This window comes from Balaenoptera borealis (assembly GCF_965194805.1).
Source record: "Balaenoptera borealis genome assembly, chromosome: 19".
NCBI classification, from domain to species: Eukaryota; Metazoa; Chordata; class Mammalia; order Artiodactyla; family Balaenopteridae; genus Balaenoptera; species Balaenoptera borealis.
Genome location: NC_138878.1, coordinates 54,346,386 through 54,634,743, shown reverse-complemented (window position 1 = coordinate 54,634,743; position 288,358 = coordinate 54,346,386). Strand labels below are relative to the sequence as shown.

At 39.1% G+C, this 288,358-nt stretch overlaps 5 protein-coding genes, 1 long non-coding RNA gene and 6 pseudogenes across 42 annotated transcripts in view; 7 read left to right on the top strand and 5 right to left on the bottom strand.

Moving 5' to 3' along the window:
• LOC309616607 (uncharacterized protein) overlaps positions 1-35,893 on the top strand; it is a 67,441-nt gene extending 31,548 nt beyond the window's left edge. The window contains exons 2-9 of one of the 6 annotated variants that reach the window (XM_082367377.1): positions 12,570-12,926; positions 17,027-17,103; positions 19,764-19,834; positions 21,439-21,599; positions 23,541-23,628; positions 26,650-26,776; positions 27,778-27,876; positions 34,168-35,893. In XM_082367377.1, the coding sequence (XP_082223503.1) occupies positions 23,620-23,628; positions 26,650-26,776; positions 27,778-27,876; positions 34,168-35,537 (1,605 nt within the window). In that variant the 5' untranslated portion in view covers positions 12,570-12,926; positions 17,027-17,103; positions 19,764-19,834; positions 21,439-21,599; positions 23,541-23,619 and the 3' untranslated portion in view covers positions 35,538-35,893. The other 5 variants (XM_082367378.1, XM_082367379.1, XM_082367380.1 and 2 more) reach the window with 5 other exon arrangements.
• Positions 35,894-41,003: 5,110 nt separating this feature from the next.
• On the bottom strand, positions 41,004-48,419 carry LOC309616640 (eukaryotic translation initiation factor 1 pseudogene; annotated as a pseudogene). The gene has a single exon. The product of its transcript is annotated as a eukaryotic translation initiation factor 1 pseudogene (transcript).
• On the top strand, positions 41,716-49,849 carry LOC309616642 (large ribosomal subunit protein P1 pseudogene; annotated as a pseudogene). The gene is made up of 2 exons (XR_014249823.1): positions 41,716-41,785; positions 48,426-49,849. The product of XR_014249823.1 is annotated as a large ribosomal subunit protein P1 pseudogene (transcript).
• Positions 49,850-49,894: 45 nt separating this feature from the next.
• On the bottom strand, positions 49,895-83,948 carry LOC309616649. Of its 5 annotated transcripts, none has more exons than XR_014237545.1 (4): positions 76,092-83,942; positions 75,336-75,525; positions 74,220-74,427; positions 49,895-53,609 (listed from the first exon to the last, which is right to left on the bottom strand). It is a non-coding gene; the product is annotated as an uncharacterized lncRNA (long non-coding RNA). The 5 variants fall into 5 exon arrangements; XR_014237541.1 differs by lacking the exon at positions 49,895-53,609 and having other exon boundaries at positions 66,673-74,427; positions 76,092-78,197; positions 79,283-83,948; XR_014237542.1 differs by lacking the exon at positions 49,895-53,609 and having other exon boundaries at positions 66,673-74,427; positions 76,092-78,197; positions 79,287-83,948.
• Positions 83,949-103,646: 19,698 nt separating this feature from the next.
• On the bottom strand, positions 103,647-108,775 carry LOC309616631 (glycine cleavage system H protein, mitochondrial pseudogene; annotated as a pseudogene). Its single transcript has one exon. The product of its transcript is annotated as a glycine cleavage system H protein, mitochondrial pseudogene (transcript).
• A 5,727-nt stretch (positions 108,776-114,502) lies between these two features.
• LOC309616644 (large ribosomal subunit protein eL33 pseudogene) lies at positions 114,503-118,481 on the top strand (annotated as a pseudogene). The gene has a single exon. The product of its transcript is annotated as a large ribosomal subunit protein eL33 pseudogene (transcript).
• Positions 118,482-129,140: 10,659 nt separating this feature from the next.
• On the top strand, positions 129,141-145,822 carry ZNF571 (zinc finger protein 571). Of its 4 annotated transcripts, XM_082367332.1 has the most exons (5): positions 129,142-129,479; positions 132,543-132,631; positions 134,392-134,518; positions 134,793-134,888; positions 140,392-145,822. In XM_082367332.1, exons 2-5 carry the CDS (start codon positions 132,623-132,625, stop codon positions 142,083-142,085), a joined length of 1,926 nt encoding a protein of 641 aa, XP_082223458.1. In that variant the 5' UTR covers positions 129,142-129,479; positions 132,543-132,622; the 3' UTR covers positions 142,086-145,822. The 4 variants fall into 4 exon arrangements, with proteins under 4 accessions (XP_082223457.1, XP_082223458.1, XP_082223459.1 ...); XM_082367331.1 differs by having other exon boundaries at positions 129,141-129,479; positions 132,543-134,518; XM_082367333.1 differs by lacking the exon at positions 134,392-134,518.
• Positions 145,823-159,371: 13,549 nt separating this feature from the next.
• Positions 159,372-168,428, bottom strand: LOC309616628 (small ribosomal subunit protein eS4 pseudogene; annotated as a pseudogene). The gene has a single exon. The product of its transcript is annotated as a small ribosomal subunit protein eS4 pseudogene (transcript).
• Positions 168,429-168,530: 102 nt separating this feature from the next.
• Positions 168,531-263,607, bottom strand: ZNF790 (zinc finger protein 790). 8 transcript variants are annotated; one of them, XM_082367337.1, is made up of 7 exons: positions 263,375-263,607; positions 224,519-224,673; positions 196,351-196,483; positions 184,911-184,990; positions 183,775-183,901; positions 183,422-183,517; positions 168,531-172,665 (listed from the first exon to the last, which is right to left on the bottom strand). In XM_082367337.1, exons 4-7 carry the CDS (start codon positions 184,917-184,919, stop codon positions 170,987-170,989), a joined length of 1,911 nt encoding a protein of 636 aa, XP_082223463.1. In that variant the 5' UTR covers positions 184,920-184,990; positions 196,351-196,483; positions 224,519-224,673; positions 263,375-263,607; the 3' UTR covers positions 168,531-170,986. The 8 variants fall into 8 exon arrangements, with proteins under 8 accessions (XP_082223463.1, XP_082223462.1, XP_082223465.1 ...); XM_082367336.1 differs by lacking the exon at positions 196,351-196,483; XM_082367339.1 differs by lacking the exons at positions 196,351-196,483; positions 263,375-263,607 and adding an exon at positions 236,749-236,814.
• Positions 199,239-250,127, top strand: ZNF345 (zinc finger protein 345). 8 transcript variants are annotated; one of them, XR_014237535.1, is made up of 5 exons: positions 199,340-199,785; positions 200,634-200,706; positions 226,385-226,511; positions 227,970-228,023; positions 249,299-250,127. XR_014237535.1 is itself a non-coding variant. In XM_082367387.1 (4 exons), the coding sequence occupies exon 4, from the start codon at positions 212,957-212,959 to the stop codon at positions 214,412-214,414; it is 1,458 nt and encodes a 485-aa protein (XP_082223513.1). In that variant the 5' UTR covers positions 199,241-199,331; positions 200,634-200,706; positions 201,238-208,049; positions 212,879-212,956; the 3' UTR covers positions 214,415-215,684. The 8 variants fall into 8 exon arrangements, 4 of the variants coding, with proteins under 4 accessions (XP_082223514.1, XP_082223513.1, XP_082223511.1 ...); XM_082367387.1 differs by lacking the exons at positions 199,340-199,785; positions 226,385-226,511; positions 227,970-228,023; positions 249,299-250,127 and adding exons at positions 199,241-199,331; positions 201,238-208,049; positions 212,879-215,684; XR_014237534.1 differs by lacking the exon at positions 227,970-228,023.
• Positions 236,993-240,351, top strand: LOC309616646 (heterogeneous nuclear ribonucleoprotein A3-like; annotated as a pseudogene). The gene is made up of 2 exons: positions 236,993-237,554; positions 237,922-240,351. The product of its transcript is annotated as a heterogeneous nuclear ribonucleoprotein A3-like (transcript).
• Positions 263,608-263,642: 35 nt separating the features above from the next.
• On the top strand, positions 263,643-287,972 carry LOC309616594 (uncharacterized protein). Of its 5 annotated transcripts, XM_082367324.1 has the most exons (8): positions 263,643-264,034; positions 264,600-264,654; positions 268,531-269,182; positions 270,913-270,982; positions 272,374-272,500; positions 272,784-272,879; positions 276,175-277,446; positions 285,879-287,972. In XM_082367324.1, exons 4-8 carry the CDS (start codon positions 270,974-270,976, stop codon positions 285,950-285,952), a joined length of 1,578 nt encoding a protein of 525 aa, XP_082223450.1. In that variant the 5' UTR covers positions 263,643-264,034; positions 264,600-264,654; positions 268,531-269,182; positions 270,913-270,973; the 3' UTR covers positions 285,953-287,972. The 5 variants fall into 5 exon arrangements, with proteins under 5 accessions (XP_082223450.1, XP_082223448.1, XP_082223447.1 ...); XM_082367322.1 differs by lacking the exon at positions 285,879-287,972 and having other exon boundaries at positions 268,545-269,182; positions 276,175-279,393; XM_082367321.1 differs by lacking the exon at positions 285,879-287,972 and having other exon boundaries at positions 268,531-268,870; positions 276,175-279,393.
• Positions 287,973-288,358: the final 386 nt, after the last annotated feature.

Sequence of the window (288,358 nt, the reverse complement as noted above, 5' to 3'; positions counted from 1 at the left end):
TTCTGGGGCAACCACCTGGGGGACAGTAGGGAGGGTGCGCCAGCACCCTCTTTCCTTAGGTGAGCCACAGCCCAGATATCTGGGCCTATGTCGCGTTCTCGGCAGCAGCAGCAGCTGGACCTGGTGGTGAGGCGCAGATAGATACAGCGGGGACATCTGTGGACCCAGATCTGGTTCGGGGTGAGTGGAAATTGCAGCCAGTGAGAGAGGGGTGCAGAGTGAAATGCGGCGAGGTGGGGCGCGATGAAGATCCCCGAGTCCCGCTCCAAGGGATGGTCTGTTGCCAAAAATCCACTGGCCCCTGAGGGTGGTCCCTCCCTTAGACTTGGGCAGAGGAGGCCCATGCCCTGGGCCTGCACTAGGCGGGGCCCCTGCCTCTTCCAGGGCTCTCCAGGAACGTGTCGGAAGCCCCTTCTCCCTGCCGTTTCCGCTCCCCAGCACCCCTAACCCATCTCTTCCACACACACACCCCACCACCACGACGACCACCACCACCACCCAAACCACCACCCTCCCTCAAGTACCTGGGCTAGGCTGAGGAGAGTGCTCCCTCCCCAAGGGCCCTAGCTCTCTTTCAGGCACACCGGTTGCCTGACACCTTCCTCCTGCAACAGGGGCGATCAGGAATGCATCTCAGAGGCGTCCCAGGACCCAGTGCCCTTTCCTCAGTAGGGGCTCCGCTGACAGATTTCTGTCCCCTGTGTGCCTCTCTTGAAGAAACCAGGCAAAGCCTACGGTGAAACAGAGGTACAGAGAAGAAGACCCGATTGAGGCAGAGGCATTCCACTGGGGCTTCTTAGGACCGCAGCCTAGCCTGCGAGATGCAGATTCAAGAGGCACTTGAATGATGATGTTCTGCTGCACTACAAAACGGGGGAAGGTTCTGAAGGCAAAACCTCCCAGGCCATAGTTAGTTCCATGAGTTGTGTGTCAAGAATTCGGATTGGAACTGCTCCAAAGTAAGGGTGCTTGTGAAGCAAGGCTTGGTTGGGGTCCAAAATGACTACAGAGGTGCAAGAGGGGAACTTTTGAGACCACACTTGTGGCACCTAGCAGATGTTAGAGAAGCTAGAAAAGACAGGCTTCCAACAGTGTAGTAAGAGCCAGGTGTGTTGGCAGGTATGCCTGTCCGAGTATGATTCTGGGCAAGGCGCCGTGTGTGTGTGTGTGAGAGAGAGAGAGAGAGTGAGTGTGTGTGTGTGTGTGTGTGTGTGTGTGTGTGTCTGTCTGTCTGTCTGTCTGTCTCTGTGTCTGTGTGTCGGTGTGTGTCTTAGGGCAAAGGGTCAGGAGAACTTGGGGGTGGGGTACCTGGGGTCTGGACCTTGACGGCAGCTGTGTTTGAGTCCCAACGCAGGCACATACCCCGGTGGGCATGGGTGGGGTGAGGGAGGGAGGCGGGCACTCACTGCAAATCTCCGTGTCAGTCCATTGCCACCCCCATCGTGGTGATCATCACGACAGGGCTCTAGCTCTTCTCAAAAGAACCACAATGGAACAACAGCCATTTTTTCCAGGCCCCAGTGATTTTCATTCTCCGTTTTTCCAAAGGCTTTCTCGTTCCGCGCCCTCCAGCGCTCAAGGTTCTGGTGGTGGCAACAACCGAGTTCCAGGCAAGTCTGCCAAACCTCATCAGAAAACAAAGGGGAGTGTGGTGCATTTCCTGGGATGCAGATCATGCTGAAAGAAATAGGAACAGACATTCCATCCTAGGTGAAAGACACAGAAGGGAAATGCCCAGTCTGGACCGGGAATGGAATGTCCTTGATGAGGTGAGAAACAGAACAAAGCAAAGCAATGGAAATAGGGGATGGCCAAGACTTCCCAAGAACAGAAGCACTGACCGGAGCCAAAAGGGGTTTAAGAAGGAAAAGCGAGCCCAGTGCCATGGAACGCGTGTACTGCAGAGGAGGAGGAGGAGGAGAGAATCATGGAAAAGACGGAAGAGCACACACAAGCACAGAGAAGAGAAAGAGCAAGTCAGACAGGTGTGGAATCGGGATGCGGCCAGGAAGGAGGGAGGCAGAGGGTGCACCTCTGAGGCGGTGTTTGGAGATTTCAAGGCTGATAATGACCCCAAGCCGTGCTTTGGACCACAAGGAGAACCCCCAGAGGGGGTCACGATGAAGAAGTTCCTATCCAGGACCACAGGAGGAGATGTGCTGAGCCCCAACCCATGCTCTCAGAAGCTTGCAGACAGGGTGAGCAAACCCCAAACACCCAGAGAGAGCACTTTCCAACAGCAGAGGATAGCCCCACCCCCACCGCGCCATCCCATCCCGGGGTCCCTACATCCCAGCAAGAAGACTGGAAGCTAGCAAATGAAGTGCTGGTAGGCCAAAACACACAGCTCAACTGGAAGTGGATCGGCGGTGGTGAATTTTCCAGAAGGTTGTAGTCGAGTGGATCATGCCTTGCCCAAGGGACTTTCCTCTTCCAGATCATGGCGCTGTGGTCGGGGTAGGTGAGTTGAGCGCTGGGGGAAAGGGGCTCGGGTGGGGGTGGGATTTGGGGCATTCGCATCATGAGCACGACTTTTGGCATCTTTCCTACAAGTGTATCATGAGTTCCTCATAGAGATTCCTTGTGTTTTTTTGTGTGTGGAAGGGTGCCTCTCAGGATGCAGAGGGGCTTCCTTCCACGTGCTGTTCCCAGGGCATGGCAAGTCAGGCACATTTGAAGAAAAGCCAGGAAAAGCGATAAGGAAGGAAAAAAGAATCCCACTGAGCCACACAGCCAGACAGAGCCACGGAGCCACCTTGTCACGGAGGGGGTGGTGGTGAGTGGGGGGGAAATGGGGACTGCAGGGAGTCCCGGGCTCCTCAGACAAGCCCCATCCCTCCACGGGCACGGCAGTTCCTTGGGCCTGGGCTCGGGCTCTGGCTCTGGCTCTGGCTGCAGGCGCTGAAGCCCACGAGGGAGCAAAGCCCCCCAGAAGCCCACAGTCAGTCCCCTGTCCAGCTCACAGGGCAGTCCCCCTTCCGGGACAGTCCCAGGCACACACGGAAGATTGACCTGAGCAAGGGATACCACCACTAGGCTCCTGATCCTGCTTGGTCAGCCTGGCCCGGCCTGGCCTTATTCCACTCTGCACTCCGCAACTATCCATTTATGTAGCCTTCCTTCTTCCTTCCTCCCTCCCTTTCTTCCTCCCTCCCTCCCTCCCTCCCATCCTCCCATCCTCCCTTCCTCCCTTCCTTGCGTCCTTCCATCCGCTCATTTATCCTTGCTTCCATCCATGTGCTGGACGCACTGGAGGATGGGGGCCCGGGCTTCCAAAGGCACGGGGGCCGCCGGCGGCGCCTGCCCCTAGCCCGGCCAGCCGCCAGAGGGCGCGCCCGCATCACGGAGAGCCCCGCCCCCGTTTGCTGAGTAACCCGGCAGGGCAACAAAGGGGAAACCCGGGGCAACCAAGGCGACTGTCCGCGCTGGCCTGGATGGACGGCAGGCTTCCACCAGTAGAAGGCTGGCTGTCAGAGCCCAGGGAGGGGAGAGAGGAGGACGGAGGGCAGCGAGGGATGTAGGGAGGGTGCGCCAGCCCTCCGGTGCTCAGGTTCTGGACATCCTAGATCTCTGGGTCTGTGCCACCGTCTCCGCCAGTGGCTGCCGAAGCTGGTGGCCAGACCAAGGCACGCCGGGTACCTCTGTGGATCCAAATCTGGATCGGCATGGGTGGGAATGGTGTCAAATGGGAGGAGGGTGTGGGATGTCATCTGGTGAGGCGGGGGCGAGGAACATCCCAGAGTCCCGGCTCGAACTGTGAACTGTGGTCGTGTCACCAGAAAATCCACTGACCCCGAAAGTGGTAGCTCCCCTAGACGTGGGCAGAGGAGGCCCATGCCCTGGTGCCACACTGGTTTCGGGTGGCGGGTGAGACGGGGGTCCCTGCCTCTGCCTCTCCCGGTGCCTCGCAGGGATGTGATGCAAGGCCCTACTCCGCACAGTTCTTCACAATTAGCCCCCAACTTCTCCGCCCGCCCCCCCCCCACCCGAGATATTGGAGCCAAACTGAGGACTCGAGCGCAGGAGACAGCCTCTCACAGGGGTCGGAGGAGCTGCTCTGGAGAAGCATGACTTTCAGCCTAGTTTTATATCTGAGGGCAGAGAGCCTCTGTCGTGTCAGGGGTCCATTCCTTGTCTTCTTGTTTCCAAAAGAGACAGATGAGCACATAGAGACCGCGAATCAGTATGGCCTTGGCGCCTGCCGAAGGAGCCTTCTCATCGGACGACTAGTGGCACTGGTGTCCAGGTAAGGGAGGCATTTTATTTGTATCTTGAAAAAGGACGTCTTTATTTCTGGACAATGCACGCTTTTCTGTAACGATGAAAGCACATGTACAATGTATGTTTAAGAGGCCACAAAACAGGCTGTTGTAGTTAGCATAGAAATCATGTCAGAGCCAGCATGACTTCCCTGTACCCCAATATGGGAACACTGCTTTCATCCCATCCATCCGTCCTTCCGTGCATGCATCTATCCATCCACTGGACCACTGGAAGTCACAGGCCACAGGCCCTTCAGAGAGCACCGGACACAGCTTTCACCTGTACCTGCCAAGCGACAAAGGGCGCTCCGGATCCCTAGAGCCTAACAGACCCAACCCTTAGCAAACCTGCTCGTCATTGTGAGGTCAGCCTCCCACTCCACCCCCCCCAAGCCCACCCCCAGCCCGTGCCCCGCGCGCTCACGCAGTTGGAGGTCTGCCTTCCACTCCGATGAGTGAGCTGGGTAGGGACGGGAAAGGAGAGAGAGAACAGAGGGAGATGGCGGGAAGTACGGAGGGTGCGCCAGCCTTCCTCTCCTCACGTTACTGACGTCCCGGATCTCAGAGTCTGTGTCGACATCTTCGAACCACTGCCCCCACACTGATGGCTGGAACTGGTGGCGAGACGCCAAGTGGACCCAAATCCGGATCTAGGTGGGAGGTGATGGAGTCCATTGTATGGAGAAAGGGGGGTGGTTTGGAATCTGGTGCCTGGTGAGGCGGCGAGCGGCATGAAGATCCCCATGTCCCTGCTCAAAATGACGGTCACGTCGCCGAGAAATCCACTGACCCGGAGAGAGAGCGGTACCTCCCCTAGACATGGGCAGAGGCCGCCCGTGCCCTGGCGTCACACTGGGCGGGTTCTCTGCCGCTTCCATTGCTTTGCAGGAAACTGGAAAACCCCTTCTTTCCGCCATTCTTCCACGCTAGGCTCGCAACCTCTCCCCGCCTCCTTCTCCCCTCCCCGCCTCCTTCTCCCCTCCCCGCCCCTCCCCTCCCCGCCCCTCCGCTTGCCGCCCCTCGGCAGGGCTTTCCTCCACTCCACTCTGCGGGGGCTCCAACAGTCCGTCCGTATATTCCTCCAACCTTCCATCGAGCCGTGGATCCGCCCACCCTTCCTTCCGTCTATCAATCTGCTGGACCACTGGAAGACCTAGGCCCCAGGCCCTTCCTAGAGCACCGGACACGGCCCGCGCCTGCGCCCGCCCGCCCGCCAGCCAGCCAGCCAGCCAGCCAGCCAGCCAGCCAACGTCTTGCCCACCCCTCAGAGACAAGTCGCTTAGCAACCGTGCCCGAGGCGCAGCCAGGCCTCGCGGCCTGGTCGCCTGCGCATGCGCGCCTGGAGGACCGGCTTCAGCTCCACCAGCCAGAAGGACGACAGGAGGGCCGAGCGGCCACGGTGAGAGGCAGCCTTCCGGAATTGGTCGTATGGACGCCTCCCCTTAGGTCCCAGCCCAACCGAAGCTCCCTGCCTCAGCGGGGAAGTTTCTTTCCCTGTTGGATTCCCACTGCCATCAAGGAAACGCAGGCTGAGATACTAACAGCACACGCCCGAGTCGAGGGCTTGGCTCACCAATCAACTTCTCCTCCGGGGGCTCACAAGGCAGGAAGTTTAAAGGTAGGGTCCGTTCGTGAGGCGGAGGCATGGGTATTAGTTTTCTGGGAAGAGGCGGGGTTCTCCCTGGAACCGTGGTCCCATCTGCTTCTTTTCCGTCCTTCCCTGTGGTCAGGTGTTTCCCATCAGGCTAACTGGAGTCCAGTGAGCGTATAATGAGGCTCGGGTTCAGGAGAGGTCAAGAGGGTGATTTCAACAATTCCAGTCACATGTTGATTTTTCTCTTGGGTTCTCTCCTTCTGAGGTTTGGTTCTGCAACTGAAGGCTGGGGCAGGTGGTTTCCATTGGAGGGCCGGGCCGGGGTATTGTTCTGGGGCAACCACCTGGGGGACAGTAGGGAGGGTGCGCCAGCACCCTCTTTCCTTAGGTGAGCCACAGCCCAGATATCTGGGCCTATGTCGCGTTCTCGGCAGCAGCAGCAGCTGGACCTGGTGGTGAGGCGCAGATAGATACAGCGGGGACATCTGTGGACCCAGATCTGGTTCGGGGTGAGTGGAAATTGCAGCCAGTGAGAGAGGGGTGCAGAGTGAAATGCGGCGAGGTGGGGCGCGATGAAGATCCCCGAGTCCCGCTCCAAGGGATGGTCTGTTGCCAAAAATCCACTGGCCCCTGAGGGTGGTCCCTCCCTTAGACTTGGGCAGAGGAGGCCCATGCCCTGGGCCTGCACTAGGCGGGGCCCCTGCCTCTTCCAAGGGCTCTCCAGGAACGTGTCGGAAGCCCCTTCTCCCTGCCGTTTCCGCTCCCCAGCACCCCTAACCCATCTCTTCCACACACACACCCCACCACCACGACGACCACCACCACCACCCAAACCACCACCCTCCCTCAAGTACCTGGGCTAGGCTGAGGAGAGTGCTCCCTCCCCAAGGGCCCTAGCTCTCTTTCAGGCACACCGGTTGCCTGACACCTTCCTCCTGCAACAGGGGCGATCAGGAATGCATCTCAGAGGCGTCCCAGGACCCAGTGCCCTTTCCTCAGTAGGGGCTCCGCTGACAGATTTCTGTCCCCTGTGTGCCTCTCTTGAAGAAACCAGGCAAAGCCTACGGTGAAACAGAGGTACAGAGAAGAAGACCCGATTGAGGCAGAGGCATTCCACTGGGGCTTCTTAGGACCGCAGCCTAGCCTGCGAGATGCAGATTCAAGAGGCACTTGAATGATGATGTTCTGCTGCACTACAAAACGGGGGAAGGTTCTGAAGGCAAAACCTCCCAGGCCATAGTTAGTTCCATGAGTTGTGTGTCAAGAATTCGGATTGGAACTGCTCCAAAGTAAGGGTGCTTGTGAAGCAAGGCTTGGTTGGGGTCCAAAATGACTACAGAGGTGCAAGAGGGGAACTTTTGAGACCACACTTGTGGCACCTAGCAGATGTTAGAGAAGCTAGAAAAGACAGGCTTCCAACAGTGTAGTAAGAGCCAGGTGTGTTGGCAGGTATGCCTGTCCGAGTATGATTCTGGGCAAGGCGCCGTGTGTGTGTGTGTGAGAGAGAGAGAGAGAGTGAGTGTGTGTGTGTGTGTGTGTGTGTGTGTGTGTGTGTCTGTCTGTCTGTCTGTCTGTCTCTGTGTCTGTGTGTCGGTGTGTGTCTTAGGGCAAAGGGTCAGGAGAACTTGGGGGTGGGGTACCTGGGGTCTGGACCTTGACGGCAGCTGTGTTTGAGTCCCAACGCAGGCACATACCCCGGTGGGCATGGGTGGGGTGAGGGAGGGAGGCGGGCACTCACTGCAAATCTCCGTGTCAGTCCATTGCCACCCCCATCGTGGTGATCATCACGACAGGGCTCTAGCTCTTCTCAAAAGAACCACAATGGAACAACAGCCATTTTTTCCAGGCCCCAGTGATTTTCATTCTCCGTTTTTCCAAAGGCTTTCTCGTTCCGCGCCCTCCAGCGCTCAAGGTTCTGGTGGTGGCAACAACCGAGTTCCAGGCAAGTCTGCCAAACCTCATCAGAAAACAAAGGGGAGTGTGGTGCATTTCCTGGGATGCAGATCATGCTGAAAGAAATAGGAACAGACATTCCATCCTAGGTGAAAGACACAGAAGGGAAATGCCCAGTCTGGACCGGGAATGGAATGTCCTTGATGAGGTGAGAAACAGAACAAAGCAAAGCAATGGAAATAGGGGATGGCCAAGACTTCCCAAGAACAGAAGCACTGACCGGAGCCAAAAGGGGTTTAAGAAGGAAAAGCGAGCCCAGTGCCATGGAACGCGTGTACTGCAGAGGAGGAGGAGGAGGAGAGAATCATGGAAAAGACGGAGGAGCACACACAAGCACAGAGAAGAGAAAGAGCAAGTCAGACAGGTGTGGAATCGGGATGCGGCCAGGAAGGAGGGAGGCAGAGGGTGCACCTCTGAGGCGGTGTTTGGAGATTTCAAGGCTGATAATGACCCCAAGCCGTGCTTTGGACCACAAGGAGAACCCCCAGAGGGGGTCACGATGAAGAAGTTCCTATCCAGGACCACAGGAGGAGATGTGCTGAGCCCCAACCCATGCTCTCAGAAGCTTGCAGACAGGGTGAGCAAACCCCAAACACCCAGAGAGAGCACTTTCCAACAGCAGAGGATAGCCCCACCCCCACCGCGCCATCCCATCCCGGGGTCCCTACATCCCAGCAAGAAGACTGGAAGCTAGCAAATGAAGTGCTGGTAGGCCAAAACACACAGCTCAACTGGAAGTGGATCGGCGGTGGTGAATTTTCCAGAAGGTTGTAGTCGAGTGGATCATGCCTTGCCCAAGGGACTTTCCTCTTCCAGATCATGGCGCTGTGGTCGGGGTAGGTGAGTTGAGCGCTGGGGGAAAGGGGCTCGGGTGGGGGTGGGATTTGGGGCATTCGCATCATGAGCACGACTTTTGGCATCTTTCCTACAAGTGTATCATGAGTTCCTCATAGAGATTCCTTGTGTTTTTTTGTGTGTGGAAGGGTGCCTCTCAGGATGCAGAGGGGCTTCCTTCCACGTGCTGTTCCCAGGGCATGGCAAGTCAGGCACATTTGAAGAAAAGCCAGGAAAAGCGATAAGGAAGGAAAAAAGAATCCCACTGAGCCACACAGCCAGACAGAGCCACGGAGCCACCTTGTCACGGAGGGGGTGGTGGTGAGTGGGGGGGAAATGGGGACTGCAGGGAGTCCCGGGCTCCTCAGACAAGCCCCATCCCTCCACGGGCACGGCAGTTCCTTGGGCCTGGGCTCGGGCTCTGGCTCTGGCTCTGGCTGCAGGCGCTGAAGCCCACGAGGGAGCAAAGCCCCCCAGAAGCCCACAGTCAGTCCCCTGTCCAGCTCACAGGGCAGTCCCCCTTCCGGGACAGTCCCAGGCACACACGGAAGATTGACCTGAGCAAGGGATACCACCACTAGGCTCCTGATCCTGCTTGGTCAGCCTGGCCCGGCCTGGCCTTATTCCACTCTGCACTCCGCAACTATCCATTTATGTAGCCTTCCTTCTTCCTTCCTCCCTCCCTTTCTTCCTCCCTCCCTCCCTCCCTCCCATCCTCCCATCCTCCCTTCCTCCCTTCCTTGCGTCCTTCCATCCGCTCATTTATCCTTGCTTCCATCCATGTGCTGGACGCACTGGAGGATGGGGGCCCGGGCTTCCAAAGGCACGGGGGCCGCCGGCGGCGCCTGCCCCTAGCCCGGCCAGCCGCCAGAGGGCGCGCCCCCGTTTGCTGAGTAACCCGGCAGGGCAACAAAGGGGAAACCCGGGGCAACCAAGGCGACTGTCCGCGCCGGCCTGGTTGGACGGCAGGCTTCCACCAGTAGAAGGCTGGCTGTCAGAGCCCAGGGAGGGGAGAGAGGAGGACGGAGGGCAGCGAGGGATGTAGGGAGGGTGCGCCAGCCCTCCAGTGCTCAGGTTCTGGACATCCTAGATCTCTGGGTCTGTGCCACCGTCTCCGCCAGTGGCTGCCGAAGCTGGTGGCCAGACCAAGGCACGCCGGGTACCTCTGTGGATCCAAATCTGGATCGGCATGGGTGGGAATGGTGTCAAATGGGAGGAGGGTGTGGGATGTCATCTGGTGAGGCGGGGGCGAGGAACATCCCAGAGTCCCGGCTCGAACTGTGAACTGTGGTCGTGTCACCAGAAAATCCACTGACCCCGAAAGTGGTAGCTCCCCTAGACGTGGGCAGAGGAGGCCCATGCCCTGGTGCCACACTGGTTTCGGGTGGCGGGTGAGACGGGGGTCCCAGCCTCTGCCTCTCCCGGTGCCTCGCAGGGATGTGATGCAAGGCCCTACTCCGCACAGTTCTTCACAATTAGCCCCCAACTTCTCCCCCCCCCACCCGCCCCCCTCCCACCCCATCCTGCTTGGTTAGCCTGGACTGCCCCTGGCCGGCCTTTCCTCCACTCTTGGGAGCCCCAACAATCCGTCCATCTACTCATCCGTCAGTCCTTCTTGCTTTTTGAACCATACATCCATCTGATGAGGATAGTCATCAACAAATAATCCGTAATAGGAAAAGAACAGAGTTGTTGGAGCTAAACTCATTTGGTTGGAGCCAAAGTGGAGCACACTATTTACCTGGTACCTTCCTCTGTCAACAGGGCTTATAATGAATGCTTCATTTATTTATTCATTCATTCATTTACTTATTTATTTATGGCTCCGTTTGTTCTTCTTACTGCGAGGGTGTCTCTCTGGTTTCATCAAGCTGGGGTACTCTTCTTTGTGGTGCAGGGGTTTCTCATTGCGGTGGCTTTTCTTGTTGCGGAGCATGGGCTCTAGGTTCGCTGGTTTAGTATTTGTGGCTTCCAGGGCTCTAGAGCGCAGTCTCAGTAGTTGTGTCATATGGGTTTTGTTGTTCCACTGCATGTGAGATGTTCCCAGACTAGGGTTCGTAGCTGTTTCCCCTGCATTGGCAGGCGGATTCTTAACCACTGCGCCACCAGGGACGTCCCTCTGTTTCTTTCTTAGATTGAGTATTAATTGATTTTTCATTGACAAAATATACCCTGAGAGAGTGGTCAGATGAAATTAATAGAGATGTAAGTGGAAATTAATGAAATGTATAAGAAAAGCAGTAGCTAAAAGAACAAATGTGGCATAAGAGAAAAAATTTCTAGTAAAAAAGCAAAATCTTATTATTTAAGAAGAGTAAGAGAGGCTTCTCCATAAACAGAACAAGTGGATGCATTTATTTCCCATTTTTCCTTGGCCAAAAAAAACAAAAAAAAATTAAAGTGAGTTCATTTAGTTGATAAATACAAAATGTATTAACATGTGAGACCCAAAGAAAATGAGGATGACAGCAAATGGGAACTGTTCAAGAACTCTGGTAACAAAGGCCCTACACAGTTAGACATCTATTTGTGAGGCAGTTAACTGTATAACACCTCTGAAGGCTCAGGTACGGAAGTTGATGACCCTGTAGAGATATTGGATCTGAAAACAGGAGAGTGGTTGACAATTTGTACACAACTGGTTGCTCTCCTGCTTTACTTTCTTGTGTTATGTAAACAAATACACTAAATGGGAGGTTTGATCTCTGGATGTATTGACCTGGAGATGACGTATACCTGCACAAAGAAAGATAGTACTGAGGGATAGACAGAGTGAAAAACCATATGTGGGACTTTGGGCCTCTCAGGACCTTCCCCATCCTGGCCCCAAACACCAGTAACTTAGGAGAGTGGAACTGTTCTCTGCTCTAAACTAAAAAACAGAGAACAGAGCTCTGGCAGTATCCCAATGAAAAGGCTGGCTCTGAAGTCTACCAGTTGAGAAGTTTTACCTCCTTACTGGAGGCAAGAATTGCTACACATTTCAGGAAAGTATTCAATGTAAAAGGGAGAGAACAATTAAAAAAATTAAAGTTTTTTTGATTTGGACATAAAAGGCAAAAATGGACAAGGAAACTTTAAACAAGTATAATTACTCTCTGAGAGATCAGAGATTACGTTGCTTCTGTAAATAATAATAGAAAGCTATGAAGAAGGAAGAATTAGACACAACTCATGAAAAATTCTTCTATCAAATACTAATTCCAGGAAGAGAACAAAAAACCTGAAATAGAGAAGACTGTCAAAAAACAAAAATACAAGAAACATCCACAGAACTAGATCCTATAGACTGAAAGTGCTCACTTATACCTAGCATAAAAAATGTTTAAAAATCCACAACAGAGAGGACTTCCCTGATGGCGCAGTGGTTAAGAATCCGCCTGCCAATGCAGGGCACATGGGTTCGAGCCCTGGTCTGGGAAGATCCCACATGCCACGGAGCAACTGGGCCCGTGAGCCACAATTACTGAGCCTGCGCGTCTGGAGCCTGTGCTCCGCAACAAGAGAGGCCGCGATAGTGAGAGGCCCGCGCACCGCGATGAAGAGTGGCCCCCGCTTGCCACAACTAGAGAAAGCCCTCGCACAGAAACGAAGACACAACACAGCCATAAATTAATTAATTAATTAATTTTTTAAAAACAATTAAAAAAAATCCACAACATAAATCATGAAATTTCAGTACATTGGGGATATAAATAGCAGTAAGTATTGGGAGGTGAACGAGAAGGAGTCATAAGATTACATACAAAGGAAGAGAAAACAATTGGCATTAGACTTGACAACATGAGCTACCAGAAAACTTTGAAGGAATGTTTCCAAATTCTGAATACTGGCAAAGTGTGAGGTAGAATAAAGATATTTTCAAACACGAAAGACTCAAAAATTTATCTCTAACACATGCATCGTTTTTTTTTTTTTTTTGGCAGCACGGCTTGTGGGATCTTAGTGTCCCGACCATGGATTGAAACTCGGGCCCTCGGAAGCGCAGAGTATTAACCACTGGACCGCCAGAGAATTCCCTCTAACACATGCATCTTAAGGAAGCTGTTGGAAAAAGAACTTGAGCAGAAATGAAAAATTAGCAAAAATTAACTTAATTCCAGGAAACAGGAATCCAATTCAGGAAGACAGTGGAAGTAAGTTTCATGATAAGTGTACAGTCTTGAAATGAGAGCCACAGAATGGAAGCCTGAGAGATTCTAATTGGATATTTGAACAACTGAAAAAAAAAATCAGTGGACACTTAACACATCCAATGGACCATCTCTAAAAACTAGCAACAGGTACAAAGAAAGCTAGCTAAATCCTTAATAAACAAAAATGTATCTATGAAAAAATATACTTGGTTTTAAATTAAAAATAATTTACATAATTAGTATATTGACATAATCAATAATTGAGATATAACCATATTTGAAGGTGGTCAAGGAGAAACAAGAAGGTAGAAGTTGTTTTGCTTTAAATGAAGTACTGATTGTTACACTGTACATTTTTATTGCTAAGGTGAACAAAAAAATGTTGCCTGCCATTTCAGTAAACAGAAAATATTGCCCACCATCAAGCCATCTGCCATTGCAGCCACCCCCGAAGCTGAGACCTGTGGAGAATTCAGGATGGAAAAAAACAGGATACTGGCCCTAGATAGTTAAGATGCATATCAAAGGAATAATCTCAATGAACCCAGACTCTTGCATCTTCCCATACACAGAAAAGCACTAAAATCATTAACTTGAGATATATGGTTTTTGTGATTAGCAGTAATATTTTGATGTTTGACTCCTTTTATTGTTGTTGTTTTTTGTTTTTTCAGCAAAAAACTCTTATACCTCCTGGCTCCTCCCTCACCTCTTTGGGACAATTCCTCAGAGCTACCTGAGAGGTTATATCCAAGGCTATCTTCCTCAGTAATGTCCTGAATAAAATTCTCAACATTTAGGTTGTACATATTTTTTTCAGTTGACACTAAGGATATTTTTAACTACTAAAATGAGACTGATCTTTTAACTTAAAACTGTTCAAAGAAACTTTTATTATCCAATGAAGACATTGAATTCATCCAAGATTTCATCTAGGAGCAGGGGGAAAAATACCCCTCAACCACAGAGGAATATTGCAAGTGCAATTATGAGAGAAAATAAAGTGCCCCTCTCTTTTGTTTTATGAAGTCCTATTAATTTCAACTTTACTTTCTGATTAATTGTCCACAAAAACGATGAATAAACTATAATAGGAACAGAAAAGAATTTTATTTGAGCCAAACTGAGGACTATATTCTGGAAGACAGCCTCTCAAATAACTTGGAGGAACTGCTCTGGAGAAGCATGGTTTTCAGCAGTTTTATATCTTGTCAGAACAAAGAACACCAAACAAGTCAGGGATACATTCCTTCAAGGTTTCAAAAAAGCAAAACAAAACAAAAACAAATCAGCATGTACACAGTGAGTCAGTATGGCCTTGGCACCAAGGAAGCAAGTCCTATCATCGAAGGAGTACCAACATTGGCGTCTCAGGAAGGGAGGCATTTAATCTTTATCTTTAAAACAGACATTCTTTACTTCTGATCATTGCACCTTTTTCTTTAATAACTGAAGCAGATGTACAATGTATGTTTGATAGGCCACAAACAGCCTGTTTTAGCATAAAATTTGAGTTAAATCATGTATAAGCCAGAATGATTTCCCCATACCTCAATATGTGAAAATCTCTTTCATCAGTATACTCCTACAATTCTAGGTCTCAGCAATAATGATAACCTTGCCTCTTCTTTTCCAATGTTGCCTGTGCTTGTAATTACTCATCCAACTGCCATAGCACCACATTCCTGAGGGTACACTTAAGACACTGATCATCAAAAACCTAACACCCGGTAACACAGTGACCCTCCAACACAGTGCCCATGGAAAGCAAGAACCAGAAGTGCTAGCCTATCAAAACCATCCCAGAAATAACACAAAATAGGGCTATAAGAGAAGAAAAATCTTACCTCTATCCATCTTAGGTTCTCAGCGGGGGCTCTTTAAAAAAGATTAACAGAAGAAAAACAATTTATTAATTTGTCTGCAGATGTCATATGGGAAAACCTTAACGAGCAATTCAAAGTATGGCTTAGAACTCCATCTTTTATAGCATCTTCAACAAAGAACATAAATTTATAGAGAAATGACAGGATAAAGAAAAGCAGTTTTCGACTTCCAAGGGTGGCAAACTGTGGGAGGAAACTAAGGGAGTAAAGTTTATTTGCAGATTCCTTTGGTGCCATCTATGGGCTAAGAATCTAGAGTTGTCTCCAGTAGAGGAGAATGTATATCCTGCCTTTAGGCAGAAATGGGGGAGGGTAGGGAGAGCTTTTCCTGCATTTGATGCTTCTAAATTGCCCTCGGCTCAAAACTTTTTTTTTTTTAATTTTTATTTATTTATTTATTTATATTTTTGGCTGCGTTTGGTCTTCATTGCTGCGTGTGGGCTTTCTCTAGTTGAGGTGAGCGGGGGCTACTCTTCGTTGTGGTGCGTGGGCTTCTCATTGTGGTGGCTTCTCTTGTTGCGGAGCACGGGCTCTAGGCCCACGGGCTTCAGTAGTTGTGGCTCGCGGGCTCTAGAGCGCAGGCTCAGTAGTTGTGGCACATGGGCTTAGTTGCTCCGCGGCATGTGGGATCTTCCTGGACCAGGGCTCGAACCCTTGTCTCCTGCATTGGCAGGCGGATCCTTAACCACTGCGCCACCAGGGAAGCCCTCAAACCTGTTTTTATGTCGAAGAGGCATATGTTGGGGTGACATACTGTGGTTTCCTTCAGGGCACAGTCTTCACAGATACACATAATCTCAGGCACTTCACAAGGAAGCAACTGTAGGGGAGCAAATTTTGCAACCCCAAAATGTGTCTCTTTGGCATGAGGATTAATTTAGGCAGATTATTTTTAAGAAACAGAAGACTCAGGAAGTTTTTCTTTTTACCTCCCCCTGAGCTGCCTAAAGAGTTTAGATAAAGGGTTGTTCCCAGAATAGAGCCGATATCTCACCAGAGATATCTGCAAAGAACAGGGGCTAAGTGTGGTGGGGAAACTCTTGGCAGGGGCTGGAGATGAGTCCACTACAAGTCCCATTGTTTCTGAGTAGCTCAGCAAACATTTGCTTACCAAGTGTTTGCTTTTCCATCTCCGTGTGAATTGCCTTCTTTCCCTTTGAAGTCCCAAACCACTACCCCCAACATCCTCTTTTGTCTTTAGCTGAAGGGCTTCAGCTATTTTGGCAAGTTACTTAGTTTTCCTGGATCTCTCCCAAGTATACATGTTATTAAAATTTGGTTTGATTTTATTCTGTTAACCTGTCTCATGTCAACTTAACTCTTAGACTGTAAGCAGATAGGGTAGGGGGTCCCTGGAGAAAGAGAACCAGGAATGGCTTTCTTGACATAAGAGATGCAGTTTTGGCCTAAGCCATTTTGTGATCTGAGCCTGGCCACAATACTTGCTCTTGAACAGGCTAAGTAATAAATGATCTTAAGGGAACAAAGGAATGTAGGAACAGAGAAAAGGCAGTCAAACAATAGTGTAGTGATAAAGCAGAGTCCTAGTTCCTCCTCAAGGGATATGATATTGGAGACGCAGCAGCAGTGAGCGGTGGCGTGAAGCGAGATCTTAGTTCCCTGCCCAGGAGTTGAACCTGGGTAGCCTGGATGAAAACCAGGAATCCTAGCCACGAGACCAGCAAGGGCTAGAGGCTAGAAGCAAATTTTCCCTGGCTCTTGCCTCCATTGAAAAATGCATTTCTGAAGGAGGCAAAAACTGTAAAAACAGGTACAAAGTTTATTATTAGAGACACAGCACAACAAGTGGGAGAGCACACAGAGAAACAGTTTGTTAAGAGAGAAGCAGGGCAGAGATACATACCCAGAGAGAAAGGATGTGGTCATCCTCTCTAATGAGGAGTGCAGTAAAGAGGCGGTTAAATCATTTATATATGGCACTTCTTCTGGGTCCTTGTTTACCTTTGGCCAATTATCTGGTTTCTTTTTCCGCACCTGACCTGCCCTAGGACCCTCCCCAACATATGTGTGCAACTTTTTTCCAAGATGGATTCCAGCCCAGAGGCCTATGGGCATCACCTATTCTGGGGTGGTGACTGCTCCTTTTTGACCCTGAGGAGCCTTTCTGTGCATGTGCAATGTCTCTGTTGCCCCAAGGATTGGAAATCTATGACCTCTTGATCCTTTACTCAAACAGGGTTTAGCCCCTCTCTGTTCCTGCCATGACTGTTATCTTCCAAGTGTCCTCAGGAGACAAAGCCTGGCTATTTACCCTGTTTCTGTTGTTGTTTCTATTTCGAAGTACAAACAGGAGGCTGGGTGTAAATATCTAACCTGGAGCCCACCTATCTCCTGTCTCAGGAAATGCAAACAGGAAGCTAGTTGTAAGTGTCCAGCCTGAAGTCATCTTTTTCTGCCCCAAGAAATGTAAACAGGAGGTCAGTTGTAAATGCCTAGCCTGAAGCGCATCTATCTCCTGCCTCAGATATACATAATAACATATCTTTGAGTTCTGCAGGAATTAAGGCCCCACCACCTGAGGTGGAGGACAGAATGATGATGTTGACCAGTCAACTAAAGCTTGGACTCCGTTGACCTTTGCCCCAATTCTATGTTGAATTCTCCTCTGCTCAAGCCCCTTCATGAATATGCATGTACCCTTAACTTAAAACTTCCCCAATTTTGCTGTTTAGGGAGACACTACTTTGGGAAAGATCCCAGTGTTCTCCTTACATGCTGCAAGTAATAATTCCTTCCTTCTCCCGATCTTTGGCTTGGTTGTGTCTTTTGGCTCGACACCCACCAAGAGGCGAACCCAGTTTTCAGGTAACAAGACCAGACAGAACTTGGAAGCTTGGAGGAAAATTTCCTCCTGCTCGACACCACCAGACACCCCTAAACCTGCCGTCACAGTCCAGCGTAATAGCATGCAACCTTCTGTCGTCCAACACAAGTTTGTGCGCCCAAAGCACAGTGAGGCCAAACTGAAACATTGGAACAGAGAAAGGTTTATTGCAGGGACAAGCAAGTAGAACAGGTGGCTCGTGCTCAGAAACCCCAAACTCCCTAATGGTTTTCTGGGAGAATTTTTTATAGGCAAAATTTGGGGTGAGGGCTGCATGGTGTGTGACTTTCTTCTGATCGGTTGGTGGTGAGAGAACAGGACAGTGTTCCAGGACGTTTGTGCTCAGCCTGAAGTTGCCATCCTCCAACTGGGTGGGGGTGGGTCTTAGTTCCTGCAGAAGAACTCAAAGATATATTATTATGTATATTCCTCTAGGAAGGACTAGCGCTCTGTTTTACTGCTGCACTGTCATTTTTTTTTAATTTTAAAATTTAATTTATTTAGTTTTCATCGCATTGGGTCTTAGTTGCTGCATGCAGCTTTCTCTAGTTGCCGAGAGCGGGGGCTACTCTTTGTTGTGGTGTGCGGGTTTCTCATTAAGGCGGCTTCTCTGATTGTGGAGCACGGGCTCTAGGCATGCCGGCTTCAGTAGCTGTGGCACACGGGCTTAGCTGCTCTGCGGCATGTGGGATCTTCCCAGACCAGGGCTCAAACCTGTGTGCCCTGCATTAGCAAGCGGATTTTTAACCACTGCGCCACCAGGGAAGTCCCTGCCCTGTCATTTCTTGATTGCTTTTCCTTTGTTTCTGCATTGCCTCACTTTTCTGATTAGCAACTGTTTCAATCTGCCCTTTGGTACTCTGGAAAGTTGTAGGAGGCTGAAACTGAAAGGGTTTTGCAGCCAGAAGGGCCCCACAGGGTCCTGCTTAGTTTCATTTCTCTGTGGCACCATTTCAGTCCAGCATCCAATGAGTGGCACACACTCAGTAAACAACTCCATGCATGAAAACACCACCCCATCCATGATCACACAGGCGCACGGGGCACCACGCCAACGCCAGTCCCTTGGCAAATATCACAGGGACCATGCTTGGGGGATTGGGATATCACAATCACTCTTAAAAGCCTAAAGATCTGGACACCCTAGACCAACTTGGAATCCTGGCCCCAACCTCTTCATACCGGCCCCCCTTACTCATCCCACCCTCCAGCCCTCAACGTGCGTCGCCGCAAGGGCATCCTCAGCCTCATGGAGAACCCCAGGTTCGAACGGGTCCACCCGCGCTCTTGCGCACGCGGGACAGAAACAGCACCTCCCAGGAGCCTGAGCACAGGACTCTCGTGGGTGGGGGCGGAGCTCCGGGCCTGCGCCCGTTGCAGAGCCAAGAACCAAGTGAGAAAAGGCGGAATATACAGTTGCTCTGATTTCGGACTACAGTTCCAATAGGGGAGCAGGTCAGGTCGATAGCATGGGTCACTCACAAGGTCACCTTTACAGGCGGGGAGCCGGCCTATTAGGAAACCCTGCTTCTCTGCCCGCCCCGCCCCATGGGCCAGGATCTGGCCCCATCTGTCTCTCCAAGCGCTAAGTGAGGAGCCTGGGGACTTGCCCCCTCCCCCTGCGCGCCTGCGCACCCGGGACTGAGGAGGAACTCCCCGGAGTTCCGGCGCCGCAGACTTGAGCGCTGGGCTGTCCTCCGAGGCAGGCGAGGCCTGAGGGCGGTGAGGTAGGCTCGGAGGCGGCCGGTTCTCTTCTGAAGGAAACGAGGGCGGGACAGGCCAGGTTCTGCGGACCAGATCGAGGGCCTCAGGCCACTGTGCGTTTCCTCCGGAGTGAGGGCTTGTAGTTCTGAGACCGGGCGCCGCGGGGTTAAGCTCTGGCGGCGGTAATCGGGCGCCTCCCCGGCCTATTCTGTAATGCGCCACCCGGAGGTCCTGCGCTTCACTTTCCTCGCCTCACCTACCCAGGCCCGGGCGTAGAGGAAAGGTCTGGGAGGGAAGTGGGAGGTGGAGCCTCTGGGTGAAAGTGCCCTGCAAAGACGCGGTGGGCCGCCCCGGGCGTGGGCGGTTGTGGTGTCGGAACTACAGCGGACAGAGCCGCGAACCCGGACACGGGTGACCAAGGACCTTCTTCCGTCTCCCTGTTTCCATTGTGTATGCAGGTGGTGGGTAGCGAGGGTCAAGGGGGCGTGGACGTTTGTTTACCGAGACAAGAAACGCCTGCGGTGTAATGAACCCTGTTTGCTTCCCCAGCCCGTCAGTCTCCAGAGGAGGCCTGTGAAGTGAACCGAATCGCTGCTGCAGCTCTAAAAGCCAGGTTCTTTGTGAGTTTGTGCTGCTTCTTTGTTTCCGTGAAATGCATTTGGTTTTCAGGACACGGGATTTTTTAATTTCCTTCCCTTGGAATGTCCTGCTTAAGAATGATCTACTTCTTGATTTGGGCCTGAGGATTTCCCTACCTCATTAAGGGCAGGGACCTAATTTATAGATTCCCCATTCTAGTGCCCACTTAATTCAGTTCTGTGGTTAGTTAACCATGTGCTATAAATTCAGTTGCTCTGTGAGCACAGCTTTTCCAAGGATTCTAATGATGGAAATAGCCCTATTGGAAGTTAACGTTTATGTTTTCTTTTTGACTGTGATTTGTTAAGGAGTAGTTTTGGGCTTTAGACATCTGTAATTATTACGGGGTAGGAGTGGGGATTTGTTTTTTTTCCCCAAGGGAATCCATGAGTGGAAATTTTTGGTACCAGCCTGATGTAGTTAGAGGTTTGGTAGCATGAGTTTGTTTTATTTATTTTTGACAAATGAAAAATTGTATATATTTAAGGTGTACAACATGATGTTTTGATATATGTACACATTGTGGAATGGAATGCTAACCACACCGACTAATTAACATATCCATTACCTCTCATAGTTACCTTTTTTGTGTGTGTGTGACAAGAATACTTAAGATGTACTCTCTTGACAAATGTCTAGTATATAATACATTATTATTATTATCTATAGTAACCATGCTGTGCATTAGGTCTTCAGAACTTATTTATCTTATAACTGAAAGTTTGTAGTTTGTTTTGGGTATGTCTTTGGATAGAGGGAGAGAGGTGTGTGCAGTGGTTGAAAATTTTGAACCTAGAGGGTTTTAATCCTGACAACCACTTAAATCTGAGTGAGTTTGGGTAGTTTTTCTGTGTTGCAGTTTCTTAATATGTAAAATCAGAATTATTATATACCTCACAGGGTTGTTTTGAAGATTACCTGAATTAATATCTGCTAAAGCTCTTAGAAGATTACCTGGCACATTAGAAGAGTGCTTAATTAATATTAGCTGTTGCTGTTAGTGATGATTCTGTCTTTCCCTATCAACTTTCTGTATTCCCAAGAATAATGGAAACGTGAAGTTAATTAGGATGAATACTTGCAAGCAGGAAAATGAATCCCGCTCACGTGGACCAGAACAGGGATTCTTAATATGAAGTCTTTGGACTCTGTTTATGAGTTTTCAGGGCAAGAAAAATCTAAGATATATACAGAAATATTGTATATATTTGTCAATGGGTAATTTGGGAGAGGAAGTCTATCATTTCATATTATCAGAGTTGTATAAGATTGATTCTCACTGGTCTAGAATCAAAGTCTGGGATAACTAGGAATGACTTTTGAGATAATCTTAAAAAATTAGTATCTAGCAATATGGTTAAGTAACTCACAGTCCATACATGTGATGGAATGTTATGCGATAATAAAGATTATGTTTATAAAGTCATAAGAAAAAACCATATAATGTAATATTGGGAAGTACTTATTGTTCTGAATAAAAAATTTTTAAGAAATTGTTAAGTTACATATGTGTCCTGAACGCTAAGGTAAAGATTAACAAGATCTTTTGCAAGGATTTAATAATTGGTTATTCGTTGGCACGCAGGAGGGGTTAACTCAAATGATTGAGGAGCTGCTGTGAAATAAGCATTTTTCTCTGTCTGCTGTGCATACTGTCTCTTAATCTTTGGAAATGTCACGAACCAGCTTTGTGATCCTTCACAGAAGGATCTCTGGGTGTTAATGAAATACAACATTGAAGAACTGGTAAGGATTATTTTTTCAGTGACATTGATTTCCCTGTTGTTACCACTTGTGCAGGCCTATTTAATCAGTTTTTTTTAATGACTATAAGGTACCCACCTTCCCAAATCATTAAAAAATTATTTTTAATGGGAATAGCTTTTTTTAAAAAAAATTTCTGATAATGTACTTAATGCAGGCTTGTGAAATATTTAGTAACTAAGAAACCTAAAAGAGAAGAAAATTAAAATTATCTATAGTCCCAACATCCAGAAATAATCACTATTAATATTTAGAGCATATTTTCCCCAAAATATTTCTACAAGCATTGTGGTTTTGTATATGGTTTTATTTCTGAATAGCATAACATTAATTGAAAATTTGAAAGAAACCAAGACCTCTAGTTCTTCATTTAAGAGAGGAATTCAGTACTCTCATTGATTTTGTAATACCTTCATGGATCTATGGAGAAAGGTGAAATCCCAATGATCCCCTTTTGATTTGAGAAATCTTATAAGTATTTATAACTCTTAAGATAGAGATGGCAATTAAATTGAGAGACTTAATTAAAATTTAAAATTAATTTTAAAATCTCAGAATTGAAATACTGAGATTTTCTCCGTCTATTGATATCTGTTTCACTTTAATAGGTTAAAAAATCTAATCATATTTTATATATTTTTTTAAACTGATTTTTTTATGTGTTTCTTGGATATTTTCCATTCCTTAACAGTTTTCTAAAACTTAACATTTAATGATTACTTTATTATTCTATTTTGTGGATGTTTTATAAATTATTTAAGAAATCAGTTGTTGGGAAGTGATGTTCAAAACGGCCTAAGCAATTCCTTAAACAGCCTTTCTTAGGTCCTATTACTTAATCAGTTTTTCACTTCAAGATCACGTGAGATTTCAGAGGTAGGAACATTTAGGAATTTGGCATTGACTTTTGCCAAGTTGGGGTACAGGTGATAACTCTGAAGTATTTGGCTGAATTTCTGAAAGAGTCTTAGAATATGAAATGGACAGTTCTGCTATTTTAATGCCAGAAGCTTCATCCTCCTGATCCTTCATTTGAGTGAGAGTTTGAGAAATGAATTAATGATAATCTTACAAAAAACAAAATTATTTTAACCTCAGAGAAGAAGACTTGGGAAAGGAAGGCGAAATAATCTAATTATACTGTATAGCTCAGTTGGAAATGGTATTTACATAGTCATAATAATGGAAACTGAATATCCATTTACCCTGTAATAGAACAAAACCATATTGGAAGGATAGGGAGATGGAGCTACGCATACGTGCAGTGGGAGATGGGTGGATAAAAGACAGCGGGAACTATGCTTTCCATAGTAGGAAGTCAGTAGATATTGGTTAAAACTGAAAATTCAGAAGTAGCAATATTAGCATGTATTTGAATATATGGTGTTTAAGTAACAAAAGAAAAAGCTAAAAGAGGTGAAAATTGTTGCCTCTAGATTTGGAAGATGGGAGAAAAAGTAGCAGGGATGGAACTGTTGGGGCTTTTTGTGATATTCCTTGTAGGGCTGTTTTAAATTTATGTCCAGGTACAAGCGATACAAATTTAAAATTTTTTGATTAAAAAATTAAGAAACTCCAGAGGAGAACAAAATAAAGATCACCTGGGATACCATCCAGTAGAGGTAACATGATAAAATTTTATTCCAAGTCCATCCACAGACTTTCATGCACACGCATAATACATGTATGCATATGTATGTAGTTTTCTTGCCAAAAATAGAATCACACACAATACTATTTTCCTGTCATTTTGGGGAGGGCATGTATTTGTCTAAATTACCTCTTACCTTTCATCACTTGTTTGTGTGTTGGGAGGGGTGGGTAGAGGGGTGTTGCATGTAGGAATGGGAAAGTGGTGTGAGTTTTTAAAATTTGGGAGCTGTGAGGCAATTTTGTTCTTATGGCTTCATATTCTTCCCCCAGCTCTTAGCTTCTGTGGACTCTGCTTCTCCAGCAAATGACCCTTGAGAAAAACTAACCAGTTTCTTGCAAATCTGAAATCATGGCTCATGTAAGTTGATATTTCTCTCTATTTGAAATGCTGTAATTTTTTTCAGGTTATGTAAACATTTTCATTAGTTATCCCAAAACTTCCTAACAGAGCCCCATCCAACAGCTTTTCCCTAGTTGCTCCCACTCTAATGGAGGATGGAGCCAGACAGCCTGGCCCCTCCTGTGTGCCCCTCTCTGTGTGAATTGACCAAATTACTCAAGGTCTCCTGTGTGTTCAGTCTTTGTCTAGAGCAGAGATAAAGCAGAAATGAAGTCCCTAGAGGGAGACAACTGATAGGAGACTCTCAGGACTGGAGAACACTTTAGAGCAGCACTGTCCAATATTAAAAATACAAAATTAGTGCCTTATTAGCACAGTAGGCCTCATGTCAGTCTCATAATAAGTAGAGAATAATATGCAAGGCACATATGTAATCTTTTGTGTCACGTTTTATTTATTTATTATTAAAAATTTTTTTTTAATTATTTTATTTTATTTTGCTGCCTTGGGTCTTTGTTGCTGCGTGCGGGCCTTCCTCTAGGTTTTTGGCAAGCGGGGGCTACTCTTCATTGTGGTGCGTAGGCTTCTCATTGAGGTGGTTTCTCTTGTTATGGAGCACGGGCTCTAGGCGCGTGGGCTTCAGTAGTTGCTGCACATGGGCTCAGTAGTTGTGGCTCGAGGGTTCTAGAGCACAGGCTCAGTAGTTGTGGCACATGGGCTTAGTTGCTCTGCGGCATGTGGGATCTTCCCGGACCACGGCTGCAACCGGTGTCCCCTGCATTGGCAGGCGGATTCTTAACCAGTGTGCCACCAGGGAAGTCTCTAGCGTCACATTTTAAAAAGAAACGTGCAGTTAATTTTAATGCTTTATTTAACCCAATATAGCAAAATATTATCATTTCAAAATGTAATCAATATAAAAATTATTGAGATATTTTACATTCTTTTTTTTTTCTCTAAAGTCTTCAATATCTGGTGTATATTTTATAGTTACAGCACATCTAAATTTGTACTAGCTACAGTTCAGGTGCTCAGTAACCACGTGTCTAAGGTAGCATATTGGACATTGTAGCTTTAGAAATTTTGTGTAACCTAAATTGTAAATGTAATTTAATATGTTTAAGAGTATAGAAATAATCTAAATAGAATCATTATTAAGTCCAACATATCTATTAAATGGAGTATTTTATAATAAGTTTAAAATATTCAATAAAAGATTTGTTATAATAAGGGAAAGTGCTAATGATACATATAGTGATGAAATTGGGTCTGGAAGAAATTCTTTAATTTTGTGCAAACTCTACTTTTTAAAAATAGAGATTTTATGATTCATCTGGGGGGAATAATTCCATCAATTATTTTTTTCTAACCCTTAAAGGGAAAGAGGTTAGAGTAAATCACATTTCTGTTTTTGGCCGCACCTTGCAGCATGTGGGATCTTACCTCCCCAACCAGGTTTCGAACCCGTGCCCCCTGCAGTGGGAGTGTGGAGTCTTAACCACTGGACCGCCAGGGAAGTCCCTAGAGTAAATCACATTTATTTTTTTTAGGCCCGTTGCTAGCAGTATTTTTATGGACACTATTTCAATTAATTGTGAAATTCTTTTCTTTTTTATTTACAATATTGTGTTAGTTTCAGGTGTACAACAAAGTGATTCAATTATTTTTTTTTCAGGTTATATTCTATTATAGGTTATTACAAGATAATGAATATAATTCCCTGTGGTATACAGTAAATCCTGTTGCTTATCTATTTTATGTATATATAGTAGTTTGTACCTGTTAGTACTCCTAATTTGTCCCTCCCTCCCTCTCCCTCCCCTTTGGTAACCATAAGTTTGTTTCTGTTTTGTATGTAATTCATTTGTATTATTTTTTTAGATTACACATATTAGTGATATCATATAGTATTTGTCTTTCTCTGTCTGACTTACTTCACTTAGTATGATATTCTCTAGGTTCATCCATGTTGCTGCAAATGACAAAATTTCAGTCTTTTTTATGGCTACCATTCAGTTGTACATCTTAAGCCAGTCTTCTGTTGATTGGCACTTGAGTTGTTTCCATGTTTTGTCTATTGTAAATAGTGTTGCTATGAACATTGGGGTTCATGTATCTTTTCAAATTTTTGTATTTTCGAGTTTTTGTTTTCTCCAGATATATACCCAGGAGTGGGATTGCTGGATCATATGGTAGCTCTGTTTTTAGTTTTTTAAGGAACCTCCATTCTGTTCTCCATAGAGGCTGCACCAATTTACATTCCCACCAACAGTGAGGAGGGTTCCCTTTTCTCCACACTCTCTGCAGCATTTATTATTTGTAGACTTTTGGATGATAATCATTCTTACCAGTGTGAGGTGATACCTCATTGTGGTTTTGATTTGCATTTCTCTAATAATTGGTGATGTTGAGCATCTTTTCATGTGCCTATTGGCAATCTGGATGTCTTCTTTGGAGAAACGTCTATTTAGGTCTTCGGCTCATTTTTGATTGGGTTGTTTGTTTTTTTGGTACTGAGTTGTTTGTATTCTTTGTATATCAACCCCTTGTCGATCACTTCGTTTTCAAATATTTTCTCCCATTTGGTAGGCTGTCTTTTTGTTTTGTTTCCTTTTGTGCCCATCAGCAGAAGATTGATGGTTTCCTTTACTGTGCAAAAGCTTTTAAGTTTGATTAGGTCCCATTTGTTTGTTTTTGCTTTTATTTCTTTTGCTGTTGGAGACTGATCTAAGAAAATATTGCTACAATTTAGTGAAACTCTGATTAATTACCTGAATGTATCTGGAAATAAGTAAAATTAGGTATCCTGCAGTTATATAGGAAGCTTCATCTGTAGCAGTAGTAGGCAAACTACAGCTTGTGAGCCAGATTCAACCCATGGCCTGTTTTTGTACAATCTATGAGTTAATTACTTTTTGAAAGAATTGTTTTAAAAAAGTAGGGAAAGGGGAAGGATATACAAATAGTGATAATATGTGGCATGTGGCCCTATACAGAAATAAATAATTTTACAAATAAAACATGGGTTTGTCATTTCAGGATTTGGTGATGTTCAGAGATGTAACTGTAGACTTTTCTCAGGAAGAGTGGGAATGTCTGAACTCAAATCAGAGGAATTTGTACAGAGATGTGATATTAGAGAACTATAGAAACCTGGTGTCACTGGGTAAGTTTATCTGTGTCGAGTAATGTAGAAATTCACATGACTGAATTTCAGGGCTATCCTTCTAAAAAATAGCCAAACATCTGCTTTGTAGTTTGGGAATAGGCACCTTCAGCTGTTAAACTATTAAGTAGCACCTTTAGCTTCCCCATAAATCAGTGACGTTTACATTTTCCTTTGCCTTTTCCATAATTGCTTCTCTTGAATGACAGTTTGATATAAATTCTTAGACACTCAGAGCAAAACCATTTTCAAAGAAATCTGGTTTCATACTGCTGTAGATGGTCTATTATCTGTTAACTTACCTGCAGTGTGAGTAGGAAGACAGAGGTGTCTGGCTCAACATACCTATTGAAAAAGCTTATGCAATGTATATGATACTGGGTTAAATTAGTAGTTTGTTAAAACTCAAGTGGACACGTTCAATTTATCACAACAAACATTATCTTTTAATTGATTTATGATTAAAAGTTTAAAATATATGAACTTTGCATTTAACATTGGATGAATATACTGGCAAGAAACTATTTTTCTCTTAGCAAGGTATTTAAAGAAAAGCAAAAATAGTACCTAATAAACATGTATAGTGCTTACTATGTACTAGGCACTCATCCAAGCACTTTGTTTATTAAGTCAAACCTCACACAATCCTATACATTATTATAATAATGGGTATACATTATTATTTTATATATTTTTATGTATTATTTTATATATTATTATATATTATTTACGTATGGGTATATATTATTTTTCCAACTGAGAAAACTGAGGCTGTAAGTTGTTCAGGTCACAGAGGCAGGATTTGAAACCAGTGCTCTCAATGATTACTTCCTCAAGAGACAGAGGCTGTATGAATTGGCAATTAAAATAAGGCACTATTCCTATATCTCTGTTCTTGTGATTCTGAAGTAACTCTAATATCAATGTTTTTCTGTTCATTTACTCTTTGTTTTTCTGAAGGCTTAGTCAAGTATATCCTTTCTGTATTATGTTTTTTCAAGGAGGATGTTCCATTTCTAAACCAGATGTAATTACTCTGTTAGAGCAAGGGAAAGAACCCTGGATGGTTGTGAGGGATGAGAAAAGAAGATGGAGCCTAGGTGAGTAAGTGCTAATAAGGAAAGGTAAGCTATTGTGGCATGGCATATTCCTGCTGGTTGAGAAGGAAACACACCACTTAGATGTTGATTATGAAGGAGAGACCTGAAACCTGGGAAGAAAACTTAGATTTCAGCCTGAATCACCAAAGAAATTTCATCTTTACTTCCATTTACCTCTTCTTTCTTCACTGTCATGTTTCTTTCTCATTTCAATGGGGGAAACCTTTCTTCACCAATGACCACCATTTTACCTGTATTTTGCATCTAATTTCTTTCTAGCTCATCTTTTGTATTTGGCTTTTATGCATGTATTTCTTCATTGCCTTCTTTTCATGGAGTTTACGTTGTAGTAGGGTAATCATACAATAAACAAATGGATTACTAAATATCATGAAGTGATTAAGTATTATAAAGAAAAGGGAGTAGGATAAAAATATGGAGAATTATGATGGGTTAATGGGGTAATTTTAGATAGGGTGGTCAGGGAAGAGGAACCAGTTGGCAGAGGCTCTTCAACTTGTCAAAGATGGAATCATTTGAGCATCTGTATACATAACTGCAATGTATTGCAACCACATAAAATGCCACGTGCTTAATTCCATAAATTCTTAATGATACTAACAGCAGATTGTTCACCACTGGAAACTACTAGAGAACTAACTTATTTGGAAAGCATAAATTTAAAGGAAAAAAGAAGCGTTTATCCTGTCTTCCTTGTAAGAACTGTACCAATAGGTAATAGATGGAGGGATGTTTTTCTTAATAAAAGTATTCAGTGAATAAATGAAGAATGATAGAATATTGTCATTTTGGAACCCATAGTGAGCTATTGGATCTAGGCACTGAACATCAGTGCTGATAGCATCACAGAAATAGAGACAATGAATGAAGGGGTGAATGAAAGGATACAGTATGACCTATGAAGTGTGCCTAAGTCTAATGGAGCTTCTAAAGCCAACCACCAATTTATTGGAGGACGATAGAGGAGCATGTTCTATTACACCTTGGGAATATAGTCAGCAAAATTCAGAATATGAGAAATGCTATAGGGTCAAAAACAGTTCTTCAACAAATAAATTGTAAGGGAAATCAAAAGATAGTAGGACAGGGACTTCCCTGGCAGCGCAGTTGTTAAGAATCTGCCTGCCAATGCGGGGGACACGGGTTCGATACCTGGTCCGGGAAGATCCCACATGCCGCGGAGCAACTAAGCCCGTTTGCCACAATTACTGAGCCTGCACGTTTACAGCCCATGCTCCGCGGCAAGAGAAGCCACCGAAATGAGAAGCCCGTGCACCACAACGAAGAGTAGCACCTGCTTGCTGCAACTAGAGAAAGCCTGCGTGCAGCAACGAAGACCCAACGCAGCCATAAATAAATAAATAAATAAATAAATAAATAAATAAATAAATAAATAAATAAATAAATATTTTTAAAAGATAGTAGGACAGTCTGTAGGTTTTAGACATGTAGAAGACATGTCAACCATTGTGCATTATGGACTTTGGATCAGTTATTATTATTTTTAAATTGTTTAAAATTTTATGTATGAGATAATTAGAAGTGTGAACACTGATTTTTGATGTTCTTAAAGAATTACTGTTCATTTTTTCAGGTTTGGATAATGGTATTATGATTATTTTTTTTAATCCTTTTAGAGATACATCCTGAAGTGATTACAAAAAACATTAGATTATGGGATTTGCTTCAGAAAATGTGAGGAGAGTGGATTAGGGTCTGCATAGGCCAGTACTGGGCTTGGTTGGTGGTTGCTGAGGCTGGTCCATAGATACATGGACATTTATATTTACTGTTCTCCTTTTGTGTATGTCAGATATGCTCTGTAATAAAATTTTGTTTCTTTTAACGTTATTGGGAGATAAAAGGAAAAGAAAGTGAGAAGTGAGGCAGTGATGAAAATAAATATATATAACTCTTGGAGGAATTTTGCCATAAAAGCAGACACGTGGGATACAGAGAAAGTATCTTAAGATGTGATGAGGTATTAGGACATGTATATAGGCTGAACGGAATGATTTCAAAGAGGAAAATTGATGGAGTAGAGAAAGAGGGAATTCTGTAAGCAATGACTTTCAGTAAATGGGTAGGAGTAGGAGTCAATTTATGAAGGAAAACCAATGCATATGATAAGAATATGGACACAGGTTGGTTGGATAACGTGGTGAAGGGGAGAATAACATTTTTCTTTAAATTGCTTCTGATTCCTTGATGAAATTAGCAGTAAAATTATCAGCAGAATATGAAGGTTATTTGGAATTCAGTATGGATTATTTAATATTGAGTTGGCCAAAAAGTTCGTTTGGGTTTTTCCATAACATCTTATGGAAAAACCGGAATGAACCTTTAGGCCAACCCCATATTTGATCAGTTTTGATTTTCAGAAGTACAGTTCTGTGGTTATAGGGTTTTAACATTTACAGATCTCTGGATACATTTACCCTGGTGTTAATGTGCCTAAAACTGCCTCTGTCATAAATATTCTGTATCCGTATCATCTTGTATCAGCAAAAGTTATTGAAGACATCATATCTCAGGAAACTAACTATGAACAGGTAATTTACTTCATATTTTCTTTTTTTTTTTTTTTAATTTTATTTATTTATTTATTTATGGCTGCGTTGGGTCTTCGTTTCTGTGCGAGGGCTTTCTCCAGTTGCGGCGAGTGGGGGCCACTCTTCATTGCGGTGCGCGGGCCTCTCACTATCGCGGTCTCTCTTGTTGCCGAGCACAGGCTTCAGACGCACAGGCTCAGCAATTGCGGCTCACGGGCCCAGTTGCTCCGCGGCATGTGGGATCTTCCCAGACCAGGGCTCGAACCCGTGTCCCCTGCATCGGCAGGCAGATTCTCAACCACTGCGCCACCAGGGAAGCCCCATATTTTCTTTTTAATTAAAGCTAGTATCCTGCAAATGGAAATAATATTTCTCCTTTTACATTGCTTTAAGATGGGTTAATATTTTGCTTTCACGTTAGCATTATTTACTAGAATAAAGTCCTTTGATTCAGTAGAATACAAACTAATATATGGTTTACTAATTTTGAGTAGTTAAATATTTTATATATGTCTTTTGATGTTCAGTTTGGCCTTTTAGAGTTGGTCCAGTCAATTTTTTCTTGATTAAATCACACATATAATGCATAGGCTATTATTTCCAGTTTCAATTTATTTAAAGTAGAACAAGAATCTAAAGATACTTCTAAAGCAAACTGTGTGCAGAATCTTTCATGACTTTTTACATTTCCCATCAATCTTTACTATTTTCTCACTCATGCCTAGTTTGAGAACAATGCAATGTGCATCCCTAGCCAGAACTTGCAAAGCACTGAACCTAGTTTTCATAGATAGAAGTGGTTGTCTTTCAGTTTCTTGAAGGGGAAAGAACTGGCATAAACAAATTTGGGAACAATTATGGCTGACTTTTTACAGAAATCTTAAGATTACACTTCAGCTGTTTATACAGTTGACCCTTGAACAACATGGGTTTAAACTGCGTGGGTCCATTTATACATGGGTTTTAAAAAATAAATGTGTACTACAGTACTGCATGACCTGAGGTTGGTTGAATCTGTGGATGCAGAACTGCGGATATGGAGGTCCAACTGTAAAGTTACACACAGATTTTCAGTGGGGGGTGGAGGAGGGGGTGGTATTGTCCCCTCTAACCCCTATGTTCAAGGGTCAACTGTAGTATAGTCTCCTAGATGAGAATGTTCAGCGTGCCAAGGTCTTAATCTGACACGTCATTTAGGTGGGGAAGCCATATATGAGTCTCAGGTTCACTATATCCACACTGGGAATGTTTTGTTTGTTCTTTAAATTAAAACGTTCAAATTCTATAGGATAAGTTTTATAATTTCTACTTTGTTTTTTATGAGTGAATATGGACATTTTGCCCTAAGTTTGTTTATACTTTTATTTTGTGCATTTTCTACTCACTTCCTTTATTCCATTACTTTTTCCATTGTTTAATGTTTCTTATACAGTTTGTATGGGCTTTTCTGCTGTATACACTTTCTCATTTTTCTTACAAATGTTTGGGCCTTCACTTTTGATTTTGACTGTGACTTTCCTTTAGATCACTGGTTTTTAATTTTTAATTTGCAAGTAAATCCTTTGAAATCACCATCTTAATAACAACTGTCATACTTTTGTACCTGCCTGCTTATTTACTACTGTTATGACTAGCTAATTACTGTTCATTTTATAGATCATTTATATCTTATTTGTCTTAATGAGAACTTAAATTGTTTTTTTCCCAAAAATTTCTACAAAATTGTCATAGTTTTATATTGCTTTCTTGAGTGGGGAGATAGAGACAGACAGACAGGAGGAGAGAGAGAGAGGGGGAGAAAGAGAAAGAGAGGAGTAAAGGAAGGAGAACAGGAGAGAGGGAAGGGAGTGGGAAGCACGGAGAAAGACACTCAGATTTCATAGGAGTATTTTCTGTGCCATTCATTTTTTTGTCTCTGCTCACAAATTATCTACACTATTTAAATCATTGTTGCCTTTTAACGTCTTTTTAGTATATCCTTTTTAAAGTAAACTTATTGAAATATAAATAGATATAAAAAATACAGAATTATAATATGTGGCTCACGGAATTTTCACAACGTAATTACACATTGATTCAGAAATAGAGCTTTACTAGTATATCAGAAGCTCCCTCCTAACTTTCTCCAGTCATTCCTCCCTACCAAAGTTAACTATTAGCCTGACTTTTAACAAGTCCATAGATTAGTTTTACTGTTTTCAAGTTTTATAAAAATGGAATAGTATAAATTCTTTTATGCCTGGCTTTGTTTACTCACCATTATGTTTGTGAGAATGATCCATGTTGTTGTGTGTACTTGTAGATTATTCATTCTCATTGCTGTTACAATTCATCTGGTTGCTCTTATTGCATTGTATCCACATATCTTAATTTTCTTTGTCATTCTTCTGTTGATGAACACTTGGATTCTTTCCAGTTTGGGCATATTAAAAATAATATTGCTGTATTGTAGATTTTTTTAAAATACCTTTTTCTTTTTGGAAAGTATTGAAATCTTATTTCAAAAATTTTGAGAAAAATACCTCTCTGCTCAGAATTTCATTAGCATGTTAAACTTTTATAAACCTGTTGCTGTGACTGAAAAATCACGAATATATTTTTAGGCAGTACCTAAATGGCATTGGCTATGAAGACTACAGGGAGAATATAGGAAAGGGTATGAAGGAACAAAACAGGTTGAGTATTTGTAACATAGTGTGTATAGTTAATAAACTCAAATGAAGATAAATAAGTAGAACCTTTCATTACCTTGATCGTTAAAATGAGGTTCACTCACAACTATGCAAAGTAGAAAATGAACTGAGGTGGAGATATCTGCAGGTGAAAGTGGAGAGGCCATTGGAAGGATGATCAGGTGTAAAGAAATTTTTCCATGTATATATTTGATTGAGATAGCTTAGATGTGCTTTTGTTTCCCATCTCTATAGGAAGTGATAAAAAAGAAGGTGTAAGATTGGAGGCAAGGCAAAATATACATTTTTACTATTAACTAATTATGGAAATTTAATAATAGTTACTGTGTGCTATGGGTTTATTATTCAGTGATAAGTGAAAGATTGTTTCTGCCCTTGGGGAATCATAAGGTAAGAAAATAGAATAAAAACTGAGAAAGTTAATGAATATATCACAGCAGAATTGAAAAAAGTGTTAAGAAGCAAGGAACAAGTTATTGGGATAGAAAATAAAGGATATAAATTAGATGAAGTCAGCACAGGTAGTTTTTCTGACTTTTATCATGATACCTAAAGGGTGAAAGGAACCCAACCATGTGGAGAGCCCGCCAGCATTCCTGGGAGATTTAACAGCCAGTAAAAAGCTCTAAGAAATGGAAAGATTGTAACATATTTTAGCAACTGAAAGGAGGTTAAGTGTGACAGATGTAGGGTGCAAAGAGGGCAGTAGCTTGAGATGACATCTTTTGGTAAACAAAGGCCATGCTATTCATAATAAAGTGTTTCTACTGTATTCTTATTTAAAAGAGAAATCATTAAAAAGTTTAGGTAGAGATCTCAGACTTTGATTTGCTTCTGAATTATCTGGTTTTAACTCATTTTCTTTATTCCTCTTAGCTTTCTTCAAGCTACATGATTTTTAAAGAGTTTTTAAGCACATTTTCTTCGACTGGACTTTCTTTTCTTTCCTATTATAAAATTTTTATTTGCTTATTTACTTTTTCTAGAATAATAAAATAGCATGTGTTTATCTTATTTTCTTTCAGATTTGGAATCCAGATATGACACTAAAAAGTTATTTGAAGTAAAGGATGTTTGTGAAATGAATGTATCTCAGTGGGAGATAATGGAAAGAATTAGAAGTTGTGGCCTTGAAGATTCCTTTTTCAGGAAAGATTGTGAATATAAAAAGTTTGAGGGACAGGAGGGTCCTCAGGAGGCGTATTTCAGGCAAGTGAAAAAAACCACCTCTGAAAAAATGTCCAAGAACAAAAAACGCACATCTCTTACTCTGTATCAGAGAATTCACAATAGAGAGAAACCCTACGAATGTGGGGATTGTGGGAAGGCTTTTAGAGTACGCCAGCAACTCACTTTCCATCAGAGAATTCATACTGGTGAGAAACCCTATGAATGTAAAGAATGTGGAAAAGCCTTTAGACAGTGTGCCCACCTTAGTCGACATCAGAGAATTCATGCTTCTGACAAACTCCTTGAATGTAAAAGATGTGGAAAAATCTTTACATGTGGTGCAGATCTTCGTGTACATCAGAGAATTCATGTTGGTGAGAAGCCCTATGACTGTAAGGAATGTGGGAAGGCCTTTAGAGTGCGAGGACAACTTAATCTCCATCAAAGGATTCATACTGGTGAGAAACCCTATGAATGTAAGGAATGTGGGAAAACCTTTAGACAATATGCACACCTTACTCGACATCAAAGACTTAATATTGCTGAGAAATGCTATGAATGTAGGGAATGTGGGCAGGCTTTTCTGTGTAGTACAGGCCTTAGAGTACATCACAAACTTCATACTGGTGAGAAACCCTATGACTGTAAGGAGTGTGGGAAGGCCTTTAGAGTGCGGCAACAACTTACTCTCCATCAGAGAATTCATACTGGCGAGAAACCCTATGATTGTAAGGAATGTGGGAAGACCTTTAGTCGTGCCTATCATCTAACTCTCCATCAGAGAATTCATACTGGTGAGAAACCTTATGAGTGTAAGGAATGTCAGAAGTTCTTTCGTCGTTACTCAGAACTTATTTCACATCAGGGTATTCATATTGGAGAGAAACCCTATGATTGTAAGGAATGTGGGAAGGCCTTCAGACTGTTCTCACAACTTACTCAACATCAGAGTATTCATTTTGGTGAGAAACCTTATAAGTGTAAGGAATGTGAGAAGACTTTTAGACTGCTCTCCCAACTTACTCAACATCAGAGTATTCATACTGGTGAGAAACCCTATGACTGTAAGGAATGTGGAAAGGCCTTTAGACTCCATTCATCACTTATTCAACATCAGAGAATTCATTCTGGTGAGAAACCGTACAAATGTAAGGAATGTAAGAAGGCATTTAGACAACATTCACATCTTACTTACCATCAGCGAGTTCATAAGGTCACTAAATAATTATTAGAAAGCCATCCATTGTGAATTTTGTGTTAAGGAGCAGTATAAAATAAATTCTGGAGGAAAAGTGTTTGAATGTAGGAATCCCTTTTGCTTCATGATCAAAATTAAAATAAGAGGTTTTAAAAGAATAGGTTAATTTAATGAATACGTAGAAATATTTCATCACCATTCAAACCATGTTAAACTTTAGGAAATTCTTTCTAGAAAGAAACTCTCTTAAAGGAGTGAATGTGGAAAAGCTTTTGATCTTACCTGTTATCACCTCTATTCTTTCATCTGTACAGTATACCTGTGGAAGTTGCCAGGGCACCAACTCATTCTGGAAATTGATAAATAAAAGGAAGGAACTGTGATTTAGCCTGCATTTCCTGTATAAACTATATTTCAAGGCAACTAGAAGTTGATGAGGTAAAATTCTTTGTTAGAGATTTTTACAGGACATAATGAAATAATGGATCTAGGCACAATTCTCAGTAGAGGTGTTAAGACCATTATGTGAATGGTTGATGTCAACTTCATAGTGAATAGATGAGGTTGACAACATCTGAACCCATGATCAATTTTAATCTCATCAAAAATAGGACAAAACATTTTGTGCCTCCTAATATGATACAATAAGACATGCCATTGCCAAAAAATATTGAACCTGAATCTAATTAAAGCATCAAGATCTAACTCCCAGTTTAGAGAAAATTCAGGAAACAAGAACAAATTACATGACACAACAAGAAGCAGACAAATCTAAAATGTGGGTTATTCTACAAGAGTAATGACAGCTTCTCAACCAATAAAATGGATTGAAAAAAGGGAGGTGGAACTCTTAGATATTAAAAGAGTCTTAAGAGATGTATCAATCAAATGCAATGAATGAGTGGTTCTCATTTAGATCACAAGTTGAACAAGTGTAAAAAAGACATTTTTATGACAGTTGGGGAAATGGGACTATTGACAGTATTAGATAATATTAAGAATTATGTTCTTGTTAGATGTGCAAATAGCATTGTGTTTATGTAAAAGTGTCTTAGAGATAAATTAGCAAGTTTATACACATAAAATATGTCTAGAACTACCTTTAAAATGCTCATGCAAAAGAAAAGTGAAGATGGATAACTTGTTTGTCAAAATCATGGTAAGATGAATCAGGTGCGTGGTTTTTGCTTATTTTGTTTTTGCTCTTTTCTCTATTTTCATGTATTTTAAATTTTCCGTAATTTTTTTTAAAGATAAAATATCTGTGAAATTATAACCCACTTAAAGTGAATGATGTTTGTAAATGGCTACATATCAGAACTTACGGATATTGCTAAAGTTTTACACACAGGGATATTAAATGTGCTATAATGTATTTGGGAAATTAAGATTGAGTATCCAGATTTTATCTAGTTCACCTAATGCTACATCTGTTGTAGTGCCTGTCCCATAGTACTTCGTATATTTCAAGAGTGAGTAAAAAGAGCAATTACAACTACTTGTGGAAATTAATGGAATAGAACTGTATTATCTGATAAGGTAGCTGCTAGCAACATGTTGAGCACTTAAAATTGAGCTATTGAGAGACTGAATTGTGGTTAGTACAAATTAAGATGGTGTTAAATGTAAAAAACACACAAGGTTTTGAATACTTAGTTCTAAAAAAATATGTAACAGGTCAGTTTCTCACAGCATTTCTCTGCTGTTGTTGGGAAGCTGTGATATTCAGTGGATTGCATTACTGCATAATACAGAACCCAATTTAAGTATGTCTCTGCTCCCAAGTAGCAGCATGTTTACACACTGAGGTCTCTTTGGTTCTACCCTGAGTCATGCTGAATTTGTTTTTCTTCTCTTCATAAAACGTTGCCTGTGTTTACAGCTGAGTAGTTTTCTCAGACTGTTTTTAGCCTGTAGATGTTTCGGCATCCAAAGGCCCTTTTTTACTTTATACTGTTTCCCACTAAGTTCAAGCTTGCAGTGCTTCAAGTAGTACAATTCTCTTTAAGACTGTGTTTTCTATGATTTTTATTAGGGTTCATTCAATTAGACAAAAGATCAACAGGCTCTTCTCTGTATTGGGTTCCCTGTGAGGCTACTGTGGAAAAACGACTTAGAAATTCTTAGAAGCCACGCTATTTCACAGAAAGGATGAAAGTTGGCTTTATCTTTACCCTGGGGTGACATTTTCAGGACAGCACCACATATTTGAGTTTTCCTCCCCTCTCAGGCCCATTATAACTTTGAGAACCCTTTGCTACCTGTAAACACTGTCATGAACCCTCTATTTCCTTGAAATTCTACTTGAAATATGCACCAATTGATATAATGAATAGAATGATTTTTTTTTTTACTCTGTTAATATGATGGATTACCTTCATGGATTTTCAAATATTGATTAAGCCTTATATCACTGGAGTAAACTCCGTTTGTCTGTAGTGTGTACTTTAAATATATATATATATTGCTGTACTTGCTGTGATTGCTATAATTTACTAATGTTTTGTTGAGGATTTTTGCATCTATATTCATGAAGGATACTGGTCTATAGTTTTGTTCTATTTTTGTCTCATTTGGTATCAGGTTGATGGTGTCCTCATAACGTGAGTTTGGAAATGTTGCCTCCTTTTAATTTCTGGAAGAGGTAGTGTAGAATTGGTGTTAATTATTCTTTGAATGGTAGAATATTCCAGTGAAACCATTTGGGCCTTGCAATGGACTGAATGTGTCTCCTTAAAATGTGCTGACATCCTAACCCCCAACGTGATGGTATTAGGAGGTGGGGCCTCTCAAGAGATAATTAGGTCATGAGGGTGGAGCCCTTCTGAATGAGATTAGTACCCTTATAAAAGTGACCCCAGAGAGTTCTCTCACCCTCTCCTGCCATGTGAGGAGGATACAACAAGATGACAGTTTTCAATCTGGAAGATGTTTCTCACCAAAACTAACTGTGCTAGCACCGTAATGTCAGACTTCCAGCCTCCAAACTTGTGAGAAATAAATTTGTTTACAAGCTACCCAGTCTGTGGTACCATGTTATAGCAGCCCAAGCTGAATAAGACAAATTTGTACCAGAAGTGGGTACTAATGTAAAAGAAATGGAAGTGGCTTTGGAACTGAATAGTGAATGGATAAAGGCTGAAAAGAGTTTTGACGTGCATGCAAAAAATAACGGATGTTAAGGGTGATTCTGGTGAAATCTCAGAAAAGAGGAGAGCTGAAGAGAAAACCTCAGTCTTAGGAAATAATAATCATGAACAAAATGTTGGTAGAAATATGGACAGTAAAGACCATTCTGCTGCAGTCTTAGATGGAAATGAGGAACTTATTATTGGAAACTGGAGGAAAGGTCTTTCTTTTTATAGTGGCCAAGAACACGGCTAAATTGTGTTTGTGTTCTAGTATTTTGTGGAAAGTAGATCTTCTGAGCAATGAAATTTAATGTGTGGCTTTGCTTCTCCTGGCTGATTATAATGAAGTGCAAGAAGAGAGAAATAAAGATGGAGTTTTTAAAAGAAGCAGAATGTAAAGATTTGGGAAATTCTTAGCTGAATAAATAGTGTTAAAGTGAGGGCATAGATTGGGAAAGAATAGCATCCTATAAGTTGGTTGGGAGACATGTGGGATGAAGCTGGGGACGTTGAGCTCCTGAGTTTAGAGTCTGCTTTACTAATGGAAGTGGCACCCCCACCCACAGTGGCGATGGCATTTCCACCTCCATTTGAGGGGATTAACCCTGCATTGCCTGAAGAAACCATGACCTCCCCTGAGGCAGTGGCCGTGCAAGATGAGGCTGATTATCCTCAGAAACCATCCCCACCACCCCTCTTTGTTTCTGGGCCTCTCACTGGACTCAAGTCCCAGCAGACTCCTAAAGGTGAAGTACAAAGTGTGACCCAGGAGGAGGTGTGCTACACTCCAAAAGAATTACTTGAGTTTCCTAATTTTTACAGGCAAATCCAGGGAACAAGTATGGGAATGGATACTAAGGATGTGGAATAATGGTGGAAGGAACATGATTGGAAATTTGGTGACAGTGAAATCTGGGAAAGAGATGTATGGATAGGCCTCTCTGGACAAAACATTTGAAGATATTTGTGTCCTGTATAAATACCCACTAAAGGGTGACCTCAGCAGAGGACTTTAATAATCAAGTGGATAGGATGGCCTGTTCTGTGGATAACGGTTTCTTTTCCCAGCTACCCCCATTATCATCCAGTGGGCTTATGAACATAGTGGTGGCAGGGATGGACATTATGCATGGGCTCAGAAACATGGACTTCCACCCACCAGGGTCCACCTGACTGTGGCCACTGCTGGGTGCACATTCTGCCAGCAGAGACAAGCACTGAATCCCTAAGGTAGCAGCATTCCCTGAGAGGTGTTCAACCAGCTACCTGGTGGCAGGTTGAGTACACTGTATCACTTACATTGTGGAAGGGGCAGCGCTTTGTCCTTACTGGAATAGAGACTTACTCTGGATACAGATTTGCCATCCCTGCATGCAGTGCTTCTGCCAAAACTGCCATCCATGGACTTGTATACATACAATGCCTTATCCACTGTCATGGTATTCCACACAGCATCGCCTCTGATCAAGGAACTCCTTTCACAGTAAAATAACTGCAGCAATGGGTCCATGCTCATGCAATTCACTGGTCTTACCATGTTCTCCACCATCCTGAAGCAGCTGGCTTGATAGAATGGTGGCATGGCCTTTTGAAGACTCAGTTATAGATCCAGCTGGTGGCAGTACCTTGCAGGCTGAGTCTGGGTTCTCCAGAAGGCTGTATATGCTCTGAATCAGCATCCAATATGTGGTAGTTTCTCTAGTAGCCAGGATTCATGGATACAGGGGTCAAGGAATAGAGTGAGATAACAAAATTCAGTTGACCTTTGAACAGCCCAGGGTTTAGGGGTGCCGATACCCCATGCCGTCAAAAATCTGCATACTGCTTTATAGTCGGCCCTCTGTGTTTCTGCATCCGTGGATTCTACCAACCTTGGATTGTGTAGTACTGTGGTGTTTATAGAAAAAAATCCATGTATAAGTGGACCCTCACAGTTCAAACCCATTCAAGGGTCAACTGTATATATGTTGGTCTCTGCCTCTAGTTCCTGGCCCAGAGCTCCTAAAACTCTTGTAATTTCCTAAGTGATAAGAACCCTAGGAGCATCTCTTACTCTAATATTTGGTCTTTGACCTGGCTCCTGACAAAGGGCTGTTGAAACCCTTGTAATCTCCTAGGTGATAGGAGTATCTTCTGTTCTAATGAGGCAACTCTGGGTGGGCTCCTTGATGGTTCTTGGATGAGGGCTGGTCTCCAGAAAGACTAAGGCATGATTAGAAAGTTGGAATTTTCAACCCTGCTCACCTTTCTCTTGAGAAGGGAGAAGAGCTGGAAATGGGGTTAGTGATCCATCATGCCTCCATGATGAGACCTCCATAAAAATCCCCAAAATACAGGGTTCGAAGAACTTCCAGGTTGGTGACCACATCCACACTGGGAAGGTGACACCGAAATTCCACAAGGACAGAAGCTCCTGTGCTTGGGACCTCCCATACCTTACCCTGTGTTTCTCTTCATCTGGCCATTCATCTGTATCCTTTTATCACATCCTTCAGTAAACTGGTAAATGTAAGTTTTCTTGAGTTCATGAGCTGCTCTAGCAAATTACTTGAACCTGAGGAGGGGGTTGTGGGAACCTTGAATTTGTAGCCAAATCAGACAGAAGTTGTAACATGGGGACCTACTACTTGCAATTGGCATCTGAAGTGGTGAGCAGCCTTGTGGGACTGAGCCCTTAACCTGTGTGTCTGACACTAAATTGTAGGACACCCAGCTGAACCCCCCCCACCCCGCCATGCACCGTGGCCCCACCCTCAACATTTGGTGACCAGAAGTGTCAGAAGTTAAGTGTTCTGTGTGAATAGTAAAGGCACAAGGAAGAAACACAGGGAAGAACTGTAGGTTTTCCTTTACAGGTGGAAATGGGAGTGGTAAAACTATTACCCCTAGTGACCCACTATCAAAATTTTTGCTTCCCATTCCCATGACTTTATGCCCTTCTGGGTTAGAGGTTTTAGTTCCAGAGGGAAGACTGCTTCCACCAGGTGGCACAATAATGATTCCAGTGAATTGGAAGTTCAGACTGCTACCTGGCCACCTTGGTCTCATACCTCTGAATCAACAGGCAAAGGAGAGTTACAGTGTTGACTAGGATGATCAATCCTGACTACCGAGGGGAAATTGGACTACTATCCCACGATGGAGGTAAGGAAGAGTACATCTGGAATACAAGAGATCACTTAGGGCATCTCTTATCACCATGGCCCTGTGACTAAGGTCAGTGGAAAACAACAACCCAATCCAGGCAGGACTACTAATGATCCAGACCCTTCAGGAATGAAAATTTGTGTCACTCCACCAGGTAAAGAAGCATGATCATGTGACTAGTTACAGAAATGAGGACTGTAATTGTCATGAGTATTCCTCCTTGTTTTGTTATGAACCTGTGTGTTTATGCTTATATTCTTTTCTTTCTTGATCCTGTACCTTATAACTTTACATCATAGTATTCAAGTATTTACTTTATATCATAGTATTTAATATTGTTAATTTTACATCATCATATTTAAATTACAGGGTACCTAGAAGAAGGGTGAAGATCACCCAAGGACTTTGCATCCTCTTCTGAGAAAAATTTACTGAGTTTTCAGTTGGACCCAGAATAGCTGTATCATGTTAGGTGAAATTATGACCTTGTTATTGTTTTTATTTGGAGATTAAGTATGGTTTAAGGAGAGCAGTATGAGTGCCAATTTGACAGTGTGAATTTGTAATAGTTAAATTTATGTGTCAGCTTGACTGGATCAGAGGATGCCCAGATACCTAGCTAAACATTATTTCTAGGTGTGTCTGTGAGGATGTTTCTGAATGAGATCAGCATCTGAATCAGTGAGTTTGGTAAAGTGAGTTTGCCCTCTTCTATGTGGGTGGGCATTATTCAATCCATTGAGGGCCTGAATAAAACAAAAATGCAGAGGAAAGGAGAATTCTCCCCTCCCCTATTTTCTGAGCTGAGACATCTCACCTCATCTTCTGCCCTCAGACTGGGATTTATTTACATCATTGACTCCTCTCATTTTCAGGCCTTTGGACTGTTGACTGAATTATACCACTGGCTTTTCTGGGTCTCCATTTTGCAGATGGCAGATCATGGGATTTCTCAGCTTCCATAATCATATAAGCAAATTCCTTAAAACGAATCTCCTTTGATATCATATTGGTACTGTTTCTCTGAAGAACCCTAATACAGGCCTGGAGGTTTCTTCTTCTGAAGATTGTAAATTATGGATTTAATTAATAGTTATCAGACTATTCATCTTGGATGAGTTTTCATAGTTTAAAATCCATGTCAGATAATTCCAATATCTGTGTTAACTTCCTGTTGATATCTGTTGATTATGTTTTGTCATCCACTTTGAGATTTTCCCTAGTTCTTGATATGCACGTGTGTGTGTTTGTGTGTGTGTGTGTGTAATTGTATCCTGGATATTTGGGGTTTTATTTTATATCTCTATTTCACACTTAAATCAAGTTCCTAGTTACTGCAAGGTCATGGTAGTAGACAGCCTCCATGTACACACAGCATTTGAAGTTGTCCACCAGCTGGGAGGAAGACATAGGCAGGTTATTCCTGGGACAGATTGGCAGTCAGGATTCTGCTCAAAACTCACAGCTTTAGCAGATTTCCATAGACTGTGTCATGGAGCTGCCTCATTATTGCTGGCACAGGATGGTGACAGTTTTAGCTATCTGGCACATCTTACACGAATAATAGCATCTGCTTATATCAAAAAGTACAAAAGTTCTTTATCTTGTATATTGTGATTCTTTCTAGCTAGGAATGGAAAGTGAGAATTTCAGTTTTATCAAAATACCACTAAGATCTCTAAATTAGCATAACCCAATATTGATGGGAAACAAAATTTTTGGTGAGCCACAGAATATCTAGTCTGACTTCCTTCTACCCTTGGTTCCTGAACCTATCCATGTATAAAAGTTTATTGGAGAAATAGTACCATGTACTGATCTCTGGTTCAAGTAAATACATTTTACAGGATAGTGCCCCAACATCACATGGTATTCCTCTTAGCTGACAACATAATTGACTCTTTAGTAGTTCTTTCCACCATTGTATAATATCAGTTAATTCAGGAGATGTATACCTAAACCTAGTGAATCCATGGATTTTAGCTCATCGATTCACTTCTTTTGCTGTACAGTAAGTTCCATCGTCAAAATCAGTGTTGAGTGGGATAATATGATGAACAATACATTCAGTTTTGTGGAATTATAAGTGAGATAAGGCAAACCTATTTCAAGAATAAGTGCCCAGTCTACTTCTTTGAAGGCTGTTTTTATGTAGTATAGAATTCTGGTTTGACATTTATATCAGCATATTGAAGAGATCACTTAACTGTTTTTTTTGTTTTGTTTTGTTTTTATAATTCTAGGGCTTTTTTTTTTTTTTAATGCTATTCTTGTCTGCTTACATTCTTTTTTTTAATGTATGTATGTATGTATGTATGTATGGCTGTGTTGGGTCTTCGTCTCTGTGCGAGGGCTCTCTCCAGCTGCGGCAAGCGGGGGCCACTCTTCATAGCGGTGCGGGGGCCACTCTTCATCGCGGTGCGCGGGCCTCTCATTGCCAAGCACAGGCTCCAGACACGCAGGCTCAGCAATCGTGGCTCACGGGCCGAGCCGCTCCGCGGCATGTGGGATCCTCCCAGACCAGGGCCCGAACCCGCATCCCCTGCACTGGCAGGCAGACTCCCAACCACTGCGCCACCAGGGAAGCCTCACTTAACTGTTTTTTTGGTTTTGTATTTTTTTTTGGTCCACACCAGTGGCATGTGGAATCTTATTTCTCCTACCAGGGATCGAACCTGTGCCCCCTGCAGTGGAAACGCAGTCTTAACCACTGGACTGCCAGGGAAGTCCCAGATTACTTAATTGTTATGGCTTTAGTTTTGTTGTTTTGGAGAAGTCAGTTCTCAGTATTACTGTTACTTCTCACTACTTTTTTTTTGGCTCTTTTCAGTTGAAGGAGTTAACACTAGTCCAAGTTAAAAGCAGACCCCAGATGGTTACATTATACAAGCTGTGAGGTTTTTAAGCTTATGACAAGGTCCAGAAGGGAAATTCTACTCATTGCAAGGAAATCCTCACTTAAGCTTCAGTGAGCCAAACGCACTTAAAACCCATGAACTGGTCGTCCTTAGCCAGTCCAGTCTCTACGAGGAACTGGCATATGTTCTTGCGCTGTTCACCCTGTAGCTGAATTACTTCTCTATATTCTGGATGCTCAATTACAGTACCATTTCAGGCAAATATCTTCTTAAATGCCTTCACTAGTTTCTTTTTATCGTAATCATCAGCGATCCCTTGGACTGTAGTAAGAGTCTTCCTGCCGTTTCTCCGTTGACTTCTTTTGTCAATATAATCCTCAGTGCCGGCAAGAAGCAGATCATCTCCCTTACTTGCATCAGCAAAGGGGTCGAAAGAGTGGAGGTTCTGGATAGCTGACATACGATACAATTCCTTTTCCTCTGTGGAAACGGCCTGCGGAAGGCCGCGGCTGGAGAGGGCGGACGCGGAGGACCGAGCATTGGGAAGCGAGGGGGCTCGAGGGGGAGGCTGCTGAGTCCATGGCAGCGGCTTAGTGATTCCTTACTACTTTTTTTTTTTTAATTTATTTTATTTTTGGCTGCGTTGGGTCTTCGTTGCTGCGCGTGGGCTTTCTGTAGTTGCGGTGAGTGGGGGCTACTCTTCGTTGGGGTGCGTGGGCTTCTTATTGCGGTGGCTTCTCTTCTTGTGGAGCACGGGCTCTAGGCACGCGGGCTTCAGTAGTTGTGGCTCACCGGCTCTAGAGCGCAGTCCCAGTAGTTGTGGCGCACGGGCTTAGTTGCTCCATGGCATGTGGGATCTTCCCGGATCAGGGCTTGAACCCGTGTCCCCTGCATTGGCAGGTGGATTCTTAGCCACTGCACCACCAGGGAAGCCCCATTCACTACTTTTTATAATTTCCTTTTTCTTTGGTTTTTCAACAGAGTTTTCTTTGTATTTATTCTTCTTGGCCTTTTGAGAGCTTCTTTGAACTATGGCCTGATGGATTTAGTTTGGGACATTTTTCAGCTAATATTTTTTCAAATATTCTTCTGCCCCTTTTCTCCCTCTGGGTCTTCAATTGTGTGTGTTTAAAACCTGTTCATTGTATTTTACTTAGCCCTAAATTATTATCTCCATTTTAAAGTAAGATGATGAAATTGGCCCCCAAAACTAAATTGTCCAAGAGCACGTGGTTAGTTATTGTGATAGCTGAGATTCACATCTGAGAAGTTTGACAAAGCCCATTAAAAAAAATTATGATTGAATATCACCTTTCAATGTCATGCATTTTTTAATGCCTTCCATCTCAGTACTTCATCAGGAATATGATGAATTAACAGATCTGTGGAATATGCCATCACTATTGATGGCATAATATATCACCTTATTGGTGATAATAATTTATTTAATCTTTTATTAGGTATTTACATTTCTAACTTACACTTATTGTACATTATTCTTTGATATACATCCTTGTGCATGTATCACTGTGCATTTTATAACTCTCTCCCAATGACAATTTCCTAGAAGTTATATTTCTGAATGATTATCAGATATTTAGTAATTGCTAACAATATGGCAGGCCCTGGGCTACTGTTTGAAGATTAGCATTAAAAGTGTAGTTGCTATCCTTCAGCTCTTTATAATTGAGCAAGAAAAATGTAATTCTTACGGGAATAAATCTAAAGTAGGGGGTGATAAAGGCCTCTAGACTAAATTAAGATGATATACCTCTGAAGATATAGATGGAAGACATTCTAGCAAGCTGAAAATTATTTTGAATTCATGGAATCTCTGGAAATGAATGGATTCATGCAGCAAGCTACATGTCTTTTACATTTTTTATTACACTGATGTTATGTCTTTTACATTTTTTATTACACTGATGTTAGATGCAAAGTGAGATTATTAGTATAAGATGTTTCAGCAGCTTTTGAAGAACATTATGGCTAGAAGGTCAGGAAGATATGAAGAAAAACAGCAATGAGACTTAATCAATACATTCATTACTCAGGAACTTCTAGCCATACTTTTCTACCCAGTAATCCAACATAGTTATACTTAGAAAACATAGATTTGTTCAAATATGTATTTGGAACACAAAGGGGTAAAGAAAAGTCATTCAGCATAAATACACTAGCTCTTATAAGAGTATCTTTAACTTTTCTATGAAATCAAGGGAAAGATATACTATCCTATGACCCTCAATGCCACTTCTTTTTTTATATATTTAATTAATTTATTTATTTTTGGCTGCATTGGGTCTTCATTGCTGTGCGCCGGCTTTCTCTAGTTGTGGCGAGCGGAGGCTATTCTTCGTTGTGGTGCGTGGGCTTCTCATTGCGGTGGCTTCTCTTGTTGCAGAGCGTAGGCTCTAGGCACGCGGGCTTCAGTAGTTGTGGCACACAGGCTCAGTAGTTGTGTCGCATGGGCTTAGTTGCTCCGCAGCATGTGGGATCTTTCCAGACCGGGGATTGAACCTGTGTCCACGGCATTGGCAGGCGGATTCTTAACCACTGTGCCACCAGGGGAGTCCCAATGCCACTTCTAAGTATATATTCAAGAGAAATGATTATATTTATCCACAAAATTATATGGGTAAGGATGTTAATAGCAGCTTTGTTTATTTTAACCCCAAAATGTTACCAACCAAAATGCCCTAGCAGGATGCATAAGAATATTGTACTACATAACAATATGAAAAAAGAAAGTACTGGTACATTTACATAGATGAGTCTTAAAGGTATTATGCTGAGTAAAAGAAGTCAGTCACAAAAGAGTATGTACTGTATGGTTTCATTTATGTGAAGTTCAAAAGTAGGTAAAACTAATCAATTATGATAGAAGTCAGAATATTGGTCACCCAGGGGGTATAGACTGGGAAGGGGCATGACTGAAACTTGTATGTTAGAAAAACTCTGTGTCTCAGTCTGGGTGGTAGTCACCCTCTTGTACACATAAAATAATCAAGCTGTATACTTAAGATCAGTGTCTTTTACATACTTTATGTGTATTATACTTCAATTTAAATAATCAAGGGGAAGAAGGATGGCACCATTTAATAATAGACTCTTGATGTCTCCCTAGTGTAGATTAATGTGTGTGGCTCGTGGACACCTGGCCCTTCAACAAAGCCTGCTAATTGATGGTTCTTAATCTCATAGCAGGGTCTGATGATTAGGACTAAAAGAGAAAAAAAGACCAAAATTTATTCCTTTTTGGCTGGATACAGTGGGCATGATTTCATCCTTCCCAGTCTGGATACTAAATGAGAGTGATGAGCCGTGAGAATCTGAGAGTTGTAATGTAGGCTTAGAAGAATGCATGGTCTGTGCAGTTTTCTCACTTCAGATGTGGAAGATCAACCAGGTTCCAGAAACCTTAAAGGAGGTTCTATATGGATGATATGGCCCCTCCTCTGGCCTGGAAAAGCAAGTTTGAACAGTCTAGTCACAAGTGTAGCTCAGCATCCCAGAATGCAGTACTGGTGGAAATCCTGTTAAAGTGCCCACGCTTCTGCTTTAATGCAGGAGAACATCTGCTAGGAGTCCGTCTGTTTACATCAGGGTTCCCTGGGGTTTGCAGAAAGCATAGAGGTCCCTAGACTCCACCTTATCTTCCCAATGTATATATGGGGGGAGGGTGGTTTGGAAGAAAAAAATGGAGGAGAAAAAACTTGACATTTTGTGAACTCCATGGCAACTCTGGTCTCATTGCCTCATTTTTTTCCTCCTCCCAGATGAGACTTCCCTGGATTCTAGGATTCTTGAATAGATGAATTCCAAGGAAGACTGTCTAATTCTTGCAATTCTAAACCCATGGGTCATGTAAGTTGGTTTTCAGTGTTAAATTCTGTCATTTTTTAGGTTATGTGAAGACTTTAATTTTTTATTCTGAAACTTCCCCAGTTCCTCCCATTTTTGGAGGAATGCACTCCAGGTCCCTCCTCTGTGCCCTGGTCTTCTCAAACCACTGTTCATATGTGTACTGGAGAAATCAGCATCTCCTAGGTACTCAGTCTTCTGTCTAGACCAGAGGTGAAGCAAAAACAAAGTCCCTTCAGAGAGATACTTGACCATCTCTTGGCAGTTCTGCAATTTGATGATAAAGGATGATTTCATTTGCACATGGGAAAGTTCTGAACTTTTCCATAGACCCATGTCTGTAGATAAAATAGGATTTAGTGTTGATTAGCCTCAGCTGCTGCTAAGGTGCTCAGTCCTTCTGAGGAAGCTGCAGGCTGCTTTAGGCTTAGGCCCTCACTTCATCCTGAGGCTAGCACTCGCCCACACCATGGCCTCCATCTCAGAGCTCACCTGCATCTACTGAGCCTTCATCCTGCACGACGATGAGGTTACAGTCATGGAGGATAAGATCAATGCCCTAATTATAGCAGCCAGTGTAAATGTTGAACCTTTCTGGCCAGGCTTGTTTGCAAAGGCTCTGGCATTGGGAGCCTCATCTGCAATATAAGGGCTCAGGGACCTGCCCCAGCAGCTGATCCTGCACCAGCCGTCCTCCCGCCTCCACCACTTCTGCCCCAGCTGAGGAGAAGAAAGTGGAAGCAAAGAAAGAAGAATTTGAGGAGTCTGATGTTGACATGGGCTTTGATCTTTTTGACTAAACCTCTTTTGTTACATGTTCAATAAAAAGCTGAACTCTCTAGAACAAAACAAAACAAAAAAAGAATGTGGTGAAATCCCAGGCTTTGTGTGGCCTTTAGGGGTGGGCAAGGAAATGATTAGAGCCCGCTTACAGATCCATGCTGGGAGTTCCTGAGAGGTGAAAACCTATAGTAGGGTCTATTTTGTATCTGAAGAGCATGTACTGATTTCAGGTGATATATGTGTGACTCTGGATTAACCTATAACAGTATTCTCTGGCTCAGAAATGAGAAAATTGTCTAGGGAGGGATGGGAGATGAAGTAGCAAGTAATAAGATACAATAGATAGGATGCTTCTAAAATGGCTCCCAGTGATCCCTGCTTCCTGGTATTCACATCCTTCTGTAATCTCCTTTGCTTTAGTGTGGGTTAGATTTAGTGACTTGTTTCTAATGAATAAAATATGGGAAAAGTGATGGGATCTCACTGTTGAGATTAGGTTATAAAAGTCTGTAACTTTGTCTTGCTCACAACACTCTGGTTTTTCTTGCTTTCTCGGATGAAGCAAGTTTCCATGCTGTGATCTAAGGATGACCTCTGGCCAACAGCCAGGGAGGAACCAAGCACACTCCAAATTCTATCAGCAACTATATGAGTGAGTTTTGAAGCAGATCCTTCCCAGTTTGAGCCTTGAGATGACTGCTGCCCCAGCTGACACCTTGACTGCAGTCTGAGAGGGAGAGGACCAAGTTCAGCTGCAAACAGATTTCTGTCCCAAACTGATTTCTTATTCCTAGGAAAGTAAACTTTAAAAATCTTTCTTGAAGCTTTCAGTATTTTATCTTTTTATTTCTCTTTGGAAATTTTGCTAAAACGTACCTAGATGTAGGTACTTATTTTTTACTTAATTTTTTCAAAGATGTCACGTTTAGTACCGCAGTTATTTTATGTACCATTGAAAAGGAAAGAAAACATTGAATTAAACTATGACATGTCTCTGATATAAAGATGCATTTCAGTTTCATAGATGTTAAAATAAAAAATATGTCAGAATTAGTTATTAAATAGAATTTTATTAACTTGGTAGGCCTCTCTCAAATTAAGGACTTACATCCTTCTTTATTTTGAGGTAATTTTCATTGATTACTACTATCTCTCCTCAATTAGCTCTATTGTCTTCTGGGACTTATATTAAATGGTTGGTGGAAAATCAGTTTCTATCTTTTATGTTGTTTTGTTCCATACATTGCATCTCTTTGTTACATTTGGTTTCTTCTGGGCTGTATAGCAATTTAATCCCTGGCTTCCTAATTCACAATTCAGCTGTGTGCATTCTGCTTTTCAGCCCATTTATTGAAAGTTTTTTTTTTAACTTTTAAACTTTGAAATAATTATAGATACACAGGGAGTTGCAAAGATAGTGCAAAGATAGTCCTGATTATACTTCACGCAGTTTTTACCAATGGTTACAGCTTACATAATTAGAGTACAATATCAAAGCCCAGAATTAGACATTGGTACAATGTGTTTATATAGTTATGTCATTTTATCATGTGCATAGATTCATGTAATCACCACTGCAATCAACATACAGAACTATTCCACCCCCACAAGGATGTTTCTCACTCTACCCCTTTATAAATCACACCTGCACCCCACCCCACCATCCCTAACCCCTAGAAACAATTAATCTGTTTCACATCTCTATAATTTCATCATTTCAAGGATGTTATATAAATGGAATTGTGTAGTACATGACCCTTTGAGATTGGCTTCCAGAACTAAACATAATGTTCTTGAGATCTATCTAAATTGTTGCATGTATCAATAGTTTATTCCTTTTTAATGCTAAGTAGTATTACATGGTATGGAGAACCATTTTTGTTGTTTCCATTTTAGGCTACTACAGATAAAGCTGCTATGAACAATCAGGCACACAATGCTATGTGGGCAAATTCTTTCATTTCTCTGGGATAAATGTCCAGGAGTACAACTGCTGAGTTATATGGTAAGTTTATATATATATATATATATATATGTATTTTAAAATGAAGTATAGTTGATTTACAATGTTGTGTTAGTTTCAGGTGTACACCAAAGTGATTCAGTTTGTGTGTGTATATATATATATTCTCTTTCAGATTCCTCTCCACTATGGGTTAGTACAAGATACTGAATATAGTTCCCTGTGCTATACAGTAGGTCCTTGTTTATCTATTTCATATAGTGTGTATTTGTTAATCCCAAACTCCTAATTTACTCCCCACCGCCGCCATTTATTTTTTAAAGAATTGCCAAACTATTTTTCCAGAGTGGCTATACCATATTACATTCCCACCAGGAATGTGTAAGAGATCCATTTCTCAACATCCTTGCCAGAATTTATAGTATTGTTGCTATTTTCAATTTTAGATTTTCTAATAGGCATGTGGTGGTTTGTCATAGTGGTTTTAATTTTGCTTTTAGCTAATGGCTGGTGACACCAAATATCATTTCATGTACTCATTTGCCATCCATAAATTCTCTTCGGTGAAATATCTCTTCATGCCTTTTGGCCATTTTCTAAATATAATGTTGTTGTTGTTGTTTTTAACTGCTGAGTTTTGGGTGCTTTATATATTCTATTTATGAGTTCTCTGTTAGATTATTGGGATTTGTTGGATTTCTGGTTGGGTATGCAAATATTTTCTTCCAGTCTGTAGCCTGTCTTTTCATCTGCTTAACAAGGTTTTAGCAGAGCAAAAGTTTTATATTTTGATAAAGTCTAATTTATCCCTTATTTCTTTTATGATCATGCTTTTGGTGTCATGTGTAATGTGTCACCACCAATAATTCAGTCAGAAATATTTTGTGTTTTATCTTCTAACAGGTTTATACTTTTACAATTTATTATCTATTGTAAGCTAAATTTTGTATGTGGTATAATTTTTAGGTAGGTTATTTTGCCTATGGATATTCAATTGCTCCAGCACCATTTGTTGAAAAGACTATCCATCTTCCATTGTACTGAGCTACATCTTTGTCAAAAATCCATTTTCCATACTTGTGTAGGGCTATTTCTTTATCCTCTGTTCTGTTCCATTGACTTTATACCCAACCCCTGCCAATATCATACAGTAGAGTACTATAGCTATGTAATTAGCCTTAAAACTAGGTAGAGGGAATCTTACCACTTTATTCTTCTTTTTCAGAATTGTATTAGCTACTGCAGTTTGTCTCTCCACATAAATTTTAGAATATTGTATTACAAATCTTGCTGAGATTTTGATAGGAATTGCATTAAACCTGTATATCAGTTAAGGGAGAACTGACATTTTACTATGTTGAATTTCCAATCTCTTAACAAGGAATACCTATTTATTTAGATCTTAAATTTCTTATCAGTGTTCTGTACTTATCTGCTTATAAGTGCTGTACTTGTTTTGTTTGATTTACACCTAAGTATTTAATTCTTGACACAGTTGTAAATGGTATTGTATTTTTGTTTCCACATGTTCATTGCTAGTAATAGAAATACAACTGATTTTGCAAGTTGATCTAGTATCTTATGACATTGCCAAAATCACTTATTTCTAGAAGTTCGTCTGTAGTAGATTCCGTGGGATTTTCTACATAAACCATCACATCATCTGCAAAAAGGGACAGTTTTAGGCACTCCTTTCTGAGCTGTAAATGTTTAAATCCCTATTGTGCCTTATTTCACTGCGTAGAACTTACAGAGTTATGTTGAGTAGCAGTGGTGAGAGTGAACGTCTTTGCCTTGTTCCCAGTCTTAGAGGTAAAGCATTCAGTCATTCACCGTTACATATGATGATAACTGTAGATTTGTTGTAGATACTCTTTATCAAGTTGAAGAAGCTACCCAATCATTCCTAGTTTCTGAAAGTTTTTTTTTTAAATCATGAATGGGTTATGAATTTTGTCAAATACATTTTCTACATCAATTGATATGATCAAGTAATTTTCTAGTCTGTTAATATGGCAGATTACATTGATTTTCAAATATTGAACCAGCCTTGCATGTATTGAATGAACCCTACTTGGCATGATTAATACTAATTCTTTATATGCTGCTAAATTCTATTAGTATTTTGCTAAGGAGTTTGCAGCTATATTCATGAGAAATATTTGTTGGTAGTTTTCTTTTTTGGACTGTCTGGTTTTGGTGTCTTGTCAATACTGGCTTCATAGAATGAATACTGCCATTTGGTATAAAGTTCGTTCTGGCTCCATAAGTGATCCTATGCTTCTCGAAGAGATTGTCTAGAATTGGAGTTGGTTCTTTAAATGTTTGGCAGTTCAACTGATCCTGTGGAAAGCTAAAAAGAAAGGAAAAAAAAAGTTTGGAAGAATTCTCTACCAAAATTATCTGAGCCTAGAGATTGTATTTTGGGGGAGATTTTTTTTTTTAATGGTATTCACATTGCTTAATTTGTGTCATGCTTGCTTGCTTGCTTTATTTATTTATTTATTTATTTATTTATTTATGGCTGTGTTGGGTCTTATCTGAGCCTAGAGATTGTATTTTGGGGGAGATTTTTTTTTTATGGTATTCACATTGCTTAATTTGTGTATTTATCTATCTATCTATCTATTTATTTATTTATTTATGGCTGTGTTGGGTCTTCGTTTCTGTGTGAGGGCTTTCTCTAGTTGTGGCAAGTGGGGGCCACTCTTCATCGCGGTGCGCGGGCCTCTCACTATCGCGGCCTCTCTTGTTGCAGAGCACAGGCTCCAGACGCGCAGGCTCAGTAGTTGTGGCTCACGGGCCCAGCTGCTCCGCGGCATGTGGGATCTTCCCAGACCAGGGCTCGAACCCGTGTCCCCTGCATTGGTAGGCAGATTCTCAACCACTGTGCCACCAGGGAAGCCCAGGGGGAGATTTTAAATTATGAATTCAATTTCCTTAATAGTTGTATAGGGCTCTTCAAATTATCTATTTCATAATGATTAGTAATAGTTTGTTTTTCATTAAATTGATCCATGTAATATGATTCATTTATTGTTTTATTTATTATGCCTTCTTATTTATTTATTTGTATAATTCATTCACAATATCATACTCGTTTCAGGTGTACAGCATAGTGCTTCAGTATTTTTACAGATTATACTCCATTAAAGTTTATTACAAGATAATGGCTATAATCCCCTGTGCTATACAATATATCCTTATTGCTTATCTATTTTATACATAGTAGTTTGTATCTCTTAATCCCATACTCCTAATTTGCCCCTCCCTCTTTCCTCTCCCCTTTAGTACCCTCTAGTTTTTTTTGCTTTATCTGAGTCAGTCTCTGTTTTACATATACATTAGTGTGTCTTTTTTTTTTTAGATTCCACATATAAGTGATATCATATAGTAATTGTCTTTCACTCTCTGACTTATTTCACTAAGCATAATATTCCCTAGGTCCATCCATGTTGCTGCAAATGGCAGAATTTCATTCATTTTTATGGCTGAATAATATTCTATTGTGTATATATAGCATAACTTTTTTTTTTATTAGGGTATAGTTGTTTTACAATGTTGTGTTAGTTTCTACTGTACAGTGAAGTGGAGTTCCCTGTGCTATACAGCAGGTTCTTTTTTTTTTTTTTTTTTTTTGAATTTTTGAAATTTATTTTATTCACTTTTCTATAGAGCAGGTTCTTATGAGTTACCTATTTTATACATATTAATGTATATATGTCAATCCCTATCTCCCAATTCATCTCCCCCCAACCCTTCCCCCTTGGTGTCCATATATTTGTTCTCTACATCTGTGTCTCTATTTTTGCCTTGCAAACCGGTTCATCTGTACCATTTTTCCAGATTTCACATATATGTGTTAATATACAATATTTGTTTTTCTCTTTCTGACTTACTTCACTCTGTATGACAGTCTCCAGGTCCATCCACATCTCTACAAATGACCCAATTTCATTCCTTTGTATGGCTGAGTAATATTCCACTGTATATATGTACCACATCTTCTTTATCCATTCCTCTGTTGATGGACATCTTGGTTGTTTCCATGTCCTGGGTATCGTAAATAGTGCTGCAATAAATATTGGGGTGCATGTGTGTTTTTGAATTATGGTTTTCTCTGGGTATATCCCCAGTTGTGCAATTGCTGGGTTGTATGGTAATTCTATTTTTAGTTTTTTAAGGAACCTCCATACTGTTCTCCATAGTGGCTGTATCAATTTACATTTCCACCAACAGTGCAAGAGGGTTGCCTTTTCTCCACACCGTCTCCAGCATTTATTGTTTGTAGATTTTCTGATGATGCCCATTCTAAACAGGTGTGAGGTGATATCTCATTGTAGTTTTGATTTGCTCTTCTCTAATAATTGGTGATGTTGAGCATTTTTTTATGTGTTTGTTGGCCATCTGTATGTCTTCTTTGGAGAAATGTCTATTTAGGTCTTCTGCCCATTTTTTGACTGGGTTTTTTTTTTGATATTGAGCTGCATAAGCTGTTTATATATTTTGGAGGTTAATCCTTTATCCGTTGATTCATGCAAAAGCTTTTAAGTTTCATTAGGTCCCATTTGTTTATTTTTGTTTTTATTTCCATTATTCTAGGAGGTGGGTCTAAAAAGATCTTGCTGTGATTTATATCAGAGTGTTCTTCCTATGTTTTCCTCTAAGAGTTTTATAGTGTACGGTCTTACATTTAGGTCTTTAATTCATTTTGAGGTTTTCTTTGTGTGTATGGTGTAGGGAGTGTTCTAATTTCATTCTTTCACACGTAGCTGTCCAGTTTTCCCAGTACCACTTATTGAAGAGACTGTCTTTTCTCCATTGTATATCATTGCCTCGTTTGTCATAGATTAGTTGACCATAGGTACGTGGGTTTATCTCTGGGCTTTCTATCCTGTTCCATTGATCTGTATTTCTGTTTTTGTGCCAGTACCATACTGTCTTGATTATTGTAGCTTTGTAGTATAGTCTGAAGTGGGGGAGCCTGATTCCTCCAGCTCAGATTTTTTTTTCTCAAGATTGCTTTGGCTGTTTGGGGTCTTTTGTGTCGCCATACAAATTTTAAGATTTTTTTGTTGTAGTTCTGTGAAAAATACCATTGGTAATTTGATAGGGATTGCATTGAATCTGTAGATTGCTTTGGGTAGTATAGTCATTTTCACAATATTGATTCTTCCAATCCAAGAACATGGTATATTTCTCCATCTGTTTGTATCATCTCTGATTTCTTTCATCAGTGTCTTATAGTTTTCTGAGTACAGGTCTTTTACCTCCTTAGGTAGGTTTATTCCTAGGTATTTTATTCTTTTTCTTGCAATGGTGAATGGGATTGTTTCCTTAATTTCTCTTTCTGATCTTTCATTGTTAGTGTATAGGAATGCAGGAGATTTCTGTGCATTAATTTTGTATCCTGCAACTTTACCAAATTCATTGATTACCTCTAGTAGTTTTCTGGTGGCATCTTTAGGATTCTCTATGTATAAGTATCATGTCGTCTGCAAACAGTGACAGTTTTACTTCTTCTTTTCTGATTTGGATTCCTTTTATTTCATTTTCTTTTCTGATTGCTATGGCTAGGACTTCCAAAATTATGCTGAATAATAGTGGTGAGAGTGGATATCCTTGTCTTGTTCCTGATCTTAGAGGAAATGCTTTCAGTTTTTTACCATAGAGAATGATGTTTACTGTGGGTTTGTTGTATAGGGCCTTTATTATGTTGAGGTGGGTTCCCTCTATGCCCAATATCTGGAGAGTTTTTTTTAAATAAATAAATAAATAAAAGTATTTGCTTATTTATTTATTTATTTATGGCTGCATTGGGTCTTCATTGCTGTGCGTGGGCTTTCTCTAGCTGCAGCAAGCAGGGGCTATTCTTCGCTGTGGTTCACGGGCTTCTCATTGCAGTGGCTTCTCTTGTTGCAGAGCACAGGCTCTAAGCACATAGGCTTCAGTAGTTGTGGCACTCAGGCTCAGTAGTTGTGGCTTGTGGGCTGTAGAGCGCAGGCTCAGTAGTTGTGGCGCATGGGCTTAGTTGCTCCATGGCATGTGGGATCTTCCCGGACTGGGGCTCGAACCCATGTCCCCTTCATTGGCAGGCAGATTCTTAACCACTGCGCCACCAGTGAAGTCCCTCTGGAGAGTTTTATCATAAACGTGTGTTGAATTTTGTGAAAAGCTTTTTCTGCATCTATTGAGATGATCATATGGTTTTTATTCTTCAGTTTGTTAATATGGTGTATCACATTGATTGATTTGTGTATATTGAAGAATCCTTGCATCCCTGGGATAAATCCCACTTGATCATGGTGTATGATCCTTTTAATGTGTTGTTGAGTTCTGTTTGCTAGTATTTTGTTGAGGATTTTTGCATCTATATTCATCGGTGATATTGGTGTGTAATTTTCTTTTTTTGTAGTATCTTTGTCTGGTTTTGGTATAAGGGTGATGGTAGCCTTGTAGAATGAGTTTGGGAGTGTTCCTTCCTCTGCACTTTTTTGGAAGAGTTTGAGAAGGATGGGTGTTAGCTCTTCTCTAAATGTGTTATAGAATTCACCTATGAAGCATCTGGTCCTGGACTTTTGTTGGAAGATTTTTAATCACAGTTTCAATTTTGTTACTTGTGATTGGTCTGTTCATATTTTCTATTTCTTCCTGGTCTTGGAAGGTTATACCTTTCTAAGTATTTGTCCATTTCTTCCAGGTTGTCCATTTTATTGGCATAGAGTTGCTTGTAGTAGTCTCTCAGGATGCTTTGTATTTCTGCGGTGTCTGTTGTAACTTCCCCTTATTCATTTCTAATTTTGTTGGTTTGACTCCTCTCCCTGTTTTTCTTGATGAGTCTGGCTAAAGGTTTACCAATTTTGTTTATCTTCTCAAAGAACCAGCTTTTAGTTTTATTGATATTGCTATTGTTTTGTTTCTATTTCATTTATTTCTGCTCTGATCTTTATGATTTCTTTCCTTCGACCAGCTTCGGGTTTTGTTTGTTCTTCTTTCTCTAGTTCCTTTAGGGGTAAGGTTAGATTGTTTATTTGAGATGTTTCTTGTTTCTTGAGGTAGGATTGTATTGCTATAAACTTTCCTCTTAGAACTGCTTTTGCTGCATCCCATAGGTTTTGGATCGTCATGTTTTCATTGTCATTTGTCTCTAGGTATTTTTTTATTTCCTCTTTGATTTCTTCAGTGATCTCTTGGATATTTAGTAGCGTATTGTTTAGCCTGCATGTGTTTGTGTTTTTACTTTTTTTTCCCTGTAATTTATTTCTAATCTCATAACATTGTGGTCAGAAAAGATGCTTGATACAATTTCAATTTTCTTAAATTTACTGAGGCCTGATTTGTGACCCAAGATGTGATTTATCCTGGAGAATGTTCCATGTGCACTTGAGAGAAGAAAGTGTAATCTGCTGTTTTCAGATAGAATGTCCCATAAATATCAATTAAATCTATCTGGTCTGTTGTGTCATTTAAAGTTTGTGTTTCCTTATTAATTTTCTGTCTGGATGGTCTGCCCATTGATGTAAGTGAGGGTTAAAGTCCCCCACTATTATTGTATTACTGTCGATTTCATCTTTTATAGCTGTTAGCATTTGCCTTATGTATTGAGGTGCTCCTATGTTGGGTGCATATATATTTATAATTGTTATATCTTCTTCTTGGATTGATCCCTTGATCATTATGTAGTGTCCTTTCTTGTCTTCTGTAACATTCTTTATTTTAAAGTCTATTATATCTGATATGAGTATTGCTACTCCAGCTTTCTTTTGATTTCCATTTGCATGGAATATCTTTTTCCATCCCCTCACTTTCAGTCTGTATGTGTCTCTAGGTCTGAAGTGGGTCTCTTGTAGACAGCATATATATGGGTCTTGTTTTTGTATCCATTCAGCAAGTCTGTGTCTTTTGGTTGGAGCATTTAATCCATTTACATTTAAGGTAATTATCGATATATATGTTCCTATTACCATTCTCTAAATTGTTTTGGGTTTGTTACTGTAGGTCTTTTCCTTCTCTTGTGTTTCCTGCCTAGAGAAGTTCCTTTAGCCTTTGTTGTAAAGCTGGTTTGGTGGTGCTGAATTCCCTTAGCTTTTGCTTGTCTGTAAAGGTTTAATTTCTCCATCAAATCTGAATGAGATCCTTGCTGGTTAATCTTGGTTGTAGGTTTTTCTCCTTCATCACTTTAAATATGTCCTGCCACTCCCTTCTGGCTTGCAGAGTTTCTGCTGAAAGGTCAGCTGTAAACCTTATGGGGATTCCCTTGTGTGTTATTTGTTGTTTTTGCCTTGCTGCTTTTAATATTTTTTCTTTGTATTTAATTTTTGATAGTTTGATTAATATGTGTCTTGGTGTGTTTCTCCTTGGAATTATCCTGTATGGGACTCTCTGTCTGCTTCCTGGACCTATTAACTATTTCCTTTCCCATATTAGGTAAGTTTTCAACTATAATCTCTTCAAATATTTTCTCAGTCCCTTTCTTTTTCTCTTCTTCTTCTGGGACCCTTATAATTTGAATGTTGGTGCATTTAATGTTGTCCCAGAGGTCTCTAAGACTGTCCTCAATTCTTTTCATTCTTTTTTCTTTATTCTGCTCTGCTGTAGTTATTTCCACTATTTTATCTTCCAGGTCACTTATCCTTTCTTCTGCCTCAGTTATTCTGCTATTGATTCCTTCTAGTGTATTTTTCATTTCACTTATTGTATTGTTCATCTCTGTTTGTTTGTTCTTTAATTCTTCTAGGTCTTTGTGAAACATTTCTTGCATCTTCTCGATCTTTGCCTGCATTCTTTTTCTGAGGTCCTGGATCATCTTCACTATCATTATTCTGAATTTTTTTTCTGGAAGGTTGCCTATCTCCACTTCATTTAGTTGTTTTCTGGGGTTTTATCTTGTTCCTTCATCTGGGACATAGTCTCTGCCTTTTCATTTTGTCTTTCTTTCTGTGATTATGGTTTTCGTTCTGCAGGCTGCAGGACTGTAGTTCTTCTTGTTTCTCCTGTCTGCCTTCTGGTGGATGAAGCTAAGAGGCTTGTGCAAGCTTCCTGATGGGAGGGACTGTTGGTGTGTAGACCTGGGTGTTGCTCTGGTGGGCAGAGCTCAGTAAAACTTTAAGCCACTTCTCTGCTGATGGGTGGGGCTGAGTTCCCTCCTTTTTGGTTGTTTGGCCTGAGGCAACCCAGCACTGGAACCTACAGGCTGTTTGGTGGGGCTAATGGTGTGTGGACTCCACTCCGGGAGGGCTCCCGCCAATGAGTACTTCCCAGAACTTCTGCTGCCAGTGTCCTTGTCCCTGCGGTGAGCCACAGCCATGCCCTGCCTCTGCAGGAGACCTTCCAACACTAGCATGTAGGTCTGGTTCAGTCTCCTATCGGGTCACTGCTCCTTCCCCCTGGGTCCTTCTTTGTGTGTGCCCTCCAAGAGTGGAGTCTCTGTTTCCCCCATTCCTGTCGAAGTCCTGCCATCAAATTCTGCTGGCCTTCAGAGTCTGATTTCCGGGGATTCCTCCTCCCATTTCCAGACCCCCAGGTTGGGAAACCCTCCGTAGGACTTAGAACCTTCACTCCAGTGGGTGGACTTCTGTGGTATAATTGTTCTCCAGTTTGTAAGTCACCCACCCAGCAGTTATGGGATTTGATTTTATTGTGATTGCACCCCTCGTGCCATCTCATTGCAGCTTCTCCTTTGTCTTTGGATGTGGGGTATCTTTTTTGGTGAGTTCCAGTGTTTTTCTGTCGATAACTGTTCAGCAGTTAGTTGTGATTCCATTTCTCTTGCAAGAGGGAGTGAGCGCACGTCCTTCTACTCCACCATCTTGAACCAATCTCTACCATAACTTTTTTTTTAAAAACATCTTTATTGGAGTATAATTGCTTTACAATGTTGTGTTAGTTTCTGCTGTATAACAAAGTGAATCCGCTATATGCATATGTATATCCCCATATCCCCTCCCTCTTGCATCTCCCTCCCACCCTCCTTATCCCACCCCTCTAGGTGGTGGCAAAGCACCGAGCTGATCTCCCTGTGCCATGCAGCTGCTTCCCACTAGCTACCTATTGTACATTTGGTAGTGTATATATGTCAATGCTACTTTCTTACTTCGTCCCAGCTTACCCTTCCCCCTCCCCATGTCCTCAAGTCCATTCTCTAAGTCTGTGTCTTTATTCCTGTCGTGCCCCTTGGTTCATCAGAACCATTTTTGTTTTTTAGATTCCTTATATATGTGTTAGCAGACGGTATTTGTTTTTCTCTTTCTGACTTACTTCACTCTGTATGACAGGCTCTAGGTCCATCCACCTCACTACAAATAACTCAGTTTCGTTTTTTACTTTTTATGGATGACTAATATTCCATTGTATATATGTGCCGCAACTTCTTTATCCATTCATCTGTCGATGGACACTTAGGTTGCTTCCACGTCCTGGCTATTGTGAATAGTGCTGCAATGAACATTGTGGTACATGTCTGTTTTTGAATTATGGTTTTCTCAGGGTATATGCTCAGTAGTGGGATTGCTGGGTCATATGGTAGTTCTATTTTTAGTTTTTTAAGGAACCTCCATACTGTTCTCCATAGTGGCTGTACCAATTTACATTCCCACCAACAGTGCAAGAGGGTTCCCTTTTCTCCACACCCTCTCCAGCATTTGTTTTCTACCATAACTTCTTTATCCATTCATCTGTTGATGGGCAATTGGGTTGTTTCTATAGCTTGGCTGTTGTAAATAGTGCTGCTATGAACATTGGGGTGCATGTATCTTTTCTGATTAGTGTTTTTAGTTTTTTCCAAATATATACAAGGGATAGAACTGCTGGATCAGATGGTAGTCTATTTTTAGTTTTTTGAGGAACCTCCATACTGTTCTCCATAGTGGCTGTACCAATTTACATTCCAACCAGCACTGTAAGAGGGTTCCCTTTTCTCCACACTCTCTCCAGCATTTATTTATAGACTTTTGGATGATAACTATTCTGACCATTGTGAGGTGATATCTCATTGTTGTTTTTATTGGCATTTCTCTAAGAATTAGTGATGTTGAGCATCTTTTCATGTGCCTGTTGGCCATCTGTATGTCTTCTTAGGAGAAATGTCTATTTAGGTCTTCTGCCCATGTTTTGATTGGGTTGTTTGTTTTTTCATATTGATTTATATGAGCTGTTTGTATATTTTGGAATATTAACCCCTTGTTGGTTGAATTGCTTGCAAATATTTTCACCCACTCTGTAGGTTGTCCTTTTGTCTTTTTGAAAGTTTCCTTTGCTGTACAAAAGCTTTTAAGTTTAACTAGGTCCCATTTCTTTATTTTTGCTTTTATTTCTTTTGCCTTGGGAGACTGATCTAAGAAAATATTGTGACGATTTATGTCAAAACAGGTTTCACCTAGGTTCTCTTCTAGGAGTTTATGGTTTCCGGTCTTACATTTAGGTTCTTGATCCATTTTGAGTTTATTTTGTATATGTTGTGAGGTAAATGTTTTAATCTCATTGTCTTACATTTAGCTGTCCAGTTTTCCCAGCACCACTGGTTGAAGAGAATGTCTTTTCTCCATTGTATATCCTTGCCTCCTTTGTCATAGATTAATTGACCATAGGTGCGTAGGTTTATTTCTGGACTCTCTTCTGCTCCATTGACCTGCATGACTATTTTTGTGCCAATACCATGCTGGGTTTTTTGTTGTTGTTGTTGTTGTTTTTACTGATGAATAGTTGATTTACAATGTTGTTAGTTCCAGGTGTAGAGCAAAGTGATTCAGTTATACATATAACATCTTTCAGATTATTTTCCCTTATAGGTTATTACAAAGTATTAGGTATAGTTCCCAGTGCTATACAGTAGATCCGTGTTGGTTATCTGTTTTATATATAGTAGTGTGTACGTTAATCCGCAACTCCTAATTTATCTCTCGTGCACTTCCCCTTTGGTAACCATAAGTTTGTTTTCTGTATCTGTGGGTCTACTTCTGTTTTGTAAATAAGTTCATTTGTATCTTTTTAAAACAATATTTATCTATTTATTCATTGGCTGCCCTGGGTCTTAGTTGCAGTGTGCAGCATATTCGTTGCCGCATGCAGGGTCTTCATTGCAGCATGTGGGATCTTTTAGTTGCAGCATGCGGGGTCTAGTTCCCTGAGCAGGAATTGAACCTGTAACCCCTGGACTGGGAGCGTGGAGTCTTAACCACTGGACCACCAGGGAAGTCCCTGCATCATTTTTTTAATATTCCACATATAAGTGATATCGTATGATACTTGCCTTTTTGTCTGGACTTTTTCTGTCTGGCTTACTTTTTTTTTTTAATTTATTTATTTTATTGCTGTGTTGGGTCTTCGTTTCTGTGCGAGGGCTTTCTCTAGTTGTGGCAAGCGGGGGCCACTCTTCATCGCGGTGCACGGGCCTCTCACTATTGCGGCCTCTCTTGTTGTGGAGCACAGGCTCCAGACGCGCAGGCTCAGTAGTTGTGGCTCACAGGCCCAGTTGCTCCGTGGCATGTGGGATCTTCCCAGACCAGGGCTTGAACCCGTGTCCCCTGCATTGGCAGGCAGACTCTCAACCACTGCGCCACCAGGGAAGCCCCCTGTCTGGCTTACTTTTATTTAGTATGATAATCTCAAGGTCCATCCATGTTGCAGCAAACAGCATTATTTCATTCTTTATGGCTAATATTCCATCGTATATATATACCATATCTTCTTTATCCATTCATCTTTTTAAAATTTATTTATTTTTGGCTGCATTGGGTCTTCATTGCTGCACACAGGCTTTCTCTAGCTGTGGCAAGCGGGGGCCACTCTTCGTTGCAGTATGCAGACTTCTCATTGCGGTGGCTTCTCTTATTGTGGAGCACAGGCTGTAGGTGCGGTGCGCAGGTTTCAGTAGTTGTGGCATGCGGGCTCAGTAGTTGTGGCTCATGGGCTCTAGAGCACAGGCTCATTAGCTGTGGCACACAGGCTTAGTTGCTCCGCAGCATGTGGGATCTTCCCAGACCAGGGCTTGGACCCGTGTCCCCTGCATTGGCAGGTGGATTCCTAACCACTGCGCCACCAAGGCTGCCCCCTCCATTCATCTCTTGATGGACATTTAGGTTGCTTCCATGTCTTGGCTATTGTAAATAGTGCTGCAGTGAAGTTTATCATGCTGTTTTGATTACTGGAGTTTTGTAGTACAGTCTGAAGTCAAGGAAGGTGACACGTCCAGCTTTGTTCTTTTTTCTCAGGATTGCTTAGGCAATTCTGGGTCTTTTGTGGTTCCATTTGAATTTTAGGATTATTTGTCCTAGTTCTGTGAAAAATGTCATGGGTATTTTGATAGGGACTGCATTGAATCTGTAGATTGCTTTGGGAAGTATGGCCATTTTAACAATATTAATTTTTCCAAGAGTGTGTGGTATCTTTCCATTTCTTTGTATCATCTTCAAATTCCTTCATCAGTGTTTTATAGTTTTCAGTGTATAGGTCTTTCACCTCATTGGTAAAGGTTATTACTAGTTATTTTATTGTTTTTGACACTTTTAAATGGGATTTCCCCCCACTTTTTCTTATATTTCATTATTAGTGTAAATAAACACCATAGATTTCTGTATATTAATCTTGTATCCTGCAGCTTTGCTGAATTCATTTATTACTTCTTATATTTTTGGGGTGGGCACTTTGGCGTTTTCTATATAGGTTAACATGTCATTTGCAAATAGTGAGTTTTACCTGTTCCTTTCCAATTTGGATACATTTTAGTTCTTTTTCTTATCTGATTGTGGCTAAGATTTCCAACACTGTATTAAATAGAAGTGGCAAGAGCAGGTATCCTTTACTTGTTTCTAAATATTAGAGGAAAGGCTTTCAGCTTTTCACATTGAGTATTATGTTAATTGTAGGTTTGTCATAAATGGCCTTCATTTTACTGAGATATGTTCCATGTACACTCTCATACTTTGATAGGAATTTTTATCATGAATGGATGTTGAATGCTGTCAAATGGATTTTCTGTGTCTATTGAGATGATCATGTGATTTTTATTCTTTTGTTAATGTGGTGTATCATATTGATTGATTTGCTAATGTTAAACCATCCCTGTGAACCTGGAATAAATCCAACTTGATCATAGTGTATGATCCTTTTTATGTATTGCTGGATTTGGTTTGCTAATACGTTTAGGATTTTTGCATCTATATTCATCAAATATATTGACCTGTAATTTCTTTTTTTGTAGTGTGTCTGGTTTTGGTATCAGGGTAATGGTGGCCTTGTAAAAATGAATTTGGGAGTGTTCCTTCCTCTTAAATTTTTTGGAATAGTTTGAGGATAGTTATTAAATTTTCTCTATATGTTTTGAAGAATTCCCCAGTGAAGCCGTCCAATCCTGGACTTCTGTTTGTAGGGAGTTTTTAAAATTACAGATTCTATTTCACTTCTAGTGATCAGTTTGTTCAAATTATCTGTTTCTAATTGACTCAGTCTTGGCAGGCTCTCTGTTTCTAGAAACTTGTCCCTTTCTTCTAGCTTGTCCAATTTGTTGGCATATAACTGTTCATAGTGTTCTTTCATGATTTCTTGTATTTCTGTGGTATTGGTTATTTCTCCTCTTTCATTTCTTATTTTATTTGGATCCTGTCTCTCTTCTTTTTGGTGAGTGTGGCTAAAGGTTTGTCCATTTTTTAAAACTTTTCACAGAACCCGTTATTGGTTTTATTGATCTTTTCTATTTTTTAAAAAAAAATATTTATTTATTTTTGGCTGCATTGGGTCTTAGTTGCTGTGCGCAGGCTTTCTCTAGTTGCAGCGAGTGAGGGCTACTCTTCGTTGTGGTGCATGGGCTTCTCACTGCAGTGGCTTCTCCTGTTGCAGAGCACAGGCTCTAGGCACGCAGGCTTCAGTAGTTATAGCATGCAGGCTCAGTAATTGTGGCTCACGGGCTCTAGAGTACAGGCTCAGTAGTTGTGGCACATGGGCTTAGTTGCTCCACGGCATGTGGGATCTTCCCAGACCAGGGCTCGAACCCGTGTCCCCTGCATTGGCAGGCGGATTTTTAAAATTTATTTATTTATTTATTTTTGGCTGTGTTGGGTCTTTGTCTCTGTGTGAGGGCTTTCTCCAGTTGCGGAGAGCGGGGGCCACTCCTCATCGTGGTGCACGGGCCTATCACCGTCACGGCCTCTCTTGTTGCGGAGCACAGGCTCCAGACGCGCAAGCTCAGTAGTTGTGGCTCACGGGCCCAGTTGCTCCGCAGCATGTGGGATCTTCCCAGACCAGGGCCTGAACCCATGTCCCCTGCATTGGCAGGCGGACTCTCAACCACTGCGCCACCAGGGAAGCCCTGGCAGGTGGATTTTTAACCACTGTGCCATGAGGGAAGCCCTCTTGTTTTTTAAAAATCTCATTTATTTCCTCTCTGATCTTTATTACTTCCTTTCTTCTGCTGACTTTGGGCATTGTTTGTTCTTTTTCTAATTGTTTTAGGTGGTAGTTTAGGTTGGTTTTTTTTTTTAAGATTTATTTATTATTTATTTTTGGCTGTGTCGGGTCTTAGTTGAGGCACGTGGGATCTTTGTCGAGGCATGTGGGATCTTTTGTTGCAGTGTGTGGGCTTCTCTCTAGTTGTGGCATGTGGGTTTTCTCTCTCTAGTTGTGGTGCACAGGCTCCAGGGTGTGTGGGCTCTGTAGTTTGCAGCACGCAGCCTCTGTAGTTGAAGCATGCAAGCTTAGTTGCCCCGCGGCATGTGGGATCTTAGTTCCCTGACCAGGGATCGAACCCGTGTCCCCTGCACTGTAAGGCGGATTCATTACCACTGGACCACTAGGGAAGTCCCTAGCTTGTTTTTTTTTTTTTTTTTTTTAGATTTTTTTCTTACTTCTTGAGGAAGGCCTGTATCATTATGAACTTCCCTCCTAGAACTGTTTTTGGTGCATCATAGATTTGGTAATGTGTTTTCATTTTCTTTTGCCACAAGGAGTTTTCTGATTTCTTTGATTTCATCATTGATCCATTGGTTTTAAAGTAGCATGTTGTTTAGTCTCTGTTTTCCTTCTTTTCCTGTTTTCTTTCTGTCGTTGATTTCTAGTTTCAAACGTTGTGGTCAGAAAAGATGCTTGAAATAATTTCTATCCTCTTCTTTGCTAAGGCTTTTGTGACCTAGTATGTGGTCTATCCTAGAAAACATTCCATGGGTGCTTGAAAAGAATGTGTATTGTTTGTTTTTGTTTTGGATGTAGTGTCCTGTAGATATCAATGAAGTACAACTGGTTTATTGTGTCATTTAGGATCTCTCTTGCCTTATTTATTTTGTCTGTATGATCCGTCCATTGATGTTAGTGGGGTGTTAAAGTCTCCTAATATTATTGCATTGTCAATTTCTCCCTCTGCGTCTGTTAGTATTTGCTGCATATATTTAGGTGCTCCTGTTTTGGGTGTGTACATGTTAACAAATGTAATATCCTCCTCTTGTATTTATACCTATATCATTATGTAATGCCTCTGTCTTACTTTATGGCCTTTGTTTTGTTTGATATGGGTATTGCTACCCCCTTTTTCTTTTCTATTTGCATGACATATCTTTATCCATCCCCTTACTTTCAGTCAGTGTGTCTTTCGCCCTGAAGTGAGTGTCTTGTAGGCAGCATATTGCAGGTTCTTTTTCTTTTCCCCCAATCTGCCACTCTGTGTCTTTTGATTGGAGCATTTAGTCCAATGATGTTTAAAGTAATTATTGATAGGTGTATATTTATTGCCATTTAATCCTTGTTTTGCAGTCCTTTTTTTTTCTGATGATTTTCTTTTGTGATATGCTTGAGTTCCTTTCTTTTTATTTTATATTTTGTGAATCTATTGTATGTTTTTGCTTTGTAGTTACCGTGGAGTTCAAGTATGCTGACCCATAACTATATCTACTTGCTTTACACTGATAATCATTCAAGTTAAATCATGTTCTAAAAGATGTATTTTTTTTTAAATTTTTTTTAAATTTTTTTTTTGGCTGTGTTGGCTCTTCATTTCTGTGTGAGGGCTTTCTCTAGTTGTGGCAAGCGGGAGCCACTCTTCATCGCGGTTCGTGGGCCTCTCACTATTGCAGCTTCTCTTGTTGCGGAGCACAGGCTCCAGTCGCACAGGCTCAGTAGTTGTGGCTCACGGGCCTAGTTGCTCCATGGCATGTGGGATCTTCCCAGACCAGGGCTCGAACCCGTGTCCCCTGCACTGGCAGGCAGACTCTCAACCACTGCACCACCAGGGAAGCCCCTAAAAGATGTATATTTTTATATTTCCCTCCTCCCAGACTTTTATTTTGATGTCCTCTTTTATATCTTCATGTTTATCCTTTTACTGTTTATTATAGTTATCACTTTTATAATTCTAAAAATTTATTTTTAATCTACATACTGGGTTATTTAAGTAATCTTCAATCCTTAATATATATTTGCCTTTCCTATTGTGATTTCCCCTTTCCTATAGATTCTATGTAGCAGTATTGGGAGTGTGGGCTGTTGAAGTCAAGACTGCTGCTGAATTGGGGAATGAGGCATGGGATCAAGGTAAATTAAAATACCACAAAACTCTGAGATTCACTTGGTTATTTTTTCTTTTCCATTATGGTTTATTACAGGATATTGAATATAGTTCTCTGCTATACAGTAGGAACTTGTTGTTTATGCATTCTATATATAATAGTTTGCATGTGCTAATCCCAAACTCTCAATCATCCCTCCCCCACCCCACCCCCTTGGCAACCATAAGTCTTTTCTCTATATCTTTGAGTCTGTTTGTTTCATAGATAAGTTCATTTGTGTTATATTTTAGACTCCACATATAAGTGATATCATATGGTATTTGTCTTTCTTACTTCACTTAGTATGATAACACTTGTTTTTTTTTCTTGATTCAGCAGTTCTCTGAATGCTGTACGCTTTTGATTATTTTCCAGATTTTTGAAAAAGTTGATTCTGTTTTTGCCAGTCTATTAATTACTTTTGTGGTTGGATGGACTGCTGCAGTTTCCTACTCTGCTATTTTTCTGTTCAGAGTATTTGTGGGTCTCATATATATTTTTAAGAGTTGATCTAGGCACGACATAATATATACGGTTGTCCCCTGGTACAGTGTATTAATGCCTGGACCCACTGCATATACCAAAATCCACAGATGCTCTATTCCCTACTTACATAAAATGGTGTAGTACTTGCATGTAACCTACACACATGCTTGTATACTATAAATTATCTCTAGACTACTTATAATACTTAATAAAATAGAAATGTTATGTAAATAGTTGGGAATACAATGTAAGTGCTATGTAAATAGTTGCCAGCATGTGGCAAATTTAAGTTTAGCTTTTTGGAACTTTCTGGAATTTTTTTTCAAATATTTTCAACCTGTGGATGTGGAACCCACAGACATGGAGGGCCAACTGTACATACTGAAGTAGAATGGTTCAACATTTATCCACTGTAAGTGTAGAAACCTTACTTTTCCTTTCTTCTCTCTCATTTCTAATTGACTTGAATATTTCTTGAAGACCACATTAGACAGTGTTATGATTTTTGTTTCAACTGTCAAACATAATTAAGGAAAGAAAAGGAAAGTCTACTGTACCCACAGTTTTGCTCTTATGGTGTTCTTTCTACCTTCCTTGTTTTTCACGATTCTTTAATGTTTCATTTTTGTTTACAGGTATTTCTTTAGGCATTCTTTGGGGGTAGTTTTGTTGGCAACAAATCCTGGAAGTCATTCTTTGAGGGTATGCCTGTTGTTAAAAATCATTTTCATCTGAGGCTGTTCTTGATTTCTCATTTCCTGAACAATATTTTCATTGGTTATGGAAGATCAGGCTCCCCATTTAGGCACCATTGACATTGTACTGGTAGTGGAGGGGCCCATTAAAGGCTGGACTTCATACTCGACTTTTTCTGACACAGTCTGGTGGGGACATTGGGGATACTGTTTTACAACCTGATAAAGGTCAGAGGGCTGGAGTCTCCATTTGGCCCCTGGTGTCAGTGGTGGGGATAGGGCCACAGATTTTTTTGGTGGTGTTTGCCTGAAGTAGAGCAGTTGTTTAAAAGTTTCATGTCTTGTTAGGCTGTCCTTTCCTGTTTGTTTCTCTGGTTGGAGAGAATAGGCTTTTCTTGAGACTTTTTTTTCAGTCTCTGCACATTAGCATTTCAATTACCAGCTTCTTTAGCTCCAAGTTTGGGATATAAATGAAACATGCGGAACTCACCCCATGTTGCTCCTTAGGTCCTGTGGTCCCTAGCTTCTCTTCATCTTTGAGAGTCATGTTGTTTGTTTTATATATAATGTCCAGAGTTTTGAGTTGTATTTAGCAGGAAGAACAGGGAAAAGGACATGTATTCCATCTTTTTAGACAGAACTCCCTCTACTGAGTTATTTTTGCAAAAACATTTAAATAACTTGTGTAATCTCTAGTAGATTCTGTTTTGGGGATATAGTATATATGTTCACATCATTTTGAGGATTCAATTCATACTTTAAAGTCCTATTCTGTTTATTCTACTGGTAGTATTTCCAGTTGGTTAGCTTTGTTTCTCTATTAATTATATGAGAATCAACTTTTATCAAATGTTTGGTAATCCTGACATATACTCAGTTTTACACTTGAGGATCCTTTTGATGTAATCTGCTTCAGGGCAGGACTAGGATGTGCTGCCTTGATTTGTACTCTGATTTGTTTTTAGAGAGAGACAGGCTAGCAGGAGGTCTGTTGTGGTACAAAATTTCTTGCCAGCTAGTCCTAGGTGTAGGGATGCTCCTATTTTTTCCAGAATAATATCAATCAGTAGCCTCTCACATTCTCCCAGAAGCAAACAATAGTACTTGCTAACTAGTTTAAGGAAGGGTGATATGCTAGGTGAAATTACTTCTCCCAGCAAACAATCTCACTGTTGACACTGTCTCCACTCGTGTTCCTTGTGACAAACCCTAGACATAGATCACATTATGCCACACTTACTTACTTTTTAAATTGTGGTGTATATTTTCTCGTGTTCTGGTCTTAGATCATCTGGTTTCCTTAGATGATCTAATGCCAAGTACTTCAGGTATTCTCTGATATTCACCAGAAGTTATTTAGATTTTCAGGAGCTGCCTATATGTGGTATGTATTGTATGTATAATAGTCCCAGCACCATTTATTAAAATCTAAACAAAAACATTGAAGTACCTTTGTTTTGACAGTTGTTTTCAAGAAATTCTTATAAAGAATTAAATTTATCCTTATGCCTAGAGTGTGTATAGGCATGTGTATATACATACGATATATTCCATCAAATATAAAATGTTTTGATACTGGAACACTGTTGATCTTAGCAGAAAATACCAATGAAAGCTTTTCATACACATAAAAATCTTGGTTGGTATTTACTTGAAAGTAATTATAGGACACCACTGATTGTTAAATTGTATCATCTTCAAAATGTTAAAATGAGAGAGCACTTTTTCATTTTGAGAAATCAGCACAATATCAGTGATAGTAAGGCTAAAAGAATGAATCTAGAAGATAACAGAACTTTATCAATTCTTTTTTCAATCATTTAAGCTAGATATATACATAATTAGAAATTTCCAATGCTGGTTTATTTCAAATAAATGAGAATTTACTGCATAATGCTTTTATATCATTTTGCTGACAAATATTCTATTTAGCTTTTGGCCTTTTCTATTTAATTAGAACTCATCTAGATTTTGCCTTTTAATAACTATTCTCTAGTTTTGTCATTTGGATTACATCAGTCATGCAGCATGAACTGGGAAAATTCTGTTAAGGATTATCTGCTGGCTTATAAAAAGGAGCTTTTTGGCTAAATTTAACTTTCCCAGTCATTAATAGTCTCTTCAGGCTTGATTATGTTTTATCAATTTCAATAAAGTTCACTTTCTAGAAAATAATTCGTTAACTGGAATTTTGTATATATTGAAATAAATTTACATAATATTTCCTCACAAAGAACATCAGTATCTGTGTTAATAATATCCCTATTGTTATTCATGATGCTATAATTGTGTCATTTTTCTTTTCTTTCCTTTTATCAAATTTGGAAAAATTGGGTAAGTCAACGAGTGTTTTTTAAAATTAGTTTCTAATTTAAATTGCATTAACTACTTCCTTCTGTTAGCATTCGTTTTATTTTGTAATTTTTAAACTTTTTCACTTGAATGCTTATTTTTTTCAAGTTTTATCAAGTGCCTAATATATGAGAAAGACATTGGAATAGGTGCTGAGGTGGGAGATAACAAAAAGTCCCATCCCTTAATTTTAGTTTCCTGTATGCATCAAAAGAGGTTTGGCTACATCTCACAAATTTTGAAATACAGACATTTCAGTACCAGTCCTTTCTGAATGGCTTATAATTTAAAATTTGACTTTTAGTTTAATCTATTACTTGTTTTATACATATAGATTATTATACATTTCCAAGAGGAGTGCAAATTATTACCCAATTACTTACTAATTGCAAAAAAATAAGATAGATAGTTTTATAATGAGAGATTTGGCAGTCACAAATACCTGTGAAGTGTTCTTGCTAAAAATGTTTAACAAGAGGCAAATCAAGCTTCTACTTAAGTTTCAATTTAGAAACAGTGTAACAAGATGAACAACATTATGAGGAAATAAATTTGACAAACCAAGAACTCAAGACATTCTAAGACAACTGTGATGGACTCTTCAAAAAAACATAACCATGAAACAAAGATGGGGGAGTGCTGTTCAGTTTAAAAGTGACATAACCACTAACATGTATGAGCCTGGAGAGTGAATCCTTGTTAAAAGATATTCTTGAGAATATTAGGGAAAATTAAATATGGACTGCATATTAGAATGTTGTATAGAATTAATTTTTAAGGTGTGATTATAATATTTGGGTAATATGTATTATTCTAACTTCTCGGATACAAACTGATTTATTGAGGGTAAAGTGATATAATGTTTACAATTTACTCTTAAATGGTACAGCAAAAATTATATTTTATAGAAAAATGAAGCAAATATACAAAGTAAATCTTCAAATCTAGGTGAATGGTAAATGGATGTTCATTATAGAATGCGTTCTATCTTTTTGTCAGAAATTTTTCATAATAAAGTTGGTAAATATTTTCTAGGCAGTTTGCTGTTATCCTTTTAACTTCTATATTATTGGTAAAATCCTTCACACCGTTCCCTGATGTTTCAGCAGCTATATTCTTAATATTTTCACACTCACTAAATCCTTAGGGTTAATTTTCAGCTCTAATTTTCTGGTAGAACTTAAGCAATGAGGTCTGCATTTGATCTTTACATGTTCTTTATATTCTTATGGATTTTATCAAAGATGAATTTCCTGAAATACAGTAAGTGATGAATGACTTTCTAAATTTGTTACCTGCATTATGTCTTTATATTAAGAAACTCACTAATTATAATGTTGATAATAATAAAAATAATAATCATATCCATTATTCATTCAAAGGAGTTTTTTGGCCAGGTACTTTTTGCAAAATATTGTACATGTTATAAACTATCAACCACACTTTTAGGTGGGTACCATTTTACAAATGACACACAGAAGGGTAAATGTGTTGCCCACTATCACATAGATAGTAAAGGCAATGATGATAAGTATATGTCATTGATTAAAAACTTCCCCACAATTATTTTGATGACAAATTGAAATTATAATGCAGTATTCATAGTTCAGGCATAGAAAAATGGAATCTGGCGGACACTGAGGATCTGGTCTGAGACACATTCACGCATCACTGAGAACCTGAATTTTCTCTGAATTGTATTAAACTCAAGGACAGCACCAGCTGTTTTCAAAACAGTATCTGCTAGCAGGTGCTAGTTGCAACCCTGTAGTTTAAAAGTCTCCCGCCCCGACACAATTATGTAATCATTGTGAACCCCAAAGCATCCTTGTTTAACAAGCACCTTACCTCTTGCCAGCTCACATCCTAATTCTTGACAACTTATGTAACTTTGCAGTTTTTTACCTTTTTAAGCCTACCCCATTTTATAGTCCAGCAGAACACAATTCGAGTACTTTCTTGGGTTTGTGTTTCTTGGGCTGCAGTTCTAACAAACCCCAAATAAAAGCGCTTTTTTCCTTTCTTTCTTTTTTTTTTTCTTCAACCAGGTCTCTGTTCTTGGAATTCTTGGTTAACAGTTACATTAACAGGTTTATTTCCTAATACGAACTTCCTAAAATTTAAGAAGGATTGAGAGGTATTAGAAGGCTGTTACACACTTACTAAATTAACATGTCTGGAAAAAGAGTCACATTAACAGAATTTCTTTCTGGCATGAATATTTTGCTATTCTATAAACAGAAAATGACATGGAAATGCTTTCTCATATTCCATTACATTATGAATTCTCTGATGCCGATAAAGATGCGAATGTTGTCTAAAGACCTTCCTACATAACTTATAGGGTTTCTCAGCAGTATGAAAACTCTGATGTTCAGTAAAGTATGAATTAAGTCTAAAGGCCTTCCCACATTCTTTACACTCACAGGATTTCTCACCAGTATGAATTCTTTGATATGGTCTAAGGTCTCCACTACGACTAAAGGCCTTCCCACATTCCTTACATTCATAGCGTTTTACACCCATATGAATTTTCTGCTGTTGAGTCAACTGTCCACATCAACTAAAGGCCTTATCACATTCTTTACATACATAGAGTTTGAAACCAGAATGAATTCTCAGATGTTCTTTTAGATCTGTTCTATGAATAAAGGCCTTTCCACATTCTTTACATTCATAGGGCTTTTCACCAGTGTGAATTATCTGATGCTCAGTAAAGTAGAAACTAAATTTAAAGGCTTTCCCACATTCTATACATTTGTAGGGTTTCACATCAGTATGAATTTTTTCTTATGTACACTATCTTGAGAATATACTCCCACAAGTCTTCCCACATTCCTTACATTCATATGATTTCTTACCAGTATGCATTCTATGATGTACTCTAAGGTTCTACAAAAGCCTTCCCACATACCTTACAGTCGAAAGGTTTTATACCGGTATGAACTGTTTTATGTCAATTAAACTGTTCACGCACACTAAAGGTTTTTTCATATTTCTTACATTCATAAGGTTTCTTACCTGTATGTATTCTTCTGTGTTCAGTGAGGTAAAAATCAAGTCTAAAGGCCTTCCCACATTCCTTAACATTCACAGGGCTTCTTTTGCCTGTATGAATTTTCTGCTGACAGGTAAGTTGACCACATGCACTAAAAGTTTTCCCACATTCCTTACATTCACAGGGTTTATTGCCTGTATGAATTTTCTAATGCTGTGTAAGGAAAAAAACAAGTAGAAAAGCTTTTCCACAATCTTGACATTCATAGGGTTTCTCACCAGTATGAAATCTCTGATGCAGAGTAAGCTGATAGCTACAACTAAAGACCTTCCCATATTCATTACATTCATAGAGTTTCTCACCAGTATGAATTTTCTGATGTACACTTAGATGATAGACACTTTTTTTTTTTTGGCCACACTGCATGGCTTGCGGGATCCTAGTTCCCCGACCAGGGATCGAACCCGGGCCCACGGCAGTGAAAGCACCGAGTCCTAACCACTGGACAGCTAGGGAATTCCCGATAGACACTATTAAACGTATTCCCACATTCTTTAAAATCAAAAGTTTATCACTAGAATAAATTTTCTCATGTTGAACAAAATTTGAGCCACAACTAAAGGGTTTTCCACATTCCCTATATTCATAAAGTTTCTGACTACTATGAATTCTCTGATTCAGAGTAAAAGATGAATGTTTTCTATATGTTGGCATGTTATAGATGATTTTCATTTGACTGAAATATCTATCTCGAGGTCCCTGTTGACCCTCAAACTCACTTTTGCTCTGCCACTCATTTCTCAAAATAGATCCTTTAAGACAAGGAGTTTTACTTCCTCCTATTATCTTCCATCGGGATAAACGGATTTCATAAATGTCCTTCTCTGGAGATAACTTCTTGGTCTTATACCTGGAGAGTAAACCTAAAAGAAAACAAAAAAGCAAACAAAGATTATTTTCTAGCAGCCAGCAAAACATACAGTTTCTATCTTAAAAATAGGATACAAAATGAAAACAATTCTTGTAAAGAAATAAATGGCTTAAAGAACTTTCAATATAATTAGGTAGTCTGAAGTCAAAACAATATGAGCTGAGAGAATAATGAGAGATTATGTAAGATTGTGGTGATTTGAAATTTAGGTGTCAATCAGAATAATCTGGAGAGCTTCTTACAAGTACAGCTATTTGGGTACCACCCCAGACCAAGGTGAATGAAATCTAGAGGAGTCATTGGGCATCTACATGTTTAATAACTTCACAAGATGATTCCAATATAAATCAAAGTTTAGGAGTTCCCATTTAATAATATTAATCATTTCCTTTACTCTTAAAATAAAATCCAAACATGTTACCATAGAATATAATATGGCCTTTGCTTACCTAAAGACTTCTTTGGAAGAAACTGTCCTCTTTACTCTCTTAGGACACTTGCTACCGTTCAGCTCCTAGATTATGCCCACAACCTTTCCATTTCATACATCTTTTTACAGGCTATTTCATCTCCTAAGAATCACCTCTCCTGGGCTCAATGAAAGGCTGACTATTCATCCTTTCATCTTAGGTTAAACATTTCTTGCACAGAAATGCTTGCCCTGCTGACTATAAGTAGATCCATGTTGTTTATTCTCAATCACAACATCATGATTCTTTTCTTCATGTCACAGATTTCAACACATATACATTAATTTTCACTTTGCTTTGCTGTTTCTGATTCCCAAACCGTCCCAAAGGAAGATATAATTCCTATTTCATTCAAAATAAATAAATTCACCAGTACATAGCAGGTGTTAAATGATTAACTGTAGAATAAAATAACTGTCAAATTATGATACTAGAAGAAAACATTACAAAGTCACTGTAATGCAGTTGAATATCATAATAATCACTTAATTTAAATAATTTCACAACACTCAAAAGACATTTCTCCCTGCCTCTAATCTCTCATACCTTACTGCAGTGATTAAATGCACTTTTTCCTACTTTACTTCCTATATATATGAGAACTAAAGGAAATTCAAGGTAGCTCAGCCAAATGTGTAAAAGGAAAAAGGTCCTTGTTTTACCTAATAATTCTTTAAGCAGTTATCCAATCAAACAGAGATGTCTCCACCAATATTGTTCCTTCCCTGCTGTGCATAGAGATGTGTATAATTAACAGACATTCAGTTGAGTTTTACTATTATTCAACCCTCCTGGATGCTCAGTCTGCTTACTTCATAACATTTCACAGGTTTCCCTTCTATCCCCTTACATCTAGAACCAACCATTCTTATTCTTTATGGAAAAGTATCTGAATGATTTTTAGATATTATAGCAGTCATGTATCATATTGAACAGTTATTTAAAAACTGAACAAGGAGACTATAATTTTGGAGAAAGCAGAGTAAGTGAATGGCATGAGGAAACTGGGGAACTAGGAGTGTCAAGGAATCTATTAAAAAGGATATTTGGGATAAAACCTGGAGGGTGCCAATCTAGATAAAAGAAGAGCCTATGAAAAATCTAAATAGTGGATGTAAGGTTCAATTTGAAATGAATGGAGAAGAAATTTTCCGTGATTACAATATAAGTATAAAAATGGAGGGAGTTTGAAACAAAACAATCTCTGAACATAACACAATAAAAATTTAAATAATAACAGCAAAAAATTAAAAGCTCTTCTATTTGTAAACAATGTACTTAACTAAGCAACTGTTGTTTCAATGAGGAAATACAAATTATCAGGGACTTCCCTGGTGGTCCAGTGGGTAAGACTCTGTGCTCCCAATGCAGGGGGCCTGGGTTTGATCCCTGGTCGGGGAACTAGATCCTGCATGCATGCCACAACTAAGAGTTTGCACGCTTCAACGAAGATCCTTTGTGCCACAACTAAGAACCGGCACAGCCTAAATAAATAAATAAATATTAAAAACAATTAAAATATCAGACTTACTAGAAAATTTTGATGACAAAAATAACATCAGAATGGATGACATACCAATTTAGTGCTCAGAAAAAAAGTCAAAGACTTAAATGGTTATATTAACCTAAATATAAGACTGAAGTAAGCACCCTACAAAAAGATAGAAAAGGAATGTAAGCTGAAATAAAGCAAAAGAAAGGAATAAAGACAAAATGCAATCAGTCAAAAAATAGAAAAAGATGGGGTAAACATAAAATAGCTCATTCTTAAAAACAAATCAGTAAGAGAAATAAATCCTTGGCCTACCTAATAAAGAAAAAAAGAGGAAGAGAAAACTTTTAAATGACAAAGGGGAAATGTCTAAAAGAATATATTTTTTTAATTATACAAGATTATTTTGTAAATAAATTTTAATCTGTATGTGAAATAGTTTTTTTTAGGAAAAGAACTGATCAAAACCAACTCTAAAAAAGATAAAGTGTAAGTAGACCAACTTCCCTTGAAAAAACAGAGAAGCCTGTCAACGAATTATTCCCTAGGAAAGGTAACAGTAATGCACATTCCTATCATCCAAACTGTGGTCTTTAAGTATTATTCCCTACTAATATCAACCTGAGCTCTTTGGAGAATTTGCAGATTCCTAATCTAAAGCAAGGAAGGTATGTGTGTCCATGATTTCTTGTGCCAAAAAGTAAGGAAGATTGCACAGATTAGTGAGTGATGTCAAAATAACATGGGGAACAGCTTAAGAAGCGAGCCAGGCTAACATTGAGACAACAGGAGAGAGCAAGAGCAAGAGCAAGAGCGAGGGAGGGAGATGGATGATCATTTATTGAAATGCATTTAATCAATGAAAATCAGTGAATATATATATATGTGAAAGAACATTTCCAATGTCAGCAAGGTGGCTATTTAAATAACTCTGTACTTGGAAAATTGATAGTTCAAAAGGAAAAAACAAGCACATTTTCTGCTTTTCTAAATTAAGAACTACTGTTCATCAAAGTCATCAATAAGAGAGTAAAAGGTAAGCCATCATATGCAAGATATTATATATGAAATACACACATACACCCGAACCCTGGTTTCTTTGGAGTACTTGTGGATTTCTGATCTGAAGCAGAGAAGGTAGGAGTTGAGTCCAGGATTTCCTGTACCAAAAAAGCAAGGAAGATTAAAGATTAATGGGTGATGGGTAGATTAATGTGTGGAGATATAGATATAGATAGATAGATAGGGACAGCTATACATAGATATTTAGCTATATAGACATAGATATATCTCAAGTTGTATCCAGAATAAAAATCAACTCCTAAAAACCAGGAAGAAAAAACCCAGCCAACTAAATAGAACACTGTGTGGAAGACTTCAATGGGCATTTCTTAAAAGAGGGTATCCAAATAGTCAACAAAAATAAAGCAGTACTGCAATTTTCAGGGAAATGTGAATTAAAACACAATGCTACCAACTACTCAACAGAATGGCTAAAATGAAAAGATGGGAGAGAAACAATATCAAATGCCTTTAAGGTTGCATAACAAGAATTCTCTTATACACTAATAGTGGGAATGCACGTTAGCACAACTGCTTAGGAAAACTGAAAGTATCACAGTTCAACATGTATATCCAGTGTCACCAAATTCCACTCCTAAGTAGACACTTAACAAAAATTTGTAAATATACTCCTTGTTATTCAAATGTGATCTCAACAGATTTCCAATCTGTGCACTTTCCATCCAGTGTGAGACAGGACACCCAGGAAAGGTCCTTCCTAGCACTGAGGGAGAAAAGGCTGCTGAACCAGGAAAAACCTGACTCTTGGTCAGCGATGCTTTCAAGAGAAAAATCTTTTATTTTTTTAACTGAAGTACAGTTGATTTACAATGCTGTGTTAGTTTCAGGTGTCAGAGAAAGATCATGATCAAAAGGGGAAAATGTGAAAATTAACAAACAAACTAATTTAAAAAGGACTTGGGAGGCCAGAAGGCGGAGTTCTTAAAACCAACCACTCATGTCAGTTGCATACCCAATAGGAAGAGAGGTACTTTGCATCTCCAACAGGAAGAAGGATACTACATTATTATCAAGTAGGAGGAAGAATTTTTCCTTTCCTGGCAACAGCCCAGCCAGTGAGCGACTGTCACAACTCAGCCAGTAAAATGCCACTCACTTCAAACTCTTAGTTTCCTCCAATGAACTCTTTGTAATAGCCACTCCCACTCCCTCTTCTCCTCTATAAAACAAAACAAAAAAACTCTCTCCTTTGGACTTGCCTGTGGTTTGCCATAGATTGCACGTCCTGAATTGCAATTTCTTTGCTGTTCCCAAATAAACCCATTTTGCTGATAAAATAACTGGCTGATATATTGTTTTAGGTAAACAATTGGAAAACTAAATATCATAAAGATGTTAGTTCATTAATAAATGTAATGTAAGGCCAATTAGAATATAACGAGGAGGAGCTTCAAGATGGCAGAAGAGTAAGACGTGGAGATCACCTTCCTCCCCACAAATACATCAGAAATACATCTACATGTGGAACAACTCTTACAGAACACCTACTGAACGCTGGCAGAAGACCTCAGACCGCCCAAAAGGCAAGAAACTCCCCATGTACCTGGGTAGGGCAAAAGAAGAAAAAAAAAAAAACAGAGACAAAAGATTAGGGACGGGACCTGCACCAGTGGGAGGGAGCTGTGAAGGAGGAAAGGTCTCCACACACTAGGAAGCCCCTTCGCGGGCGGAGACTGCGGGTGGCGGAGGGGGGAGCTTCGGGGCCGCAGAGGAGAGCACAGCCACAGGGGTGCGGAGGGCAAAGGGTAGAGATTCCTGCACAGAGGACCGGTGCCGACCAGCACTCACCAGCCTGAGAGGTTTGTCTGCTCACCCGCCGGAATGGGTCGGGGCTGGGAGCTGAGGCTCCGGCTTCGGTGGGATCCCAGGGAGAGGACTGGGGTTGGCGGCGTGAACACAGCCTGAAGGGGCTAGTGCGCCACAGCTAGCCGGGAGGGAGTCTGGGAAAGAGTCTGGAGCTGCCGGAGTGGCAAGAGACTTTTTCTTGCCTCTTTGTTTCCTGGTGCGCGAGGAGAGGGGATTCAGAGTGCTACTTAAAGGAGCTCCAGAGATGGGCACGAGCCACGGCTATCAGTGCGGACCCCAGAGATGGGCATGAGACGCTAAGGCTGCTGCTGCCGCCACCAAGAAGCCTGTGTGCAAGCACAGGTCACTATCCACACCTCCCCTCCCGGGAGCCCATGCAGCCCACCACTGCCAGGGTCCCGTGATCCAGGGACAACTTCCCCGGAAGAACACACAGCATGCCTCAGGCTGGTGCAACGTCATGCCTGCCTCTGCTGCCACAGGCTCTCCCCGGTCTCCGTACCCCTCCCTCCCCCCGGCCTGAGTGAGCCACAGCCCCCGAATCAGCTGCTCCTTTAACCCCGTCCTGTCTGAGCGAAGAACAGATGCCCTCAGGCGACCTACACGCAGAGGCAGATCCAAATCCAAAGCTGAACCCTGGGAGCTGTGGGAACAAAGAAGAGAAAGGGAAATTTCTCCCAGCAGCCTCAGGAGCAGCGGATTAAATCTCCACAATCAACTTGATGTACCCTGCATCTGTGGGATACCTGAATAGACAATGAATCATCCCAAATTGAGGAGGTGGACTTTGGGAGCAATGATATATATATTTTTTTCCCTTTTTCTCTTTTTGTGAGTGTGTATGTGTACACTTCTGTGTGTGATTTTGTCCGTATAGCTTTGCTTTCACCATTTGTCCTAGGGTTCTGTCTGTCCGTTTTTTTGTTTGTTTTTGTTCTTGGTATAATTTTTAGCACTTGTTATCATTGGTGGATTTGTTTTTTGGTTTGGTTGCTCTCTTCTTTCTTGCTTTCTTTTTTTTTTAATTACTTTAAAATTTTTTTTTAATAATTATTTTTTGTTTTTTATTTTAATAACTTTATTTTATTTTATCTTCTTTCTTTCTTTCTTTTTTCCTCCCTTTTATTCTGAGCCATGTGGATGACAGGCTCTTGGTGCTCCAGCCAGCCGTCAGGGCTGTGCCTCTGAGGTGAGAGAGCCAAGTTCAGGACACTGGTCCACAAGAGACCTCCCAGCTCCACGTAATATCAAATGGTGAAAATCTCCCAGAGATCTCCATCTCAACGCCAAGTCCCAGCTCCACTCAACGACCAGCAAGCTACAGTGCTGGACACCATATGCCAAACAACTAGCAAGACAGGAACACAACCCCATCCATTAGCAGAGAGGCTGCCTAAAATCATAATAAGGACACAGACACCCCAAAATACACCAACAGACGTGGACCTGCCCACCAGAAAGACAAGATCCAGCCTCATCCACCAGAACACAGGCACTAGTCCCCTCCACCAGGAAGCCTACACAACCCACTGAACCAACCTTAGCCACTGGGGACAGACACCAAAAACAACGGGAACTATGTACCTGCAGCCTGGGAAAAGGAGACCCCAAACACAGTAAGTTAAGCAAAATGAGAAGACAGAGAAATACACAGCAGATGAAGGAGCAAGGCAAAAGCCCACCAGACCTAACAAATGAAGAGGATATAGGCAGTCTACCTGAAAAAGAATTCAGAATAATGATAGTAAAGATGATCCAAAATCTTGGAACTAGAATGGAGAAAATATAGGAAACGTTTAACAAGCACCTAGAAGAACTAAAGAGCAAACAAACAGTGATGAACAACACAATAAATGAAATTAAAAATTCTCTAGAAGGGATCAATAGCAGAATAACTGAGGCAGAAGAACGGATAAGTGACCTGGAAGATGAAATAGTGGAAATAAATACTGCAGAGCAGAATAAAGAAAAAAGAATGAAAAGAATTGAGGACAGTCTCAGAGACCTCTGGGACAACATTAAACGCACCAACATTCGAATTATAGGGGTCCCAGAAGAAGAAGAGAAAAAGAAAGGGACTGAGAAAATATTTGAAGAGATTATAGTTGAAAACTTCCCTAATATGGGAAAGGAAACAGTTAATCAAGTCCAGGAAGAAGACAGAGTCCCATACAAGATAAATCCAAGGAGAAACACACCAAGACACATATTAATCAAACTGTCAAAAATTAAACACAAAGAAAAAATATTAAAAGCAGCAAGGGAAAAACAACAAATAACACACAAGGAAATCCCCATAAGGTTAACAGCTGCTCTTTCAGCAGAAACTCTGAAAGCCAGAAGGGAGTGGCAGGACATATTTAAAGTGATGAAGGAGAAAAACCTACAACCAAGATTACTCTACCCAGCAAGGATCTCATTCAGATTTGATGGAGAAATTAAAACCTTTACATACAAGCAGAAGCTAAGAGAATTCAGCACCACCAAGCCAGCTTTACAACAAAGGCTAAAGGAACTTCTCTAGGCAGGAAACACAAGAGAAGGAAAAGACCTACAGTAACAAACCCAAAACAATTAAGAAAATGGTAATAGGAACATATATATCGATAATTACCTTAAATGTAAATGGATTAAATGCTCCAACCAAAAGACATAGACTGGCTGAATGGATACAAAAACAAGACCCATATATATGCTGTCTACAAGAGACCCACTTCAGACCTAGGGACACATACAGACTGAAAGTGAGGGGATGGAAAAAGATATTCCATGCAAATGGAAATCAAAAGAAAGCTGGAGTAGCAATTCTCGTATCAGACAAAATAGACTTAAAAACAAAGCCTATTACAAGAGACAAAGAAGGACACTACACAATGATCAAGGGTTCAATCCAAGAAGAAGATACAACAATTGTAAATATTTATGCACCCAACATAGGAGCACCTCAATACATAAGGCAAATACTAAGAGCCATAAAAGGGGAAATCGACAGGAACACAATCATAGTACGGGACTTTAACACCCCACTTTCACCAATGGACAGATCATCCAAAATGAAAATAAGGAAACACAAGCTTTAAATGATACATTAAACAAGATGGACTTAATTGACATTTATAGGACATTCCATCCAAAAACAACAGAATACACTTTCTTCTCAAGTGCTCACGGAACATTCTCCAGGATAGATCATATCTTGGGTCACAAATCAAGCCTCGGTAAATTTAAGAAAATTGAAATCGTACCAAGTATCTTTTCCGACCACAACGCTATGAGACTAGATATCAATTACGGAAAAAAATCTGTAAAAAAGCAAACACATGGAGTCTAAACAATACACTACTTAATAACCAAGAGATCACTGAAGAAATCAAAGAGGAAGTCAAAAAATACCTAGAAACAAATGACAATGAAAACATGATGACCCAAAACCTATGGGATGCAGCAAAAGCAGTTCTAAGAGGGAAGTTTATTACAATACAATCCTACCTCAAGAAAGAAGAAACATCTCAAATAAACAACCTAACCTTACACCTAAAGCAATTAGAGAGAGAAGAACAAAAAATCCCCAAAGTTAGCAGAAGGAAAGAAATCATAAAGATCAGATCAGAAATAAATGAAAAAGAAATGAAGGCAATGATAGCAAAGATCAATAAAACTAAAAGCTGGTTCTTTGAGAAGATAAACAAAATTGATAAACCATTAGCCAGACTCATCAAGAAAAAAAGGGAGAAGACTCAAATCAATAGAATTAGAAATGAAAAAGGAGAAGTAACAACTGACACTGCAGAAATACAAAGGATCATGAGAGATTACTACAAGCACCTATATGCCAAAAAAATGGACAACCTGGAAGAAATGGACATATTCTTAGAAACGCACAACCTTCCCAGACTGAACCAGGAAGAAATAGAAAATATGAACAGACCAATCACAAGCACTGAAATTGAAACTGTGATTAAAAATCTTCCAACAAACAAAAGCCCAGGCCCAGATGGTTTCACAGGTGAGTTCTATCAAACATTTAGAGAAGATCTAACACCTATCCTTCTCAAACTCTTCCAAAATATAGCAGAGGGAGGAACACTCCCAAACTCATTCTACGAGGCCACCATCACCCAGATACCAAAACCAAAGATGTCACAAAGAAAGAAAACTATAGGCCAATATCACTGATGAACATAGATGTAAAAATCCTGAACAAAATACTAGCAAACAGAATCCAACAGCACATTAAAAGGATCATACACCATGATCAAGTGGGGTTTATCCCAGGAATGCAAGGATTCTTCAATATACACAAATCAATCAGTGTGATAAACCATATTAACAGATTGAAGGAGAAAAACCATATGATCATCTCAATAGATGCAGAAAAAGCTTTTGACAAATTCAACACCACTTATGATAAAAACCCTCCAGAAAGTAGGCATAGAGGGAACCTTCCTCAACATAATAAAGGCCATATATGACAAACCCACAGCCAACATTGTCCTCAATGGTGAAAAACTGAAACCATTTCCACTAAGATCAGGAACAAGACAAGGTTGCCCACTCTCACCACTATTAGTCAACATAGTTTTGGAAGTTTTAGCCACAGCAATCAGAGAAGAAAAAGAAATAACACTCCCATTTACCATTGCAACAAAAAGGATAAAATATCTAGGAATAAACCTACCTAACGAGACAAAATACCTGTATGCAGAAAATTATAAGACACTGATGAAAGAAATTAAAGATGATACAAATAGATGCAGAGATATACCATGTTCTTGGATTGGAAGAATCAACATTGTGAAAATGACTATACTACCCAAAGCAATCTACAGATTCAATGCAATCCCTATCAAACTACCACTGGCATTTTTCACAGAACTAGAACAAAATATTTCACAATTTGTATGGAAACGCAAAAGACCCCAAATAGCCAAAGCAATCTTGAGAAAGAAAAACGGAGCTGGAGGAATCAGACTCCCTGACTTCAGACTATATTACAAAGCTACAGTAATCAAGACAGCATGGTACTGGCACAAAAACAGAAATATAGATCAATGGAACAGGATAGAAAGCCCAGAGATAAACCCACACACATACGGTCACCTTATCTTTGATAAAGGAGGCAAGAATATACAGTGGAGAAAAGACAGCTTCTTCAATAAATGGTGCTGGGAAAACTGGACAGCTACATGTCAAAGAATGAAATTAGAACACTCCCTAACACCATACACAAAAATAAACTCAAAATGGAGTAGAGACCTAAATGTAAGACCAGACACTATAAAACTCTTAGAGGAAAACATCGGAAGAACACTCTGACATAAATCATAGCAATATCTTTTTTGATCCACCTCCTAGAGTAATGGAAATAAAAACAAAAATAAACAAATGGGACCTAATGAAACTTCAAAGCTTTTGCACAGCAAAGGAAACCATAAACAAGACGAAAAGACAACCCTCAGAATGGGAGAAAATATTTGCAAATGAATCAACGGACAAAGAATTAATCTCCAAAATATATAAACAGCTCATGCAGCTCAATAGTAAAAAAACAAACAACCCAGTCCAAATATGGGCAGAAGACCTAAATAGACATTTCTCCAAAGAAGACATACAGATGGCCAAGAAGCACATGAAAAGCTGCTCAATATCACTAATTATTAGAGAAATGCAAATCAAAACTACAATGAGGTATCACCTCACACCAGTTAGAAGGGGCATCATCAGAAAATCTACAAACAACAAATGCTGGAGAGGGTGTGGAGAAAAGGGAACCCTCTTGCACTGTTGGTGGGAATGTAAATTGATACAGCCACTATGGAGAACAGTATGGAGGTTCCTTAAAAAACTAAAAATAGAATTATCATATGATCCAGCAATCCCACGACTGGGCATATACCCAGAGAAAACCATAATTCAAAAAGACACATGCACCCCAATGTTCACTGCAGCACTATTTACAATAGCCAGGACATGGAAGCAACCTAAATGCCCATTGACAGATGAATGGATAAAGAAGATGTGGTACATGTATACAATGGAATATTACTCAGCCATACAAAGGAACGAAATTGGGTCATTTGTTGAGACGTGGATGGATCTAGAGACTGTCATACAGAGTGAAGTAAGTCAGAAAGAGAAAAACAAATATCATATATTAATGCATATATGTGGAACCTAGAAAAATGGTACAGATGAACCAGTTTGCAGGGCAGAAATTGAGACACAGATGTAGAGAACAAACGTATGGACACCAAGTGGGGAAAGCGGCGGGGTGGTGCGAGTGGTGATGTGATGAATTGGGCGATTGGGATTGACATGTATACACTGATGTGTATAAAATTGATGACTAATAAGAACCTGCTGTATAAAAAAATAAATTAAATAAAATTCAAAAATTAAAAAAAAAATAGTTTGTCCTGAAGAGGTTAAAAAAATCTCATTGTTTCCATAGGATTCAAGAGTCATGTGCTACTCCAAAAGCATCATGACTGTCAGTATAAATATTTGCTATCTGGTCTTTAGTTGGCAAGCTCTGGTTAAGGCAATTAATAGAGGTTATTGTGCTTACTTTGTTTTTGGTAAATAAGAGCTTTCATTTATGTCAACTGTGGGCATTACTACATATCCAACTTGGTAACGTATCTGCTCATTCTTTAAGTAGGACCCATCTGTAATTCAAATTAGATCAGCATTACCAGTAGGAGCTTTTTGTAAGTCATTCCTGGGAGCAAGATGATAATCAGTTAACAAAATGCAGTCATGTTTGTTTTCTTCCTGGGATTCTGGAAGCAAAGCTGCAAGGTGAAGGTTATTACATTGAACCAAAGTAATATTAGGTGCAGAAAGCAACAATATGTCATAAGAAGTTAGTCAGCTTACAGAATACTGCTGAGTGTGGTAAGAGTTTAGAAGACACTCAACTGAGTGTGGGACATATAATAAATAGTTAAAGGAGACCCCATTCCTATTTCTTCAGTAACCTTACACAAGCAAGCCATTGTTGAAACAGCCCTCATAAAAAGTGGAAGTCCTTTCACTTCTGGGTTTAATTTTGCTTTGGAGCATAAAGGCAATTCATCTACAAGCATTTTTGCAAAAGCATAAGAGTAAGACAGCAACTGCCTATAAATGACAAAAGACTTAAAATTAAAAGCATGGTTAGTGACTTCCCTGGTGGTCCAGTGGTTAGGATGCCAGGCTCCCAATGCAGGGGGCCCGGGTTCAATCCCTAGTCAGGGAACTAGATCCCACATGCATGCCACAACTAAGAGTCCACCTGCCGCAACTAAAAGATCCTGCATGAAGCAACTGAAGGATCTTGCATGCCGCAGTGAAGATCCTGCACATGGCAACGAAGATCCCACATGCTGCAACTAAGACCTGGCGCAGCCTAATAAATATTAAAAAAACACAAAACATGGTTGGAGGCCTGATTACAACGCCAATATTGTGGAAATTTGACTATTTCTGTGACATACAACATTTTAAGCTAATAACTAGAGTTATGACTGACAACACACCAGGACATTTAACCCATACAACATAATCTAAGAAGGTTTATCATTACTCATTTGACCATGTTTCCCATGTAATTTAACATACCAGATAAATCTAATTAGTTTAATATTTCCCTTTGAGATGTTCAGGGGCCCTCTGAAGCATCCCAAAGTTAGCTAGAGATCAGAAGAACTTCATTTAGAATTTGATTTGAGGAAGTCTTTCAAAGATATCAAAAGGTTTTAAACATGTGACCAAGTAAGATCATAAGTCACTGTGAAACAATACTTATTCATTTAACCAAAATGACAATAAAAGATTTCAAGGGCAAATTCAGAAAGATACAACAGACTGCCTAAGAGGTAAAGAAACTGTACAATATGTTATCAAAATCAGATCAATAGTACAAGAAAATTTTATCCTCTTTACAGAGAAAAAACCAAATTCTAGTTTTGTACCATTTCATTTTCAATATTAAAATTCATTCCTTTAATTAAATTCAATCTAATCTTAGTCCTGACCATGCCTAAAACTCTTTTCTCACAGTTCCCTTTTTATTATTTAAAAAAAATTTTAATTTATTTTTGGCTGCATTGGATCTTTATTGCTGCGCACGGGCTTTCTCTAGCTGTGGCGAGTGGGGGCTACTCCTTGTTGTGGTGCATAGGCTTCTCATTGCAGTGGCTTCTCTTGTTGCAGAGCACAGGCTCTAGGCGCATGGGCTTCAGTAGTTGCAGTGCACAGGCTCAGCAGTTGTGGCTCGTGGGCTCTAGAGTACAGGCTCAGTAGTTGTGGTGCACGGGCTTAGTTGCTCCATGGCATGTGGGATCTTCCCGGACCAGGGATCAAACCCACGTCCCCTGCATTGGCAGGCGGATTCTTAACCACTGTGTCACCAGGGAAGTCCTGAAGTATTTGTATTTTTATTTTTAATATTTATTTATTTGGCTGTGCCGGATCTTAGTTGCGGCATGCAGGATCCTTTAGTTGTGGCATGCGGGATCTAGTTTCCTGACAAGGGATCAAACCCAGGCCTCCTGCATTGAGAGCATGGAGTCTTAACCACTGGATCACCAGGGAAGTCCCTCACAGTTCCCTTTTTTAAATTAATTTCTAGAAATATATGCCACTTCATAGTACAATCTTTCAATAATAATGCATAAGATACATTTATTAATAATCTCAAATATATTTAGTCTCTCTGTAATAAGAAGTCTAAAATAGGTCAACATAGATTTCTTTAGCAATAAATGTTTTAGTATCTTATCTTATTAAAAGTGATCTAGACAGTCAATGAATTGCCATCATTTAACTTAATGTAGCAGAACTCTGAAGTTTCAAGTTAACAAAAATCTGGAGAAACTGTTTTCAGGTAGACACATCATAAAACGTAATCATTCTTAAAGAGTTCACCCAAATACTTTGATCCCATTTATCTCTATTTCATTACTTATGAAAATATCATCATACCAAGTTAATTATCTTGTTGACAAATTTTATAGCAGAGATAACATGAGCTTATTGGCATTTAGTAAACCTAGGTACAATAAAAGTATTATATTTAATGTTGATGACTTTAAAGATGTGTCTATATTAATTAAACCATCAACTAAAACTTGTTTTCACTTATTAAAGATTAACCTTAGATCATATGAACCCTTAAAAATTTGGGCTAGCTTAAGTTACATTCAGAAGTACTTGATTTCTAAGTACTTTTAAGTCAATTAAATACAGCTCTTTTACAAACTATTTTTGGTAATATCATCCGGAGGTAGGGACATATCATATTTATAATGTACACACAGACATACATATATCCAAATAGACACAGAGATCTCATAGTTTTCCTGATTGAGTTTTAAAAGGCCTCTTTTCCCTTTTTTTTTTTCTTTTTTCAGTTTTAGTTTCTACTAGTTGAGCCAAGACTGTAGTCTCAGGAAATGTAGGATGTGTTTACATTTCAAGGACATGATAAGAGTTATAACTTCAAACTTTCTCCCAAGAATACTTTTGTTCTCTCAGGGTCAGAATTTTGAAAAGATGTTTTATTAAGCCCACTTTCTCTAATTAGTCATGCAAGAACCAGTTTTGGAATGTCAAAAAGCTCCACCCTGGCCATGTAAGAGTTACGATACACAGACTGAGAAGATACGAGAAATGTTTAATAAAGAGCTAAAAGATCTAAAGAACAAACAGAGACGAACAATACAATAACTGAAATGAAAACTACACTATAAGGAATCAATAGCAGAATAAAGAGGCAGAAGTATGGATAAATGATCTGGAAGACAGAACGGTGGAAGTCACTGCTGTGGAACAGAATGAAGAAAAAAGAATGAAAAGAAATGAGGACAGTCTAAGAGACTTCTGGGAAAACATTAAATGCCCCAACATTCTCATTATAGGGGTCCAGAAGGAGAAGAGAGAGAGAAAGTACCTGAGAAAATATCTGAAGAGATAATAGCTGAAAATGTCCCTAACATGGGAAACAATCACCCAAGTCCAGGAAGCACAGAGAGTCCCAGGCAGGATAAACCCAAGGAGGAACATGCTGAGACACATATTAATCAAACTGACAAAAATTAAAGACAAGGGCTTCCTTGGTTCGAGCCCTGGTCCAGGAAGATCCCACATGCCGCAGAGCAACTAAGCCCATGTACCACAACTACTGAGCCTGTGCTCTAGAGCCCGCAAACCACAACTACTGAGCCCGCGTGCCACAACTACCGAAGCCTGCGTGCCTAGAACCTGTGCTCCACAAGAGAAGCCACCGCAATGAGAAGCCCGTGCACCGTAACGAAGAGTAGCCCCCACTTGCTGTAACTAGAGAAAGCCCATGCACAGCAATGAAGACCCAACACAGCCAAAAATAAATAAATAAAATAAGTAAATTTATTTTAAAAATTAAAGACAAAGAGAAAATATAAAAAGCAACAAGGGAAAAGCAACAAATAACATGCAAGGAAATTCCCATAAAATTATCAGCTGATTTTTCAGCAGAAACTCTGCAGGCCGGAAGGCAGTTGCACAATATATTTAAAAGTGATGAAAGGGAAGAACTTACAGCCAAGAACACTCTACCCAGCAAAGCTCTCATTCAGATTCAACAGAGAAATCAAAAGCTTTACAAACAAGCAAAAACTAAGGGAATTTAGCACCACCAGACCAGCTTTGCAACAAATGCTAAAGGAACTTCTCTAGGCAGGAAAGAGACCAGCAACTTAAAACAATCTTGTATCAATACATTTATAGACTGCTATATCAAAACCTCATGGGAACAGCAAACCCCAAAACTATAATAGCTACACACACAAAAAAGAAAAAGCAATCCAAACGCAGCATTAAAGATGGTCATCAAATCACAAGAGAACAAAAGAGGAAGGGGAGAAAAAAGACGTACAAAAATAAATCCAAAACAATTAACAAAATGGCAATAAGAACATACACATCGATAATTACCTTAAATGTAAATGGATTAAATGCTGCAAACAAAAGGCATAAACTCACTGAATGGATACAAAAACAATATCCATATATATGGGTAAAAGAGACCCACTTCAGATCTAGGGACACATACAGACTGAAAGTAAGGGGATGGAAAGAGGTATTCCATGCAAATGGAAATCAAAAGAAAGCTGGAGTAGCAATACTCTTATCAGACGTAATAGACTTTAAAATAAAGACTGTTACAAGAGACAAAGAAGAACACTATGAAACAATCAAGGGATCAATCCAAGAAGAAGATATAATAATTTTAAATAAATATGTACCCAACACAGGAGCATTTCAATATATAAGGCAAATACTAATAGCCATAAAAGGAGAAATCTACAGTAACACAATAATAGTGGGGGATTTTGACACCCCACTTTCATCAATGGACAGATTATCCAGACAGAAAATCAGTAAGGAAACACAGGCCTTAAATGACCAGATTGACATTAAACCAGATGGACTTAACTGATATTTATAGAGCATTCCATCCAAAAGCAGCAGAATACACATTTTTTTCAAGTGCACATCGAACTTTCTCCAGGATTGACCATACGCTGGGCCACAAAGCAAGCCTCGGTGAATTTAAGAAAATTGAAATCATATCAAGCATCTTTTCCAATCACAATGCTGTGAGATTAGAAATCAACTACAAGAAAAAAACTGTAAAAAACACAAACATGTGGAGGCTAAACAACATGCTACTAAACAACCAATCACTGAAGAAATCAAAGACAAAATCAAAAAAATACCTAGAGACAAATGAAAACAAAAGCACAATGATCCAAAACCTATGGAATGCAGCAAAAGCAGTTCTAAGAAGGAAGTTTATAGCAATACAAACTTACCTCAGGAACAAGAAAAATCTTAAATAAACAACCTAAACTTACAACTAAAGCAACCAGAGAAAGAACAAACAAACCCCGAAGTTAGTAGAAGGAAAGAAATCATAAAGATCAGAGCAGAAATAAATGAAACAGAGATGAAGAAAATAATAGCAAAGATCAATGAGACTAAAAGCCAGTTCTCTGAAAAGATAAGTAAAATTGATAAACTTTCAGCCAGACTCATGAAGAAAAAAAGGGAGAGGGCTCAAATCCATAAAATTAGAAATGAAAAAGGAGAAGTCATAATGGACACCACAAAAATACAAAGGATCATAAGAGACTAATACAAGCAACTATGTGCCAATAAAGTGGACAACACAGAAGAAATGGACAAATTCTTAGAAAGATACAATCTCTCAAGACTGAACCAAGAAGAAATAGAAAATATGAACAACTCACAAATACTGAAATTGAAACGGTGATTTTAAAACTCCCAACAGGGACTTCCCTGGTGGCGCAGTGGTTAAGAACCCGCCTGCCAATGCAGGGGACACGGGTTTGAGCCCTGGTCCAGGAAGACCCCACATGCCATGGAGCAACTAAGTCCATGTGCCACAACTACTGACCCCAAGTGCCACAACTACTGAAGCCCGCATGCCTAGAGCCTGTGCTCCACAACAAGAGAAGCCACCACAATGAGAGGCCTGCACACCGCAACAAAGAAGAGCCCCTGCTTGCTGCAACTAGAGAAAGCCTGGGAGCAGTAACGAAGACCCAATGCGGCCAAAAATAAATAAATTAAATTAAATTAAATTAAAACTCCCAACAAACAGAAGTCCAGGACCAGATGGCTTCACAGGCGAATTCTATCACACATTTAGAGAAGAATTAACACCTATCTTTCTGAAACTATTCCAAAAACCTGCAGAGAAAGGAACATTTCCAAACTCATTCTATGAGGCCACTTTCACCCTGATACCAAAACCAGACAAAGATACCACAAAAAAAGAAAATTACAGGCTAATATCACTGATGAACATAGGCAAAAATCTTCAACAAAATACTAGCAAACCGAATCCAACAATATATTAAAATGATCATACACCACAATCAAGTGGGATTCATCCTAGGGATGCAAGGATTTTTCAATATCCACAAATCAATCAGTGTGATACACCACATTAACAAATAGAAGAGTAAAACCATATGATCATCTCAATAGATGCAGAAAAATCTTTTGACAAAATTCAATACCAATTTATGATAAAAACTCTCCAGAAAGTGGGCATAGAGGGAACATATCTCAACACAATAAAGGTCATATACAACAAATCTACAGCTAACATCATACTCAGTGGTGAAAAGCTGAAAGCATTTCTTCTAAGATCAGGAACAAGACAAGGATGTCCATGCTCACCACTTTCATTCAACATAGTTTTGGAAGTCCTAGCTATGGCAGTCAGAGAAGAAAAAGAAATAAAAGGGATCCAAATTGGGAAAGAAGAAGGAAAACTGTCACTGTTTGCAGATGACATGATACTATACATAGAAAATCCTAAACACACTACCAGAAAACTACTAGAGCTCATCAATGAATTCAGTAAAGTTGCAGGTTACAAAATTAAAACACAGAAATCTGTTGCTTTTCTAACAACGAAAGATCAGAAAGAGGAATTAAAGAAACAATCCCATTTACCGTCGCATCAAAAAAAGAATAAAACACCTAGGAATAAACCTACCCAAGGAGACAAAAGACCTATACTCTAAAAACTATAAAACGCTGATGAAAAAAGTGGAAGAAAACACAAACAGATGGAAAGATATACCATGTTCTTGGATTGGAAGAATCAATACTGTCAAAATGACTATACTACCCAAGGCAATCTACAGATTCAATGCAGTCCCTATCAACTTACCAATGGCATTTTTCACAGAACTAGAACAAAAAGAAAACAAACCTTAAAATATGTATGGAGACACAAAAGACCCTGAATAGCCAAAGCAATCTTGAGAAAGAAAAACAGAGCTGGAGCAATCAGGCTCCCTGGCTTCAGACTATACTACAAAGCTATAGTCATCAAAACAGTATGGTTCTGGCACAAAAATAGACATATAGATCAATGGAACAGGATAGAAAACCCAGAAATAAACCCACGCACCTATGGTCAATTAATCTATGGCAAAGGAGGCAAGACCATACAATGGAGGAAAGGCATTCTCTTCAATAAATGGTGCTGGGAAAACTGGACAGCTACATGTAAAAAAATGAAATTAGAACACTCCTTAACACCATATACAAAAATAAACTCAAAATGGATTAAAGATCTAAATGTGAGTTTCTATAAAACTCTTAGAGGAAAACTAAGGCAGAACACTCTCTGACATAAATTGCAGCAGTATCTTTTTCAAAAGACAACCCACAGAATGGGAGAAAATATTTGCAAACAACGTGACCAACAAGGGATTAGTCTCCAAGATTTACAAACAGTTCATGTGGCTTAATATCATAAAAACAAACAACCCAATTGAAAAATGGGCAGAAGACCTAAATACACATTTCTCCAAAGAAGACATACAGATGGCCAAGAAGCACATGAAAAGATGTTCAACGTCGCTAATTATTAGAGAAATGTAAATGAAAACTACAACGAGATATCAACTCACACCAGTAAGAATGGTTATCATCAAAAAAATCCACAAACAGGACTTCCCTGGTGGTCCAGTGGTTAAGACTCTGCACTCCCAATGCAGGGGGCACGGGTTTGATCCCTGGTCAGGGAACTAAGATCCCACATGCCGTGTGGCATGGCCAAAAATAAATAAACAAAATCCACAAACAATAAATGCTGGAGAGGGTGTGGAGAGAAGTGAACCCTCCTATACTGTTGGTGGGAATGTAAATTGGCACAGCCACTGTACAGAACAGTATGGAGGTTCCTTAAAAAACTAAAAATAGAGCTACCATATGATCCCGAAATCCCACTCCTGGGCATATATCTGGAGAAAACCGTAATTCAAAAAGATACATGCACCCCAATGTTCACTGCAACACTGTTTACAATAGCTAAGACATGGAAGCAACCTAAATGTCCGACAGATGAATGGACAAAGAAGATGTGGCACATATATACAATGGAATACTACTCAGGCATTAACAAGAATGAAATAATGCTATCTGCAGCAACATGGATGGACCTGGAGATTATCATACTAAGTGAAGTAAGACAGAGAAAGACAAATACCATATGATGCCACTTATATGTGGAATCTAAAAAAAAGATACAAATGAACTTATTTACAAAACAGAAACAGACTCACAGATTTAGAAAACAAACTTACAGTTACCAAAGGGGAAAGGTTGGGGAGAGGGATAAATTGGGAGTTTGGGATTGACATATACACACTACTATATTTAAAATAGATAACCAGGGAATTCCCTGGCAGTCCAATGGTTAGGATTCTGCACTTCCACTGCAGGAGGCACAAATTTGATCCCTGGTTGGGGAACTAGACCCCTCATGCCATGTGGTCCACTGTCTTGTTTTTCCACAGTTCATTTATCCATTCACTTACTGAAGGACATCTTGGTTACTTCCAAGTTTTGGCAATCATGAATAAAGCTGCTATAAACTTCCCTATATCAGTTTTTTTAAAAAAATAGATAACCAAAAAGGACCTACTGTAAAGCACAGGGAACTCTACTCAATATTCTGTAATAACCTAAATGGGAAAAGAATTTGAATGTTGGATTGTGTATCTGTCTGTATGTGTATTATAATAAATGAATATTTATGGACCCATACACATATAAATGACATACACACATATAAATGAGGTAGGGACAACAGTTCCTTATAGAAGGATTCTTATTAGTAAATATAGAAGAAATAAGGAAGGTAAAAAAAAATCATCATTAGCTAATCACAATTTTAATTGTTGCAGGCAAGATTCACTAATGAATGTTAAAATCAGTGAATGAAAGTTTAATGAGAAACAAGATAGTCATGTAGCTTCAAAGTATCTCCCCAAATTTATTAACTCCAAAGAGAAAAACAGTAAATTTACAATGGAGAAATCTGACAGACATTACCTTAACCAAGTGATCAAGGCTAACATCACCAGTAATAGCACATATTGTATCCCTTGATGTCATGTGCTGAAGAGGGTACATCACCACTGAGGTATTCTTCCCTCCAAAATCTATCAATTCAATCTAATCATGAGAAAACATTAGATAAATCCAAACTGATGAATATCCTACAAAATACCTGACTTACTGCTAAACCCAAAGCCATGCAGAATTTTTCCTATTTTCTAAGTTTTATAGCATTTTATATGTGGGTCTATAAATCATTTTGAGTTAATTTTTTATTAAGGGGTAAGGTCTGTGTCAGGGTTATTTTTTTTATCCTTTTGCATATGGACATTCAATTATTCCAGCATCATTTTTTGAAATGATTTATCCTTTCTCCATTGAACTGCCTTGTGCTATACTGAAAAAAAATCAATTGACCATATACATATGAGTCTTAGAGTCTCTATTCTATTCCTTTGATCTATATGTCAATTCTTTCACTAATAACATGCTGCTTTGATTATTGTAGCTTTGCATTAAGTCTTGAAATCAGATAATGTGAATCCTACAACTTTTTTCCAGAATTGTATTGGCTATTTCTGTTCCTTTGCCTTTCCATAAAATTTTACCATCAACTTGTTGATATCTACAAAAAAGACTTCTGGTATTTTGATTTGAATTGACTTAAATCTATAGCTCAAATTGGAAAGAACTGACACCTTAACAACATTGAGTGATCCAATATATGAATAAAAATCTACATGTGGCGGGGGAGGGATAAACTGGGAGTTTGGGATTGACATACACACACTACTATATTTAAAATAGATAACCAACAAGGATCTACTGTATAGCACAGGGAACTCTGCTCAATATTCTGTAATAACCTATATGTGAAAAGAATTTGAAAAAGAAGAGATACATGTATATGTATAACTGAATCACTTTGCTGTACACCTGAAACTAACACAACATTGTTAATCAACTATACTCCAGTATAAAATAAAAATTAAAAAAAATAGGGCTTCCCTGGTGGCGCAGTGGTTAAGAATCCACCTGCCAATGCAGGGGACATGGGTTCGAGCCCTGGTCTGGGAAGATCCCACATACTGTGGAGCCACTAAGCCTGTGTGCCACAACTACTGAGCCTGCACTCCAGAGCCCACGTGCCACAACTACTGAAGCCCACGCGCCTAGAGCCCATGCTCTGCAATGAGAAGCCACTGCAATGAGAAGCCCGTGCACTGCAACGAACAGTAGCCCCCACTCACCACAACTAGAGAAAAGCCTGTGCGCAGCAATGAAAACCCAACACAGCCAAAAAAAAAAAATTAAGTGTAGTCTGTTGTGTTTTTACATGTGTACATACCTGAAAAAACATCAAGATAATGGACGTATTCATCACCTGCAAAAGTTTCTTGGTGCCTTTTTGTATATAGCCTCCCTTTTATTCCTTATCCCCAAGCAAGAACTGATCTTTCTTTGTGACTACATACAAGTATAAATTTTCGACAATTTTATAGTGGTATTTTGTTTGTTACATTTAGCATGATTATTTTGACATTCATCCCTTTTTTGTTGCTGTTTTGTATTCCATTTTGTGAATGTATAAAAATGTCTTTATCCATTTACTTTTTGATGGACATTTGAGTTATTTATAGTTTTTGTCCAGTGATAATAAAACTTCTTTGAATATTCATGAACAAAAAAATCCATATGTGAAAACATAAATAAATATATTTAGGTATTTCAATTCTTTCATCATTCTTTTGTAGTTCTCCACATAGATTCTGTAAATATTTTGTTAGATTTATACCTAAGCATTTCACTTTTTGGGTTGCTATTGAAAATGGTATTGTTTTTTATTTTTTTAAACTTATACTTTATTGAATATAAATATTTAATATTTTCAAGACGTGAACAGAATCTACATTTAACACAAATAACTGGAGTACGAGGTTTTAGTTGTGCAAAATGAAGAAATTCTAGACAGATAATGTGCAGCATGTCGACTATAGTTAACCATACTGTATCGAATACTTGAAATTTCCTAAGTATGTCTTTTTAAAAATGCTTATATTTTAAAAATTTTTATTGGAGTATAGTTGATTTACAATGTTGTGTTAGTTTCAGGTGTACAGCAAAGTAAATCAGTTATACATACACATATAGGTACTGTTTTTTAAAATTCAACTTCTAGGTGTTCATTGCTAGTATAGAAAAAATGACTGACTTTTTTAAATTTTTTATTATTTTTAAAAAATTTTGTCCACATTGCACAGCATGTGGGATCTTAGTTCCCCAACCAGGGATTGAACCCCTGCTCCCTGCATTGGAAGGCAGACTCTTAACCACTGGACCGCCGGGGAAGTCCCAAAGATGATTGACTTTTTCTTAAATTAAAAAAAAAATTTTTTTTTTTTTTTTGGCTGCATTGGGTCTTCATTACTGTGTGCGGGCTTTGTCTAGTTGCAGCAAGTGGGGGATACTCTTTGCTGCAGTGCATGGGCTTCTCATTGCGGTGGATTCTCTTGTTGCAGACCACGGGCTCAGTAGTTGCGGCATGCGGGCCCTAGAGTACACGGGCTTCAGTAGTTGCTGCACATGGGCTCAGTAGTTGTGGCACACAGGCTCTAGGGCGCACGGGCTTTGGTGGTTGTGGCGCACGGGCTCAATAGTTGTGGCTGTGGGCTCTAGAGCGCAGGCTCAGTAGTTGTGGTGCACGGGATTAGTTGCTCCACAGCATGTGGGATCTTCCTGGACCAGGTATTGAACCCGTGTCCCCTGCATTGGCAGGCATATTCGTAACCACTGTACCACCAGGGAAGTCCATGACTGACTTTTGTATACTGATTTTGTAATCTGTGATCCTGCTAAAATTACTATTAGTTCCAAGAATTCTTTTTGTAGGTTCTGTGCGATTTGACAGCCATGTCTAATAATACTAATTAATAAATTTCAGAGATTTGTCTGGAGAATGCAAATCTATTTAATTAACAATATTAGCAAAAAAGTTTCTCAGAAGAAAAAGGTGATGTCCCCTCCCCAACCTTAGAATTTACAATGAAAGAGATATCATTCTTACCTTATAAAACAACATAAAAATTCTGATGTGATAAAATGACAAATAGAGAATATTAACAAAGGCTTAGCTTTGTTACCCTGTCCAATACAGAGCACGTGAATATTTATAACTATAAGCACCTTACTATGTTTTCTAATATTATTAAAAATATGTCCTTGGAATTGTTGTTCCTATCATGGAATCTTGTAAGATACCTGGACTTCAGAGATTATTGCTAAAATCTATGAGAATAACCTCAAACTTCTAAAAAAGTAAGAAATTCTGAATGACTATTTTGGTGATTTGCTATTCTAGTGACATCTCAATAATCTTTAAGGTGTAAATACGTATAAGGCTTGCCAAATCAGATGAGGATTACTAGTATTTCCTTCTTACACACACAGAGGTTTAATTGACTAGTTGGAAGTCCTGGTCTCCTTTAAATTAATAAGTACGCTCCTTTCTGCATATTATTCATTAAGAGAACTGAGCAAGTGGGATGCAGCAAAAGCAATTCTAAGAGGGAAGTTTATAGTGATAAATGCCTACATTAAGAAAAAAGAAAGATCCAAAATAATTAACCTAACTTTACATCTCAAGGAACTAGAAAAAGAACAAAGTAGGACTAAAGTAGCAGACAGAAGAGCAAAATCTTATCAAAAGAGCAGAAATGAAATAGGCACTAGAAAGGCAAACAGAAAAAAAATCAATGAGACTAAGAATTGGTTGTTAGAAAAGATAAACCAAATTGAGAAACCTGTAGCTACACTCAACAAGAGAGGACTCAAACAAAATTATAAATGAAAGAGACATTACAACTGATATCAAAGATAAGAGACTATTATGAACAATTACACAGAAACAACTGTATAACCTAGAAGAAATAAATGCTAGAAACATACACCTATCCATACTAAATCATGAAGAAATAGAAAATGTGAATAGACCACTAACAAGTAAGGAGATTGAATCAGTTATCAAAAACTTCCCAATACTGGGACTTCCCTGGTGGCGCAGTGGTTAAGACTCTGCACTCCCAATGCAGGGGGTCCGGGTTCAATCCCTGGTCTGGGAATGAGATCCCACATGCATGCTGCAACTAAGAGTTCACATGCCACAACTAAGGAGCCTGGGTGCCGCAACTAAGGAGCCAGCAAGCCACAACTAAGGAGCCCACCTGCCACAACTAAGACCCAATGCAACCAAATAAATAAATATTTTTAAAAACACAAAAAACAAAAAACTTCCCAATACTGAAAAGCTCAGGATCAGATGGTTTCACTAGTGAATTCCACCAAACATTTATAGAAGAGTTAATGTCATGCCTTCTCAAACTCTTCCAGAAATGGAAAAGGAAGGGACACTTCCGAACTCATTTTACAAGGCCAGCATTACTCTGAGACCAAAGCCAGATAAGGACACTACAAGAAAAGAAAATGACAGGCCAATATCCTTGATGAATATAAATGCAAATATTCTAAACAAAATACTAATAAGCCCAATTCAACAGTACGTTAAGAGGATCACAGTGGATTGATCAAGTGGGATTTATCCCTGGAATGCAAGAATAAACCCCTGGGATGCAAATCAATAAATGTGGTATACCACATTAATAGACTGAAGAATAAAAATCATAAGATCACCTTATTAGATGCAGAAAAAGCACTGACAAAATTAAAATTCCTTTCATGATAAGAACTCTCAAAAAACCGGGTATAGAAGGAATGTATCTCAAAATAATAAAGGCCATATACAACAAACTCACAGCCAATATCATACTCGGTAGTGAACGTTTGAAAGCTTTTCCTCTAAGATCAGGAAAAATGTAAGGGTGCCCTCTCTCACCAATCCTATTCAACATAGTACTGGAAGTGCTAGAGCAATCAGGCAAGAAAAATAAATAAAAAGCATCCTAATCAAAAAGGAAGAAGTAAAATTTGTCTGTTGATGACATGAACTTATATGTAGAAAATCCTAAAGACTCCACCAAAAAACTGATAGAATATACAAATTGAGTAAAACTGCAGAATATAAAACCAACATACAAAAATCAGTTGTATTTCTATACACTAACACTGAAGTATCTGAAAAAGAAATAAAGAAAACAATTCCATTTAAAATAGCATCAAAAACAAGAAAATACTTGGGAATAAATTTTACCAAGGAAATGAGAGATCTGTACTGTGAAAACTATGACGCTGATGAAAGAAACTGAAGAAGACGCAAATTAACGAAAGATATTCTGCGTTCATGGATCAGAAGAATTGATATTGTTAAAATGTCCATACTACCCAAAGCTATCTATAGATTCAATGCAATCCCTATCAAAATTCCAATGGCATTTTCACAGAAATAGAAAAAACAATTCTAAAATAGGTATGGAACCACAAAAGACCTTGAATAGCCGAAACAATCTTGAAAAAGAAGAACAAAGCTGGAGACATCACATGTCCTGATTTCAAACTATACTACATAGCTAGTCAAAACAGTTTAATACTGACATAAAAACAGACACATAGACCAATAGAACAGAATTAAGAGCTCTGAAATAAATTCACAAATATTCAGTCAACTGATAGTTGACAAAGGAGCCAAAAATACACAATAGGGAAAGGAGAGCCTCCTCAATAAATGGTGCTGGGAAAACTGGATATATTCACATGCAAGAGGATGAAATTGGACCCTTATCCTACACCAGTAACAAAAATTAAGTCTCTAATTCACTGAATTAGAGACTTAAATGTAAGACCTGAAAACATAAAACTACTAGGAGAAAACATTGGGAAAACTGGTCTTGGCAACGACACACACACATACATATAGGCTGCACTGCACGGCTTGCAGGATCTTAGTTCCCCAACCAGGAATCGAACCCGGGCCCCCGGCAGTGGAAGCAGGCAGTCCTTACCACTGGACCACCAGGGAATTCCCTTGGCAATGATATTTTGGACATGACACCAAAAGCACAGGCCACAGCAGAAAAAATAAACAAGTAGGACTCCATCAGACTAAAAAACTTCTGCACAGCAAAAGAAACAATCAACAAAATAAAAAGGCAGGCTTCAGAATGGAAGAAAATATTTGCAAACCATACATGTGATAAGGGATTAATAACTCAAACATATAAGAAACACATATAACTCAAGAGAAAAAAATCTGATTAAAAAATGGGCAGAAGGGACTTCCCTTCCAACCAAAAGATAAATAAATAAAAGGCAGAAGACCTGAATAGACATTTTCCCAAAGACATACAAACGGTCAACAGGTATGTGAAAAGATGCTTGACATCACTAATCAGGGAAATGCAAATCAAAACCACAGTGAGATATCACCTCACACCTGTTAGAATGTCTATCCCTAGGAAGACAAGATAACAAGTGTTGTCAAGGATGTGGAGAAAAGGATGCCCTTGTACACTGTTGGTAGAAATGTAAATTGGTGCAGCCATTATAGAAAACTGTATGGCACTTCCTCAAAAACTTAAAAATAGAACAATCATATGATCCAGCAATCCCACTTCTGGGTATATACAGAAAGGAAATGAAATCACTGTCTCAAAGAGATTTATTTGTACCCCCACGTTCACTGCAGCATTACTTTTTTTTAATTAAGAAGTTGAATATTTTATTATTAAACTGTTTATTTTCCTGCAAGGCTGTTGCTTCACTGTATAGAAATAGCACCAGCAAACACAGTATACTGCAAAATTAAGATAGTAATGTTCTTCACTGGACACTATACAACTAAAAAACTTTTCTCCACTGCCATTTATTTCCAGTGGGAAGTTCATTGAGTATTTTGACCCAAATCCAGGGATGGCTGTAAGCAAGTTACAATATTATACAAGGTTAAGATAACAATGTTATCCTTAAATTACATAATTTTTATAACTAGTTTTACCACAGATAATTTCAGGAATTCTGAATATTATAACTGGAGACTAGCCTAAAAATTATAGGGTGTTGTGAAAAAGATGCGGTGTTTATCTGAAGTCATTAGGCAGTTAAGGGGTATTTTCTTCAGGCAACATTGTTGCAAGTAGTTTCTTTTGCTAAAAGGTTCTTTTTAAAAATCTATCCACCATTAATTTAAGACAACTATGCTAGATTAAGTTGTTTCAAACTAGTTTATTTAGGGTTTCCATTTTCACTCAATTGATTTTATGTATTTCTCATATGTTTCTTCACTTATTAGTTCATCTAGTTCTGAAGGGTTACTGAGTGTCATCTTGATCAGCCAACCATCTTCATAACAAGATTTGTTGACAAGTCCTGGATTTTCTGCTACAGCTTCATTAATTTCAGTTACTTCTCCTGATAGAGAATAGTTCACTAGCAGCTTTCACACTTTCCAAAGCACCAAATTCCTCGTTTGTTCAATTTTGTCCCAACTTCCGGCAGACAACAACATCTAAACAACATCTCCCAAAGCTTCCTGTGCAAAATTGCTGATTCCCACTGTTCCAACACCTTTTTCTATTATTACCCATTCATGTTTGTCTGTGAATTTACGACCCGACAGCAGAGCTGATCCGGTGCGCAGCGCCCTGAGGGCGCCCGCCCGCAGTCCCCAGGGCCGCGGCGGGCAGGGCGCGTTGGGAGCAGAGATGTTGCGCAGGCTGTAGACCGCGGCCCGCACGCTCCGCGCCGCTCGCAGTGCCATGTTCGCAGGGGTGCTCACTGCAGCATTATTTACAACAACCAAAACATGCAACCAGCCTGTCTGTCCACCAATAAATGGATAAAGAAAATGGGTTAAATGTACATGTGATATGTGCATACAACACATTTTCTTTATATATAGATATAGATAAACACACACAATGGAATATTAGCCAAAAAAAAAGGAAATCCTGTCATTTGGGACAACATGAATGAACCTTGAAAGCATTACAGTAAGTGACATAAGTCAGAAAAAGACAAATACTGTATGATCTCACTTATATGTGGAGTCTAAGAAAACCAAACTCGTTGAAACAAAAAGTGGATGGAGTCTGCCAGGTGCTAGGGCACTGGGGAAACGGGAAGACGTTGGTTAAAGGGTACAGACTTCCAGTTAGAAGATCTAACTGGGGATCTAATGTCCAGCTTGGTGACTATAGTTAACAATTCTGTATTGTACACTTGAAAGTTGCTAAGAGAGTAGATCTTAAACGTTCTCACCACACATACACGCACAGAGCTAACTATGTAGTAATCATTTCACCATGTATACATTTACCAAATCTTCACACTGTACACCATAAACTTATGCAATGTTATATGTCAAGTATATCTCAATAAATGAGGGGGGGAAAAATCAAGGATTCAGTTGTTTCCTGGAATCCCATTAAGGAAGGTAAATGGCATAGAGTTAAATGCCACTCTACATGACTTTAGCATTTGCTTCATTTTCTTACCTACAAGTGCCAAGAAATTTAAGTTCACACTGTCATTGTTCCTGATCTGCAGAAAGCTGAGGGGGAATGACCCAGAATTACCACATCATAACAGGCAATGTTTTCTGAGCTTTTAGTATGTGCCAGGGGCTATTCTAAGGACTTTACACTATTAACTCATCTAACCCTCATAATAATGCTACACAGTAGGTAGTTTCCAGTTAAGAAACTATGGCACAGCCACCTTGGAAGACAGTTTGGTGGTTTTTAACAAAACTAAACATACTCTTTCTTACCGTACAACCCAGCAATAAAGATCTTTGGTATTTACCTTAAGTAGATGAAAACATGTTCACACAAAAACCTGCACACAGATGTTTACAGCAGCTTTATTATAATTGCCAAAACTTAGAAGCAACCAAGATGACTTTCAGTAGGTGAATGGATAAACTGTGGTCCCTCCAGACAATGGAATATTATTCAGTGCTAAAAAAGAAATAAGCCATCAAGCCATGAAAACACATGAAGGAGACTTAAATGCATAGTACTAAGTGAAAGAAGCTGATCTGAAGAGGTTACATACTGTCTGCTTCCAACTATATGACATTCTGGAAAAAGGAAATCCATGGAGACAATAAAAAGATCAGTGTTTGTGGGGGGTGGGTGGAGATGAATCAGCAGAGAACAGAGGATTTTTCAGGTAATGAAAATACTCTATGAGGTTGGAATGATGGATATATGTCATTATACATTTGTCCCAAACCACAGAATGTACAACACTAAGGTACAACAGTAAGGTAAATTATGGACTTTGGGTGACTATGATGTGTTGAGGTAGGTTCATCCTTGGTAAAAAAAAAAAAAAAAGTACCACTCTGGTGGGGGTTGTTAATAATGGGGTAAGCTATGTATGTATTGGGATGGGGGATATATAGGAAATGTCGGTACTTTCCTCTCAATTTTGTTGTAAACCTAAAACTGCTCTTTAAAAAAAATAGTCTTTACAAAATATTTTGGAAAAAAAAAAAAAAGAAAGAAACTATGGCAAGGAGAAGTTGAATAAACTACCCAAGCAGCTCACACACCTAGCAAGTGTTAGAGCTAGGATTTTAACCCAGGTATTAGACCCACACTCTTAGTCATTACACCATACTTCTCACACATCACACAAAAATGTGGCCTGAAACAAAGTTATGCTGACAAACCAGGAAGTAGACCTGGCCAGTATAAAAAATACCATTAGGTATTCTGGAGTAGAGTGGTGGTGAGATCTCCACCCTGGTTGAAACAGGCCTCTCAAACCACCAATTACATTCCTACTCTTAAAGGTTCACAAAGCAAAGTCCTTGTCACTGATTGAAATGAGTCAAACCATCTCCTGCCCTACTTGCTTTTGATCTCAAGCCTTTGTAGAAGGTTAAGAATATCCACTGTGTGATTCCAAGCAGGTATATTCTCTTCATTAATAAATCACTGTCTAAAATAATAGTCTATTATCCTCGAGAGTTGCATTTCTACAGCCTAAGAATGCTTAATAAAAGAGTCAACAGGAAGAATTAAATTATTTGCAAAATGTAAATAATTAACCACAAGGACATTTGGGTGCACTGGGGAATGGGATCTATCCCCAGGACCTGTGACTTTCCTTGTGGAAGGAAGACTTAAGGGTAAGTCAATGAAAATGTTTCAGGAGGACACCAGATGTTTCCACATACTGAAAAAACGAAATGCATTTCATGGAACAAAGAGGAAGCACAAACTCACCTTGAATTTGATTTTTTGATGTGCAGCAGCAATTCTCTCCTTCTCACATGACTTCTGTGGAGAATGGCAGTAACCAGGGAAAGGGGTGCCTGAGATATCTGGTCTTTTTTGAAGACTGGTCAAAACCCAGTCTCCACTACCATCTCTGCCCCTCACTTTCACATGCACGCAAAGAAAGTAGAAGACTAGAATGTCTGGGTTCACAGCTCTGGATACGCTGTATTTCTGACAATGCAGCCGGTCACCCCTGAGGCCGTTCATTGCCTTCGTTTCTCCAGAAGTGTCCTATGGGTCCTTCTGAGATAGGCTGGGACCTGGGACCCTCTACCAGAGTGCTTGCACCTGGACAGACATCTCCTTGAGCAACGGAATACAATGAAACTATAAGGGACTAAAAATAACTGCACACACATGCAGTTGGGGCAATTATGAACAATAGGATACAAAAAGCCACAAACCAACTGCCGTTTCTGAGGGGCTGGGAGCAAAAGCATGGTACACAGCACCACCAAGGGGGTCGGCTGACCACCTAGGCTACGCCACCTGCCCAACCCATGGATCTGCTCCCATTGTTACCCCATATAAGGACCCAAGCAGCTCCTGTTAGGGAGTGAGCAAGGGTGCCTGCTCCTTGTCTTTGCTCCCTTGTGCTGCAGCACGAGCCCCAATGATTTGACCTCCTCTTTACTGCGCTCCTCCTCATTAGGGAGGACACCCACACCCTTTCTCTCCGGGTGCGTATCTCTGTCTTGCTTCTGTCTTAAATAAACAAACTGTTTCTCCGTGTGCTCTCCCACTTGTTGTGTCTCTAACAATAAACTCTGTACCTGTTTTTACAGTTTTTGCCTCCTTGAGAAATTCATTTTTCAAATGAGGCAAGAGCCAAGGGAACTTTGCTTCTAGCCCCTAGCCTTTGGTGGTCTAGCAGCTAAGATTCCTGGTTTTCATCTGGGCTACCCAGGTCCAATTCCTGGGCAGGGAACTAAAATCTCACTTCAAGCCACTGCTCACTGCTGCCTTTCTGAGATCAAGACCAGAACGGCTACACCATGCTAGTTTATCAAGGGGCAACACCTGCCCCAGTGATGGTTGTTAACCAAAGGGGCAGTGAGGGACACACTCTTCTACTGGTTTCCGTGGAAACTAATAAGCCCACCTGACATCAATTCCCCTATAATTGGTAACCTCCTCCTCCTCCTCCTCCTTCCCCCAGAGGAAGACTACTGCCTGTGTCCTGCCTGATGTCTGCCATACACAGTGGGGTATCACCCCAGGGCCTTTGCTTCAGAGCTGAAAGATTCACTATCCAATAAACCCTTGATGTCTCTACCGCTGTCTCCATGCTCCTTCTTGCAACCTGCTGCTGGGCAACTACAAGGCTTGCAGGCCTGCAGGGTGCAGCCTAACACGAGGTCAACCCGCACCAACCTGGTGGAACCCTGGGGGTAAACATAGAGCGGCAGAAGACTCTAGGCCCCAAATGCCCTAAACCCTCTGCTTCCCATGCGCAGTCGGGTCTCCAGAATGCCGCCTGTCCCCTCCCAAACATAGGTGTCCGAGAAAAGCTGCGGCTGCACGGGTTCCCATCTCACCACACTCCAATGGAACAGGCATAGGAGAACAGCTCTTTCCCAGGGCTGTGACGCTGGGGTTCTGGGAAGTGCCTGTCTCTGTCAGACGCAAGTCCCACGCCTCCTCCAAGCGTGTAGGAGGCGGTGAAAGGCCGAGGAGGTTCCAGGAAATCTCAGACCCGTGAACACGAACCCTCGAATAACAGGTTGAGACTGATTCCGGCCTGCTACCCTGCAGGAAGTGTCTTGGCCTCTGGCTTTTTTTCCATTGGTTATCGGCTCCGCGACCCGCCCCTCCCGGAGATTGCCGGGAATTCTCCGCACAGTCACTAGTGCGCAGGCGTAAAGAGGAGTGCGTGTGCTCCCTCGCTTCTTCTACAGGGAGCAGCTGGGTTTGGAACGGGGCGGTAAAACCTGCCAGGCGCCAGGATTCCGGAGCCGGCTGGATGCCAGTGTGCCTGAGTGTGTAATCTGGTCAGGGTTGTTTCTGTGCATGGGGCTGTTCTTGCGTGTAATTATTTGCATGGGGTACTGCGATGACTCCGCAGAGAATGGACGATTATGCCCAGCTCTGAAGCCGGAAGTCTGCGCGTTTGGTTAGTGAAGTGCGTGAGATTGTGTGTATCCGTGAATGTGGCTGTGCTCCACCGTGTATTATTTCTGGAATGGTTTTGATAGGCCAACGCCTCTGGTTATGGTTTTCCACAGGGTCTGCGCTTGTGCATCACTGTTTCTGTGTATGAGGCTGGATGTGTGGCATTTTGATTAATTACATGGTGGTCAGGTGTGCCTTCAGAATTATGACTGGCAATTAATTAAGTAAAATAATTTCAGGCATAAATATTGGGGGGGAAAGGAGACAAAATTATCTCCTTTATTATGATAGGATCATAATAATGTATTCCTGGACCCATACCAAAATGTAGAAATGAGGACTACATAGTAACATGAAGAGGAGTAAAAATTATATATTTGTATAGGAGCCCAATAACGTCCTTAGTCACTCTTAGGTAAGAAAAAATTCCTTTTACCACTGTTCGTTAAAAGATGAGTCTCGGGCTTCCCTGGTGGCGCAGTGGTTAAGAATCCACCTGCCAATGCAGGTGACCTGGGTTCGAGCCCTGGTCCGGGAAGATTCCACATGCTGCGTAGCAACTAAGCCCGTGTGCCACAACTACTGAGCCCATGTGCCACAACTACTGAAGCTCACGAGGCTAGAGCCTGAGCTCCGCAAGAAGAGAAGCCACCGCAATGAGAAGCCCACGCACCGCAACGAACAGTAGCCTCCGCTTGCTGCAACTAGAGAAAGACGCGCACAGCAACGAAGACCCAATGTAGCCAAAAATAAATAAATAAATTTATTTTTTAAAAATCAGTCTCATTTTAGTGGTTAAAATAATTTAAGTGTCCTGTTTAATGATCAAAACTTCAGACCTCATTTAAAACAAGACCCTCCCACCCTCAGTCCTCTCCCTTTACCCCTTCCAAATATGACTATATCACAGTTATTGGTTAAAGCAGTATTTGGTATTTATATACTGATTATATAATATATTTTTGTGCTTCAGAGCCAAATATATTGTTTACACAATTTTTTTTTATTGTGGATTTAGCTGACTTGGTTTATATGTATATGTACTTCTTGCTCCTATTGCTACCCTTTTCTAAATGTTCCCCCCACCCCTCCAAAGTGTCAAACTCTAAGCAATGATTTTTCCAAATGTTCAAACTTATCTGATACTTTTTCTCCCCCTTGCCGAATCTCTTTCACAGCCATCATCTTGTAGCTCCAGTCTGGACTGAAGGGTTTCTGTAAGACTTCCCTTCTCCCTTTTCCCGAATTGAATTCCTATGTTCCAAATCTTGTTAATTTTGTATGTTTCTCATTTTTGCTGATTGCCTCTCTCCAACAACTTCGTTCAAATGCATGCCTTTGAGGTAAATGTTTAAGTTCTTACTGTCTGAAAATACCTTTATTACAATCTCACTTATTGCTTGTGGTGAGAATTCTACTATAAATCAGAATTTGAAGGCATAAATTCAGATAAAATCTTACAGTAGCTAACGTTGCTTTTGTAAGGACTTGTCATCTGTTTTCTTTCTTTGTGCGTAATCTGTATTCCCAACACTCCTGGAATGTTTAGGGTGATATATATCACACAATGTACTAAAATTTTGTAATTTTGTTCCTTGGTGTGGATCTTTAAATTTTTTTTTAAATTTATTTTTGGCTGTGTCGGGTCTTAGTTGCAACATGCAGGATCTTTCCGTGCGGTGTATGGGCTTCTCTCTAGTTGTGGCACGTGGGCTCCAGAGCATGCGGGATCTCTAGCTGAGGCGCATGGGCTCAGTAGTTATGGCATGCAGGCTTTGTTGCCCCGCAGCATGTGGGATCTTAGTTCGCTGACCAGGGATCGAACCAGCGTCCTGCTGCATTGGAAGGCAGATTCTTTACCACTGGACCACCAGGGAAATCCCTCTTTAAAATATTTTAATGCTGGGTGTCAGGTGGATATTTTCATTCTAGAGACTCATGTACTTCTGGGCTGGAAAATTTTTGTGTATTTTCTTTCTTTCTTTCCTTCTTTCCTCTCTCTCACTGGAATTACTTGATGGAACTTACATGGCTTAAGCTTCTAAATGTTTTCCTCCTATTTTCTCTATCTTTTTACTCAAGTCTAGGAACTTTATCTTCTACTTCTATTTAATTTTTAATAATTCATATTTTTAATTTCCTAGAGCTCTCTGATGGTTTTTATCTTTTCTATATAGTATACTGTTCTTTAGGAATGCAATATCTTCTCTGACATTTATGAAATTATATATTAATGTTATATATAGCATATATATTATATTCATTATATTCGATTCATAATTATATGAATAATATATAATTATATTATGCATGTGATAGGTATGATATTCAATTATTTAAATATTATTCATTTAAAGTTTTTTTAGCTACATGTATTGTCTTTATTATGACCAAATTCCCTTTTCCTGTTTGAATTGTTCTCTGTCTTTCATTTTAGGTACTTTTCTCAACCATGTGGTAATCCTTACTTTCAGTCATGAGTTAGAGCCTGCCGACTGATGGATTTCAGAAGCAATCTTTTCTCTGGGACACCCCCAGAATTCTATTCTCTTTGCTCTTTAGTTTCTCCTTAGAGGACTCCTCCAGTTTCCTGCCTGTGAAGGTTATGTGTTGAGTTGCTGGTGACTGGGACCAGGATAGGGAAAGAAGCTTAAGAAGATTTCAGACTATGGTTATTACTCATTCTGTGTCTGTCTGCCCTTCTTTGTGCATCCTCTACATCTTCTCAAAATCAATTTATCCAGAGATCAAATGTATTTTATTAGACAAGGGAGCAAAGTTAACTGGAGAGGGGGAAGAGCAGGGCAATGAGTTTGTGTATAAATTTTCAACCAGTCCTCTACTTCCAGATCCATACCTCACCAAGGTCCTTTTCTGTGGAACCTGGGCCTTTCAGGGGATTTGTAAACTGCTTCATTTATCTCACTCATAAGCTCTTTCATACCAGAGTTCCTTGAATTTTCTTATTTGTTGTAGTTTTGTCTTCACATTTGTTTTTGTTGTCATTGTTATTTTCATCCCTTTTTGGATAGTGATGGGAAATAAATGCATGTGACCTACTCACTGTATGTAAGCAAAAGTCTACCCTTGCTCTTTTCAAATGACAAGATTTTGGTCATTTTTTTAAAAACTAGTTTTGGTTGTACATTTGACCCTTGAAATACACGGGGCCCTGACCCTCTGTGCAATTGAAAATCTGTGTATAACTTTACAGTTGGTCTTCCATATTCACATCCTAGGTCCCACATCTGAGGATTCAACCAACTGCAAATCATGTAGTACTATAGCACGTACTTATTGAAAAAATCCATGTATAAGTGGACCTGCACAGTTCAAATCTGTGTTGTTCAAGGGTCAACTGTATTTTTTTTTAATTTTCTATGTCATTATTTTCTAGTTTTATCTTCATCAAGTTCTCCTGAATACATTCTCTGGGTTTATATTCTTGCTTCTTGTATTCCTTTAATTCTTTGGGTTGTGTCAGAGAATTCCTTGGCTTGAATTCAGTAATACAATTGTTCAGCTATTTCATATTTTCATCCTGTTTCATTTTGAGCCTATTTATTAACTTAGAATTCCACATACAAGCCTATATATATATGAACATAAGTACAGTTGAATTAATGAAAATAAATTCTGTAGACCTACCACTCAGCTTAAGAAAAAGTTATTATCAATTCCTTTGAAGTGTCCTAAATGTTTATTTATTTATTTATTTAGGCTGCTCTGGGTCTTAGTTGCGGCATGCGGGAGCTTCGTTGCCACGTGCACGATCTTTAGTAGTGGCATGCGGGATCTTTTAGTTGTGGCATGTGGACTTCTTAGTTGTGTCATGCAGACTCTCATTTGCAGCATGCAGTCTCTTAGTTGTGGCATGCATGCAGGATCTATTTCCCCAACGATTGATCGAACCTGGGCCTCCTGCATTGGGAGCTCAAAGTCTTACCCACTGGAGCACCAGGGAAGTCCCTGAAGTGTCCTAGAGGCTCCTCCCCCATCACATTCCTCCCCTTTCTCCCATAAAGTTAACCATCACCTGAATTTAGTCATTCCCCTGATTTTCTTTATAGATTTGCCATATATATACATATCCCCAAATATATTGTCTAGATTTGCATGTGTTTTGAACTTTAGTGAAATGACATTCTATGTATTGTCACTTAAAAAAAATCAACATTATGTTCTGGGAATTTGTTCATTTTCTCAATGTTGGGCAGCACTCTACTGTGTACATCTGCCAAATTTTATTTATATAGCCTCTTGATGGATATTTGAGTTGTTTCCAGATTTTGCCCTGCTATTTCAAGTGGCGCTGTTTTGAACATTTCTGTAGGCCTTTAAAAGTTTGTGTAAGAATAACTCTAAAGTATAATACTTACAGGTGGACTTGCTTTGTTCTAGGGCATGTGCTTCCCAGCTTCTCCAGGTGATGTCAAAGAGTTTCCAGAATCATTTCAATTGACACTAACTGCCACATAGTTGAGAGTTGTTCCACATCCTTGACAACACTTGTAACACTTTAAAACTTTTTTTGCTAATCAGCTACTGAGATAATATCTCATTGTGGGAGAATTTTTAGAATTCTACTCTGAAAGCAAAGATTCACAGAACTAAAAAGGAGAAAAAGATAAAGCCACTTTAATAAATAAATGATTTTAACACACAAGTCCTATTAACTCATATATAAGTAGTCCCAAAACAATCAGTAACAATATGAGAATGACACAATTAGCCAACTTAACAAATACAGAATACAACACCTAGCAATGACAGAATATCTATTCTTTTCAAGTGAACATGGATCATTTAGCAAAATAGTCTATACACTGGGCCATAAAGCAGATTTAATACATTTCATAGGATTGAAATCATGTACAGTATGTTGTGTGGTCACAATGGAATTAAACTAGAAATCAACAATAATAACAAAACAAAATATTGAAAAATTCCCAAGTTATCTGAACTTAAGCAATATAATTCTATAAAATCAGTGGGTCAAATAATAAGGCAGAATAGAAATTTTGAAATATTTTTACCTTAATAATAATGAAAATAAAAAACACTTGGGCCTTTCAACCATCTTGGACCCTTGGAGGTGTGTGGAGCTCCCGCAGCTGAACTTCGGGGGCAAATAAGTGGGGCCTGCTGGGAACAGGACTTCTAAAATGACAAATATGTCTGGAAGGCTGTGGTCCAAGGCCATTTTTGCTGGCTATCAGTGGGGTCTATGGAACCAGAGGGAGCACACAGCTCTCCTGAAAGTTGAAGGTATATATGCTCAAGATGAAACTGAATTCTATCTAGGCAAGAGATATACTTATGTGTACAAAGCAAAGAACAACACAGTAACTGCTGATGGAAAACCTAACAAAACCAGAGTAATCTGGGGAAAGATAACAGGTGTTCATGGAAACAGTGGCATGGTTCGTGACAAATTCCAAAGCAATCTTCTTGCTAAGGCCATTGGACACAGAATCCATGTGATGCTGTACCTTTCAAGGATTTAAACTTATTGAAAAGTAAATAAATAAAAGTGTAGGATTTGTTCTCTTGTAAAAAAAAAACCCACTTGGGTTTTAGTAAAAGCAGTAATTTGAGGCATGTTTCTAGCTCTAAATGCATATATCACTAAGTAAAAAATATTGAATATGAATGGTATAAGCCTCCACTGTAAGAAACTAAAAGAAAAAACATCAATTTAAACCCAAAGAAAGTATTTAAAAAGAAGTAATAAAGATAAGTTTGACATCACTAAAATAGAAAGCAAAGTAGTAATCGAGAAAATAAACTAAGCCAAAAACCAGTTCTTTGAAAGTTTAACAAAATTGATAAGCCTTAGCAAGACTGACCAAGAAAGAGGAAAATAACCCTACAAATATCAGGTATGGAAAAAGATTTTATAGGTTTTGAAGGATAAATAAGAAGGCATTAGGGACAACTTTATACCAATAAATTTGACAACTTCAAATAATGGAAAATTCCTTTAAAAATATTACTTACCAAAATGACATGAGAAAAAATATAAAATTTGAGTAATTCTGTTAAGAAAAATAAATGTTTAATTATAAATTTCCCCACAAGGAAAACTCTACTCCTGGACATTTTCACTGGTGAATTCTTCCAAATATTTGATGGAATACAAAATATGAATCATGTACAAATTCATAAAAACTCTCAACAAAAGTGGTATAGAAGAAAATTGCCTTTTATCAATCTGATAAAGAGCATCTTTAAATAACCTACAGATAACATACTTGCTGGATTCTTCAAGAGAGCAAAACAAGGAAATCTACTACCAATACTCACATTCAACGTCATACTGGAGGCCCAAGCTAGTGCAATAAACGGGAAAGAAGGAAAAGGTATAAAGATTGAAAAAGAAGAAATATAGCAATATTTGCAGATGACATAATTTGTATGTAGAAAATTCAAAAGAATTATAAAAGTATTTGAATAAATAAATGTAGCATGATCACTGGATATGTGACTATAAAAACATAAATTGTGTCCATGTATACTAGCTTCGAGTAATTAAACAGTAAAATTTTAAAACAATAGTATTTACCATAGCAAACAAAAACACAAAAGTAACAAAAAGGCACAAAAATCTTCAACAAAATACTAACAAACTGAATCCAGTAGCAAATTTTTTTAAAAAAATTATACACCATAACCAAATGGGATTTATGCCAGGAATGTAAGGTTGGTTTAACATGCAAAAATCAGGGACTTCCCTGGTGGCACAGTGGTTAAGAATCTGCCTGCCAACACAGGGGACACAGGTTCGATCCCTGTTCCAGGAAGATCCCATATGCCTTGGAGCAACTAAGCCCATGCGCCACAACTACTGAGCCTGTGCTCTAGAGCCCGCAGCCACACCTACTGAAGCCCGCACGCCCTAGAGCCCGCACCGCAGCTACTGAAGCCTGTGCACTGCAACTACTGAGCGCGTGTGCTGCAACTACTGAAGCCCGCGCACCTAGAGCCCATGCTCCACAACAAGATAAGCCACTGCAGTGAGAAGCCCGTGCACCACAACAAAGAGTAGCCCCCACTCGCCGCAACTAGAGAAAGCCCACACGCAGCAATGAAGACCCAATGCAGCCAAAAAAACCCAAGAAAACAAAAAAAAGCAAAAATCAATCAATATAATACATCATATTAATAAAGGACAGAAAGCACATGATCATCTCATAGACATAGGAAAAACATTTAACAATATCTGATATCCATTCATGATATCACAGAGGAAAACTTCCTCAACCTAATAAAGAACAGAGGAAAACTTCCTCAACCTAATAAAGGGCATCTATGAAAAATCACAGCTAACATCATAATTAATGGAGAAAGACTGAATGTTTTCCCCCAAGATATGTGGCATATCTGTACAATAGAATAGTATTCAGCAATAAAGAGTAATAAAATACTGATACATGCAACAACAAGGATAAACCTTGAAAACATTAAGTGAAAGAATCCAGTCACAAAAAATAAATATTGTATGAATCTATTTATATGAAATGTCCAGAATAAACAATTATATAGACACAGATAGAAGATTAATGGTTGCCTGGAACTGGGGGGGTAGGGGACAGGAATTGGTAATGACTGCTAATGGGTATAGGGTTTCTTTTTCAGGTGATGATAATGTTCTAAAATCAGAAATTGTGGGGATGGTAGCATGACTGTGAATATACTAAAAACCACCTGAACTAAACACTTTAAATGGGAGAAATTTATGGTATGTTAATTATATCTCAATAAAGCTGCTTTTTAAAAGGCATAAAACCTCTCCAATGAAAATTATAAAACATTGCTGAGAGAAATTAAAGAAGACCTAAAGAAATGGAGAGATATACCATATTTGCGAATTGGAAGACTCAGTATTAAGATCAAGTCACCTTTTTTTTTTTTTTTAGAGTCAAAGAAAGCCAGTTAAATCCCTCCAGGTTTTTTTTTTTTAATGTATTTATTTTATTTATTTTTGGCTGGGTTGGGTCTTCGTTGCTCTGTGTGGGCTTTCTCTAGTTGCAGTGAGCATGGCCTACTCTTCGTTGTGGTGTGAGGGTTTCTCATTGCAGTGGCTTCCCTTGTTGCAGAGCACGGGCTTTAGGTGTGCTGGCTTCAGTAGTTGTGGCTCGCTGGCTCTAGAGTGCAGGCTCAGTAGTTGTGGCGCACCGGCTTAGTTGCTCCGCGGCATGTGGGATCTTCCCCAACCAGGGTTCCCTGCATTGGCAGGTGGATTCTTAACCTCTGTGCCACAAGGGAAGCCCCCTCCAGGTTTTAAATCAACCAGCTGGTTCTCAAAATATATATGGGAACTGAATAGGACCTAGAATAGCCAATATAATGAAAAAGAATAAATTTAAAACTTATACCATGATATTTCAATATTATTCAAAAAACAGTTTGTTATTAGTACAAAAATAACTAAATATACCAATGAGACAAAATAGAGTACAGAAAAGATGCACACATATAAGATCACTTGTCTTATCACCAAAATTCAATAAATAGTGCTGGAAGAACTTGTTATGCATATGGGGAAAAAAATCTCTTGACCTTCATGTCAAAAGAAATAAAAAGAATTAATTTGAGATGGATTATAGCCCTAAATGAGAAAGCTGAAACAATAATGCCTCTAGAAGAAAAATAGAATTCTACCTTCGTGTCTTTATGGTAGGCAAAGACATCAACCATAAACAAAAGATTAATAAATTGAACTTCATTCAAATTAAGAGCAACTATTCTTCAAAAGACTTCAGGGGAGACCTTCAAGATGGTGGAGGAGTAAGACGTGGAGATCACCTTCCTCCCCACAGATATATCAGAAATACATCTACGTGTGGAACAGCTCCTACAGAACACCAAGTGAACGCTACAGAAGACCTCAGACTTCGCAAAAGGCAAGAAACTCCCCACGTACCTGGGTAGGGCAAAAGAAAAAAGAAAAAACAGACAAAAGAATAGGGACGGGACCTGCACCTCTGGGAGGGAGCTGTGAAGGAGGAAAAGTTTCCACACACTAGGAAGCCCCTTCACTGGCGGAGACGGGGGCTGGGAGGGGGGGTGGGGGAGAAGCTTCAGAGCCACAGAGGAGAGCGCAGCAACAGTGGTGCAGAGGGCAAAGCGGAGAGATTCCCGCACAAAGGATTGGTGCCGAAAAGCACTCACCAGCCCGGGAGACTTGTCTGCTCACCCACCTGGGCGGGTGGGGGCTGGGAGCTGAGGCTTGGGCTTCGGAGGTCAGATCCCAGGGAGAGGACTGCGGTTGGCTGCGTGAACACAGCCTGAAGGGGGCTAGTGTGCCACAGCTAGCCAGGAAGGAGTCCGGAAAAAGTCTGGACCTGCCTAAGAGGCAAGAGACCATTGTTTCGGGGTGCACGAGGAGAGGGGATTCAGAGCACCGCCTAAACGAGCTCCAGAGATGGGCGCGAGCCGCGGCTATCAGCGCAGACACCAGAGACGGGCATGAAACGCTAAGGCTGCTGCTGCAGCCACCAAGAAGCCGGTATGCAAACACAGGTCACTATCCACACCTCCCCTCCTGGGAGACTGTGCAGCCTGCCACTGCCAGGGTCCCGTGATCAGGGACAACTTCCCTGGGAGAACACTCAGCATGCTTCAGACTGTTGCAACGTCACGCCGGCCTCTGCCACCACAGGCTTGCCCTGCATTGTGTACCCCTCCCTCCCTCCAGCCTGAGTGAGCCAGAGCCCCCTAATCAACTGCTACTTTAACTCCATCCTGTCTGGGCAGGGAACAGACGCCCTCAGGCGACCTACACGCAGAGGCGGGGCCAAATCCAAAGGTGAACCCCAGGAGCTGTGTGAACAAAGAAGAGAAAGGGAAATTTCTCCCAGCAGCCTCAGGAGCAGTGGATTAAATCCCCACAGTCAACGTGATGTACCCTGCATCTGTGGAATACCTGAATAGACAATGAATCATCCTAAAATTGAGGCAGTGGACTTTGGGAGCAACTGTAGTCTTGGGGTTTGCTTTCTGCATCTAATTTGTTCCTGGCTTTATGTTTATCTTAGTTTAGTATTTAGAGTTTATTATAATTGGTAGATTTGTTTATTGATTTGGTTGCTCTCTGCCTCCTTTTTTTTTAATATATAGATATTATATTTTTTTCCTTTTTCTCCTTTTGTGAATGTGTATGTGTATGTTTCTTTGTGTGATTTTGTCTGTATAGCTTTGCTTTTACCATTTGTCCTAGGGTTGTCTTTCCGTTTTGTTTGTTTGTTTGTTTTTATATAGTTTTTAGCACTTGTTATCATTGGTGGATTTGTTTTTTGGCTTGGTTGCTCTCTTCTTTCTTTCTTTCTTTTTTTTTTTTATTACTTTTTAATTTTTTTATTCTTTCTTCCAGCCAGGTGTCAAGCCTGTGCCTTTGAGGTGGGAGTGCCAAGTTCAGGACATTTGTCCATCAGAGACCTCCTGGCTCCATGTAATATCAAACGGCGAAAGCTCTCCCAGAGATCTCCATCTCAATGCTAAGACCCAGCTCCACTCAACGACCAGCAAGCTACAGTTCTGGACACCCTATGCCAAACAACTAGCAAGACAGGAACACAACCCTACCCATTAGCAGAGAGGCTGCCTAAAATCATAATAAGGTCACAGACACCCCGAAACACACCACCGGACATGGTCCTGCCCACCAGAAAGACAAGATCCAGAACACAGGCAGTAGTCCCCTCCACCAGGAAGCCTACACAACCCACTGAACCAACCTTAGCCACTAGGGGCAGACACCAAAAACAACGGGAACTACGAACATGCAGCCTGTGAAAAGGAGACAAAGTGAAGCAAAATGAGAAGACAGAGAAACACACAGCAGATGAAGGAGCAAGGTAAAAACCCACCAGACCAAACAAATGAAGAGGAAATAGGCAGTCTACCTGAAAAAGAATTCAGAATAATGATAGTAAAGATGATCCAAAATCTTGGAAATAGAATGGAGAAAATACAAGAAACGTTTAACAAGGACCTAGAAGAACTAAAGAGCAAACAAACAATGATGAACAACACAATAAATGAAATTAAAAATTCTCTAGAAGGAATCAATAGCAGAATAACTGACGCAGGGCTTCCCTGTGGCATTGGTTGAGAATCCACCTGCCAATGCAGGGGACACGGGTTTGAGCCCTGGTCCAGGAAGATCTCACATGCCGCAGAGCAACTAAGCCCATGCACCACAACTACTGAGCCTGTGTCTAGAGCCTGTTCGCCACAACTACTGAGCCCACGTGCTGCAACTACTGAAGCCCAGATGCCTAGAGCCCGTGCTCCACAGCAAGAGAGGCCACCACAATAAGAAGCCCGCCCTCCACAACGAAGAGTAGCCCCCTCTCACCACAACTAGAGAAAGCCCGCACACAGCAACGGAGACCCAACACAGCCAAAAATAAATAAATAAAATAAATGAATTATATATATATATATATATATATATATATATATATATATATATATATATATATAAAGAATAACTGAGGCAGAAGAACGGATAAGTAACCTGGAAGATAAAATAGTGGAAATAACTACTGCAGAGCAGAATAGAAAGAAAGAAAGAAAGAAAGAAAGAAAGAAAGAAAGAAAGAAAGAAAGAAAGAAAGAAAGAAAGAAAGAAAAAAAAATGAAAAGAATTGAGGACGGTCTTAGAGACCTATGGGACAACTTTAAACGCACCAACATTCGAATTATAGGCGTCCCAGAAGAAGAAGAGAAAAAGAAAGGGACTGAGAAGATATTTGAAGAGATTATAGTTGAAAACTTACCTAAAGGAAATAATCAAGTCCAGGAAGCGCAGAGCGTCCCATACAGGATAAATCCAAGGAGAAACACGCAAAGACACATATTAATCAAACTATCAAAAATTAAATACAAAGAAAAAATATTAAAAGCAGCAAGGGAAAAACAACAAATAACACACAAGGGAATCCCCATAAGGTTAACAGCTGATCTTTCAGCAGAAACTCTGCAAGCCAGAAGGGAGTGGCAGGACATATTTAAAGTGATGAAAGGGAAAAATCTACAACCAAGATTACTCTACCCAGCAAGGATCTCATTCAGATTTGATGGAGAAATTAAAACCTTTACAAACAAGCAAAAGTTAAGAGAATTCAGCACCACCAAGCCAGCTTTACAACAAATGCTAAAGGAACTTCTCTAGGCAGGAAACACAAGAGGAGGAAAAGACCTACAATAACAAACCCAAAACAATTTAAAAAATGGTAATAGGAAGATATATATCGATAATTACCTTAAATGTAAATGGATTAAATGTTCCAACCAAAAGACATAGACTGGCTGAATGGATACAAAAACAAGACCCATATATATGCTGTCTACAAGAGACCCACTTCAGACCTAGGGACACATACAGACTGAAAGTGAGGGGATGGAAAAAGATATTCCATGCAAATGGAAATCAAAAGAAAGCTGGAGTAGCAATTCTCATATCAGACAAAATAGACTTTAAAATAAAGACTATTACAAGAGACAAAGAAGGACACTACATAATGATCAAGGGTTCAATCCAAGAAGAAGATATAACAATTGTAAATATTTATGCACCCAACATAGGAGCACCTCAATACATAAGGCAAATGATAACAGCCATAAAAGGGGAAATTGACAGTAACACAATCATAGTAGGGGACTCTAACACCCGACTTTTACCAATGGACAGATCATCCAAAATGAAAATAAATAAGGAAACACAAGCTTTAAATGATACATTAAACAAGATGGGCTTAATTGATATTCATAGGACATGCCATCCAAAAACAACAGAATACACTATCTTCTCAAGTGCTCATGGAACATTCTCCAGGATATATCATATCTTGGGTCACAAATCAAGCCTTGGTAAATTTAAGAAAATTGAAATCATATCAAGTATCTTTTCTGACCACAACGCTATGAGACTAGATACCAATTACAGGAAAAAATCAGTAAAAAAAATACAAACACATGGAGACTAAACAATACACTACTTAATAACCAAGAGATCACTGAAGAAATCAAAGAGGAAATCAAAAAATACCTAGAAACAAATGACAATGAAAACACGATGACCCAAAACCTATGGGATGCAGCAAAAGCAGTTCTAAGAGGGAAGTTTATAATACAATCCTACCTCAAGAAACAAGAAACATCTCAAATAAAAACCTAGCCGTACACCTAAAGCAATTAGAGAAAGAAGAACAAAAAACCCTCCAAACTTAGCAGAAGAAAAGAAATCATAAAGATCAGATCAGAAATAAATGAAAAAAGAATGAAGGAAGCAATGGCAAAGATCAATAAAACTAAAAGCTGGTTCTGTGAGAAGATAAACTAAATTGATAAACCATTAGCCAGACTCATCCAGAAAAAAAGGGGGAAGACTCAAATCAACAGACTTAGAAATGAAAAACGAGAAGTAACAACTCACGCTGCAGAAATACAAAGGATCATGAGAGATTACTACAAGCAATTATATGCCAATAAAATGGACAACCTGGAAGAAATGGACAAATTCTTAGAAAAGCACAACCTTCCCAGACTGAACCAGGAAGAAACAGAAAATATAAACAGACCAATCACAAGCACTGAAATTGAAACTGTGATTACAAATCTTCCAACAAACAAAAGTCCAGGACCAGATGGCTTCACAGGTGAATTCTATCAAACATTTAGAGAAGAGCTAACACCTATCCTTCTCAAACTCTTCCAAAATATAGCAGAGGGAGGAACACTCCCAAACTCATTCTACGAGGCCACCATCACCCTGATACCAAAACCAGACAAAGATGTTACAAAGAAAGAAAAATACAGACCAATATCACGGATGAACATAGACGCAAAAATCCTCAACAAAATACTAGCATACAGAATCCAACAGCACATTAAAAGGATCATACACCATGATCAAGTGGGGTTTATCCCAGGAATGCAAGGATTCTTCAATATACACAAATCAATCAGTGTGATAAACCATATTAACAAATTGAAGGAGAAAAACCATATGATCATCTCAATAGATGCAGAGAAAGCTTTTGACAAAATTCAACACCATTTATGATAAAAGCCCTCCAGAAAGTAGGCATAGAGGGAAGTTACCTCAGCATAATAAAGGCCATATATGACAAACCCACAGCCAACATCGTCCTCAATGGTGAAAAACTGAAACCATTTCCACTAAGATCAGGAACAAGACAAGGTTGTCCACTCTCACCACTATTAGTCAACATAGTTTTGGAAGTTTTAGCCACAGCAATCAGAGAAGAAAAAGAAATAAAAGGAGGCTTCCCTGGTGGCGCAGTGGTTGAGAGTCTGCCTGCTAATGCAGGGGACACGGGTTCGAGCCCTGGTCTGGGAAGATCCCACATGCCGTGGAGCGACTGGGCCCGTGAGCCACAGCTGCTGAGCCTGCGCATCTGGAGCCTGTGCTCCGCAACAAGAGAGGCCACGATAGTGAGAGGCCCGCGCACCGCGATGAAGAGTGGCCCCCGCTTGCCGCAACTAGAGAAAGCCCTAGCACAGAAATGAAGACCCAACATAGTAATCAATCAATCAATCAATCAATCAATCTTTAAAAAAAAAAAAGAAAAGAAATAAAAGGAATCCAAATTGGAAAAGAAGAAGTAAAGCTGTCATTGTTTGCCGATGACATGATACTACACATAGAGAATCCTAAAGATGCTACCAGAAAACTACTAGAGCTAATCAACGAATTTGGTAAAGTTGCAGGATACAAAATTAATGCACAGAAATCACTTGCATTCCTATACACTAATGATGAAAAATCTGAAAGAGAAATTAAGGAAACACTCCCATTTACCACTGCAACAAAAAGAATAAAATACCTAGGAATAAACCTACCTCAGGAGACAAAAGACCTGTATGAAGAAAACTATAAGACACTGATGAAAGAAATTAAAGATGATACAAATAGATGCAGAGATATACCATGTTCTTGGACTGGAAGAGTCAACATTGTGAAAATGACTATACTACTCAAAGCAATCTACAGATTCAATGCAATCCCTATCAAACTACCAATGGCATTTTTCACAGAACTAGAACAAAATATTTCACAATTTGTATGGAAACGCAAAAGACCCCAAATAGCCAAAGCAATCTTGAGAAAGAAAAACGGAGCTGGAGGAATCAGGGTCCTGGACTTCAGACTATACTACAAAGCTACAGTAATCAAGACAGTATGATACTGGCACAGAACAGAAATATAAATCAATGGAACAGGATAGAAAGCCCAGAGATAAATGTACACACATATGGTCATCTTATTTTTGATAAAGGAGGCAATAATATAACAATGGAAAAAAGACAGCCTCTTCAATAAGTGGTGCTGGGAAAACTGGACAGCTACATGTAAAAGAATGAAATTAGAACACTCCCTAACACTATACACAAAAATAAACTCAAAATGGATTAAAGACCTAAATGTAAGGCCAGACACTATAAAACTCTTAGAGGAAAACATAGGCAGAACACTCTACGACATAAATCACAGCAAGATCCTTTTTGGCCCACCTCCTAGAGAAATGGAAATAAAAACAAAAATAAACAAATGGGACCTAATGAAACTTCAAAGCTTTTGCACAACAAAGGAAACCATAAACAAGATGAAAAGACAACACTCAGAATGGGAGAAAATATTTGCAAATGAAGCAACTGACAAAGGATTAACCTCCAAAATTTACAAGCAGCTCATGCAACTCGATATCAAAAAAAGAAACAACCCAATCCAAAAATGTGCAGAAGACCTAAATAGACATTTCTCCAAAGAAGGTATACAGATTACCAACAAACACATGAAAGGATGCTCAACATCACTAATCATTAGAGAAATGCAAATCAAAACTACAGTGAGGCATCACCTCACACCAGTCAGAATGGCTATCATCAAAAAATCTACAAACAATAAATGTTGGACAGGGTGTGGAGAAAAGGGAACCCTCTTGCACTGTTGGTGGGAATGTAAATTGATACAGCCACTATGGAGAACAGTATGGAGGTTCCTTAAAAAACTAAAACTAGAACTACCATATGACCCAGCAATCCCACTACTGGGCATACACCCTGAGAGAACCATAATTCAAAAAGAGTCATTTACCACAATGTTCATTGCAGCACTATTTAACATAGCCAGGACATGGAAGCAACTTAAGTGTCCATTGACAGATGAATGGATAAAGAAGATGTGGCACATATATACAATGGAATATTACTCAGCCATAACAAGAAATGAAATTGAATTATTTGTAGTGAGGTAGATGGAACTAGAGTCTGTCATACAGAGTGAAGTAAGTCAGAATGAGAAAAACAAATACTGTATGCTAACACATATATGTGGAATCTAAAAAAAAAAGAAAAAAAAAAGTTCTGCAGAACCTAGGGGCAGGACAGGAATAAAGATGCAGACGTAGAGAATGGACTTGAGGACACAGGGAGGGGGAAGGGTAAGCTGGGACGAAGTGAGAGAGTGGCATGGACTTATAAATACTACCAAATGTAAAATAGATAGGTAGTGGGAAGCAGCCGCATAGCACAGGAAGATCAGCTCGGTGCTTTGTGACCACCTAGAGGGGTGGGATAGGTAGGGTGAGAGGCAGATGCAAGAGGGAGGAGATATGGGGATATATGTATATGTATAGCTGATTTACTTTGTTATAAAGCAGAAACTAACACACCATTGTAAAGCAATTATACTCCAATAAAGATGTTAAAAAAAAAAAAAGACTTCATTATCAGAGTGAAAGGCAAGCCATATCCTGGGAAAGATATCTACAATAAATATATCCTACAAAAGGCCTCATATCCCAGCATATGCAAATAGCTATAAATAAATAGAAAAAAAAACCCCACAAACTGACTTTAATGAAATGGTCAAGAGTTAAACAGGCAGCTCAGAGAGGTTATCCAAATGGTTGATATATGAAAGGATGCTAAAGTGAGTATTAATCAGGGAAATGCAGATTAAAATCACACTGAGATACTACTACCCACCTACTAGTATTGTAAAAATTTAAAAAGACTAACAATACCAAGTGTTCAAGAGGATATGGAGCAACTGGAATCCTTTACATTGCTGACATATGTGTAAACTGACACAAAGACCTTGGGAAATGGTTTGACAGTACCTACACATATAAATGTAAACCTACTTTATGATCCAGCTCTTCCACTCTTGGATTCCTAATAGAAATGAATGCTATGTCTACCAAAAAATATTTTAAGATTGATCATGGCAGATTTATTCATAGTAAGAAAAAACTGGAAATCACACAAATGTGTCAATATAGAATGAATAAATCATAGTAAGAATTGAAAAACTGCAGCCTACGGACAAAATATGGCCTGTCACCTATTTTTGTATGGCCAATGACCTAAGAAAGGTTTTGTATTTTTAAATGATGTAAAAAAAATAAAAATAAGAATAGCATTTTGCAACATGTAAGAATTATATGAAATTCAAATTTCAGTGTCTATAAAGTTTTACCAGAATATAGCCACACTCATTTGTTTACATGTTGTCTATGGTTGCTTTCATGCTACACTGGCAGAGTTGAGCAGTTGTGACAGAGAACATCTGGCACACAAAACCTAAAATATTTACTAGCTGGCTACAGGAATTATTCCTATACTCCATAACAAGGACTCATCTCAGAGCCATAATGTTGATTAAAAACATGCCAGACACAGGACTTCCTTGGTGGTCCAGTGGGTAAGACTCTGAGCTCCCAATGCAGGGGGCCCGGGTTCATCCCCTGGTCAGGGAACTAGAGCCTGCATGCATGCTGCAACTAAGATTTGCATGCTGCAGCTAAAGATCCTGCATGCTGCAACAAGATCCCGCATGCCACAACTAAGACCCGGCGCAGCATGCATAAATAAATATTTTTTTTAAAAAACATGCCAGACACATATCATTACACTGATTGCATTTAAATGAAGTTCAAGAATTCACAAAACTAATCTACAGTGCTAGAGGTCCAAATAATGGTCACTTCTAGGTGGAGTCAGAGATGACCAGGATGGGGCACAAGGGAACATTCTGGCGTCCTTGAAATGTTCTTTACCTTTTATTTATTTATTTTAATCAATTAATTAAGTTATTTATTTTTGGCTGAGTTGGGTCTTTGTTGCTGCGCGCGGGCTTTCTCTAGTTGCGGAGAGCCGGGGCTACTCTTCGTTGCAGTGTGCGGGCTTCTCATTGCAGTGGCTTCTCTTTGTTGCGGAGCACGGGCTCTAGGCACCCGGGCTTTAGTAGTTGCAGCACTGCGGGCTCAGTAGTTGTGGCACACGGGCTTAGTTGCTCCGTGGCATGTGGGATCTTCCCCGTGTTCCCTGCATTGGCAGGCGGATTCTTAACCGCTGCGCCTCCAGGGAATTCCCGAAATGTTCTTTATCTTGATCTGTGTGTGGTATGTAAAAAAAAATCATTGCGGTATATAGTAATATTTGTGGACTCTACGCAAATTATTCCCCCCAAAATAAAGACTAAAGCTGAATTTGCATTTTTCATCTCTCTTCATTTCAATGTAAAACTCATTTTTCAAATTATTTGCTAGATGAAATTACTTAAGTTTCTCCCCCTCCAAATCTTGAAGGCAAATTGATACTTCAGACTGCGCTGTCAAATTTAGCTAGCCACATATAGCTATTTAAATATAAATTTATTAAAATTAAACAAAATAAAAAATTTAGTTCTTCAGTCAAACTAGTCTCATTTCAGGTGCTCAATAGCCCAGTGTGGCCAGGGCTATGGTATTGGACAGCACAGACATCGCACATGGAATCCAGTTCTGCAGAAATATCTATTGGACAGCACTGCTCCAAATGTTACACGAATGTTAACCTCATTTTACAGGTGAGGAAACTGAAGCTTAAAGATACCACTATTACACAGAGCTGCATCATGAGACAATCATACCCACTCTCACAATACTATGCTCACCCATTTCTTTTCCCACATTCACTACTACAGGTGAACTCTCAATGTATCTTTCACTTAACATTTCTATAATTCCATGGAATCTATTCTAAATTCACAACCATGCAAAGAAAAAGCATTTTCTTACAAGTTATAAAATACTTAATCATAGACTGTCTGATTAATCCCATACCTCATCCTTAAAGCTATAGTCACACCATCCCCAGACTTTTAACACAATCCCAAATGGATCACATGCTTATCCACTAACATTCCTCACAGTCTCAAGCACAATCTGACACACATCACACTCCCCACAGTCTTCCCTTTCCCTGTAGAGGACACTTGCACTTGCGCGGGCGCGCGCGCGCGCACACACACACACACACACTCACACACACACACACACACACACGACCATGAAGTAAGCATCACACCCCTGAACCCCTTTGAGCAGCAACCCGGTAGTCACCGTCACCTCGTCCGGGCTAGAGCTCTGTCTAAGAAATTTGGACCCTGCTTCCTAGACTTCTGCAGGTTTTTCAGCCCTGGACTACATTTCTCTGAAGGCATCACTGCAAGACTCAAGCTCTGGTAACCTCTGGGATTTTCTAGAACCTCTGGGAAGTCACTTGAGTGAAATGAAATAGGTCGGCTCACACCGCAGCAGCGTGAGATCTCGGATTCAAGCAAGGGAACCCCGAGGCGCGCCCGATTCCGGACCACAGGACGTGGCCACTGCCTCTGGATTCTGTTGGATCGGGCCGGGTTCATGTTTAAGACTACATTTCCCGGAGGCCACCGCGTCCCTGCGCCATTTCGTACACTTACTCCGTTACTCCTTGGTTTAAGGATCCAGTCTGCAGCGGTAGGTGAGTGCACTACCTCGCTGGGACCCGCACGCTGCCTTTGGGTTGGAGCATCCAGAAGGAAGTTCTTATAAGGTGCTGGGAATACCGGTGTGCCGGCTGGGGCTCGGTGCTGACAGGAATCGAGACGATCCTGGCTCTGGACTACGTATCTCCAACTTCGTAGCACTCAGGTTAATTCCTTACGGAAGTCGGCCTTGCCAGTGCGGAGTGGCTGTGCCCTTCTCCGCTGGTCGTCGGCCGCTTCACTTCGGTTCCTAGCGGCGGAGGCGTGGTGCTATCAGCTGTGTTCCTCTGCGCCGCAGGTATGAGTGTGCACTTGGCGTCGCTCTCCGCCGGCAAAAGCGGCGCTGTGACTTTGGTTCCCGACCAACGGGAGCAGGGAGATGTTATCATGAACGTTCCACAGTGCTGGGTGTGTGAGTGTGCGCGCGCTTTTGTGGCCGCGTGACGGGCTCACCTGCCGCCTTCTAACGCACTTGGCTGCTGTGCCCCTTTAGTGACTGTGTACTCTCCCGCCATGAGACAGGGACAGAGTCTCTCCAGTTGAGAATCGCGCGGTTCCAGGTGCCGCAGTTCCAGAGAACGAGGCTATTCTGAAGATGCCCCTACAGTGAGAGTTTATGCCCCAGGAAGGCAGAAGACCACCCAAACAGGATGCCCCATTCTACTTTGAGAACCCTATGGGGAAAAACTGATCCCTCTCTCAGCCTGAAGTTGTTGTGGGAATTGGTCCTAAACTGTTTGGTCGGCTCTGGGAAAGGCTTGATATCCTTTGCTTCTTTTTTCTCTGTTCTACTTTTTCCAACAGAAGTATACAGAGGAAAGGAAAAAAATATTGCACAGCTAAAAGTCTCTTCTAAAATATGTTGCCATTTTCTTTCTTCTCTCGAGTTTCTTCTTTTCAAGATGCTGCTACCTCCTGCAACATCTTCCTAAGGAGAAACCTTAGGAGAAACCAGTGACTGTCCTTAGGCATTGCTATCCCTGTGAATCATAGCGCTCCAGGGATGGCCTCACCAGTCTACTCTACTCACCAACCACACCTGCACCTCTCCTTTTCCACCTGATGACAAATCAGCCCTTTCTGGTCTAAGATTTTTGATGAAAGATAACTATACTTTCTGGAGGAAATGTGGACTTTTGTTTTAATTTTGTATGGAAATTTTCAAGCAGGGTAGAAAATAATATGACCCCAATGTGTCCAACGCTCAGCTGTAATTTAACACATTTGCAAATATCCTTATACCTATCCATCCCCCTTTTTCCTTTAGTATTTCAAAGTGTATTTTAATCACATGTATGCTTATGTAACCAAAAGGACATATTTTAAAATAATAACCATGATGCTATCTCAACTTTAAAAACTAAGTCATTCCATAATATCATATACCCAGTATATATTCAAACTTCCCCAATTCTTTGGAAGATAGATTTTTTTTTACAATTGGTTTGTTCAAATCATGATTCAGATAGGTCCACACATTACATTTGGTTGTCAAATCTCTCTTTTTATTAAAATTTTTTAAAAAAATATTTTGGAGGACTGGCATGTGGGATCTTAGTTCCCCAACCAGGGATTGAACCCTGGCCCCCTGCACTGGAAGCGTGGAGTGTTAATCACTGGACTGCCAGGGAAGTCCCTGTCAAGTCTCTTAAGTTTCTTTAATCCATAACTCTTTTCTCTATTTTTTGTTTTTATTTTATTTTAATTGTTGCCATTGATTTGTAGAAAAACTAGGTTATTTGTTTATAGAACACTGTGCATTCTCCTTTTGGCTAATTTCTTCCTTGTGGTGTCATATAATTAGTTCCCCTATGCTACATATTTCTGTTAAGGGGTAGTTAGATCTAGAGCCTTGATCAGATTCAGATCATATTTTGCCTAAATCACATTTTCAGGCAAAAATAATTTATAGGTCATGTTGTGTACTTCCTGTGACATCACATCCTGAGGTTTTTTAAAGTCTGGTGTCCCACTTCTGGTGATGCCATGTTGATTGGTGTTCCAGTGCTGTCCACTTAATTCTTCCTTTATAAAATGCCCTCTTCCTCTTTCACCTAAAGCATGCATTCTCAATGGCAGAAGGAGGGGTATTGCCCCCACAGGGGTGAAACTTGGTTCTTGGCAGAGAGGGGGACAAAACTCATATTAAATATTATAATGGTTTGTGGACACTACATAAACACACATACAGTATATCTGTGGTATTAAAATTTCATAGGTAAGTGGTGTCAGGAGAAAAGTTGTCTTAAAAGGCTTTGGGAGAACTAATAATGAAAAAGAAGGGTAAGAAACACTGACGTAGAGGTTATAACATCCATTTATGATTGATGCTGAGATCTATTATTTTATTAAGGGTTACATATAGTGATTTTTAAAAAAAATTCTCTCAATTCCTTCTGCATTTCTTAGCTGGAGTTCTATAAATGAGAACTTTTCTTCATCAACTATTTGGTTTTCCTAACTTAGCAAATTTCTGAGTGATAGGAGTGTCTTTTGTTATTCATAATGAACCCCTTTTGATCACACCTGAATTTATGCTAATGAGGTAGCTTGGAGTGTGGCCCCTAGATAGCTTCAGGATGGAGCTGATCACCAGAAAGACCAAATGATTAGAGGGTTGGAACTTTCCAACCCACCCACTGACCTGACCTCCAGGAAAGGGGAGGGTGGGACTGGAGGTTAAGCCCTATAAAAACTCTTGAACTAGATTTGATGAGCTTCTGGGTTAGTGAACACCTTGAGGTGCTTTGAAGGTGGCAATCCCAAAGAGAGCACTGGAAACTCCAAGCTCCCCCTCCGCCATACCTTGCCCTATGCATCTTTTCCATATGGCTGCTCCTAAATTGTATCCATTATAATAAATTGGTAAACATAAGTGAAGTGCTTTCCTGAGTTCTGTGAGCCATCCTAGCAAAGTATAGAACCTTAGGAGGGGATTGTAGGAGCCCCCAATTTATAGCTGGTTGGTCAGAAGTACAGTGGCCTGGGATTTGCGATTGGCTTCTGAAGTCAGGAGCAGTCTTGTGGGCCTGAGCCTTTAAGCATGGGAGCGAAGCATCTCACTTAGAATGTGGGCCCTGGGGAAGCGCTGCTCCCCAGGGCTCCCTGGGTACTCCCCTATCCTAGAGATGTAAGATGCCCATGGAAACTGGCACCCTCTGGGGTCCTGTTCAGCATCATGGGGATTAAGGAAAAGTCTGGCCTGAATTCCCTCTGCTCTATCTGGATTCCACTGGATTTGTAAGAGGGCTGAGATTTTCCCAAACTTCCCTCAAAGAGGGGAAATAAAGGTAGTTCCAAGGTGCTCATTTTGTGGGCTCTGAGGCAAGCTTGTTCTCATGGTTTTGTTTTCCGTCTCCAGCCCTGCTCTCCTCTTAGGACTCTGCACATCTCCAGGAGAGGAACCCAGAAAGTTGATCAGTTCTGACAGTTCTCAAAACCATGCCTCACGTGAGTTGCTGTTTCTTCTTTCCTCCCTGAAGTGCAATCATTTTGTTGGGTTATATGAACACCAGATATGTTTATTCCCATATTTTCTGTGTTGCTTAGTCCTGTAAAGGAACTGCTCCCAAATTTCTCCCATTCCAGTGAGTGATCGTAGCAAAGAGCTTCATTCTTCTCTAAATGTTTTTCCCTGCACCAGATGGTATTCTGCCAGGAGCCATGAGGAAGCAGAAATATCTCCCCTTAAGAGTAGTATTAGCACAGTGGTTTAGTGAGGTAGTTAAATGAGACACATGACAGACTTTCATCTCTACAAACCTCAGTTTTCCACTTGGAAGTGACAACATTTCTGCTGGTTGTTCCCAATCTCAGTGTGTGGTGAGATTTTTTTGTGAGGCTTTTGAAATTGGTTGGGGAACTGAGTCCTGAGAAGAAAGAGATCTTGCCTCTTGTACAGTTTCATGATGCTGCTGTAACAAATTACTACAAACTTAGTGACTTAAACACAAACTTACTGTCATACTTCTGGAGGTTGGAATCTGAAATCAGTCTTATAGGGCTAAAATCAAGGTGTTGGTAGATCTGTGTTCCTTCTGGAGGTTCCAGAGGAAAATCTATTTTCTTGCATTTCCAGCTGCTAGAGGCTGCTCACATTCCTTGGCTCAAGGGTCCCCTCCATTTTCAGAGCCAGCAATCACATCATTCTGAGCTCTGCTTTCATTATCACATCTCCTTCTTTGACTCTTCTGCCTCCCTCTATCACTTAAAATACCCTTGTGATCCCATTGGGCCCAACCAGAAAATCCAGGATAATCTCCCCAAGATTCTTAATTTAATCACATCTACAAAGTCCCATTTGCCATGTAAGGTAACATACTCACAGGTTCCAGGGATTAAGATATGGACATCTTTGTGGGGTCATTAGTCTATCTACCACATCCCTCTTGCCAAGAAACCAATGAGAGGCAAGGCTTACCTTGGAGTTGGCCAGAATGTGTCAGAGTGATGCCTGTGTGCACCTAGACTGGCATCCATCAGCCTGCTGTAGCCTAGGAACACAGAAAGTGGGAGCAAATAAAATCTGCCAGATGTATACTCTTTTGAGAATTTTAGATTCCTAGAGGTAAAGACATTAAAGAACATTAAAGACATTAAAGAATTTGTTTTAAATACTCCCAAATAAGCAGATCATTACATCCATAAAATGAAAATACTGTATGTCCATTATATTTGGTGACATAATATAGTGACTTAATGAACTTGAATCTTCAAAAAGATTCTAAGTTATATCCAAATTCTATGTTCCAGTCCAGAGATTTGTTAAAAAATTGTTTGGAAAGATTTCATCAATTTGGTTTATCCTTTTCTTTAAAGAGAGAAGATAATTTTGGAAAGAACCCCTTAGTTGAGAATTTATTTATTATTTATTGAGAATTAGAAAGCTTAAAGTGCTGTGTGATTGCATACAATATTTCATTTAATTGGGAAACTGCAATCATCTGGCCTTTTGTATTCCCAGACCTTTCTGGATAATGCAATTGTCCTAGTATACATAGGAAGTTTTGTCTGCGGCAATAGCAGTGATCAAGGATCATGTTGACACTACAGTTCAGGCACCCAATTTCCTTCAATGTTACAGGTGTTCGGCCATGGCATATTGTTTATTATATCACCCCCTTCCTTCAATGCCCTCCTCCTTCTTACCTCATTTCACCTCAAAATCATCATCATATTTTCACAAATAATGAATGGATTTGTTGTTTCAGTGGTTGGTAACTTTCAGGGATGTGGCCATCAACTTCTCTCAGGAGGAATGGGAATGCCTTGACCCCATTCAGCGGGATTTGTACAGGGAGGTCATGGTGGAGAACTACAGCCACCTGATCTCACTGGGTAAGATCATTTTACACAGTTTTCAGAATTTGTCTCCCATACTTTCTGCCTCCTTCATTGTGAATTTCTGATTTCTATTCCCTAAGGAAATGTTTGAGTTTTTTAAAAGTAGAAGTAGATAGCCCCACTGTGTACCTTTTTATTTCTCACCCTTCGGACCTTCACATCTTCCTTCATCACTTCCTGTCAATTTCTTTTCTTTGATGACCAATGGACTGGATTTGAATCTGGGACTCTTCATCCCATGACCATGTCCCATTTCTTTTCTTTTAAGCTGGATGTTCGATCCCTAAGCCAGACGTGTTTTCCTTACTGGAGCGAGGGAAGGAGCCATGGATGGTGGTGAGAGCCATGACAAGATGGAGCTCAGGTGAATAAGAGCTGGCCACGCAGGATCAGCTATTGCTGATAATAATACAGCTGCTTTATGAAGTGACAACACTTTGCGATGTTTGTGTGAAGCTCCCTTCAAAGGCCTGTGGAAAGAAGACCTGAGACCTAGGGAGAGCAGGAAGGTGATATCGACATGAGTTCCCAAAGGAACTTCCTTTCCAACTCCCATTTACCGCTCTTCCTCCTACATTCACCCCACCCTTTTTTTAAAATTAATTAATTTATTTATTTATTTATTTATCACTTTTGGCTGCGTTGGGTGTTCGTTGCTGCACGCGGGCTTTCTCTAGTTGCGGTGAGTGGGGGCTACTCTTCATTGCGGTGTGCAGGCTTCTTATTGCAGTGGCTTCTCTTGTTGCAGAGCACGTGCTCTAGGCGCCCAGGCTTCCGTAGTTGTGGCGCCCTGGCTTAGTTGCTCTGCGGCATGTGGGATCTTCCCAGACCAGGGCTCGAACCCGTGTCCCCTGCATTAGCAGGCGGATTCTTAACCACTGTGCCACCAGGGATGTCCCCCCCTTTTGCTTTAATGAGGAAACTACCTTTGGTTTCTTCCAAGACAGTCCTTTTTTCTATTTCTTGATTGAGTTTTTTCCCAGTTGTTCTTTTTTATTTAGCTAGGTATCTCCAACCAGCAAACGTTTGTTGAGAGCTTATTGTGTTCTTAGATTAGGATGGGCAGGGATGATATCTCAGAGGAGGTAACGTTTGAACTGAGACCGGAAAGAAATTAGCTGTGTAAAAATAAGGCAAGTGTGTGTTCAGGCAGAGAGAACAGAAGTGCAAAGGCCCTGAGGAGAGGCTGAGCTTCCTTTATTTGAGGATCAGCAAGAAGGTCAGTGTGGCTAGAACAGAGTGAGTGAAAGTGGAAATTAGAGATGAGGTCAGAGAAATAGGCAGAGATCAGATCATATGAGGCCTTGTAGGCCATTTCAAGGAGTGAGGTTTTATCCTAGGTATGATAGGGAGCCCTTGGAGACTTTTGTGCAGATGAGTAGGGGATTATTGTTTAAAGATCACTCTGGGTGTTATGTGTAGGAAGATGGTAAGAATGGAAGCAGAAGACCAGTTAGAGGACTGGTTCAAGAGTCTATATTAGAGATAATAGTGGCTTGGAATGGGGTTTAATATGTGGAGGTGATGAGAATGGGTTATATTCTGGTTATATTTTGATGGTAGGAGTAATAGGATTTGCTGAAGGATTGGAAATAGAAAGAGGCATCAGAATTTGGAAGCCTGCAGATGGAAGTCAAGAGTTACGCATTTGAGATGCCCATTAGATATCTCCATAGAGAAGTTAGACACACATTTGAAAGCCTGCAGGAGGGTAGTCAGGACTGAAGAGATAAATATAGGATTAATCTCTGTATGATGGGACGAGATGAGATTATGGAGGGATTGGTTTAGATGGAAAGCAAGGTAAATAAAGTCCAAGGGCTAAACCATGGGGCATTCCAACATTTAGTTGGGAAGAGGAAAATGATCCAGCAAAGGAAATTGAGGAGCTTCCTGAATAACATGTGATCTAGGAAGTAATTGGGAATTCAGTGTACTGGAAGCCACGACAAACACAAGGAGAGAGTGGTTAACTGTGAAAGATACTGCTAAGAGCTCAAGTAAGATGAAGGCTAAGAACTGACTATTGGATTTGGCAAGATGAAGGATATTGGTGACCCTGACAAAGTAGGTTTGGAAATGAGAGGAACAAAAACCTGATTGTAGAGGATTAAAAAGAGAATGAAGAAGGAATAAGTCAACAGTAAAAACTACAGTGGGATAGTGAGTTAACTCACCAGACAGTGTGGAAGGCCCATTTGAGGAGCTCTCAAAGGTACAAACAGAGTTTTTAAATGCTTTAGAAGTTTTAAATAACAGTATTATAATAGTGAGGAAAAAGAAGTATGATATAATAATGAGGAAAAAGAAGTTTGATTCAAGTTTGTATATGTAACTACATAAAAGTGCAGGGAAAAAACCTGGAAGTAAATACAGCAAAATGTTAGTTATAAGGGGAGTAAAGTGGAATACAAAGTATAGACAGGAAGTACAGACAACTCTTTTGAGAAGTTTTGCCAGGAAGGAGTACAGTAAATGGATAGGAGCTGCAAAGTGAACCAAAGAATCAAAGGAGAGGTTGTTTTGTTTTGATTTCAAAGGAGAGTCTTTAAGATGGAGATAAGTAATAGATGGTATAAGGTAAATGAAATATGGGTGGTAGTGGTCAAAAGGATGATTGCTCGAAACTGAACTTTTAGAGGTGTTGTGATTATTGGTAACAATAAGGTCTATTATATCTGCTATGGGAGAGGGTAGGTGGAATGAAGTGAAGGAAAACAGTGTTTCAGGGGAAGCAGTGTGCTCAAGGTTTCAATCAGAGCAAGAAGGTGAAGAGGATAATCAGAAGGGAGGCTGAGATTAGAGTACTTCTGGAAAGTATACTGTGAGTTCCAGAAGGTCTGTTGGTTAGCATGCAGTAGAACATTGGGTCATAACAGAGGATGTCCAGACCTGGATTGGGATGAGAGTCTTAGTGATGACCAAGGACCCAGGAAGCCAGGGCTTTTCAGAGGTAATTGGATACCCAGAGATGTCAAGCATTACAGGATTGGTCCTGAGTGGTCTCTTTGGGGAAGGTGGGTGCTTATTTCTGTTACAAACTAAGAGTGATGGGACTGTCACACTAAGAGTTTATGGAAATCAAGACCTCCCAGGAGAAACCAGCCTTAATAGCAGGATGTGGAGGTCTTACCAGCACCAAAAGCTATGGGGGCCTTTCTTTTAGGCTGCAGTGAGTGGAGTGGTTGTCTTAATAGAAGAAAGAATTGTAGGTGCAGTGTTGCTATAAGTCTGGGTTTGGGGAAGGCTTTTCAGGAATTGCAAAGGTCTGTGACATTTCAGATGAGCCCTGAAAGGATGGAAAGCCAGTAGGGAGGCTGAGGGTAGAGGGAAGAGCATTCCTAGCAGAGGGAACAAGGTACTGAAGGCTATAAGAGGATAGAGCCTGGTGTATATGAGATATTCAAAGAAGACCCTTGTAGTTGGAGCCTAGTAAGGGAGAGGTACCAGGTGTGAGTTTGGAGAAGCTGGCAGAAGCCAGGCCAGGCAGCACCTTCTAGGGGTTATGAAATGACCTGATAGGCTGTGAGCAGCATTTGTTTTTTGTTTGTTTGTTTTTTAACATCTTTATTGAATGTGAGCAGCATTTGTTTTTATTTTTTGGTTTAGTTTTGTTTCATAAATAAAATAAAACAGAAGAGAAAATAAAATAAAATATTAGAATGCATCACATGTAAAAAAGATAATTTCATGACCTATTTGTCTTGTTTATGTTTGTGCATGTGTACTCACAATATAACATGCATAATAATATAACATGCATTTCTTATTGTGAGGTTGCAGTCAAAAGCAGTTTGAAAAATGCTACTAACAAGTTTGAATTTTATCCCAAAAGCATTTGCAAGCTTATGAAGAATCTTATATAGGACAGTGACATAATGTGATTTACACATTTAATATATTACTCTGACTGCCAGATGGAGATTAGAAGGATGGGTCTCATGACGTTACTGAGTAGGTTATTGTCGTGGTTCAAATGAGAGTTGCTTTGGGCGTCCTCGGAGTGTTGGCAGTGGTGTTGGGGATAAGGAAACAGATTCAAGAGCTATTTAGGAGATAGACTCAGTAGGACTCGAGGGGGTAAGAGTGAAAGGGGCCTTTCAATATGCCTTCTGCTTTTCAGACTCCATTTTGTTGTCTTCAGCCATCACCCCTTTTGCAGTTTTCCCAGTTATTCTTGCATTGATTTAATGACAATAAAAAGAACTACTTACTTGAGTACCTTTTCATACATACTCCTCACCCTCAGAAAGGTTTTAAGATTTGGGTATTCTTATCTTCACTTTCTTTATCCCACTAGGTTGTCATTTAGCACCTTACCCTGTGTGGTCTCACAGTGCTTCCCACCCCAGAATCATTAGATTTATATTTCTTCCCATTTTTATTATCATGTTACTATAACATGGAGAGCAGTTTGGAATCTAAACTGGATTTATCTGGTCCCTTACACTGTTCCGTTAATCACCATATTCCAGTTGGTTTCTTTCCTACTGTCTTGTAAACCATATTGTGCTTCTCTGACAGAAAGTAGAAGCCAGATACTCTCATCCCAGTACATTTTGCTGACGAGTTGGTGTTAAATTGAGCCGTGTGGGGGTTTTTGTTTACAGTTTGCAGTTTCATTGTACTTTACTGTTTACAGTTTCATTGTACTTTACAGTTTACAGTTTCATTGTACTTTACAGTTTGCAGTTTCATTGTACTTTACAGTTTACAGTTTCATTGTACTTTTTAGCAAAAGCACGTTTTCCTCAGATTTCTGACTCTTATTTCTAAAAGACCGTTTGAACTTGAATTTACTGATATATGTTTATTTTCTTTCCCACTACCATCCTCTATTACACTCTACAGCCTATATGCAGTGTTGCCAGAGTGTGCCTGGAGCTCCAGTCACAGTGGATAGTGTTCTTCTACATTTGAAAATTTACACCCATCTCTCAACTTTGTTCAGAATAACATAAAATTTTCTTTAGTGTATGAAGTTGTCACTATTTCTAGAACATTATAGAACCTTATGCTTTTCTGGGAAATATGAGAACATTTGGCCTTGAGTAGAAGATACTGGAAACAAAGACCTGAAAAAATACATGAAGGGAAAAAGAAAACACTGTGTTTGCTTTCTATGTTCTGGGGAATAGCTATAAAGAGGCGTATTTTTCCCACACTTGAAGCTTGAGGAATAGGAGGATCAACATAAATAAAGAAAATGTAATTCTAGAATTGCAAAGATTGAAACAAGAATGAAGAAGAAGGTGCAGATATAGAGAATAAGGACATGGCATGGACCCAATTAGAGTTTTCAGTGATAGTCTTTCTGAGCAGCTGGCATTTAAGTTAGTATGTTTTAGATGAAAAGAAACTGGCCTTGCAGAGAGCATTCGTGGCAGATGGAACAGCATGTGAGGGAGTCTAAAATGCATAAGAATTTGATAAGAGGCTATTACAGTGAGAGATGGGTGGCTTGGCCTAATGTGGTTGTAGTGGATGTGGTCAGATATTTGATAAATTTTGACAGGAGAGCTAATAGGATTTGTTGATAGATTGGCTATCCACCCAGGCATTTGTTTGTTTATTTCCAGGGGTGTTTTTGTGGTAATTTTATAAGCTTCCTTGGTGATTCTAATCCACTCCAAAGTTTGAGAACCACTGACTTAATCTGTTTTCTTAATTAATTTTCCCCCTATAAATTCCCCTCATTCTATGTTCTCTCCTTGTGCCTTTTTTTTAAATTGCACAAAATTTTTAGCAATGTTTAAGCCATTCTGTTCTTATGAGAATTATCATTTTATCTGCCATTTTTACCTTAGAAGGTTTATTTTTTCTTACAAACAAAAACAGCAGGAATTTGCTTTCTTGTTATTTTACAGACTTGGAATACAGCTGTGAGACCAAAAAGTCATGTCCAGAAAAGGGAACTTATGAAATGGAATCACTGCAATGGGAGAATATGAGGAAACCTATCAGCCATAACCTTGAGTGCAATGATCTTGGAGAAAATACAGAGTGCAAAGGCAAGTTTGAGGATCAACAGAGAAGTCAGGAAAGACCATACATGCACATGAAAATTACCTGTAAAGAAGAGGCCACTCAAAGCCATTCCATGTCCCCTATTCTTCATCAGATAAATCCTACCAAGGAAAAATTGTACAAATGTAAAGAATGTAAACAAGCTTTCAGCTACTTGTCATGCCGTATTCAACATAAGAAAAGTCATAATAAAGAAAAACACTCTGACATTAAGAAATGTAGGAAGATCTTCAGCAAAAAGCCAACCTATATTCAACATCAGAGGATTCAGAATGGTGAGAAACCTTATGAGTGTATGGAATGTGGAAAGGCCTTTGGTCGTAGTTCTGATCTGATTCAACATCAGAAAATTCATACTAATGAAAAACCTTATCAATGTAAAGCATGTGGGAAGGCCTTTATTCGTGGTTCACAACTCACTGAACATCAGAGAGTTCATACAGGAGAGAAACCATATGAATGTAAGAAATGTGGAAAAGCCTTTAGTTATTGTTCACAATATACACTCCATCAGAGAATTCATAGTGGTGAAAAACCTTATGAATGTAAGGAATGTGGGAAGGCCTTTATTCTTGGCTCTCAGCTTACTTACCATCAGAGAATTCATAGTGGTGAGAAACCCTATGAGTGTAAGGAATGTGGAAAGGCTTTTATTCTTGGTTCACACCTTACTTATCATCAAAGAGTTCATACTGGTGAAAAGCCTTACAGATGTAAAGAATGTGGGAAGGCCTTTTTATGTGCCTCCCAACTTAATGAACATCAGAGAATTCACACAGGTGAGAAACCCTATGAATGTAAAGAATGTGGAAAGGCCTTTTCTCGTGGCTCACAACTTACTTATCATCTGAGAGTTCATACAGGTGAGAGACCCTATAAGTGCAAAGAATGTGGGAAAGCCTTTATTTCTAATTCTAATCTTACTCAACATCAGAGAATTCATACAGGTGAGAAACCTTACAAATGTAAGGACTGTGGAAAGGCCTTTATTTGTGGCAAACAACTTAGTGAACATCAGAGAATTCATACAGGTGAGAAACCCTTTGAATGTAAGGAATGTGGAAAGACCTTTTTTCGTGGTGCATATCTTACTCAACATGAGAAAATTCATGGTGAGAAGCATTATGAATGTAAGGAATGTGGGAAGACCTTTTTTCGTACCACACAACTTACATATCATCAGAGAATTCATACAGGTGAAAAACCCTACAAATGTAAGGAATGTGACAAAGCTTTTATTTATGGCTCACAACTTAGTGAACACCAGAGAATTCATAGAGGTGAAAAACCCTATGAATGTAAGCAATGTGGGAAGGCCTTTATTCGTGGTTCACACCTTACTGAACATCTAAGAACTCATAATGGTGAGAAACCCTATGAATGTAAGGAATGTGGGAAGGCCTTTAGTCGTGGCTCAGAACTTACTCTACATCAAAGGATCCATACTGGTGAGCAACCCTATGCATGCATCCAGTGTGGTAAAGACTTTAGACGTCATTCACAACTTATTCAACATATGAGGCTTCATAATTGAGAAAGCTTTATATATGATTTAATATAAGAAAGCCTTCACCCATCTTCAGCAGCTCTGGAATATTAGAGAACTCATATTATGTTTGTAATGAATATAGGACATCCTTTTGATTGTGTTCAAAATCAACTCATTTTTAGAAAGCTTATATTAACTTCATGAATGCAGAAATAAATGACTTCTGGAACCCATTAAACATTTTTAAAAATCTCTATAACCCTGGAATGTAATGCTGAATTATATCCTTTATTGAGCACCATCTCTATTTTAATATTTCCTAACTGTGAAATTGGATAGGTTACTTAACTTCTCTGTGCCTCCATTTCTTTATGTGTAAAATACTATAATGGTATAATAATGATCAAATTGTAAGTGATTAAACACATGTAACTCCCTTTGGACAGTATCTGATACTCAGTGTTATTATCGTTATTATTATTATCATTATCATGATTATTATCATCATTATTAATGCTATTAGAGAAGTCAAATGGTGGAATATTTTATAAGTGCCATAGAGAGATGTAAACATTCTATTACCATCTATCCCCTTTTGAACCCAAATAATTTATTCTATGACAAGAGCTTTAGAACATAATAAGAGTATGAAGGCCTCTATTTTAGAGCTCATAAATTTTGCTGCACCAGAAAATTCATACTGGAAAGAAACTCTATGGAAGAAATTTCTTTACGGTTGTAGAGCTTTTTTATAAAATCAAGGAGAGGTGATTTTTCTACAACAAATTACAAAAGCAGAAGTCATTTTCCACATTTTCTAATTACTACTTTAAGGATAAAAGAATTTACCAACAAAATGATAGCCAAGTTAATGCCATTAAAAAAAACCTATAAAATATTGTCTTAAATGAGAAATCAAAGCAAAATTTACCAACTACAGTTTTTCCTCATTATCTGAACCTAATCTATTCCTGATAACATGATGAACAGTAAATTTTCTGATGCCCAAACTTCAGAGCCTACCTACATCCCATTACTTCAAATGGGAAAAATAATGTTTCCAACCCATTCAAGTACCCTAACCAATTTTCCCAAACATAATTTAAATTCAAGTTAAACCACTTACATGACTTCTCTCAGGGATTTCTGAATAATATAAAACATTTAAAACCCAGTTAACAAGTAATTAATTAGCAGACATGTTTGTGCATGCAATTATTTTGAACATTATAAAGTATGAATTATGTTTTTCTTCTACAATTCAAGGAACAGATACTATGACGATATATAATGAAATGTATTAGTACATAATGGAAATAAATAACAATTAGTAAAATAAAAGAAAATAATAATAAAAGTAAAATAAAAGACATTGATAGAAGAATTGATACAAAATTTCCCAAGACAATACTTTTCCATATGCGAGGCACTCTGCTGTTTTCTATTACATAGTCTGTAATGAACACTGCAGCCCACTTAGTTGTCTTCACAACTTAATATTGTTCATTATCCCCACTCTAAAAAAGACTGGTTTTACATATATATTACAAAATTATAATCTAAATGTTAATCCCCCCTTTTTTAAACAACAACAAAAAGATAAGTGTGATTGAGAACCATTAGAACACTCTGAATCATTAGTGTAACCACGGTGATGCCAATGCAGTCATGCATTCTCCGCTCAGATTCGACAAACTGTGCCATCATTGGTCAGTTGTTTACAATTCAGGGACTACCATTATTGCCCAACTAAATTTAAAGAAAATGTAAATAATGGAATGTAAGTAGAATGTTATGTGCTACAATGATAATAAGTTATTGATAATACCTCTGACAAGTAATATATATGCATGTTAGCAGCCTTTTGTAGAAAATACCCAGAACCAGATTTTCCTAAGATACATTCAAGAAATAATAATCTCCAAAATACCTTTGGAGATGAAGTGTTCTGCCTCATTGCATATAAGGCCATGCATAACCAAATTTTCTTATTGGCTTAATGAATTCCACTTTGAACAAGCCAAATTAAAAAATTGTAAGAAGTCCCGCAATAAAGAAAATATTACCTTGTTTAACCCATTGTTTCCCAGTCCTGACCATGAATCCCTTCTATTCCATAATACTTAATATTTTGTGTTGTGAACACACTTCGAGAAATCTATTCTTGACCAAAAGGAATAATTATAAGAGGAAATTTAAGGCATAATTGCAGTTATTTAAATTTAGTGGGTGGCATAATGCTTTTCTGTTCTACAATCAGTCACTAACCTATACAGGGACAATCCTTCTAGCTTAAATTTTCACAATCGTTTCCCTACTCTGTCATCTTAGATCAATTTAGTAAGGTTTTTATTCTTGATGCTGTTGTTACAAGATTGTTTAACAGGAGAAACTTGAATGAATGCTAATTATCTCAGCACTGTTATGTTTATTTCATAAATCAAATTTTAAAACTTAGGGTTTACCTTTTAAGGTAGTGGGAGGGGATAGGAATGTACACTAATCAAAGGATTATTAAAGACAAATGGAAGTCGTGGCTGCAATACTGGTTTAGTTGCTACTTTAAGATATATTGATACCATCATAACTGTTCAAAATTAAGCTTTATTTCCCTTACATGCATATAATTCTTTTCAAAAGTCATTACATTCCTCTTACAACATTCCATATTAAAGTTTACGCCATACCAAAGAAATAGTGCAAAAAATTAAAAAATAGCTGAGTAATATTCCATTGTATATATGTGCCACATCTTCTTTATTACTCAGCTATAAAAAGAAACGAAATTGAGTTATTTGTAGTGAGGTGGATGGAGTTAGAGTCTGTCATACAGAGTGAAGTAAGTCAGAAAGAGAAAAACAAATACAGTATGCTAACACATATATATGGAATCTAAGGGAAAAAAAAAAAGTCATGAAGAACCTAGTGGTAAGACGGGAATAAAGACACAGACCTACTAGAGAATGGACTTGAGGATATGGGGAGGGGGAAGGGTAAGCTGTGACAAAGTGAGAGAGTGGCATGGACATATATACACTACCAAACGTAAAATAGATAGCTAGTGGGAAGCAGCCGCATAGCAGAGGGAGATCAGCTCGGTGCTTTGTGATCACCTAGAGGGGTGGGATAGGGAGGGTGGGAGGGAGGGAGATGCAAGAGGGAAGAGATATGGGAACATATGTATATGTATAACTGATTCACTTGGTTATAAAGCAGAAACTAACACACCATTGTAAAGCAATTATACTCCAATAAAGATGTTAAAATAAATAAATAAATAAATAAAAATTAAAAAATAAATCACCTTCACTATCTCCCAACCATCTACTGTTAAAACTTTGGTTTTTATTTTTTGTTGTTTCCTTCTGTTTTCAAATATGGTCCACAGCTGAATGTAATAAGAGTATGTTTTAATGGGATAAGTACCCATTTATCTGTAACTTGCTTTATTTTGTTTGAACTTAAAAAAAAATATTTATTTATTTATTTATTTGGTTGCACCAGGTCTTAGTTGCAGCAGGTGGGCTCCCTAGTTGCGGCTCACTGGCTCCTTAGTTGCGGCATGTGGGTTCCTTAGTTGCGGCATGCAAACTCTTAGTTGCAGCATGCATGTGGGATCTAGTTCCCTGACCAGGGATCGAACCCGGGCCCCCTGCATTAGGAGCGCAGAGTCTTATCCACTGCACCACCAGGGAAGTCCCTCTTTAAACTTTTTATTGTAGAAAATTTCAAATGTATACCAAAATAGAATAGTAAAATGAACAGCTGTGAACTTACCACATATTTTTTTTTTTTTTTTTTTTTTTTTACCACATATTTTTAATAATCACCCATTTTTTGCCTTTCTTGTTTCATCTTCCAAATATTTTTGGCTAGGATATTTTAAAGCCAAGCCAGTATATTATGTCATTTGCCCTCTACATATTTCAGTGTGTATCTTGAACAGCTGACTCATTTTAAAAATTTTATTAATTATAGTTGGTTTATTTGAGTAGGATTTAAATGAGGTCTGCACATTGCATTTGGTTGGTATGTCTCTTGTGCACTGTGCTTTTCTTATTTAAAATGCCTACAATAAAACAGGAACATTGTAACAGCAATGCCATGATATATCCTACCCATTCCCCCCAAGCTGGGTATTCAGGTTCTTTCTTTCTTTTTTTTGTTTGTTTGTTTTCAGTGTACAACCAGGAGATTTTTAAATTCATGGTCATTTGTGGGGTTTTTTTGTTTGTTTTTTGTTTTATGGTGTGTGTGTGGTTTTTTTTTTTATTGGAGTATAGTTGCTTTACACTGCTGTGTCAGTTTCTGCTATACAGCAAAGTGAATCAGCCATGCATATACATATATCCCCTCTTTTTTGGATTTCCTTCCCATTTCTAGGTCACCACAGAGCACCGAGTAGTATTCCCTGTGCTATACAGTAGGTTCTCATTAGTTATCTATTTTATACATAGTAGTGTATATATATCAATCCCAATCTCCCAATTCATCCCACCCGCCCTTCCCCCTTGGTATCCATACGTTTGTTCTCTACGTCTGTGTCTCTATTTCTGCTTTGCAAATAAGATCATCTTTAACATTTTTCTAGATTCCACATATATGCATTAATATACCATATTTGTTTTTGTGACTTAACTTCACTCAGTATGATAGTCTCTAGGTCCATTCCCATCTCTGCAAATGACACAATTTTGTTCTTTTTATGGCTGAGTAATATTCCATTGTATATATGTACCACATCTTCTTTATCCATTCCTTTCAAGTTATTTCTTTGTTGCTGCAAACCAGTGCAATAAATATCCTTATATGCTTATTTTTGCATGTTCGTTTTTTATTTCCATAGAATATATTCCTACAGATTAGACTGCTAAATCAAATTATGTGTACTTTTTTTATATTAACAGATTATGCCAAATTTTTAAAAAGTAAATTTACATTCTCATCATTAATGTATGAGAGTATTCATTCCCCATAACATCAGCAGGGGCAAAAAATATGGAATTCCTTTGGAGTCATGATGGAATAACAGGTTTGGACAGGACCTGATCCCTGACAGAGAGAAACAAATGTAGTGAGCAACATGATCACATCAACTTTCCACCTAGAGACACATTCTGGATAATGAGAAAGGCGGCCCCAAATAGAGAGAGCATCCTGCTGTTACTGTGTTGAGAAGATGAGGACCATGAGACTGACATGCCTGCAAGTTGCAGGGCAGTTAGGTTGAGGAGGGAGCTATGCAGAGAAGAGTTTCAGAAATGTTCAAAAAAGTACTTTTTAATCTTTCCTAAAAGAAGTAGGGTGTGATCCTACAAGACCGGGCAAAAAGTAATTAAGGAGCTGCTAGTTGTAAAATGCCCAGAGCTGATACAGAGCAAAGATATGTTCTAATTCTGACCCTGATGGGATGGTCACCCATACTATTTATTAGGTAGCCCAGAAGAGTTATGTATTAGGAGTCGAGCTAAACTATCTGTAAAGCAAACACTTCAGACCTATCCTAAACTGCTTTTTAAAAGCTTCAAAAGAATCAAGCCAACTTGCAAGTAATATAACTGCCTGCAGAGCAAAGCTCAACACTTTAAAAGAATAACAATAACCACCATTTAACAATGTAAATTTCACAATGTCCAGTGTCTATATGATGGATTAGAAAAATGTGACAAAAGACCAGGAAAAATCAACCAGTTGGCCCAGACTGAAATGGCAGGGAAAATGGTATTAGTATAACATTATTAAAGAAGCTGTTATACTCGATATACTGAAGACTTTTTAAACCATAAATATAATGAAAACAGAAATGGAAGATATGTAAGAGAACAAGATGGAACTTCTAGAAAAGAAAACTATCCAAGAAGAAAATTTTATTGGAGATTAAACACAAGAGAAGAAAAAAATCAGTGAACTCAAAAACATGCCAGGAAAAATGAAGCACAGAGAGAAAAAGACTGAAAGAAGAGATCCCCAGTGACCTTTGGGAAAATATAAAGAAGTTTAAGATACATATAAATGGAATGTCAGCAATATGGTGGAACAGGATGTCCTGGACCCTCTTTTCCCCAACAAACCCACTGATTCTGCAATTCATGGAAAAATTCTCTTTGTGAGAAATCTAGAAACTAATTGACAGGCTTCTGCACACCAAGAAAATGCAAAACCCGACTGACCAAAAGTTGTAGGGAGGTATGGGACACCATCCTGCCAAAGTCTCAGTCCCTGGTGCATACTAAATGATCAGTGAGAAACCCCCTAGCTACCAGCCTCACACAGGGAAGGAAAGCAGATAGTTCATACATCCTGCACTCTAGGGAGCTCCCCAAAATACTGGCTACTGTCTTGCCACTCATGGAGCTCCGACAGGTCCAGCAAAGTCTAGTCACCCAGTGGAGAATGGAGATGGTGGCTTTGGCTGGTAGAGACCATAGATCCTTGCCTTTGTTCAGCAAAGTGAGCAGATGAGAAATACCAGCCCTCAACTTCACTGTGGGGAAGGAAAGAGTTGATACAAGTGTTCAATACTCCAACTTTGCTGGGGCTACCCAAAGAACTGGCATCTTACATAACAGTCTTAGAGGTCTGACAGGTATGACACAATTATCCAACTGGGGGAAAACAGACACTGGTTTGTTTTGGTAGATACCATAACTCCCCATCCTCAGCTCAAGAAGAGTGAGTGGGCAAAAATCACAGTTGTCTACTTCTTCCTTGGGAGGGAAAGAGTATGGAGAGCCTCCCCCAGAATATCTGGACAGGCTGATTGATAGGGGTCTTCTTTTCCAAAGAAGACATAAAAATGGCCACAGGCACATGAAAAGATGTTCAACATCATTAATTATTAGGGAAATGCAAATCAAAACCATAATGAAAGTTTATCTTGCACCTGTTATAATGGTTTTTATCAGAAACACAAAAATTAACAAGTGTTGGAAAGGATGTGAAGAAAACGGAACTCTTGCACACTGCTGGTGGGATTGTAAATTGGTGCAGCTGCTATGGGAAACAGTATACAGGTTCCTCAAAATTTTAAGAATAGAACTGTCATATGATACAGCTATTCCACTTCTGGGTATTTATCTGAAGGATACAAAAGCATTAACTTGAAAATATATGTGCACGCTATGTTTACTGCAGCATTATATACAAGTCAAGATATAGAAATTACCTGTCTCCGTTGATGGATGAATGAATAAAGAAGATATGGGGTACATATATTTATAGGAATACTACTCAGTCATAAAAAAGAATGAAATTTTGCCATTTCTGACAACATGGATAGACCTCGGTGGCTATTGTGCTAAGTGGAATAAGTCAGAAGGAAAAAGACAAATGCCATATAATTGTTACTCATATGTGGAAACTCAAAAACAAAAAGCAAAACAAAAAATGAACAAAACAAAATAAAAACAAAGTCACAGATACAGAGAATAGATTGGTGACTACCAGAGGAGAAGTGGGCTGGAGGGTGGGCCAACGGGTGAAGGCAGTCAATTGTACCGTGATGGATTGTGACTACATTTTTGGAAGTGACCACTTTTTAGTGTATGGAGATGTTGAATTATAATGTATACCTGAAACTTATATAATAATTTTTAAAAAGAAGATGAAGAGAGAGAACAGGGCAGAAAGACTATTTCAAGAAATAATGTTTGAAAATTCCCAAATTCAGTGAAAAACAAATCTACACATTCATTAAAGAGATCCACATTCAGAGACACCATAAACTGTCAAAAGCTAAGACATAAAGAGAGAATCATGAAAGCAGCAAGGAAGAAGAAATTCAACATGTATAAGGGATCCTCAGCAAGACTAACAGCTGTTTTCTGATCACAAACAATAACTGCCAGAAGGCAGTGTGATGATATATTAAAAGTGCTGAAGGAAAAATACTGCCAACCAAGAATTCTTTATCCAGTGAAAGGTAACTACACAGGCAAATATAAAAGACAATATAAATGTACATTTTGTTTGTAACTCTTTTTTTCTCCTATTTCATGTAGAAGACAACTGCATAAAGCAAGAGTTACAAATACATTTTTGATCAGCATGCTATGTATAAAGATGTAATTTGGGGGGAGGAGAGAAGATGGCGGAAGAGTAAGACGCGGAGATCACCTTCCTTCCCACAGATACAGTAGAAATACATCTACACGTGGAACTGCTCCTACAGAACACCCACTGAACGCTGGCAGAAAACGTCAGACCTCCCAAAAGGCAAGAAACTCCCCCCGTACTTGGGTAGGGCAAAAGAAAAAAGAAATAACAGAGACAAAAGAATAGGGACGGCACCTGCACCAGTGGGAGGGAGCTGTGAAGGAGGAAAGATTTCCACGCACTAGGAGCCCCTTCTCGGGCAGAGACTGCGGGTGGCGGAGGGGGGAAGCTTCGGAGCCACGGAGGAGAGCGCAGCCACAGGGGTGCGGAGGGCAAAGCGGAGAGATTCCCGCACTTCCCGCACGGAGGCTCGGCGCTGACCAGCACTCACCAGCCCGAGAGGCTTGTCTGCTCACCCGCCGGGGCGGGCGGGGCTGGGAGCTGAGGCTCGGGCTTCGGTCGCAGGGAGAGGACTGGGGCTGGCGGCGTGAACACAGCCTGAAGGGGTTAGTGCACCACAGCTAGCCGGGAGGGAGTCCGGGAAAAAGTCTGCAGCTGCCGAAGAGGCAAGAGACTTTTTCTTCCCTGTTTCCTGGTGCGCGAGGAGAGGGGATTCAGAGCGCCGCCTAAACGAACTTCAGAGACGGGCGCGAGCCGCAGCCAACAGCGCGGATCCCATAGCAACAGGGGCGCAGAGGGAAAAACGGAGAGACTCCCGCACAGAGGCTTGGCGCCAAGCAGCGCTCACCAGCCCGAGAGGCTTGTCTGCTCCCCCGCCGGGGCGGGCGGGGCTGGGAGTGGAGGCTCGGGCTTTGGTCGGATCGCAGGGAGAGGACTGGGGTTGGCGGCGTGAACACAGCCTGAAGGGGTTAGCGCACCACAGCTAGCCGGGAGGGAGACCGGGGAAAAAGTCTGCAGCTGCCGAAGAGGCAAGAGACTTTTTCTTGCCTCTTTGTTTCGCGGCGCGCAAGGAGAGGGGATTCAGAGCGCCGCCTAAACGAACTCCAGAAACTGGCACGAGCCGCGGCTATCAGCGCGGACCCCAGAGACGGGCGTGAGACGCTGGGGCTGCTGCTGCCGCCTCCAAGAAGCCTGTGTGCGAGCACAGGTCACTCTCCACACCGCCCCTCCCGGGAGCCCGTGCAGCCCGCCACTGCCAGCGTCCCGTGATCCAGGGACAACATCCCCCGGGAGAACGCACTGCGCGCCTCAGGCTGCTGCAACGTCACGCCGGCCTCTGACGCCGCAGGCTCGCCCCGCCTCCTCTGTACCCCTCCCTCCCCGCGGCCTGGGTGAGCCAGAGTCCCCGAAGCAGCTGCTCCTTTAACCCCGTCCTGTCTGGGCGGGGAACAGACGCCCTCAGGCGACCTACACGCAGAGGCGGGTCCAAATCCAAAGCTGATCCCCAGGAGCTGTGCGAACAGAGAAGAGGAGGGGAAATCTGTCCCAGCAGCCTCAGAAGAAGCGGATTAAAACTCCACAAACAACTTGATGTGCCTGCATCTGTTGAATACCTGAATAGACAACGAATCATCCCAAATTCAGGAGGTGGACTTTGGGAGCAGGATATATTAATTTTTCCCCTTTTCCTTTTTTTTTTTGTGAGTGTATATGTATATGCTTCTGGGGTAGATTTGGTCTGTATAGCTTTGCTTTACAATAGCTTTATTTTACTTCACTATATTATAGCTTCTTTCTTTCTTTTCTTTCTTTCTTTCTTTCTTTCTTTCTTTCTTTCCTTCCTTCCTTCCTCCTTCCTTCCTTCCTTCCTTCCTTCCTTCCTTCCTTCCTTCCTTTCTTTCTTTCTTTCTATTTTTTCTCCCTTTTACTCTGAGCCGTGTGGACGAAAGGCTCTTGGTGCTTCAGCCAGGCATCAGGGCCGTACCTCGGAGGTGGGAGAGCCAACTTCAGGACACTGGTCCACAAGAGACCTCCCAGCTCCACGTAATACCAAACGGCAAAAATCTCTCAGAGATCTCCATCTCAACATCAAGACCCAGCATCACTCAATGACCAGCAAGCTACAGTGCTGAACACCCTATGCCAAACAACTAGCAAGACAGGAACACAGCCTCATCCATTAGCAGAGAGGCTGCCTAAAATCATAATAAGGCCACAGACACCCCAAAATACACCACCAGACGTGGACGTGCCCACCAGAAAGACAAGATCCAGCCTCATCCACCAGAGCTCAGGCACTAGTTCCCTCCACCAGGAAGCCTACACAACCCACTGAACCAACCTTAGCCACTGGGGACAGATACCAAAAACAACGGGAACTACAAACCTGCAACCTGTGATAAGGAGACCCCAAACACAGTAAGATAAGCAAAATGAGACGACAGAAAAACACACAGCAGATGAAGGAGCAGGGTCAAAACACACTAGACTTAACAAATGAAGAGGAAATAGGTAGTCTACCTGAAAAAGAATTCAGAATAATGATAGTAAGGATGATCCAAAATCTTGGAAATAGAATAGACAAAATGCAAGAAGCATTTAACAAGGACGTAGAAGAACTAAAGAGGAATCAAGCAATGATGAAAAACACAATAAATGAAATTAAAAATACTCTAGATGGGATCAATAGCAGAATAACTGAGGCAGAAGAAAGGATAAGTGACCTGGAAGATAAAATGGTGGAAATAACTACTGCAGAGCAGGATAAAGAAAAAAGAATGAAAAGAACTGAGGACAGTCTCAGAGACCTCTGGGACAGCATTAAACGCACCAACATTCGAATTATAGGGGTCCCAGAAGAAGAAGAGAAAAAGAAAGGGACTGAGAAAATATTTGAAGAGATTATAGTGGAAAACTTCCCTAATATGGGAAAGGAAATAGTTAATCAAGTCCTGGAAGCACAGAGAGTCCCATACAGGATAAACCCAAGGAGAAACACGCCAAGACACATTTTAATCAAACTGTCAAAAATTAAATATAAGGAAAACATATTAAAGGCAGCAAGGGAAAAAAAACAAATAACACACAAGGGAATCCCCATAAGGTTAACATCTGATCTTTCAGCAGAAACTCTGCAAGCCAGAAGGGAGTGGCAGGATATACTTAAAGTGATGAAGGAGAAGAACCTACAACCAAGATTACTCTACCCAGCAAGGATCTCATTCAAATGTGATGGAGAAATTAAAACCTTTACAGACAAGCAAAAGCTGAGAGAGTTCAGCACTACCAAACCAGCTTTACAACAAATGCTAAAGGAACTTCTCTAGGCAAGAAACACAAGAGAAGGAAAACACCTACAATAACAAACCCAAAACATTTAAGAAAATGGGAATAGGAACATACATATCGATAATTACCTTGAATGTAAATGGATTAAATGCTCCCACCAAAAGACACAGGCTGGCTGAATGGATACAAAAACAAGACCCATATATATGCTGTCTACAAGAGACCCACTTCAGACCTAGAGACACATACAGACTGAAAGTGAGGGGATGGAAAAAGATATTCCATGCAAATGGAAATCAAAAGAAAGCTGGAGTAGCAATTCTCATATCAGACAAAATAGACTTTAAAATAAAGACTATTACAAGAGACAAAGAAGGACACTATATAATGATCAAGGGATCGATCCAAGAGGAAGGTATAACAATTGTAAATATTTATGCACCCAACATAGGAGCACCTCAATACATAAGGCAAGTACTAACAGCCATAAAAGGGGAAATCGACAGCAACACAATCATAGTAGGGGACTTTAACACCCCACTTTCACCAATGGACAGATCATCCAAAATGAAAATAAATAAGGAAACACAAGCTTTAAATGATACATTAAACAAGATGGACTTAATTGATATTTATAGGACATTCCACCCAAAAACAACAGAATACACATTTTTCTCAAGTGCTCATGGAACATTCTCCAGGATAGATCATATCTTGGGTCACAAATCAAGCCTTGGTAAATTTAAGAAAATTGAAATCGTATCAAGTATCTTTTCCGACCACAATGCTATGAGACTAGATATCAATTACAGGAAAAGATCTGTAAAATATACAAACACATGGAGGCTACACAATACATTACTTAATAATGAAGTGATTACTGAGGAAATCAAAGGGGAAATCAAAAAATACCTAGAAATAAATGACAATGGAGATACGACGACCCAAAACCTATGGGACGCAGCAAAAGCAGTGCTAAGAGGGAAGTTTATAGCAATACAAGCCTACCTCAAGAAACAGGAAACATCTCGAATAAACAACCTAACCTTGCACCTAAAGCAATTAGAGAAAGAAGAACAAAAAAACCCCAAAGCCAGCAGAAGGAAAGAAATTATAAAGATCAGGTCAGAAATAAATGAAAAAGAAATGAAGGAAACAATAGCAAAAATCAATAAAACTAAAAGCTGGTTCTTTGAGAAGATAAACAAAATTGATAAACCATTAGCCAGACTCATCAAGAGAAAAAGGGAGAAGACTCAGATCAATAGAATTAGAAATGAAAAAGGAGAAATAACCACTGACACTGCAGAAATACAAAAGATCATGAGAGATTACTACAAGCAGCTCTATGCCAATAAAATGGACAACCTGGAAGAAATGGACAGATTCTTAGAAATGCACAAACTGCCGAGACTGAACCAGGAAGAAATAGAAAATATGAACAGACCAATCACAAGCACTGAAATTGAAACTGTGATTAAAAACCTTCCAACAAACAAAAGCCCAGGACCAGATGGCTTCACAGGTGAATTCTATCAAACATTTAGAGAAGAGCTAACACCTATCCTTCTCAAACTCTTCCAAAATATTGCAGAGGGAGGAACACTCCCAAACTCATTCTACGAGGCCACCATCACCCTGATACCAAAACCAGACAAAGATGTCACAAAGAAAGAAAACTACAGGCCAATATCACTGATGAACATAGATGCAAAAATCCTCAACAAAATACTCGCAAACAGAATCCAACAGCACATTAAAAGGATCATACACCATGATCAAGTGGGGTTTATCCCAGGAATGCAAGGATTCTTCAATATACGCAAATCAATCAATGTGATACACCATATTAACAAATTGAAGGAGAAAAACCATATGATCATCTCAATAGATGCAGAGAAAGCTTTCGACAAAATTCAACACCCATTTATGATAAAAGCCCTGCAGAAAGTAGGCATAGAGGGAACTTTCCTCAACATAATAAAGACCATATATGACAAACCCACAGCCAACATTGTCCTCAATGGTGAAAAACTGAAACCATTTCCACTAAGATCAGGAACAAGACAAGGTTGCCCACTCTCACCACTATTATTCAACATAGTTTTGGAAGTCCTAGCCACAGCAATCAGAGAAGACAAAGAAATAAAAGGAATCCAAATCGGAAAAGAAGAAGTAAAGCTGTCACTATTTGCAGATGACATGATACTATACATAGAGAATCCTAAAGAGGCTACCAGAAAACTCCTAGAGCTAATCAATGAATTTGGTAAAGTAGCAGGATACAAAATTAATGCACAGAAATCGCTTGCATTTCTATACACTAATGACGAAAAATCTGAAAGTGAAATTAAGAAAACACTCCCGTTTACCATTGCAACAAAAAGAATAAGATATCTAGGAATAAACCTACCTAAGGAGACAAAAGACCTGTATGCAGAAAATTATAAGACACTGATGAAAGAAATTAAAGATGATACAAATAGATGGAGAGATATACCATGTTCCTGGATTGGAAGAATCAACATTGTGAAAATGACTCTACTACCCAAAGCAATCTACAGATTCAATGCAATTCCTATCAAACTACCACTGGCATTTTTCACAGAACTAGAACAAAAAATTTCACAATTTGTATGGAAACACAAAAGACCCCGAATAGCCAAAGCAATCTTGAGAACGAAAAATGGAGCTGGGGGAATCAGGCTCCCTGACTTCAGACTATACTACAAAGCTTCAGTAATCAAGACAGTTTGGTACTGGCACAAAAACAGAAATATAGACCAATGGAACAGGATAGAAAGCCCAGAGATAAACCCACACACATATGGTCACCTTATCTTTGATAAAGGAGGCAAGCATATACAGTGGAGAAAAGACAGCCTCTTCAATAAGTGGTGCTGGGAAAATTGGACAGGTACATGTAAAAGTATGAAATTAGAACACTCCCTGACACCATGCACAAAAATAAACTCCAAATGGATTAAAGACCTAAGTGTAAGGCCAGACACTATCAAACTCTTAGAGGAAAACATAGGCAGAACACTCTATGACATACATCACAGCAAGATTCTTTTTGACCCAGCTCCCAGAGAAATGGAAATAAGAACACAAATAAACAAATGGGACCTAATGAAACTTAAAAGCTTTTGCACAGCAAAGGAAACCATAAACAAGACCAAAAGACAACCCTTAGAATGGGAGAAAATATTTGCAAATGAAGCAACTGACAAAGGATTAATCTCCAAGATTTACAAGCAGCTCATGCAGCTCAATAACAAAAAAACGAACAACCCAATCCAAAAATGGGCAGAAGACCTAAATAGACATTTCTCCAAAGAAGATATACAGATGGCCTACAGACACATGAAAGAATGCTCAACATCATTAATCATTAGAGAAATGCAAATCAAAACTACAATGAGATATCATCTCACACCGGTCAGAATGGCCATCATCAAAAAATCTAGAAACAATAAATGCTGGAGAGGATGTGGAGGAAAGGGAACACTCTTGCACTGTTGGTGGGAATGTAAATTGATACAGCCACTATGGAGAACAGTATGGAGGTTCCTTAAAAAACTACAAATAGAACTACCATACGACCCAGCAATCCCACTACTGGGCATATACCCTGAGAAAACCATAGGTCAAAAAGTGTCATGTACCACAATGTTCATTGCAGCTCTATTTACAATAGCCAGGACCTGGAAGCAACCTAAATGTCCATCGACAGATGAATGGATAAAGAAGATGTGGCACATATATACAATGGAATATTACTCAGCCATAAAAAGAAATGAAATGGAGGTATTTGTAATGAGGTGGATGGAGTTAGAGTCTGTCATACAGAGTGAAGTAAGTCAGAAAGAGAAAAACAAATACAGTATGCTAACACATATATACGGAATCTAAGGAAAAAAAAAAAAAGGCCATGAAGAACCTAGTGGCAAGACGGGAATAAAGACACAGACCTACTAGAGAATGGACTTGAGGATAGGGGGAGGGGGTGGGGTGAGATGTGACAGGGTAAGAGAGTGTCATGGACATATATACACTACCAAATGTAAAATAGATAGCTAGTGGGAAGCAGCCGCATAGCACAGGGAGATCAGCTCGGTGCTTTGTGACCACCTAGAGGGGTGGGATGGGGAGGGTGGGAGGGAGGGAGATGCAAGAGGGAAGAGAAATGGGAACATATTGTATATGTATAACTGATTCACTTTGTTATAAAGCAGAAGCTAACACACTATTGTAAGGCAATTATACTTCAATAAAGATGTTAAAAAAAAAAAAAAAAAAAAAAAAAGATGTAATTTGTATGACAATAACAGCACAAGAGAGAAAGAAGAAAATGGAACTTAAGAGAAGCAAGTTTTTAGATACAATTGTAATTAAATTGCAATTAATTTGAAACAGACCATTATAAATAAAGATATTTATTGCAATCCCCACAAAAAATAGCTGAATAAAAAGTACTAAAAAATGATAATGGAATTATAATGACACAATAGAAAAATGTCTAACACAAAGGAAGGCTGTAATGGAGGAACAGAGGGAAAAAAAAGATGTAAGACATAGAAAACAAATAACAAAATGGAAGTTCTTTCTCATGAGTATAGTAAAAGTAAATAGATTAAGCACTCCAATTAAAGGTAGAGGTTAGCAGAGAATTTAAAAATATGATTCAACTATATGCTCAATACAAGAGACACTTAAGATTCAAAGATAAAATTTCAGAACTGAAGGACAGAAAAAAAGATATACCACGCAAACAGCAGAAAAACAAAACTGGAGTGGCTATACTACTACCAGATAAAACAGACATCAAGACAAAATTATCAGAGACAAAGAGATACATTCTATAATCAAAAAGCGTCAATCCAATCAAGAAAACATACAATTAGAAGCATATATGCAGGGACTTCCCTGGTGGTCCAGTGGTAAAGAATCCACCTTCCAATGCAGGGGACGTGGGTTCAATCCTTGGTCAGGGAGCTAAGATCCCACATGCCACGGGGCAACGGGGCAACTAAGCCCACATGCCACAACTACTAAGCTCGTGCACCTCAACTAGAGAGGCTGCATGCCGCAAACTACAGAACCCATGGGCTCTGGAACCCACGTGCCATAGCTACAGAGCCCACGTGCCCTGGAGCCTGTGCTCCACAACTAGAAAGAAGCCCACGTGCCACAACGAAGAGCCCCCATGCCTCAACAAAGATCCTGCGTGCTGCAACTAAGACCTGACACAGCCAAAAACAAAACAAAACAAAACAAAACAAAACAAAACAAAAAAACCATATATGCACATAACCCAGCAACCCAAGTGTCCAGCACTAGATCAATGAATAAACAAAATGTGGCAGATACATAGAATGTAATATTATTCCGACTTTAAAAAGAAGGAAATTCTGACACCTGCAACAATATGGATAAACTTAAAGACAAAATGTCAAAATATATGAAGCAAAAACTGACAATTAAAGGGAGAAATAGATAATTCAACAATAATACTTGGGGATATCAACAGTTCACTTTCAATAATGGATAAAACAACTGGGCAGAAGACCATCAAGGAAACAGAAGATTTAAACAACATAACCAACTAGACTTAACAGACATATATAGAAAACTCCAACCAATAAGAGCAAAATACACATTTTCCTTAAGTATATATGCAATTTTTGCTAGGATAAACCATATTTTAGGCTAGAAAACAAGTCTAATTAATTTAAAAGGATTTAAATCATACAAAGAATGTTCTCCAGTCATAATGGTATTTAAGTTAGAAATGAATAACAGAAGGAAATGTGGGGAATTGACAAATATGTGGAAATTAAACAATAGTCTTAAACAACCAATGGGTCAAAGAAGAAATCACAAGAAAAATGAGAAAATACTTTGAAATAAATGAAAATGTAAACCCAACACAACAAAACTGGGAAGCAGCTAAAGCACCATAAAGAAGGAAACTTACAGCGGTAAATGCTCATGTAAAAAAAGAATAAAAACCATATGATCCAGCAATTTCACTTTTTAAAAAAAAATGTGGTATTATCTTTAATTAAGTACAAAGACTTTTCCAATCATGTCACCTAGAGATCATTTTATCCACTGCTCTGTTTGGCCGCCAGTCTCGTCTCTCTCCTCAGCAGTGATAAGGCCGATACCCTTTCCATGGGGAAGAGAGATCCATGGTTTGTTGCCTTTGCCAATAACGAAAACGTTGCAGAGACGGGTGGCAAAGCTGTTGCCATTGGCGTCTTTCACATGAATTACATCAAAAGAACCAGGATGTCTCTCTTGGTTAGTGATCACACCAATTCTTCCCAGGTTAGCACCTCCAGTCACCATGCACAGGTTACCAGTGTCAAATTTGATGAAGTCAGTAATCTTGTCAGTCTCCAAATCAATTTGAATGATGTCATTCACCTTGATGAGGGGATCAGTGTAGCAGATGGTGTGAGTATCATGGGTCACCAGATGAGGGATTCCTTTTGTCCCCACAAAGATCTTTCTCACTTTGCACAACTTATACTTGGCCTCCTTAGGTGTAATACGATGAACAGCAAAACGACCCTTGGTTTCATAGGTCAGATGAAAATTCTCTCCAGTCTTGTCAATGCTGATGACATCCATAAAATCAGCGGGGTAGGTTATATCAGTGCGGACCTTGCCATTAATCTTAATAAAATGCTGCATGCAGAATTTCTTTACTTCATCTCCCGTTATGGCATCTGTTCCTTAGGAAAATGATTAGGGGGAGACATTCCCTTAGCTTGTGGGGACTGGTAGATGGATGAGGAGCAAACACACCAGTCAGTTTATCCAGCATCCAATGCTTTGGAGCTGATATGCGCTTCAGGTGCTTCTTGGGACCATGAGCCATGGCTACGCTGGGCATGAAAAGAGCCAGCAATTTCGCTTCTGAGTGAAATTATAAGTGATGGTTAGGCCATTTATTTATTTATGTATGTATGTATTTATTTATTTATTTAGGAAATGTTTTTAACGAAGAACACTTTTTAAAAATTTATTTTATTATTATTATTTTGGCTGCATTGCGTCTTCGTTGCTGTGCACAGGCTTCCTCTAGTTGCGGTGATCGGGGCCTACTTTTTGTTGTGGTGTGTGGGCTTCTCATTGTGGTGGTTTCTCTTGTTGCAGAGCACAGGCTCTAGGTGCACAGGCTTCAGTAGTTGTGGCTCGTGGGCTCTAAAGCACAGGCTCAGTAGTTGTGGTGCACGGGCTTAGTTGCTCCACAGCATGTGGGATCTTCCCGGACCAGGGCTCGAACTCATGTCCCCTGCATTGGCAGGCAGATTCTTAACCACTGCACCACCAGGGAAGTCCCATACTTGAGAAGTTTTTAAACCCTCTTTCTTCAAATATATTTTCAGCTCTGCTTTTTCTCCTCTCCTTCTGGGATTCTGATACGAATGTTAGATCTTTCATTGTTGTCCCAAAGGTCTAAGAGCTTCCACTTTTTTTTTTCAATCTATTTTCTCTCTATTGTTCAGAATGGATAATTTCTTTTGATGTATCTTCAAGTTAATTGATTACTCTCTTTGTCATCTCCATTCTGCTACTGTGCCCATCCCAGTGATTTTTAAAATTTAGTTATTGTATTTTTCAGTTCAAATATTTATATTTGGTTCTTTCTTGTATCTTTTCTTTCTTTCCTGATATTCCCTCTCAGTCTTTCTCTCTCATTTGATTCAAGAGTGTTTTCAAATGCTTGTTGCATTTTTACGACAGCAGCTTTAACTCATTATCAGATAATTACATCTGTTTGTTCCCACTCACATTTAGATTTTCCTGGTTCTCGGTATAAGAAGAATTTTTTAATTGTTTCCTTGACATTTGAAGTATTAGGTTATGAGACTCTGGTTCCTATTTATGTGTGTTTAACTTTTTAATTAAAACTGTCAAAATGTTTTCCAAAGTGTTTGTATTATTTAAATTCCCATTAGCAATGTACGAGATTCAGTTTTTCCTCATCCTTTGCAACATGTGGTATATTCAGTTTTTTAAATGCTAACTATTCTAATAGGTGGCATAATATTTACTTATCTGTTTTAACTTGCATTTCTCTAATGACTAATGATGTTGAATATCTTTAGATGCATTTATTTGACATCTGTATATGTTCTTTGGTTATATATTTGTTCAAATCTTTTGCTCATTTTTATATTGGAGTATATTATTGGGTTTTGAAAATTCTTTTGTTTTATAAATTTATTTATTTATTTTTGGCTGCGTTGGGTCTTCGTTTCTGTGCGAGGGCTTTCTCTAGTTGCGGCGAGTGGGGGCCACTCTTCATTGCAGTGTGCGGGCCTCTCACTGTCGCGGCCTCTCTTGTTGCGGAGCATAGGCTCCAGTCACGCAGGCTCAGTAGCTGTGGCGCACAGGCCCAGCTGCTCCGCGGCATGTGGGGTCTTCCCAGACCAGGGCTCGAACCCATGTCCCCTGCATTAGCAGGCAGATTCTCAACCACTGCGGCACCAGGGAAGCCCTGAAAATTCTTTTCATATTAAAATCCTTTATCAAGTATGACTGGAAAATATTTTTCCCAGTTGGTGGCTAACCTTTTCATTTTCTTAAGTGTCTGTTGAAGAACAGAAATTTTCAATTTTCATGAATTATTATCAAATTGTTCTTTAAATTCCAGTATAATGCCCAAGAAAGTTTGGCCTAACCCAAAGTTCTATAAGTTGTATGGTTTTAGGTTTTACATTTTATATCTATGATAAATTTTGGTTATTTTTAATATGGTGTGAGGTATAAACCAAAGCTTTTTTTTGCATATGCATATTCATTTTTTCTAGCACTATTTGTTGAAAAGACCTTTATCCATTAAGCCACCTTTGCACCTTTGCCACAAATCAGTTGTCCATATACATGTTTGAGTCTATTTCTGAACTCTTTTCTGTTCCACTGACCTATTTGTCTATCTTGATTACAATAACACACAATCTTGATTAGTTTAGCTTTATAATAAGTCTCAAAGTCAGGTAGTCCATGTCCTTCAACTTTGTTATTATTTTTCAAAGTTGTTTTGCCTGTTTCATATCCTTTGCATGTCCACGTGTATTTTAGAATCAGTTTCCACAAAAAAAAAAAAAAAAAGCTAAAAGCTTCCTGATATTCTGGTTGGAATTTCATTTCATCTACAAGTCAGTTTGGAAAGAACTGACACCTTAATAGTATGAAGTCTTCCAATCTCTGAACATAGTCTCTCTCCCCCCCCGCTTATTTAGGTCTTCTTTAAGTTCTCTCAGCAGTGTTCTTTAATTTTCATGGTATATACCTTGCACTTTTTCTACATTTGTCACTAAGTATCTAAGGCTCTTGAAGGTGTTCTAAGTGCCATTTTTAAAATTCAAGTTTCAGATTGTTCATTGCTAGTACATAGAAAATAATTTACGTATACTAATCCTTATCCTGCAACCTCACTAAACTCACTTATTAGTTCTAGCAGCTTTTTTTGTAGATGCCATCAAAGTTTTTTCATATAGACATTCACATTTGTTAATGTAGTTTTATTTCTTCCCTTTCAATCTGGATACTTCCCCCCTCCCCCTGCACTGGCCAGAGCCTCTAATACAATGCTTAGTATAAGTGTTGAGACCAGACATCTTTCTGTTGTTCCTGGTAGTAGGTCTTTCACCATTAAGTATGATGTTAGCTGTTGGCTTTTCAGATACTCTTTATTGATCGAGGAAATTCCTTCTTTTCCTCTTAGCTGAGTTCCTCTCATTAATGGATGTTGGATGCCTAATACTTTTTTATTGGATACCAGACATAAATTTTGCCCTGTTACGTGCTGCATATTTTTGTATACCTATATTTTTTATCTTTGTTTGTGATGCCGTTATTTGGAAAGTTTGATCCTTTTGAGGTACACTTTTAAGCTTTGTCAGATGGCCTCAGAGTAGGGCTTAGTCTATGGCAAAATTTCCCCACAACTGAAGTAAAATCCTTTGAGTACTCTACTTGATCCTATGTGAAGTCTCAGGTTTTCCACTTCGGCTGTTGAGAGCAGGAATTATTCCTAGACCTCTATGAGCTCTGTGTAAGTTCCCTCCAATTCTTTCAGGTGGTAATTTTTCCCTGGCTTAAGGTAGTTTTTTCACATAAATGTATTGATGAGTACTTAAGGGAAATTCTCTGCAGATCTCTGGAAATCTTTGTGTAATTCTCACCTTTTTGATGTTCTGCCCTGTAAATTCCGATGACATTGGCTTCATTGGGCTCCTCATCCCATTTCAACACTAAGAGATCACTGGGCTCCACCTTGGTTACCCCTCCCAGCTATAAACTGTGCAATCATAGGGGTCATCTCATTTCTTCTCTCAGGGATCATCATCCTTCATTGGAATTGAACATTTAAAAATGTTCAATGTCTTGAAAACCATTGTTTCACCTATCTTGTTCACCTTTTTAGTTATTTCAGCTGTACAAGTAAATCTGGCCAATTTTTCCATCTTGGTCAGAAGCAGTCAACTGTTCAGTCTTTTAATGGTGACTTGATTAACAGGATTAATAAAATTAATGCAAACATATCACACTTTTCCTTTGTTTAAATTTAAAATGTTTTGTTTAGGAACTATACTGTACTCTGTGGTTATGAAACATTCTCAGATGTTATGTTGTAAAAGTTTTATTTTGTCTTTTGCTTTTAAATCATCAATCCATCTGGAATTCATTTCCATGTATTATTCCATGACTGCTTGATTGCATTCTTATATGGATACTCAATTGTTCTAGAACAAGTTACTGAAGAGGTGTTCATTCCCCAGAGCTCTGTATTGCCACCTTTATAACTAATTAAGTGGTCCTATAAGAATGGATCTATTTCTGACATCCTTGTTTGGTTCCATTGGTCTATTTATCCATATGCATGATACCATCCTGTATTACTATCTATACATTTATTTCTTAATATATGATAGGATGTTCTTCCCTGTTGTTCTTATTCTTTGTCTTTCTTATTCATGACCCTTTGCATTCCCATATAAATTTTAAAATTAGCTGGTTAAGTTTTGAAAAATTCCTGTTGTCATTTTTTTTTATTGGGTTTGCTTAAATCTCTAGGTCAATTTTGAGAACAAGCAACTTTACAACATTGATTCTTTAACATAGTACTGGGGTAAAGAGCTCATTTTATCCAAGTCTTTGAAATGTTCTCTTAATATGCTTTCATTGTTTTCTGTAGAGGTCTTTTGTTATACTTATTCCTATCAGTTATTTTTAATGCTATTGTAAATGTGTATTTCTAAATTTTAATTTTCTTTCTTTCCTTAATAGGAGAACCAAGAGAAGAACCCTAGAATTTTGAAGCAAACACAAGACCTCTTCCAGATGCCTAATTTTACCCTAAGAGATACTGCATGGCTAACCAGAGGATAATACATGACCATACATGTCGAATTATTCACCATGAAGTTGGTATTATTTGTTCTTTCAAGACATCTGGGATGCGTGCAGAAGTCCATCATTAATTTTTGAAGATACAGTTTCACAAGTAATTGGCTCAGACTCCCATGTGGCATCTATTCTCATTGCTACTTCTCCCACAGATAACATCTATAGCCCCATGGGCAACATGATCAGTTGACTAAGGAAGAAAACTTGACCATGTTATGTTGGCCGAGCCATAGGCTTCTGCAGCATTATATTTCTTCATAAGCACAGAGTATGAAGATACTTGTGTGCTATGTGAATGCTCACCAAAGTGCATCCATTTTAGAGAAGACTCCAGAGAAGTAGATAGAATGTCAGTCAACCTCTTTACCCAGCTCCACTACCATTCACTCAGTTGTAATGAATGGCAGGGATGGAGGTTATACATAGGAACACTGACTTCCTTTCAACAAGGCTAATCTGGATACTGCCACTGCTGAGTGCCCAACCTGCAAACGTTTAAACAGAAGCCTGATGTCACTTTTCTCTAGAAAAGGCCAGTCACCCTTTTGGTGATATACTGACTACACTTTCAGTATAGTCAGTATTGGAGGGGGACATGATGGCCATATGGGGTGGAGGAGAAACAGGTGATTAATTAAGGATTTTCTATTACTATCCACCATTGAGGGACTTACTGAATGTATTATTCACCATCATTATAATCCCATGTAACAGTGGTTCTAAATGAATACATAATTTTAAAGCAAAATAAATAAGGTAGTGGTGACATGACAATGAGATTTACCTGTCTTACCATGGATCCCATCAACCCAAAGTAGTCTGTCTTAATAGAATGGTAGAATAAGTAATTGTAAACTTAATTATGGTGCCATCTGGCAGGAAAAAACCCTTGTTTAGGTTGGAGTACTGTTCAGGATGTTGCTCTTTCTCAAAAAATCAGGATAGGTCTAGGAAACAAAGAACAGAGCAGGTCCTTTCATTATTACATCTCACCAGGCCCAGTAACTAGTGTTCATACCCAACCACTAATATTTTTGCTTTCCATTCCTATTTTGGGCTTTGCTATTTCTCGATTCTTAGTTCCAAAGGAACCTTCTGCTAGGGGACAGAATGACTCCAATGACCTTATAACTGAATCTGCCATTTTGCCATTTGGGGCTCTTATAACAGTGACAAAAAGGCAAGGGAAAGATGTCAAAGAATGACATCCACAGAAAATCATCCTGATTATCAAAAAGGAGGCAGGAAAGAGTATATTTGGAACCCAGAGAAATCCTCTGTGGTGTTTCTAGTACTTCCATGTTCACTGGTAAAAATTAATGGATTACAATAGCAACTCCAAAGAGACAGGATGAATAGCTCAGACCCTTCAGGAACAAAGGTGTCAACCCAACAATAACTCCCAGCTGAAAGTACAAATGTTAATGGTAGAGTCTAGGCAGTGGGCATATGAGGTCTACTGTAATATTCTTTCAGCTTTTCTGTATGTTTGAAAATTTTATAATAAAATCTTGGACAAAAAAAGGGACGGAGGGAATATAATCTGCAATGCTGTTAGCAAAGGGAACATGAAATAAGTATCTGAAGGAAATATTAAATATCGATTATAGTCTCAAGACTTGCAAAAAGGAGAATTATAGTAGCTCTATATTCTTTTTTCCCTGATTTGTAGTGTGTGTGTGTATAAAAATGATAAATGCTTACTTTTGTTCCTTTCCTTATCAAATTTTCAGAATAAGCTGGTACTCTGGCAAGCTCCATAAAAGGTTCTATCAAAAAATTTTTCATTTTGAATTTGGAAGGTTTACCTACAATCACTGTTTCAGTCCACTGCAATAGCTTTTACATGCTCAGATTATCCTACCTTTGGTCAGTTCCTTCAGGTTGACATGATTCTACAGTCTTTGACAGCCTTCTTGCTTTTAGGCATAAAAGATATGTCAGGATAATCATATATACATCTCCTACCCGTGACCTGTTCATATGCCATTTCTCCAAGGAGCCCTTGCTTCTTTTTATAGAAAACAGAATTTAGGAACCACAGATTGTACACATGAAAACATGGTGCTCACTGCTTCCATGTCACTAATGTTTTTAGACTCCTTCATTGGACAGAGGTAGGAAATGCACACTTTCAATTCACATGAAAGACTACAGGCATTTTACTTCTTTATTTTTTATTTTGCAAAAATTGAATCCTCATGAAATTGTTATGTACTTAATTTTGGACTCACCTACAATAATATCAATATTACCATTAACAAAAGGCTAGTAAAGCAAGCATAGATTTCTTTGTATTTCTCTTTGTCCTTGAGATATAGCTCTCCTACTACGTCAAAATATTTTAACATCATTTGAAATTATTCTTCTTTACATTGTTATGTAATAAGCTGATGGTGAATCAAATTCACTGGTTTTGATATTAGGATTGCTATTTCCCCTTTGACTTCTTTTTTAAAATAAAAGTCAGTATGTAAAGTATCTCCATGGATCCAAAGTAAAAATATAAAACAAGGTTCAACCAAAGATAACTACCTTCCATCCTTGCTCCCGCCCAACTGTTGTTTCACTTTCTTTTTGAAAGTATAGGTATATATAGTACTCCTCTCTTCCTTTCACAAATGTTAGCATAATATACATATTATTTTCCACTTATCTATTTTTTCATTTAACCTATCATGAAGATCACTCCATAGAAGTATACAGCTGCACGATATTCCACTGTTACATAAATATGTTAATTAAACCAGTTTATGCTGGACATCTGGATTGTTTCCAGTCTGCTGCACTTATATATAGTATTTAAAAAATTTTTGTGCATACCACATTTTATAATTTTACCAATGTATCTTTAGGATAGAAGCAAGGGTCTGGGTCTTATGGGATATACATAGAGATTACACATGGACATTGCTCAATTCCCTCCTATAAGAGTTGTACCGTTTTACATTTTCAGCAGCAATGTGAGAGTCCTTGTTTTTCCAGTCTTGCCAATAGAACATTTTAATACCTTGTTGGATTTCTGTCCATCTGATTGGTATGAAGTGGTATCTCAATGTAGTGTTACTTATATTCTTATCTCAACTTTTAGACTCTTTATGGTTATTAGTTCGTGATATAGTTGCAAATATCTCCAATTTGTAATTTTCCTGTATCTTTGTTAATATTGCTTTAGTCCTACAGAAAATTGACTTCTCCCTCCTTATTTCTACTGGATTTTTGATTCATAGTTATTGATATTGCAATTCCAAGGTTATAAAGGAATTCACTCATGTTTTCTCACAGTACTTGTTAAGTTTCTCTTTTTTCCCCCCTTTTGGATATTTAGATCTCTTGATTAGCTGGGAATTTATCCTGCTTTACACTGCCAGGAATGAATCTACTTTTATTCCCTACATTTTATCCAGATGCACTAAGACTAATTATAACAAGTTGTTTTCCAACATGGTTGTAGTAAAATGGCTCCTGAGAAGAAGGGTGGTTAGGGAAAAACTAAGGGCTTTCTGTCATCTATAGGATAGGCTAGAGAAGACATTATCAATATTCACAAACATATCAATGGAGTGGAGCTCAAGAAGCACGTACCTCAGGCATTCAAGGAGATCCAGAAATTCACCATGAAGGAGATAGGAGTAGTAGATAATACACTCAACAAGGCAGTCCAGGCCAAAGGAAAACGGAATATCTCATACTTATCTTTATATGGATGTCCAGAAAGTTCTAAATGTTATTTTTCTCAGTGTACTTGTCACCTTAAAAAAAGTTTAGTCAGCATGAATGAAATAGCTTGTTTATTAATAATAAAGCAATATAACAAAAAAATTTTTTATTTTTCCCATGAGTTGTGAAATTCCATAGAAGACAATAATTTGGAGGGAAGTACTGTTCCCTAATACTGTTTCTTTTTTTTAATTAATTAATTTATTTATTTATTTTTGGCTGTGTTGGGTCTTAGTTGCTGTGCGCAGGCTTTCTCTAGTTGCGTCGAGCGGGGGCTGTTCTTTGTTCCCGTGTGTGGACTTCTCACTGCGGTGGCTTCTCTTGTTGCAGAGCATGGGCTCGAGGCTTGCAGGCTTCAGTAGTTGTGGCTCGCGGGCTCTAGAGCACAGGCTCAGTAGTTGTGGCGCATGGGCTTAGTTGCTTTGCGGCATGTGGGATCTTCCTGGACCAGGGCTCGAACCTGTGTCCCCTGCATTGGCAGGCGGATTCTTAACCACTGCGCCACCAGGAAAGCCCCCCTAATACTGTTTAACTACTGTTAAATAACTGAATTATAAATATGCTAAATATATGTCCATATATTCACTATTCCTTAATTCATGTAATACTAAAAGGTACCAAGAAAATGCACATAGAATAAACTTATTAAGTACTAAACTGAGAAGGTTATATTTTCATCATATTTTGCTGTTGTTTAAACTGTAGAATTACCACCCATCCAGATCAGAGGTTAAACATTCTGAGTAAATATCATTTGACTATCATATTGTTTTTTTTCATTTATGTTCATGAATGAAATTATTCTGGAATATGTTGTTCAAGGGCTACATCTAATTTTATTATCAGAATTATGTTATTTAGTCTTTTAGCATGAGTGAACAATTTTTCCATAGGATTTTCTGTTCCTTCAGGGGGTAGCCTATACAATTATCTGGTCCTCCATTTTTTTTTTTTAAAGTTTTCTTCCAATTAGCCCTTTTTATTTACTCTCAAATTTTAATCACTTAAGATAATGTTTTCCTAGAAAATAAACTTTATTTTCTACATTTAAAAATTTGTGTCTAATAGTTTATATATATTTACATGACCTTTAAAAATTCCTCTAAACATATATCACATTTCTCCTTTCTTAAAATGTGGAGGCATTGCCAAAGTCTAGTAAATAATAATTTTCTTCAAAGAAACTTTTGATTTAAAATAAAAATCCTTTAGTATTGTTCTTTATTCCATGATTTTTGCATTATTTTCATTAAATCTTTCCATCAATTCACTTGGAGGCATTTGCTCTTAGTCTAGCTTGTTTGAGTAATTATTATTTAACTTGATAAATATTTGGACCCCAGAATATGACAGGCACTGTTCTAAGAGCTGGAGATACAGAGGTGACAAGAAATAAACTGCCTTCAATCTTCTTGGTTTTATACACAGAGCAATTTCCATTGAGAAGTGCTATGGCCACATTCATAGGATTTGATTTACAGGAGTCTCATTATCATTCACATCCAAATTGCCTGTAATTTCACTTTTGATCTACTCATTAATCTGAGAATTGTTTATATATGTAGCACTAAACTTCCAAGAGGTCAGAATTCATTTGGCTATTTTCTAATTTCCAAAATTTAATTGTGGAGATAAAATGGATTATGCCATTTGGCTTTAGAAATTTGTTAGAAACAAATCCCTTCCAAATGCCTTAAAAAATGCTGAGCACTCAACAATCCCACTTTCATGAAAACCATAAGGCTTTCTTTATAGTATGAGTTTTTTTATGTAGAAAATGAAATTAATACTGAATCAAAGCTTTCTTTGCTTCATTCGATTTTACCAGTTTTTCTTCAGAATTAACATTCTGCTGTTCAATAAGACATACATACAGATGGCATATTTGTCTATAATCTCTTAAGGTCTTCCTCTCATAGAAATGGTCTAATACTATTATTAATGATGGTCATTAAGTCATTTAAATCCTCAAACTCATTTAACCCTTACAATCTAATAAGTAAGCAAACATAGTATTAAGTTACTTTCCAAAAAATTAGGAGGTAAGAGGTACTGAAACTAAGTCATACCAAATAAGTTGTATGACACAGCTTAAGGCTTTTCCAGATTAATTACAAAACACAAATTCACCTTTGGTGTGATTTTGTGGAACTGCAACAAGATTTAAGTAGTGATGGAAAGTTTCCCTACATGAGTTAGACTTCAGTTCTATGCAGTATAATATCAATGATGTGAAGAATCTTTTGAGAATGATTCAGAAGGGATTCACACTATCATCTTACTTGTAGGACTTTACCCTGATATTCTATAATTGATAACCAATCAGTAAAGCTTTCCTCTATTAATATAGATTGCATTAGGAATTCTTTGCTGTTGAGTGTGTCATGTGCTCTGTCAAAAGGTCTTCCAATGTTATTTACACTACAGGCTTTCTCAAAAGAAGGAATTAACTGACATCAATTAACAAGTCATGAATAAAGATTTTTCCTACATTTTTATATCACAAGATTTCACAAGAGTGAAATAAAGTGAGAGTCTGGAGAAAATGCCCTCTCAAAATCTTTACGTTCATAGGATTTCTCAAAAGTGTAAATACTCTGGTGTTGAGCAAAGTATGAGTCATGACTAATGGTGTTCCCATAATCTTTCCATTGATAAAGATTCTCACCACTGTGAATTTTCTGTTCAGCAAAGTAAGAATGGTGACTAAAGATTTGGCCACTTTCCTTACATTTATAGGGTTCTGCATCAGTATGAATTTTCCTATGTCGTGTTAGTTGTGAACCCCAGATAAAAGACTTCCCACATTCTTTACATACGTAAGGCTCCTCACCAGTATGTATTCTCTGATGTCGTGTAAGTTGTGAACCCCAGAGAAAGGCTTTTCCACACTCTTCACATTCATATGATCTCTTTCCAGTATGGATTTTCTGATGTCGATTAAGTTCTGAACCACGAAAAAAGGTCTTTCCACATTCCTTACATTCATAGTTTCTCTCACCAGTATGTATTTTCTGATGTCGATTAAACTCTGAACCATGAATAAAGGTCTTTCCACATTCCTTACATTCATACGGTTTTCTCTCATTATGAATTTTCTCATGTTGAGCAAGGTATGAGGCCCATATAAAAGTCTTCCCACATTGCTTACATTCAAAAGGTTTCTTACCAGTATGAATTCGCTGATGTCGAGCAAGGTGTGAACTCCAGATATAGGCTTTCCCACATTTCTCACATTCATAGGGTTTCCTACCAACATGAACATTCTGATGTTGAGCAAGATTTGAACCACGAATAAAGGCTTTTCCACATTCTTTACATTCATGAGATTTCTCACCAGTATGAATTCTCTGATGTTGAGTTAGGTGTGAGCCACGAGTAAAAGCTTTCCCACACTCCTTACATTCATAAGGTTTTTCACCAGTGTGAATTCTCTGATGTTTAGTAAGATGTGATCGCTGACTAAAGGCCTTCCTACAATCATTACATTCATAGGGTTTTTCACCAGTATGAATTCTCTGATGTCGAGTAAGGTCTGAGCCACAACTAAAGGCCTTGCCACATTCTTTACATTCATAAGATTTCTCACCAGTATGAATACGCTTATGGACACTAAGTTGTGAATGAAATCTAAAGGCCTTCCCACATTCCTTACATTTAAAAGGTTTTTCACCAGTATGAATTCTCCTATGACCAGTAAGACTTGAGCGCAAACTAAAAGCCTTCCCACATTCTTTACATTCATATGTTTTCTTAGCAGTGCAAACTGTCTGATATTGAGTAAGTTCTGAATCAGGAAAAAAGGTCTTCTCACATTCCTTACCGGCACAAAATTTTCCACCAGTGTGAATTAATTGATGTTGAATACAGTCTGTGTCAGAACAAAATGCTTTCCTACACCCTTTAAATTCATTCAGTTTCTTTACTGTATTAAGTCTCTGAAGTAGATTAAAAGTTGTGTGCTGGTTAAATGTGGGAATTTTTTCACAGGTGAGTATCATCTGCTTAAAACATTCTTCCTGGTTTTCCTGTTGTGTTTCAAACTGACCTTTGCTTTCCCAATCACCATTAAAACATATACATTCAAGGCTATGTTTTTTACAAATTTCCATTATTTCCCACTGAGGTAATCCTCTGTCAAAAATGTCATTTTTTGGTGATGCCTTGGTCTTACACCTGGATTGCATGTCTGAAAAACAAGAAAACAAATTCATACTGTTTTACTATTCAAAAAGAACTAAAATTTCCAATGTAGATATAAGAAGTAAATCCTAAAATAAATAGAGCAGGGACTTTCCTGGTGGCGCAGTGGTTAAGAGTCCACCTGCCAATGCAGGGGACACGGGTTTGATCCCTGGTCGGGGAAGATCCCACATGCCGAAGAGCAACCAAGCCCATGCACCACAACTACTCAGCCTGCGCTCTAGAGCCCACGACCACAGCTACTGAGCCCATGTGCCATAACTACTGAAACCCACGCGATCTAGGGCCCGTGTGCCGCAACTACTGAGCCCATGTGCTGCAACTACTGAAGCCCGTGAGCCTAAAGCCCGTGCTCCGCAACAAGAGAAGCCACCACAATAAGAAGCTGTGCACCACAACGAAGAGTAGCCCCCGCTCGCCACAACTACAGAAAGCCCACGCACAGCAACAAAGCCCCAACGCAGCCACAAAACATAAATAAGATAAAATAAAATAAAATAAATAGAGCACATGAAATGTGAATGGCTTAACAAATTCTCAAATTCTGGGCAATATGAAAAAAGGGCAAGAAATAAATAGAAATTTAAAGGAAGTAAAAAAGCTGAGGCAGGTGATTAAATATATCAAGTTTTGCTCAGGGACTTCCCTGGTGGTGCAGTGGTTAAGAATCCACCTGCCAATGCAGGGGACATGGGTTTGAGTCCTGTTCCAGGAAGATCCCACATGCTGCGGTGCAATTAAGCCCATGCGCCACAACTACTGAGCTCACATGCCACAACTACTGCAGCTCACGAGGCTAGAGCCCGTGCTCCGCAACAAGAGAAGCCATTGCAATGAGAAGCCCACGCACCGCAACAAAGGGTAGGCCCCACTCGCCACAACTAGAGAAAGCCCACGTGCAGCAACAAAGACCCAATACAGCCAAAAATAAATAATAAATAAACTTTAAATATATATATATAAAGTTTTGTTCAGGTCAATTTCATCTGAGGAGTTCAACAACAACAAAAAAATAAGTGCAGGTACTACCCCAATCATGGGATATCAAATTAAAGACTTAAGAATGTTTTACCCAGTATGGTAAATCAACACTTAGCACATGTTAGGTATTAAAAAAAATTCTGTAAAAAAAAAATACAGGGGCTTCCCTGGTGGCACAGTGGTTGAGAATCTGCCTGCCAATGCAGGGGACACAGGTTCGAGCCCTGGTCTGGGAAGATCCCACATGCCGCGGAGCAACTAGGCCCGTGAGCCACAACTACTGAGCCTGCGCGTCTGGAGCCTGTGCTCCGCAACAAGAGAGGCCGCGATAGTGAAGAGGCCTGCACACCGCGATGAAGAGTGGCCCCCGTTTGCCGCAACTAGAGGAAGCCCTCACACAGAAACGAAGACCCAACACAGCCAAAAATAAATATAAAAATAAATAAATAAATAAAAGATTACTATTAAAAAAAAATACACTACACGTCAAAAAAAAAGCAAAGGGGGGCGGTTATAGGAGGGAGTAAAGGATAATATTACAAAAATCAGGGATCAGGAAGCACAACTGGCATCATGTGATAGAAATGTAATACACCTCATTGTCTAATCCCTTCCATATCTACTGAAACGAGTACACATAATTCCACGTTACTTTCTGTACAGATAAGAGGAAACAAAAGCATATCCATGCTAGCTCAGAGAAATGGAATCATACCTACTTACTCATTCTTCCATTTGCCTATGCACATTTAAATACTTTGCCCTGCTCATTTTCTCCACTGTGCTTATTAGTCAAGTCATATTTTGTCAGATGATCCCAACCAAGGTGTTTTTGTTTTATTTCTTGAGTTTATAGTATTGCTCATCCATTCGATTTTATGCTTTCAAGCCGTTTCTCAAGTGACCTTTACCAAATCTCCATGGGATATCAAATTTATTGGTAAAATATTATAGAAGAACAAAGCAAGAAAATACTACAACTGCTACTATTTGAATATGCTGAAGGGCCTATCCAATTTCTACTATTGAAATTGTACTGGGGGGGTTGGGAGGGAGGCTCAAGAGGGAGGGGATATATGTATACACATAGCTGATTCACTTTGTTCTACAGCAGAAACTAACACAACATTGTAAAGCAATTATACTCTAATAAAAGAAAAAAAGAATTTGTACTGGTATTAGCATTTGGCTTAGAGACTGATAGAACATATGACATGTTCTCAAGACTAAAGTAACAGAGATTGGTATCTAGGGTCTGTCTACAGGGGGCGTCCTAAACATCTCTCATGATGAGTTATAACTGAAGGACCATAACCTAGAAATGTGGGTAAAACAGAGGTAGACCTACACAGGAACTACAGCTCAGTTTCAATTTATCCCAGTGACCAAGGAGGGCAACGGATTGAGATAACAAAAATGCTTCAGAACTTGGTAAAAGCGAACAGAAATTCTCTATAAAGGAAGATATCCTAGTGATTAGTTTCACATTTTGCAAACAGTGTCTGGCACGAAATTAAAGAAATAACCAGACAACATGAATATAGAAACTATAGAAACAATAGATAGCAGAAATGCACCTATAAAGATTCTAGATATTGGACTTACGAGACAGAGTTTAAAAATAACTATGCTCAAGAAGCTAAAACATAAAATTGATCATTTCATCAGAGAACAAGAAACCAATATAGGTCAAAAGAAAAATTCTATGAGAAAAAGATTGGAAAAGTCATGAGAAGCATTATGACATAGAAGATTCAGTTAGGAGATTAAACACAAGTGTAAGTGGAAACTTACACAGAGAAGAATGGAAGAAGCAGCAATATTTGAAAAGATAATGGCTGAGAATCTTAAAAACAATGTCCATGAACAGGTGTATGAATAAATAAATTACAGCATACCCATGAATGGAATACTACAGAGAAATAAAAAATAAACTATTGATACACACAACAACAGATGAATCTGAAAATTATGCTAGCAAAAGAAACAAGGCCAAAAAGTATACACTGTATAAGTCAATTTATATAAAATTCTAGAACATATAAACTAACTAAAGTTGCAGAGACCAAGTTAGTGATTTCTTTCAGATGGAGGTGGAAGAAGGGATGGATAACAAAGGGACACAAGGAAATTTGGCAATGACTGAAGTGTTTGTTGTCTTGATTATAGTGATAATTTAATGGATACATACACATGTCAAAACAGATCAAATTGTAACTTCAAATATGTGGAGTTTATTATCTCCAATTATACTTCAATTAAGTTGTAAAATAAAAATTTTAGGACCAAAATAAAAGAAAACTAAAATCCTAAAGAAAACAAATATCATTTTAGTCACTCTAACTAGGCACTAGTGTATTAGTGTTTTCTTTATGTGAATGCCCATTCACACTAAAAATAAAAAGTATTAAGCCAACAAGTGATACAGATAAATCAAGCACAGAGCAGACAGTTATTGAATAAATATGAGTAGCATATCAGTAAACAACTCAGGGGAAATATCTGTCCTCACTAGAAATCAATAGCCTTTATCCTATTAAATTATTAGAAGGTTTTAATTAAAAATGACCCTTTTTTTTTTTTTTTTTTAATTTATGGCTGTGTTGGGTCTTCGTTTCTGTATGAGGGCTTTCTCTAGTTGTGGCAAGTGGGGGCCACTCTTCATCGCGGTGCACGGGCCTCTCATTATCGCGGCCTCTCTTGTTGCGGAGCACAGGCTCCAGATGCACAGGCTCAGTAACTGTGGCTCACGGGCTTAGTTGCTCCGCAGCATGTGGGATCTTCCCAGACCAGGGCTCGAACCCGTGTCCCCTGCACTGGCAGGCAGACTCTCAACCACTGCGCCACCAGGGAAGCCCAAAAATGACCCATTTTTAGTGAGGCTACACTGAAACTTATTTTGTTCCTGACCTCCATATGAACCAATGCCCTCCAATCCTTAAGAAAACACAAGGATTAATGTCCACAATATACAAAAGCATTCAAGTAGTAGCTACCTCTAGGATGCCCATGTGCTTACCATGAATCAGCTGTTTGCTTCCAAACCTGTTTATACCAACTGTTCCTGATATTTTATTTATATTTTTTAATAACATTATGTAAAGAAATATGAGAGAAAGGTTGTCTGTTTTCATGAAAACTAAGCTGAATGCTCTACAAAAACTCATTCAAGAAGTCTACAAATTTTATGTTAGTAGTTTAGAGACTCAATCATAAAGACTGGAAAAACATAGGAGGGCAGTTCAAAATGAAAACATAGGAAGATCCTGAACTCACCCCCTCCCACAGACACATCAAATCTAGTTAAATACAGATACCCTCTGAAAAAGACCTGACACTTAACTGAAAAGCTCTTCCACAGCAAAGGATCAAAGGGCCACACTGAGACAGGCAGGAGAGGTAGACAAGTAGTCTTTCCAAAAACCCCACCCCTGGTGTGGCAACTCACAATTGGGAGGGATCTCACAAATACAGAGTTCCCTATGAGGAGCAAAGGGTTCAAGCCCCACATTAGACACCCCAAACCTTAGGACCTACACTAGAGAGATGAGCCCTCAAAATGCTTGGCTTTGAAAACCAATGGGGCTTATGTCCAGGAAAACCAAAGGGCTATAGGAAATGGGGATTCTGCTCTTAAAGGGCTTGTGCACAGACTTACACCCCAAGACCCAGGGAAAAAGCAGAAGTTTGCAAAGTGCCTAAACCATATATGGAGATCCTTTTGCTAATATTAAAGTATCTGCTGGGATCTGTTGTAACTGTCTCCAGGGATGGAGGTGCTGGCGGGTGCCACTTTACACTCTCCCTCTACTTTGCTAGCACCAGTGGGATGTGCTCTCCACAGTCCCACCCAAGCTGGTGACTGGGCTTGCCCAGCCTGGTGTGTCCCCACAGCCACACCCAACCCATTGGGCAGTCTTGCCCCAGCCTGGTGCCCTCTGCAGCCCCACCCAACACAAGTCGAGTCAACATGGGGGACGTCCACATACCCAAGCCCACATCCAAGGGGACATCCCTTGAATACCTGGCTCTGAGGGCCAGGGGGGGCTTGTGTTTCTGGGTTCCATGGGACTGAAACAATCAGAGAATTCTTGGCAGGCTATTACCCCCAGGGTACTGCACAGACAGCAGACTGAAACACAGCCCTAGTCTTCCTATAACCACTCCTTCAAGACTGGGAGAGGTAGCTGTTTCACCTAATACATAGAAACAAACAAAAAAAAAGAGTCAAGCAAAATGAGGGAAAAAGAAATATGTTCCAAATGAAAAAACAAATTAAAATCCCAGGAAAAATATCTTAATGAAATGAAGATAAGTAATTTATCTGATAAGGAGTTCAAAGTAATGGTCATAAAAATGCTGAGGAGCATCTGACCTTGGGAGAAGAATGAACACTGAGAGAACTTCAACAAAGATGGAAATATAAAAAAGTACCAAACAGAAGTAACAGAGTTGAAGAATACTGAACTGAAAAATACACTAGAGGTGTTCAACAGCAGACTAGATAAAACAGAAGAAAGGACTGGTGATTAGAAGACAGGGTAGTGAAACTCACCCTAACAGAGAGCAAAAAAAAAAAAAGTTTTTAAAACTGAAGATAGCTTGACAGACCTATGGGACAACATCAAGAAGAACAACATTCACATTATAGGAGTCCCAGGAGAAGAGAGAGAGAGAAAGAAAACTTATTGTGAAAAATAAGGTTGAAAACTTCCATAACCTGGGGAAGGAAACAGACATCCAGATCCAGGAACCCCAGAGAGTTCCAAACAAGATAAACTGAAAGACATCCACACCAAGATGCAATATAATTGAAATGTCAAAAATGAAAGATAACGAGAGAACTTTAAAAGCAGCAAGAGAAAACAACTTGTTACACACAAAGGAACCCCATAAGACAATCAGCAGATTTTACAGCAGAAACTTTGCAGGCCAGAAGGGAGTGGCATGATATATTCAAAGTGCTAAAAGTAAAAAACTTACAGTCAAGAATACTCTACCTGGCAATGTTATCATTCAGAATTGAAGGAGAGATAAAGAGTTTACCAGACAAGCAAAGGCTAAAGGAGATCACTACAACTACACCAGCCTTACGAGAAATATTAAAGGGACATTTTTAAGCTGGGAAAAGGGCACTAATTAGGACACTATAACATATGAAAAAAAACCTCACAGGTGAAGGTAATATCTAGTAAAGGTAGTGGACTAATCACTTATAAAGCTAACATAAAAGTTAAAAGACAAAAGTAATAAAAATAACTATAACTACAATAATTAGTAAAGGGATACACAAAATGAAAAGATGTAAAATATGAAATCAGAAACAAAATGTGGGAGGAGAGGAGTAAAAATGTAGAGTCTTAGACTGCATTCAATTTAACTTGCTATCAACTTAAAGTAGACTGTACATATACATACACACACACACACATGCACACACATGGTAACCACAAAGCAAAAATCTATAATAAATACAGAAAAGATGATGAGAATGGAATCTGAAAAAAAAAAAAAACTAAAGAAATTCATCAAATCACAAGGGAAGACAGCAAGAGAAGAAAGAGGAACCATAAAACAGCCAGAAAACAATTAACAAAATGGCAGTAAGTATATCCTATCTATAATTATTTTAAGTGTAAATGAATTAAATTCATCATTCAAAAGACGTATAGTGGCTGAATGGATAAAAAAGAAGACCCATCTATATGCTGCCTATGAGAGTCTCACTTCAGGTGTAAGAATACACACACACTAAAAGTGAGGAGATGGAAAGAGTGTTCATGCAAAAGGAAACAACAACAACAAAAAAGCTGGAGGAGCTATACTTATTTCAGACATAATAGATTTTTTTAAAAAGACTATAATATAACACAAAGATGGGCATTGCATAATGATAAACAGGTCAATACAACAAGAAGATATAACACTTGTAGATATCTATGCAACCAACACTGGAGCACCGAAACATATAAAGCAAATATTATCAGACCTAAAGGGAGAAACTGACAGCAATACAATAATAGTAGGGGACTGTAATATCCCACTTACATCAATGGATAAATCATCCAGACAGAAAATCAATACGGAAACATGCGCCTTAAATGACACATTAGACCATATTAACTGAATATATACAGAACATTCCTTCCAAAAGCAGCAGAGTATCCATTTTTTTCAAGTGCACATGCAACATTCTCCAGGATAGATCATATAGTATGCTACAAGTCTCAATAAATTTAAGAAGACTGAAATCGTATCAGCCATCTTTTCTGACCACAACAGTATAAAATGGGAAACAAATCACAAAAAGAAAACTGGAAAAATCACAAATATTTGGAGATTAAATAACATGCTCCTGAACAACCAATAGGTCAACGAAGAAATCAAAGGAGAGGGCTTCCCTGGTGGCGCAGTGGTTGAGAATCTGCCTGCCAGTGCAGGGGACACGGGTTCGAGCCCTGGTCTGGGAAGATCCCACATGCCGCGGAGCAACCAGGCCCGTGAGCCACAATTACTGAGCCTGTGCGTCTGGAGCCTGTGCTCCACAACAAGAAAGGCCGCGATAATGAGAGGCCCGTGCACCGCGATGAAGAGTGGTCCCCACTTGCCGCAACTAGAGAAAGCCTTCACACAGAAATGAAGACCCAACACAGCCATAAATAAGTAAATAAATAAATAAAAATTAAAAAAAGAAATCAAAGGAGAAAACAAAAAATACCTTGAGACAAATGAAAATGGAAATACAACATACCAAAAGCGATGTCTTGCAGCAAAAGCAGTTCTAAGAGGGAAGTTCATAGTGATACAGGCCTACCTCAAGAAACAAAAATATCTCCAATGAACGATCTGACCTTACACCTAAAGGAACTAGAAAAAGAAGAACAACAAACTAAGCCCAAAGTTAGTAGAAGGAAGGAAATAAAAGATCACTAAAGAGACTAATAGAGACTAATTACTAACAGAGACTAAGAGACTAATAGTGAGACTAGTCTCACTAAAAGAGACTAAAGAGATATTAGAGGGAGTTCCTTGGTGGTCTAGTGGTTAGGATTCTGGGCTTTCACTGCTGTGGTCCAGGTTCAAACCCTGGCTGGGGAACTGAGATCCTACAAGCCATGTAGTGCAGCCAAAAAAAAAAAAACGATACTAGAAAAGATCAATGAAACTGAGAGCTGGTTCTTTAAAAAAATAAAATTGACAAACCTTTAGCTAGATTCACTAAGAAAAAAGGAGACAGGGCTCAAATAAATCAGAAATGAAACAGAAGTTACAACTGATGACAAAGAAATACAGACGACCATAAGGGACTATTATGAACAATTATTCACCAACAAATTAGACAACCTAGAAGAAATGGATAAATTCCTAGAAACATACAATCTTCCAAGACTGAATCATGAAGAAATACAAATCAGAATAGACTGATTACTAGTAGTAAGGAAATTGAATCAGTAATCAAAAACTTACCAGCAAAACAAATCTCATAGACACAGAGAACAGAACTGTGGTTGCCAAAGGGGTGGGGGGTTCGGCGAAATGGGTGAAGAGGGTCAAGAAGTACAAACCAGTAGTCATAACATAAGGTAGTCATGAGAATATAATGCAAAGCATGGTGGTTATAGTCAATAATATTATATGGCATATTTTGTGTATGGGGATAGAGGATATCTAGACTTATTGTAGTAGTCATTTCACAGTGTATACAAATATCGAATCATTATGTTGTATATCTGAAACCAATATAATGTTGTATGTCAATTACAGCTCAATAAAAAAAATTTTTTTAAGGTTGGGAAAAATAAAGCATCTACACTTAGACTGCCTAAATTCCCACTCCCTTTAACAAAACAGAACCAAGAAATTAGGAGAATGAATTATTGGAATGGTTGATATAAGAAAGAATAGGCAGAACTGCAATTAGGGAGAACATGTCATGGCCCTCTACTGAAACATGGATGAAACAGTTATGGGTTATAAATAAATAGCACAGGTTATTTAAAGTATTCATATAATTTTGTATGATTTAAAATAACTTTTTTCAATGAAGTTATCTTAAATTAGTTGGGCACATGATTTTCTAACTTTGAACCGTTTGGCTAAGGAATCTCATATCTGAAATATAAGTATCATCTAATGCAGAAAAATCCCAGGAATGACTGATGTGTACCAAGAGTGGTAACTTCAGTAACAAGAAATGTAGAACAACCTTAATATATAATAGTATAATCATAATACGTAAAAATAAACTAAAATTAAAAACATACGTGGTAGTATTTAGGGAATAAAAATACGAGAGAAAATTGTATATACCTTATAGAACAAAGTAAGTTTTAAAAGCATTTATTTTGAAATAATTATAGATTCACAGGAATTTGCAAAGATACTCCAGAGAGTCTTGTGTACCCTCTGCCCAGTTTTGCCCAATGAATACATCTTACATAATTATACTACAATATAAAAATCATGAAATAAACATTGGCACAATATATGTGTATAGTTTTATGTCATTTCATCACATATGTGGATTCCTGTAATCACCACAATAATCAAGATACAGAAATAGTCCATCACCACAAAGATGTTCTCTCTCATGCTATCTCTTTATAGTCATAACCACCACCACTACCGCTCCCTGCCCATTCCTAACCCCTGGCAACCACTAATATGTTCTCAATCTCTAACTTTGTGATTTCCAGAATTTTGTATAAATGAATTCATATAGTATGTGAATGTTATATGTCAATTACACTTTTGAGATTGGCATTTTTCATTCAGCATAACATCCTTGAGATTCATTCAAGTTTTTCCATATATCAATAGCTCGGAAAAAGAACAATTTTAAAACATCAATATAGGTTCTGGAATTTAGAAACATGATTCCAATAAGGGAATAAAATTTATTTTCTTTCCTTGATATTTCCAATAAAAAAGCAGCTCCAAGAGTAAGTTATTTCAACCTGACTCCTGACCATAACAGAAAATTCATCAATTACCATCTAGTTGCCAAATATACCCCTTGCTTCCTTTTGACAGCCAGGACTTGTCTTCTATGACACTGTACTCTCTCCTCATTGTCTTCCAATAGCCCTAACCTCTCTCCTGCTATTTCCTCTTCACTGTAGCAAGAAACCATAAAAAAGCAGCCTATTAGGCCTTCTCTTAACGTAAAGCCTACTCTGCAGAAATTTATGAAAATGCTCCAGTCATAGGAGAGAATACCAAGTTTCAATTGATTACAGACTCTTTGTAAACCCTTCTTAACCTAAAATGAAATTATAAAATCAATAAATGTTGCTTAAAAGAGTTAATTAATGAAGAATATGCAGAAGCAAGGAGAAACTAGGCAAAATAAGAAAAATTCAAGAGATAGCAGGTAAAATGAAAAACAGGGTCAAAAATGTTTTTTTAGAGAGATGAAATTTACAAATATCGAAATGGAAAAAAAGAAATGGGAAGAAACTTAATCCAAACCATAGATAAACTGACCACTGGAGAAAAAGAACGGCATTTACATTTTCGTAACATGAAGGAAAAATGAGAGCACTGAAATGGAGTGGCATTTGGAGTTGAAGAGGAGGTTCAGTTGGAAATTCATGTTGAAAAGATTACTTTTATTTCTAGGTCTCAGGCCTTTATCCACAGGCTTTTGGCCTCTGAGGAGGAAATTCTAGACCAATATTACAGAGATGTTACTGACTCACTAAACAGCTGGGTGTTATCTGCAATGATGGCCTCCTTGTGCCTGCTCAGCCCTCACTCACCTGGGCAAGGTCCTCTTGTCTCATCCTTCAAAACCATCCAGGGCTCTTTCCCCTTCTCCAGTAAAGAGAACACATCTGGCTGATAAAGGCAAAGTCCTGATCAGAAAATAAGAAATAGGAAATTACCACGTGGTAAGGGTTCCGTAAGTCCCTTAGTTATTAGAAAGGGCAAGAAAAATGCATAAAGGATGGGGAAGATGGAGTTTCCCAATGATGATGACTACTGCCAAATTTATAAAGCACAAACCATTTTCCCAGAAATAGGTCAGAAATCCCCCTAGACACTTGAAAGGCAATCCAAAAGTTCACAATGTAGGTATCAGGAATTTCTGGGGTCAAATTCTGAATCGTACCCAGTGAGACCATGTTGCTGTAGTTCTCCAGCATCACGTCTCTGTACAGAGCTCTCTGTTCCAAGTCCAGGCACTCCCACTCCTCTTGAGAGAAGTCTACAGCTACATCCCTGAACATCATCAACTGCTGAAATGACAAACCCAAACATCAACAATGAAGTTAAAAGAAATCTTTTAGATGGATGGGGAAAAGATGGAAAAGGGCACTGCAGGAAGAGGCCCATATATTCAGCAAAAAACTGGAGCTGGCTGCCTGTAGTGTGGGGGGAAATGATATGGAAATTGGTGTCCCTGAAGCCAAGTGCCTATATGCTCTTAAAATCTCCTATTGCTCAGTCACAACACTGTTATGGCCTTCTTGTAACAAACATCAAGACAACAGGATGGCAGCCCAGAATAATAGATATCATATGAGTTCTTTGTTGATACCACCAAGAAGCTATAACAGCCTGAAATAATCAACTCTAGATTTACTATGTGAGAATAGTTTTCTTTTTTTCTTTCAGCTTCTTTTACTTGAATTTTCTATTAGTTGAAGTTGAAAGGATTCTTAAGAGATACACTCTCTAACTGAATACCATTTTCTGTGGAGAATGTATAAAATATCTAGGCTGTCAGCTGACTATCAGCGCATGTCTTGTTAATGATATTACTCTCTCTCATTGATATCCTGGCAAAATCCCAGATCTCTCTGAACTCAACCTCCTCTTATATTCTCTATCTAAAAGCATGACAAAGTGCCACTACTAAAATGAATACCAACTAACACCAACTCCCATCTTTCTTAATTGAAACACCCCATTATATAGAGTAAATAAAAGCTTTCATGCAGTGGGTCCCTTTTAGTCACACAATTCCACCTTGTTGAGCCACAGTTTTGATTTTTAAAAGTCTCTACTATTTCCTTTAAACAATATCTTTTCCTTCAGTGCTCTGCCAAAGTATTAGGTCACAGGAGGTATTGAATGCCATGTTGGAGAGAAGAGGGACCTCTAGGGAAGGCACCGAACTGTTTCACAACTATCACTTACTACGTTGAATAGTGACTCAGGTAAGCAGTTTAAGGATAAGGAATAAAAATATTGACATGATGTGATATAAATGGTTATATTTTTGGAAAAGAAATTCCAACTCACATGGGCCATAACTTAAAATTCCAAGAGTCGCTCAGTCTTCTAGATTCCTCTCACGGTGAAGCAGTCTTGAGAAAGCAGAGCTAGAGGGAAGGAATAATGAGAGATCAGGCTTTCCTCAGAGCTTTCAAATGGAGTAAGAATACCATCTTATTCCTTGAAGGAAGGTCAGAGGGAATCTGCAGAAATCCTGGCCCTATCCAAAACCCAAGAGACTCAAATACAACAGGATGAAAATGCTAAATCATGACGTGGATCAGGATATTCGGGATATGAGATAAGGCCATTCTGACTTGCTCTGAATAACCCCTTTAACAATAAGGACCCAAAGTTAGACATCCCCAGGGAAACTCTCCAATCTGGGAGTCGAGTGCATTTGCCCAGGGCCCTCCTGTGTACCTCCCTGTACAACAGTGGCCTTTCATCTATCTCCTCTATGTCCCACAAAGTGTATAATACTTACTGACTCATTTTCATCTAAAGCACTCATACCACAAAACTAAGGGCAACCATAAACAAAATGAAAAGATAACCTACAGAATGGGAAAAAATATTTGCAAACAATGCAACCGACAAGAGATTAATCTCCAAAATACACGAACAACTCATACAGCTCAATATCAAAAAAACAAACAACCCAATCAAAAAATGGGCAGAAGCTCTAAATAGACACTTCTCCAAAGAAGACATAAGAAACATTCATTCCTATGAGGAGTAGACTACACCCTGAATGAGTGCATGTGAGCAGGAATGCTATGAAAAGGTGATTGATGGTGGAGGTGGTAAAAGGAGGCATAGAGATGTCAGGGGGATTTAAGGTGGCAAAACACATAGGCTGCATTCTTTTATTTTTTAAGCAGTTTTACTGATATATAATTCATATACTCTACAATTAATGCATTTAAAGTGAGCAATTTTTTTTAGCAAATTAACATGTGCAACCACCACAAGTCAATTTTAGAATATTTTCATCACCTCAAAAAGAAATCCTGTATCCTTTAGCTATTACTCCCTGTCCCCTCAACCCCCTACACTCTCCCTCCACCTCTCCCTCAACCCTAAGTAACCACTAATCTACTTTCTGTCTCTACAGATTTCCTTTTCTGGATTTTCATAGGAATGGAATAATATAGTATGTGAACTTATTGTGACTGGTTGTCAAATTTGTGAAAACATTTAGTATAAAGTTTTCAAGGTTCATCCAAATTGTAGCATGTATCAGTATTTCACTCCTGAAATACTGGCTGAATAATATTCCACTGTATGGACAGACAACATTTTGTTTACCCATTCATCTGTTAATGGACATCTGGATTGTTTCCACCTTCTGGCTATTATAAATAATGCTGCTATGATCATTTATGTACAAGTGTTTGCTTAATACCTGTTTTGTCATTTTCAGAGTATGAGTTTCACCTTCAGTTGTTAAATTTATTCCTAAATATTTTATTTGTTTGGGTGCTACTGTGAATGGAACTGCTTTCTTAATTTCATTTTTGGATTGTTCATTCCAAGTGTATAATATACAATTGATTTTATTTATTGATCTTGTATCCTGAAACTCTGTTAAACTTATTTATTAGTTCTAACAGTGTTTTGGGGTATGTATTCCTTAGAATTTTCTATAGAAAAGATCATGTTATCTGCAGATAGAGATGGTTTTACTTCTTTTCCAACCCAGATGCTTTTTTTTTTTTTTGTCTAATTGCCCTGGCTAAAACTTCCAGTACAATATTGAATAAAAGTGGCAAAGGCAGACATTCTTGTCTTATTACTCATCTTAGGGGAAAAGCATTCAGACATTCACCATTAATAGTTGTAGGATTTTTATAGATAACCTATATGAGATTGAGGAAATTCCCTTTTATTCCTAGTTTATAGTGTTTTTATAATGAAAGGGTATTGGCTTTTGTCAAATGCTTTTTTGGTGTCTATTAAAATGATCATGTAATTTTTGTTTTTTATTCTATTGATATGATGCATTACATTAATTGATTTTTGGATGTTCAGATAACCTTGCATTCCTGGGACACATTCCACTTGGACATGTTGCATAATTCATTTCATACGTTGCTGGATTTGGTTTGTTAGCATTTTGTTGAGGATTTTTGTATCATATTTTTATGAGATAAGCTTTGTTTGGTTTTGGTATCAGGGTAATACTAGCCTCATTGAATGAATTAGGAGCTTGACTGTATTCTTTAATTGCAGAAAAGAAGACACTGTGGCTCTCAGAGCTGATAGTAGGGGTCTTCCTGAACCAGGTTAGGTTCTGAACAACAAAGAAGGCCTGGATATTCAGAGGGGTTATCTTTTAAAGAAACTCTGTTCTATTGTAGTAACAGAGGAACGAACTCTTGAGCAGAAGAACCTAAAAAACTACCTTTGCCCCGTTCACCTTTTCATAGGAAAGTGCCAGTGACAGGTATACCAAAAAAAACAAAAACAAAAACACACTCCAAAAACAAAATTAGAAACACCGTGTCCAAAGATATTGTTAGATAAAAGTTTGAAAAGAGTGTCCAAATTCCCCATGTATAAAGAAAACTCACTAAACATTTCAGAGAAGATTAAAATTATTAGCTAACATTCCAATATGAATTTTTAAAAGTTATGATACAATCACAGCTCAGAAGCAAGACTACATGCACAAATGGTACAATGATCTCAGGAAAGGGGAGGAAGTGATAGGCAGACCACATATGAAAGCTAGTACAGTTCAAGAATGAAACAGAACCACTTCATAGGCAAAACCACTTTAGAAATGAAGAATAATTACAAAGAGCACAACATATGACAAATACTACAGAAAGTACAGCATGGAACAAAAAATATAAAAGTTAGCAAATGGGGCTTCCCTGGTGGCGCAGTGGTTAAAAATCCACCTTCTAATGCAGGGGACATGGATTTGAGCCCTGGTCCGGGAAGATCCTACATGCCGCGGAGCAACTAAGCCCGTGTGCCACAACTACTGAGCCTGCGCTCTAGAGCCTGTAAACCACGACTACTGAGTCCGTGTGCCACAACTACTGAGCCTGCACTCTAGAGTCCGTGCTCTGCAACAAGAGAAGCCACTGCAATGAGAAGCCCATGCACCGCAACAAAGAGTAGCCCCGCTCTCCGCAACTAGGGAAAGCCCATGCACAGCAACGAAGACCCAATGCAGCCAAAAATAAATAAAATAAATTTTTAAAAAAAGTTAGCAAATGGAACAAAATGAAACAAAGAGATGACAATTATTATAAGAAAAAAATGAAAGTCAGAAGTGGTCCAACTTGCTGGACAGCCGCATGTAAATCAATGAAGTTAGAACACACCTTCACACCATACACAAAAGTAAATCCAAAATGGCTTAAAGACTTAACTATAAGACAAGACATCATAAAACTCCTAGAAGAGAACATAGGCAAAACATTCTCGGACATAAATCATACCAATGTTTTCTTAGGTCTCCCAAGTCGGTAGAAATAAAAGCAAAAATAAACAAACGGGACCCAATCAAACTTATAAGCTTTTGCACAGCAAAGGAAACCATACACAAAACGAACAGACAACCTACAGATTGGGAGAAAATATTTGCAAATGATGTGACCAACAAGGGCTTAATTTCCAAAATATACAAACTTCTCATACAATTCAATAACAACAAACCAACCCAATCAAAAAATGGGCAGAAGACCTAAATAGACATTTCTCCAGAGAAGACATACAGATAGCCAATAGGCACATGAAAAGATGCTCATCATCGCTAATTATTAGAGAAACGCAAATCAAAACTACAATGAGGTATCACCTAACACCAGTTAGAATGGCCATCATTAAAATCCACAAATCATAAATGGTGGAGAGGGTGTGGAGAAAAGGGAACCCTCTTACACTGTTGGTGGGAATGTAAGTTGGTGCAGCCACTATGGAAAACAGAATGGAGGTTCCTCAAAAAACTAAGAATAGAGTTGCCATATGATCCTGCAACCCCCACTCCTGGGCATATGCCCAGACAAAACTATAATTTGAAAAGATACATGCACCCCTATGTTCACAGCAACACTATTTACAATAGCCAAGACAAGGAAACAACCTAAATGTCCATCAACAGATGAATGGATAAAGAAGATGTGGTAAATATATACAATGGAATACTACTCAGCCATTAAAAAGAATGAAATAATGCCATTTGCTGCAACATGGATGGACCTAGAGATTATCACACCAAGTGAAGTAAGTCAGAAAGAGAAAGACAAATACCACATGATATCACTTATATGTGGGATCTAAAATACGACACAAATGAACATATCTACAAAACAGAAACAGACTCACAGACATAGAGAACAGACTTGTAGTTGCCAATGGGGGGGTGGTGAGAGAGGATAGAATTGGGAGTTTGAGATTAGCAGATGCAAACTATTATATATCGGATGGATAAACAAGGACCTACTGCATTGCACAGGGAACTACATTCAATATCCCATGATACTACCAAAGGTAAAATAGATAGCTAGTGGGAAGCAGCTGCATCACACAGGGAGATCAGCTCAGTACTCTGTGACCACCTAGAGGGGTGGGATAGGGAGGGTGGGCAGGAGATGCAAAAAGGAGGGGATATGGGGATATATGTATACTTACAGCTGATTCACTTTGTTATACAGCAGAAACTAACACAACATTGTAAAGCAATTATACTCCAATAAAGATGTTAAAAAAATATCCTGTGATAAACCATAATGGAAAAGAATATGAAAAAGTATATATATATATATATATATATATATATATATATATGTATAACTGAGTCACTTTGCTGTACAGCAGAAATTAACACAACATTGTAAATCAACTATACTTCAATAAAATTAATTTAAAAAAAAAGAAGTGATCCAACTTGCAACTAAGCAGAGCCTCTAGAGATGAAATCCAAATCAAGAAGAGAATATTAAAAACTACATTTTTAATATTTAAGAATAATTTTCTGAAATAATGCATGAATATGCATAATGAAAATACACCCTATATTGCTGGAGAAAATGACTCAAATTGTCTGTACCAAAACATTTCCTAATAAAATTATTAGACTAAAATCCATGGGGAATCAAGATAAAAATATCAAGTCACCTATAAGAAAAAGGAAATTCAGTTGTCATTAGACTGCTAAATTCAGTGCCCCAAATAGTGAGGTAGCTCCTACAATATACTTGTGGAAAAACAAATGAGGGAGTCAAAGAACTGACATGCAGCCAAGCTGTCCTTCAGGTACAAGGGACATAAAGAGTTCTAAATGTCTATCAACTGTATGACAACTGTTGAATGGACAAATATAGTTGGTATATTCATGCACTGGAACACTAGTGCATTTAGCAATGCAAACAGTAAGCTATATTTACATACAATATGGATGAATCTCACAAACATAATGTTGCAAAAAAGAAGCCAAAAGGTTATATACTATATGACTCTACTTACACATAAGTTCAAAAACAGATGAAACTGATGTATGGTGGTTACTTTGGGGAAGCTACTGACTGAACAGGAGCACAAGAGGGACTTCTGGAATGCAGGCAATGGTTTATTTCTTGATCTGGGGGCTTATTACATGGGTGTTCCCTTTGTGGTAACTCAAGGTGTACAATTTTGATTGTATTGGTTGTTTGTATCATCATGTATACACTTGTCTCTATATATGATAAACTTCAAAAAAGGTTTATTTTACAAATTATGGAGAAATATATACAAGGCAAAATGCAAACAAATAAGCAAGGGCCATGATCTTGAGGATGCTAAAATACTAAAGTCTACCATTCACAATAAACATATAACAATTATGAATATCTATATATCAAATAACAGCAGGAAGTTTCGTGAAGCAGAAGTTACAGGTTGTACAAGATAAAATTTCATTAATAATAGAGAATTTTAACACATTTCTCTCAATCCAAGATAAACCAAGTGCAAAACAAATAACTATAGACTGACCATATGTTAGATCACAAAGAAAAATTCATTAAATTCCAGTGTTAAAAAATATCACAATGCAGCAAAACTGTAAATTACAAGAGGGGGCCTATGTGCTTTACCTAAAGTCCTAAATTTCATCAATAGGGATTGAGTTCCCCTAATGTCACACGGTTCAAAACCCTTCCACAGAGCTGAGGCTAAGAAACTATACCACTATATTAGTTTTCCACTACTGAGTAACAAATTATAAATGCAGTGGCTTAAAACAATACAACTTTATTATCTTACTGTTAGGTAAAAGTCTGACACGGTTCTCACTGGGCTAAGAGCAAGGTGTCGGCAGGGCTGTGTTCCTTTCTGCAGGCTCTAGGGGAGAATTAATTTCCCTACATTATCCAGTTCCTAGAGGCCATCAACACTCCTTGGCTCAAGGCTACCTTCCTTTATCTAACCAGCAACTTTGCATCTCTCTGACCACTGTTCTGTGATCACATCTCCCTCTGACTCTAAACTCAGCTGGAAAAGATTTACTGACTTTAAGGACCCAGGTGATTAGTTTGGGCCCAACTGGATAATCTAGGATAATCTCCTCACTTCGAGGTCCTTAACTTAATCCCATTTGCAAAGTTCCTTTTGCCTTGTAAGGTAACACATTCACAGGTGTCCAGACATCCTTGGAGGGGCATTATTCTGCCTACCCCAACCACTCTTAAATGTTCCATCCTCAGCTTCCCTCTTTCGGAGGGAATTCTCAAAAGTCCACCTTTCTAGCCCAACACTACCTCTCCAACACTGCCGTGAATCCAACCAGAATAAGCATCTGTATCCCCTGCATCCATGTTTACGTGCATCATAAAAAGCCCTAGGCTCCTTGATCATCTCTCTTTTCAGACACTCTACTCCCCATCAGTTGGATGTCCCATTTTCTCACCCCTCCTCAACTCCTGACACTTTCCTGTATGCCCTCTGGAATTCACAGTCATAAACCCCTCTTTTATCCTCAACCACCTCCCTGAACACTCCGTTCACCTTTGGATCTAACAGAAACCTGGCTCTCTCCAGAGGACTCTTGCAGCCCTCTCTACGTTTTTTTAAATCCCCCTACAGCCTCTTGCCACTGGGTCTGGAAGTGGGGCAGGTGTCCTCCTTGTTCTTATTACTCTCAGACCTTTCTCTCTTCGTCCTCCACAAAAGCTCTACCTTTGAATTTCATGCCAAGAGATCATATATAACTCACCACACCTCACTGTTGCTGACATCTACCAAACACTGTATATTTCTTTCCCCTTGTTTTTTCAAAACTTGAGCTCCTGGCTCACTCGCTGCAACGCTACTACCCTTCTTTTATTCTTGCAATTTCAGTACACACCACACAGATGAGCCTGGCTTACTCACACTTACCTGTACTTCTTTTCCTTCTCTCATGGCTCATTCCCACCAGCATACTGATAGGTCACTTCTCCCACACCAACGGCTGTTCCATTTTCATATTTACAGAAAAACTCTTCGAATATGTGGTCTACACTGTCTCCCATTCCTCTCCCCTCATTCTACGTTACCCTACTTCAATCCAACTAATAGCCCCACAGAAACTGCTCTCCACACATTCACGAAAGACCGTGAATGTTACTAAATGCAATGCTCAATTCTTTGTCTCTGGCCCCACAGTTGCTGCTACCATATTTACACACACGGTCACGCACATGGTGACGCAGTCACAATCATATACATGCACAGTCACACCTAAATTACAATCACATACTGCTCCCGTCACCATCGCACCGTCCACACACACACACCTCTACGGTTCCCGTGCGATCACTCCCACACCTTGCTTCTGTATCAATTTCACACAAGCACCCAAGGTTCCCTGTCACGATGGCTAGCGCGCGCGGACACGCATACTCAACTCCCCACCGTCTTCCTTCCCACACCTGCTGGCTGGTAAAGCCTCAGACTCCGAAAATGTTAGCCCCTCACTGCCCTCCCCCGCGGCCTCGGCCTCTCAGGGGTCATTCCGCTTCCGGGTCTTAGACTCACTCGACTTTGCGGTTCCCTCAAGCTGTGGATGTTCCTCAGGGACTCGCGCACGACCCCTTCTATGGTCCTGAAAGGGCCAGTGTGCGGGCAGAACTTTGCCTCGGATACGGCGGACACTGGGAAATGTAGTCTGGAGCCGGGACAACCTTTAAGAGCCCAGAGCCCAGTGGTCTCAATTCACAGGCCTCGGTCTTGGACCCTGTCACTTCGCTCGGCAAAGACCTTGTCCTCACACCGCTCTATCTTTGGCAAAGCGTCAACGAATTCCAGGCAGCGTTTAGAACGCAAGTCTCAACTGACGACTCCACGCTACTCTTCCTCCGCAGATGGCCCTCTCTGGGAACTTGGACCATAAGCCAACTCGGTCTTTCGACGGGAAGTAGCCGTGAACGCGATGGCCCCTGGGAAATGTAGTCCAGAGCCGTAGAAAATACCTCTGGAAGGAGCGTGTAATTCTTTTCTTTGCAAGCTCGCCGCCTGGGTATGTGACACATATGATGTGGCAGAAAGGTCTTGAGTCTCGGCCTGGCAGGGTGGATACCTCTTATCCCACAAGCCCCGGCTTGAGGGTAGGATAAAGGGGAGGATCTATGGGGCACCACTCGGGAGAGGGGGAGGGGTGTCCCCTGTCTGTGTAGCCATTGGAACTCCTCCTTGAACCCAGGTGTAATATCCTTCACATCAGCAGACAAATACCTTATTCCAATTACCCTTAAAGTGGTTTAAATTAATGTTCATGGTTACATTAGTATTGTGTAAATGTTATTCATGTCTGAGCCATTCTTTTTGCTGAAGTTAATACTTGCCAGCTTTTCTCATTTGCGTCCTTTCCTATGTGCTTGTCATTTAGATGTATATCTAAACTTTCTGATGGAGGAGTACTTTTTTCAATATTTTCAAAATCATCAGGTAACCTTTAAATATTTTTTCTTTAATTTTTTTTTATTGTGAAATAGAAAACACCTGAAGAAAACTGCATAGAATGTGTAAGTTCAGTGTAACGCCATACAAGTGAAGAAACAGTACATTGTTGTGGTGCTCCAAGGACAAAGAACAAGATAAACTCAAAGGGCCAACATTGCCGGAACAAAGAGTTACAGGACTCTTATCACTCTGTCCCACTGCGACCATTACAATGTCCCAGAGCCCTCCCAAGCAGCATGCCCTGTCCCTTTCCCATCCCATATAAGGAAAGATATTTGTCCCGTTCCTCTCACGCTCTGCACACTGAAAGTATACATACCCTGCCCAATCAGCAGATGACTCACAGGTTCCTTTGTTCCCTGGCTATAAAAACAGACCAGTAACCCTTGCTCGGGGTCGACTCTCCGTGGCTATCAGGAAGTCGGCCCGCTGTTCTGGCAGCGACCCTTCCCTCTAATAAATTCTATCTTCTTTTCATTCTGCCTTGTGTCTGGAAATTCTTTTCCAACCCGTGTTCGTGCCATGACAATTGTGGGTACCTCAAGAAGAAACGCCCACCCCATATGATCATTTCTGACCCCTCAGACCCCAGCTGACCACTATCCTGATTGTTAATGTAATAATATCTTGGTTTGTCACTTATCTATCTTTGAAATTTACATAAATGCAATCAAATTGTATGACTCTCTTACCTTGCTTAGTTGTTAAAATTCCTAACTGGATTAACTCAAAACTCCACACTAAAGGCTTTGCAGAAGTAAATGTATGCCCCCATTCAGGCATAAAAACTATTTTCCTCAGTTACTATGGTGTTGCAGGACCCCAGATCAACCCTCCCTCCAAGGTTCAGTGATTCACTGGGAGAACTCACAGCAAAACAATACAAAGCAAAATCAGCAAAAAAGAAAAGGTGCATTGGGCAAAGTCCAGGAAAAACCAGCCACATGTTTCCAAGGATCCTTTCCCAGTAGAGTTACACAGGCCATTAATTCCCCCAGCAATGAGTTGTAACAAGACATGTGAAATGGTACCAACCAGGGAAGCTCATTAGAAATTCAGTACCTAGGGTTTTTATTGGGGCCTGGTCACATAGGCAGTCTCTGCCTGGCACATACCAGAATTTCAGACTCTCAGAAGGAAAGCAGGTATTTAGCATAAATTATATTGTTTGCACAAACACTTTAGGCATAATAAGCCATCCTTATCAGTGAGGATAATGGGAATCTTCTCAAACTTCAAGTTCTGGTTGCAAGCCAAGGGCCAAACTTCAAGCAGGCCTTTCTAAGGATAAGAAGTCTCAGGTCTGCTATGTTAATCCTTTTCTGCACACTACTGTCCTAAACAAAATGTCTGGCTTTCAACAACAACAAAAAATTTCAAGGCATATGAAAAGGCAAGAAAAATCAAGACACTCCCAAAACACAAAGCAACAATCAGAACTAGACTCAGGTGTTCTTAGCTTGTTGCTGCATAACTTCAATCTCTGCCTCTGCCCTCACACAGCCTTCTTCTATATCTTCTCATCTTCTGTCTATTGTAAGTGGATTTAGGTCACATCCAGATAATTCGGGATAATCTCAGCTAGCGATCCTTAACTTAATTACATCTGTAAAGACCCTTTTTTCCAAATAAGGTCACATTCACAGGTCTTGGGGGTTAGGATGTGGACATATCTCTGGGGTGTCACCGTTCAACCCAAAACAACCTGTTACTATATTTAGTTTTATCCTAATAGATTTCCTTAGAATTCTCCTCTTATCTCACTGATCTCAGTGGTTTAGCAGAGCAAAGACCAAACTCTTGATCTACCCACTAAAACTTGCTCATTCTATAGTTTTATCTTAGTAAATGACAATTCTGGTCTTCTAGTTTCTTGGGCTGCAATATTTGGGTTGGCCTAGGTTCCTCTCTTTCTCTCATATCACACATCAAATCTATTACCGGATCCATTTAGCTCTATCTTCAAAATATATCTAGAATCCAACTATTTCTCCTAACTACCACTGCTATCACCATAGACCGAGTCATCATTATCATCTCTTACCTGGATTATTCCAACAGCCCACTGGCTAGTTTCCCTGCTTCCTTTTTTGTCCCCCTACACCCTACTCTCTACTCAGCACCCCAAATGATGTCTTTTAAATATAAGATCATGTCACTCTTCTGTTCAAAACCCACTATTGCTTTTACATCTTGCTAAGACTAACCAAACTTCTTAAAATATTCTCCAAGGCCTTACATAATCTGTCCTCTCATTAGCTCTTTCACCTCATCTACTACTCTCTACTTTGTCACGCTGGCCTACTTACTGCTCCTTGGATACACCAGGCTTGTATCTAACTTACGGCATTTATGTTTAGCTGTTTTCTCTGCTTATAATGATCTTTATCCAAATATCTTCAAATGTCACTGCTTCTTCCTTTTGTTTTTGCTCAAATATTTTCTTCTTAGGAAGGCTTTTCCTAACCATTCTATTTTGTCACTCACTATCCTATTTCCAAGCTTCATTTTTCTCTACAGATCTTACCTTTATCTGGAACACTATATACTTCATTTACACGTTCACTGGTCACTTTCCCAGACTAGAATGTAAACTCCTTGAGGACAGGAAATTTGGACCATTTTGTTCACTGATGCTTTCCTAGGGCTTAGAACAGCACCTGGCACAGATAAAGGGCTCCATAAATATCTGCTGAATGAAGAGATACATTTTGACAGCAACAGGAAATAGGCACTTCCATAAATTTTTTGGTGGAAATGAAAAGTGATTCATCTTTTGTGGACTGCAAATACTTATACATAACCTCTGACCCAGCACTTCTTAGAAGAAATCGAAAGATGCACATGCACATCTGTGCAAAGCTGAATATATAAGGATTTCATTCCAAAATTGCATAAACCTGAAAACATCCTAAAAATTCACTAACATAGTATTAATTAAAGTATGACATTTCCCCAACCATAAAGCATTATACCATCATAAGAAAGAATAAGGAATATATATTAATATGGAATGTCTTCTAAGAAATACTAGTGAGTAAAAAACAAGGTGCTTTATACTATACTAACCTTTGTGGAAAATAAAGATGTTATATATACAGATATGTTGGTATAATCATAGAATAACTCAAAGTAGTTAACATAAGAAACTAGTCACCATAGATGCATGTGGAGAAGAGAAATACTGAAAGGGAGACTTGTTTTTTCACTATAACCTTATTTAAATTTTTAAAATCGATGAGATGATTCCTTTAAAAACAATTATGAAATAAAAAACTTGGCAGAGAGGGGAGCTAAGAGGAAAGTAGTAATGATTTCTAAGCTAGCAGCTTCTTGTGGTAATGGAGATTGCTGAAATATGACTGTGGGATGTCAATGACAATGGTAAACTATAACCCTGAAGCTTTTAGCAATGGAAAGATAGAAAATGGAATGTAATAAGAAGAAACAGCAGCGTGAAACAATAAGAGTCTTCAAAGACTGCAGATGTATGAAGGACTGACTGCATATGTAGGCTATGAGAATGAAGAGAATATGGTCCTCTAGGATCTGCTTAAATAAAGAGGGCACTGATAGAGGAAGAATGATGAGTGAAGGATTCACATCAACTAAAACTCAAGAAGAGTAGGGTCTATATAGCAAAACCTGGAAAACATTTTATGGTGTAAATTCCTTCACTGAACATCTATCTGTGCTCTCCCTTGTCCCAGGCACATCTGCCTGGCTCCCACTCACTCACTTGTACAGAAAAGGCTCCCACTCCTTTTCATTTCTTCTACTCACCACCCATGGCCTATCTTCTTGTCCCAACTTGAAGATTTCATGCAGTTTGGTGACGTGAGAGCCTGTATATAGGAAAATCACAAAAGGCTTGAATTCAAGCACCATCTCCAAACTCAGACTGACCTTGGGCCTTTAAGGAAGTTACCATATAAAGAGGAACAAAGTAAATAACCTTTTGCCTTAAAGGTTGAGCATATACAATCATGTCACAGAGGGCTCTAGAATATCTGAAGCCTACATCTCAAAGCTGAAACCATTATGCCATGTAAAGATTCTAAATATATCAGAGATGTCACTTTACTTTCAAAAGTTGGATTATACGGAGAAGCTATCCATACCTAATGTGGCTATGTTGCTCTAGTTCTCCAGCATCATATACCTATACAACTTCCTCTAAACATCATTTAATTGTGGCTGAACCTCCTGGTTGAACTGAACAATCACATCTCTGAATATTTACCTCATCAATGTCTCCCAAGGAACAGAGAAGAGAAAAACGTCTGGGGATAAGTTTGTGGACATAACCCAAAACAGGCACCCCCATAATAAAATACACCCTGTTTAAAAAGCCATACTGGGGCTTCCCTGGTGGCTCAGTGGTTGAGAATCTGCCTGCCAATGCAGGGAACACGGGTTCGAGCTCTGGTCTGGGAAGATCTCACATGCTGCGGAGCAACTGGGCCCGTGAGCCACAACTACTGAGCCTGCGCGTCTGGAGCCTGTGCTCCGCAACAACAGAGGCCGCGATAGTGAGAGGTCCGCGCACCGCGATGAAGAGTGGCCCCCGCTCGCCGCAACTAGAGAAAGCCCTCGCACAGAAACGAAGACCCAACACAGCAAAAAAAAAAAAAAAAAAAAGCCATACTGATTCAGTATTCCATTCCAGAACAAAATGTTTGGAATCTTAAGTGTTTATATTAAAATGGTATAAGTTATTTATTATATCAACAGGGAGCTTTTTCTCCTTAAAATTGAATCTGCGGGAAGACATACCCTATTATCTCCGTTTGAAGAGGAAATGAGGCTGAGAGGATTCAGATTCCTCCACTATCTCAGCCACCCATGCAGTGGCCCACAATCACGTGATGACACACATACTTTCATACACACACAATCTTGCCCTACCACGCACACACAGACACACACACACAATTACTCCCAACCACACAAGCCCACAATATGACCCTCCATCCTTACAAAGCCACTTATAATCTTGATCCCACCTCTCTCTCACACTCATCAATTTTACCTGCATGCAGTCTCTCTTCCGTTTAACTAACCCCTAAATGTAGTCACACACGCAATCTCATCACGGTCTCACATTCGGGCTCTCCTTCACCCACTCTCGCATACGTGATTGGGCTTGTGGATTTCTCCCCTTCAAACTCTTTAGGCTGCTTTGGTCCCAGACACTCACGTCCCGCATTCGGGTTCGCCCTTCTGGCTCCCCGACACTTTCCGCAGCAGCTTGCCTCTAGGCATCTGCACGCTCCCAGGGCAAAGCGCAATTCTTAGCAGCCTCCTGGGCATTTAACTGAGGCCACGTACCGCCTCAGCGCCTAGGGAACGCAGTCTATCTTGGCCGGGTCCACTCCGCCGCTGGCAAAATCCTGGACTACATTTCCCAGGAGGCCGTGAGGCCCAGGATGTTGCAGGGTGAGCGCCAAAACCTGAAAGAACCGCAACCTGAGGCTGGGATGTGTCAAAGAAGTTGCACCAGACAAGGTAAACAGATAAGGAAGACTTTATTATAAAGACTATCGCAATAGGGAAGAGAAATTGAACTCAACTGGGTATGTAACAGTAGCTGGAGATTTATAGCCAGTGGGCAGGGTGATGGAGTCAGTGCAGGCGACTTGACTAAAGTTTGGTCGAGGGAGTTCTTGTCAGCTGAGACTCGCGGAAGCCTCAGGTGCGCTGCCGGATCCAGGCTTCCGCGGCCAGGGGGAATCAGGATGAAGAGGAGATAGCTTTTAGCAGCCTGTCGCTTTCTGGACTACATCTCCCAGAGGCCTCTAGGCCTAGTGCTCCCTCCCGCGAGAACTAGATCTTCTCCTGAGGAGTGGACGGGATTTTCTGACGGGCTGGGGCAAACGGCCTCAGGGTACTGTGTGAGGTGTTGGGCTCTATTTGTTTCAAGTAGAGTGAAGCGGTGCTGACCAGACCGGAGGAGTCGTAGGTGAGATGGCCTGGAGCCCGGGGTTGGAGCCGGGAGTGTCTGGAACCTTCGGCCTCTACGGGAGCCAGCTGGGAAGGGGAGATCTTGAGGAGTGTGTGTCTGATTGTGGTTGTGTCTCTGTGTCTGTGTGACCTTGTACCAAACTGTGAGGGCGGGAGACGGGCTTGATTGTGGTTTTGATTGTGCAAGTGTGATGGGGGTTTAATTGTGTGACCGGGTGTGGCACTGTTTGCGAGTGTGAGGTTCCTTGACCGCGGTTGTAAAACTGTGTATACACTTGGTGTGTGTGTGTGTGTGTATTTATGATCATTTGCTGAGCCGTGGGTGTGGGATGGCTTAACTGTGAGATTTGTGACTGTTTCCCCTTGGTGTGTGTGTGTGTGTGTGTGATATTGTTGGTGGTAGGGTGCGTGTGAATTTGTCATTGTGCCCCCATAATGTATGTCACTGGGAATGTGAGTACGTGGGGGTGCCTATGACTGCGATTGTGACTGACTCTCCCCGGGGTGTGTATGATTGCGTGGCCGTCTGCAGCCCATTTTGTTGAGGTCTGTGGTGCCTGTGTGCCCGTGGTGTGAGTTCCTATGATTATGTATCCATATTGCACTGTAGGTGTGGGGCGCCTTTGTCTGTGCCTTTGTGACTCCAGCGCTCTGTTACCAGGAGACCTCTGTGAGCTCAGGAACACATTCTGCCCAGAACTGCAAATGACCGTGCTTGTCTGTAATGCTGGTATTGAGCAGGACGCCCAAGACTTGTCTGACCTAATATCTGTAGGTGGTGGGTGGTAGGTTGACTTGGGCTCCCAGAAGAGCCTGGTTTTTCCTGATTCCTTTCTCTTTCTCCAGCTCTTCTCTGCTTGCAGAGTCTTCCAGAGTGGAGTAAAGAATGGCTGTTGAACATCCACAAGGCACCTGCAAGGTAGCTTGTCGTTTCCCCTTGTTTCCTGAAATCCTCTTTTCTATGTCAGGATATGACTTGCTTTCCTTCTCTTGAAAATTCTTGCCTGTCAGGTGACCTTGATCTATGGAATTTTTCCCTTGAGAAATGTGATTTGCTCCAAACCCCAACCCACACACGTGACTTTCTCTTCCTAATTTGACAAATGTCTTAATTTTTCTTTATGCACTCTTAAAAATATATATATTTTTTATTATAAAAGTGAAATTATCTTAAATAATTTCAAAAGTACAGCAATTCCTAATGAAGAAAATTTAAATTCCCAGTTAAAACCAATGCTAACTTTTTGATAATTTCTTCCCAGTATGTTTTATGTACATATATAAAGTGTGATATTTAAAAATTGATTTTATTCAGCATTTACCGTTTTATAGCCTACATTTTCACATAAAATTATATTTAAGTATTTCCCCACATAATTTAATATTGGAAACATTTTTAGAGGTGCATATTTATTTGAATGCCTATGTCTTTTTTTTTCTTTCAAATTAGATACAGAAATGGCATTTAACACCCATTTGTGCAAATAATTATAAAGACCGATGTAAGGAATACCCAGGTCAAGAAAAAGAATACAGCCATCTCTAAAGCAGCCTCTGATGTACCCCTCCACAATCACAAACAATTATGCTCTTCTGGTGATAACCACTGTGATCATTTCTTTGTCTTTCATTAGAGCTTTGATATGAATTCCAAAACCACATAGATTTAGTTTTTGTCTGTTTTCTATCTTTGTATGAATAGACATTCTTTTGTGTCTTTTTTCATGAAAAACGTTTGTGAGCTTCATTCATATTTCCTATAACTACAGTTCATTTTTTTCCATTGCTCTCTATATACTATCTTGTATAATAGTATCAATTTACTACTTATCTATTCTACTCTTCATGGACATTTGACTTGCTTCTAGTTTTTGGCTGCTATAAGCAATGTGACTACAAATGTTTTGTGCACATATTTTGGTACACATGTGCTTGTATTTCTTTAATATATATACTAAAATTGTAATAAAATTGTTGAGGGATAGGGTTTGCGCATCTTCAATTTTACTAGACAGTGCTGGACTGTTCTCTAAATATACTATGCAAGTTTTTTACTTGAATCAGCAGTTTAAAAAGGCTCCTTTTGTTTCACAGTCATGCCAGCTCTTGGCATCGTCACACTTTAAAATTTTTGCCAATTTGGTAGATATCTAGTGTTATCACATTTAATTGATATGCCTGTATTATCAATGAAATTGAACACTAATTCTTGCCCGCCTGGATATCCTGTTTTGTGAAATGCTTGTTCAAATATTTTGCCAATTTTTAACTGGGTTGTTTTTCTCTAACTGATTTATAGCAGTTGAATATATATATAAAATCTATATACATAATATGTATCTTCTGTATTTTAGTTTACTGTCAGTTGCACATGTGACAAATATTTTCTTCTACTCTGACTTGGTTTTTCACTCTGGTGTCTTCGGGTGAATAGAGGTTTTGGATTTCAATGTGATGAAATCTTTTTCAATAGTTAGTGCTTGTTTAAGAAATTTTCTGCTACCTCAAGGTAATGAACATTTTCTTGTGTTCTCTTCTAAAAGCTTCCTAGTTTTTAGCTTTAACATGTATGTTTTTACACTACCTGGAATTGATTTGTGTAGGGTAGGGATTCAATTTCATTTTATCCCCCATGTGAGTATCCAGTTGCTCCAGTATCATTTATTGAAAAGTTCATCTTTTCTACACTGAGCTGCAGTGCCATTGTAGTCAAAAATCAAGTGACCATTATGGCTACATCTGTTTCTGGACTTTATGTTTTGTTCCATTGCTCTGTTTGTCTCCCCTTGCAGCAATACTCTGCTATCTTATTCACTGTGACTTTATAATATTTGGAGCAAGTCCTCTTACCTTCTTGTTCCTCAAGAATGTCTTGGCTGTTTGTATTTCTTTGCATTCCATATACATTTTTGAAATAGTTTGGTTCCACTCAAACATCTTTTGGGATTTTGATTGAATTGCATTGTGCCTATAATTATGTGAGTAGAAATTTGGGAAATCTTCTAATAACATGAATCTCTCAATTGATATTACATTTTCTGCATGTTTCTCATCAAGGTCTTCATTATCTCCTGTAAATAGTCTTTGGCAGGGACTTCCCTGGTGGTCCAGTGGTTAAGACTCCGAGCTCCCGATGCAGGGGGCACAGGTTCGATCCCTGGTCAAGGAAGTAAGATCCCACATACCACAAGGCGCTGCCAGAAAAAAAAAAAAAATAGTCCTTGGCAAATAGGAATAATTTAATCCATCGTATATAGTATTTCCCTTTTGCATTGACTGCCAGGAATTTGAGCACTTCAGAAATGATCAATTGTAGTAATAATCTTAGCCTGGGTTTTTGACATTGAATACCTATGATGTATGACCTTTGTGTATGATTTAAAATTTTTTCTTTATTCTTAGCCTCCTCAAATACATTTTTGGAAGCAGGGGATATAAAAACGAGATATAGACTTACATACAGATGTAGATATTTATTGTCTAATATTTTTATTTTAATAACATTCTTGTCTAATCAAGTCAGTTTTGTATGGTACCTTTTGCTGTTCTCCCTATATTATATTTCTTTTTTAACTACTCTTTCCACTTCTCTTCCCCAGCCCCCTCAACCCCCTCCCCCACACTATCCTCCATCAGGCAGTTTCTGCCTCTGCCTCTTTGCCATCTATTCTCACTAACACTTTAGTTTAAATATTGGCTCCCTCAGAAAATAAAGAAACAAATCATCCCTCAGGTTATTTTACCTACACTACTAGTCTCTGTAACATGGTATAAAAATTAGGGATTCTAGTATCAAATGTGACATCTGGTCTCAGCTACACCACCTACGAGCTGTTTAACCTGTAAACAAGAGGTTCTCATTCTCAATGTTGTTGAGAGTGAAATAAGATATGTAGAACATTTGGTACACATCAGAAATTCAATAAATGTTAGCTCTCCTCTCCTTTATTTCCCATTCTTGGGACCTCTAAATCAATTATGGTATAAAGTGGTTGCCTAAAAAGTCTTTTGGTGGGTCCCAAAAGATCTTTTTTTTTTTTTAATTGCTGAGGTATAATCGACATATAACATTATATTTGTTTCAGGTGTACAATGTAATGATTCAGTATTTGTACATACAGTTGACCCTTAATGTGGAGGTTAGGAGTGCTGACTCTGCACAATCAAAAATCTTCATATCACTTATAGTCGGTCCTCCACATCCATAGTTCCTCTGTATCTGCATTCTCGGATTTAACCAACCACAGATCCTGTAGTACCATAGTATTTACTACTGAAATAAATCTGCTTATAAGTAAAACTACTCAGTTCAAACCCATGTTGTTCAAGGGTCAACTGTATTGCAAAATGATCACTACAGTAAGTCTAGTTAACATCCATCACCATACATAGTTACAATTTTTTTCTTATGAATTTTAAGATTTACTCTCTTAGCAACTTTAAAATGCAATTCAGTATTATTAACTCTACACCATGCCGTACATTATGTCCCCAAGCTTTATTTATTTTATAACTGGAAGTTTGTACCTTTTGACCCCTTTTACCCATTTCACCCAACCCCACCCCCTCACCCCCTGTCTCTGGCAACTAACAATCTGTTCTCTGTATCTATGAGCTTGGTTTTTGTTTGCTTATTTGTTTAAATTCCACATATAAGTGAGATCATAGGGTATTTTTCTTTCTCTGTCTGTCTTACTTCACTTAACGTAATACCCTCATGGTCCATCCACATGGTTGCAAATGACAAGATTTCATTATTTTTCATGGCTGACTAGTATTCCATTGTGCATTGCCTACCTGTTGTTATGTTATTTAAATAGTTTGTATTATGTATTTGAATTTTTAAATTTTATGTCTCTGTGCTTGTATCTGTGCCATGTTTAGATCATTTCTTTTTTAAAATCTTTGAATACTTGGTCAAATATGTCACTTTTCTGAAGATAGCTGTATTCTCTATTTCTTTCATTACAAAAAAATTATTTATTACAACAAATTTGTAAAACACAGAGAAGCACAAATAAGTAACAAAAGTTATCTGTAATCCTGTCAAAGACAACTGCTGTCAATACTGATAATTCATTTCTAAATGTGATCATACTATGGCTACTGACCTGTAACCCGTCTTTATCATGCCAAAATATCAATACATTGTGAACAACTGTCCATGTCTTTACACATTTATCTTTACCATGAGTTGCAATGGCCTTATCATGTTACCATTTTACCAAGCCCCCTTTTTTGAACATGGTTTGCTTACAAATTATTGCCGTTATAAACAATGAGCATCTCCTTAGGCCGAATGCTAGTGCTTTCCTTTTTAAATTTTTTTTTTAGTTAAATTATACATAGTTAATAATTATAATTTTGTTATAAAAATAATTTGTATGTTATGAAGGGGTTCAGGTTTGATGTAACTACAATCCCCAGTCCAAGGTATCTACCCAAAGTACCCAAAGGTAGCCACTGTTTTCAGTTAATTATTTATCCTTTTTAAATATCCTTTTACATGCATACACATGTAAATGTGTATGTGGTACTGTTTTGTCACTTAAAAATATTTCTATATAAAAAGGATTATAAGTGTATCCTGCAAAATGTGGAAAGTAACTGAATTACAGAGTGGGTCCAAGGATTGAGTTGGTTTACATAAAACACTTAAAAGAGGACCTGCCCATTTACTTAGTGTCAGTTAGTAGTCACTCTGTAGTTATTGTTACTGTTTGTGCTTTTTATTCTGTGTGGAGAATTGTTCACTTAAGTATAGAGCTCATTTTAATTGCTTCATGTAAGGCCATATTTTATAATATGAAATCATGGAGATAATAGAGTACACATATTCTAAACTTCAGTAAACACTTCCAGTACACCCAGCTCACTCTGCTAGAACCTGTGTTTCCACTGCCGTTAGGTTACTTTTGGCTGCATAAGGCAGAAAAACACAACTGCAACAAACAGAACAGAGAGTTAATTATTTCATTTAATTTAAGCTGGTTATTCTTAACCTTAATGATGTTACTGATGTCTGGGTCCCACTCCCAGCGATTCTGATTTAATTGGTCTGGGATATAACCTGGACATCATCATTTTTAAAAGATCACCAGGTAATTCTAGTGTGCTGCCACAGTTGAGAATTAATGACTTAAAGTCTTACAAGATGACAAGAAAAACATTAAGAGTTAATTGGTCTGGAGTGGGGTTCAAGCTTTAGAATTTTTTAAAAAGCTACCTAATTGATTCTAATGGCAATCAATTCAGAACCACTGGCCTAGGCAAATCACGATTCATTTTCTGGAGCTAATGAAAAAAAACTATGGAAAAAAAATTCTTGTAGCAAGGAAGTAGGGGAGGGATGATTTTGAGGGGGGCAGTCAGTAGTATCTGTCATACCTGTGCCCTTACCAGCAATTAACAATAGGAAAATATCACCGTTTGGTCATTTTAGTGGTGTTTTGGGATAAAACCTAAAGGAGATGGTATACATATGTGTTTAATCAGCAGTCTTCATATTTTTTCAAAAGCAAGGTTTGACTTTTGTGAATCTTACATATTTTAAATCTTCATTAATTTTTTTTCTGCTTTTTTTGAGATTCTTTTGTTTCAGTATTGAATTCAAATCAGTTTTATTTTTTAAAAGGAGTTTAATGTTATTAAATTTTCTTTTTGGGGGGTAATTTTCTTTCCTGTGTCCAGGTTTTTTACATGTATTGATCTCCTTTTCACTTCATTTCTAGGTATTTTATATTTCTATTTAGTTTCATATTTAACATGAGAATTATTTAGGAATATGTCTTGTTTTGGGTAACTTTTAAATTTTGATTAAGTTTCAAACTTGCAGGAAAGTTACAAGAATAGTACCAAGTATTCTTGGGTACTCTTTGCTCAGATTCACCAATTGTTTACATTTTGTCCCATTTGTATTATCATTCCTGTGTGCACTTGCAATTGTTCTGTGTCTCTATATATGCATGTGAGGACACACACACATACACAATACATACATTTTATCTGAACCATTTAAGAATAAGTTGCAGACATTTGCCTCTTTACCCTTAAACACTTCAGTGTGTTATTTCCTAAGAACAAGAGTATTCTCTTACATAGCCACAGTACAGTCACTAAAATAAGAAATTTAAACAACAGTGCAATACTGTTATGTAACAGTCCATATACAAAATTTTTTGCTAGTCTCAATAATATTCTTTGTACCAATTCATCCTACTTACATCACACCCTCTCTCCCTGACTTGCTATCCAGGATACAGTCTAGGATCACACATTGAATTTAGTTATCATGTCTCTTTTTAGTCTTTTTTTTTTTTTTAAAGATTTAATTTTATTTATTTTTGGCTACCTTGGGTCTTCGTTGCTGCGCACGGGCTTTCTCTAGCTGTGGTGAGTGGGGGCTACTCTTCGTTGCGGTGCACGGGCTTCTCCTTGCTGTGGCTTCTCTTGTTGCAGAGCACAGGCTCTAGGCGTGCGGGCTTCAGTAGTTGTAGCGCATGGGCTTAGTTGCTCCGCGGCATGTGGGATCTTCCCGGGCCAGAGCTCGAACCCGTGTCCCTGCATTGGCAGGTGGATTCTTAACCACTGCACCACCAGGGAAGCCCCTTGGATTCAGTTTTTAATCTGCTCCTTCATTGTGGTTATGTTATTCATTTCAAATACTTTTAGGTTCATTTATTCCCTTTGTATTCTGTTTGATTTTTTAATTAATATTAATCCATTCTTGTTCATTTGATTTTATGAACATGGTTCCAAACGTTAAAACTATACAAAAAGATAGAGTAGTGTCACTGTGCTCCCATAACCTTTGTTTTAGTGAATATTGTGCCAATATTCTTGTTTATTTGACTTTATGAACATGGTTCCAAACGTTAAAACTATACAAAAAGATAGAGTAGTGTCACTGTGCTCCCATAACCTTTGTTTTAGTGAATATTGTGCACTGAATTGTGTCCCCCACCAAATTCATATATTGAGGCTCTAACCCCCCAGTACTTTACAATGTGACTATATTTGGAGACAGGGTTTTAAAAGAGATGATTAAAACGAGGCTGTTAGGGTGGATCCTAAACCAATCTGACTGGTATCCTTATATGAGAGGAAATTTAGACACACAAAGAGACACCAGGGATGCTCACACAGAGGAAAGACCATGTGAGAACACAGTGAGAAAGTAACCATCTGCAAGCCAAGGAGAGAGGACTCAAAAGAAACCAAACCTGCTGACACCTTGATCTTGGACTTCTAATCTCCAGAACTGTGAGCAAATAAGTTTCTGTTGTTTATATCACCCAGTCTGTGGTATTTTGGTTTGGCAGCCCTTGCAAACTAATAGTAAGTTATTTCCTCCTGGCTCATAATATCTACTTGTTCCTCTGGAACATGCTGAGGTTGGACCCTTGTTACAGGTCTAGTGGCAACAGAATGGTTCTGGTGGGTCATGAGGAGAATTAGCATGCCTTTTCAGGTACTGCTCCAGGTGATGTTATTATAGGGTTTTCAGTCAGAGGAAAGCTAGTCTCCCAGACACTGGATTGCAAGCTTCTTCCACTGGTAAGAGAGGCCCAAAGTAAGTTGGAGGTTCAAGATTGTCAGTTTCATCTGGGTCCCAACCAGATGTCCCAGTTCCATATTTAAGGATCTCATTCTTTCCCAATCAAGTCTCTACCTTTCACATGGAAATCATGGCAAGACTATGAATTCCTATTTATTTCCTTCCTGTTTCTTGGTTTACTCCAAGAAAACTCCAGATATCAAAATGGGTTTTTGATGTAGATGGCATGTAAGAAGAGATAAATGTGTTAAATTTGTTGTGAGTTCTAGCATATCTGAAAGGGCTGTTTGAACCAGTGCATTGGTTCTTTGGCAGGGCATGGGATTCTAATTATTATTTTCTCTCAGAAATTTTAACTTAGGACTTCTGGCTTAGAATATTTTTGGGAACTCCAAAGCTATTTTCATTCCTAGTCTTTTATATATGCACTGTTTTTTTACTGTTTGGATTCTTTTAGGGTATTTTCTTTGTTCCTACTGTCCTGGAACCTAATGAAATTATATCTTAGTGTGAATAATTTTTATTCTTTATACTAGGTATCAAGCGAGCCCATTTATTGTGGAGATTTGTGTCCTTCAGTTCTGGAAAATCTTCTTAAATGCTACTTTTAAAAACAATCTGTTTCTGATTTCTGTTTTCTTTGAAAATTTTCCAACATACAGAAAATTTGAAAGAATATTCAGTTATTTGCCCCATATAGCCATCAGCTAAAATCACCAATTGTTAACATCTTACCACATTTGCTTTATTTTTCTAAATACACACACACACGTGTGTGTGCGTGCGTGTGCATTTTTTTCCCCTGAATCATTTGAAAATAAGTTGGGGACATCCTGACATTTTACCCTTAATACTTTTAGCATGCATCTCCTAAGTATAAGGACATTTTCCAAACAATAACAATGACATATCAAATCTATGAAAATTAATATAAACTCGCTAGTACCACCTCAAACATTTCATGTTCAAATCTCTCCAGTGGTTCCCCCAAATGTCTTTTTTTAGCTGATGTTATGTTTTTGTTTATTTACTTGGTCCTTTGCTTGATCTCAGATCCAATCAGGATTCATGTATTATTTTGGTTGTTGGGCTTCATTGGTCTCTTTTAATCTAGAACAGCCTCTCATTTTTGTTTGTTTTATATGACACTGAATTCAAGACAGTTGCCTTATAGAATGTCTCACAACCTTCATTTGTCTGATGGTTTTCTTATGGAAATAGGAGGCTTAGATTCGGCTTACCTATTTTGACAAAGGTGGTACGATGTATTCTATTGCATTACATCAGAAGGCAGAGTGTCAGGTTGTTCCACTGTTGATGATACCAAGTTTCATCGTTTAAGGTTAAAGGTACTGAGTACCAAACCTTTCCAGTATAAAGGTACATGTTTCCCTTTTTAGTTAGTAAATCATATGTGGATCGATGCTAAGAGAGTAAGTGAATATCCCTTATCTTGACCATTCACTTTCTGATTTTAGAATCCATTGAGGATCCTTGCCTGAATCAATTATTAGATTGGTGATTTCAAAATGGCAATTTTCAGATTCCTTCATTCCTTCTAACATCCTGCCTGATACTTGGCAGATGCTTAGCACACTTTCAAGAATGATCTCCTCCCATTAGATGTTGACCTGGCTTGCATGACCTTCCAATGTCTTTCCTATTTTCTGTTTTTTTCTTAACTGAAGTATAGTTGATTTACAATATTGTGATAGTTTCAGGTGTACAGAAAAGTGATTCAGTTATATATATATATATACACATATGTATATATTTCAGATTATTTTCCATTATAGGTTATTACAGGATATTGAATATAGTTCCCTGTGTTATACACTTCCTGTTTTCTACTTCCATATTTTTGTACTTTTTAAAGAGATTTTTCATTTATCTTTTAACTCTTCTAATGATATGTTTTAATTCCCACTTTATATTTTCATTTTCTAAGTATTCTTTTTTGCCTCTTATTCCTTTTATGTTATCCTATTCTTCTATCATGTGAAATGGCTTCTCATATCCCTTTGAAGATATTAGTGGTGGCTTCTGGAATTTTGTTTTCCTATGTGGTTTCTCGTCTAAGTTCCTTTGGGCTTTGTTTTATCTATTTTATGTTACAGGATTTCCTCAAATGATGATATTTGTATCAGTATTATAGAGTGGACACTGAGAAGCTGATTTAACTTTTGTATGCCAGTTAGTAGACCTTCTTAAGTATGTAATGCTCCCATTTCTTAAGCCTTTCTGGGGTTTGCAGCATAAATCATCCCCTTCCGGGTTTTCCTTACTTTTGGGTTAGGTTTCGTCTTTCTTTGTTAAGTTGTTCGTCATTTCTCTTCACGCTTTCCAGCTTCAAAAGTTTTGTTGCTGCTATTTCCTCTTCAACTTTCTTTGACTTTGTGGGTTCCTTTTGTTAAAAAGCCAGTTCATTCCTTTTAATGAGATTTTTTTAAAGGACAGGAATAACCACATGTGATTCACTTTCACTGTTTGAGAGAAAGTATATCCTTTTCTAGAGAAATATTGTTTTTAGAAGTTTATTTTTAAGAATAATGAATTTTGAGACTAACTTATTATATTAGCCATTCAGTAAATGTATTTTGATCTTTTTGTGTGTGCCAGGGTTCAATCTGACTAAAGTAACAGACATTACCCTTGCTTTCCTCAATCTTGGCTCTATGGTAGCAGACAGACATTAAGCAAACACTCAAAAAAATATGAAATTTGCTGGGGACTTCCAGGCGGTCCAGTGGTTAAGACTTCGCCTTCCCATGCAGGGGGTGTGTGTTTGATCCCTGGTCGGGGAGTTAAGATCCCACGTGCCTTGGGGCCAAAAAACCAATACTAAAACAGAAGCAATATTGTAACAAATTCAATAAAGGCTTTAAAAAATATAGGAAATTTGCAACTGTAGGGGATAAATGTGTAATCATTCATTACCAAACACTAAACACAAAGAAAGGAAGAAAAAAAGAAAAGTAAAAAAGTGCTTTGAGAAATAATGGCGAGATGTGCAAAATTAAGACTGAGTATTCAGAAAAGATCTTTATTAGGGTATGCCAGTTAGCAGAGATTTGAACAATGACCAGGAACTTGCAGGTGAAGAGTGGGGGCAGTGGGAAGGGAGGTATGGAAGACTATTTCAAGCAGATTAAATTGTTGGGTAGGGGCATGTTACAGTTTAGTGCATTTGAAGAACAAAGTAAGGCCAGTGTAACTAGGGCTTATTGCTGATAGGAGAGAGGTATCATCTTGAAGAGGCAGGCAGTAGGCAGGTCTCTGAGGAATTTTAAAGACCAAGTTAAGGAGTGTGGGTCTTATCCGAGGGACAGTGGGAAACCATTGAAGCATTCTGAGCAGAACAGTGCCAGACTGAATATCACTCTGGCTGTTAAGGGTGCAAAACTGGAAATGCAAGCAGCTAGATAAAATACAGCTTTCATATCCAAGTAAAAGATAATTTTGGCTAGAATTATCTACTGACAGTGGGGATGGAAAGAACAATTTCAAGACATATTTAGGCCGAGTCTAAACAAGCTTGCTGTTTGAGTATTGTAGGAAGAGAATGGAGCTGAAATGTTTTCACCTTTTGTGGCTTGCGTTATTTATTTTTTCAGGGTCTTAATTGATGTCTCTGAATCCTTTTATTTTCCTGGTCACTTTTATGGCATATAAGTCTTCCAAAACTGTGGCGTTACTTTACACAACTGTGTAAATATCAATACATTAATGTGATTTCAGAATTATTTCAATAATCATCAGAGCTAGGGTTCAGAGTACTCATCTATCTGCATCCTCCTTGTAATTTTCCAGAAGTATCACATTACCTCCTATCTTCTTGCCCCTTTTCTCTGATTTTAAAACTACATTCTCAATTACTCTGCTTTTGGCCTTTGCTAAGTCCCCTTTTTTGTTCTCCCAAGGTTCTCCCAAGGTTAGCCTCAAGACTTCGGATTTTACCAAACGGCATAAACAAACTATATTCTAACCACAACAGAATCTTCACTCTCTATTGCTCATTCCAGACTTACTCAGTTCATTAATCTTTCATCAAGATACTGCTACATCTGAAGTAACTTTCTCTTCTATCTCCATCAGATTATATGCAATTTATGACCATCTAGCCTAGATTTTTCCTTCCTGGTGTAGTTACTTAGAGCTCCAAACAACCCTAAGAAATGGGTTAAATGATAATTATACTCATTTTTAAATGTATATGACACTAGTTAACAAAATTGAGTTGGGGCCTGGACATCTTTATATTTATTGAGCTCCCCATGTCTTTAGGGTATTTTTATCTAAATCACTATGTAGGAACAATTGACTTAATCTCTTTTCCTAAATAACTCCTTCACCTTCTAGTGTTTCTTCTCATTCTGTTTCCTTATCTGTTTGTCAAAATGCCCAATCATATATGAGAACTGTATAAGCCACTCTATATGAAAATGAGTTTCAGTTAAGTCTTTTCCTATCTATTATAAAAGTTTCATTTCTCCCAGAACACAAAAAAAGTGAATGTTTTTATATTTTCTTTCAGACTGTGAATCAAGGTTGAGACCAAGAATTATTTCTGAAAAAGGATATTTATGGAATAGAATCATCCTGATGGGAGATAATGGAAAGACTTATAAAAAACAGCATTGAGTGTTCAAGTTTCAGAGGTGATTGGGAATGTAAAAGCCAGTTTGAGAGAAAACAGGAATCTCAGGAAGGACATTTCAGTCAAATGATATTTACTCCTGAAGACATACCCACTTTCAATACCCAGCATCAGAGAATTCATACTGATGAGAAACTCCTTGAATGTAAGGAATGTGGGAAGGATTTTAGTTTTGTATCAGTCCTTATTCGACATCAGCGAATTCATACTGGTGAGAAACCTTATGAATGTAAAGAATGTGGCAAGGCCTTTGGTAGTGGTGCAAACCTTGCTTACCATCAAAGAATTCATACTGGTGAAAAACCTTATGAATGTAATGAATGTGGGAAGGCCTTTGGTAGTGGCTCAAACCTTACTCACCATCAGCGAATTCACACTGGTGAGAAACCATATGAATGTAAGGAATGCGGGAAAGCCTTTAGTTTTGGATCAGGCCTTATTCGACATCAGATAATTCACAGTGGTGAAAAGCCTTATGAGTGTAAGGAATGTGGGAAGTCCTTTAGTTTTGAATCAGCCCTTACTCGGCATCACAGAATTCACACAGGTGAGAAACCTTATGAATGTAAGGATTGTGGGAAAGCCTTTGGCAGTGGTTCAAACCTTACTCAGCATCGAAGAATTCATACTGGTGAGAAACCTTATGAATGTAAAGCATGTGGAATGGCCTTTAGTAGTGGTTCAGCTCTTACGCGGCATCAAAGAATTCATACTGGTGAGAAACCATATATATGTAACAAATGTGGGAAGGCTTTTAGTTTTGGATCAGCCCTTACTCGACATCAAAGAATTCACACCGGTGAGAAACCTTATGTATGTAAGGAATGTGGGAAGGCTTTCAATAGTGGCTCGGATCTCACTCAACATCAGAGAATTCACACTGGTGAGAAACCCTATGAGTGTAAGGAATGTGAGAAAGCCTTTAGAAGTGGTTCAAAACTTATTCAGCATCAAAGAATGCACACTGGTGAGAAACCCTATGAGTGTAAGGAATGTGGGAAGGCCTTTAGTAGTGGTTCAGACCTCACTCAACATCAGAGAATTCATACTGGTGAGAAACCCTATGAATGTAAGGAATGTGGGAAGGCTTTTGGTAGTGGCTCAAAACTTATTCAACACCAGCTAATTCACACAGGTGAAAAACCCTATGAATGTAAAGAATGTAGAAAGTCCTTTAGTAGTGGTTCAGCCCTTAATCGGCACCAGAGGATACACACTGGTCAGAAACCCTATGAATGTAAGGAATGTGGGATGACTTTTGGTACGGGCTCCAGCCGTACTCAACATCAGAGAATACATACTGGTGAGAAACGTTATGAATGTAAGGGCTGTGGGAAGGCTTTGGAGAGGGGTTCAGAAATTCAGCAACGTAAGAAAAGTCATGCTGGTAAGAAGCTCTGTGAGAAACTATAAATTGGAATTACGTAGTTAAGGAACCATACAATAAAGAGAATTCATACTAGTGAGAGTCCCTACAAATGTAACTAAGGTACATATACTTATACTTTACCAGTTAGTCAGTCTGAGAAAATTCATACAGAAAATGAACACTCTGAATAAAATATTTGAATATTTTAATCTAAATTCATTCCTTCATTACTTTCAGAAAATTCATACTTGTCAATATTATAAGTTGAAAAACCTTTTTATTGTATATTGCATTTATTTTAAGCATCGAAATTTATTTGGGGGCTAACCCTGCTACTTTCTTTTTAATGTTCTTAATTTTTTGTGAAGTATACAGAATTACTGATGCATTTTAAAATTATTTTAAATTATTGAGGGTCTAATTTACCCTTTTTCTCCCTCCCCCATTTCTCATACTAACACCATTTATTTAATAACCATATCTATTTTTATATATTTTTATTGCATGTTTGATGGTAAGTTTATTTTTATACATATAAAGCTTCAATATCAGGTCAGTCTTTGTTTTTAAAATTTGCATATCTGTCTGTGTATCTGTGTGTCACCCTGTTTGTGTTAAGTTACTGTTACTTTTACATATCCTTTAGTATCTTATGGATATGTACCTTTGGGAAGATTGTTTTATTTTCCTTTTAGAAACTTATATTATTCTTTTTGCAGAACAATTTTCCTCCATAAAAATGTAGATATGAGTTAAAAAAAAAACAGCTCCAGTTATCTGTAATCTTACCAGTCATAGACAGTCACTGTCAAATTTTTGGAGCAAATCCTGTAAGATTACATCTGGCATTGCTTTTGAGAGAAAGTGTGATTATGCTATAACCAGCCTTTAATATTCTTTGTCTGTGAATATATTGTTACTATTCCATTGGCTTAAAAGTATTTACCTGTTTTTATCAAACCCCCATTTTGTCAAATACTGAAAATTTTGCCATTATAAAGAGTTACCTTGTTGGCCCCTTTTGAATGTGTCTGCTTTATTTATTTGTTGTTCATTTTAGAGATAATATGTGGCTCTCTTCTGCTTTTACTGATTTATACATTATAGGTAAAATTGTACTTCCCTTTGACTAACATCCCGACCTTAGTTACTTCCCCAAAATAACCAACTTACTTATTCTTCCAGATCCTTTTGTATGCATATATGATGTGTTTATGGTAATGTGGGCCTAATTAGTGTACTTCAGAGGCTGGTTATGGGGATTCTACAGTTGTGCCCATCACATAATAAATACTTGGTTAGTTTAGCCATCATCATTGTTATCTTCTCAGTCTTTGTTATTTATGGAAAAACTGTTAAATGTGATCTATACCTTACTCAACATCAAAGACATTATCACGGAAAAAAGACATCTATGTAAGTGAATACAGGAAAAGTTTGATTAACATTTATTCCTTATTGAACAAGGAATAATTCATCTTAAAGAAAAATAAAGACTGTAAGTGTAAGAAGGCAAAATACCTCATGAAACTTATGCTTCTAAAACTTAAAAAATAGGATAGATCCTTCATAAAAATCTGAACACTGAAGAATAACATCAGCCTCATGGTGGCATAAGATGCCCATCAATTTTGCACACACGTCCCCTTTTAACAACTAAAACTTGGCATACATCCACAAATTGCCTCTGTGGGTGTTGTGGGATCCAACACTATATACCAAGGGACCTGGGAGGAGTCTCAACCACCTGTGTATCAAGTAATAGGTGGACAGTCCTTGGTATGGGCTGTTGAACCAGCAGGAGTCTGTGAATCAGCCCTAGTCCCTCTTGGCTGCAATTAAGGTAAACCTGGAGACTGCTGATTTGAGCAGACACCCACAGATGAGAGAGCCTTTTAGAAGTCCAGGTTTCCTGAGGAGAGATTCCAGCACTCTGTTGAAGCAGTAGAAAAAAAAAAGTTTGAATGCATTAGAAAGAGTAAGATGAACTTTGCCAGCACTCAGGGCCGCATCTGAACAGAGCAAGGGAAGCAACTGCTGGTGTCTGCCTGGGCAGCACATTGGAGACAGCTCAGACCTCTGTCTATAGCTGACATGGGCTGAGCGCCCATGCAGGCCCCCCCCCTCTTGCTTCAGCGCCCCCCACCTGGGGCAAGGGGCCTGGTGCTGGGAGAGGGGAAAGCACACACCTAAAGAAAACAGCCAGCTTGGGCCTGATCCTCAGGACTTCTGCTCCAACAACTTGGAATCAGACCCCGCCCCCAATAGAGCAGTGACAGCTACTGAGCAGAGAAGTCCCACCTCACTCCTAGCTCCAGCTCTAGCCCCTCCATCTCCAGCCCCACCTCCTACCAAAGTGATAGCTGCCAGCACACCCTGAGGAAAGATGTGATTGTGTCCACAAGAAATCCAGCTCTCCCACCAAAGGCATTGGGCACCTGCAGTCTGTATAGGGACACTCCCACATAAGAACATCCCTTCAGGACTGCAATAGGTAACTTTCATCTAAGTTTATAGAGGCAGAGAAAGTTAAGCAAAATGAAAAGTCAGAGGGACTTCCCTGGCAGTCCAGTGGTTAAGACTCCATGCTTCCACTGCAGGGGTCATGGGTTAGATCCCTGGTCAGGGAACTAAGATCCGACATGCCATGTGGCACAGCCAAAAAAAAAAAAAAAAAAAAGAAAGAAAAATTCAGAGGGATTGGTCTCAACTGAAAGAGCAAAAGAAAGCTCCTGAAAAAATAATGAAACAGAAATAATTAACCAGATAAAGAATTCAAAGCACTGGAAATAAGAATGTTAACTGAATTAGGGAAAAGAATAGATGAACACAGAATTTTAACAAGGAACTGAAAATATTAAAAAAAAACAGAATTGAAGAATTAAGTAGCTGAAATAAACACACTAGAAGGAAGAAATAGCGACTAAATGACAAAGAAGAATGCATAAGGGATCTGGAAGATAGACTAATGAAAATCACCCAATCAGAACAGCAAAAGTGTCTACAGCCATACCACCCTGAATGTGCCTGATCTCAGAAAGCTAAGCAGGGTCAGGCCTGGTTAGTACTTGGATGAGAGACTGCCTGGAAATACTGGGTGCTGTAGGCTTAAAAAAAACACACACAGCAAAAGAAAAAGAAAAATTTTTAAATGATAACCCTTTATGTGATCGTTTTTTAAAAATATTTATTTATTTATTTATTTATGGCTGCGTTGTGTCTTTGTTGCTGCGCACAGGCTTTCTCTAGTTGCAGCAAGAGGGGGCTACTCTTCATTATGGTGCGCAGGCTTCTCATCGCGGTGGCTTCTCTTGTGGAGCACAGGCTTTAGGCACGCAGGCTTCAGTAGTTGTGGCATGCAGGCTTCAGTAGTTGTGGCACGCAGGCTCTAGAGTGCAGGCTCAGTAGTTGTGGTGCATGGGCTTAGTTGCTCTGTGGCATGTGGGATCTTCCCGGACCAGGGCTCGAACCCGTGTCCCCTGCAATGGCAGGCGGATTCTTAACCACTGCGCCACCAGGGAAGTCCCCATTTATGTGATCTTTGGGATAACATTAAGCATACCAACATTTGAATTATACAGGTCCCAGAAGAAGGGAGAGAGATGGGGATTGAACATGTATTTGAGGGGCTTCCCTGGTGGCACAGTTGTTAAGAATCTGCCTGCCAATGCAGGGGACATGGGTTCGAGCCCTTGTCCAGGAAGATCCCACATGCCACGGAGCAACTAGGCCCATGCGCCACAACTACTGAGCCTGCGCTCTAGAGCCCGTGAGCCACAACTACTGAGCCCACGTGCCACAAGTACTGAAGCCCGCATGTCTAGAGCCTGTGCTCTGCAGCAAGAGAAGCCACCACAATGAGAAGCCCGTGCACCACAAGGAAGAGTAGCCCCTGCTCGCCGCAATTAGAGAAAGCCCACATGTGGCAACAAAGACCCAACACAGCCGAAAATAAATAAATAAAATAAATAAATTTTTTAAATAAATAAATAAAAATTTAAAAAAAAGAAAGAAAATATATTTGAGGAAATTATGGCTGAAAATTTCCCAAACCTGAAGAAACATATCCAAGTAAAGGAAACACAGAGGGTCTCAAGATGAACCCAAACAGACCCACATAAAGACATAAAATTAAAATGGTAAAAGTTAAAGACAGAGGGACTTCCCTGGCAATACAGTGGTTAAGACCCTGTGCTTCCACTGCAGGGGGCATGGGTTCGATCACTGATCAGGGAACTAAGATCCCACATGCCTCGGGTCATGCCCAAAACAAACAAACAAACAAACAAAAAAGATAAAGACAGGATTCTGAAGGGAGCAAGAGAAAAACAAGGGTCATATATAAGGGAATCCACATAAGGCTAGCAGCCAATTTTTCTGCAGAAGCTTTGCAGATCTAAAGGGAGTGGCATAACATATTCAAAGTGCTGAAAGGGAAAAACCTGCAACTAGTATACTCTACCCAGCAAGATTATCATTTAGAATCGAAGGAGAGATAAAGAACTTCTCAGAAAAGCAAAAAGTAAGAGTTCATCAATACTAAATCTACCATAAGAGAAATGTTAGAAGGTCTTCTCTAAGTGGAAAAGGAGTAAGAATCTATAGGAACGGGGAAATCCCACTAGGAAAAGCAAATATATAGTAAGGACTGAGGATCAACTACTTAACTAAGCCAAAATGAAGATTAAAAGACTGAAAATTGTAAAAGCAAATATAACTACAATAAACAGTTAAGAGATAAACCTGGAGATGTTAAATATGACATTAAAAATACAAAATGGGGACTTCTCTGGTGGCTCAGTGGATAAGGCTCTGCACTCCCAATGCAGGGGGCCTGGGTTCGATCCCTGGTCAGGGAACAAGATCCCACATGCATGCTGCAACTAAGAGCTTTCATGCCACAACTAAGGAACTCATGTGCCACAGCTAAGGAGCTGGCAAGCCTCCAGTAAGGACCCCCACCTGCCGCAACTAAGGAGCCCACCTGCTGCAACTGAGGAGCTGGCAAGCCACAACTAAGGAACCCGCAAGCCACAACTAAGACCCAGTGCAACCAAATAAATAAATAAATATTTTTTTAAAAATACAAAATGTGGTTAGGGGAGTAAAAAGTGTAGATCTTTTAGAATGTGTTTGAATTTAAATGACTATCAGTTTAAAACAAGTAGATATAGTTATAGGTCAACATATATGAACCCCATGGTAAGCACAAATCAAAAACCTACAACAGATACACAAAAACTAAAAAGAAAGAAACACAAGCATACTACTAAAGAAAATCATCAAATCACAAGAGAAGAAACAAAATGAAGAAATGAACAGAGAACGACAAAAACAACCAGAAAACAAGTAATAAAATGGCAATAAGTACATACCTATCAATAATTACTTTAAATGTCAATGAACTAGATGTTCCAATCAAAAGACAGCGTGGCTGATTGGATAAAAAACAAGACCCATCTATATGCTGCCTACAAGAGACTCATTTCAGAGCTAAAGACACACACACAGACCGAAAGTGAGGGGTTGGGAAAAGACATTTCATGCAAACGGAAACGTCAAGAAAGGGGGAGCAGCAATTCTCATATCACAAAAAACACTTTAAAACAAAGTCTATACCAAAAGACAAATAAGGGCATTATATAATGATAAAGGGATCAATCAGAAGAGGATATTACACTCGTTAACATATATGTCCCCAATACAGGAGCACCTAAACATATAAAGCGAACACTAACAGACAGAAAGAGAGAAACTGTTAATAATATAATAATAGTAGCGGACTTTAACACCCCACTTACATCAATGGGCAGATCATCCAGACAGAAAATCAATAGGGAAACAGTGGTCTTAAATGACACAATAGACCAGTTGGACTTAATAGATATCTACAGGACATTACATCCAAAATCTGCAGAATACACATTCTTTTCAAGTGCACATGTAACATTCTCCAAGATAAATCTCATGATGAGCCACAAAACAAGTCTCAATAAATTTAAGAGGATAGGAATTATATCAAGCATTTTCTTTGACCACAACAGTATGAAACTAGAAATCAACAGAAAAATGGGAAAAGAATAAATATGTAGAGACTAAACAACATGCTACCATAAAACCAATGGATCAATGAAGAAATCAAAGAGGAAATCAGATAATACCTCAAGACAAATGAAAATGGAAACACAAGTCTCCAAAATCTATGGGATGCAGCAAAAGCAGTTCTAAGAGGGATGTTTATAGTGATACAGGTCTTCCTCAAGAAACAAGAAAAATCTCAAATAATCAACCTAACCAACTATCTAAAGGAATTAGAAAAGGAACAAACAAACCCCAAAGTGAGCAGAAAGAAGGAAATAATAAAGACCAGAGGGGAAATAGATAAAATAGAAACAACACAACAACAACAAAATAATAGAGAAGGTCAATGAAACCAAGAGATGGTTTTTTAAAAAGTTAAACAAAATTGATAAACCTTTAGCAAGGCTCACCAAGAAGAGAGAGGACCTAAATAAATAAGACATGAAAGAGGAGAAATAGCAACTGATACCTCACAAAGATACAAAAAATCATAAGAGAATACTACGAAGAATTATATGCCAACAAATTGGACAACATAGAAGCAACAAATTTCTAAAAACACAAACCTGCCAAGGCTGAATCAAGAAGAAACAATTTGATCAAATTGATCACTTGTAGTGAAATTGAATTTGTGATAATAAAACTCCCAGCAAACAGAAGTCTAGGACCAGACAATTTCACAGGGGAATTCTACAGAACATGTAAAGAACAGCTAATACCTATCCTCCTCAAACTATTCAAAACAATTGAAGAGGATGGAACACTCTCAGATTCATTCTATGAGGCCATCATTACCCTGACACTGAAACCAAACAAAGACACTACAGAAAAAATTACAGGCCAATATCTTTGATGAATGTAGATGCAAAAATCCTCAATAAAATATTAGCAAACTGAATCCAACAGTATATAAAAAGGATCATAACACCATGATCAAGTGGGATTTATTCCAGAAATGCAAGGCTGGTTCAATATTCACAAATCAATCAATATGATACACCACATTAACAAAAGGATTGTGTCAGTAGATGCAGAGAAACTGTTAGATAAAATTCACATTCACTCATGATAAAAACACTCATCAAAGTTGGTATAGAGGGAACCTATCTCAATAAAGGCCATTTAGCACAAGCCCACAGCTAACATCACACCCAACAGTGAAAGGCTGGAAGACTTCCCTCTAAATTCAGGAACAAGACAAGGATGCATATTCTCATCACTTCTATTTAACATAGTATTGGATGTCCTAGTCATAGCAGTCATACAAGAAAAAGAAATAAAAGGCATTCACATTGGAAGGGAAGAGGTAAAACTGTCACTATTTGCAGATGACATACTTTGGGTATGTAGAAAACTCTAAAGTCTCCACCAAACTTTAAACTTCAAGTATTGTCATGTAGTTTCAGCCCTACTCCCAAAAGGCACTTACCATCAACTAATGGCATTTGCTCCCATATTTCCAATTATTTTCATATTGTAACTTATGAAGCAATTGAATATATATTTGAATATATATTTTTCTTTCTGCACCATTTTCATCACCAATTTTTCAACCTTATTCGGGCTCCTTGTTATCTTATAAGCTTTAAAATAAATAGCACACATACAAACTACCTTAAGGCAAAATACAGGGTAAGCATGACAGTGTGTTGAAACAGTACATATGCATAACATTCCAAAGAGTGCTGGACAACACTCTCTTCACTCTTCTCACCTGCCAAAGTATGCAACAGAATAGTTGAAGTTCATCCAAATGTCACAACATTGTAAATGTGTTCCATATGATGTTCTCTAACTGAAAATGGTTGTATAGAATAAATTGATGTTTGACTTTGCCTAAAACCATATAATGTTCTCATATCAGTTCTTATAATGTATTTATTTAGTGTGTTTTGGAGTAAAAGTCACTATTTTGAAAGAAGAAAAGCATCATTGTAGAAAAAGTGCTTTAACTTTTGAAAGCTTTTGAAGCAAAAAGTCATTACTAAATAGTCATCTTGTGAGATGTTTGTATAAATTTTCATTTTTTTCTGAAGTTAATTTTCTGGGTGGATTTTTTAATTTTAATTTTTTGCCTAGCTTTCTAGTAAGTATTGTTCAAAATGTAACAATGTTCCTAATATATTATTAATATTTATATATATTAATAGCATTTTAATATTTATATTTATGTTAATTACATATTATATGTTATATATTATTATTTTTTTAAATTTTTTTATTGAAGTATAGTTGATTTACAATGTTGTGTTAGTTTCTTTTGCTTTTTTTGGGGGGGGCTGCATTGGGTCTTTGTTGCTGTGCGCAGGCTTTCTCTAGTTGCAGTGAGCAGGGGCTACTCTTTGTTGCAGTGTGTGGGCTTCTCATTGCAGTGGCTTCTCTTGTTGCACAGCATGGGCTCTAGGCACATGGACTTCAGTAGTTGTGGCACGTGGGTCAGTAGTTGTGGCTTGCAGGCTCTAGAGTGCAGGCTCAGTAGTTGTGGCGCACAGGCTTAGTTGCTCCACAGCATGTGAGATCTTCCTGGACCAGGGCTTGAACCCGTGTCCCCTGCATGGGCAGGCAGATTCTTAACCACTGCACCACTAGGGAAGTCCCTATGTTATATATTATTAATATGTAATATATATTAATAGCAATTTTCACATAGTCAAACATTATTTCCTGGAGAGTCTCTCATGGTCTTCCATGTGCCCACTGCTTCCATCTGGACAGATTTTTCTTTATCTCTGTTTCCTAGCTGATGTCCTAGTTTTCCTGGTTTATATTTACACTGAGACCTTCTCTTGCCCCTCTGCCATGTTGCTTTTTTCCCCCTGATTCCTTGTGTAACTCTTTGCTCTTTTAGTACTTGATCTTAATATAACACAACCTCTACTACTCTCTTAGAAAAAAGAAGTCCACAGAAAAGGCTGAAAGAAAGTATTTCCCTCCCAAAGCCATTCAGTAAAGACTGGAGGAAGAGACTCCTTCAAATGTGAACATGACATAAGACTTCAAGGAACACACACAAAAAATCAAGGAAACATGATACCACCAAAGGAATACAATAATCTTCCAGTAACCATCCCCAAAGAAATGGAGATCTGCAATTTGCCTGATAAAGAATTCAAAATATTTGTTCTTAGGAAGTTTGGTGAGAAAAAAGAAAACACAGAAAGACAATTCAATGAAATTTTAAAAATGTACAAAAAGTTTAACAAAGAGATAGAAATCATAAAAAAGAACCAAACAAATTTTCGAGCTGAAGAAAGCAATGAATGAAATGAAAAATGCAATAGGGAGCATCAACAGCAGACTTAATCCAGCAGAAGAATGAATCTGTGAGGTCATAGATAGGTCATTTGAAATAACTCATAGGGGAACAAAGAAAAAAGAATGATAAAAAGTGAAGAAAATGTAAGGTCTGAAACCATAAAACTATTAGAAGAAACTATTAGAAAAAACCATAGGGAACAGCTTCTTGACACTGGTCTGGGCAATGATTTTTTGGATATCACACCAAAAGCACAGACAACAAAAGCAAAAATAAACAAGTGGGACTACACCGAACTAAAAAGCTTTTGCACAGCAATGGAAACAGTCATCAAAATGAAAAGGCAACATACAGAATGAGAGAAAATATTTGCAAACCACATGTCTGATAAAGCTATTAATATCCATGATATATAAAGACTTATACAACTCAACAGCAAAAACAAACAAAAAGTGAATAACCTCATTAAAAAATGGGGAAAGGACCTGATTAGACATTTTTCCAAAGAATATATATTAATGGCCATCTGGTACATAAAAGGGCTCAACATCACTAATCATTAGGGAAAAGCAAATCAAAACCACATTGAAATATCACCTCATACCTGTTAGGATGGCTTCTATCAAAAAGACAACATATCACAGGGAACTCTACTCAATACTCTGTAATGACCTATATGGGAAAAGAATCTAAAAAAAAGTGGATATATGTATAACTGATTCACTTAGCTGTACAGCAAGAACTAACACAACATTGTAAATCAACTCTACTCCAATAAAAATTAATTTTAAAAAATGTAACAGGGACTTACCTTGTGGTCCAGTGGGTAAGACACCGCACTTCCAATGCAGGGGGCCAGGGTTCGATCCTTGGTTGGGGAGCTAGATCCCACATGCGTATCACAACTAAGAGTCCACATGCCGCAAATTAAGAAGCCCATGTGTCGCAACTAAGACCTAGGGCAGCCTAAAAAAAATAATAAATAAATAAATATTTTTAAAGAAGACAACAGATAAGTGTTGGCGAGAATGTGGAGAAAAGGAAATCTTTGTACACTGTTATTTGGAATGAAAATTGGTAAAGCCATTATGGAATACAGTATGGAGATTCCTCAAAAAATTAAAAATAGAACCCTTATATAATCCAACAGTCCCATTTCTGGGTATATATCCAAAGGAAACAAAATCAGTATCTTGAAAAGTTATCTGCACTCCCATGTTCATTTTTATTGCAGCATTATTCACAGTAAGATATGGAAACAACCTAAGTGTCCATTGATGGATGAACAGATAAAATGGATATGAGATATTCATCACTCACTGGGACCTTCTCTTGCCACTCTGCTATGTTGAATCTTTTTCTTTTTCTTTTTCTATTGATAGATAGCTAGATATACATACATATAATGGAATATTATTCAGCTATGAGAAGGAAGGAAATTCTGCCATTTGCAACAACATGGCTGTATCTAGAGTACATTATGCTAAGTGAAATTGGCCAAAGACAAATACTATATGGTTTAATTTATGTGTATATCTAAAAAAAAAAAAAAGAAAAGGTCCAACTCATAGAAGCAGAATAGAATGGTGTGGTTATTAGGGGCTGGAGGGTGGAGGAGATAGGGATATGCTGGTCAAAGGGTACAAGCCTTCATTTATAAGATGCTCTGGGAATCTAATGTACATTGTGGTGACTATACTGTACTTGCAATTTTCTAAGAGAGTAGACCTTAAGTATTCTCACCCCCCCCCACCCCACAAAAAAGAAAGGTAAGTATTTGAGGCAATGGATATGTTAAATAACCTTGTTGTGGTAATCATTTCACAAAGTATATGTATGTCAAATCATCACTTTGTATATTTTAAATAGGTACAATTTATTTGTCAATTATATCTCATTAAAGCTGAAAAATCTGTTTTAAATAAAAGGAAAAACAATAAAAGAGGAAAAAGAAAGAAAAAGCGTTCATAGGAGATACATATTTGAGCCTTTGCTTATCTAGAAATGTCCTATACAACCCTCACATTAGTGTGAATTTTGGCTGGATAAGTAACTCTAGTCAAGAACTCATTTCTCTCTTATTATTGAAAAATTCATCACATTTTTTTGGTTTTTCTTCTTTTGTTCACTTGTTTTTTCATTTCAGGGTACTATTAAGCAGGCCATTGTGTTTCTGTTTCCTGGTGCCTTCATGTGACCTGTTTTCTGATTGTTGAAAATGTTCGGGTCTTCTTTATATTCCTATTATTGTAAAATTCTATCCTTTGATACCCTGCCAAGGGGCTACCAATTATTTATAACTTGAGTTTTCAGGGGAGAGGAGGAAGCAGGAGGGTACTCCTCTTTATTGAGAATATACTATATGCCTGTTGGCTTTTTAATTGGGATATTCGTCTTAAATGAATTTAGTATACTTTTAAATCAGAAAGGGTCTCAGAATCCTCACTGTGCACAGGAGTTTTTGTCTGAAAGAACTGGGTTGTGTGAGACCTGCTCACTGATTAACACTAACTCTCTATTCTTCACTCACATCACAGGCATTGACCCCAAACTGTTTGCTTTCCATTTCTCTTCTTTCCTGTAAAATTCTCCTGTACTTCCTCTACTTTTATCTTTTTTTTTTGTCTTTCATTCCATCTTGAAATCATTTATTTTCATTACACAATTTTCATTTCAGGAATTTGTGATATTCAAGGATGTGTCCATAGACTTCTCTCAGGAGGACTGAGAATGCCTGGACTCAACTCAAAGGAATTTGTACAGATATGTAATGTTGGAGAATTATAGCAACCTGGTCTCAGTCGGTAAGCACAACTATCTACAAAAAGTCTTAGTTTGCCCTCTGGATTATGTGCTTCCCCCAAGAAGAATTTTTCAACGCCTTTCATATATCCTATGCATTTCTTCTCCCTATTCCTAAAGAAATGGCTTGAGCTTTGCAGAGTCTGGGCAGCATCATTGGGCCTAAGGCCAAGGTTCCATCTTCTCTGCTTTTTGTGGCCCTTGCAATAGTGACATCCTCCTTTATTTGCTGATCACAGGACAGGATTTGAGTGCTGGAACATCTACAACATAAAAATCTTTCTTCTCTCATGAGTAGGACTTTCCATTGCCAAGCCAGAAGTGATTTCTTTATTGGAGCAAGGGAAGGAGCCTTGGGGTGTTTTTGACAGTGAGCTGACAAGGGGCCTGTATCTAGGTAAGCGACTGATGGTCATGCAAGAGGAGAGGAGTGCAGGACATAACTTAGCTGTTCAATGAGGAGACCATGTCTTTGAGATATTTTGGGAAATCTCCCCTCAGAGGTCCACAACTATATAGAAAAGTAAACCTCACTATGAGCTTCCAAATGCCCACACCTCCACTTCCAAGATAACCCTATCTCTGCTTCTTTTCTCTCATTTTTCCCTCCTATTCATAGCAGGTGATTCTGATGACAAGCTTCTACCTTTATTTGGGATCTTATTCCTTCTTATTGGTTCACTCTCTTTTGTCTTTTGGTTTATATATGTGTCACTCCCTTGAACGTTTTGGTATTTAGTATATTTAGTTTTTGGATTCATTACTTTATTATGTATTCATTCTTTCAACCGACACTCCCTTATATTCTATGTTGTGGAGGATATTTTTCTAGGAGACATAGAGGTTATAAAATAATATGAGCTATTAAGAAATGTATAGCCTGAGGATTGGGAAAATATCTTTTCAAATCATTCAAAAAGTACAATTAATTGTAAGAGGAGTTCACATATTGCAACCAGAAGAAATGGCTAAGATTGAAAGGTGGAAAAGCCTCACAGAGCTATAATAGTTGGAGCCTTGGGAGTGATTGCAGTCACCTTGGTAGAGAGTTTGGGGTGTAAAGGTTATGTGCTTGTAATGAGAAGGCAAAGATTGCAGATGAGAAAAGATTGAGGTAAAGGTTGATGATCAAGCAATCGCATTAATACATGCAGTCAATGTAATAGAGTGGGAGTGAAGGATGATTTAAGGCAGAGGGCACAGTAACTACAAAAGTCCTGAGGCAGGCAGGCTCATTGTGTATGAGAAGCACCAAGGGCCAATCTGTCTAAGACAGAGTAAACAAGGAAAGGAGTATGAGATGTGATCAGAGAGGTGTATGTTGGAAAGAGTCAGTTTATGGTGACCTTGTAAATTGTGGTTGAACTTTTTCTGAGTAAAATGGGACATAAATAGAAGATTTTAAGCAGAGCTGTGACATGATTTTTATTTTTTTTAATACTTTTTTCCCCCACTTACAGAAGAGGAAACTGAGGCACAAGGACTTGAAGTAACTTGTCCAAGGTCAACAGCTAGTAAGTTTTGGAGATAAGGTCTGAACCCAAGCTGTACGTGTTCCAAGCTCCTAAGCTATGTTGCCTCTCCAAATCAAATCAAAAGGGTGTAGACATAATGGACATGTTTTTATCTGAATTACAGGTGAACAGATAGAAGTTAAGTTTAAAAAATTAATTTGAAAATGAGTTTTTACAGTCCATAAAGAAATAGCTAGCTATAGAACACATATTACATGCATTTATGTATCTGTGTGTGTGTGTCTCTCTCTCTCTATATATATATACACATTAGATGTATATAAATGCATCATGAATTTCCTCTAAAATACTATATCATATGCCTTCCTATCCCAATAAACTTTTATATATTATATCAGTATTATAATATAGATACATTATAATATATCAGTTTATGAATAATTAGGTTGCCTTCCAAATCTTCCAATTTCAATTTCTAATTAAAATTGCCATTTTTCTATACCTTTTGTTGTAAATGGATTTTCCCCCATAATTTCTTGATTCTTTTTTTTTTTTTTTTTTTTTTTCCTTTGGCCACACAGTACGGCTTGTGGGATTTCAGTTCCCGGACTAGGGATCGAACCCAGGCCCCGGCAGTGAAAGCACTGAGTCCTAACCACTGGACTTGCCAGGGAATTCCCTTTTGCAGGAAAATTCTAAAACTTTTTCCCAGCAATGCATATAATGCCTGTGTTCAATTTTATTACATCATCTTCTGGAATGTGTACCTTTTAAAAAAATAAATAAATTCTATGTTTTTCAAAATAAGAACATTTTATTTTAATATTTATTTATTTATTTATTTGGCTGTACTGGTTCTTAGTTGCATCACGCAGGAACTTTGTCTGCTGCGTGTGGGATCTTCGTTGTGGCATGCGGGATCTAGTTCCCTGACCAGGGATTGAACCCAGGCCCCCTGCATTGGGAGCATGGAGTCTTAATCACTGGACCACCAGTGAAGTCCCCAAAAGAAGAACCTTTTAAAGTGAACGCCAAACTGTCTTAGAGTGTTTTGCATTCAGGATTTATCTAATTGCCACCAATGATTACATTCCCATTAAAAAATTTTGGGTCTGATCTGATACTCAGGTAGGGTTGTGTACTTCTTAATTCATCTTATTAGGAGGCAAAGTGAAGTGTTCTCATCGCACTGATGGTAATTTTGATCAAGTAGTTATGGAAATGACTGTCAGATCTTTGCATTGGAAGATACATTTCCCCCCTTATCACTACTGAATAATCTCTGTGCTTGGAATTAGCCAGCTCATTAAGAAGCTTTAGTTTCTTTTAATAGGGAATGGTGTTCATCAACCAATATCTGAGTATCACTACTACTGAGCTGTCATTGCTTCTATACCCATTCAGTGGAAAGAGTCAGGAAAGATGTTTTTGTCATTGAATCATTCTAATAACTCTAATTCAGATCCAAAAGACAAGGTTCTGTCTCACTTTCCTGCATTTCAATTTTATAACTTTCCCTTGAACAGGGAAAAATCCCTATTTCCCACAACATGAGTATATTTGCTCAAATCTTCTCTCCTAAGTGCCACAGAATACTTTCAGAATTAGAATACCAACACAACTACTGACCAAAAAATTTAAGTCATGTTCAAGATTTCTTGCTCTTTTGTTTTTTTTTCTTTTTTCTTTTTCTTTTGTTTCTTGCTTAGAATATGTTACACTAAGGATTTCCAGAGTACAGTTTGAAAACTTATTACATTAATACTTTTCTCTGCATTTTCAATTTAATATACAGTTTAATTGCTGAGTTTAGATTTTTTTAGTTTATATTTGGAATATATAAAACATATATATGGTTCAAAAGTGAAAACTAGGGCTTCCCTGGTGGCACAGTAGTTAAGAATCCGCCTGCCAATGCAGGGGACACAGGTTTGAACCCTGGTCTGGGAAGATCCCACATGCCACGGAGCAACTAAGCCTGTGCGCCACAACTACTGAGCCTGTGCTCTAGAGCCTGTGCTCCACAACAAGAGAAGCCACTGCAATGAGAAGCCCATGCACCACAACGAAGACCCAATGCAGCCAAAAAAAAAAAAAAAAAAAAAAAACACATCAGGCCTGACAGGAAAATGCTGCTGTTATGGCCATAAAAAAAAAAACAACTCAAAACTATATAAAAATTATACTTAGAGGAGTCATGCTTGAATACTTAACTGCTTCATCCATTGCCATCCCCACTCTAGTTAACCTTTTGTTGTATGTCTAGTCAGATTTATCGTTTTTGTTTTGTTTTGTCAAAGCACGCTCACATTTATATTCTCAATTCTTCTTTCCTCTTTTACATGGGATATTATTCTTTCTGCATCCTTTTTTACTGTCCTGGTTTTCTTTTTATTATTATTATTATTAATAAGATGTGTAGAAATCATTCCATATATATTCAGTGGCAAATTTTAAAAAGATATAAAATTGACTTTTCTTTCTTGGCATTATATGTGTTGATTTTTGTCACAACTCATTAATTAGTAGAATAATAAATAGTAGAGTTTTCACTAATCGTGAAATTTGCAAATATTTTCAGTTTTTTTCTTGTTTTCCTATGCTTCTAATTTGGATGCTTCTTTCTAGTCTTACTACTGCAGTGGTAACACCTTCCAGGAAATGTTCAACAGAAGTAGTGTTACTCAGAAATATCTTGCATTCCTATACACTAACCACCAAAGATCAGAAAGAGAAATTAAGGAAACAGTCCCATTTACCACTGCAACAAAAAGAATAAAATACCTAGGAATAAGCCTATCTAAGGAGGCAAAAGACCTGTATGCAGAAAACTATAAGATACTGATGAAAGAAATCAAAGACAACACAAACAGATGGAGAGATATACCATGTTCTTGGATTGGAATAACCAATATTGTGAAAATGACTATATACCCAAAGCAATCTACAGATTCAGTGCAATCCCTATCAAATTACCAATGGCATTTTTCACAGAACGAGATAAATTTTACAATTCGTATGGAAACACAAAAGACCTCGAGTAGCAAAAGCAATCTTGAGGAAACAAAAAACAAAAAACAACGGAGCTGGAGGAATCAGGCTCCCTGACTTCAGACTATACTATAGGGCTACAGTAATCAAAGCAGAATGGTACTGGCACAAAAACAAATATAGATCAATGGAACAGGATAGAAAGCCCAGAGATAAACCCACGCATCTATGGTCACCTAATCTATGACAAAGGAGGCCAGAATATACAATGGAGCAGACATCCTCTTCAATAAGTGGTGCTGGTAAAACTGGACAGCTACATGTAAAAGAACGAAATTAGAACACCATACACAAAAATAAACTCAAAATGGATTAAAGGCCTAAATGTAAGGCCAGACGCTATTAAACTCTTAGAGGAAAACATAGGCAGAACACTCTATGACGTAAATCGCAGCAAGATCTTTTTTGACCCACCTCCTAGAGTAATGAAAATAAAAACAAAAATAAACAAATGAGACATAATTAAACTCAAAAGCTTTTGCACAGCAAGGGAAACCATAAACAAGACGAAAAGACAACCCTCAGAATGGGAGAAAATATTTGCAAACGAAGCAACTGACAAAGGATTAATCTCCAAAATATACAAGCAGCTCATGCAGCTCAATATCAAAAAAACCCCAAACAACCCAATCAAAAAATGGGTGGAAGACCTAAATAGACATTTCTCCAAAGAAGATATACAGATGGCCAACAAACAAATGAAAACATGCTCAACAGCATCAATTATTAGAGAAGAGCAAATCAAAACTGCAATGAGATATCACCTCACACTGGTCAGAATGGCCATCATCACAAAATCTACAAATAATAAATGCTGGAGAGGGTGTGGAGAAAAGGGAACGCTCTTGCACTGTTGGCGGGAATGTAAATTGATACAGCCACTATGGAGAACAGTATGGAGGTTCCTTAAAAAACTAAAAATAGAACTACCATGTGACCCAGCAATCCCACGGCTGGGCATATACCTAGAGAAAACCGTAATCCCAAAAGACACAAGCATCCCAATGTTCATTGCAGCACTATTTACAATAGCCAGGACATGGAAACAACTTAGATGTCCATCAACAGAGGAATGGATAAAGAAGATGTGGTACATATATACAATGGAATATTACTCAGCCATAAAAAGGAACGAAATTGGGTCATTTGTAGAGATGTGGATGGACCTAGAGACTGTCATACAGAGTGAAGTAAGTCAGAAAGAGAAAAACAAATATTGTATATTAATGCATACATGTGGAATCTGAAAAAATTGGTATAGATGATCTTATTTACAAAGCAGAAATAGAGACACAGATGTAGAGAACAAACGTATGGATACCAAGGGGGAAAGGGGAGTGGAATGAATTGGGAGATTGGGATTGACATATATACACTATTCATACTATGTATAAAATATATAACTAATGAGAACCTACTGTATAGCATGGGGAACTCTACTCAGTGCTCTGTGGTGCCCTAAGTGGGAAGGAAATCCAAAAAAGAGGCGACATAAGTATACATGTACTGACTCACTTTGCTGTACAGTAGAAACTAACACAATATTGTAAAGCAACTATATTCCAATAAAAAAATTTTTTTAAGTTTAATATAAAAAAAAGAAGTAGTGTTACTGTCTTCATCTTTTTTCATGATTTTTATGGTCATAATTTTTCTTCTTTTTTAAAGAACTTTAAATTTTGGAGTAATTTTATATTTACAAAAAAGTTGCAAAAATAGTGTAAAGAGTTCCTATATATCCCTCATCCAATGTCAGTTTCCCTTATATTGTTGTGGTATATTTGTCAAAACTAATCAAAACTAAGAACCCAAGATTTATACATTAATTAATTAATTAATTAATTAATTAATTTATGGCTGTGTTGGGTCTTCGTTGCTGTGTGCAGGATTTCTCTAGTTGCAGTGAGTGGGGGCCACTCTTTGTTATGGTGCACAGGCTTCTCATTGCGGTGGCTTCTCTTTTTTTTAAATGAATTTAATTAATTTATTTATTTTTGGCTGCATTGGGTCTTCATTGCTGCACGCGGGCTTTCTCTAGCTGCGGTGAGTGGGGGCTACTCTTCGTTGCAGTATGCATGCTTCTCATTGCAGTGGCTTCTCTTGTTGTGGAGCACGGGCTCTAGGTGCGCGGGCTTCAGTAGTTGCGGCACATGGGCTCAGTAGTTGTGGCTCATGGGCTCTAGAGCGCAGGCTCAGTAGTTGTGGTGCATGGGCTTAGTTGCTCTGCAGCATGTGGGATCTTCCTGGACCAGGGAATGAACCCATGTCCCCTGCATTGGCAGGTAGATTCTTAACCACTGTGCCACCAGGGGAGTCCAATACATTATTATTAACTAAACTGTAGAACGTATTCAGATTTCACGGTTTTCCATTAATGTCTTTTTCCTACTGTCATGTCTCGTGGTCTATGACAGTTTCTTAGTTTTTTATGACCTTGACAGTTATGACAAAATGCTTGTCAGGTATTTTGTAGAATATACCTCAATTTGTATTGGTCTGATGTTTTTCTGATGATTAGATTGGATTTGGGGGTTTTTGGAAAGAATACCACAAAGATGAATTTGGGCTTGATTTTAAACTTTCATTGTTATGTGTATTTTTTCTGTATTTTTGTGAGGATACACTTCATTAGTATAAAGAAATTCTATTTTATTCATAACTTATAAGAGTTTACTTTATAACTGGATGCTGAATTTTGTTTATTTTTTTTGTTAATGACCTACATTAACAAATTTTCTTATGATTTAACTTGATACTCCTAGAATGAATTCAATTTGTCATGATGATTTGGGGTTTTTAATTAAATTACTAGATCCAATTTGGTAATATTTTGTTTAGAATCTATACCCATCTATATCCATTAATTATATTGAATCATAATTTTTTTTTCAAATACTGTCCTTGTCTCATTTTATACCCAGCCTCATCAGATGAATTGAGACTATTCCCCTTTGTTCCTCTTATTTTTTTCAATATATTTTTGGAAAATGTACATAAAATATACTGTACATTTTAAGTAATAAGAACACTCAGATCACTACCATGCAACATTTTCAATAGTGTTTGGTAACCCACTAGTAATGTACAATCAAATCTTGTATTTCAGCAGCATTAGAATTACTTTCTGTCTCTGCTTATGGCACAACCCAATGGCACAACCTAACAAGGTTCATCTATTCAATTTTGGTTTTTATATTTTTGTATTTATTATTTAATTTTGTTTTACAAATTTATTAAAATTTACAGTTCCAATGTCAGACCTACAAAACAGCATAAATTCATAGATGCCTAGCTTCCATTCTTCTCCCCTTCCACTGTTTTCATTCCCTCCAACCTATGAAATCTTTTATAAATTTTATGGTTTATCCTTTCATTGTTTTTTCTAATGTGAACACATATGTATATATCTTCATGCATTCCCTTTCTTATATAAATGGTAGCATACACTAGATAGTTTATTCCACCTTGCTATTTCACTCTAAAAAGATACATCATGGAGATCACTCCATAGGAATACCTAGATGATTGTCATTTCTTTTTTTTTTTTTAATAATTATTTATTTATTTACTTATTTATTTATTTTTGGCTGTGTTGGGCCTTCGTTTCTGTGCGAGGGCTTTCTCTAGTTGCGGCAAGCGGGGGCCACTCTTCATCGCGGTGCGCGGGCCTCTCACTATCGCGGCCTCTCTTGTTGCGGAGCACAGGCTCCAGACGCGCAGGCTCAGTAGTTGTGGTGCACGGGTTTAGCTGCTCCGCGGCATGTGGGATCTTCCCAGACCAGGGCTCGAACCCGTGTCCCCTGCATTGGCAGGCAGATTCTCAACCACTGCGCCACCAGGGAAGCCCAATTCTCATTTCTTTATGCAGTTGCATAGAACTCTATTTTGTCCATGTACTATAATGAGTTTGAGCAGTACCAAGCTAGTGGCTATTTGGATTGGTTCTAATCATTTGCTCTTACAACAAGTTCTGTGGTGGATATGCTTCTGCATAAATATTTTCAGATTTTTTCCCGAGAGCACCTGTTTGGGTTCCTAGAACTGGGATTGCTGGGTCAAAGGATAAATTTTGCTAGAAATTGGCAAATATCCCTCTATGGTGGTTGTATCATTTTTATTTGCTACACTGAATGTGTGAGAGAGAAAGGCTATGTTGTCAAACTTTTTCTTTTGCCAAAATATACTTTGAATTTGTTCCAAAATTTGACAATCACTGATTTAATCTTTTCCTAATCACTTTCCCTCTTACCTTCCTATATCACTTTGCAATTTCTACATTTTCTTTATTTTTCAAATTGTACCACCATATCAAAACTACATATTCTATTCACATTTATAGACATTAATGTCACTGTAAATCTCCCTTTTTTATTCAAAGTTTTGTATCTTCCAAGAAAAAAAAGTGAATGTTTTTATTTGTGTTTTCTTTCAGAATATAAATCTAGGTTTGAGAACCAGAAGGTATCTCTGAAAAAGGATAACTATGAAATAGATTCATCCCAATGGGTTATAATGGAAGGGTTTACAAAGCATGGACTTAAACAGGGATCTCAGGAAAGACATTTTAGCCAAGTGTCATGTACCTCTGAAGACATTGCCACTTTCTTTCAGCATACATCTCTTTCTCTACATAAAACATTTAATACTAAAGAGAAATTTTATGAATGCAGAAAACATAAAAATACCTATGGACAAGACTCAGAACTTACTACAAATCAAGAAAGTCATACTGACAAAAAATTCTATGATTATAAAGAATACAAGAAGTCCCTTAGTAGCACTTCAGAACTTAGTTTATATTACACAGTGCCTATCAGTATGAGACCCTATGAATGTGAAGAATGTAGAAAGTCTTTGAATAGTGGCCCAGACTTTATACAACATCAGATAATTTTAACTAGGGAGAAATATAATAAATTTAAGGAAAGTCAGAAGGCCTTTACTAATGCCTCACGTTTTTTTCTACATCAGAACATTCATACAAGCGAGAAGTCCTTTAAAGGTAATTATTGTGTTAGAGAATTTAATAATGGTACAGCCCTTATTCGTCATCAGAGAATTCATACTGTTGAGAAACCCTATGAATGTAATGAATGTGGAAAGGCCTTTAGTACTAGTTCAATATTTAGAGTACATCAAAGGATTCACACAGGTGAGAAGCCCAATGAATGTAAAGAATGTGGAAAAGCCTTTCATCATTCCTCATACCTTAGTCAACATCAAAGAATTCATACTGGTGAGAAACCTTATGAATGTAAGTATTGTGTTAGGGCTTTTAGCAATGTTTCTGCCTTTATTCGGCATCAGAGGATTTATACTGGTGAGAAACCCAACAAATGTAAGGGATGTGGAAGAGCCTGTAGTACTGTCTCAATACTTACAGCACATCAAAGAATTCATTCAGGTGAGAAACCCTGTGTTTGTAAGGAATGTGGGAAGGCCTTCACGTCAGTCTTCAGAACTTACTCAACATCAGAGGATTCATACTGCTGAGAAACCCTACAGATGTAAGGAATGTGGAAGGGTCTTTTGTTGTTCATCAGAGCTTTCTCGACATAAGTTAATTCATGCTGATGAAAAGTTGTATGAATGTAAGGAATGTGGAAAGACCCTAAGTAGAGATTCAGTACTTACACAACATCAGAAAATTCACACTGGTGAGAAAGGCTGGGAATGTAATGAATGTGGGAAAGTTTTAAATTGTGTAATATACCTGACTTGGCATCAGTGAATTCATACTGGTGATAAACCATATACTTGTAACAAATGTGGGAAGGCCTTTCTTCATTCTTCAGACCTTATTCTGCATCAAAGAATTCATGCTGGTGAGAAACCTTATGAATGCAAGGAATGTAGGAAGGCTTTTGCAAGAAGTTCAAATCTTAATCGCCATCAGAAAGTTCATAATGGTCGGTCCCATATTGAACTCGAGTTGGAAGAGGCGAGTCCGGTCTCAAAATGGAGGTAAAACCGCCACCTGGTCGCCTCCAGCCCGACTCTGGCCGTCGCCGCCGCCGCCGCCGGGGGGAGGAGGGCCATGATCCTAAGGAACCAGAACAGTTGAGAAAATTGTTTATTGGTGGTCTGAGCTTTGAAACTACAGATGATAGCTTAAGAGAACATTTTGAGAAATGGGGCACACTTACAGATTGTGTGGTGATGAGAGACCCCCAAACAAAACGTTCCAGGGGCTTTGTTTTTGTGACTTACTCTTGTGTTGAAGAGGTGGATGCAGCAGTGTGTGCTCGACCACACAAGGTTGATGGGCGTGTAGTGGAACCAAAGAGAGCTGTTTCTAGAGAGGATTCTGTAAAGCCTGGTGCCCATCTAACAGTGAAGAAAATTTTTGTTGGTGGTATTAAAGAAGATATAGAAGAATATAATTTGAGAGACTACTTTGAAAAGTATGGCAAGATTGAAACCACAGAAGTTATGGAAGACAGGCAGAGTGGAAAAAAGAGAGGATTTGCTTTTGTAACTTTTGATGATCATGATACAGTTGATAAGATTGTTCAGAAATACCACACTATCGGGGCTTCCCTGGTGGCGCAGTGGTTGAGAGTCTGCCTGCCAATGCGGGGGACACGGGTTCGAGCCCTGGTCTGGGAGGATCCCACGTGCCGCGGAGCGACTAGGCCAATGAGCCACGACTGCTGAGCCTGTGCGTCTGGAGCCTATGCTCCCCAACGGGAGAGGCCGCGATGGTGAGAGGCCCGCGCACCGCGATGAAGAGTGGCCCCCACTTGCCACAATTGGGGAAAGCAGAAACGAAGACCCAACACAGCCATAAATATAAATAAATAAATAAATAAATAAATAAATAAATAAATAAATAAATAAATAAATAAATAAAAAAGAACAGCAAACTTAAAAAAATTTTTTTAAGAAATACCACACTATTGATGGGCATAATTGTGAAGTTAAAAAGGCCCTTTCTAAACAAGAAATGCAATCTGCTGGATCACAAAGAGGTCGTGGAGGTGGATCTGGCAACTTTATGGGTCGTGGAGGAAACTTTGGAGGTGGTGGAGGTAACTTTGGCCGTGGTGGAAACTTTGGTGGAAGAGGAGGCTATGGTGGTGGAGGTGGTGGCACCAGAGGTAGTTATGGAGGAGGTGATGGTGGATATAATTGATTTGGAGGGGACGGTGGTAATTATGGTGGTGGTCCTGGTTACAGTAGTAGATGAGGCTATGGTGGTGGTGGACCAGGATATGGAAACCAAGGTGGTGGATATGGTGGCAGTGGTGGAGGATATGATGGTTACAATGAAGGAGGAAATTTTGGAGGTAACTATGGTGGTGGTGGGACCTCTAATGATTTTGGAAATTATAGTGGACAACAGCAATCAAATTATGGACCCATGAAAGGGGGCAGTTTTGGTGGAAGAAGCTCGGGAAGTCCCTATGGTGGTGGTTATGGATCTGGTGGTGGAAGTGGTGGATATGGTAGCAGAAGGTTCTAAAAACTCAGGAGAAAAGGGCTACAGTTCTTAGCAGGAGAGAGAGCGAGGAGTTGTCAGGAAAGCTGCAGGTTACTTTGAGACAGTCGTCCCAAATGCATTAGAGGAACTGTAAAAATCTGCCACAGAAGGAACGATGATCCATAGTCAGAAAAGTTACTGCAGCTTAAACAGGAAACCCTTCTTGTTCAGGACTGTCATAGCCACAGTTTGCAAAAAGTGCAGCTATTGATTAATGCAATGTAGTGTCAATTAGATGTACATTCCTGAGGTCTTTTATCTGTTGTAGCTTTGTCTTTTTCTTTTTCTTTTCATTACATCAGGTATACTGCCCTGTAAATTGTGGTAGTGGTACCAGGAATAAAAAAGGAATTTTAAACTTTTCAATATTTGTGTAGTTCAGTTTTTCTACATTTTAGTACAGAAACTTTAACAAAATGCAGTTTTGAAGGTGTTTCCTTGTGAGTTAACAAGTAAAGAAGATCATTGTTAACTACTATTTTGTATGAATTTTGCTAAAGTTAACTGTAAAGAAACACATGCTGACTTGCAGTTTAAGGGGATCTATTCTCCCTATTTCCAAACCATGAAATGAATGGGCTCTGACATGTGGAGAGAATAGATATTTGTATGTTTGCAAAGTGTGTTTTAGATAATAGAATTGGGTATTTAAATTAGCATATTTGTGAATTTAATAGCATTAAGATTTACTTCAAATGAAAAATCTCAAAATTCCTATTTGGTTTTTGTGCATTTTCTTTCAAAATGTAATCATATGATTTTAGTGTATTAGCTTTGCTGAGAGTCCTAGCTGTGTTTAGAACATCTCCATTCTACATTCACCTTGGTCACATGTGAACTGCTGCCATAGTTTTATTTGGGTGTAAAGAATGTCTCCTGCCCTCTGTTTAAATTCTGGAAAGGGATAGTGAATGTTTTCGTTTCCTCCTACCTTAAGAAACATTCTTAAAATCTTCATAATACAGGACAGTGTAAGCCTGCTCTGTCTGAGCGAATTAGTGGCTACTTTTTTATTTTCCTTTTTAAAGCACAAGAGGCCCATAAATCTTCAGTTATTTTCCTTGGTTTAATATATATTTTTTTGATACAAGCTCTCAGAGCAAGAGAATAAAAATCATGCATTGTTGAACCCTTAACTGGCAGGCATGCTTTCCTGTTTGTACCCTCTGCATTTTACTGGATGAAACCAAGGATAGTCTAGATATAATCATCCCAAGTGATTACTTCAGTAGAAGTGTACCACACTTGCTTAGTACAAACAAGCTTTTCACTTCCTCAAGACCTGAATTCAAATTTGGATAGTCAGAGTTTGTACTCACTTAAAATCCCAAAGAACACACTGTTATTTCCATGTGTATGCTTGAACCTAAATCATGCTGGTATGAGTTTACAATTTGTTTGGAAGACCCTGGTTGAGAAGAGTTTTAGATAACAAGGTAGTATATATATATATATATATATATATATATATATATATATATATATATATATATATATATATATATATATATATAAACCAATGTCTACTGTTTTGCTCCAGCTAGTGCTTAAAATTTCATTCGAGCCCTAAGTATGTGCCCTGCTGTTATTATTTCTTCGGTAGTTGAACGTTAAATTTGAGATTCTTATTTTTGTTTTGAGAAGTACTAAGCAAAACAAGCAATAAAAGGGGGGATGGGGCGTGCTAGTGTTTGAATATGCTCTCGTTGCTCTAATTCTGTGCCTCTGTGCATTAATATTTGGATGCATGCAATGCCAGCATGGAAATCGGTCTTCACAGACACTGCAGTTTTCCAGAAAACACTCACAAACCAATAAATGTAACAGACAACATTCCATTTGTTAATGGACATATGTGAATAAGCAGTGTAGAAAATAGGCTAATTATTAGAAAACGGTTAAGTCTTTAACAACTTCAAGTATTGGTTATATAAATGGACACTGTCAATGTTCATAACTTAAACCTGGGTACCTGGTTAAAATAATGCTTGGGAAACATTTTATTAAAATTAAGCTAGGGCTTCCCTGGTGGCGCAGCGGTTGAGAGTCTGCCTGCCAATGCAGGGGACACGGGTTCAAGCCTTGGTCTGGGAGGATCCCACATGCCGCGGAGCGGCTGGGCCCGTGAGCCACAACTACTGAGCCTGCGCATCTGGAGCCTGTGCTCCGCAACAACAGAGGCCGCGATAGTGAGACGCCCGCGCACCGTGATGAAGAGTGGCCCCCACTTGCCGCAACTAGAGAAAGCACTCGCACAGAAACGAAGACCCAACACAGCAAAAATAAATAAATAAATAAATTTATAAAATTAAGCTAAATTGTCAAAAAAAAAAGTTCATAATGGTAAAAAAATATTATGAAAGGAAGATCTGTCAGACTTTTAAGCATGTCTTTCAGGTAACAGACATGAGAGATAAACCCTAGAAATATAATTAATAGGGAAAATCTAAGGACTTCATTGGTGAGAAAATATAGATATATAATTAATATGAGAATGCCTTATGTGTTTCACAGTGGACTACCATAAGAATAACATTAATATTGGAAGGCCTTTATCCATTCATTCCTGTCTAAATTTCTAAAGCTTTCTAATCATGAGTGTAGAAAGTGAAAAATCTTTTTTGTTGCATTTTTTATTTTAAAATACTTTAAATCCACTTTTTTTTTTAATCCACTTTATTTTTTATGTACCTATCATTGTAATATAGCTATTATAATTATGTAAAATTACAAGATATAATTACAATTGCATAAAATTGTAATAATTATGATATAATTATGCATAGCTAAAATACTATATAATTTTAAGTTATGCATTAAATATTAAAATTTATTTTGTTCTCACCAGAATTCTTATTCCAATACCACTTATTCAGTAACTATTTCCTGATACTTTTTATATGCAGTTTGATGACATTTTATATTCTTATTATTATAAGCTTGGATTTAATGACAGCCTTTTTATACCCCAACATCCAATTTGGAGACTCTTCAGTTGATCTTTTTAAAGTACACTTCTACCTGTATATATCTTTGCATCTGAACCATTTTATTAAAAACATCACTACTTTAAGATGTATATTTTAATATTGATAAAACTACATCTTTATTTGTATATATAAATTGATATTTTTAATAAAATGATTTTATTGTAATAATTTTCTCTGAATTTTTTAAGAACTACAAAGAAGCCAACAAAATTACCTTTAATCCTCCCAAGGAGATATAACTATTGTCAAATTGTTGGAACAAATCCTTTCATAAATTATTATATTTATATTTTATGTAAAATGGACAAGGCTATATTCACTAGCATATGTTGGTTTTGTAAGGATTAAATGAGTTAATATATTTAAATGGCTTATAATTAAGAGTGTAACATACTCAGTAAATATAATCCATTGTCAAAATTATTTTTTCCTTTGGCTGTTTTATTATTTATAGAAAGTCTCTTAACTATAGTGCACATTTGACTTAATAGCATAAATTTAATATTGGAGAAAAACTTTAAACTTCTAGTTAGTGGAAGCAAAGTCATCATCGTCACTCCTTCTTAGTCATGAGATGATTTATCCTGAAGGAAAAACCATAAACATATTATGAATAATGCCTTCATTCAAATCTAATCCTTTATGCTGAATCCTAAAATTCACATCAGCATGAAACCCTGTTGATAATATTACTGCCAACATTATCTGGCGAATTAAAAATAATATTTTATTGTGGGAACATCTGGCTCTTGATCCAATGCATGTTTAAACTCACATTTGGTTAAGGATGAAATAAAAGCTTAAAGTACAATTTCTTTGGAAATAATGGATACTGAGTATCCTACACAGCAACACCTGTGGGAAGTGGGCAAAATTACTCATAGAAGAATTTATAGCTCTAAATCCAGACATGTATTGCAATATCAGAAAAAAATGAAAATAAACTAAGCAAAGATTATATAGGTTATACATATAACTACTTGGTAATAATTTTTATAACTTTATTTTTTAAAGTTTAAATTTATTTATTTATTTAATTTTTGGCTGCGTTGGGTCCTCGTTGTTGTGCGCGGGCTTTTTTTTAGTTGCAGTGAGCGGGGGCTACTCTTCGTTGCAGTACGCAAGCTTCTCATTGCGGTAGCTTCTCTTGCTGTGGAGCACGGCTCTAGGCATGAAGGCTTCAGTAGTTGTGGCACACGGACTCTAGAGGGCAGGCTCAGTAGTTGTGGCGCATGGGCTTAGTTGCTCAGCGGCATGTGGGATCTTCCCAGACCAGGGCTCGAACCTGTATCCCCTGCATTGGCAAGCACATTCTTAACCACTGTGCCACCAGGGAAGCCCCAGTAATAATTTTTAAAAATAAAGAATGCATGTACGAAAATTCTAAGTCTCCAGCATTAACTGTAGAAGATTTAGAAACACTAGTAGTGCAATGAAATTAAATTAGAGATGGATGGTTACCTATAAAGAAAACTATATCCAGACAGTCTACACAGGCAAAATTCTCAAAACATCAAGAACTATTGTATATTAAAAGATAAGGGACTTCCCTGGTGGCATCTTCTGTCTCTGACCTGTAGACCTTCTCTTAAAAGGCACATCTGGTTAGTTCCTGCTGATCTAGGATAATCTCCCATTTAATTAAAGTTACCTGTTTAAGGACCTTAATTTCATGTTTCCAAAATCCCTTCACCTTTGCCACGTAACTTAATATAATTATAGGAGTGATATACCATAATACCATCACCTTTGCTGTACTTTATTGGTTAGAAGCAAGTTACAGGTCCTGCCCTACAGTTAGGCATGGGTCCTTGGGAGTCATCTTAAAATTCTGCCTTCTTCTTCATCTTAAAATTTGCCACACAATGCAAAGAAGCATTTCTGGGCAGTGAAACAAAGAATAGTTACCAATATAGAAATGGGAAGCAAAGAGGAGTGAACCAGCCAGCCTCTTTTCCCTCCTTAAGCCTGCCAGTTTTCCTCTGGTACTCCATATTAGCAAAGCCTAATAGGAAACCAGCTGGAATACTAGTATTTAGTTTCAAAATAATAAACAGTGTATAAGGGTGTTAGAATTGAAGCTAAAGGTCCCATTGCTTGTTTTTGAGGCAAGAGGAAAGCAACCCATCTTTTCCTCCACAGGGGTAGGAATACACAGCACAAAACAACTCCTTTGAAGTAGTTCTTTACCCCCAACCAATCCCATTTCTCAGCTTCTATGATATCTCTACTCTGCAATGTCCAATAATTAGCCAGTAAGCCATATGAGGCTATTTAAATTTAGATTTAAAATAAATAAAATTTAAGATTAATTTCCTCTGTCTCATCAGGCACATTGCAAATGCTCAATAGCCACCTGTGGCCAGTGGCCATTGTATTGGACAACATATTATAGATCATTTCCATCATTGCAAAAAAATTACACCACACAGTCCTATAATGTCAACAATCTGTTGGAGTTATTGAATTATAAGAGAAAACTTAGTTTTCTTTGACTCTGTTACATATCCTGCACTGATATTCACAGACTTATTTTGGAAATCAGGGAGAGTTGAGACCATTACTTTGTGGCTTCACTTAAAAGAAAAAAGTTATATTTTATTATCCTTTTAAATTATGAGACCAGTCTGAAGTTGCCTCGGTAGAAAGTTAACATACAGAAATTGGGACTTCCCTGGTCGTGCAGTTGTTAAGAATCCGCCTGCCAATGGAGGGGACATGGGTTGGAGCCCTGGTCCGGGAAGATCCCACATGCTGCGGAGTAACTAAGCCCTTGCACTGCAACTACGGAGCCTGCACTCTAGAGCCTGGGAGCCACAGCTACTGAGCTCGCGTGCCACAACTACTGAAGCCCACGTGCCTAGAGCCTGTGCTCCACAACAAGAGAAGCCACCTTAATGAGAAGCCCGTGCACTGCAACAAAGAGTAGCTCCCGCTCACCACAATTAGAGAAAAGCCCGCATGCAGCAGCAAAGACCCAACACAGACAAAAATAAATAAATAAATAAATTTATTTTAAAAACATACAGAAATCAATTAACTCATGTACAGATATTCTTAAGAAATAGAAGATCCAATAGAAAAAAAAAGCTTTTTCAGTAGTCACAAGAAAAATCTGAGCTATCATGAAATAAAATTCAACAAAAAATCTATGATCATTATTTTTTTTGTTTTTTATTTTTGGCTGCATTGGGTCTTTGCTGCTGCGCGTGGGCTTTCTCTAGCTGCCGTGAGCAGGGGCTACTCTTTTTGGTTTTTTTAACATCTTTATCGGAGTATAAAGGGGCTACTCTTCGTTGCAGTGCATGGGCTTCTCATTGTCATGGATTCTCTTGTTGTGGAGCACAGGCTCTAGGCACGCAGGCTCAGTAGTTGTGGCGTACGGGCTCAGTTGCTCCGCAGCATGTGGGATCTTCCTGGGCCAGGGATCGAACCCGTGTCCCCTACGTTGGCAGGCGGATTCTTAACCACTGCGCCACCAGGGAAGCCCTGCTGTTGGATTCTTTATGCTAGTATTTTGTTGAGGATTTTTGCATCTATGTTCATCAGAGATATTGGCCTGTAGTTTTCTTTTTTTTCTGACATCTTTGTCTGGCATTGGAATCAGGGCCTCGTGGAATGAGTTTGAGAAGGATAGGTGTTAGCTCTTCTCTAAATGTTTGATAGAATTCAACTGTGAAGCCATTTGGTTCTGGCCTTTTGTTTGTTGGAAGATTTTTAATCACAGTTTCAATTTCAGTGCTTGTGATTGGTCTGCTTATATTTTCTCTTTCTTCCTGGTTCAGTCACAGATGGTTGTGCCTTTCTAAGAATTTGTCCATTTCTTCCAGGTTGTCCATTCTATTGGCATATAGTTGCTTGTAGTAATCTCTCATGATCCTTTGTATTTCTGCAGTGTCAGTTGTTACTTCTCCTTTTCCATTTCTAATTCTGTGGATTTGAGTCTTCTCCCTTTTTTCTTGAGGAGTCTGGCTAATGGTTTATCAATTTTGTTTATCTTCTCAAAGAACCAGCTTTTAGTTTTATTGATCATTGCTATTGTTTCCTTCATTTCTTTTTCATTTATTTCTGATCTGATCTTTATGATTTCTTTCCTTCTGCTAACTTTGGGGTTTTTTGTTTTTTGTTCTTTCTCTAATTGCTTTAGGTGTAAGGTTAGTTTGTTTATTTGAGATTTTTCTTGATTCCTGAGGTAGGATTGTATTGCTATAAACTTCCCTCTTAGAACTGCTTTTGCTGCATCCCATAGGTTTTGGGTCGTTTTGTTTTCATTGTCATTTGTTTCTAGGTATTTTTTGATTCCCTCTTTGATTTCTTCAGTGATCTCTTGGCTATTTAGTAGCGTATTGTTTAGCCTCCATGTGTTTCTATTTTTTACAGCTTTTTTCCTGTAATTGATATCTAGTCTCATAGCGTGTGGTCGGAAAAGATACTTGATACAATTTCAATTTTCTTAAATTTACCAAGGCTTGATTTGTGACCCAAGATATGGTCTATCCTGGAGAATGTTCCATGAGCATTTGAGAAGAAAGTGTATTCTGTTGTTTTTGGATGGCATGTCCTATAAACATCAATTAAGTCCATCTTATTTAATGTATCATTTAAAGCTTGTGTTTCCTTATTTATTTTCATTTTGGATGATCTGTCCATTGGTGAAAGTGGGGTGTTAGAGTCCCCTACTATGATTGTGTTACTGTCGATTTCCCCTTTTATGGCTGTTAGCATTTGCCTGATGTATTGAGATGTTGGGTGCATAAATATTTACAATTGTTATATCTTCTTCTTGGATTGAACCCTTGATCATCATGTAGTGTCCTTCTTTGTCTCTTGTAATAGTCTTTATTTTAAAGTCTATTTTGTCTGATACGAGAATTGCTACTCCAGCTTTCTTTTGATTTCATTTGCATGGAATATCTTTTTCCATCCCTTCACTTTCAGTCTGTATGTGTCCCTAGGTCTGAAGTGTGTCTCTTGTAGACAGCATATGTATGGGTCTTGTGTTTGTATCCATTCAGCCAGTCTATGTCTTTTGGTTGGAGCATTTAATCCATTTACATTTAAGGTAATTATCGATATATATGTTCCTATTACCATTTTCTTAATTGTTTTGTGTTTGTTATTGTAGGTCTTTTCCTTCTCTTGTGTTTCCTGCCTAGAGAAGTTCCTTTAGCATTTGTTGTAAAGCTGGCTTGGTGGTGCTGAATTCTCTTAACTTTTGCTTATCTGTAAAGGTTTTAATTTCTCCTTCGAATCTGAATGAGATCCTTGCTGGGTAGAGTAATCTTGGTTGTACGTTTTTCCCTTTCATCACTTTAAATATGTCCTGCCACTGCCTTCTGTCTTGTAGAGTCTGCTGAAAACTTTGCTGTTAACCTTATGGGGATTCCTTTGTATGTTATTTGTTGCTTTTCCCTTGCTGCTTTCAATATTTTTTCTTTGTATTTAATGTTTGATAGTTTGATTAATATGTGTCTCAGTGTGTTTCTCTTTGGGTTTATCCTGTATGGTATTCTCTGCGCTTCCTGGACTTGATTATTTCCATTCCCATGTTAGGGAATTTTTCTACTATAATCTCTTCAAATATTTTCACAGACCCTTTCTTTTTCTCTTCTTCTTCTGGGACCCCTATAATTCAAATGTTGGTGCATTTAATGTTGTCCCAGAGGTCTCTGAGAGTGTTCTCAATTCTTTTCATCTTTTTTTCTTTATTCTGCTCCCTGGCAGCTATTTCCACCATTTTATCTTCCAGTTCACTTATCCGTTCTTCTGCCTCAGTTATTCTGTTATTGATTCCTTCTACAGTATTTTTAATTTCAGTAAATGTGTTGTTCATCACTGTTTGTTTGCTCTTTAGTTCTTCTAGATCCTTGTTAAATGTTTCTTGTATTTTCTCCATTCTGTTTCTGAGATTTTGGATCATCTTTCTATCATTATTCTGAATTCTTTTTCAGGTAGGTTGCCTATTTCGTCTTCATTTATTTGGTCTTGTAGGTTTTTGCCTTACTCCTTCGTCTGTAACAAATTTTTTTGTCGTTTCATTTTTTTTTTTTTTTGATGTGTGGTGCTGTGTTCCTGTCTTACTTGTTGTTTGGTCTGACACGTCCAGCACTGGAGTTTGCAGGCAGTTGGATGGAGCTGGGTCTTGGTGCTGAGGGGAGGACCTCCGGGAGGCCTCACTCTTACTGATACTCCCTGAGGTCTAAGGTTCTCTGTTAGTCCAGCTGTTTGGACTCAGAGCTTCCACCACAGGAGCGAGGCCTGACCTCTGGCCTGGGAACCAAGATCCCGCAAGGTTTGTGGCATGGTAAAAAAAAAAAAGAAAAGGAAAAAAAAAGAAGGAAGAAAGAAAAAAAGGAGCAGTACAATATCAAAGAATAAAAAACAAAATAAAATTAGAAAGATAAAAAATATATTAGGAAAAATAAAACTATAATTGAAAGAACTGCAACTAGGTAAAATAAATCCACAACAGAAAAAAGAAAACAAGAAAAAAAAAGTGTGGGGGGGGGAACAGGCCAAAACGAGAGATCACTAACAAAGTATAAAGAATAAAATAAAAGTAGAAAAATAAAAGATTTATTAGGAAAAATAAAAATATAAAAGAATCAACAACAATGAATCAACAAGGTAAAACAGAACCCCAATTAAAAGAGGAAAAAAGAAAAGAAAAAAGCCTTGGCTATGGGGGGTAGTTTAAGCTGGGGTGGAACTTAGGCAGAGGCGGGGTTTAGGGTGGGGTGGGACCTAAGCGGGTGAGGGGGTGATGTTTGAGCGTGGGGCTGGGCCTAGGCAGGGTGATGTTCAAGCGTGGGGTGGGGCCTATGCTTAGGACCTGTACAGAGGGGGACAGGCAGCACGTGGAAAAGGGGGGCCTCTGGAGTGTGGCGTTCCAGAGTTTGGAGGTGGGTCCCTGAGTGAGGGTGTGTGGGTGGTGTTTAGGCCCAGCGCGTTGGAGGGTGTCTCCGAGTGTAGAGGTGGGGCCCTGGGTGGGGCTGTAGGGGTGGGGCTTGGGCTCTGCATGGCACGAGGGAGGCTCCAAGGGCAGAGGATTAGGCCTGGGAGCCCAACAGGCTCCTTGGTGCCTATGTGGACAGGGAAAGCACTGGCCTCATTCCCTTCAGTTCCTTCACACCCCTCCCCCACCATCTCCCCCAGGGTCTCCCCCATCCCTGCTGGACCCCTAACCGTGGGTGGGTCCTGCTGGGTGTAGGAACTCCTTCCCTCCCCCAGCCACCCCTCAGGGGTGCTTGTCCCAGAGGTCCGGCCTTTACTTTTGCTCCCTCTTCCCTCCCTCCCACTCCCTCAGGACCCGCACAGCTGGAGGGGGCCTAGGTGGGCAGAGGATCGGGCCCAGGGTCTCAAACAGGTTCCTGGGGGCCCAAGTTGGCAGGGAAAACCTGGCCATGCTCCCTTTTTATCCTCTGCCCTCCCAGTGGTTCCCCAATTTCCCCCTTTGGGCGTGGGATCCCTTCCCCTCCCCCAGCCACCCCTCAGGGGCACTAGTCCCCTCCTGCCTCCACTTCTCCTTCCCCTTCTCTCCCCTCATGCCCCACGTCCTACCCAGTCGCTGGGGGTTCCTCCCATCCCCTTAGGTGTCCATGGTCACCCACCGGTGCCTGGTAGATGCCCTAGTTGTGAGGAGACGTGAATTCTGCGTCCTCCTAGTACACAATCTTGACTCCTAATTGCAGTTTAATTCCTGTTTATACCATAAAAGTTTCATTTCTTCCAGGAAAAAAAACAGTGAATGAAAAACAAAAATGACTGTTTTCTATTGTGCTTTCTTTCAGACTGTGGATCTAGGCCTGAAACCAAGAAATTATCTCTGAAGAAGGAAATTTATGAAATAGAATCACCCCAATGGTTTATATTGGGACATCTTACAAAACATGGACTTGAGTGTTCCTGTTACAGAAATGATTGGGAATGTGAAAGAAAGACTGGGAAAAAACAAAGATCTCATGAAAAAAAATTAATCAAGTTATTTTCAACTATGAAAATATACACACTTTCAGTCAGCACACATCTTTTATTCTATATCAAAAACTTTATATTGAAGAGAAACCCTGTGAATGCAGGGACTATGAGAAAGGTTTGGTGCATGACTTTCAACTAACTGCACATCAGAGAATTGATACTGGCAAGAAATTCAGTAACTATAAGGAATATGGGAAGGCCATTAGTAGAGGTTCAGAACATACTCAGCCTCAGATCATGCTTCCTGGTGAAACCTATGAACATAAGGAATGTGGTGGGGCCTTAGACAGTGTACAACATCAGAGCATCCATACTGAGGAGAAAATCTATGAGTGTAAAGAATGTGGAAAAGCCTTTAGTACTGGTTCAATATTTAAATCACATCAGAGAATTCACACATGTGAGAAACCCTGTCTAGCTAAAGAAGGTGGGAAGGTTTTTCATCATTCCTCAGACCTTATATTCACCAGAGACTTCACAGCAGTGAGAAACCTTATCAATGTAAATTATGTGGAAAAGCCTTTAGTAGTACATCAGCCATTATTCTGCATCAGAGAATTCACACTGGTGAGAAACCTTATCTATGTAAAGAATGTGGTAAAGCTTTTCATTATTCCTCAGATCTTAAAAGACATCAAAGAATCCATACTGGTGAAAAACACTATGAATGTAAGGAATGTGCCAAGGCCTTTAAGAGTGCATCATATTTTTTAATACATCATAGAATTCAAACTGATGAGAAGCCCTATGAATGTAAAAATTGTCCTAAGGCATTTAGAAGTAGTTCAGCCCTTAATTGACATCAGAAAGTTCATACTGGTGAAAAACCCTGTGTATGTAAGGATTGTGGAAAGGCCTTTTGTAGCAGTTCAAAATTTATAGAACATCAGAGAATTCACACAGGTGAGAAGCCCTATGTTTGTATGGCATGCGGAAAGACCTTTCATAACATTTCTATACTTACAGAACATCAGAGAATTCACACTGGTGAGAAACCATATGTGTGTAAAGAATGTGGAAAGGCTTTTTATCACCCTTCAGGCCTTAGCCAACATTGGGGAATTCATATAGGTGAGAAACCCTATGAATGTAAGGAATGTGGGAAAACCATTAGCAGTAGCTCAGCCGTTATCAGGCATCAGAGAATTCATACCGGTGAGAAACCCTTTGAATGTAAGGAATGTAGAAAGGCCTTTCATCGTTCCTCAGATCTTTCTCAACATCAGAGAATTCATATGGTGAGAAACTCTATGAATGCAATGAATGTGGGAAGGTTTTTGTACGTAGTTCAAATCTTAATCAACATCAAAAAAGTCATGCTGGTAAGAAACTGAAAGGTATCTGTGGGGAAAGGCATTCAAGTATGGATAGTTACCTAATTTGAGATAGGACTTCATGCTGATGAGGTATCCCATAATTAATACAAAGAGGCTTTTATTTGCTTTTCACAACCTAAATACGTAAGAATACAGTAAATGTCAGAAGACCACAGTTCATTCCTTACTTAATATCAGAATTTATAACTGTGAATGAGGAAAATAAAAACTTATTTTGTGCCAGATCAACCCTAAACAACAGAGAACTTATTAAGGAATAACTGTGGGATTTCATTTTATTTTTCCTAATTTAATTCTAAGGTATTTTTGTCCTATGTATATTTACTGATCATTAAAATTATTTACCGGTCAATATTAATTTAATTTTTAGTTGTGCATTACAGTTCTGAGTTGACTTCTTTTTCTCCAAGATTCTGAACCCATCACTACTTATTCTCTCTAGTTGCTTTTCCTACTGGTTTGGTGATTTATTCTTATTTATATAAACTTAAGTTTCAGGGCAACAATTTAAGTATTCATATGTATATGTGTGTGTATGTATATGTATATACATATATATATCTGTAACTGTACCTGTGCTTTTTTGTCTTAATTATTTTTACTTTTTATATATTTTAATATAAATAGAACTATACCACTTTTTTTAAAGAGAGTTCCTTTTAATATTAATATTTTATTAATTTTATTAATTTTTTCAGAGGAATTCAGAAGGCACAAAAGAAACCTTTAATCCTATCAACCATTATAATAACCACTCTCAAATTGTCAAAACAAGTCTTCTCAGAAAATTTTTAAAGAAAATATCATATTTCATAAACTACATTTTCTATGACAGAATACATCATGAACAGTTTTCCAAGTCAGTAAATATCATATCATTATCCTTACTTGAATGGAGTTAGTGTTTATCTGTGTGGCTCTACTATTATTTTACTAATCTGTTGATAAAATATATTTACCTTCTAAATTTTGCCTTTATAAACAATTCTTTCAATATCCTGTTTGCACATTTTGTATACTTGTCTGCTTTATTTTTTATTTCTGAAATTATCCATGGGTGCCTTATACTTAAAAAAATTTTAAACATTACAGATAAGCTAAACTCCCTTTTGTCTAGTTCCCTTACCCTAGTTTCTTCCCTAAATTTACCACTGTTGGCAGTTTCATTCAAGATCCTTTTTATTTTACTTTATTTTATTTTCAAGAGCCTTTTTACGCAACGGCACACACACATATATAAGTATATATGTATGTGTGTGTGTGTGTGTGTGTGTGTGTGTGTGTATATATATATATATATATATATATACACATACCGTTTATAATCTGTAGAAATGTAATATTGCTTTCAATCTTATGTATTATACTTCAAGTATGCCAAATGGAGGTGACTATAGTAACTGTCAAAGAGTGTAATGAGGATTACATGAGTTAATGAACCCATGTATGTAACTGGTGACTTGTTCAGTAAATGTTAGCAATTATAATCTTCATCTCTTTCATTTATGGAATGGTGTTTAACCACAATATATACCTTATGCAATAACAAGACACTTCATATCGGAAATAAACTTAAAACCAAAATTAAATAAAGATGTTAAAATGTAGTAAAGCCTTCCTGTAGAACTCAGTCTTTATGCTGAATCATGACATACCAGAGTAAAAATGTCCATAAATGTGTATAGGGTGGTTGAGACCACAACTATCAGAATAATGAGAAGTGTACAAAAAATAGTAATATTATAGAACACATTATCTAACTTAGAACACATTGGGTAGCCAAAATATCCAAATACTAATTCAATTCTCATCTAAATTGCCCTTTGATTAAAGGTGAAATCAACACAAATTACAATTTCACTAGGAATAAATAATAGTGGGTATTCTACATAGAAAATGGTGCCTGACAAAACTACATGGAAGAAAATTTACAGCTCTACATTCATGGATGTATTAGAATACTAGAAAATTTTAAAATAAGTATATAGTTTTGAGAAGCTAAGAAAAATCCCAGAAGTATCTAAAGACAATGGAATGCATTTGTAAAAATGAAGGTAAAAATAACTGAAATAGAACAATGAAAAGTCTAAATGGATGAAAAGCACAAATGGTGTTTCTTGAAGAAAACAATTTTAGAAGTTCTGGTGAAAAAAAGGGAGATAAGCATTATGACTAAGAAACTGACATTACTACAAATTAGAGATTTTATGGGTAGCATATGTACCCTTTTTGCCAGTAATTTTGAAAAAGTAAAATGCTTATTTTTCAAAAATAGAAATCTCCAGAATTGAGTCAAGAGAGATAGGAACACTCAGTCCAATAAAAACTGAATAAACATCTAGCCATTTCTAAAGAAATTGCCTGATACTTTTTATAGGCAAGATTACCAAAACTTTAAGGATCTCCTCATAGAATATTTAAACATGAAAGTTTGATATTTAATTCTATGACTCTTGCATAACCTTAATTTTAAACTAGAAGGGGAAAACAAAACTTATGGTACCAATTATGAATATTTGTGTAACATCCTAAATAAATCAGTAATTTAAATTCCCAAGTGTATTCAGTTAAATCTAGATGATTGTTCACTCCAAAAAAGCTGAGCAATATTTCTATAGTTTACACAAAGTCCAAAAATTTCTTTGAAAAAATGTTGATCCATCTGGCATAATTTTCCTTCTACATCAAAAATTTCCTTTAGCAGTTATTTTAGTGCAGGTACACTGCCATTAAATATCTCAGCTTTTGTTTGTCAGAATATGTATTTTATTTTAATTTTTCTAGATATATTTAGAATTCCAGGTTGACAGAATATATATATGTTCTGTTTTTCTGGAGAACCCTAATATATCCAGGCTATGAACATCATTGGGGGACCTTATCCTGCCAACTACCTGCTGCCAGTTTTGCAAAAGTGGCTATGCCATTTTGCATTCACAGTAGCAATGTATGAGATTTCTATTCGGTCCACATCCTCATCAACAACTGATATGGTGAGTCTTTTCAATTTTAACTATTTTACTGAGCATGTAGTAGAATTACATTGTGGTTTTAATTTGCATTTCTCTGAGAAGTACTGACTTTTGGCATCTTTTCCTATGTCATTTGTTAGCCATTTAAATGTACTCTTTTGTGAAGTGTCTGTTCAAGCCTATTGCCTATTTTTATTGGGTTGTCTGTCACTTTTTCTCACCAAATGAGAACTCAGGCCAGTTAACACCTTGTTTAAGCCTTATGAAACCCTGAGCAGAAAACCAGTCATGTCATACAGGACTTCTGACCTACAGAACTGTGAGCTAATAAATGGGTGTTTTCTTTTATAGCAAAAATATTGAATTTATTACCAAATGCCATGTACAGAAAACAGTGGCGTGATGTCTAATTTAATCATGATTTACATCAAGAGAAAAAAAGGCCAAAAATACTCAAATGCAAATGATCAAAAAACACCAGCTATTAAAACTTAGAGAAGGGGACTTCCCTGGTGGCACAGTGGTTAAGAATCCACCTGCCAATGCAGGGGACATGGGTTTGATCCCTGGTCCGGGAAGATCCCACATGCCGTGGAGCAACTAAGCCCGTGTGCCACAACTACTGAGCCTTACACTCTAGAGCCCATGAGCCACAACTAATGAGCCCACGCACCACAACTACTGAAGCCCACGCGCCCTAGAGCCTGTGTGCTGCAACTACTGAAGCCTGTGTGCTCTAGGGCCTGTGTGCAGCAACTACTGAGCCCACATGCTGCAACTACTGAAGCCTGCACACCTAGAGCCTGTGCTCTGCAATAAGAGAAGCCACCGCAACGAGAAGCCCGTGCACTGCAGTGAAGAGTAGCCCCCGCTCACCTCAACTAGCAAAAGCCTGCGTGCAGCAATGAAGACCCAATGCAGCCAAACAACAAAACACAAAAACTTAAAGAAGATAGGGGACTTTTCACACGCATTGCTATATCCCCCAAGGTCTCTATAGATGCTTAATAACTGTGAGTGGGTTGAACTGAACCAAATTTAAGTGGGTGCTGTTTTAAGATGCTAAGTTTTTGTTAATTTATTATGCCATAATAGAAAACTAAAATAGATTTGGATACCAGAAGTGAAGTGCTGCTGTAACAAATAACTAAAATGTGGGAGTGGAAATAGGAGACTGGAAGAATTGTAAAGAGCATGATAGAAAAAGTATAGACTGCTTTGAACACACTGTTAGCAGTTCTTAAAGATCTTTGTCAAGCTCACGTACACAAGACAAGGCCTGACTGTTTCAACCAGTAAAATACTATGAACCACTCTTAGACTTGGACAGTTTATTACTTATGTATACAATGAAAAGACACCAAGCTCCCTATGATCCTTGTTCTAGATGCCGAAAAGGATGGCACTGAAACAAAGGGGCTGGATGAGTGCATTGTAAGTTGTGGGATACTAACTTCATTGCTGAGAAGTCAGTCCCAGACTGCAGCTAAGCAGTTTAATATTCAGCAGTTCTATTCTTTTGTTGGTGGTGTGTTGTTTTGTTTTGTTTTTGCAGCTCTATTCGGGGTGGGGGGGCGGGGCGGGGCAGGCGGTGTTGGGCAGAAAGCCCCATACTTCACCAGAACCTGAAGGTGATTAGAAACTATCTCAAAACAGCCTCCCAAGTTCTAACACAAGGAGGCAAATGGGAGATGGCCTGGTAGCAGCTCCTTACTGGCCTCCCACCTTTCATGTTCTAGGAGAATCATAAGGCATTCTGCCAAGACGCAGGTAAGCTGTATTTCAAGACTTCACCTGCATGGGTCCATGCAACTGTAGCGAACAGTGGAGCTGTTCCCCACAATTCCACGCCCCAACCGTTCAGTATCCAGCTAAGAATTCTCAGGATCATAGGCTACCCCATCTGATACTCTAATTAGTTGTATAGATAGAGGCTTGGACCAAATATGTTCCATTGCCTTAAGAAACATAGTGACCACTGACCACAACTATGACTTCTAGTAGGCCCAATCTGGAGCCAAGTCAGCTAAATATGTCCCAGCTGCCATTGGGATCAACCTGAGAGAGCAACACACTTTTTTTCCAAGGTGAAAAATGGGTTGCTCTGCTTTCCCTGTTTCAATGATCCAAGTGTGGCAAGAAATGTTTGCAATGTATGCACATACACATCACCTGTACTGGCCAGTGGGAAGTCCAGGGCAATACAATTGTCTATTACCACTCATCCTAGAGAGTTTAGAATAATTAACAGTTTGAAAAACAAGAGAATAGGCTAAAGAAAATCCTATCAGTGTCAAAAAATAATCTTGTTCTATCATTTCAAGTGGAGGCTGTTCCTTTCTGAAGTCAGCAGCTCTTGGAAGGCTTCTGATTAGGACTATTTGTTGGTCAACAGTTATGTTGACGTGATGGTGACAGTTTGGGATAAACTGGCCAGGTGCTGGACAGGGATAAGAGTTGAGAGAGATTAATGGTCCCTCCCTCTACCCTCACCTCAAAAGGTCTAAGTGTTCTATACCCAATGATCAGGGTTGTTCCTCTTCTACAGCCATATGATCGGTCTCCAACCAGTCCCTGCAGCAATCACTTCATTCTTTTTCCAATATCCCCCATGTCTTATTGATACCATATGGCATAACTCATCCCTAGATGCCTCAGCAGTTTCTTACTACACCTGTACTATCCTAGAACCTCCTCCACTCCTGTTGTGTGGACCATGCCAGCACCACCTTAAGAGTCATCACCTCGTGGTGATCATTTTGTAATGTATAGTAATATTGCATCACTATGTTGTGCACCAGTAACTAATATAGTGTTGTAGGTCTATTATACTTCAATGACAACAACAAAAAAACAAACAAACTCATAGAAAAAGAGATCAGATTTGTGGTCACCCCAGGCGGTGGGTAGGAGGAGGGGGAATTGGATGAAGGTCGTCAAGAGGTACAATCTTCCAGTTATAAGATAAATAAGTACTAGAGATGTAATATATAACATGATTAATATAATTAATACTGCTGTATGTTACATACAAAAGTTGTTAAGGGAATAAATACTAAGAGTTTTCATCACAAGGAAAAATTAATTTTTTCTTTTTCTTTTGTATCTATTTGAGATGATGGATGTTCACTAAACTTATTGTGGTCATCATTTCATGATGTATGTAAGTCAAATATTATGCTGTATACCTTAAACTTATATGGTACTGTATGTCAATTATAGCTCAATAAAACTGGAAGAAAAAAAAAGTTAGATGAGGGAAGGGATGGGACAAGGAGAACCCTGAAGGAGTCTAGCTTGCCCCTGCCCCGATGTGAGGAGCAGAGTTACAACTGGTCTCAGCACACAATTTTGCCCCAGCCAAGGGCCCAAGTCCAAAAAACAGGAAGGGCTGAGAAGCTGTGGGAGACAGCTAGTACTGACTGCTGGACCTTTACTTCATGTCAGATTTCACGTTATCCTCACAAGCACTCTTAGAGAAAGGTGCTATTAGTCTATTTAAAAATAAAAACTTAGGGAAGGAGAAATGGGGAGGTAATAGTCAAATGGTTCAAGTTTCAGATACACAAGATGAGTAAGTCCTAGAGTTTACTGTACAGCCTAGGGCCTATAGTTAATAATATTGTATTGTATACTTGAGCATTTGCCAGGAGGGGAGATCTTACAGTCTGTGTTATCACACAAAAAATAATAATAAATAAAGAGGGTGGGAGGAGACTTTTGGAGGTAATGGATATGTTTATGGCATGGATTCTGGTGATCATGATCATGATCATGATGTGTACTTATCTCCAAACTCATCAAATTAATGTATTATCAGTTTTTTGTATTATATCAATCATACTTAACAAAGTGGGTTTTTTTGGGGGGTTAAATATTTATATTTATTTGGCTGCACTGGGTCTTAGTTGCGGCATGCAGGATCTTAGTTGTGGCATGCGGGATCTAGTTCCCTGACCAGGGATTGAACCTGGGTCCCCTGCATTGGGAGTGTGGAGTCTTAACCACTGGACCACCAGGGAAGTCCCAATGAAGTGTTTGTTTGTTTGTTTTAAAGATATTAATGTAGTAGGCAGAGCACAGGCTCTGAACTCAAGAGAGAACTGGTTTTGAATCTCAGTCCTTGCCTTAGCTAACATGAATAAAATTTAAAATTCCTCCACTTTGAGGATTTTGGGGGGTTACAAAACATAGAATTTGGGCAAGCATATAGGTGATAAAAGGTGATAAACATTATTTTTCCCCTTAAAAATAAAACAAAAATTTAAAACATCACCTCATATTCATGATCATTATCATCAATAGCCATAATTGCTAAATTCAGCAAGTACAGCCAGGAGACAAAAGAAGTACTAGGTTAGAGTTTCCCAGCCCCCTTTTCTCCAAGGGTATGTGTGGAAGGCAAAAAGGTAGAGTGAGAAGTTAATTATGTAGATTGGGTTTCTGACAGCAGTCTGGGCCTCTTCCATCCTCTCCAACCTCATAATTAAACATTCTATTTAAATGGAAGGTTATCATTTTGGGAGAATTGCCACATTTAGTGCCCAAACTGCCTGTCTTAAGTATGTACTCCACTGGGAGCTGTCTCAGTTGTCCAATTATCTTTTCAGTTTCTCCATCTTTCCATTTTCCATCTTTAAATGGCACTTGCTGCCTGCATATGATACAGGGCATAAAAGGTCCAGTGAATATCCCATGTAGCTGCCTGTTGCAGCATATTTTTTTGTTATAAGGTGGCACTATTGTCTGATTGGATATGTTCAGGGAATCCAAGTGGATAACAATGTAACACATCTATGGCTTAGATGACCATACTATTCCATCTAAGAGTCTTTGAAAAGTATGGCCCCCATCTGCTGTGTGGACAGGATGGCAGTGCTATACACTGAAAGGGTGTTTATTGCAGTCAATTCCCACCAGTACCTTTGGGTGGAACAGAGAGAGCCTATATGGTCTATTTTCCAGGACTGGCCAGGTCTGGTACCCCTGGCTATGTATCCAAGAGTTCTCTTTGCTACTCAACTGCATAGCTGACAGCCTAGGCATATTTGCTGGGCTTTCCTGACCTCTTGTGTTGGAATCACTATGTCTCATTTTGGGGCTCAGTCCTGAATTATAGATGGATCATCTATACACGCGTGATTGTGAATCCAGGTGGCCATGGCCCTTACCTGGGTCCTTATCTGATGATCTCATAGATTCCATTCCGATAAATTTCTGTTGTTTTAATCCACCTAGTTTGTGGCACTTTGTTGTAGTAGCCCTAGGAAACTAATATACTGGTTGACAGTGTCAGGAATGTGCTGTGTCCAAAACCCAAGGGGATGTCATTGCCTAGTGGATTTTTTGCCATAGGCTCCAGTCTGCATATTGTCAGTTGCTGACACTTGGTCCTCCTAAAACCCTTTTCCATGGGCATCCACATGGTTACAACCAAGGGATGTGGGTCTTGTGCAATCTCTTGCCATAATGCTTCATCCTCACAGAGGCTGAAACTTAATTATCCAGTTGTCCCACCACCAGGTACAACACCACATCGCCAGTGCACTGGCTCCTGCCCATGAGTCAGTGAAAATGTAACAAGGTACATTTTGAGGGATATTTTCCAGGGGAAGCATCGCAGCCTGCAGTTCCTCCCATTAAGCAGAGTTCTCTTTTCCATGCACAACTTTAAGCATTTTTCTTTGAGGCTGCACAGCAGCAGTGGTCTAGTACATCCCACCTGTTTTTAACTTAGCTGATATGTCCATGAACCAGGCCCAGGAATACTCAGGAATCTTACTGTATTGAAGCTCCCTAGAAGCTCAAGGTGCTGGAACAGACACTGCATCTGACATAACTGCATCTGGAGAATGACTAGTCACTTATTCATGTAGATGTGAGATGCCAAGAATGACCAGTTTGCTTCTTTTCTGGATATTCCACTTCCACTTAAAAATGAATGCTGTTGTGCAATATTCACTTTGTTGGTATTCACATTTCTAACCCAGGATAGGGATGTTTGTGTAACACAACCTGCTATTGGTTTGTTAGTCTTCAGTATCCAGTGACTAATAATGAGCCAGTAATTGTCTCTGAAACGGGGTATTTTTTTGTATTGGCTTGCATAGTGTCCCCTACAAATTCATGGCTACCTGGAGCCCATAAATGTGACTTACTTATTTGGGAATACAGTCTTTGCAGATATAATCAAGTTAAGATGAGGTTACACTGGATTAGGGTGGGCCCTAAATGCAACATGACTGTTGTCCTTATTTTTTTAAAAGGCAAATTTGGACACAGTGACATGGCCATACGAAGAGAACGCCATGTGATAACAGAGCCAGAGATTGGAGTGATGTGTCTACAGGCTAAGGAATGCCAAGAATTGCCAGAAACCACCAGAAATAAGGAAAAAACAAGGAAAGATTCTCCCCTAGAGCCTTCAGAGAGAGGCCAACACCTTGATTTCGGACTTCTGGCCTTCAGAACTGTGAGACAATAAATTTCTGCTGTTTTAAACCACCTAGTTTGTGGTACATTGTTGTGGCAGTCCTAGGAAACTAATAATACTCGTTGACGGTGTCAGACACGTGCATGTCCAAAACCCAAGGGAATGCCATTGCCTAGTGACCACATCTTTTTGCTACAGGCTCCAGTCTGCATAAATGTCAGTTGCTGACACTTGCGGCTCAAAAGGCTTGTTAGGGCTGACTGGCCAGAATAGAAGGGCAGCCTGTACAGCTTGTTGGATAGTTTCTAAGGCCTGTTATTGGACAGTGCCCCTTTTGAGTGATCTTATATAGTGAGTTAGGAGGATCCTCATGTGAGGTATGAAGTGCCTCCAACACCCAAACGTGCCTATATCACATGTTGTGCCTCATTTTGTTTGCTGGAGCTTTTAAGGCCAACAATTTTTCTTTAAAAAGCTCAGGGCTTTTTCTCTGGGCAGCCCACATGGTTCCCAAGAATCTTCCTTCAGTGTTTAGCCCCTGTATCTTATTGGGATCTTAATCTTCCAGCCCTGGTTCAGATAATTGACTCATCTTATGAAAGGCAGTCTATATGCTGTGCTTAGCCCTTCCAATCGGAACAATGCCATCAATGTAATGGTATCAGGACATCTCTGGTAATATTTCAGCCTTTTTAGATCCCGGCCTATTCACTAACAATGAATTGTGAAGAGTTTAGGTAGCCTATGACAACATGATAAAATAAAGGTAATTAGAACCTTGTGAAGGCAAATTGGCACTGATTTGCAGAATGCAACGGGATGCTGAGAAGGTATTAGCAATGTCCACCAACCACTGCAAGACAGACTCCTTCAGTCTGCATTACAGACTCTGTGATTGTTAATACTGGAACTGCACGTGTGAGAAAGACTACTGCCACACTGAGCTTCTGGTAGTTCACAGTCCAGAGCCAGATAACCTTGTCTTTTTCACTGGCCACTGAGGGCCATTATGTGACATAGTTTCTTTAAGCACCTCCTCCTCCACTAGCTCCTTGATCAGTATAGTGACCTCTGACCTCTTCTACTCCCTCTGTCCTCCTTCCCCAGTATCCTATACTGCTTCACAGTAACTGCATGACTATACTGAAGAAGTCTAGTGAGCTCCAGGTTGGGTACTGGCGTCACTACCACTGTTCTAATTGTGGCATTTCGCCATTGGGAACACCCCTAATGGTCAAGAGAATTATTACCTATAATTAATACATCTGTTACCACAACACATTCAGCAGTATCAGTTACAACCACTTGAGTGGGTATTGCTCCAAAAGAGTCCACCTATAAAGTTATACCAGTCTATTGATCAATCTGGAAATTACTTTCCAAATTATTTCTGGAAGTTATTATTAACCGCTTCAAGTAGTTTTTTTGACCACACCCAAGGGTGCTTCCTAGCACCGCAGTAACTTATGTCCCAATGTCCAAAAGGGCTTAGAATGTTTGGCAACCTTGGTCACTGTCAAGTCCCCAACATACCTTGATCAGTGCAGGTGGCCTTGGGTCCCTCTTAGGGAAGGATGGACCTTTGCCTTTACTCCAGTCCTATTTGTTCTTAAAGGTGGTAAGGAAAGAGAGGCACTATTGAAGGCACTGGATCAACACAATCTAAACAGCACAGACCTCTACAAGAGGATCCAGATTCTCTTGGTCCTCTTCCTGTCTGCCCAAATTAATACTAAAGCTGGCAGTTATCGTCCCCTGTTACAGAAGATATACAAATGGACACATCAGGTAAATTCAAATGAAAACCACCATGCACCCACCAGAAAGGTTAAAAAGGAAACACATAGTGTGTTAGGATACAGAGCAACTGGAACTATAATACATAGCTGCAATCAGAAAACCACTTTGGAAAACCTTTTGGCAATGTATTACTATAGTTAAACATATGCATAACCTATGACCAGGAAATTCCCCTCCAAGATGCACACATACACACAGCAAAATACACAAACGAGACTGTTCAAAAGCACTATTCCTAGTAGCCCCAAGCTAAAAACAAGCCAAATACCATCAACAATGAGAGTAAGTGAACTTTATCAATTAATCTCACAAACTGAATATTTGGCAAAAGAAGTCAGACCAAAGGGGTTAGAAAGTGTGCATACAATATGATTGCATTTATGTTAAGTTCAAAATCAGGCAAAACTAATCTGTATTGTTGTAAGTCATGTGATGGATATCTTTACAGGAGACCAGTAGGGGACTTCTGGGGTGCTAGTTATGAAACTGATCAGAACCCTGTGGGGGCCTCCTGGGCACAAAAACCTTTCTGTGTCCCCAGTTTCTTATTTGCAGGATAAAGGCTTCAGCCTCCTAGACCTTCCTGAATACCAAATAGCAGATTCAAACACTTACTAATCAAGGAAGTAAGGGAATGCAGAAACCAAGAATGACCAGTCAAGAAACTATAGTGCATGGGACTTCCCTGGCAGTCCAGTGGTTAAGGCTCCATGCTCCCAATGCAGGGGGCATGGGTTCATTCCCTGGTCCGGGAACTAAGATCCCACATGCTGAGTGGCGTGGCCAAAAAAAAAAAAGAAACCATAATGCAACCATTAAAGCAGGATCCTGGTTCCTCCTCAAGGGATATACATAATCATATCTTTGCATTCTTCTGCAGGAACTAAGGCTCCCACCTAGGTGGAGGCTGGTAACTTTAGGCTGAGCACAAGAGTCCTGGAACACTGCCCTATTACCTCACCACCAATCAGAAGAAAGTCACACACCCTGCAGCCCTCACCCCAAATTTTGCCTGTTAAAACCAGCAGGGAGTTTGGGGGTTTTGAGCACAAGCCACCCGTTCTCCTTACTTGGCCCTGCAATAAACCTTTCTCTGCTCCAAACTCCAACACCTCAGTTTGGCCTCACTGTGCTTCAGGCACACGAACTTGTATTCAGTAACAGTTACTCTAAGTTCGAGCAATTTATGAAAATTCACCCATCTTTAACGATTTGGTCACTCTTTGGCATGTTACATTCAGAAAGTGGACTTTAAACACTTAATTTTTTTTTTAATCATAAAAACTGTATCAGGAACAGCTGTACAACCACACCCCCAAGGTCACAAACTGAAGCAAATGCACTCACCAGCAGTAAAGGGTCACTCTCCTTACGTCCTCCTCCACAGGCCAGGCTGCGGTAACGGCCTGGAGATTCATCTCCTTTAGCCTCCTCGGAATCCGCTCTATCTTACCCTCCACCTGCCAGAGCCTTAGGACTCTGCGGCGGCACCCACCGCCAACCCGTGGTAATCTGAGGCTGAGAGAACAGGACGACCCCTTTTGGCCCTCTAGGGCTCTTAGTCCACACTACACGTCCCAAAAGTCCCCGCGGCCGGAAATAAGCTTCCCGCCAGAGCGCGACCGGAGATGCCAGAGCGCGACCGGAGATGCCAGAGCGCGATCGGAGGCGCCACATCACAGCTGGGACGGCAGACGCGCGGAGTGATTCGCGGAGTCGGCGGAGGACCCGCCGGTCGCGGATTGTACTCTTGGGAGGAGTACGGTGCTGAGAGGGGCTCGGAAGGGTTGGGTTGCTGGCTCTCTCGGATCTTTTGGGTACTGGACTACATTTTCCAGAAGCCTGCGGGTGTAACGTCACTTCCTACTAGGTTGCACGTCACTTTCTACTAGGGTGTCGGCGCTGTTAATGCTGGAACGAGTTGAGCCGCGCAGCGGCTGAGGGAGCGCGGACTGTTGATCTGGACCCGGACCGCTGGGACCCGGCAGGACGCCGGAGAAGCAGAAGGTGAGGCGTTGTCTGAGCCCCGGGACAAAGGCCGGCCGTGTCTAGAGCCTCAGGCCTTAGCACTCCACTGTGTGTGTGTGTGTGTAACGTGATGTGCCTGTGGGACTGCATGATTTTGCGTGTGACCACTTGAGAGAGTGGTAATTGTGTCTTCAGACGTGAGAGCGGTTGTGTTAAGCTGCGAGAATGACCAGATAAAGAAGCTTGTCTCCAAGTCACAGACCTGATCTCAGAATGAGAATTTTAGAGCCAGAAACAGCGTCTAGTTCGGGGGGCTGACAAGAGAGGAGGCAAAAATCGAGGTAGTAAGATTCCAGTCTCCCCTCAGGATCCACCTGGGGAGCCCTATGCGGATTCTCGACTTCCACTCTGGTTCCCAAAGAGGGAGGGCATCATTGCTCAGGTCACTCGCTGAGCTTCGGCTGAGTGTCTACTTTAATTCGTGGTGTGGGGGGCGTGGGGTGGGGCAGGGAGAGTAGAAGATGTTTGTTTCTAACAAATCAGTCTGGGTTCAAAGAAAGGCTTGGTGTCTCAAGATTAACTCTTACCAACTTCTCTGACACAGGTGACCAGAGAACAAGGGAAGAGTAGCTGTTGGACAACTAAGAGTTTTATCCAAGGTAAGTTGTTTTTCTCTTTTTTGTCTCTGAATTGCTTTCTGGATTTATCTTTCTGCCTCTCGAAAATCTATAGCAAGGATCCTTTTAGTGATCTGGTTCTTGGGCGTTGCTATTCCAAAGAATAATGGGGATGGGGGGAGGTTAGAGGAATGGACCCAAAGAAGATGTTACACTCCATTTCTCTCCTTTTAACCTGAGGTACACATATTCATGTGCCAAATATTTTAATGCCGCCTGTATACTTAGTCCTTTGCTAAGATTTTTGAAGGAATAGAATAAATCCCACAGAGTGAAATTTGAAGCCTTTCTTTTAGTATTTTCTTCTCAATTTTATTGTTTAAGAGATGATATTGTAAGTATTTAAAAGGTTCAAAAGAGCATTCAGCGAATTCTCGTTCCCAGCTCTGCCCTTAGTCACATAGTTTTCCCACTTCAGAGGGCAACCAGTGTGACTAGTTTCTTGAGTACTTCCAGGGGGATTCTATGCATATATTAGTACATGACGGACTTATTCGTTTTTTATAGCTGAACTATATTCCATACTTCCATGTTTAAAAACTGACCCTTACCAACTTTCAGATGACTATCAGTCTTTTACTATTATAAACGGTGGTGGGATAAATATAGACGCTCATTTGATGAGTTTATTAGTAGGATGAATGCTACTTTCTGGGCCAACTTATGTGTGGACTTTAAATTTTAATACTTTATATTTTCCCTCAGAGAGGCTGTATCATTACTTTACTAATCACTACTTTTTGATTTTATGTTTTATTCAAGGTACTTTGCTAGTTGTTGGAAAGCTTAAGAAAATTATTAATATGCTATTGTAGAGTTTTTCAAACTATGGGGTTGTTACCTTATTTTTTGTGTGTGAGGTAAAATCAATTCACTGAGCCATGATCAGCATTTTTTTAAACTTTTTATTATGAAAAATTCAAACTGTACAAAAATAGACAAAATAGTAATGAACCTCTATGTACCATCCTTTATTCAGCTTCAATGATGACTGACTCATAGCTAGTCTTGTTTGATCTATACCTCTGCCCACCCCAGAATTATTTTGAAGCAAATGCCAGATGTTGTATTACTTCATCCATAAACATTTCAGTGTGTATGTGAATGATGGGTCTTTTAAAAAACTTAATCACAATACCATTATTTTCTCTCAAACAATATTTCTTAAATATTAGATATCCAGTTAGAGTTTAGACTTCCTCTCAGGGCATATCTTTTTTAGATTTTAAAATTTCTTTGAATCTGGGTCCAAATAAGACCTATGTGTTGCGATTGGTTTATAATGTATTTGTTGAAGAAACTGGGCGATTTGTTCTGTATAGTTTCCCACAGTCTGGTATCATTAACATGTTTTTCTGTATTTCCTATAGATTAAGAGGCTTAGCCTACATACACCAATTTGAATTTCCCGGATGGGATCAGAAGGAGACCCCAGATTAATTTTCAACACCTTATAATCCAAATATTGGAGAAGGTTTCCTGGGTAGGGAAAGTTCAGGCTCAAATTGATCACATACCAGGTGGACAGTTGCTTCTCCCATGGGACAATATATGGTTAATGGGTCTGAGGAGAGTATGTGCCCTCGATCTGACCTACAGCCCTTATGAAATGGCAGCAGGATTGAAAATCCATAAAGATAGAGGGAGACATTATTATTAAAAGACCTCATATGTGATGAGTCTTCATGTGCATGGAGGGCGAGACACACTCCCTCTAAATATAGGAAATAGTGATAAGGAGGTTTCCTAAAGTTTCTTTGAGATGTGAGTCAGACAGGGGGCCTTAAATTAAGAGAGATTAAGGCTTGAGGCAAGAGAGAGACACATGTAGGTGTCCTTTTGCCACTCTGCCATTTATTTATTTATTTTTCACATCTTTATTGGAGTATAAATGCTTTATAATGCTGTGTTAGTTTCTGCTGTACAACAAAGTGAATCAGCTATATGTATACATATATCCCCATACACACTGCCATTTAAAAGGGAGCTGTTTAAAGAGACCATTGTGTCTCTTAATGAAGCCAGCTGCCTGGGACCTATTGGGAGATGGAAGTTCCATTGAATGCCTTTCCCAAGAGCCCAGCATTGTGTGTTTTGAGAAGTGAAATGTATGCCTTGGTCACTACTAGTAATGTCTGGAACTCTGAAGGGAATAAGGATTGTCCTGGTGAGTCCTTGTGTATGTAGAGACGAGTGACTTTGATTTATATTTGAGTATCTGTAAGGCAAGAGATTCCCAGATTTCTTTACCCTTAAAGGAACAACTCTTAGGCAGTGGCCCAAGAGTTTGTAAAAATATGCAGATGGGACCATTTGTTTGTCAGGACATTTGTGCAAAGATGACTTCCTAAAGTCTGACCACTTGTTCTGATCCTTGGATCCTGTCCTTTATGGGGAACATCCTAGTTAAGGAATGGAAAGCAGCAACATTCCACTGAGCTCCATCACCTATGATGGTGGCAGTGCTATCCATAAAGTCTGTGAGCTCACATTGCTGTTTACTTAGTTAACCCCGGGGTGGTTCCTAGTCAAGGGCTCTGAGGGAGGGGAGACCTCCTCTAGCACCATGGCATCTGGCAAGAGACTAAGGACAGGGAAGACCACTCCCTCCTGTAGATGGAACATTACAGAGGGCTCAGGTTTGGCTGAGCCTATAGGATGTAACTGTGCTGAGTTTGTGGGGGTGCTGCCTCCATGATCCAAGGCATAGTAGGCATCTGGGTTCAGAGAGTCCCAGGCTTAGGGTCTTGGAAAGCCTTTATCCCCAAGAGATCTTAGTATATAGCCAGCCGTTGTCACTCTAATGGTGTATAGCATAGGACCAAAAGGGTCAGTTTCTTGTATCATAAGCCTTTAGGCACCTGGTGGCCGTCAGAGGGGGTCCAGAGGCATGAGAGGAGGTTGCTGCAGCCTCTGCAGAGAAGGAGTCTCTGAGGGCACTAACAGGAGTGACTGCTGATTTTAATTTGAACAGATTCTGGAGCCTTTTGTTGGAAGGCTTCCTTTCCAAGGTGGGATGACTTGTAAGTAACAGCTCAGTGAGATTAACTAAAATTTGTAAGTCAGGAATATGTTGCTTCCAGACCCAAATAAGACTGAAAGACATTATGGGTGCTGAGAGATTTTACTGTAGTTTCTTGACAGTGTCAGGCATAGAGTTGCCCTGTTTTTACCAATACTTTTCAGGAATTTAACCGAGGTGTCAGGGCTTTGCATTATGTGTGAGGCAGTGGCCTATGCCTTTTTTTGTGAGCTCTTTTGTGAGTATTTTTATGTTCTTAATAAGCATGTTAAATGAATCTCCTCAGAGGAGGATGTCGTCCATATAATGTCATACTTGTGCTCCTGGAAAAAGGTGGATGCAGTTAAGATTGTGTACAATGGCAAGGCTACTGAGGTATCCGTGGGTAGCCTGGCAAAGGTCCATTGTGTTAGACCTTAGGGTGTGGGTTTAGCAAACTTCCTATGAAGAGGAATTGAGAGTTTTTAGCCATGACATCAACGTTGGGTCAAGACAGCACTTGTGAAATATTTTATCACGGGCTTGTACCTCATGCCACACACAAAAATTTACTCAAAATGCACCATCGACCTAAATGTAAGAGTACAAGCAGCCAAAGGGGAAAAAATACATAAATTGGATTTCCTCAAAATTAAAAACTTTCAAGTTTCAAGGGACACCACCAAGAAAGTGAAGATGCAGCCCACAAAGTGGGACCTGAAATTTGAAAATCACAAGTTCAGGAAGGGAATTGTATTTTGGAATATATAAGGAATTATTACAACTGAACAATGAAAAGACAAATAACCAAAATTTTTTTCTTTTTTCTTCCTTTTTTCTTTTGGCCACACCATGAGACATTCCCGACCAGGGATCGAACCCGTGTCCCCTGCAGTGGAAGCACAGAGTCTGAGCCACTTGGACCTCCAGGGAAGTACCACCAAATTTTTTAAATGAGCAAAGAATTGGAATACACATTTCTCCAAAGAAAATATACAAATGACAAATAAGCACATAAAGATGTTCAACATCATTGGGGAAATGCAAATCAAAATCACGACATACCACTTCAAACCCACTAGAATGAATTTAATCCAAAAGATGGCGAAGATGTGGAAAAAATGGAACTTTGATATATTGGTGGAACTGTAAGATGATGCAGCTGCTTTGAAAAAGAGTTGGCAGTTCCTCAGAAAGGTAAGCATGGGCCTTCCCTGGTGGCGCAGTGGCTGAGAGTCTGCCTGCCAATGCATGGGACACGGATTCGAGCCCTGGTCTGGGAAGATCCCACATGCCGCGGAGCAACTAGGCCCATGAGCCACAACTACTGAGCCTGCACGTCTGGAGCCCGTGCTCCGCCACAAGAGAGGCTGCGATAGTGAGAGGCCCGCGCACCGCGATGAAGAGTGGCCCCCGCTCGCCACAACTAGAGAAAGCCCTCGCACAGAAACGAAGACCCAACGCAGACATAAATAAATAAATAAATAAACTTTAAAAAAAAAAAAAAAGGTAAGCATGGAGTTACCATATGATCCAGCAATTCTGTTCTTAGGTGTATATATCTAAGAGAAATGAAACATATGTCCACACAAAAACATGTACGTGAATGTTCTTAGTAGCATTATTCTTAGTAACAATAAATAAGTGAAAACAATGCAAATGTCCATCAACTGATGAATGGGAAAAATGTGGTGTATCCATACAATGGAACATTATTTAGCAATATGTATAAAGGCAAAAGTACTAATCTATGCTGCAACATATGCTAACCTTGAAACATTATGCTATGTGAGAGAAGCCCATCACAAAGACCACATATTGTATGATTCCATTTATATGAAATGACTAGAATAAGCATATGTGTAGATATAAAGAGTGGATTAACAGTTACCAGGGTCTGAGGGAACAAGAGTGGGAAGTGACTGCTAAGGGGCATGGGGTTTTGGATAATAAGAATATTCTAAAATTAGATGGTTGTGCATCTCTGTGAGTATACTAAAAACCGCTTAGTTGTATTTTTAAAAGGATGAATTTATGGAATGTGAGTTATATGTCAATGAAGCTGTTACGAAAAGAAACAAGTATAAGGAAGATTCTATAGCCAGTGGGGGCAGAGAGTGGTTAAATTCACAGACCTGTTTGCTGATCACGTAAGTGTTAATTGTATAAAGAATCTAGTGCGTAGTATGTGCTCTGTGGAAATTATTTGTTTTACAGCCACTTTCTCAAGTCATCCCCAGCCTTACATTTAGAGGCAGAATGATGTTCAGCAGGATAACAAGGGAGTGCTGCCTCCAGAATTCCTGAATTCAGCTGAGGCTATGATTGGATGCAACAGGCAGCCTTCTTCTTTTTTTGTTTTTAATTTTTTGGCAGCGCCACGTGGCATGCGGGATCTTAGTTCCCCAACCAGGGATTGAACCTGTGCCCCCTGCAGTGGAAGCGAGGAGTCTTAACCACTGGACCGCCAGGGAAGTCCCCAGGCAGTTTTCTGTTAAAGGATGCTTTGGGGAATTCCCTGGCGGTCCAGTGGTTAGGACTCCGTGCTTTCACTGCCGAGGGCCCAGGTTCAGTCCCTGGTTGGGGAACTAAGATACCACAAGCCATGCAGCCAAAAAATAAATTTATTAAATAAAATTTTAAAAAATTAATTAAAAAGAATGCTTTGGATTTGTTCCTTGGTTACTTGATGAGTCTAGTGTGACTTCACGTGGCCTGGATGAAGCCTACAATTTGAACTCAAAATGCTTCTTGCACCTTGGAATGTGAGAACGAGCCGGTGAGGCACCCGGAGCTATTTAGTGTGTTGGGCCTGGGGGAAAAAGGCAGATCTTAGTTGTGGGAAGTGTTTGTTGCAGGATTTGGCCTACATGGATACAGAGCACTTCTGGGCCTGAGGGCCCCATCATTGTCCTTGAAGCAAGTATGACTTGGATACATTTTGGATCAGAGGCCCCTAGTCTGAAAATGTTAACCACTCAGGACGGGTCAGAGAACCCTAAGAACATCATAGGAATTGGGTACTGCTTTAGCATAAATTAATTCTTCTATATCTATGTTTTTTGGGATTGGGGAAGGGATTTGATTGTTTATATTTCTGCAAATCTCAGTATATATATTGGGGCATGGAAGGGACCAGGTGCCATGAAAAGGGAAGGAAATATTTATCTTAACTTAGTCATTTAGAAGGAAGCCTATTCTCACGGTTTCCTTTTTCTTTCCTGACTCTGTATTCTCAGGACTCAGCACTTCTCCATGAGAAGAAGCCAGAGGAGGACTAATAATTTGCCCTTCTAAGCCATGCCCCATGTGAGTTGGTGTTTTTTCTTCCCCTCATCAAATAGTCATTGTTTTCTAAGATATGAATGCTCAATATTCTTATCTCCAGATTTTCTGCCTCACTAAGCCCCACCCCTCTCTTCTCTAGCCATATTTAGGGATCCATTCTGCAAATCAGGAAATGTATTAAGGAAAGAGTAGAACCTCTTGTGTCAGAATGTGGTTTGATGAGATGGGACTACACATGCAAAATTCAGTCTTTCTCATTGACCTCCATTTTCTGGTTGATTAGGATAGAAAATTGCTGTTTATCTCAGAATGTGGTGAAATCTTTGGTCTGTGAGGCTTTTAAGATTGGAAATGTGATCAAATGTAGGATTGAGAACAGAGAGGAGCATGTCATGTCAGTGAATACCTCAGAGGTGAATACCAGTGACAAGGTCCATTTCAAATTTGAATAGAATGTGTAAGTCAGGGGCCACATATGTGTGAGTTTAGCTCATCTTTCATTGGTTTTCCGTTGCTCAGAATAAGCAAAGTGTACAGTGAGCAATGATGAGTGGTAAAATGATCAGCCAGAGGGTTAGATATTTGCGAATTTTAGAAACAGAGCTGATGTTAGAGAAGGAAAACAAACTAAATACTGGAAAATAAGAAAATGATTACAGGGAATTCCCTGGCGGTCCAGTGGTTAGGACTCTGCGCTTTTTACTGCCGAGGGCCGGGGTTCAATCCCTGGTGGGGGCACTAAGATCCCACAAGCTGCGCTGTGCAGCAAAAAGAAAAAAAATGATTATAATTATAATATGGAATATTATGTACCTTATAAAAATGATGTCTATGAAAGGATTTGCTAGGACAAGGAAGAATATTATTGCTAAGTTATTCTGAGACTTGAGTTGGAAATAAATTCTTAAATTATATAGAAATCTTATTTTCTAAGATAAACATTTTAAAAGACATTTGGAATGGGCCCATCAGTTTTGTTTTTTTCTCTTTTTTCTCCCTCCCTTCCTCCTTCCATCCTCTCTTTCGTCCCTCCCTTCCTTCCTTCCTTTTTCTTATTTTCAATTCTTTAAAGGGAAGAGGGGAGGAAGGAATTTGCAACTTATTTGAGAATTTGCATGTTATGTGCTTGCACACAGTATTTCATTTAATCAGAGAACTCCACTTACCTGGCTTTTGTTCATTCTTGTAACTGTTCACAAGAAGCTATGACAGAGTAATAGGAATGTTTAGAAACTATTTAGGTGCTCTGCATTTATCACACTCCCTTCCTTTTCCATTATTTAGCCATATTGCAAGCTTCCAGCTTCAACGTATTTCTGTTTTGGCCACTGTATGTAATACTTTTCTTCTCCTCTCATTACTTCTAAAAAATATTTCTTTATTTTACCATTAACCCTGGATTGTTATTTCAGAGGTTGGTGTTGTTCAAAGATGTAGCCATAGACTTCTCACAGGAAGAGTGGGAGTGCCTGGAATTGGAACAGAGGGATTTGTACAGAGACGTGATGTTGGAGAACTACAGCAACCTGGTCTCACTGGGTAATTTTGTCTGTTCCCAATAACTCAACTTCAGTCTTTGTGAAATTTAGAAAAGTTTCCAAGTGCCTAGCTGAATTTCAGACCCCTAGTCCCAAATAAATTTTTTGTGCCTTATAGACTTTGAAATGGACAGCTCCATTGGGCACTTTTATCTACTCTTTTCTTCAGATATCCTTTCTCTGAATCTTTCTGTAATTGACCTTCTTACTTGATGAACAGTGGACTCAATTTTAATTCTGGACAAGCAGAATGTAACCATATCCATTTCCATTCTTATAAGCAGGATTTTCCATTTCTAAGCCAGATGTGCTCTCCTTATTGGAGCAAGGGAAGGACCCTTGGAAGGTTGTACGGGATGTGACAAGAGGTCTGAGCCCAGGTGAGTAAGAGATGATCAGGCAAAGGGAGGACGTTGTTAAATTCCTTAATAAGTTGGCCACACCTTTGAGTTATTAGCTCCAAAGTTCTCCTCACAGACCCAACCAAGGCCTTTTACTCTTAGGCCTGTGGAGTAAAATCCTGAGCCCTGGAGGACAAAAGTGTTTTAGCATCAGTTACCTAAGGAATCCCCTTCTTTGCTCCATTTACCACTTCCCTTGTTTTCTTTCATGTTCCCCTGTATTTTCAAGCAGGGAATAGCCCTCCTTTTTCAATGATAACCATTTTAACATTTTATATTTTTGATCTAGTGAAACCTGTATGAGTCTTTATCCAACAAATATTTTTAAATACCCTCTGTATTCTAAGTATTGAGAATATAACAGTAAACAAGAAAAATTCCCTATCCCCATTGATCTTTCCTAGCAGAAGAAATAGTCAGTAACAAATAAAAATATACAAAGAGTGATGAGTGTTAGGAAGCAAAACAAAAAGCATAGAGAATCACAAAGTAATGGGGGGAGGTGTTCTTATAGAAAGAGTGGTTAAGGATGGCTCTCTGAAGTGCTCGCATTTGAGAGGAGACATGAATAGAGTAAGCCATGCAAATTCTGGGAGAAGAGCAGGTTTTTGTTTTTTGGGGTTTTTTGTTTGTTTGTTTTTTGGCTGCCCTGCGTGGCTTGTGGGATCTTAATTCCCCAACCAGGGATCAAACCCAGGCCCTTGGCAGTGAAAGCTCAGAGTCCTAACCGCTGGACTGCCAAGGAATTCCCAAGAAGAGCAGTTTAAGGCAGAGAGACTAGCAGTTGCAGAGGAACTGAGGTAGCAGTGAGTTTGATCCTTTTGAGGATCAACAGATAAGTGTGGCTAGGGTGAGTCAGGGAGAACAGAAATAGAAGAAAGTAATGTATCAATATAGATTCATCAATTTTAACAAATATACTGCACCAATGCAAGATATTAAGTTACTACTGATAAGGGAACCTGGAGGGGAAGGAAAAGGGAGCATGTGGGAACTCTCTGGACTTAGTTCAGTTTTTCTGTAAACCTAAAACTACTCTAAGAAATAAAGTCTTAATTAAAAAACATAAGATAAACTATAGCTTGAGTTCATACCAATTCAATTCAGATTCTGAATTATAGGCTTTTTATTTAACCCTTTTTAAGATCTTACAGCTGCATCTATTTTCTCCCATGCCAGGAGTCCCAGTTATCAAGGACACTATGAATGATGCAATTAGAATATCACATAATTACATATTTTATCCCACATTATACAAGAAGCCTCTAAAATAAGAAGATCAACACTACCACTAACTATATGATTACTCAAAACAGTTTGAGATAATTGTTTTGGCAGTTTTTTGTTCCCTTCATAGGGTATATCTCACAGTCAAATTACTATGTTTGAAAGTTATTTGAAGTAGTTTCCTTGTATGGTTATGCCACCAATTGTAAATACTGGTTCTTTTTTTTTTTTTTTTTCAATTTTTAAGCTGTGCTTTCTTGTAATTTAATTTTGTTTTATAATTATTTAATATATTTATATACCTCCAAAGTCAAATCTACAAAACAAGTTATATTCAAAGAAATCTGACTTCTATTGCTGGCTCCTCTACCTGTTCCTTCCCTACCCTGTAACTATGGGGTTTATTCCTCCCCCTTTTGAAAATAAAAGCAAATGTGTATTATGCATTTATACTTCTTCCACCTCCTCTCCTTCCTAAGATAAAAAGAGCATAACTATACATACTTTTATTGACATTTCTCTTTTTTTTTCTTAATTTATTTATTTTTGGCTGCCTTGGATCTTCATTGCTGCGTGTGGGCTTTCTCTAGTTGCGGTGAGCGGGAGCTACTCTTCATTGCGGTGCGTGGGCCTCTTATTGCGGTGGCCTCTCTTACTGCAGAGCATGGGCTTTAGGCGCACGGGCTTCAGTACTTGTGGCACCCGGCCTTAGTTAACTGCTCCATGGCATGTGGGATCCTCCCGGACCAGGGCTTGAACCCATGTCCCCTGCATTGGCAGGCGGATTCTTAACCACTGCGCCGCCAGGGAAGCTCGACATTTCTTTTATAATTAAGTGTATTTCAATCAGCACTTCACATTAATATAAAGAGATATTCCTTTTTAACTGCTTCGTAGTACTCCATGATGTGGATATACCATGAATTATTTCAACCAGCCACCTACTGATGGACAATTGGGTTATTGTTAATCTTTTTCTGTAACAAATTATGCTTCAGTGAAAACTTTCTGCATCAGAATTTTTGAAATTTGCTGGTGCAATTAAAAAAAAATTTTTTTTTTGCTTTATTTTTTTGTTTGTTTTTTGGCTGTGCCACGCAGCATGTGGGATCTTGGTTCCCTGACCAGGGGTCGAACCTGTGCCCCCTGCAGTGGAAGCACAGAGTCTTAACCACTGGACCACCAGGGAAGTCCCACTAGTGCAATTTTGAGATAGAGTTCACATAAGTATAGATACCTATACATATCTATTTTTTCCCAGCTTGTCCTTTTACTTTCCTTAATGTGTTTTTGACATGCTAACCTTTTCTTTTGTTTTTGTTTTCTACTGTAACATCATTTTTTTTAATTTTACTTTTTCTACATAGATAATTAATCCAACATCATTTTTTTTTGGCCCCACCGCACAGCATGTGGGATCTTAGTTCCCCGACCAGAGATTGAACCCATGCCCCCTGCAGTGGAAGCGTGGACGTGGGAAGTCCCAGTGTGGTCATTTTTATCAAGTTGTGATTTGGAAAAATTTCCCCATTCCTAAGTTATAGAAGAAGTCACCCAAGTTTTATTCTAGTTATTTCTGTGTTTTCATTTCTCTAAGTAAGGGTATCTGATCCATTTGGAATTTATCCTACTGTAAGGTCTAAGGTACTAATGCAATTTCATTTTTTTTCTGTATGTTTATCCTTATGTCGTATTGGTTTTTTGTTTTTGTTTTTTTAAGGGAGAAGGAAGGTTTCATTATTTGCAGCAAGTAAGGAGAGCACTGGGGATCTTTCCCAAAGCAGTGTCTCCTGTTTATCCTTATGTTTATCACTTTCATTTATTAAAAAAGAGTTCATCTTTTCCCTACTGGTTTTAGCTGCTACCTTTATTCTATGCTAAATTTACACTTATAATTGTGTCTATTTATGGATTTTTCTTTTCTGTTCCATTGGTTGCACTGACATCTTATGAGTATGATATTCAGTTTGAGTCCACCATTTCTACCTTAGAAGTTTCATTTTTCCAGGAATATGAAAATAGCATTTGTTTACTTGTTATCTTACAGACTGGGAATCCAGGTGTGAAAACAAGAAGCTATCATCAAAAAGAGAAATTTATGAACTAGAAGCATCTCAGTGGGAGATAATAGAACAACTTACAAGCCGTAAGTGTGAGTGCAAAAGTTTTCAAGATGATAAGGATTGCAGAGACCAGTTTGAAAGCCATTTAGGAAATAAAGAGGGACTTTTTAGGCAACTAGTAGTTTATGAAGAAATGCCTAACTTTAGTCAAACCACATCCGTTACGTTACAACAGAGAATTCATTCTACTGAGAAATTCTGTGAATGTAAAGCATGCAGAAAATATTTTATCCTTGGCTTTCAACAGACTGAACATCAGAAAAATCATTCTGATGAAAAATTCTATGAATGTAAAGAATGTGGAAAGGCCTTTATTCAGGACTCACAACTTACTTACCATCAGAGAGTTCATGTTGCTAAGAAACCCTATGAATGTAAGGAATGTAGAAAAGCTTTTATCTGTGCCTCGAAACTTATTTATCATCAAAGAATTCATACTGGAGAGAAACCTTATGAATGTAAAGAGTGTGGGAAGGCCTTTATTCGTAGCTCTCATCTTACTCAGCATCAAAGAATTCATACTGGTGAAAGACCCTATGAATGTAATGCATGTGGGAAGGCGTTTTTTCGTGGCTCACAACTTACTTACCATCAGAGAGTTCATACTGCAGAGAAACCCTATCGATGTAAGGAATGTGGAAAGGCCTTTATTCGTGGCTCTCAACTTACTGAACATCAGAGAATTCATACTGGTGAGAAACCCTATGACTGTAAGAAATGTGGGAAAGCCTTTAGTTATGGTTCACAGCTTACTCTACATTATAGACTCCATACTGGTGAAAAGCCTTATAAATGTAAAGATTGTGAGATGTCCTTTATTCGTGGCTCACAACTTACTGAACATCAGAGGATTCATACAGGTAAGAAACCACACGAATGTAAGGAGTGCGGAAAGGCCTTTAACTATGGCTCACAGCTTATTCGACATCAGAGAATTCATACTGGCGAGAAACCATATGAATGTCAAGAATGTGGGAAATCATTTATTCGTGGCTCACAACTTACTGAACATCAAAAAATTCACACTGGTGAAAAACCCTTTGAATGTAAGGAATGTGGGAAAGCCTTTATTCGTGGCTCACATCTTACTCAGCATCAGAGAATTCATACTGGTGAAAAACCCTATGAATGTAAAGAGTGTGGAAAGGCCTTTATTTATGGCTCACAACTGTCTCAACATCAGAAAATTCATACAGGTGAGAATCCCTATGAATGTAAGCAGTGTGGGAAGATCTTCATTTGTGCTTCACAACTTAATCTACATCAGATTTTTCATACTGGTAGGAAACCATATGAATGTAAGGAATGTGGTAAGACTTTTATTCGTAGCTCACAGCTAACTTACCATCAGAGAGTTCATACTGGTGAGAAGCCCTATGAGTGTAATGAATGTGGGAAGGCCTTTATTCGTGGTTCACATCTGACTCAGCATCAGAGAATTCATACTGGTGAGAAACCATACAAATGTAACGAATGTGGAAGGGCCTTTAATCGTGGATCACAACTTACTCAACATCAGAGAATTCATTCTGGCGAGAAGCCTTATAAATGTAATGCATGTGGTAAGAACTTTAGACGTCATTCACACCTTACTCAACATCAGAAACTTCATAATGGAGAAAAACTGTATGAAAAAATTAATTTAGTAAATCCTTTACCTGTTTGCCCATGACATTCAGCTTTGGGATATCAGAAAATTCAGATTATGAATGTGAGAATCCTTTTTTACTTAATCTCACAAGTAACTCACCTTCAGAGAATTCACATTTAAGAAAGGCTAGATTAATATAAGTGCAGAATTACTTTCCATCATATTTCAATCCTAGTTAGACATTAGTGAATTCATATGAGAGCTCAACCCTAAAATGTAGGGTTCTCTTGTACAGTATCATCTGAGCTCCACCGTTTACTATGTGGGTGTTCCTTCGCAAAAGTTACTTAACCCGTTTGTTTTAGTTTCCATTAATATACATTTCATCATAGTGTTCTGCAATTTAAAGAAGTAAATACATATACCGTAAAGCCTTAAAGCAATGTGTACTACATAGTTAATGCTTAATAAATGTTAGCTATTATTGTAAACATTACTTTTATTTAGTGTTTTAATCATATACTATTACAGAATTCAAATGAGAAGGAAACTTTACAAATACAATACGTACAGTAAATCTTTCATCACTCTTACTAAGCATCAGGTAAATCCTTTTGGAACAAAACATTCTAATATTAATGTGAGGTTATACCTCGTTCTGAATCAAAATTCTTACTAAAACGAAACCCTAAGGGGAAAAAAATGTTTTGCCCTTACAAATAAAGCTGCTTGGGAACATTTTTGTATAAATTTTTGTGTGAACATAAACTTCCATTTCTCTGGTCTAAATGTTTAAGAGAGTAGTTTCTGGGTTATATAGTGAATGAACGTTTCTCTTATAAGAAATGGACAAATCATTTTCCAAAGTGGCTTTTCCATTTTACATTCATACCAGGAACATGAGTGACCCAGTTTCTCTGTATCTCTACCAGCATTTGGTTTTTTCACCACTTTTTATCTTAGCCATTCTGATAGGTGTGTAATGATATCTCTTTGTGGTTATAATTTCCATTTCCCTAGTGGCTAATGATGGTGTGCTTATTTGCCATCCCTGTATCCACTGTGGTGAAATGACTGTGTCTTTTACTCCTTAATTTTGAATTGTATCTTTTTTTTAACTGTTGGATTGTGAGAGAGTGCTTTCTTTATTCTAGTCAGTACTAGTCCTTTGTTTGGTATGTAGTTTGCAAAAATTTTCCCCAGTGCATAGCTTTTTATCCTTCTAGGCAGGGTCTTTTGAAAAGCAAAACTTTTTAATTTTGATAAGGTCTAGCTTATTACTTTTTCCTTTTATGGATCTAGCTTTTGGTGTCAAATCTAAGGACTCCTTTTCTAGCTCCAGATCCCAAAGATATTCTCCTACATTTTTGCCTGAAGTTTTCATGGTTTTATGTTGCATTTAAGTCTGTGATCCATTTTGAGTTAATATTTGCAAACATTATAAACTTTAGCTTCATGTTGTTTCTTTGTTTGTGTTGCCTTATGGGTGTCCAGTTGTTCTAGTACCATTTGTTGAAAAGGCTACCTTCAATAAATTGATTTTGTGCCTTTATATTTGTATATGTCTATTTCTGGATTTTCTGTTCTCTTCTGTTGATCTATGTGCCTATCCCTCTGCCAATACCACCCTGTCTTGGTTACTGTCCCTCTGTAGGATGTCTTAATATTGGGTAGAGTGATTCCTCCCACTTTACATTTTTAAAATTGACTTAACTATTCTAGGTCTTCTGCCATTTCATATAAATTCTAGAATAAACTATCCTATATGTACAAAAAAAGAGTTTGCTGAGTTGTAATAGAATTTCAATTTGGGGATAATTGACATCTTTACTCTCTGAGTCTTCCAGTCCATGAACATGATATGTCTCTCCATTTTTAGGTCTTTATTGTGGGTTTAATTGTGTTCCCCAAAATATTCAAGTCCTAACTCTCAGTACCTGTGAATGTGACCTTATTTGGAAATAGAGGCTTCGCAGATGTAATCAAATTAAGGTGAGGTCATATTGGATTAGAGTAAGCACTATTCTAATGACTAGTATCCTTATAAGAAGAGGGAAATATGGACACAGGCACATAGGGAAAGCCATGTGAAATCAGAGGCAAGGTTGGAATGATGCATCTACAAGCCAAGCAACACCAAGGCTTACTAATAACTACCAGAAACTGGAAAGGGCAAGAAAGAATCATCCCCTAGTGCCTTTAGAGAAAGCATGGCCCTGCCAATACCTTGATTTTGGACTTCTAGCCCCCAGAACTGTGAGAAAATAAAGTTAAGTTGTTTTAAACTAAGTTTGTTGGTAATTTGTTATGGCAGCCCTAGAAAACTAATATAGTCTTTGATTTCTCTTATTAGGATTTGTAATTTTTGGCATACAGATCGCATACATGATTTATAAGTGTATATCTAAGTGTTTCGTTTTCTTTGGAAAAGTTGTAAATGGTGTTGTGTTTTTCCTTTTACCTATTAATCACTAGTATACACAAATTATATATGTACATATACGTATATACAAATCAATATACAAATTATATAATTTGTGAGTTCTACAGCAAAGTCATAGACTGTAATATCAATATAATTTGTATATGAGTTACAAGTAACTTGTATATTGATCTTGTAATCTATTATCTTGCTGCAGAACTCACTAATTAGTTCTGGAAGTTTTTGTTTTGTACATTCCTTGGGATTTTCTACATAGATAATCATGTCAGCTATAAACAAGGACAGTTTTTTTCTTCTAGTCTATATGTCTTTTGTTTCTTTTCTTCCCTTATTATGGTGACTATTACTTCCAGTGTTATGTTGAGTAAGAGTGGTACAAGCATATATCCTTGCCTTGTTTCTGATCTTAGGGGGAAACTCTCAGTCTTTCACTGTTAAGTATTATGTTAGCTGTAGGTTTTGTGCAGGTGCTCTTTTTTATTTTTATTTTTTTATCTTTATTTTTTCTAACATCTTTATTGGAGTGTAATTGCTTTACAATGTTGTGTTAGTTTCTGCTGTATAACAGAGTGAATCAGCTATATGCATATGTATATCCCCATATCCCCTCCCACTTGCGTCTCCCTCCCACCCTCCTTATCCCACCCCTCTAGGTGGTCACAAAGCACCGGGCTGACCTCCCTGTGCCATGCAGCTTCCCACCAGCTATTTTATATTTGGTAGTGTATATATGTCAATGCTACTCTCTCACTTCGTCCCAGCTTACACTTCCCCCTCCCCGTGTCCTCAAGTCCATTCTCTACATCTGTGCCTTTATTCCTGTCCTGTCCCTAAGTTCATGAGAACCTTTTTTTTTTTTTTTTTTTTTAGATTCCACATATATGTGTCAGCATACAGTGTTTGTTTTTCTCTTTCTGACTTACTTCACTCTGTATGACAGACTCTAGGTCCATCCACCTCACTACAAGTAACTCAGTTTCATTTCTTTTTATGGCTGACTAATATTCCATTGTATATATGTGCCACATCTTCTTTATCCATTCATCTGTCAATGGACGCTTAGGTTGCTTCCATGTCCTGGCTATTGTAAATAGTGCTGCAATCAACATAGTGGTACATGTCTCTTTTTGAATTATGGTTTTCTCAGGGTATATGCCCAGTAGTGGGATTGCTGGGTCATATGGTCATTCTATTTTTAGTTTTTTAAGGAACCTCCATACTGTTCTCCATAGTGGCTGTATCAATTTACATTCCTACCAACAGTGCAAGAGGGTTCCCTTTTCTCCACACCCTCTCCAGCATTTATTATTTGTAGATTTTTTGATGATGGCCATTCTGACCAGTGTGAGGTGACATCTCATTGCAGTTTTGACTTGCTCTTCTCTAATAATTAATGACATTGAGCATCTTTTCATGTGTTTGTTGGCAATCTGTATATCTTCTTTGGAGAAATGTCTATTTAGGTCTTCTGCCCATTTTTGGATTGCGTTGTTTGTTTTTTTCATACTGAGCTGCATGACCTTCTTGTATATTTTGGAGATTAATCCATTGTCAGTTGCTTCGTTTGCAAATAATTTTTCCCATTCTGAGGGTTGTCTTTTCGTCTTGTTTATGGTTTCCTTTGCTGTGCAAAAGCTTTTGAATTTAATTAGGTCACATTTGTTTATTTTTGTTTTTATTTTCATTACTCTAGGAGGTGGGTCAAAAAAGATCTTGCTGCGATTTATGTCAGAGTGTTCTGCCTATGTTTCCCTCTAAGAGTTTAATAGTGTCTGGCCTTACATTTAGGCTTTTAATCCATTTTGAGTTTATTTTTCTGTATGGTGTTAGGGAGTGTTCTAATTTCATTCTTTTACATGTCCAGTTTTACCAGCACCACTTATTGAAGAGGATGTCTTTGCTCCATTGTATATTCTGGCCTCCTTTGTCATAGATTAGGTGACCATAGATGTGTGGGTTTATCTCTGGGCTTTCTCTTCTGTTCCATTGATCTATATTTCTGTTTTTGTGCCAGTAACATACTGGCTTGACTACTGTAGCTTTGCTGTATAGTCCGAAGTCCGGGAGACTGATTCCTCCAGCTCCATTATTTTTCTCAAGATTGTTTTGGCTATTCGGGGTCTTTTGTGTTTCCATACAAATTGTGCAATTTTTTTGTTCTAGTTCTGTGAAAAATGCCATTGGCAGTTTGATAGGGATTGCATTGAATCTGTAGATTGCTTTGGGTAGTAGAGTCACTTTCACAGTGTTGATTCTTCCAATCCAAGAACATAGTATATCTCTCCATATGTTTGTATCCTCTTTAATTTCTTTCATCAGTGTCTTATAGTTTTCTGCATAGAGGTCTTTTGTCTCCTTAGGCAGGTTTATTCCTAGGTATTTTATTCTTTTTGTTGCAGTGGTAAATGGGACTGTTTCCTTAATTTCTCTTTCAGATATTTCATCATTAGTGTATAGGAATGCAAGAGATTTCTGTGCATTAATTTTGTATCCTGCTACTCTACCAAATTCATTGATTAGCTCTAGTAGTTTTCTGGTAGCATCTTTAGGATTCTCTATGTGTAGTATCATGTCGTCTGCAAACAGTGACAGTTTTACTTCTTTTCCTATTTGCATTCCTTTTATTTCTTTTTCTTCTCTGATTGCTGTGACTAAAACTTCCAAAACTATGTTGAATGTTAGAGGTGAGAGTGGGCAACCTTGTCTTGTTTCTGATCTTAAAGGAAATGGTTTCAGTTTTTCACCATTGAAGACGATGTTGGCTGTGGGTTTATCATCTATGGCCTTTATTATGTTGAGGTAGGTTCCCTCTATGCCTACTTTCTGGAGAGTTTTTATCATAAATGGGTGCTGAATTTTGTCAAAAGCTTTTTCTGCATCTATTGAGATGATCATATGGTTTTTCTCCTGCAATTTGTTAATATGTTTTATCACATTGATTGATTTGCGTATATTGAAGAATCCTTGGTTTCCTGGGATAAACCCTACTTGATCATGGTGTATGATCCTTTTAATGTGTTGTTGGATTCTGTTTGCTAGTATTTTGTCGAGGATATTTGCATCTATGTTCATCAGAGATATTGGCCTGTAGTTTTCTTTTTTTGTGAGTTCTTTGTCTCATTTTGGTATCAGGGTGATGGTGGCCTCGTAGAATGAGTTTGGGAGTGTTCCTCCCTGTGCTATATTTTGGAAGAGTTTGAGAAGGATAGGTGTTAGCTCTTCTCTAAATGTTTGATAGAATTTGCCTGTGAAGCCATCTGGTCCTGGGCTTTTGTTTGTTGGAATATTTTTAATCACAGTTTCAGTTTCAGTGCTTGTGATTGGTCTGTTTGTATTTTCTCTTCCTTTCAGGTTCAGTCTCAGAAGGTTGTGCTTTTCTAAGCATTTGTCCATTTCTTCCAGGTTATCCATTTTATTGGCATATAGTTGCTTGTAGTAATCTCTCATGATCCTTTGTATTTCTGCAGTGTCAGTTGTTACTTCTCCTTTTCCGTTTCTAATTCTGTGGATTTGAGTCTTCTCCCTTTTTACTTGATGAGTCTGGCTAATGGATTATCAATGTTGTTTATCTTCTCACAGAGCCAGCTTTTAGTTTTATTGATCTTTGCCCTTGTTTCCTTCATTTCTTTTTCATTTATTTCTGATCTGATCTGTATGATTTCTTTCCTTCTGCTAACTTTGGGGGTTTTTTTGTTCTTCTTTCTCTTATCGCTTTAGGTGTAAGGTTAGGTTGTTTATTTGAGATTTTTCTTGATTCTTGAGGTAGGATTGTAATTGCTATAAACTTCCCTCTTAGAACTGCTTTTGCTGCATCCCATAGGTTTTGGGTCATCGTGTTTTCATTGTCATTTGTTTCTAGGTATTTTTTGATTTCCTCTTTGATTTCTTCAGTGATCTCTGGGTTATTTAGTAGTGTATTGTTTAGCCTCCATGTGTTTGTATTTCTTACAGCTTTTTTCCTGTAACTGATATCTAGTCTCATAGCGTGTGGTCGGAAAAGATACTTGATACAATTTCAATTTTCTTAAATTTACCAGGGCTTGATTTGTGACCCAAGATATGGTCTATCCTGGAGAATGTTCCATGAGCATTTGAGAAGAAAGTGTATTCTGTTGTTTTTGGATGGAATGTCCTATAAATATCAATTAAGTCCATCTTGTTTAATGTATCATTTAAAGCTTCTGTTTCCTTATTTATTTTCATTTTGGATGATCTGTCCATTGGTGAAAGTGGGGTGTTAGAGTCCCCTACTATGGTTGCGTTACTATCGATTTCCCCTTTTATGGCTGTTAGCATTTGCCTGATGTATTGAGGTGCTCCTACGTTGGGTGCATAAATATTTACAACTGTTATATCTTCTTCTTGGATTGAACCCTTGATCATCATATAGTGTCCTTCTTTGTCTCTTGTAATAGTCTTTGTTTTTAAGTCTATTTTGTCTGATATGAGAATTGCTACTCCAGCTTTCTTTTGAATTCCATTTGCATGGAATATCTTTTCCCATCCCCTCACTTTCAGTCTGTATGTGTCCCTATGTCTGAAGTGTGTCTCTTGTAGACAGCATATATACAGGTCTTGTTTTTGTACCCATTCAGCCAGTCTATGTCTTTTGGTTGGAGCATTTAATCCATTTACATTTAAGGTAGTTATCGATATGTATGTTTCTATTACCATTTTCTTAATTGTTTTGGGTTTGTTATTGTAGGTCTTTTCCTTCTCTTGTGTTTCCTGCCTAGAGAAGTTCCTTTAGCATTTGTTGTAAAGCTGGTTTGGTGGTGCTGAATTCTCTTAACTTTTGCTTATCTGTAAAGGTTTTAATTTCTCCTTCGAATCTGAATGAGATCCTTGCTGGGTAGAGTAATCTTGGTTGTAGGTTTTTCCCTTTCATCACTTTAAATATGTCCTGCCACTCCCTTCTGGCTTGCAGAGTTTTTGCTGAAAAATCAGCTGCTAACCTTTTTCTTTGTATTTAATGTTTGGTAGTTTGATTAATATGTGTCTCAGTGTGTTTCTCTTTGGGTTTATCCTGTATGGTACTCTCTGTGCTTCCAGGACTTCATTGACTATTTCCTTTCCCATGTTAGGGAAGTTTTCTACTATAATCTCTTCACATATTTTCTCAAACCCTTTCTTTTTCTCTTCTTCTTCTGGGACCCCTATACTTCGAATGTTGGTGCGTTTAATGTTGTCCCAGAGGTCTCTGAGACTGTCCTCAATTCTTTTCATTTTTTTTTGTTTATTCTGCTCCCTGGCAGTTACTTCCACCATTTTATCTTCCAGCTCACTTATCCGTTCTTCTGCCTCAGTTATTCTGCTATTGATTCCTTCTAGAGTATTTTTAATTTTAGTAATTGTGTTGTTCATCACTGTTTGTTTGCTCTGTAGTTCTTCTAGATCCTTGTTACATGTTTCTTGTATTTTCTCCATTCTGTTTCCGAGATTTTGGATCCTCTTTACTATCATTACTCTGAATTCTTTTTCAGGTAGGTTGCGTATTTCATCTTCATTTATTTGGTCTTGTAGGTTTTTACCTTGCTCCTTCTTCTGTAACACATTTTTTTGTCATTTCTTTTTTTTTTTTTTTTTTTTGATAGGTGATGCTGTATTCCTGTCTTACTGGCTGTTTGGCCTGAGACATCCAGCACTGGAGTTGCAGGCAGTTGGATAGAGCTGGGTCTTGGTGCTGAGGTGAGGACCTCCAGGAGGCCTCACTCCAATTGACATTCCCTGGGGTCTGAGGTTGTCTGTTAGTCCAGCAGTTTGGACTTGTAGCTCCCACCACAGGAGCTTGGGCCTGACCCTCGACCTGGGAACAGGATTCTCCCACAAGGTACATGGTGCGGGAAAAAAGAAAAAAAGGAGCAGTACAATATTGAAGAATAAAAAACAAAATAAAATTAGAAAGATACAAAATACATTAGGAAAAATAAAACTATAATTGAAACAACTGCAACAAGGTAAAATAAAGCCAAAACAGAAAAAAAAAGGGGGGGAGGGAACAAGCCAAGAGGAGAGAACAGAACAATAACGAAGTATAAAGAATAAAAAGTAGAAAAATAAAAGATTTATTAGGAAAAATAAAAATGTAAAAGAAGCAACAACAATGAATCAACAAGGTAAAACAAAACCCCAATCTAAAAGAGGAAAAAAGAAAAAAAAAAAAAAAGCCCTGGCCATGGGGGCAGAGTTTAGGCAGGGGTGGAACTTAGGCAAGGGTAGGGTTTAGGGTGCTGGGGGACCTAGGCGGGTGGGGAGGGTTGACGTTTGAGTGTGGGGCAGGGAGTGGCGGGACAAAGTTCAAGTGTGGGGCAGGGCCTCTGCTTAAGACCTGCACGGAAGAGGAGAGGCAGCACGTCTAAAGGAGAGTCTCTGCAGTGTGGGGTTTTGGAGTTTGTAGTTAGATCCGTGAGTGATGGAGTGTGGGTGGGGTTTAGGCCCAGCTCGTTGGAGGGGGTCTCTGAGTGTAGAGGTAGGGTGCTGGGTGGGGGTGTAAGGGCAGGGCTTTGGTTCTGCATGGCAGGAGAGGCTCTGAGGGCAGAGGATTAGGCCTGGGAGCCCAACAGTCTCCCTGGTGCCTAAGTGGACAGGGAAAGCACTGGCTCCATTCCCTTCTGTTCCTTTGCGCACCTCCCCCACTGTCTCCCACAGGGTCTCCCCTGTCGCCATTGGACCCCCTAACCGTGAGTGGGTCCCGCTGGATGTAGGAACTCCTTGCCTCCCCTAGCCACCCCTCAGGGGTGCTGATCCCAGAGGTCCGGCCTTTACTTTTGCTCCCCCTTCCCTCCCTCCCACTCCCTCAGGACCCACGTGGCTGGTGGGGGCCTAGGTGGGCAGAGGATCAGGCCCGGGATCTCAGCAGGTTCCTGGGGGCCCAAGTGGGCAGGGGAAAGCTGGCCATGCTCCCTTTTGATCCTCTGCCCTCCCAGTGGTTCCCCAATTTCCCCCTTTGGGCGTGGGATCCCTTCCCCTCCCCCAGCCGTCCCTCAGGGGCACCAGTCCCATCCCGCCTCCACTTCTCCTCCCGCTTCTCTCCCCTCATGCCCCACGTCCTACCCGGTCGCTGGGGGTTTCTCCCATCCCCTTAGGTGTCCATGGTCCCCCACCGGTGCCTGGTAGATGCCCTAGTTGTGAGGAGGCATGAATTCCGTGTCCTAGTAGCCATTTTGACTCTACCCTCCCGGTGCTCTTTTTTAAATTGAAGTGGTTCCCCTCTGTTCCTAACTTCTTGAGGTTTTTTTTTTTTTAAATCATGAATGGATGTTGGATATTATCGAATGCTCTTTCTGCAGCAATTGAAATTTTTCCGAAGCAGTTGATCATAGGATTTTTCTTCTTCAACATGTTGATATGGTGGATTACATTGATTTTTTAAAATGTCAAATGTGTCTTGTATACCTGTAACAAATCCCACTCAGTATGTTGTATAATTTCCTTGTTGGATTTGATTTGCTAACATTTTGTTGAGGACTTTTGTGTCTAAAATTATGAGGGTTTTTTTTCCCCCAAGTCTTTGTCTCACTTGGGGATCAGTGTAATACTGGTCTCATAAAATGAGTTGGGAAGTGTTTCTTCTATTTTCTGGAAGAAGTTGTGTAAAATCTGTGTTCACTCTTCAAATGTTTGTAATAAATTGCCAGTGGAGACACCTGGGCCCCAGGATTTCTTTTTGGGGAGCTTTACAGTATAAATTCAATTTCTTTATGGTTATCTGGTTATTTGGGATATCTGCTTTATCTTAGTTGAGATTTAGTAGTTTGTAGGGTTTTGTTTTTATTTTTATTTTTATTTTTAGCCATGCTGCGTGGCTTGCAGGATCTCAGTTCCCCAACCAGGAATTGAACCCAGGCCACGGCAGTGAAAGCGCCGAATCCTAACCACTAGACCACCTCCCTAGTAGTTTGTGTTTTTTGAGAAATCTAGAACAATTAGTTCTACACTTGAAATTTTTCAAAACCCCTCCCCTAATAAAATTTTTGAAGCTCATTCTGTGAGGCTAGTAGCATAGCCCTAGTTTCAAAATCAAACAAGAGCAGATAATAATCAATAATTGCTGTAAATGATAATAGATATAAAT

Bases quoted from the DNA above. Each gene is read 5' to 3' on its own strand.
- ZNF571 (XM_082367331.1), top strand. From the start codon at position 134,374: ATGGATTTGTTGTTTCAGTGGTTGGTAACTTTCAGGGATGTGGCCATC. The intron at 134,519-134,792 runs GTAAGATCATTT...TTTTCTTTTAAG, and splicing joins CAGCCACCTGATCTCACTGG to CTGGATGTTCGATCCCTAAG. The intron at 134,889-140,391 runs GTGAATAAGAGC...GTTATTTTACAG, and splicing joins CATGACAAGATGGAGCTCAG to ACTTGGAATACAGCTGTGAG.
- ZNF790 (XM_082367337.1), bottom strand. The intron at 183,518-183,774 runs GTACGATTCAGA...TTTTCTGATCAG, and splicing joins CAGCAACATGGTCTCACTGG to GACTTTGCCTTTATCAGCCA. The intron at 172,666-183,421 runs GTGAGTGAGGGC...CTTGTTTTTCAG, and splicing joins GACAAGAGGACCTTGCCCAG to ACATGCAATCCAGGTGTAAG.
- ZNF345 (XM_082367388.1), top strand. From the start codon at position 212,957: ATGGAAAGACTTATAAAAAACAGCATTGAGTGTTCAAGTTTCAGAGGT.
- LOC309616594 (XM_082367322.1), top strand. The intron at 272,501-272,783 runs GTAATTTTGTCT...TCTTATAAGCAG, and splicing joins CAGCAACCTGGTCTCACTGG to GATTTTCCATTTCTAAGCCA. The intron at 272,880-276,174 runs GTGAGTAAGAGA...GTTATCTTACAG, and splicing joins GACAAGAGGTCTGAGCCCAG to ACTGGGAATCCAGGTGTGAA.